At 33.6% G+C, this 288,358-nt stretch overlaps 2 protein-coding genes across 4 annotated transcripts; one reads left to right on the top strand and one right to left on the bottom strand.

Annotated features, from left to right (window-relative positions):
* Positions 1–56,105: 56,105 nt before the first annotated feature.
* On the bottom strand, positions 56,106–67,633 carry LOC149426371 (chitinase-like protein EN03). 2 transcript variants are annotated; one of them, XM_089650898.1, is made up of 8 exons: positions 67,402–67,633; positions 61,413–61,663; positions 60,730–60,871; positions 60,066–60,236; positions 59,122–59,421; positions 58,819–58,944; positions 57,742–57,841; positions 56,106–57,024 (listed from the first exon to the last, which is right to left on the bottom strand). In XM_089650898.1, exons 1-8 carry the CDS (start codon positions 67,523–67,525, stop codon positions 56,913–56,915), a joined length of 1,326 nt encoding a protein of 441 aa, XP_089507024.1. In that variant the 5' UTR covers positions 67,526–67,633; the 3' UTR covers positions 56,106–56,912. The 2 variants fall into 2 exon arrangements, with proteins under 2 accessions (XP_089507024.1, XP_089507032.1); XM_089650906.1 differs by having other exon boundaries at positions 60,739–60,871; positions 67,402–67,632.
* A 20,321-nt stretch (positions 67,634–87,954) lies between these two features.
* LOC149426370 (netrin receptor UNC5B-like) lies at positions 87,955–286,324 on the top strand. 2 transcript variants are annotated; one of them, XM_089650880.1, is made up of 14 exons: positions 87,955–88,237; positions 134,209–134,438; positions 149,260–149,690; positions 150,450–150,663; positions 204,998–205,203; positions 207,636–207,714; positions 209,543–209,716; positions 209,824–209,874; positions 210,610–210,801; positions 264,966–265,094; positions 266,865–267,051; positions 273,196–273,308; positions 275,758–276,015; positions 282,873–286,324. In XM_089650880.1, the coding sequence occupies exons 2-14, from the start codon at positions 134,360–134,362 to the stop codon at positions 284,093–284,095; spliced, it is 3,336 nt and encodes a 1,111-aa protein (XP_089507006.1). In that variant the 5' UTR covers positions 87,955–88,237; positions 134,209–134,359; the 3' UTR covers positions 284,096–286,324. The 2 variants fall into 2 exon arrangements, with proteins under 2 accessions (XP_089507006.1, XP_089507014.1); XM_089650888.1 differs by lacking the exon at positions 209,824–209,874.
* The last annotated feature ends 2,034 nt before the right edge of the window (positions 286,325–288,358 follow it).

Here is a 288,358-nt window from a genome sequence, read left to right as displayed (position 1 = left end):
ATAATGTACATGAATAGAATTTCAATTGACGAACACGAGGTAGTCTATTGTTGGCTTATGAAGGGATGACAAAAAAAAAAATTTTGCCCCATGTTAGGCGCCAGTGTAAAGGGCGCAATTTCCCTGTGAGAGGTCCATTGCAAAAAGGGTGCCTTTGTACATATCGGCGTTAGCTCAGGTGGTAGAGGTTGAGATCATGATCATCAGGCGTCAGGTCAGCTACGGCTTTTACACGGGGAACTGATTGCCAAACAAACCACTTCGAATTCGTCAAAGGAAACGCATTAATGGGGTATGATAGTATATTCTCAAAGCACAATTACAAACAGGTACACAAATGAGATGGGTCATTTACATCCTAAATATTCCTAGCGTTTCGTTAGGAACAATCTCTCTTGATAATTTAGGTTCTGGCTGGCAAGCGTGTGTGTAGGCATAATTCAAGTCACAAAAGGCACATAAAAGGTAAAGATAGTTAATCCGCTTACATGAATTTGTAGTAGGTTTCGCGTACATGTTGAACCACAAAAGGAGGGTTATCTTCCGTACTGTACGCGCTATTACGCGTACATTTCTCCATGGTGAGTAGGCACAGCAATTAGGTACAGGCTTCGAAAATACTTGTACAAAGCGGCCGTTAATTTAGGCGCGCAATCATGGCGTCTTGGTTGATAGCAATACAGACATGTTGACAGGTCCAAGGCTAGATTGTGAGTGAGGGCGGTTGGTGATTTGAATGGCCGGCGTGTCGAGCGTAGAGCAGTTTTACCAACTTGGCCGTGCACAAGGCAGGCGCGCGCGCACAGCGACAATGGTAACAACTCACCGCTGACTAATTTGAATTCGCGGGAGTTTTTTACGTGTCCGATTCGTTACGTGACAATACATTAAAGTTTTTCTCAAGGAAAGAATAAACTCTAATTATTATTAATTAATAGAATTTGTTCCATTAAATACTTAGTCACTTAATGAATTTATTATTCCATACCGGTACACAAATGCGTCGATCTACCGACGTACAAAAAGTTAGTATGTAAATAACTTAATATGTAATGCAAATATTGTAATAATTTCATAAATTCTAAAGTCCTTAAGCAAAAAAAATTCAAATGAAAAGTTTATAAACTATAATATGTATTAATAGATGTATTAAAATAAAAATTATATGACTGAGTCATGTCATCCAATTTTAAAGCAATGCGTGTGTGTGCTTGAGTTCCACCAAATGTTGATAGAATGCATTGTCATTGACAAAGAGCCTATCTGCCGATCAGGTGTCGGAAAGTGGGTTAATCTCCACTTCCAAGATTGAATTTCATTCACTCATTCATTCATTTATTCATTCGTTTAAGAAAACAAAAAACAACCTCTAATTTGCAACTAATCTTCTATTAGATGTAATGTCAACGGTAAAGAATGATAGACGAATAGCACTTTCAAAATGATGTAACATTCAGCGTTTTTAATATTGCGTCCTATGCGTGAAAGATTGTATATTTAATTATTAAACTGTGTTTATCTGAAGTGAAAGACCGATAGGGAGAGCCTGGGAAGGCCAAGGTTAAGATGGAGCGACAACGTCCTCAAAGATTTGTCTGCCTTGGAGCTTCGAAACTGGAGAGAGCTGGCGCGGGACCGAGATGAGTGGAGGAAGACTCTTGAGGAGGCCAAGACCCACCAGGGGTTGTAGAGCCAAAATTGATGATGATGATGATTATCCGAAGTGACATGCTAGGTAAGTTTTTTTATCTGTTTGTAAATAATAAAATACAGTCTAGAAAGTAATATTATTACAGCGCCTTTAAGGTGATTTTTCACAAAAAGGCGCTATATTAATGATCAATTTTTCAATATTATTATTACTTGGGATAGCAAAATCCCACTACGCGTTTATTTCAGATGCTTTTAAAAAGCTCGACCCAGAACTACACAAAGTAAAATCATATCCGGTACACCAAGGATAGTCGTTAAATAGAAGGTAGGTACTTGATATAATGGGATCTTGGACAAGGAGTAATACGCATTACAGAAAAATTGAAAAAGCCTTTAACGTTTATTTTTTTATATATTAAGCTAGATTAATATACCCATTGACAATGCATGTTGGATTCCGGAGAGGTACCTACTGGGATATTGATTATTACTATGACACTGGAAATGTTATAAAGGTATAATAATAGTAGATATTTTTACTACCCGCCATGGCATTAGCCCATTGCTTACTACCTTCTACAAGTCGGTCTTCTAAAGTACGATCTACACGTCTAAAGCACAGAAAACACTCTACTGAGAAAAGTCCGATGTAATACTCAATCATTCATTTGGGAGGCGGGTATGGGTACCGCTGCCCCGGGAACCAATTATTGGATAATCAACACCTCTGCCGTAGTTTGTACCAATTTTTTCACTGTGTGGTGGGCCGGATCGGGAGAGACTGATTGAGTGAGAACTTTTGACTTCTTTAGGTAGACTCTCTTGGCCCGTCGTCTTCTGATCTCCATATTCCTGCCCACCCCTCACACCTTTTTCCTTCCCTGAATTCTTCTCCTTACTTTCCTTGAAAAGGTCCTGCACACAGCATCCCCAAAGATGACATGGGCCCTGAAGAAAATAATATCCCTCCTGTGTGTAGCAACTGTAAATCTTAAAACAACTATGAATTCACATAATAACAAATGACCACGAAGAATTTCATCGACAAACAATTGACACACCCAAAAATATTCGATTCGTACATTTATCTTTCCCTTGAAAATAGGGTCAGTATACAGAGGACACAGAACACACAGGGCTTCATAGGTGTCCTCGAGGACCCATTGACTCGGCAGGTACCTAACTTCATACCGTTACAGGCCGTCAAGGACCTCCCCCACTCACACTTTTCTATAAATGGACACGCTCTTGCATTGATGTTGCCGCCCTACTCACAAACACATATCTCCCAGCTGTTGTCTCGGAAAAAAATGTCATGCGAGAAGAATAAGAAATAACATTTTACGTAGGTATTTTTGAAAACAGTTCTTATTTCTTAAGTAAAATATCAATAACGTAGCGTAAAAGTATCACCAATTTCGATCGAAAGTGAGTTAAGTGTGTACTGAAATGTACCAAAGATGGCCTATATTTTTTGGGATAAAATAATTGTTATCCTAAACATACCGTTCTAAATATATAAATATATTAAAATATATATTGTAAGTCTTCAAGGCAAAGTTTTTATCGGCACAATATTGAATCTCCTGAACAATAATATATTTATTTTTTTAATTTAAATAAAATAATTAGCTTTGTATACTTTACTATTTAATAAAAAAAACAAACAATTTTTTAATATAATTTTTTAACCCTTTTATTTATTTATCCTGGCTTTTACATGAATACATTGTTACAGGTAAGTTGTTTAGTAGTGCCGTACAATACAAGTTGTCATAAAGAGTTCGGTTGTACAAAGGAGTTCAATAATTGTATATAATAACAAAAGTACCATGAAAGTATTTAAAGTGCAACGCGTAGTAACTTTGTTGACATTTATATAACATAACAAGTTTGTTGTAAAACTTGTTAGCTAAATTAAAACAGTGATAAAATGTGCACATGAAGAAGTATAAAAAAATATAACGATATATCGAAAGTTGTACAATGGAATTTGATAAGTGAATTGTAGTTATATAATTACGTAGTAAAAGTAAATTTGTTAAAATAATTATAAAAATAAACAGTTTATTGTAAAACACGTTCATGGTTAACAAACCTTTATTTACAGAATGTAGTAAAATTAATATTAAGATAACTTAGACTGAATTTTAATTGTAGACTAAGTGGTGACGGTAAACATAAACATCGATTGAACTATGTTTTTTACCAACTCTTTGTATATCCTTTTTTATTGTTAAATAGTAGTGTATACAAAGTTATTTATTTTATTTAAATTAAATCGACGCCATGAAGTGAATTTTCAATTATCGAAATAATCCGTTATTTTACCCATAAATAGTTTGTAGGGATGGCCAACTGTCTGTCTTTAGCATAACAAAGAGAACATATTGCAAACGTAGGTATTGTGTCAATTTAAATTTATGGATACGATTCGCTTAGGAATACACATCACCTATGTTGTCTTCGTGTTTATTGTTATTTAATCCAATAAACTGCTGAAAGCTTAATTTATTTTACTCAGACGGGATAAATTACATGTAAGTTGTATTTAATTCCGCGGCGAATGCCATTTAAAATTTGTTAAATATTTTGAAAAGATATTTCTGTGGTAGATCCCCTCGATTCAATAAATATAAGGTACCTATGTAATCTATTACTTATATAATCTTGGGTGTGAACAAGGGAACCTTACAGTGACCGACACAGATTAATTTTAAAAAAAAAAGTTTTTTTTATAATTCGAAATCATGAATTATTTTTTAAAGTCAACAATTTTAAACTAACTTATTATTATATTCAATGCCCAGAGTTGCTAAACAAGATTTCATTCAATGTACCTGAGCGTTCAACACGCTCTTGTGTCCTGTTCAGGGTTGATCAAAGCAAAACGAGCTCTCAGCAGAATTCTTGCATGAACAGACTATGCAATAATTACAATAGCGTATCCAAGGTTGATATTTTCAGTTCCGAACTTACCAAATACAAGAGGTCCATAAAATAATATTTCTCTGATTGTTTGTGAATAATGTTTAAGTCTCTATTGTTTATATCTCTATTATGATTTGATTTATACTTACAACCTCTCTCCATAACTATAAATATATTGTTTTGTAAATTTTTCGTTTTATATAATTTTTGTTTTGTATAATTTATTTAAATAACTTATTCCATATTATGCTGTCTTAGTTAAAGTCACGAGGAAGAAATCCATAATTGGTTTTATTTTACTATATAATACTTATGTACAAACTGATTAAATTTAAACTGTTGATTTCCCGAAAATGAATAAATAAATAAATAAATTATTCGGGCATATTTTGTAAATTTACCACATTGTGTTCAGTTTACCCACATAATATGCTACTTATAAAGAGTCAGTTTTTGTGAACGTGTAAAATACAAGCATGTAAGAATATACTCCTAATAAGAAAGTAATATAGGCAGGTATGTACCTACCCATTGAAAGTTTATATTCAATGAACTTGTAAACATCTGCTCCATAATAAAGCATTGTAGCCACTACATAAAAGGCCCGTGAAAGAAATCCGACATGAAAGCGGTATTTTTGTGAAGTTTCTTGAATTCCCAGAGCAAGGTAAACAGTCTCGGAGCTGTAAAACAGTGCGGAGTGTATAAGATGTATTTAAACCTCTCGATGTAGAGATTCTCTTTCACAGCCTCGGTTCTCCATTGTTGAATTCTCTCGGATCATTTGTAAACCATTTAATGCCTATTGACATGTTGAAGGACGTGTTTGCCGGTGGAGTGGTCCATTCTCCCAGCTTCCAATGGGAGAGATCATCTTTCCTTTGTTCGCAGCTTACGGCAGCCGCTACCTTAGCCAGAATGGGCGCTCATCATCATCTGTTAGTCACGGTTTGGGAAAAAAGAAATACAGTGTTGTTGAACATAGGATTTTAACGACTTTCGAAATGTGTCAAAAGATTTGTACAAAGTTTTTTAAAATAGTGTGGGTGAACATATTTATTTTTCAATTGAATACTACCTTTACTAGTATAAGTACTTTAAAATGTTCTGATGCAGGATTTATGCAACAACTTTATTTTTCCCAAAAAAAATAGTAATAATAAATAGTTTGGGTGTTTTTTTAGTGTAAGTTTTAGGATAATTACCCAAGGGGTGAAATAAAATAAACGATAAATCTTATTTTCACATAATGCAACAATTTGGCTTTTTCGAAACCATTAAACGTCCATTACCAAAGAATGTCTAAAAAATATGAACCACTATCAGTTTCTAGTAAACTACAGAAAAGCACTTTAAAATTAATCTGTTTTGCAGGCGGAGCTTGTACTCAGTCATCTGACTTCAATTAAGATGGTATTCTTGCTGCAGGATTCTTGCTGCAGAGTCTCCATCTTCTATCTTCGTGTCACCTGTTCTTATATTTCATTTTACTTAACTTAACTTCACTCTATTTTTGTTATATTTAATTTTTTGTAATACCTGCATCAACTGTAAAGCGCCCCTGAGGTGATTTCTCACAAAAGCGGCGCTATACAAATTATCCCATAAATAATGATAATAATAAAAAAGTATGTTTTTTATCCTCACGGTCAATGGTATTGTTGATTGACTATAGGGGTGTTTCAACCTTCCAACGGGACCAACATTAGCACAGATGAAATATAAGTTATTTGTGCCTACATGGACATGGAAATCCAAAAACTGGCTGGTGCTTAAAACAGTCACATTTAAAAAAGTATAACGCCAAAATAGCCACAAATATTTAAAATTTCAATTTTTTTAAATACGAGTGTAGTCCACTCGGTGCGTATTCTCTCGTACTTGGATGGTCCAACATGTATGGAACCCACGTAACTAGATTTGAAGCAATTAACATTAACAATTACAATGCTGACAAGGACAATGGGGTATCGGGATCACGAACTTGGTATCCGGATTTAGAAGTTATTCAAAAGTTGTCGGTTTAGTCCGCGTTAACTAGGATTGTCAGTGACAGGAACACAGTATCACTGATGACACTGATACACGGACAGGCGGACCTATACTCACTAATCTACCGAACAACAACGGATTTTGCAAGGTGGTCCGAAACTCTGGCTACTAAAATTCAGAAGGGGACATGTCTCTTTCGAGTTTATAAACTAAGCCCGTCGTCCCACCGGGTCGGTATCAGTACGGAACTGATAAAAATTGGAGAAAGTAAACTTCACTAAAGTTTTGCAGCGCAGCCATTGTTTCTGGAGTAGTGTATGTAACATATATTTTTTTAAATGCTAAGTACAACTGTAAACAGTGGCGGCTCGTGATATTTGGGTGTGTTAGATTTTGGTGATTAGAGTGATTACAAACAATGGCATTAATGATGCTGTTGTATCCAAAAATGGTGTTTTGTATCAAGATTTTCAGGAAATTTCAGTTAAACCGTACGCCGCACGGATTTAATGAAAATCCTCATACAAAAAACCGAATTTTCAAAAAAAAAATTGTGTGTTAAATTTGTCAAACTTAACACTCTATCACACTCAAAAGTCACGAGCCGCCACTGGCTGTAAATATGCCTATGAATATTAAAGGGTTGAACTTTATCATTATTATGTATGAGAAAATGCGCGTAATGGTCGGCTGATTTCAAATATAATTTTGCTCCGACTAAATATTTATGAAATTGCTACGCAGTGCGTTAACTTAGGACAACTGACATGCTAAATAATATTTAGAAAATAACTTGGCAACGGCGAATGGTTTCACTTTTACAGACCAAGAATTCACAAACACACTTTGGGATGATATGCGGGACACACCATATAATAAATAATAACGCACATAAAATATTCAGCAAACTTTCATCGAGGATGTATCACTCCGCGGGGCGCCCACAGAACCTATACCCTTGCGACTTACGAACGCCGCTCTATGGGCCCGATTTCCGCAAGATTAACCGCAAACAAGTACGTAATGAACAAATCCAAACACGATAATAACACGCGTATCCATCGCGTAAATTACATGGCGTTCTGACACCATAATTTCCACTAAGGTCCCATACTGATATGCGAAATTTAAAATCACTCGGCAAACAAAATTAAGCCAACCCGTAAAAAAAGGTTTCTCGTTCTCTCATAAAATATTCATAAAGATAGTTTTGAATTGACCGTTTTGCGGAAGGGACACAGCACTAGCACAAAATTTAATAGCCCATGAATGAGCCATAACATTTACGTTAACGTCGGGCGCCAAGAAGGGTAGTTCGTTAGGGCGCCATACAAAATATTTTCACTCATGTGTCATACGTTACCAATTCTACGCCAAGTATGTGGTATCTTCATTTATTATGTATAATGCTATATTTATGTAAATATCAGCTTCTACACAAGAACACACTTTTAAAAACGTGTTACTATAACGTACTTAGTTTATCGAGGGAATTATTAATGTACTTTGTCCAGAAGGTCAGATAAGCATGAATTATTTTTAGCGTTCATTCTTATCGACGTTAAAAGCTGAGCACATACAATATTACACTATAGTAAAAATATTTTTAGGTAATAAAACTGCAAACAAACGACTCACGTTGGCTTCGAATGATATATTCACAAATTAATTATTTCAATGTAAAAAAAGTTTCAGTAAATTAATATTGTGAAACAATATTTGTTTGAAAAGCTGAAAATGTACATTCAGAGAATAATTTCCGACTATCCATAGGGTAAAAGCTACAGAAACTGAGGGTGCCCGTGATTGAGTCCCCCATTCTAATTTGTTTTCTCTGAAAATGAAAATAACCGAAGTATTTTCAAACCCTCTTTTCAGGGATATTAAAATAATCATTCTATAGACTCTTCCAATTTATCCATGATGGTAGTACATACCTATGTTCAAATGCCTTTTGTAGTCAGTTATAAGTATTTAGGTACTGCTGACAATTAATAATTGCTAATAACAGTTTTTTAAAATCTATTTCATATAAAAGTTAACTTATTTTGTTGTGAGAATGGAAAAGGTTTATAAAATAAGTTGGGTAGTTTATCTCACTGTACCTCGCCAAAAAAGAAACTGGATATTGTGCTCGGTATAATACTTACAATCTGCTGATACAATTATTTTAGTTTTATATTTATACACATTTAGATAATATCACAATCTTATGTTGAGTGAAATTTACCTCACGATACAGTTAAAAAGTTAACAAAAGTTAAAAACTATTAGCTTTGTTTGAGTAGAAGTACATTTTCTGGCCTTATTTAAATTTTTAATGTTATTTATATTTATTTTAATTTCTGTGGGCAGATTGTTAAAGTGTTTATTTCCCGAGAAAATATAATTGTTTTACACAGGTACGCTCAGGGTCGAATCTTAGATTTCTAATGTTGTATTGGGATCTCATTAATCAATTTTTTAATCGGTTTTCTTTGCAGATTTATATTAACAATACATTCGATAGATTTATACTAATAATACGTTTTGATTTTTTGATGAATTTACAAAAAACAGTTTATTAATAAACATGTTCTGCTGTGAAATTATTACTAAGAGTTACAGCTGTTTCGCTGTCTAAAGGTATTATAAAATTGAATGCCTTCAAAAGGTGAAACACATTTTTATATTAACTCATCAGAACTTGTTTAATAATAAACTGTGTTTTGTAAATTTAATTACAATACTATTGAATATATATAAAAAAAAAACAAAAATTAATATTGTGTAATTTACATTCCTCACAAATTCACATTTTTTACTGTTGAACTTGCGGCTAATACAGACAAGTAGGGTATTTTCACACTAAACTCTAAGGACGGGTTGTTTCGAAGAATCTGAACAATTCATCAAATTTCAACGTTCATTTTCAAGTTCTGTGAAAGATTTTTTCAAGTTCTGTTTTTATTTCAGTTTTGTCAAGCAACTAGCCTACAATGATATAAAAACAGAACTTGAATAAGTCTTTCACAGAACCCGAAAATGAACGTTGAAATTTGATGAATTGTTCAAATTCTCCGAAACAACCCGTCCTTAGACTAGCGAATAAATTTTTGACAACGATTTAAAATGTGTCATTTTCTATTTGCCGCCAAAGTGACATGTTCGTTTATATTCGCAAATTCGGCAGCGTTGACGTCACGCCGGGCAACGTTGGTGACAGCCGTTTTATAAACCAGTGGCGTTTTCTATGTCATAATGACGTTCTAGCCATTTGGAACCGTTTTTAGAATGTGCGGTTTTTCAAATAATAATTACGAATAAAAATATTAAAATTTCATATTTTTAGTACAATGATCAGAATCTGAAAAATAAATTTTAAAACACATTTTTAACGGTATTCATAGCTTGCGACAGTACCGCACAGTGTATTATTTTTAGTAACTATAGCAATTGCCAACAGTGTTATGTTAGGTAGGTTATGCAAGTACCTTATTACCTAATTTCAGTTTGCTTGTTGTAAAATCAAATGCAAACTTAAAACAAGTGTATAATGAATGACTGCAATCATATCAAATAACCTGTATAAGTGGATAACTTCGCTGCAATTTCGTCACCGCCATCATGTTATTACGCTATTCAAAAATAGGCAAGTAAACAGACAATCATACAAAAGTCGGCAAGTTGCCGCCCTCGCCCTCGCCGGCAAACTTTGAGCCATCGCTGAAGCCACCCCACTTTACAGTGCAGACTCCTGGCGGTGAGAATTCACCCCCGCCGCCATATCTGTCCGGGTATCATGTAATTTAGATGGATTTATGAAGGTACGTCGCTTTGAGAGCTGCGAGCAATCAGCTCCTCTTGTACGGAGTCGCTCCGCCCATCGCTGATTACGTAAACACAACTTTTTACCGCTGATTCATCAACTTGTTATATGATTGGGGGTATTCTGTCAGGATCGTTACGTTTCAAGTGCGCATTCACCAAATCATTTTACAAATTACTACGTTTCACTACAAAGTGAACAATCATCCTGATATTTTATATTCCCTAACATCAAATGTGATGGAGCCTTTTTGTTGGATGAAATAAGCCTTATTTATAGGGGTTTTATTTTTATTACGAGATGCCGAGCTCTTTGATGAAATCTCTTCTTTACTTTAGGTAAGGTTTCAATCATATTATTGTATATAAATATTAAATTGAGATGGGAAAAGTTTTAATGATTTAACCGTGATTGATATATTCTTAGCACAGGAAAACTTTAAAAACATCATGAATTTTTATTTAAAGCAGAACAACAATTCAGTGTACGTCACTTTAAAACAACCACAAATAAAATGTTTCTAATTTTTTAACTTATCTAATTGTATTAATTGTTGCCTTAGATAATAATTGTAAATTATGTATCTCAACTATTATTCTATCGTAAAGGTGAAACGAGCTGTCGTTACTTGAGTCCGAAACCCTTCATCCTAAATAGATTGATAATGGTGGAAACCTTCGGTCCGGAGGTTCGCCTAGGCGGCGGTGGTGGGCGGCCGGTAGGGCGGGCGCAGGATGTGGTGAAGCCAGCTCTAATTCCAGCAACAAACTTCCACCACTTGACTAACCCCGCTGAAATAATAGTAAGGATTGGGCAAGAACAGAGGTTTGGGATGACAGTGATTTGCATAATTCCCATGCACTTTGCAAAAGGATTCCCAAAAAAAACATCGTTGAACGTTCTAGAATCTATGCTAATGCCTCTTTTCAAGAAGAGTTAAACAAAAATAAGTGCATTTGTCTTGTTCTGTTTCATTTACCGTGTATATTCATTAGTATTATCTTATTCTTCTAAATAAGACCGTTTTTTAAACAAAATAAGAATTTGCTTTTTTTGGAAAAATGTAATTTTTTAAGTATGTAGTAAAAGATTCACACAATCAAAGTTTCACTATCCCGATCATTGAAGTAAAGACAAAGACGCGTTATGTTCATACTAATCGAACAAATAATATAGCACGTTCCTGTACTAGTTTGAAAGCGAAAAACAAAACGCTTAAAAATAGCCACAACGAATATGTGTGAATGAATGAAATGGCTACAAATGACATCCTTTATAGCCTAATGGATGGAACACATTAGAAAGCGATAGCCATTCAAAGAATATGTGTACGGGTGAAACAGCTATATTATTATGAACGCTCCTCGTTTCTGTAACTATGAATTCATAATTGAATCTACTTAGAATGGCAGACAGGCGATTGAGTAAGTACCAACATTATTTTATTGTTTAATACTGCTTTGTTCTAAATTTTTTTTTGTTCAAGTGCTTGACAGATCCTTAGATGAATTAATAGAGTTTGGATACGGTATCTCTGAACTAGATCTAGTGAATATACTTTAGCAGCCCCTTCATAATTATTATTGCAAGTAATAAGTGTAACGGTCTCCATAATAAAACTAGATTATCCGCAATACAACACTGTAATAACTAATTTATAGGTGGTATCTCAATATTGCCATTCAAAACCGTTGGTGTTTACAAACGGTACTGTGCAAATATTATTATAACTTTAAAACTCCTTAAAACTAAAAGTGACATACTCACGACACTTGTGCTCTGCATGTATTGTTTGTACTGAAAAGGCCGCATATTCGCTTGTATTGGTGTTGCAGGGTTGTTACAACTTATTTCTTGCCCAGAAAACAACATAAAATTATTTTCCATAGTGAATGATAACGACAGTGCTGTTTCATCTGTATATTTAGCAAGAGAATATATCAGTGCCCTCCATAAAGCCATCACCGATCCTGCATTTAAAATCACCAGAGATCAAATGAATAAAATATTGTTACTACTATCCACCGTCTCTGGAAATATGACAGACGTTGGAGTGAAGGTGGGGATGCTCGTGGATAAAATTGATACATACAAAAGGATAATTGTCAAGCAAAAAAATCTAGTAAATAACACCTCACCTAATATCCATTGCATATGTTCCACTCTAAAATCATCGAAGAAAGTTCAATATTTGGGAATAATCATAGACGACCAACAATGCTGGAAGTCTCATATAAATGACTCAGCAAAAAACTCCGTAAGCTCTGCCATATATTCTGCTCTCTTAGGTCCAACTTAGACTTGGAGACTGTAAGAAGAGTCTATTTTGCCCTTTTCCAATCATTCCTTTTCTCCTATCCATTTTTTATCCCTTTTCAAAAACTAATTTTGAGAATTATATTTATATTCCAACCTGCCCACACCTTAAACGAGCTATTTGCTAAAATTGGGGTCTTAGATATTTTCCAGTTATTTACTTAGATAAGTTTGTGCCACATACGGAAATATAACCTGCTGGTGTCTCCACAACATCAAACACGCAACCGCTTTTCATCAAACCTAGGATGTGCTTGTGTGGTCTCTAAAACTAGAACCACATTCGCTCAACGACAATTCTGGTTCATTGCTCCTAAAATATACAATACTTTAAACACCAATATAAAGTCAATTAATTCTATATCCCTTTTTACTATCCGTGTTCAACGTTGACTATTTGAAAGGGGACGAGCCTAGGGACAAGAGGAAGGAAAACGGTGAAACTAATATCACCACAATCAAATACGTGAACTCAGTGCCAAAAAATAAAGACTGTGTTCCAAAAACTACCACAACAAATAATAAAGTGCTATTACCAAAATGTGAAAGGGATACCATCGGCGGCAACCGTAAGCAGTGGTATTTTCTTTTTAACTGAAACATTGTTCGACTCGGGAATTAATTATGCCGAATTAGACTTCCCTATTTTCAACATATACCGCACGGAAAGGAATTCTAAAACAAGTGACAAAACACGAGGGGTGGTATAGCCATTGCTATCTCAAAAAATGTCAGTTCCTCAAAAAAATCCATGAATCACCTAAGTATCGAGCAAATTTATGTCAAAGTGAACACTTCTAGCGAAAAAATGATATTGGGATGATACCTCCATCCTCCAAATTTTGACGTTCAATGCAGTCACTGTGAAAACGTTGAATAAATTTGTGCTAAATATCCTCATACATAATTACTTCTAGTTGGTGATTACATCCTGCAACATTATGATTGATGTAATATAAGTACAGACAATTATTGTTTGAAAAATTTGTAATATTGTGTAAAATTTGTAAAGTTGATATGGCCCTGTTATTGGGACTAACTCAGTGTAGGTAATTGTGTTCATAATGCAGGTGGTCGTACGTTAGGCTTGGTCTTATCCAATGTGTCTATATCTGTGTTGAGAGAAGAACAGAAATACTCTTACCAGTCGATGTTTACCATCCGCTATTGGAAATATGCATTGCTTATCTCAAACCAATTCCCAATGAAAAAAGATTATTTCTAATTTTCTTAACTGGTTATTCTTAAACACTGATACACTTAGACATATTCTTGGAATTTTACTCCATTGCTAATTCTGCAATCGAAAATTATGGTTTACTGGGAAACTGAATACCCGAAAAACACCTAATAGACTTATAGATTTACGTCAAAAAATATCGCACAAGAGGTTCAAACAAAGTTGCCTAGCTATCGATAATATCACCTTTCAAAAATTGTTTTATAATATGTGTATATATACTCAGAAATCGTGAGTTTAGGCTATCTCTCAAGAAACTATCAAAATGAAAACACTTTATACAGTTATAATGATATACTATTTATTTGGCATGCATATTATTACGAAATTATCTTTAATCTATTGCACAGAACAGTTTTATGCTGGAAGTTACTGGCTCTGTGTCATTACGCATAGTATTAGAATTAGATTTTTTTATATAGTTATGCTATTATCCATGTATCCTATTACACTTACACACATAAATTATCATTTTTTCCTGAAAAAGCCCGACAGGGTGTTAGTGAATAATGAATAAATAAATATGCCTATTCTTATTTTTTTCTTTTAATCTTGTTTTTTACACTTTTTTAGTATAGAAAAAAGAAAATTCCATTTTTACTTATTTAACTAGAAATAACTAATACACTACACATAAATATATTACACAACGATATTATTCACTTTCATTGTTTTGTTGATTGAGCATTAAACTGAACAGTTTTTTTTTAAATGTACCTAAACTTTTTTCATTTTTAATTTCTATGAATTTTTTTCTATGAATGGTTATCCTTTTTATAAGAGATGATACTTTTTGTTCGATTAGTATGAATTATATAAGTGTATAGTATTTTTATAATGTAATTGCATAAATGTCGTCTCCCCATATTAATGTACGGTAAATAGTTATTTATCAATGTAAGGCCCTCAAAATCTTCTCCAAGGATGTCATAATTTTTCAATTTCCAAGGATGTATTTAAGTTCAATAGGTATTCTTCTTTTAAAAGGCACGACATATATTTTTTTATAAGTACCTTCAGGTTCACAATCCTACATAATATCCCGTGATTTTTCACGGGTCTGCGCAAGTAATGATATATTTTCTGACGAAATATAGTGCACGGAACGTTTAATATATAAATGCTAATGCGGCATAAATTCTCGATGATGTGATATCAGACGCCAAAACAATCGGACAGCATTTTCCAAAAATATGCTGAAATGCTAATTAATATAATCTTAGCTAAAAATATATATAACCTGAAAAAAGTACCTATTCTGTCGGCACTCCCAGGTTGAGACCATTTTTTCCAGAATAAATATAAAGGAGACAGTTCAAATCTTCTGTCGTGGGCAGTTTTCTTTACCCTTTCCGAGGACAGATGATATGGACATTGAAGGAGTTAATCTGGACGATAAAGTCAACTGTGTGTACACGGATGTCTGGGTGAAAACATTGTCCGGGCGGATCTGCGTTCCTGAAATCTGGTAGCGCCTCGAGCCCCGCTATGCGGCGACTAGACATATTATTTTATAATCCCCGTAATATTACGGATGTATCCAAATAGTCTACCGTGCACTCATTCAATAGCAAAGGGGACCGCAGCCCACGTAAGATTAGTGCGTGGTTAATTGAATTTTCAAATGTTTGTCCAAATTCAATTTTGCTTTGATACTCGGATTGCTTCTTTAGCGGGGAAGTTAAGCCATATATGATTATTATTTGATTAACACATAGGCAAAGTACATTTTACATCATATTCATATGCCTTCTAAGGTTCTGCTTTGGAAGTAAGCCTCTTTCTAAATAAGACTCGAGTTTTATAATTCTTTTTTCTGGTCCTCAACCCATGTCGTCATACGCTGTGTCGACCTCTGTTTCTGTTTCCCAACAACGGACACTATCATATGATATTTAAGTTCCAATAATCACCTGTTAGATATGCCAAGCTGCCATCAAGGCTCCCATCCTTTTAAATTTTCGATTGCAATTACAATGATGACAACTTTTGATTAGCTTCTAAAATATTCATTCGTATATACATTCGTATTAGTCATCATTATGAGAACTTCTTGGATAAAGTCGGAAAGTGAGATTTTTTCTCTTTCTAAATGCATTTAGTTGAATTCACTTTTAATTTCTTAAATGAATATATTATGAATTAAATGAGATCAACCCACATCCCGACATCCTATCGAGCTGAAACTCTAGAGAGAGATTCGTTGTTGATGATATTGTATTATTCTTTTGGTGGTAAGCACGCACACACACGTGGACACATTACAGCAGTTAATACAAAATAAATGTCGGTCAATATACTTAACCTACCAAAAATGATTTCTATAGCGCCGTTTTCGTGAGAAAATCCACGCAAGGGCATTTTTGGCTCAGTTATTAGCGCGATTGATTCCAATCCCTGTGGAGGAAAATTCAATTCTCAGTTAAACCAAAAAAAATATTATTTATCCATTAATAAGAAATCGGTTTTCCGAGGTTTTTTATTTTTTTATAATGAAACTGTTTAACGTTAAAGCTATAGAAAACAACATGTATCCCTTTTTGAACACTGACTATATACATTGCAATATCATACCCTCTAATTTAATAATGTTTTTGTCATATTCCAAACATGTCATTCCCTCCATCCCACAAATATGAAACCAACACAATCACCAAAGTAATCGCAATTCAATAAATATTTCTAAAAGCGGGCATGGGGCAATACGCAAGCCACCAGAAGCTAAAAGCTTTAATCAGGCTTTAATCCCGTCCGAGTCCGAGCGGAAAAAGCTCGAGAAGTTCTTGCCGGCCTCCGGTTCCGGCAAATGCTCCCGCCCATAACCGGAAATCCCATCCCGTAGGAGGAACAGTGAATTTTAATTACTTTTCAGATGGAAACGGTGCGATTGTAGATGTTGTTGGACCCAATGAGGGTCCTTCGCCGCCAAATCGACTAAATAACGGCCCATTCATTTCGTTTCAATTCAAATTTCTATTAATATCTCCATTCACTATCTATCATAAACCCTTCGGTGTATGCCAAGTTGTTATCTTTTGAATTTCACTTTATTTCATACAGATTTTCACAACGTAATGTCAAACATGTTGAGTACAAAGAACGGATAAAACGTAACAAACATTAACAATTTTTTAAATATTTTTTAATCATAATCCCGATTTCTTCAACCAAGTGCAGGAAAAACATATCACTAACTTATATATATAAAAGTCGTATAAGAATTAAGACCACACGAGTTGATACACACATCTCACAAACTCATTTAAAACCCACTTAATTAATCGCAGTAAATGAAAAGTGAAATTGCCTTCTTCACTATTAGGCCCGTAAATCCTGTCTCCAGTGGCGTGCGATGGGGAGGGGTAAAAGTTAGAAGAGAAGACGACTGGGTACCGGGTGGGTAAAAAGTGCGTGCGGGGTGCGCACACCTCGCGGCTAATGGGGCACGGACCATTTCACACGGACGAAATAATCTCAGACTTTTCTCAGGCGAGCACATTCCTCGGCATCGTGTTCTTCGAAGCCGTGACGTGTTATAGCGAAGGGTGAACTGGAAAGTTTTCATTGGCAATGGCGGGGAGTGAAATATCAATAAATGACTTTAAAAATATCATACGGAACATGCCGCATTCATCGCTTTTTGGCGAATCCAAATATCAATCGGTTTCCACAACCACATCAAAATTTTTGTGACAATTTTCCTAATATTTTAATTAGATGCAAGAGTGCCAGGCAGAAGAGCGCCAGGGGAAGAATGGTTTTAAAAAATTTAATTGCCGTGACGGCAATTAAATCTCTGAGCATCATCTGAGCATTTCGGCAAGAACTGACCAAGCGCTATTGTAGTTAGCGTGAATGCAGGAACCCTGTATATATTTCATAAGAGGGCTGAATTTGATACTCAGCTGTAACCCCTGGGAAACGTAGAGTTTAGTGTCGGTATACTGAGCGAGGCATGCTCTGTAACTGAATTGCTGGTTCTAGACGAAGAAATTGTGGCTGGAAAATAGTAGAGTTTTGGTAACAGGAGTAATGTTAATGATTCAATCATTAATAATGGACAGACGGTATGGCTTGTCTTACGGTGTTAAGTCTCGGCGGAGGTAAAAAACAGGCAAGAAAAAAAATAAGGCAGATTATGTATAATATTGTGATATAAAGCGCCACTAATACATTTATATCGTTTCTATGCTCCTGGTATTTTGTCACTGTTGACAGGTCAACGTTTTGAAGTGACGTTTTTATTATTTTTACCTAGCGGAGACCCGTGAAAAATAACTGGATTACATAATCATTATTTTGAAAGACAAATAAAATATTTTTTTGTTAAAATATTATATTATAAGTTAGAGGTACTTTATCGCTTGTCGGATGTTTTCAAAGAAACCGTTCCATTTACAATCTACCACCGTGGATCAACAAACAAGTTCAGTTTCAGGTGTGGGGTGAAGGTAGAGGAACTCCTAGCTATCTGGCTTGGTTAAGAGACTGGATGTAACTGACACTATGTGACCTTACTTAAAGGTTTATATACTGCTTGACAGACGGTGTTCTGGGAGCCCGGAAGGTGTTCTTGGAGCACATAACTGAGAACTGATGCTTACGGAAATATTTAGTTATCCAGTGACAAGTATTTTTGAGGATATAATGTTCGCCTATTTAGATGCCCACTTATTTATTACAGTAAATATTATTTTCACGAGCTATCCTTGGGGGCAACTTTAGGATATCACGCGCCATTTGCCGTAAGGACGACATGCGCCAGCATCGGGAGCTGCCGACATAACTTCACTCCGCTTTATCTCTGCCTCAAGAAAAACAATAGAAAACAGCGGCACTTGTTGCCAAAAAAAAAATGATTTGTCACCTTTTCCACAGTGAGAATAAGCATCAGTTGAGTTTGGTTCATTCCTATACCTATCGATATAATGTTCTAACTTCAGAGAAGTTTCTTCGCAACAATTTTACTTTCGTACTCTTCTTTGAAATGACTTATTAATAACTAACACACTCATGGAAAATAAAAAAATGAAATGAAGTATTTTTAAAAACATAAATGGTTACCTCGTTATGTGATTTATTAAAACTACTTTCACTAAGCAAATGTTTATAATTATAACCAAACGGAAATACCCAATCAAATTTCTGTGTTCCAGGTTATTTGTTCTTCTCGACAGGTTCACGTTTTCATTTATTATATGTTTTTATACTTATTATATTGTAACATACAGCGCCACTGCGGAAATTAACACATTTTACCATATGACATTCTATGCTCCTGGTATTTTGTTCCTGTTAACAGGTTCACGTTTGGACGTTCATTATTTGTACCTGATTGATTGATTTAGACCCGTGAAAAATAACGGGATAATATGATCAAAAATTTTAAAGACAATCAAAATTGTTTTGTGTTAAAATATTATATAATAGGTTAGAAACACTTTATTGCTTGTCTGAATTTTTTTTAAGATACCGTCTCATTTACTATCTACTACCGTGGGATCAGCAAACAATTTTTATCCAATGCAGTACATTTATGAAAAAATGCAATGAAAATATAATATAATAAAGAATAAAACAAAATACGGTAAATAAACTTAAAGCGTGCATAAGTAACATGGCAACAGATGATTTTACGATAGTATCGATAAAAACGTACAAAATTGTTGTTAACAACAATTTACAAATTAGTTAGAAATAGTTCAAACTTTTCACGTTCAAAATTTTGTCAAAACACATCCATAAATATTTCAAAAAATTTTCGTTTTAATATTTGTTTCCAAAACCATGTAAACGTTATATTTGTGAATGCAGAGTTGGAATTATATAAATACATTGTTATTCGTGTAGGTACATGTAGATTTGCTAATTGAAGGAGTTCACAAAATCGAGTATAGATTTTAAAAAATTTCGTTTAATTTTCGTCTGTTTCTAAAGTTGGAATATTTAAATGTTCATAAGCGATAGGTATGTGCTCTAAAGGGATGTTTAGTAATTTCTCTAAGTTTGAAATTTACGTAGTGTAGAAAGTTTCTTTGAATTCGTTCTGCATTATGAGTATGAATTTTTTAGATGAGCGAATTATATTGGGCGTCTAACTAGGGATATGTATAACAGTTTTATGATTTGTAACTATTCAAAGTTTTTTGTTGTTCTTTATATAAATAATATTTTTTTCTTTCGCTTATTCACAATTTGTTGAACGTGGGTGCTTTCTAAATTTATTTCATTTATTGAATAATAAAATGGAAAAAAAAGTTTTTTTTCTGGAAAAAGTGAAAATTTAACATTTTTATGCATTTGAATTTTAATTGTTTTGTGAGCACCAGTTATTTTGCATGTCTACATTAGATTGAAGAACTTGAGAATGGTTTAGGAAAATTATTTCTTTATACAATTTAATATCATCGGTGAATAGCAATACATCTTGACATCTTTAAGGCAGTTGATTCTGACTTTGTAAAATCAAGAGATAGAACTGGGATAAGATGATTACCTTGCAGTACGCCACTAGTGACGGAAAATGGTTGTGACATATGAGATTTAATTTTTACAAATAAGATTCTAAAAGGTTAAGTAACTAGTTAACCAGGTTAACATATTGATCTGATTCTTAGAGCAAGAAGTTTACAGATCAAAACTTTGTGAGACACTATCAAACGCCTTCGAGAAATCATTGTAGGATTTACAGTCAAATTTATTAGTATATTAAAGTATAAGTGGATAAACAGGTCTTTAAACACGCGCGATTTTTCGAGCAATCGGCTACGCCGTCGTGCAAGTGTTTTAAAGACCAGTTATCCACGAATACTTTACGCTATTTTTTTTTATTGGTACACTTTGAAAACATAAATATTGATATTATTATTAAAAATTTGAAAATAAGAACTATTAATGAATTCGTGATGTGACATCACAATATCTTGTTGTCATGGAAATGAAAAACACAAAAATTAATTTGCAATCTGTCACATAAGATTAATAGTTGACATCACAGTTTTTACTAGTTATTGTGTGTTGTAAAATGAGTTCTAACATTCATAATTTTAATACCAAAGCAGCATTTAGACTTCACATTTTGTTAATTTGTTGATGTTGCCATGGTAACTTTAAAAAACGCGCGTTCCATAAAGTGCGATTTAAACACGCTTGAGCGTACTTTAAATGAGTAAAAAAGGGCACCAATAGAAAAAAAAATGATACTCGAATTCAAAACAAATTATATTCTATCCATTGTTTATTGAACCGGAATTACGGATACACAACCGAAATTACTGTTTTTAATTAGGGTAAGTCGGTACCCATAATTTTTTTCTTCGAAAGAAAAAATGGGATCAGTAAAAATTTGCTAAAACGAAATTATCTACTGTTCTTCTTCTTCTGTTGTTCACGTATAGTGCTAAATCATTTTATTCCATGAAAATCTACACACTTTCACAAATTAACTCACGTAATTTTTAATTCCAAAAAGTGTAACTGGGGACATAAATTGTTAAACCAAAGATAAATTTCTTGATACAACCCCTTTCTCCTTTCACTCAAATATAATATACGATAACTGACAATTTTTTTTTATTAGACCAGAAAAAAAACTGATATTTTCAGCAACCTTGTATCCTTATATTCCGTATAAAGTATATCCCAATAAATAGATTCCCTCTAAAAACGGGAAATTGACCCGTTGGCTATTGGTCTGCTATTTTTATCAAACAGCAGGAACGTTCTAAGCCCGAAGCAAGTACCCATTCTGCCCAACCTTGATAAAAACAATTGCGTTCATTCTATTTCTCCGTAGGAAAACAGCAATTTTTTCTGACCCCGGGGTACGGGTGTTATGTAAACACCGTTCCCCGCGAAATGGGTGCACCCATTTGGTGCGGATAACATTTATTCAGTCCGTGAGATACGTATATCTCCTACTCTGATCCTAGTTCTTCTGGGGGAGGTACGATTCAGGGTGAGTCCCCTGGCCTTGGAGAATGGGACAATTGAGTTGTAAGAAGATATAAGTGAACCAAAAACATTCTATCTATGTATGATCTTTGTACTTTGAACAGTTTTATTCTTCGTGAAGATAGGGGTTTCACTTAGGTAGGTAGGTTATGTATTTCTTCCAACAATAAAGTTGACGTTACCTGTGCGAATGTGTTTTGTAAATGAATCAGAACACGTAGGGCTATTTTTTAGAGGATATTCATCTTCTATGTAAATACCGCACAAGAGTTCAAAATGCTCCCAACGGCATGCACAATGGCATGTCACAACATACCCCAATTCAGGAGGCCATAGTAAGGCTGAACGTGGAACGGTGGGGAAGGAGGAGGGGCACAGAAAGATGGGGAGTATCTGACCATTCAGATCTGGTTATCAAAAATGGCTAAAACTATTTCAAGCAATATTTCAATTCTGAATGCTGAGAGTATCTTCCATTCTGGAATGTACCGAAAATTTTGGTCGTATTATATATTATTTTTAATGAATCAATTGCGAAACAACACAACTTAATTAAACAAAACATACTTGCTCCGGATCTAAGCGCGCAAATTTATAGTCGAAAACCTTACCCCCTTGACCATGGAGTCTTAACATCGCATATCATCTAACATATCATAAGAGCTCCACTAGCTTTTTAAACAGAACTTACAGCCCAACCAAAAATGTGTTTATTTTTGGTATACCTTATATCGTAGGTAATAGGCATTAAAATCGCTTGACAAACGTAGTCTAGAAACGTCCGATTTCAAGCACAAAACTGGTTTTTATTTATTTTGTAAATAATTTTACAAGAAAGCAAAAAAAGTTAATCAAGTGAAACTGTCACAGATAATCTTAGCTATAATACTGTCTTTTTTAAAGTTGTTTCCTTTGTGCGTTCATACCTTTCTATTGAAAAAAAATATTTTTTAGTAGTTTACATTTATATTTTTTATTGAGTAATTTTTATTTATTTGTATTATACTCAAACGAAGCGATAGGAAAACCTTCAATTTATCTAAACCATATTTTTTGGTATTCATAATGTACACCAATTCGTTATAAAGATTAATCATAATAGTGATTTGGCATTAAACTTCGCCTCAATGGTAAACATAAAAGAATTCATCATCTGCTTTTTCATAGGTGGCGCTAATTTAATTATTTTATTAAAAAAAGCACATTGCAAGTTTTAAACGTTTTAAACGGACAAAACCATTTATTATTATTCAAATTAATTATATTCGAAATATAAATAGCATTAATGATTTTAAACTTCACTTCACTTTAAAAAAATATATATTTAACATATAAATAAAATAAAAATTACGAACCAAATGACACATCCTCCACATACAAAAGCCTTGCTATATTCTGGTGGTTCATTTTATGTATATAATTAGGTAAAGTAATTTAAATATTTTCTGTAAATTACGCAACATTATTTTATTTTAATAAAATTTTAAAAATATATATATCGCATATGTACGGGCGCAAACAAATAATTCGTCTGAATATTGTAAAGCATATTTTTTGAATAAAATAATTAAATTAGTGCCATTTATGAAAAAGGAGATACAAAAAACTGACCATTGAAGGTCTCCAAAAGCCTTTGCTCTTCCATTTGACCATTGAGAATTTCATTAAACATTTAAACAGCTAAAAATTACTATCATCATAAGATACAGCCCAGCCCAGATTTACAGAACCATTATCAACCCTTGATGACAAATTCAAAGATTAATGCTCCGATTTACAAATTCTTTAGATTTCATAAAATGAATATTCTTTTGTCCGCTGCATAAAGACAAAGTTGGAGACTAATAGGAGCGAATCCTCACTGCCTTACTACATAGTTACATTAAGAGAACAATGTCTTGTCACGCCAATTTTCACTCTCGCCTGCCATAGAATTGTTTTCGCTCGGCTGAAGGGTTGCTCAGCTCTTTATATTTGAAGCTAAGGAAGTATTTATAGAACCGAAATAAACTCAAGTTTTAGTATTATCTCACTGTAGCTGAATTAATAATAAAAAATAGACATGTCTCGATGTACACCTCTCGATTAACGATAATTTAGGTACGGCAGCAAAAATAAAATATTTGACAGGTGCAAATTAAACTTCAATTTAAGATCATATTTTTCACTTTAGTACTTTGAAATAACTTTAAATAAGCAGAAAATGTACATTTATACGCTATACTTACCAGAATTTTTGTGTAATAAACATTTACGGAAATTTTTATTGAAACGACAAGAGAGCATTTCAAAAATATTTATAATAACTTAAAACTTCGAAACTATGTAGAAATAGGAGATATGTATTGAAAAATGGGGAAACCATTTGCTGTGTAAAACGATTATCTCAGTTACAAAGACGCGGGAATTTTTGAAATATTTCCTATTTTTTTAATATATATCTCTTCAAAATGTGGTCAAATAAACTCCAGTGGTTAGAATTAGATCTCTTTTTACGATGCCAACAATTGGATGATTACAGTACGGTAATATACTTCCCTCCGGAGCAAGAGATCACGGGTTCATGAAACGACGTGGGTGATATTGATTAAATGAGTAATTTTCCAAACTTTAATTCAGAATCCATAACTTGATAATGTTTTTGGTTTAGTTATGTGTAATAGTCGGTAAGTTCTAAACCCTCCTCATCCGCATCTCGGGTCATTTCTCAGTCTTTTTCGACACCCCGACTTCCGTACAATATTCCCGGAGGAGATTAATAATAATAATATTTGGATGATTCGTTGTGAAAAACCACCTCAAGGGCTCTATAATATATAATATATAATATATTTTTATATAATATATCATATAATATAATATATAATATATTTTTACAATGATCTATCTTATTGATAACTATTATCAACTTATTGATAGTAGTTTTGCATCCACCGGTTCGTCGATCACTAATACAAAACTATATATTCACGCATACCATTGGAAGATACTTAGGACCGGTTGTTTCGGAGAATTTGAACGATTCATCAAATTTCAACGTTCATTTACGGGTTCTGTGAAAGTCCTATTCAAGTTCTGATATAATATCATTATAGGCTAGTTGCTTGACAGAACTGAAATAATAATAGAACTCGCAAATTAACGTTGAAATTTGAAGAATTGTTCAAATTTTCCGAAACAATCCGTCCTTAAAATTCTTCATTTTGAATTAACGAAGTTCACAAACTTGTTCGATTGTATTGGTCTCCTATGATGCAAAAGATGCAAACAATTCGCTGGCTCGTGAAATTCCGACCAATTCACGAATATTATTATGATTAAGATGATTGTAGATTTATTTGTTGGTACATAGTTTGATATATTATAAAATATTATCTTTTGTTTGATTTTAATTCGGTAGGTCGTGGTCGGTGCCAGAAGTTTTAAAAAAATGAAAACATTGTAGCTTTTTTCACTTAAATCTACAAAGAGTCAGTTAGTTTCAAATTAATTTTGTCAAATTTTAAATTTAAATAAACGTGAATTCTAAAGATAAAAATAAATATACGAACAGGAAACTTCAGTTCTTGTACACAGTATAAAAGTAGTTACCTAGTAGTTTAAATATTTTTTGTACGATTCTAGCCTAGCACAGTTCATTCAAATCTATACAAGGTTATTCAACTCTTTATTAAACAATGCTTCATCATAAAATCTACTTAAGGACTTAGTATTCGGGTAATACAATTTAAAGGCAAAAGTAATTTAATTAAAAAGTCGCCACGAACCCTTGCAAAGCTACTGTTATCTCCTATAATTTTGATGTAATGTTGCAATGAGTTTCGCTCGGGCAAGAACTTCCAGAAGCTCGCTGCTGTATATATCTCCCGCGCGATTAAAACTTTAATAAGAGCTGCCCCATACCTGGAAGCTGGAACTAAGAGGATTCGTGTCCGGAATACGAACGTATCCGTTTAGAATGAAATTTCAATACGAAAAGAAGATCTTACATACAAAGGTATTGATTGTAGCAGCAGTGTGCGCGAGCGGTTACATACAACTCTGGTAATATCGTAAGATAAATTTTGTATTGACCATCCTCAAGTTATAAGAAAAAACGTATTTATTCAAAAATTAAAATAAATCTTACTTTATATCCTAGCGTCAACGATTTTAACTCGTGTTTTTAGTTCACTTAAGTAAGCGAGTAAGGTAGTTGGGCTAGTGTCGTAAGGCAAATACATTGCCAGAAAATAAATTGTTCCTGATAACACAGAAATTTGTAGTAGGAATTCTTGTATTAAATCCCAAAATCACAAAACTTCAATTTAAATATGGTTTTATAATTTCTTATTACATTTTTTACATAAATCCGTCAGAACCTAGGTAAAAATAATTGATCGGACGTCTCTGGATTTAGGTCGAAAGATGTTCAAGTGTAATAAGTACCTACTTAAACATTTTTAAATATAACAAGGCAGATCGAAAAAAAAGAATTGAATGAAAACTTTGGTTTTATGGTGACTATATTTTTATTAGATTTTCTAAAGACTGAAATCATTTCATGAAATCAATGAAATAAAGGCTATGGATAAAAGTCATTATTTGTGTGCTTTTAGTTTAGTAGTTGTCAAAACACCATGGATCGACAATTGTTTCCAATGTAGACCATGAAATATGAGAAAAAAAATATTTAACAATTTTAAATGTAAGTAAATTGGTTTTACAGTACATTTATTTATGTATTTGTATATCCTGCTGAATCTCTTTTTTAAAGATGGAAAGTTCTGCGAAGGAAAAATGTTCAAGGGGTGGATAGGAATCTGTGGTGTTAGTGAGTTCAAGAGTGAATCCATCCCGTCCACTGCGGTGCAAGGCAATGTTCCGAGAGAGTCCTATTGAAGAGGTCAAACGGTCACCATTAACAAGTCCCTCCCATTCCGGACTGCCATGCAGTTGGAGGATAGACACATCCTCCGCCAAGACTCGGATAAACCACACCCTATAAACCGGGCACCCCTGCTAAGTCACCAAACGTAGCAAACCACTTGTAAACAATAAATGGGTCCCGGGCGGCGCACAGTGGGCTGAAAATCGCCTTTCATAGACATAGAGACTTGAATTTTCAAGGGTATTTTTTTGGCTAGAAATGGATTCTGCTGATCTATATGCTATATCTATGCTATAAAAGTTCGTACGAAGCAATTGCGTGTACAAATGAAGGAGTTATCATTTTTTAAAGAAAAATTTGTATGGCACTGACATTAAAAATGAGGCTATCTCTGGAATCATAAGGTTTGCCATTCTATCCTTACACACAGATATACGACTACTTATTTGTATTTTTTTGACGTACTTCGTATTGTGGCGCAACTTGCGATTTTTTTTTTAAATCCTCAAAATTGAAAAAAACACTTTTTAATGTTGATGATTCATTTTAATGCCTAAATGCTTTTAGGCTTGCAGTGTAAATAAAATATTGTAAACTAGACAAAGCATACTCATATGTAACTCCTTCATTTGTACACGCAATTGCTTCGTACGAAATTTTATAGCATAGTAATAATCAGCAGAATCCATTTCTAGCCAAACAAAATACCCTTGAAAATTCAAGTCTCTATGTCTATGAAAGGCGATTTTCAGCCCACTGCACAGTGTTTTGGCTTGCAGTGTAAAGAAAATATTGCGAACTAGACAAAGCATACTCATATGTAAAGCATTTAAGCATTAAAATGAATCATCAACATAAAAAAGTTTTTTTTTTTACTTAAGGATTTAAAAAAAAAAATCGCAGCTTGCGCCACAGTATGTCAAAAAAATACAAATAAATAGTAGTATATCTATGTGTAAGGATAGAATAGCCAAACCCCATGATTCCAGAGATAGCCTCATTTTTAATGTCAGTGCCATACAAATTTTTCTTAAAAAAATGATAACTCCTTCATTTGTACACGCAATTGCTTCGTACGAACTTTTAAAGCATAGATATAGCATATAGATTAGCAGAATCCATTTCTAGCCAAAAAAGTACCCTTGAAAATTCAAGTCTCTATGTCTATGAAAGGCGATTTTCAGCCCACTGTGCGGCGGTACTCATACCCACCTTCTAAATTAATGTTTGCAATACACAATACAACATTGAAATTTTTTATAATCATAAAAAATTGCATGTTATACAATACGTATTACAACAACTATCACGGTTTATAAGTTTCCACTGTTTACAATTTATCATAAAGGTAATGCACCAAGTCAATCGGGGCAAAGACTAAAAAGCAGAGAGTAATTGATTTTGGCGCTGGAGAAAAAGTTCTTATTTATACTTCACACAAAAAGTATGTTTGCATATGAATTTAATTAAAAATCTCCGAATACAAAAAAAATTTCCAATTATTTATTTATTTATTTATTATTGGATAATTTGTATAGCGCCGCTTTTGTGAGATATCACCTCAGGGGCGCTTTACAGTTGATGCAGGTATTACAGAAAATATAAATATTACAAAAATAGAGTGAAGTTAAGTTAAGTAAAATGAAGTAAAGGAACAGGTGACACGAAGATAGAAGATGGAGACTCTGCAGCAAGAATCCCAGGTGGTGAAGAAACTGGTCCAGCTGCTGCAGCGAAAGAGTCCACCGCGTCCACCAACAGTGCCAGCACGAGGTTCGTCATCCGTCCAGGTATGTGTCTGCTGCTAATAAAGCGCTGACACACTATCCTCTCACAGATACCAGACCTTGGCAGCACCGCTGTGACGTTCTACGAAGATAGAAGATGGAGACTCTGCAGCAAGAATCCTAAGTGGTGAAGGAACTGGACCAGCTGCTGCAGTAAGAGAGTCCACCGCGTCCAACAACAGCGTCCAGGTATGTATCTGCTGCTAATAAAGCGCTGACACCTCACATAGATAAGAGACCCTGGCAGCACCGCTGTGACGTTTGGCAAGTCCATCATTTATCTCCATGTAATCCTGTTCCTGGTAATTGTTGAAGTGGTGCATTCTGTCCGTAATAAAGCGACGGTTGGGTAATAAATTATTACCCTGGGCTTAGTAAAAAACTTGCCAGTGTCCAAGCTTGCCCAGTTTCCGAGAATTTTGTTGCAACATCTGGAGTGCATTTACCGGTCGCCGTTCGTTTCGAAAAACCAATATTTTTGAGCAAATTTCAGAATATTCACTTTAAAACACTGCACTCAAATCACATATTATAAAGTTCTAATAATTATTAAGTTTATTTTTATTTAAGTTCAAATGTTGATGGATTGATTTTAAAAATAATTTCAAAGGGATGTTGCCTCATTTCCCTTGAAAATACTAAAAAAAACACAAAGCGGTTGGAGGAAGCGTTAGGACGCGTCCTGCTGCCACGAAGGGCGCTATGAGATTATATGAATAATAAAGTCACATTCAGATGACAAGGTTTTTTCCTGGATGATTAACTAAAATAGAATGTGGTTACAATTATTTACTTTAATTTCAAAGACATTTTTTTTTATTTTCACCAAACACACATTGTTTAATTAAGATTAATGTGCCGCTTCACATTTTCTGCGTAAACATGTTGGAGTTTTATTGAAAATTGTGACGAACATCATGACAAATGTTGTAAAATAAAACATCGCCATCATCGTACAAAGATACGCCGTGGACTTTTCGCACTCAAAGACAGTTTCGGTAAACATCGTAAATACATCATCAAGCTGCGCGCCGTGTCATCAAAACCGAATGTAGCAAATGTCTTGTGACACTAGCATACAGAATACAGTAATTGGCCGCCATAAACATATCCGCCTACTGACTCATTCACAGAACTAACATGAGAGCTGTGATGATGATTTTAATGTGTATGCAAGTTCTTTATAGCACACATGATCGTTAAATTATTTAATTGTGCTTCTTTCGTTTACAGTTTACACGCAAGGGAAGATCGATCAAAGAGGTATTTAAAATACCCGTAAAAAAGCTGAAATGACTAAATTCGTTACCTACAGCGTAAGAAGAAGTTCTGTCATATTGATTCACCTGCAACTTGTATAATTTGCTGTACCTCAGAAGCAATGGTTTTCCACTATTTTATGCAAATCATAATGAAGTATACCTACATTACTTTATATTTTCAGTTGATATTTTGGTAACCTATTAAACAAAAATAAATTTTGCATATTGTAAATAAGTTATTTAATCCGTTCATGTTTTTTTTTTATTCAGATAGTGGGATAAATGAGATAGTCCTACGACAGTGATTTGCGTACCGCGGCCGGCGGCACAATTTAGTGCTGCCCACTTGACTATATAATCGGCTGCATTTTTTTGGTTCCGCTATGAAGATGGAGAATTTTTTACCTTTAGCGCCTTTTTCGTGCATTCTACGATTGCTTGCCGTTTTATAAATTACAAAAAGGTAACCCGATAACATTTTATTTGCAAATCTTGATTTATGAAAGGCGATATTTTAGGTAGGTACTAGGTATACAATATACAAATATATAAATATAAAGTTAATGTATTATGTAGTATATATTTCATATTATAAAATGAAGGCCTCAGCACGGGCAAGCCACCCAGTGAGGCCTACATTACTGGAACACCTGAATTGTAAAAAATATTGAACCTAATAAAAAAAAAAAATCATGTCTTGCTGTATGAACCCTATCCCCTGTGACCCGCAAACATATTGAAAATTAATAAATTGGTCCTCCTGCTAAATGGGCTATGCAATGTGCATCGATGTGCTACGTTAACGTTTATGGGGCTGACAATCCCATTGGGAATGTATGGCGAGCGATATGCTGAACTAGGCCAAGCCACGACAATAAGTGAGGTCCGTCACAGGCTTTAAAGAAGTTAGACCATCTTAAAAGGTCAGGTATTTTCAAAGGGTTCAGTGGTCAATTCAGTTTGTTGTCCGAATACGACTATTAATTTGTGTTTTTGAAAGTGCACCGTAGACAGGTGGAACGAGAGTATTTATTAAAAACTGCAATATTACCTACTTTAAAAAAACCTTTTTTCGATTTCCTCTCCTAACCTTAAAAAAAACTTTCGCTGTATATCTAACGATTGACATTTCAATGATGGTTATAATAAAAAAAACTTTGTGCAAAATACTATTTTACATGAAACATATGCACGCCACTTTCTTACTACTTTCATTAATACGGGTAATGTAACCTAAGAAAGGTAAGGTAACCTAACCTAACCTAACCTAACCTTAAAAAATCTTTCTCTGTATATCTAACGATTGACATTTCAATGATGGTTAAAATAAAGAAAACTTTGTGCAAAATACTATTTTACATGAAACATATGCACGCCACTTTCTTACTACTTTCATTAATACGGGTAATGTAACCTAAGTAAGGTAAGGTAACCTAACCTAACCTAACCTAACCTTAAAAAAATCTTTCTCTGTAATCTAACGATTGACATTTCAATGATGGTTATAATAAAGAAAACTTTGTGCAAAATACTATTTTACATGAAATATATACACGCCACTTTCTTACTACTTTCATTAATACGGGTAATGGATTTTTTTTTTCAATTTTCCTCCATACTTAATAATCCATTATCTTAAAAACTTCACGTAAACTGTTGTTTGTATATATGCAAATAACACCAATACCAATAGACGAAGTTGTATTGCTACGCGTAATAGACACGTATTGTAATAATGAACACATTACGGTAATTTTTCTAATTTAGTATAATATTAGATGTTTCTGTTCAATAATAAAATAAAGTTAAACAGTTGCTTCAAATTGCAGAACGTTTTACAAAACTTATTTAATCTGGTGTTTGAAAACAATATCAAAAAGTTTCCTTAATTATTTCATCATTCTTAATTAGTGGAAATCTTATGAATTTAATTTAAATTATACATTGTAGCTGTATAATTCTTGACCCATTTAAACAATACTTTCAAGATTTCAACTTCAATTTAGAAGTTTGTCATAAAATAAATGTGCCCGCGAAGTCTTGTCACTTTTGTGAAACTTTCTGTCCAGCTGAAATAAATCTGTCTCGTGAAACTAAAAGTTATTTCTTTTGAATAGTCCACACTTGAAATTTCTACATTTATACATTTCTAAAAATGAATATTGTATTTATTGTTTATTAACAATACCTATGCATAAATTATTTTAACAAGGGGCTCGTGCGAGGCTCTCAAGGCCTGTTCAGCTCACCCCTACCCATAATAAATCTATTATATTACTATTGGTTTTGTTTTCGTATTCTTTTTAAAATGTAAATGATCGATACCCCATAAACATATGTAAAAATTAATACCTGTAAATTTTCTGACAAACTACTAAAGTAGGTACTTTCTTTTTACCTTAGTAGGTATTATATCATTCCAGAACACACACATCCACATTTGTCTCGTCTTGTTAAACTTCGAAACAAATTCAGCTCAAACATAGACATATGTAAATTTGTCGACATTTGCATGCGAGAAATAGGTGCACTTGTATGTTCCGGAATGATAAAAATATAAGTTTACCCGTATTTAAGCGATACCTGAATGATATTTTTACCTAAGTTAATATTTTTATTATTTATGAGCATTTATTTTTATATTCTTTCTTTTTATTTACAAAGTGAACCTTTTCCCCTTTCTATTTTTTTTTTACATATTGCTCACTTGTAAATTATTTATTATGAACCTACATTTTATTGTTATTTTAAAAGCTATCTGCAATTTTAAAAGTCTCATTATTCTTTTTTTCTCATTTTTCTTATGTTTTCTCATGTTTCTTCTACCATGTCGTATTATGTCAATTTTGGTGACCGGATAAATCATCAAAATGATAATTCATCACATCTTTAAAAAGTTATATAAAGTCATGGAAAGTGATGAAACAAAAACTTTATTCTGGGTTAAGTAGGTTAGGTTAATTTTTTTTTCATCGTTTTTAATTACTTTATATCACGTTTTAAAGGTGTGTTGAATAGTCACTGTGTTGAGTTAGCATGGAACCGTCAATTTTATAGTTTTATTTTGTTATCTTAACCTATAATTTTTTTTTGTTCCCTGTTTTATGCACTTAATCACGAAAATATACAAATGTTTGATTTATAGAATAAGATGTTTGATTTATAATAGGGTGTATCGATTTTTAACTTTTTTTTTGTTTTCAAATTCCAAGTTGAAATAAAGTTGCTACTAGGTACCACAACTTACCACAATTTTTTTTGGATTTTTAAAAAAATGTGTAGGTCTCCCGCACAAGGCCTAAAGTTTTAATTTTTTTCAAAAAATATCAATTTTTTTTTAAATTTAAAAAAATAAATTCATAACTTTTGTGTTTATTCCAAGTTAAAAAACAGTAATATTAGGGCATAAAAATAAGTAAGAAACGATTTTTTTATATAAAATATGGTATTTTGGTCTCCCGCACAAGCCCTAAAGTTTGTTAATTTTGATGAAATTTTGTAATTTTGTGTACATATATGAACCATGTTTTTTTAAAGTTTAAGCCACCGGAATTAATTGTACTTTTCTTACAGAAGGCATAAAATGAGACAATATATATATACATAATTCTTATATACATACACTAAAAATATATAGCATATATATACTATATATATATAATATGTTTTATACCTGAAAAAAGATAGTTGGACGGTGTAAATTGTATGAGAAAGGTGTTGAAAGAAACTGATGTTATTTTCTATTACTGTTGTTTATTACAAAAGTATAAAAGGTTATAACATGTCATAAAATGTAGTATAAAAACTAAGTACAAAATGTTACTGATTACTTTCCATACGACATAAGTGGCAGTTTTCTTGTTCTACTGCAAATTTACTGACTTGTTTAAGTATTCGTCCTTTCATCTTGGCTTCAAAACCTTAAATCAAAATTATGTATAGTATTTACATAGGCCTAGTGAAAATTCCACTTCTGCCAGTTTCCGTAATTGACTCCAACTTTTCAAGGCTCATATCAGTAACAAGAGGGGGTTCGGTTACTGAAGTGGATTTCCAATCAATCATATCTATATAGTCTTCGGCATCAAAATTGATCTGAGGGGGTTTAAATACCCTTACCCCTTTCCTTACGGTTGAGCGAGCTTTCTGGATTCTCTTATAAGCCAAGGCTCTGATATGTTTTCGTTCATCGAACAGCATAGCTATCAAAACATGCTCTGGGTGAGCCATGAAAGCATTTATCTGTAACGTTGCATGGACGACTTTTCTTAGCTCATCTACCAAGTAATTGCTGAAAAGAATCATTTTAAAAAAATGAATGGAAGGTTGCGGGATTTGGGGATTGCACTTAATTGAGAACCATGATGATATGTAGACCTTCATCATGAACTCTGCAAGCTTTCTTAGCTGAGGGGTCGGATCATCGGTGGCTACATACAAACGAAGGACTCGATTTGCCAGAGTAAGCCACCTGGCGTGCGAGATGTTGCCGGGGTTTCGTTTGGCCAACTCTTCTGCAATAGAATTGTCTTCCATATTAAATTGAAATTTCATTTGGGAACTGTAATAACATTTATAAAATTTTCACTAGGCCTATGTAAATACTATACATAACTTTGATTTAAGGTTTTGAAGCCAAGATAAAAGGACGAATACTTAAACAAGTCAGTAAATTTGCAGTAGAACAAGAAAACTGCCACTTATGTCGTATGGAAAGTAATCAGCAACATTTTGTACTTAGTTTTTATACTACATTTTATGACATGTTATAACCTTTTATACTTTTGTAATAAACAACAGTAATAGCAAATAACATCAGTTTCTTTCAACACCTTTCTCATACAATTTACACCGTCCAACTATCTTTTTTCAGGTATAAAACATATTATATATATATAGTATATATGTGCTATATATTTTTAGTGTATGTATATAAGAATTATGTATATATATATTGTCTCATTTTATGCCTTCTGTAAGAAAAGTACAATTAATTCCGGTGGCTTAAACTTTAAAAAAACATGGTTCATATATGTACACAAAATTACAAAATTTCATCAAAATTAACAAACTTTAGGGCTTGTGCGGGAGACCAAAATACCATATTTTATAAAAAAAACCGTTTCTTACTTATTTTTATGCCCTAATATTACTGTTTTTTAACTTGGAATAAACACAAAAGTTATGAATTTATTTTTTTAAATTTAAAAAAAAATTGATATTTTTTGAAAAAAATTAAAACTTTAGGCCTTGTGCGGGAGACCTACACATTTTTTTAAAAATCCAAAAAAAATTGTGGTAAGTTGTGGTACCTAGTAGCAACTTTATTTCAACTTGGAATTTGAAAACAAAAAAAAAGTTAAAAATCGATACACCCTAATGTATAATATAAGAAAATTTAACCAATACACATAAATACATGTACCATTTAAACATAACCACGTACACCTCAGCACAGGTTTTCCCAGCGAGGTGTTCACGAAACATATAACATTACCCACCATAGTGTCACCTGCTCAAACCTACCTCACACCCAGCATAAAAAAAACAACACCATATTAACAGATCTAAATTTATGTATTATATACAAATGTAAATATTTGGTAGATACTGTAATGTATGTATAGAAATAAACAAATAAAAAAGGAAGCTCATCAGGGCGTTAATAATTAAAAAAAAAATATTAATTAAAAAAATAATAACTATAACTTTTAAACTTTATATCTTACCGCGCCCATGAATTTGAGATGCAAATAATGTAAAAAAATATACATCATGTTATATCCGATTTATTCAAGAAGTTGTCATAATAATGTACCTATAATAAATCATCGTCAAACGTATTAATTTCGGCTGTCCCTGCGTTAGCACTCTGTGAAATCTGGTTCAATGAACTAAAATTTATTTTGAATTTACGTGTCATGGAACTGATTGTGTGAAGAATTTAAACAAGCGATTAATTAGTTGCCTACCGATAATATAATATTTTAACAGAAAATTATTTTTATTTGGCGTTTTCAAAATTGGAATTGACTTGTCAAACATTCAGACTATCGCGTGATTTCTCACAGTTCTGCGATAGTATTGTTATTATTAGATAAAAAGAAGTATCAATTTGTCATTCACTTGAGCCATAAAGTTGGATTTCATACGATTGACCCGAAAACTAATGGTAACCACAATGTACATTTTATATCACTACGCGATAATAGGTATCGAAATTTCCATTCATTCGTTTTACAAACAAATCACACACTGTTTTAATAGTTTCTAACTGCGAAAACTATGGGAACATCACTTCGTCAGTTCAACACGTATCGAAAATGATGCTAAACCGTGCTTATGATTGAAATTGTGCGTGTTATTAAAATTTTAACATAGCACACAGTGTGATAGATAAAAGCAGTCGTTAGTTGTATGTTGGTGTCAATAATTTTGAAATCTCGTCCATCGAAAGCATGGATTATTTACAACAAAATTAAAATAGTTAATTAATCAATTCGCAATGAATTATATTTTAAAATAATGAGAGCACTTCTTTTTGATGACTTTTTAACAATACAACAATGTGTATGTCTGTTGTCATGTTGTCACTCTGTAGCCAGGATTAGCGGGTATTTAGATACTACTATAATAAAATGTTCATTCCAAACATTATTTATATTTTGCTTTTATTTGTGTCTTAATGTCGTAATGCAAGGTTTCTGTTTTTAAAAATCTACCCGTTAAAAACAACATTTAAAATGTCTTTTATTTATAATTTCTTTTTGACTAAGGATTGAAAACTCCTCCCCAGTGACTGGAGTCAACCTCGCTAAACAACTGACCCAAATCCCAATTAGATAATACGAACATTTATTTATTATATTAACTGCTGTTATTTCATTGATACCAAACGTGATTGCCATCAATATTTGATAGAATGCAATGTGGTCGACAAAAAATCTATCTGTAGTATTCCAGCTCGATCTGATGTATCTGATATCGGAAAATGGGCTATTTTCCACTACCAAGATTCCACTCCATTCATTCGAGAAAAGAAAAGTGAAATTCAAAAATATGTATTTAAAAGGTACAAGCCATTTATCACACACATTTGTCACACACATATGTCACATACTCAATGTTTTTAGGTAATTTAAAAATACATAAAGCCGTAATACTTACTACTATGAAAAGAAAACTAAATAAAACCACTGGTTAAAATGTTTTTCTACGTAAGTACATAAATAATAACTTTTGTGTTGCTTAGTGTAATATTAATTTAGGAACACGTTATATATTTGACTGTAAAATCTGGCATTAAGCCCACCATTATTATTAAATTAAATGAATTATCCATTCTGTTTATGTACCATGATAATGTTTAATAATTCACTCCCTCTTGGTGCAAAAGTAAAAACGTCAGAATAGAAATTATTATTTCGCAATGGAAAATACAAAATACAAGCCGGAAGCGGAAAAATGGTAATCGTTTATTTATTAGCAACTGCGCTATCCAGTCCACCAGTGGAACCCATTACTTTAAATAACAGGGGAGAGGTTGAGGAACAGACCGATGGACGCCGACGCCGAGCCGGAGTCGTCCCGACGCCCGACGTCCGACGCCTTACCCTCTACCCGCCAATTCAAGGCATCCACATTCAGAATAGAAGGAAGAACACTTATTACATCACCTTTGTAATACGACCACCACTATTTCCTATGCATGAAACACGGCGAAACGGTAGAGGTGTCCAAATTGAAACGGAATTTTAAATCACTATGTAGATTTTTATAACAACTCAACTGAATATAAGAGTTACCAATCTAAACTAATTTTTAATACGATGCAATCGCAATATTCGGAGATTTGACTTTATTTATAATAATCAGCGATATTTAGGTAGTCGCAAGCCTCTTGATTAGAACGGTCGTCTAGCAGACGAACATACTGAATCCGAAACTTCATATTTAGAACAGTAAAAAGCAATTTTTAAAACGAGAAAGAATTGTAATTTTGTAGTTTCTTACGTTAGCCACCCCCTCTCCAACCTACTGCATCGGACGATCGGTTTCATCGCTGAATAAGTAATGCGGGATCGGCCACAGCTGTTGCTCTTAAGCTCTAGACAGAAGTCTCAAAAACCATTGAAAGTAGAGGCCACGGTATAAAAAATCCCTTACCCTCAACGACACATCATTAACTTATCTCGATGCTCGTATAAAGTGCCCAGACGAAGTTTAAACATCTTGATTGGAGTGTTTCGACCTTAGCGACCCTTAGAGGGACTTAGCTTGGGATTTGACGTAGAATGGCGTTGGGGCTGCAATGGGGAAAGGGAAGTAAATAAAGCCTGCCCCGACAGGGATTATTGAGAAGGTGAAAATAACTTATCAGTCAGATAAAAAAAAAACCTCATAATCATTAAACTCTTACTGTGCCCGCTTTGGTGACCGGATAAATCATCACAATGATAATTCATCACATCTTTAAAAGGTTATATAAAGTCATGGAAAGTGATGGCACAAAAAATTTACTAACTGGGTTAAGTAGTTAAGGTTAGGTTAGGTTAAAAAAAACTTTTTTTTCATCGTTTCTAATGATTTTATATCACTTTTTAAAAGTGTGTTGAATTATCACTGTGATGAATTATCATGGAACCGCCTGCTTTATGACACTTAACATATTAAGCCGATGCACTACGTCGTGCAATATTTTAAATTAAGCCGCTATCAATAACAACCCTTACCTAGATGGCGATAGGGTTTAAATTCCCGCTTAACGCCTGTTTTGATTTATGCAAGAAAAAAACATGGCCAAAAAGTGCCTTTTATTTTATTTTGTGGATGTTCAGGCATAAATATTTTTTTTTTTTATCATTTTATAAATAACTTAATTTTCCACACTATACAATAAAATCATTACCGAAAATGGGTTAGTAAGTAGGAGATTTTGAACTTTAAAGCAGTTTTCATAGTCCTTATAAATTATTTTTTTCTGGACTTATAAAAAGACTTATACAAAAAATACTAGATCATTTCAAAGGTCAAAATGTATTCTACTTGCAGTATTTAATTAAAGCGTCTGAAACATTTCTAGGTGACCAAATTTTCAAACCAAAAACACATGATTTTGCATTACTACGTATGGCATCGCTTTAACGAAAACAAGCTTCATCTTATCCGCACTAAATATAGAAATATAAATCACTTTATAAAGAAATCGGATATATTTTATAAAATGATGTTGTCTATTCCTTCAATCTTTACTAACGTATGTACATATTATATAAAAATATTCATGAAATTTCGAGTTTGCTTCAAATTTAACCTTCAGGGTAAGCGATGGAATTTAATTGCATGCTTTCCTCCAAAACTCTCAACAGAATCCTCAAGAAAGTCTGCGGTCAGTCTGGAGAGATCAATTTACATAATGCATTATGCAGTCAATACCGTTTATATACAATAGGGTGTATCGATTTTTAACTTTTTTTTTGTTTTCAAATTCCAAGTTGAAAAAAAGTTGCTAGTAGGTACCACAACTTACCACAAAAAGTTTTGGATTTTAAAAAAAATGTTTAGGTCTCCCGCACAAGGCCTAAAGTTTTAATTTTTTCCAAAAAATATCAAATTTTTTTTAAATTTAAAAAAATAAAATCGTAACTTTTGTGTTTATTCCAAGTTAAAAAACAATAATATTAAGGCATAAAAATAAATAAGTAGTTTAAACTTTGAAAAAACATGTTTTGTATATGTACAGAAAATTACAATATTTCATCAAAATTAACAAAGTTTAGGGCTTGTGCGGGAGACCTTAAATCCATTTTTTATATAAAAAAATCTTTTTTTACTTATTTTTATGCCCTTATATTACTGTTTTTTAACTTGGAATAAGCACAAAGGTTGCGATTTTATTTTTTTAAATTAAAAAAAAAAATTCTATTTTTTGAAAAAAATTAAAACTTTAGGCCTTGTGCGGGAGACCTAAACATTTTTTTAAAAATCCAAAATTTTTTGTGGTAAGTTGTGGTACCTAGTGGCAACTTTTTTTCAACTTGGAATTTGAAAACAAAAAAAAAGTTAAAAATCGATACACCCTAATATACAAGCGTATGATTTCGGCAAAGTGTGAAAGTGAAAATGCTTAAGGGAAGAACGCTAACGGTTGAAAAAAGATTGAATATTTCTCCACGGTATTTCTGTTATATGTAGGTAGATAACATATTTAATTATTATTTTTAAGAAACAAGTAGGTAGTTCATTATAATTGAGGGGTGGCTCATTTTTTTAAAGTGACTTTAAATAGCAACCCAATAAGTTAATATTGAGATAAATAAAGGAACTGATTGAGGGTTGTTTTTTTTTCTTACTTACTTTCTTGATTCTTCTCTCTTCCAACTTCTCACTTCAGTCCTTTTCTTTCGTTCTCTGGTCTCTTCTTACCTATTTCCGTTTTGTATATGCTCTTCTTGGCTCTTTCTTGACTATTTTACTATATTTTTGCCTTTCCTTACATTTTATTGTTTTTTTCTAGTATCTTTTTCGTACTTCTAGTCTGTTAATTCTTCTTATTGGCTCCTCTTAGATATTTTTGGACTGTTTTGGTCTCTTTTTGAACCTTCTTACCTTTTGTCTTTTCTCGTTTCTTCTTGGATCTTATTGCTTCTACCAGATAATTTTTGCATTTTTGTTCTTTTTCTTTCTTCCACAACCTTGCTTCTGTCGGGTTCTTGTCACTTTCTCATTTGTTTGTCTTTTCTGGTCTCATTTTACGTCTTCTTGGCTCTTCCTGGACATTTCTTAATAATTTTAGTGAATTTTTACCTAGTATTCGTCTAGACTCTTGTCGGCTCTTGCTTGCGTATTTTAGTTCCTTCCTTCTCATATTATGTTACTGGCGTCTTTTAATGCGGACTCTTGCGGATCTGGACTTTGCAAGCGTATTTTTTTAATCTTGGATATTTCTGGCCTTTGTTAGAATATTCTTGGAATTTCTTTCTTCTTATCTCTTCTGGTTTCTTCTTGCTTCTTTCTGAGTTCTTCTTGAGTTTTTCTTTGCTTGTTTGGTCTCTTCTTTGCAGCTTTTTGCTAAAACGTGTTAATAGGTAGGGTTTAAGTGTGGACATAAAATAATTTAATAAGTCTTCTTCAGCGGTAACAGCTTTCTTCTATTATTTTTTCCTGCGTGTCACATCGATCACATATAAAAAGTACCGATCCGGTATGTTTATATATCTGCTCCGAACGATTTGCGGAAACTATATGTAAACGCTTATAACTACCTCCAAATGGTAGAATTTAAATTTTTATTAAATACCTTTGAAATGTTTAAAAAAAATAACTAGGTAAAAACCCCTTTGGGATTAATAGCACGCGTAAGGTAACAATAAAAAATATAAAAAAATTAAATAGTTTTTTGCCAAAGTATCTACCTAAAATTGTGTTCCGCAAAAAAAAAACAAAAATCGAATAATAAACACAAACTAACAGTTAACCTAACCTCTCGAGCCATTCATGGGTGAACGTCTAACGATACTTATTTATAAGGCACCATTTTTGTAAGTAATGAGATATTCTGGTTCACTCGGCTGTAATTTGTTGTAAAGTAAATTATCCTACACAAACTCTGAAACAATAGTCTTCATCAAAATTGTCTTCATAAATCTCATAGTTTTACATAACTGTATAAAGCACGTAGACCATTAGGCATCAAATTTTTGAAAACAATTTTTACCAACTTGCAGAATCACGTTCGTAGGTAACAGTTCTCGTGCGCAGAATATGGTGACTACAGTTGCACCAGAAACATAGTGATTCAACGGCCAACTGACATAAAAAAGGCAAACCCCCAATCATTATTAGAAGAGTGAAGACTTCATTCTTCTTTCGATATTTTTTTTGATATTTTCAAATATGTCTATGTAAGACGGTCCCATGATAACTCAACACAGTGACTATTCAACACACCTTTAAAAAGTGATATAAAGTCATTAAAAACTAGGAAAAAAATATATCCTAACCTAACCTAATCTACTTTATTAACCCAGTTAATAAAGTTTTTGTATCATCACTTTCCATGAATTTATATAACTTTTTAAAGATGTGATTTGAAATTTTCATTTTTGATTTATCCAGTCACCATGTAAGACATATTTAAAATAAATTATTTATTTATTTTAAAAGTCGACACTTATGCGTTTTATATTGAATTTCAGTGAGTATATTATAAATATTATAGTTCGAGAATGAACAATATGTTTTACAAATAAGAACACTCATTAAAACAAAAATCTATCCACGAGTAATTCCATATTATCAATTTGCTTCGAATCGTAAACATCAGAATTTATTCCTCTCTCGATCCGGGGATTAAGTTATCAGAATGAACGAAAATCGAATACGAAACAAATCAAGGCTTTTCCTGTAACATTTACATATGAATAATAATAATTTTATACCTTAAAAATCACCTCATAATGTATATTAAAACGCGACCGGATGTCACGGATCACTTGTAAGGTTGTTGTGTAAAGGAAAAGTACTTTGGGTACTGATAGTCAACTATTTATTGCTTGTGTTTCATCCCACCCTCAAGCGAGATATTTGAGTGATTGGAATTCTATATCATCGAAGGACAAAATTGATTATTAATCATAGATAAATCCAAAAAGATGGAGTCACTTAAAACCAATCCAGTGATCAGATATTAATGTCCCAAAACATATGTGTTTGTGTAATTTTAGTCTTAATATTATTTAGGTACAGCAATGTGTTACTTACATCCCACGTTCTACACAGATTTGTTGTCTCAGTACGAGGGGGAGAGCCTGAGATTGTACCCTGGACAATATTATTTACTGATAATGAATATCTCTGATCATTTGAGAGACATTACTTGTATTGAGACGCAACATTCTAAACTATCATCATAATAAGACACTGTATATTCGGTGCTGGACGATGGTCCCCCCAAGCTCCATCTCTATTTACTGTTCTGTGTCTTACTTGAAACCACGTCGATCGGGTAGATTTTACGGCGCATTTATTGAAGTAATTTTATTTTATTTTTTATTTTTATATTTTACTAGGCAGAATTTCAAAAAAACAATTGATCTAAACACACATAATATGGTTAGTATATAGTTTTTTGGACCTGTTTTGAGAGAACTGTCCACATTAATTAAAATGTAATACTGTTAGTAGTTGGCTACGTGTTGTAAAAGCATTTTTTTAAACGACGTGTTAAGTCACCTTCAATGATCATTCTTTTGCTCTCCAACAAAAAATCGCTATACGGAAGTACATATTTATCACACATACGCCATTATTATTTCAAGTTCAAGATAAATCTAATCGTTGAATCATCGAATATGATATTCAGCTTTTTAGTATTGAGACCATTTCTTAAGCCGACCACCACAAGAAAAGAGTCCGAGAGAAATTTCGATCATATAGAAAATAATACACCGTTACCTACAATATCAGGTGAAAATAACCCTAGAAATGATATTTTTCTTTGGAGTATCCCATTGGTTATTACTGCTAGTCATGTTCATGTTTGAGCGACACGAAATGTCTCATGTATCACACCATCCTATTCAAGTACATCAAAATGCTTAAAATCTTAATTGGGTTTTGATCGTGAATAAGATTTATCTCTAATTAAATAAATCAAAATTTACATGACTTTTTTTAAATTTCAAATAAGAAATTATCCAATTTGTTTACATAAATTTCACGATTTCAATGAAAATTCAAAGGTACCATAATATGATAGCTCGTAGTAGAACCAAGATTATTAGAACTCTAGCGGAGTAAAAAGGTAGTATCCATCGAAGCCACCATCTTGAAGCGGAACTGGAACGTCAATTTACAGACAATTGTAATGCCATATGGTCGAGTAGTTACATGACTTTCCTACGCTCAGTCAGTCAGAAATATTCACAACATAGATATTTGTTGTTATATATAAAGTTTGTCCATGGAGAAAAGCTCTGACAGCGGTTGAAGATTTTGAAAGGGAAAGTAGGTATTACATTCCATATCGGGCTGGTTCCAAACTGGCGACTGGCGACTGGCGACATTGGCTCGATTTAGCGACAGTCCGCAATGCGTGAAGGCGACTGAACTCCGCCACACACTAAGATTAAGGTTCACCCATAGATCTCCGCCTGCGTAGGTCGGCATAATTTTACCGGCAATTATTTTCGCAACGTGAATATTTATGGGCGATATTGTCGCCTGCTAAATGAATTACGCCGAGCTCAACTTCTGAGAGATATCGCGCTATGATTATCCACTAACTTCGTTTCCGTACGCGGTGATTAAGTGCCTAAAGATTTAATACTGAGATTGAGACAGTTGCTTTGAGTCCAAATAATACATCACATCCGTAAATCATTCACGCCATTACGCTGCGATAAATGCACTGACTCTGCAACCGTGATGTTTCTTCGTGCAATTGATGTATTATATTATAGTTACAGCTATCGGTCATATGGAAATTACACAGAAAACTATCATAAAGATAATTCTTTAAGAATATAGAATGACTGCAAGTGACCAAATATTCAACATGTTTGACGTACTAGACTCACGGTAAATATACATAAAAACACTACTAAAGTACATTTTTTACCAAAACTGAATTTCAACAAATAAAAACTATCAATAATAGACATAAAAACATAAAAACTCCGTCGATAAACCCAAGCTTTGGATAAATACACGACAAATACCAAGCAATACAAGGATTCAAAAATCCGACACACGACACAAAAAATGAGGGAAAAAATTTCACGAACCAAATTAAGAGGCGTAGTGTGTTCAATTCCCAGTCTGGCTAAGTCCTTCATCACAACACAAGCAACATATTCCGCTTTCTGTGTTGGTAACAGGAGTTTTTCAAATATTATTTTATATCTTAACATTTCATTTAAATTCGTTTAAGTAACATAATTTCATTACAGTACATTTTTATTTACCTACATAATTTGTCACATGAAATTGTAAAATGGGGGCCTTAGCACGGGTAAAGCACCCGCTGAGGCTCACATTACCAAATCATATTTTATTAAAGAATTATTCTAATGTATTAATTTTAAAAAAAAGTGGGTGTGTCAAGCCTACGCAAGACAGAAGTGAAACTTCTAGTTTCAGCTGATGCTTGGCGTGGCGCAGTTCGCTGGTGTCTGAGAGAGAGGAAAGAAGAGAAGAGAGAGAACGTTCGTGAGCGGCTCCCCCACCTCAACAAGGTTTCACTTCAAAAATGCCACAGCCGAGAATCGAACCTCGCTTAACTGATTGAAAGCCAACCACGCTGAGCACCAACTGTAAGCAAAGCCGCATAAATTGATTATATTATGTAGGTTCTGAAAATATGAGAGCTTGTTATGTTTTATAATGTTACCTACATCACACCCAAAATATAATATATTTTTAAAAATAATGTACAATGTACAGAAATAGAATCCCACACAAGATCGCGTAGTGCGCTCTAGCGAACGGATATTTTATCAGAGGGAGATAGTTTTAATTTTTTTTTCTGTAAATTATTACATATTATCAAAATAAATAAATTAATTAAATAAATATAATACAATTATCATAATATACGGATTAGATAATAATTTTAATCCAACACAATAACGCAAAGCGCGCTCTAGCGGAGTAATGTTTTATCACAGTGAGATAAGTGTTTTTATTATTTTGCAATATTATTTTCTTTTAAAAAATGTTCTGACCTACTAAAAAATAAGATATTGAATGAAAAAGGCGTTAAAAACAAAAAAATAATGTGCGATGGCCGAGAATCGAACTCGGATCAACTGCTTGGAAGGCAACTATGCTGACCATTACACCACCAACGCCAGTTGTCGGGATGAGCTAAGAAGCATTTATATGTTACTTCAAAACTTTGACTAGATCAAATGAACTTTAATCGGTGGTGGGGGTACCCGCATTTTCGTTTCGGTCATGAGTCGGTTTTACTCCGGTCCTCGAAATTGCATGACGCGCGTAAAGAAGTTTCACTTCAATAAAAACCCCAAAATTCATAATCACCTCATTTAATCACCAAAACTAATTGAAATTGCACCCTGTATACAGCAATGCTATTGACCAATGGAATATATAATTCCATTAAAATAATTAGATATTCAAAAGAGAACCAATGATACAATGTAATGAATTATTGTTGTACATTAATATTTTATTATTTACGGCATAATCCCCGTAGAAATAAATATTTTAACAAATTATTAAATTTATCATTTATTTACTTGTAAGGTTTCTATAGTAATCATCCGATGTTCGTTTGTTGTAATTTTTTTTATGACTTTGGCTACTTGTGAAATCTGTTTATTTAATCCATAATCGATTTAAATCTTATCGATTTGTATTCTGCGTTTGTTTACTTCATAAATGTCAAAACCGAATTGACATTTGGCGCCATTTGCAAAAGTTACAGCGTTTTCCAATAGGGTGATTACTTTTGTCACATACTGTAATATTAATCCATTGATTGATCTACATACCAAAACAATAAATAATTAGGTCTCAATAGCCGAGTGGTTAAGACAAAGATCCTGGGTTTGATTACTAGTTGAGACTGTTATATTTTGTTTCGTTTCATTTTTCGCTTAGATTTATTAGTATTATCTTCTTCAATTCAAATATAATAACACTCAAAATTAATCGTGTAAACTTCCCATTCGGTATTTTTCTTTTAACGAAATTTCTCAACCATTTTAAATGAATTAAGATTAGAAATGCATCATATTTATTTGATCGTTTCAATCATGACATCTAGATTGAATATGAGTTATTAAAATAATAACACTTATAACAGGTTTTACTTGTATTATGTTAATCGATAGCAAGAAGTTTGACGTTGCAACTTCGTCAATGACAGCCACTAAAAATACTGTCTTTATTATCATGTGGATTGATATTAGTGAAAGTTCCAAGAAGAATGTGAAAAATGTATTTAAAATGATTATAACAGCGTTCTTGTAGAGCGTTGCCAAAGTTCCTACCCTCGAGGAGCACTGAGTGAATCATAACATATCATAACTATTAAAATTATTAGTTTATGTAGGCAGAGAAAGTAATTTTAGTAGAATATCAAATGCAGTGATCGGCGCCGTGGTCCACCCTTAGTTCAAATGAATTTCCATTAATACGAAGGGTTTAATTTAATTTTGTGTATTCATTATCGTGTTGCCATGTCAACTCAGGAGAGGAACATGTGCTCGCACTGCTCTTGGATGTAAATTAAATACCTTTAGGATAATTTGTCAAAATTCAGGTGCGAGCGAGGGCGGGGCAATCTCTCTCATCTGCGGGTCATTATAGCCCCGGCTTATACAGCATACATACATACTAATGTTCACATTCAAATCATATAAAGCCATCTACTACATATGTTTAGTGAAGTCGTACATCACGCGACAATGTTCACTTGTTTCCCGTCTATATTTATGAGCTTAATTTCATTTTACTTAACAAAGCTTAAGCTAGATTGCTGTTAAATCATTTTGATATTATGTTTATTGACAAACAAAGTTGTATTATTTATTTAACGAGAAAACATAGACACTGACTTTATTTAACAAAGCAGTAACATTAACTAGAGAATTCATGTGCTTCCCAACTATTTCTCCTTTGAAATATTTTTTTCTTAAATTTAGAGGAAGATTGCGAACAGTGTCTATAGTGTTAAGTATGTCGAAGTTCTTTTTTAATTGTAACATATCTTTCTATTTTCTACTTAAAGTACCACAAGTGTCAACAAATATGTGTTAACAATAGGATATACATATACGTTCTTTTAAAGTGTATTATAGTTAATTACGGTTTTACCTGGAAGGTAGTTTCAAAAGTTATCACGTGCATGGAAGATGGAAAATTATGTTTCCATCCTGTGAGTAATTTTAGTTTTTAAAGTTAATATTATTTCGATAATTTCATATTGATTTGTTAAGAATAATAATTATTTAAACTACTTAACTTAACTTTTTGACAAATCAATAACACGCTTTTTACCGACTGAACTTTCTTTTTTATGTGAGTACCGCAAATAAGTCCCAGCTTTTCCCAACCGTCTAGAGCCAGTAGGAAAAAAACATAACTAATTGTGGTATAGATAATGTCAGATTGAAGGTAGGGGGAGGTAAGGAAATGTGAAAGAAGAAGGTGGGGAAGTACTTGTTTATTCAGATCTTAACACCAAACACGGCTAAAGCCATTTCAAGCAATGTTTTGATCACTCATACAGATATCACTCTGGAACGTGCTACAAATATGCTACATGTGATTTTAATGATTTTTGATTAATGATTTTAAAAGAATACATTTTGAAATAACACAAATTAGTAAAAAAATTCTGTTTTGCTGTTCATCTTGAAATTCTTCGTATTTATTATTCTGCTAATCCACACCATGAACCTTTGCATCAATCTGAAAAATGTATTTACTGAAACAGTAAAAACTCTCGAATTGTTAACTCAGGCGTCGTGAAATTTTCGCAGCTGTTTTTCTCCGGAGTGTCTAAGTTAACCCAAATTCATTTTCATCATGAGCTTCAAAGCTATTAAAATTACATTAAATTTTCAAAATATTAAACTGAAAAATTGTTAATAATATTATTCGATTGGAAAGTAAATTAGGAAATATTATGAACCTCGGGTGAAGCCGGGTGGTAAAACTAGTAACAAATAAAATTAACCGATAAGTTGATAATAAAAGCAAATGGGCAAGTGAAGTCAACATTAGGTTCCTACTTTAAACTAAAATGGACGAAGGTGTGGCGATCGTACGCTTAGATACCTAATAAAGAAACGAAAACATCCCGAATAATATTTATAAATACAAGCACAAACGATTCACATAAAATTTCATACATTTCCAGGGAACTTTGCAACTTTGTATCAAATCGCACAATATGCCGTTGTTATTTGACTACATTCCAATAGTTTTGTGTGCTTCTGTTTCGAATTTCGCCTCCCATGTTGCTTATTTATCTTATTAGGCAGTAAGACCAAATAAGATTTCGCAATAAGCGTGACCACCGCTGCGACTTAACTTCTTGGATATTATGTTATTTATTTTTGCCATTCCAATCCAAATCACAATGGGATCCATAAAGTAGTTGGCGTGTCTTTATTAGTCGCAAATAATTTGTAACACAACACGGGATCGAGCTGAATAATCACAATGCCGTAAAACGATCAAACACTATTTATAAATAGGTATACAGGTGTATTGGTTTCTTCAGATTGATTGTAAGATCGACTCAGTATACTTATTATATTTCCTGTATTAGTGTCGTGGTGGGTAGAGAATACGAGAATATAAAAATGTTAACAGAAACCATATATATAGAAATAGAGCAAAAGCATAGACATTCAAATTGATAGGCCAGGCATTTTGGGAAAGGGGAACAATCTGAGTTGCGAGGAAAGCGGGAGGAAACACGATCGTCTCCCTTTCTGAGGCTTATCAATAAATGAATCTGACAAAAAAAAATCTGAAAATGTGTTCACTATTTACTATTCCTTTTTACAATGGTGCGCAAATTGCTTGGTGCGTAAAAAACGAAACTACAAATCTTTTGTTTTCAAAATTGAATATTTTGTTACACTATTCAGTTAGACTTGTTAACAAATGTGTTATAATTTACCGACCTCACTTATTTTCAGCTTCGTTACGCCAGGCGGTTCGTTTAAAAACTAACATTCCGATCCTTCTCACAATATACTGCGCTGCAAACCTTTGCCTTGCTTTAGCGAACTTTGTTTTTGTGCGCATCTCCGGTGATCAATGTACTGATGTCGTTCCATACATTCACGAACCCTCCTGATGCCAAAAATATGGTCAAGTGGTTTGCTTTCAGCTCATCGAAATGATACCCAGATTTAGTGTTAGGAAAAGTCTATGAATTTGGTTGTCTATGAGTAAGAAGTAATAAATTAAACACAAGTAAATGTAAAACACCAAACAGTATGATAACGAATTAAAACTAATACAATATGTAACCCTTAAATATAATACGAATAACACACTTATTGTCACAATTATTTGGAAGGGTAATGTCACAGATTATAATAGATAATACAAGCATTTTAAAGCCATTGAAATGACGTCGAGGTGCCTACCAAAAATATCAATAACGTACCTGTATTGTAATTTTAATAACTATTCGATGTGTATATCGATGAAGTAATTATTTCAAAAATCTCTATTTTTGTTCCTTTTTAGTACTTTAGATACGTGAATATAATGCATAAATAATAGCAGTTTAGCCAATTATTAATAATCTTTAAATTGTAGTATTTTATTTAGTCATTGCTCTGTTCAAATTCACCAAGCACTGTAATGCGTAGATTTACGAAAACTGGCTCAATAAAATGTTATTTGAAAGACATTCCTACTGTAAACATAATATCATCTGATTCTCCAAAGAAAAAAACCCAATAATTTGCAATCTCAGTACTACAAAACTAACATTTTTTCAGCAATGAAGAAATGAAAAATCTCTGGCTCTAGCCATGCAAGTCTCACTCACAAGAATGGATGGGCGCAGATGTGCATTTATTTTATTAGTTCAATTTTAAAGACATAATATATAAACGAGATCTGCCAGCATCTGGAGAGCGGAGAGCAGAGGAGAGGAGGCTGTCTGGCGTGGGCCTAAGAGGTTACCATTATTCCCTTTCTTCTCGTAATGTTTCCTCCGATTATCGCCAACAATGTTTACGTGTGGGCACCGAGATGACATTATTACGTATTAAGCTGCCGTGAGTGGCAAACTTATGAGGACTCGTAAATTATTTTAATGTTAATAGAGACCTTTTTATCGTAGAGCCTGTACAACAGAACGCATGGAGTAATATTATCATTGAATGTAGTCATGAAGTATTTTAATCAAATAGCCGAGTATTATAGTGTAAAATTGATGCATTTTTGAGATTATATGAAGAAGGTTTGTACTACAATAGCTCAGAGTGCTTACAGAAGGTGGTAATCATCATAATACTCATATTCTACATGCATTACGTAGCGAAGTATGTACAAGAATCAACAATGTGTAAAATAAATTGAATATAATATTAATGTATCTATGAAAATAATTGTAAGAATTTGTAGTTTGTGATATACCATATCGATTATTATCATACGCTAGTAATGATTTAGATTTCTTAAAAAAGCATAAATACTTTAAAATGGCGTAATGCAATTTTCAATAACAAATGTGTGGCTGAGGTTATTTTCTTAGGATGTTCCCATGAGTTGTGATAGCACACAAGTGGTCATTGTTATTTATGTATTCTTCTTCTTCTTTCTTATGGTGGGGGGTCAGAGGGGGACATCGAGGTCTGCGAGCCAGTCTAGGACCTCAAGGGTTTATATGTGTATCTATACAATTATAAAACGCCTACAGTTGAACGGAATAAAATTCACAATGGTCCATCATTTGGTGTGGTAATTCTTAATCAATCTAAAAAACATTTCATTATTATTACGAAGCGTTTCAATATGTAGTGATCTCATTGTTTCTATGTTCTGCGTCAAATAAACAAGAATTTACTCGTATGTCGAAAACACAGTCCCAGTAACATGAGTCCTATTTGTAAAATAAATTTGTTTTTGAAATCATCAATTTAAAAAATATATATAATCAGGGCTTTTTTTTAAAAAAAAAAGGTGCCGGAACTCACTTCATGTCAATCTTTTTACTAAATAAAATTATATTCAAATGTCACTTAAATGAAATTTAAAGGAGCTATGCCACGAAGCGAACAAAAAAAGGTTGATTTTTACGATATTTATTTTTTTATTTTAGTGAAGACTAAGCTACAGAAACAATAAAATACATACATTATATTTGAAATATATTTTACAAATAATACTAAATTTAAAATATAATTGTAAATACATATGTAATGTATTTATTTATGAACTTGAATAAAAGTTTAGAGTGATTTCCAAAGTTTTTTCCAATTCTCGTCTGATACATCATCTCGATTCCTTTTCTTAGTGTTAGAGTCTAAGGCCGAATGTCTTCCTTTAAGTAACCACCTATCAACATATTTTGAAGGATCGAAAAGTGTCAAGGGTGGTCCCACGAGTTTGATGAACAAGAGTGCCGAAACTGTTTTAGTGTTTAACGAAGCTCTTGTTGGGGTAATAATAAGATTCATTTGCGAAAACCCCCGTTCACATTCACTTGAAGAAATGGGAATAGAATTCAGAGCATATACCAAACGCAAGAGTTTTTCAGAATATGTCTTTTCGAGAATGTATTCGCGAAATCCACGAATCATTTCTCGTTCATCTAGTTGTAGCCTGATCGAAATGTTTCTAATTTCCATCTCTCCAAATGTCAACCGATTATCAATGTCTTCAGGCCAATATTTTTGGTCAAGTACGCGAGCCCAAAGTGCAAACTCGACATCTTTATTATCTAGCAGCCTTTTTTCAATCGACGTTTTCAACGTGGAATAAAATATTTTCGGATCAATAGGAGGATCATTTTTAGAAACTTTTTCGTGAAGTAAAACTCCACGAAAATGCAGATTGCTTATAGCAGCTGCAGCACATTTATAATAGGGTCCAAAATTCTGTTTTCTTTCTTCAAAAACTTGAACGAGTTCATTTATTTTTCGATTTGCAATGTAAAGGTTCACATTGCGATTTTGTAGATCCAAACTAAGTTCCGACAATTCTTGGAGAGCGTCGCACATCAATGCTAGATCCAATAAAAATGCTGTTGATGTTATTTTGTTCTTTAAGCCACTGTAAGTACACTTGTCATTTTTATCTCTTGTAGGGTCATTCATCGCTTCTTCAAAATGACGCACAAGGGATTCATAATTATTCCACACAGCCGAAACTGAACGAAAACTAGATGCCACCCAACGGGTACTTAAAACTCTTCCGATTTTCAGTACCTCAACGCCTAGTGATTCTGCACATAAATGCAACTCTCTATTATTTTTCGGCGACGCATGGTATAAAACATAAAGTTTATCAATAAATGATTTGAATCTATTGATCCCTGAAATTTTCTTTACAACATCACTTACTGATAATTCTAACCTGTGATTAGCACAATGCCAAACTATAATTGAAGGAAATTTTTCTGTCAGCAATTTTTTCACTCCATTTTTAGAACCTAACATCACAGCAGCGCCGTCGCATGCAACCGAAACTAAATATTTTTTAAATATTCTTCTGTCATCCCATATAAATCAAGAGATTGGAGTAATGATTCAAATATTCCTTTTGCCGTTACGTCTTTAAGTTCAATCAAATCCAAAAACAAATTAATTGGTGAATTCATTCCAACACTTTCGACACAGCATCGAACATACACAATGAGGGTGGTTTTTTGGCTTATGGTGGTAGACTCATCAATTATCAAAGAAATTATATTTTTCGACTGAACAATTTCTTTGAAAACATTTTTTCTCATTTCATCACATATATGATTTACAATGTTGATACATGCGTTAGTGGAATGGAGAATATGACCCATTTCGATCCCATTTAGTTCTTGGAGATTAATTTCACTTTCAAACATATTGAATGATTGATTTTCCTTAGCTACTTTATATGCAGTTCGAAAAATGTTTGCTGTTATTACTTTTTCGCGAGATAACGATTTTAAAAAAGTATTTTCAATCCGCTTATTTTTGGCTTCAGAAATGATTTTTAACGCTGCTTTGTGTGCAATAGATCCTCTGTGATCGAAATTTTTTTTTCGAAGTGACCCCAATTGTAGCTTCCTCTCTTTCCCAGAATACGTAATTTCATTATTGGCCCATTCTTTGGATATTTTCATTCCCATTGTCGTTTCAGTTCCAAGAGTTCCAACGTTTCTGCAAATTGTGCAGCCAAGTTTCATTTTGTGTACGTTCAACCATTCGTTTTTTGAGCAAAAATCGTTTTTTTGATCTAATGACCAGCAGTCTGGCCAATCGTTTTGAGTTCGACCTTGATCCCCGAGATCAGCTCGAGATGATTCAGGAACATCTACATGTACCGATATTTCCATATCTTCTGTCATCGTTTCTGTTACTGTTTTGAGCTTTTTATTTACGGAATCGGCGCCGCTGCCGGTGGTTGAGAAGTAACAGGAAATTTTTTTCATATTTAAACTTGGAGTTGCACTAAATAATATATAAAACAACACGTAATCGTAACACAAACTGACTAAACAAACGTAAATAAAAATATACGCAGATGCCGCCATGCGATAAACGTCAAACCATAAATAAATGCGTCAAACTGTCAAAATCATAATACGCAAAGACATACGTATGAAGCTAGTTACATACGCAGGTTTGCTATTTAAACTATACGGTTACTTCACTATTATCATTTTAACGAATTATTATTGTAATTACTTAAGGCGCAAATATTTTTTCGTTTAATTAATTTTTAAATAAAACCGTGAAAAAAGGTGCCGGAACGCCGTTCCACCGCGTTAAATGGAAAAAAAAGCACTAATACTAGGCGTTATACTTTCTGTACCTAGGTACAATACTTTATTGAGTTTATAGCCAATTATTTTAGAATAAAACGGTATTTTCTTCAGTATAACGAACTGGAAAAGGACATGGTTATGTCAGATATAAGTGATAGTTTTGCTGATTATTTATAAAAATAAGCTGATTTTTTGTTGTTATCTCTATTCATTAGTTTTTGCCGCTTCTGTACACAGATTTTTAAATTTGACGAATATACCTCCAGTTTTTGCGAATCGTGGCAGGCCGAATCGAGAGACTGGTTGAGGGAGACCTTACGACCACTCCAGCAGGACTCTCTCTACCCACAGCCTTGCACCGCAGTGGGAGGAATGGGTTTACAAGTCCCCCACTCCTGGACACATTTACCCCAAGATTGTTACCATCCCTCATACCTTTTTCCTTCCAAAAATTTTCTCTCCTTCCATTCCTTAAAGACCCTCCATATAGCATTCCCAAAGATGACATACGTAGTGAGGGAAAAAATTTAAATGTGAAAAAGGACTGAAATCCCATTTAAAGTTAACTTCCATCCGTTAAATCCAACTTTTCCTATAACGACCGTCGTTTTCTGAAAAATGTTTTTTCGCTAAATGAATTACCTTTGAAAAAACAATTTTTGCTAAAACAAGTAAATAACATTGCTTGTGAAATATGGGGATCGTTATCATTTTTATTTAATATCCAGCAATAACAGTTCTGGTTTCTTTATTACTACACTTAATTGGCCTTATCGGCCAAGTTAATCATTCACACGCGATTTATCTGGCCGTATAAATCAGCCATTTAAGTATTTGACACTTGGCGGTGGTCACGAAGGATTATCGCTCCACATCAGGACGCCCACCAGGGCAGCAGGCGGCAGCAAGCTCGCCTTGCCACTGATTGTTCGGTTGCGACCTCTCCCTCTATCTCGATAACGACGTATATAACAGATGGAGAGGTTGTTGCGGAGCTTTAGGCGGCAGGACCCTACACGTATTATACGTGAAGCCTGGAAATCCGATACGAAAGAGAGTATCCTTTATTGAGGCTGTTATTTGAGGACAAGCGCTCCTTGTTTAATTTAGAATATTGATATCACAGGTTTCCTTCAACGAGGCTGACCCATGACTTCATTTGGAGGTCTACAGTCTACATGGGAGGGCAGCTTATAAAATGAATAATATAATTAATGTGAGTAAGTTTTGAAGACCTCCATGGCAGAGGATTACCCCCGTGACTTTTTCACCATTTCACATTTAAAAAAGGAACAAAATTGCATCCTTTGATCATAAATAATTGTTAAATGGTATTTATATTGCGAAATATGTGGGTAGGTACGTATTAATTCCAGTGGCGTGCATGTGCAGTGAAATTCTAAAAATTTTTCCAGAAAATTGTATTTGATGTATTCTTGTCACAGAAAACATAAATTTATATGTAGGTAGATATGGGTATGTCAAATTACCGGAAAAATTTACAGTTTCAGAAAATAATACTGCTGGTAGGTACACTTTTTGATTTACATATTAATGTTATGTCACAGGTACGTGGCTAAGGACGGGTTGTTTCGGAGAATCTGAACAATTCATCAAATTTCAACGTTCATTTTCAAGTTCTGTGAAAGATTTTTTCAAGTTCTGTTTTTATTTCAGTTTTGTCGAGCAACTAGCCTACAATGATATAAAAACAGAACTTGAATAAGTCTTTCACAGAACCCGAAAATGAACGTTGAAATTTGATGAATTGTTCAAATTCTCCGAAACAACCCGTCCTAAGTAATAAGAATCTGCACGGAGAAAAATAAACATTTCTAATTTATTAAGAATCTCTTCAAATTATTGGTAATTCCAGTTTAAAACGGATTGAAAGTTTTCAGAATGAATTAACAGGTTTCTTGATAAACTTTTAGTATATTTAGAATACATTCTCATGATGTCGGAGAACGTGTTTGTGAACATCCGAATATTTTTGCATTACAACGAAAATTCCTTTTACCGTAATGATATTTTATCAAGGCGATTTGCCTGATAATATAAAGATTCTTAAAAAATCTTACGTTTATAAGATGTGTAATTTAGAATGCCTGTACTGATTTCAGACGTTTAATTATTAGAATATTGTTGAAAATGCGTATTTTACTGATACAATTTTGTAAGTTAAATAAAATCAAAAACTAATGGAAAAGTTTAAATTTTATAGTATTTTTATTACACGCATGCCAGCTACATCTTTTTCAAAGGGCTTTAATGTTGATTTCAACAACAACAACAAAAAGTGGGTTCTTCAAAAAAAAAAACAAAACAATAATTATTTATTAGATAGGCACCTACCCAAAATAGATCCAATGCCCAAAATATTGTTTTAGATAGAACTTAAGATAATATATATAATATTTAATACCTTTGTTAATCTTACAAAAAAAATGTTTTTTGTTAAAAACTCTTTATTTTCAGTTTTCTAGAAAAGTACATAATGAAATGTGGAATGTGCATCTTATAAATACAAAGCATGTTAGGAAAACACAAGCAATATTTGGCTTTTTTATATTATATTCGCCTGATTGAACGAAGGCATATAAAGTACCTATTTAGGGTATTTATTTTTTACAATCTGTACTTGGCGGCACGCAGCAGAGGGTACTTGTCCCCAGAGCAGAGGCCGCGGAAGTCATCGAGGGACAGATCGTGGATGGCGATACCGCCGAGAGCCTTGGCCCTGAAAACAAAAATAAGTCAATTGATTAAATTAAATATATAATTCAGCTACTTTTGTAATCTTAAGGTATACTCCACACTCTCGGTGAGACAGGCAAGGCGAATTAAGTGCGTCTGTTTCATGTGCGCTCGAGTCCCCATCGTGTAGTTTCCCCGAGACAGGTGCCGTCAAAAATATAACTATTTTTTTTTAAATTACACTTTATATTTAACAATTTTATCGTTTTAAACAAAACGTATTTGGCCGTTAAAAAATCATGTTTTAACTATCTCAATTTTTTATATGTAGAATAGCTAAAGTAAGCTTAGTATAGAGTATTATTGAACCAATTTTGACTTGATAAACCAAGATATTTTTCCGCTATTTTTTCACGCGTATTCAAAAAAAAAAATATTTAAGAAAATAGTCCGATTAAACAGTTGTTTCAAAAAAATTGCGTTGTTTTCAAGCGAAAATGGTTGGGAAAGAAAAAGGGTAGGAACGAAGATAAGATGAGGTAGAATCAAAGTGTAATATTAGGAAAGTTTGATCAGCCCAGACTTAATCCATACCATTAAAACAGGATAAAACTTCTATTCAACTTATGACACTAAATAATTAGTTTGTAATTTATCGATTTCAATAAGGACTGCGGGCAACATATTCCAGATCGCTCGCCAACCCTAAAGGATCCAAAACTTTAATCCGTAAAAGTTAAAATTTAGGGGCATAAAATACCTTATATATCCGGCCTTGTTTCCTGCGGTATCGGGGTCTTCGTACGAAACCCAAATGCCTCCCTCCTCATTATCATCGGGCACGCGGAAGGCGTAAGTTCCTGCAAGCCAAACATACATTCATGATTAACCTATATATTTATCAGTTTATACAAAAAACAGAAGACAAAATGGCAATTCGGTTCTTTTGCGTATTAGCAAATACGAATGAATTGCTGAGTGCTTCATTTTCGTGTTGTACATATTTATTTTATTTTCTTCCAGAAGTTATTTTTTACTGCGACATGTATTTGATGCTGCTGTGGGATTAATAAAACAGAATTTCTGTAGTATAAATTAACTTATTTAAAAAGTTACAAATAATTGTTGGTGACATCTTAATGTGTCAGTAGAATCTAATTAAAAACCAGCTTAAAGTAGGTCGAAAAGAATTAAATCAAATAATAGAGATAAGAGTTTTCAAAGCAAGTTCACAATATACTTGCAGGTTGCAGGTAAACCTTTCTGTGAATTAAATTCAGTTTCAATTTCAATTCTTTCAATTTCAGCGTATCAGACAATAATGACAACGTATCCATTCCAATGCAACAAAATACAAAATTTAAACAAAAATCACTGCATTCGTTAGTAATTTAAAAAATATTTATAATATAATTTTCTCAGACATGACAGTTTTACAGAAGCATACCTACTGTTTTAGTAAACATTACAAATTCTGCACACGTAAAAGTTATTATAAGCATTTAATATCAACAGAAAACACAGCAAAGCTTAATTTTTTTTAAATATTTCAGTGCTGAAGTGCAAAGCAAGCAGATGATATGCGTACCGAATTTTTTGCTTAATTCGTCGTCGTGTTGTAAAGAAGTATCTTCTGAAATAAGCATACACACGAATCGTTTGAAACTCAAGCCACTTTAAAAAATAAATGCCTAATACTATGAACTAAACCCAAAACCAATATTTCATTACAACGTATTTACTGGATAACTTGTGCATTATTGATATATTATTAGGTTAAATTTATAAACTGAGGGTGAGAAATTAAAAATACAAATTTGATAGAAAATTAAAATACCGTATCTCTTGCTGGGGTCAGTAACCTTCCTCAGATGGGTGTGGATTCCCTTCTGGTTGTTGGGGTTGCTCAGCTTAGTGCAGACTTCGGCGTAGCTCAATATGCCAGCTTCCTTGGTGTATGGACCTAAGGAAAGAACAATATTTGTTAATTTCCAAAAAAGTCCGGTGTGATGTTTCGCATTGAGTCATTGAGTGTTCCGCATTGAAAATCTGGAACTGCAAAACACTCTCACAAATGATAGGGCTTAATGATCAGAATGAACGATTTGAATAAATTCATATAATATTGTGGGTGTATTACCTTCAGGTGCTGGTCCATCAACGGTTAGCGGAGGAACACCGGAAATGGCGCTGTCAGAGGTCATCTTCCACGTCCTAGCGTACGTGGACATTCCCAAGACAATCTTGTTTCCGGGCAGTCCATTCTTCAACCACCACTGAACCAAGGAATTGACGTTGTGCTGAGAGTTCCTTTCGAGAAGGTCATACAGCGGAGCTGTGTAATCAGCTTCTTTGGGATTACGCTCTGGGGTCTGGTAGTCGAACCCATCCAAGACCACGAAGTCCAAAGAGTTCATGATGGCGTGGGTATCGAAGAACACTAGGGAAGAAGATAGACGAATTATTTTTAGGTAATTGAATGAGTTTTGGAAATTATCCTACAATGAAGCCTGGAAGAAGAAAACTATTCAAATTAAACATAAAAGTCTGAAACAATTGGTTACTTGCATTAACTTCATACAATCATAAGTAGCGAAACACAGAACGCGGAGCATGAAGATTTACATTGGAGATATTATTTATGATGCTTTAAATTCGCATGACGATATCAATTATACTACACGTTATGTTTTTAAAGGAATATAAAGACAGGAAATGCTGAAATTATCGCTCTAATCATCTCAGTTTCATTCATTTTTTTCTTTGAAAAAGTAATCGTAAGTTTAAATTATAAAAAAGCAAATACAAAATATTGGAAAAAAATATTTGCAAGATTGTATTGTTAATTCTGAATTTGAAATATGATATCGGTAAATATGACGCTTAATAAATAGGTCCCAATGATCAAAAGGTTTAAGACACCTGTCCCAGTATGAGAAGAGATTCTGAGTTTAATTCCTAGTTGTGGCCGTTGTCTTTTTATTTTTCTGTGTTTTCTTCTGTTTCGTGTTTCATTTAAATTTATTAGTATTGTCTTCTTCTTCAATAAAAATAATTTGAATAAGGGTCAAAAGTTTAACTTACGCGAGCTGTTAACATTGGGAAGGACTGAAGCAGTGAGCAGGAAGTTGTCGGGGCGAAGGGCATTCTTTGTCTCTTGGACGAGCTTGGAAAATCCGGCCTTATGTTCCTCGGCTTTCTCATCCACAACGCTATCTCCAGAGAACACTTTTTTGAATCCATGCCAGAATGAACCTACAAGAAAAATATTTATCTATAATTTTCATGATTTATCGTCTGAAATATTACTAAATTAAAGGAGGTTGAAAAACTACTAAGCAAATTACCATAAGTACCATACCAAGAAGAAAAAGATTATTCAGATATAACATAAATAATAACTGATTCATTTCACATTATTTTGCGAGAAAATGGATTGTAAAATACTGTGATACTTACCTATACATGCATTTAGCCGAGTACGTTGTCCATTACAAACAATACTAAAGACGAAAGAGAAACAATGCTAATTAAAACTGCACGTCTGCGGTGAGGTAAATGAGTCATCAGCCACAAAGATGTAATTTTATCATTCGAGAAGTCCTTGAGTTTGTGTAATGTTAAAATTAGCAGTATATAGACCAGCGTCAATCGCTTTTTCAGTCTAAAATTGATGATGAATTGTATTATTGTAATTTTTTTAAATACCCATCACCATTTTAGATAAAAATTCGATCGACAATGTTACCTATCTTACCTAGAGCTCCGCGGATCTTCTTTGGCTTGTTCTTGGGCCATTCCCAGGCCAGGTCGAGACCATCAAAACCGTAGTTCTTCAGGATAACCACTGCAGAGTTGATAAAGGAGGTCCTGGCTTCAGGAGTCTCGACCTAAAATAATAGATTTGTGTAAATAAGAGAATTTTACTAAAAATATTTCGCAATAAAAATAGTTAATGAATAGATAATAAGAAAAATATACACAAAACGAATTGAGAGACGGTACAATGAAGGTTTATTGACTACGAAACTAGGTCGTGGAAATTCAATGACGTTACTAAAAACCGTTAGCATTTTATTAACGCTCTTTTTACTTAGAAAACCAAACAGTGTTCCTATAGATCTTGGAGTTGTGTGTACCATTTTGTAAGTTCCAAGGTTTAAAACGCAGGGTCATATATTTTCAATTGCGTCGTGAATATACTAAACATATGTAATGCAAGCACCGTTTATCTTCAATATCTGAGTTCTTTCATAGTGTTTTATGACCTAAAATCAAAATAAGTGAAGAAAACTTACAAAAATAAATAGTACGAAAACTTAAAAAACCACAAGTGTCTGGAAATCTAGTTGAATACATTTTCTAGATCGCGCACGAAACCTAACTTAACTTGAACTAATTGTTTATAAATGTTTCAAAGTAACATCTTACCAAGGTCATATACTTCTCCTTATCAGCTGAATCGGCATCTCCGCCCACGGACAACAGAACCTTCAGGGCTGGGAACTTTCTCTTCAGCTGGGTGATGATTCTGTAGTTGGCGTGACCCTTGTCCAGATCCAGGTTCTCGTTAAGCGAAACCAGCTTGTGGCTGTCAGCTGCGATACCGGCGTAGCCGTACACCAAGTGAGAGCAGAAAGACAGGGCGGGGTCCAGATCGGATGGCAGCATCTTGGCTTGGGCTAAACAATAGTTTGATTAAATGATGACATATTAAATGGGCTGAAAACTTTAAAAAAAAAACAAAACTAGAAAAAATTGAGACAGGCCTATGTCCAAAACTAGAAGGTAGAAGGTTAATAAAGAAGAAGAAGTGTAGGACAGTACACTAAAGATTTAATTGATCGCATGAACTCAAATAATTATTCACCCAAAATAATTTTACATAATTTACAACAAATAAAGTAATTATTTCATTTAATTTTAAAACAAAAGGTGTATAATTATTTTATTATAAGGTGTACCATCATAATAAAACTAGCCTTGTGTGTATGAGGGGTGTTTAATTTTTAAGTAATATGCCAAAGTATTCAGTTTATATTTTCTGTGTGTTTTTTAACGTGAATGTTAAAACCATTTTTGTTATTTATATTTCTGATAGTAAATTTTTAAAAATTACTCCAAAATATTTATAGTTGAATTACTAAATTGTTATTTTACATTTTTTTGAATTGGGAGTATTTATTAAAAAATTTAATCTTTTAAAAAAATCAATATAATATAATTTCCGAAATTCCACATGGTCACTACATACAAATCTATACATTCATTAGGACTGCATCAATCATTTTGCCCTAAGCAGGTTTTCCCCAGTGTTTTTAAACAATTGAATAATCTAAGAATAATAGTCGTTATATTCACAAACAAGTGTGTAACAGATGTAAGATTAGGTGCTGTAATTTTATGAGGCGCATATACTGGAAATTTATGGCCATGGTTTCATAAGAACGGAGATATAACATTATAAAACAAAAATATTGTTGTTTATCGTAATGATTCTGTTTTTCTAAGAATTACTATCGAATGCTTTGAATTAATGGGCAATTCGCCATACTGTTAACTACCAATTTGAGAAGAAATCATTACCTAGTCACACTCTTCCATTACACAGAATGCTGATTTCTCAAAATAAGCTTAACAGACGTTAACATTACTATAATAAATGATTTTTCAAATTGAAGATATGAATGGTAATTGTAATGCTGACATATAAAACGTTTATTTAGTATTCAAAGCAAGTACTTTTGTCGCACGAAGTCATTCAATAAGGATAATTTCCTTGTCCCAGTCCATGAAGTGGTACGTGTTGTTGGTCATAACTTAAACGAGACGATTGCGCATTACGTAGTATGTTTTTGTACAAAGGTAGTTACCATGCATTTTCAACATTCCAACAAACATCCCGCAATGGTACACTGGTAAGTATTGCAGTTCCGGTCACGCAATTATAATCCTTGACTAAAGTTAATAGTCACAAGCAGTAACCAATAAAATAAACATCTCGTGTGGAATGAAAGCCACATCTTGAAATAAATAAAACACGAATAAATATATTATACTAAAACGAAGTATTGTATTTCCTCTATCCTATTATTATTAGTATTATCCTCTCCTGGACACAAACATCAAATCTATCAAGAGAGTGTAATATTATACGTTGTAATAAAATTGATGGAGCTTTAAAAAAATTGTGGATTTTTACAATATTTACTTGTAATCCAGTAAAATTGTTGAGTTGGTACCACTTTCTGAAATATTTACCTAGCTAGATCACATGACCATCTGATTTCACATTAAAAGGTGATTTCATGCGGTCAACCCAATGGTCTTATTGATGTTTGTCTACCAAATAATCATTTAAGCTGATTGAAGAGATTCGTATATTAGAATCGGCAAACAAATTAGGCTAGTGACCTTAACGCTCGGGCGATGATGGCATCTCTATTATTTTAAAAACAGAGGATTGTAAATTATAATTTTCTTCACGAGTGCGTGAAAAGATTTTGTTTCCAAAGTACACACTCGTCTGAATCGCTCATTATGTTATTATGTATGTGCTAAGTGGCAAACATCTATTATTGTTTCCCAGAAATACTGAGAACGGCAAATATTACACTATACCAAGAGAGAAGAGAGAACTCAAGAGTGCTAAAAAAACATGCCACAAAGAAATTGCGTAGGTACCTAGCGTCAAATAATTCAGCTGAGAATTTAAAAAACGAACATTTCATTATTTTTGCTAAACCTGAATTATGATGATATTGAATGTCTCCGAGGGAATATATTATACAAATAAATAACATAATAGGCGATAAGGAATTATTATGCATAATATTGTGCTTTTATATATATTTTCAATTTCACTTATATCCGTGAATTGTCAAAAATAATGTAAATAACAATGATTTGAAGGGCATATTTCCAAGCTTCATATCTTTAACATAGAAATGACGTAAGCTGAAACGTAAGTGTTAGTTCATATTTTCTTAAATCTAAATAATTGACATCCTTAACTTCTCCAATGAATTATCGGGTTCATTATTATTATCAGTACCTGCCTGCCTAACATGGTGACAACATTTAATAACTTTATTTTTCAGTAGGTATCAAGATTTGAATACTGTCATTAACACGGTACGAAAGTAGATATTTATATAATATCACAATACCTGAATACATAATGTATACAAATGACTTGAGCATTACGACCTAAACATTGAGCAGCAACAAGGCTAGGGACACTAACAAGGTACTACCTTAACCTTCAATGAATTAAATTTCAACCGAAGGTCAATATAATTTGTTACAACTTTAAAATAAACCGTGTGTTTTGTTGAAATATTTTTTTAGGTTTTTTTTTTAAAACAATTTTAATATATGTGAATAAAACAATATAACTTTATTTTGACCGACCGTTTGGAACAACCATCCCTTCCTCGGGGCAAAATATATATATACTAAATTATCATGTGAATAACATTACAAAATTATTTTATATTATTGTAGAAAGCAATCACTTTGTGGTTTGACATATTTAATAAAATAAAATACTTTTTTGTTTTAAAACCACGATATTTATTAATTTAAGAACCGACCGGTTTCGCTTAACTTAAGCATCATCAGGGTACAAATTAATACTGTACAAATTAATAATGATGATGCTTAAGTAAAGCGAAACCGGTCGGTTCTTAAATTAATAAATATCGTGGTTTTAAAACAAAAAAGTATTTTATTTTATTAAAATTATTTTAATTGATAGATACATTTGATAGTATAAATGAAAGTAACTCATAATTCAATAATTTTAAGTCAAACGCAGTTATCTTTTTTATGTATTTTAAATTTTTTCATTTACCTTAAATGATAACATTTAAAATACCAAGTAATTAACCTTACATGGAAATAAATCTGATTCTAAAATAACTCAAAACACGTTCGTTATTTTGCATTGATTTGGTTATTTGAATGCGACTAAATTATCACGACGTAGTTATTAAGACAAAATATTTAGTAAAACGTCATTCTAGTTAAAGGAAATATATCAAATGTTAATTCTCGTAATTCAATCGATTCTTGAAATCGTATTGGGTCAAGCGTTATCTTAGAGGTTGAAGTAAATAAAATACAACAATATTGAGAGTACGTTTCAAGCCACGAGATAACTTTGTGACCCATTTAAATCAGTCTGACCTCAGTGAGGTAATAATGAATTTACATTTATTCAAGAATCAAACATGGTTTGGAAATAAATATTCCCCTGATCTCTTATCACTCGGTGTTATGAAATGGGAGATTTGTTGAAAATATTTAGAAAAATAAAGTCCAAAATGATGTATTTCAAGATATTAAAAAAATTATTGATTCGATTTGGCATAGCTTTGGACGAATGCATCGATCGAAAGAAAGAAAGGAATTATAGCAGCACAATTTTGTAAAACGCCGTAGCTCAGTTAGCTTTGAAGTATCTGCCTCAAAGAAAGAACAGTCCTAGTTTTTAAATTCGGAAAAGAATTGTAAACTAAATTAATTAGATCCGAAAGGAAACCAAAGTCTTTGGATGTATATATAGTCGGTGATAAGAGAGACCGGTCGGTGGCTGAGTTGAAATCGCGTTTGGGTCTCACCCAGGCGTAGTGGGTACAACTCCTCGGCTGGCTAAGTCCTCCATCACAACACGAGCAATATTTTACGCTTACTGTGGTGGTAGTAGGAGATTTTCAAATATTGTCATATTATTCGTAACCCGGGAATATTTTATAAAAAAATAGTAAATAAGATTGAGAAAGAGACGCTTAGATCCTAAGGGGAACTCTTGATGATTTAATATTCGTTGCGGTATAGATTTTATATAAAAAAAAACAGATGAGTAAACATGAAAATATACAAAGACAAAAGTGTGTATTGTTTGGGAGAAGTAAGAAGTGTGAACGAGGACAAGGTGTTTGGTCTTCTATCCCATTTACCTATGGAGAACTGACATAAAATTTAATTTAAAAAGCTATTATCATATTGTGTGATTGTTTTTTGAATGATAACAGTAAATTATTATAATACTGTGGCCTGAAATAAAATGGATTTGTTTCGTTTGATTCGTGTCGAGTTCCTATTTGAGATGTTAAATTATGATGACGCATAGTAAAGATGTAGCGTATTGCGAATGCAAATTTTCATTGTTCCTATTATCTCAATCGTATATCCTTTGTTAAGTCGGTGTCATCGGAGTCAACATTTGCAGTTTTTATAGCAATCGTACGATTAGGTAGGTCTTATACCGAACTTTAATGCTGTATTTTTTCAATATTCGATTGTGTATTCAAAGCAAATAAACGTTTCAAAAAATGTGTAAAAGATATTTAATAATACTGTGCCTACTCGTATCAAGTTTTGCAATTGGTTTTTGCTCTATACATTTTGAAAGATAATTCGCGTTCTCATTATAAATCGGGTTTGTATATACGTAAATAACAAAAAATATTCGGTTAATTTATGTTTGATTTTGCGCAACAATTTTTCAGTATATTAATTATCGTTTGAAAAAACTTTTTACGTCTATTGGATACGCATGAGTTAAATAAAAATATATTATAATAGTACGTTAAATGTATTTCGCAACTGTGATATTAAATATCACAATAATACTTTACCGCGTAGGTACCAACTAAGACAAGTTTCAGAACCTCCAAATAGATTTTGTAATGTAATCCAATAACTAGTTAGTTTATGTTCATTGAATAGCACACATGTGATTTAATGACTTTGGTACAAAAACAGCCTTGATATATATAATACAACGTATGGTTAATGACGAATTTTGTGAGTCAACTTTACGTAAGCGTAGAAAAATCACTAAACGAATAACAAAAACTGAAATTTATTTTTTCTTTATAATCGTTCCGGTGAAAAACCAATCCATAGTTTTACCAGCATTATCTTATTCCGTAAAAATATTTATCTACATTCAGACATTTAGGACGGGTTGTTTCGGAGAATTTGAACAATTCATCAAATTTCAACGTTCATTTTCGTGTTCTGTGAAAGTCTTATTCAAGTTCTGTTATTATATCATTGTAGGCTAGTTGCTTGACAAAACTGAAATAAAAACAGAACTTGAAAAAATCTCTCACAGAACTTAAAAGTGAACGTTGAAATTTGATGAATTGTTCAAATTCTCCGAAACAACCCGTCCTTAATATAGAAGGTGTTAACCATAATTGTATTTTAAAGAAAGTGTAGCAAAAAATTAATATAAATTAATAATTTAGTGAAGACGTGTCCGCGATCTTTGTTTTTTTTCATTCGAGAAGGACGCAGCTTCATCAATTCATCAAAATGGTGTACTACGGCTGAATAAAATAGGTAACAGGGTATCAGAAGATGGTTGGAGGAGTGAGAATGAATAAAGAACATAATAATAACTCACTTTCTCTGACATAGCTCCTGCTATCGTAATAGCAGACGACCTTAGGCGCGGTGGGGTCGGCCAATGAGGACGATACCAGGACGGCAGCCACGACTGCCGCCAAGAACACGAAGAAGTTCGCCATGGTGACGAGGTAGGGATATTTTACCGCCCGCTGCAGACGAGAGCTAGCGAAACACTGACTGAGCAACGACTGAAACACTTCTGATAAACACTCGGCCACTATCAAGGCTCAATTCACACTCTTATAACATTCAGGTCGGGTTGCAAAATTTGTTTTGCCTGACGCTACCGAATTATTTATAACAATAATAGTCGATAAACCAGTTTTTTTGGTCGGTACAGCTTCTGAAAAACGCTGAGCATTCTGCGAAGAGATGAGATAAACGATAGATCAAGGCCTATAATTTTTCGCATTTTCTAGGAATTTCAGCTGATTTTAATTTATAAATACAATAATTAGTATATTGCTACTTTAAACTCATTTTATGCACCCGTTTAATTTTATTGTTTGTAAAATAATGTTAAATAATGTTTATGTCAGTCACACTTACTTATTGAGCTGATTATGAGTATACGATATAAGTTATGTAAATGTACGTGTAACAACCATTTATGGTTGTAAATAAATTAACAAAAAGAAAAGTGATGTTCAATTTTAGTGTTTTTTTGTTCAAAGGGTAAACGGTACGATTGTGTATTCGAATGAGTTTTTCATTCCTGATTCTTATACTTTTCATTGTTAAAATGATAAAATAATTTGAGACATTTACATTTGAAATTGTTTGAAGAAGACGAGAATTTTATAATGTTATTATCTATTAAACTTTTATATGTTGCTTGTCATGCATATCTTCTATAAATAAACATATAATATTTATACATGTTGTGATTACTTTTTACATGATTGAGAAACATAATGTATTTAAATGTGTTTAATATTATTTTTTTATCGTTTTTTTCTAAGGAAGGCAAATTATGCTTGAATTTTTTTACTACAAGATTAATTCGGCCCTGCTTATCATTCGTACCAGCCCACAAGGTCTGAATTGTCACACAAATGATTTGTTTGTTGTTTCTGAGAAACATTTCAAAGCTGGGGAATTACTTGTACGAATAGGTAGTACTGCTTGCGGTTATATTTGTGTTGGGTCACATACATTCATTTGTTAATTAATACATCAAATCTGTAAGAAACTTTTTTTGAAAGAATTGTTTTACTTAAGTACATTTTTTTAATACAACTTACGACGAAATAAATTGTAAATACCTATTTGAAAATATATTATAATAACATACTTTTACGATGTTGATTTCAGTTGATTGACTCGTGCAAATAGATTTAATTTTATAATATTTTGTTATGTTTCAAAACATTTAATTATAAATTAAAAATCAGTTCCAATTAGAATGATTATACATTATAAGTATATATTATATATTATAAGTTAAAGCTAGCTAGCGGATGCTGATTGGCTGATCACCGTGACATCCATTTACGTACAGACTATATCTCTATTCCGAATCCAATCTACATGATTTAATGTATTTAAAAAAAAAAACATATTCAATTATTGTTCATATTAATAGCGAGCCCCACGATAATCACGTAGTACCTTACCTTAATTAGAAGAAGTATTATTATTGAAATATTTTACACATATTATTAAAATATGCCACGTAATTAAATTGTAAAGATATATTTATTTTTAATAAACCTGATTTTCTTATGGAGCATAATCATTATTTCATCAAAAATAATACCTGATTGATACTTCTGGAGAGGCGTTTACCCGATACATTCTAAGAGATTACTTCGAAGCAAAGGAAACCGATTGTCACACTGTGAAGTGAAGACTCCCACTCCGACTCTTGTTTTGTGCATTGCATAAGTAATAATTGTGTACAGTAATTCTCAATTTGGGAAGCGGGTTTGGGTACCGACGCCCCGGGAAACATTTGTTAGATAACTAATGGTTCAATAACTAATAGCTCTGTCGCTGGTCACCCCAAGTGGTTCACTGCGTTTGGTAATTTAACAGGGGTGCCAAGAATCATCGGATGAGTGGGCTCAGGATGCGCCTGCCCACTAGCATGGCGGGCCGGATCGGGGGAGGCTGGTTTGGGGAGACCCTCTGACCTCTCCAACTGGTCTCTCCTGACCCATCGACTTGTGCCGCAGTGGGAGGGATATATTCAAATGTCCGTCACTCCTGGACACACTAATCCCTAGATTCCTACCCAACCCTAATACCTTTTACCTTCCCAGAACTTCCTCTCCTTCCTTTCCTTTAAAAAGACCCTCCACACAGCATCCATAAATATGACATGGGCCCTGAAGGAAATTATTTACTCATGGACTTCTCTGTGGGGTTAATGTAAACAAACTGGCTGCATTTGCCCATAAACCTCTTTCGTAATTCGACTGGTGGCTGCAAGAAACCGACACGGGATAGAACGCCGACAAGGCGACGCGAAAAACGGTAAGGCGATCACTCGGTAGTCTGGCAGAGAGTGTAGAGCAGGCATAACAATTGTATAAACATCCGTGGAATATATTAAATGAATCGTTGACGAATCTTCCAAACAGAAATTACATTCGTCACAATGCACAGTTTTGACTATCTAAAATGATTCACCAAGTTTTCCATTTACTTAATCATATCGTAAGTTGTTTTTAGTTATAGTATTGTTGAGAAACTAATAGGTTATCTGTTAATTGGCTTCCCTGCTCGTTTTCTGCGGATTACTAGAGTAGAAACATAAAATAAACTTCAATATTAATACTATCGGCAGGGCCGGCCCTATGCCGGCGCAATTGGAGCAGTCCGCTTCGGGAGCCAAATTGCCAAGGCGCTGATATTACTCAAAAAACTAAAAGTCCTAACACATCCCCTTGAAATTGTTTTTCATAAAAACGGCGCTACACAAAAACATAAATCTTACGAATTTTATTGATTACAGTGATCACCTACTTAGTCGTCAATCGTAGTCTTAGTCGTAAATTTTACTCGCGCCAGGCACCGTTTGATTCAGGGCCGGCCCTGACTATCGGTATATTATGAAACTTGGAATGGTTAACATAACGTTTTTCTAACTTGCCAATGCAAACTCACTACATCAGTTGGGCGATATCCACAAAATTTTTTCGAGGCCATTGAATTTTTTGTTTGTTTTTTACTTCCTCTCTTCTCAATATCCACTAACTATATACTACCATCAACTGAGTCATCAACGAATGGTAAAAATCGCAAACACCGAAGCGAGATAATAATATATTATGTTGATACGCAGTTAGGGTTGCCAGTGCATATCTTTTGCAGATATCCTATTCTTATTATTTTTTGGTCCTATCGCTTCAAATAATCATTTGAAAAGGTTAATTTGTGGAGACTCAATCAACAATGTATAGAAATGACATACGCGTGGTTATTACCTTATAATATAGAAATATAATATGAATGCCTTATTTGGATTTTGCTGTGAAAGATCACCTTCAAATAGAAAACAAATATGGTAATAATAATAACGATAATTGGCTAATTGGTACATCACCGTTGGTACCCACAATATTTTGGGCATTTTTAAAGAGGGTTAAATTAGATAAAATAAATTGTACTTGAGAGAAACCGTATGTTTGACTGAAGTTGGAGACGCCCGAGGGAGATATGGCAAGATCGAGTGAATCAGATACTTGAGTCGGGTCATGACTCGAGTCAGAATAATATAGTATGTATGAGACGATGTATAAATGTGAATGAGGCAAGGAGTGTGTGCCAAGACCGAGTTGTTTGGCGATCAGTCTTTTCTGTCTACCCCTGCGGAGAAACTGCGTGATGGTTAGTTAGTTATAAAACAGAATCTTTGCGCGTTGCAACGTTACAAAAGCACAAGCGGTAATTTTTGGCGTTTTCAAATATGGATAGTAGGTATGTAGTGCATCGTCATTCCCATCATGATACTTAGAACACTGAAATCTGAACTTTTTGACAGTTTTTTTAATAATTCTTCCTACAATATTTTCCTTTTTTTCTATGATAAACTAATGTTTATAAGACAAGGTTTTTTATGCATAGCACAAAGGATAACAAATTATTATAAGCCATAATTAGTCGCCTGAAATATCCATACAAATTGAAAATATCTGAGAAAAATAAAGTTCGTTGTTTACAGGTGAAAAAACTATAATAAGCAGTAATTGTTGATTGAAGTACTAGTACATATTGAATTATTTGGCGTGTTGAAAATAAGCCGATGTAGCTTAGTGGTCCAGAGCACCTGACCGGATATCAGAAGGTGAGGGTTCAATTCCCGTCGACAGCATTTATTTTTACTCAGGAGATATTTTCAATTTGTAAGGATATTTCAGGTGACTAATTAATTATTAATTAATGTGTTTATTTACCATATTTACATCCCTAAACAACTTTTTTGAACCCAATATTTATTGCAAATAAATGTTCTTTAATGTTGTAGGTTGTAAGTATATAAAATGGGCTATTTTCATAAACTATGAATACCGTCAAAAAAGTGTGGCAGAATATAGTTATTATATTTTTGTTCACCCGCACATTACGCAACGGTTCCAACTGGCTACAACGTCACTACCGTCACTGGCTGGTAAGACAGTTGGCAACGAGGCCGCGAAGTTGCCCGGCGTGACGTGAATCACAAACAATAAAGTGGTTTTTGCGGAAAATCGAAAATGACACATTTTAAATCGCGATAGAAAATGTATGCGTCAACATAAAAATAAAACGAAAATATCTACACTATCGCAATTTTTTTCGAGATTAAAAAAGCATTGTATCGAACGTCATCAGCATCATCAATATAAAATGTACATCAATTATAAAAAAACACAACAAAATGCCATCATATTTACCACTGTCGAAAACTATGTAAAACTTTCCATAAAACTAATGTTGATAAACCTGCCTTACATATAGGTAACTCATGTTTAAAAACCTGCCCTGCCGTTTAACGGTAAATTTTATCGCTCGGACCTAAAAGGCAGTTGTCTCGCTTCAACTCAAGCAACCATCTTACTCTGGCTAGGCAGCCGCTGATTGGCTAAGCACAAAACCTGCTTGAGCGACCCACGTGTATCCAAGAGATTTGTAAAAAAATACAAATTTGCAAGCCCTTCCTGTAATAATAGGAAACAATGTTAACTAAATAATTATATACAAAGATACTTATATGTTAATTAAATAAGCTCGAATAGAAATAAAATATGTTACACGTAAGATAATTATGTAATCAGCGAAACTCTGAAAATGTTACAGAGATTTGACCACTTATCTTGTAGAATATGTCTTATTATAACTAAATAAACAATATTGCGACGATGTGGTTTTGGCAGGGCGACAGAAGCAGATAAGGTCTAATATTATAAAATATTCCTATATTTCTGAGATAAACAGATTTAAACCTACAAGCGTGGCGAGCTTCATAGCAAGAAAAAAGCAAGCTCGTTACGGGGATTTCATAATACAATCAAGGGTCGGAGGCGCGGTCCTATAGAATCTTATAAAGGCGCCGCAAAAACCGGTCAAAAAAAAATTATAATAGAAACCGTAACGCCAACTACACGCGAAATTACAATAACAATAGGCGGCACCAAATTTATAATCACAGATCTCAAAATGATAATAATAGACAATCGGTAAATACAACTTCATATCTAAACCCTCCCAGACAGGTTACAGCTCCCGCAGCCTCCCTAGTGGAGTTTCCCACCCTTCCAACCCCATCTGTCCCAATCTCCCCCCCCTCCATAACTCCCCCCACCTCTAACCCTACCCCCACCGCCCGCAAGCCCGCATCCCAACTCCCACGCAACTCTCCAAATCCAATTCCCCGTAGCTGGCCTCAGCCTCATTTTTATAATAATAGACCGCACCATCAAGCGAATAGGGGTCCTAGTAACCAGCCCAAAGCCCATATGTATCACGCTAACTCTCAGCAGCACAGACTAGACAGGGGTCCAGCCCCCACCCAAGAGTCCCAACTACCCTCGTCCCCGATGGACCCGGCTCACGTTAAAGCCCTCAAAGAGCAGCTAGAAGCTCTTCAAGCCACGATTAAACTCGCTACTGACGAAATGTTTAAAATTCAAGCCACTTTAAGAAATCATAATGTCTAGACACCAAAATAAAACAGTCAATTTACAAACAGCCTATTGGAACGCCAATGGCTCTGTCATCACCCACAAAGGTGAAATAATTGAATTTCTTAAAGAATACAACATCGAAGTATTCTTCATTAATGAAACATGGCTCAAACCATCTAAGAAATTTCAATTACCAAACTACATCACATACCAAGATGACAGATTAACCAATAGAGGCGGCGGCACGGCCATTTTAGTAAAACAAAATATTGACCACCGTCTAGCACATTCATTCTCTAGCAGTAACATAGAATCCACCTCGGTAGTAATAAATACATCTTCAGGACCACTTAAACTCATTTCCGTTTACTCACCACCAAAACGTCCACTGATCCCGTCCGAACTGGACAGTCTATTAGAAGAAAATGTCCCCACCATTATAGCCGGGGACATGAACGCAAAACATGGATCGTGGCACAGTCAACGTCCAAACCTAAAAGGTAACGTGCTGGCAAAATACGCTAGCACTAAATCAATTGTAGTAGACGCGCCGGACATACCAACGCTTCATCAAGCTAACTCAATCCCGGACGTGATTGACATAGTCATCTTAAAAGAAACAAATCATTTGCACTCATTAAAAGTACTTAGCGAACTAACCTCCGACCACGATCCAGTTCTTCTAACATTATCAGGAGGCTCTAATCCTTTGGTCCCCCACGTGCCTATCAAAAAGAAAATTAATTGGAAAAAACTCAGCGATTTATTAGAAAGTAAAATCACAATACCGACATCGATACCTAACGAATTAGCATTAAATACTGCCACCTCCAACTTAATTAAAACCTTAAAATCTTGCATCAACGAAGCGTCATTAGAAAATAATAAAAAGAAATTCAACAGCGAAATACGGTATTCCCGAAGAGGTCAAAGACCTTATTAGGGAAAAAAACCAAGTGCGTAAGGAGTGGCAAAGTTCTTTTAACCCCATCGTAAAGCAACACTTAAATAGATTAACCAGAGAGGTACGCGACGCACTCCTCGACCACCGTAACGAGCGTTGGAATGAATTCATTTCCTCCCTCGAAGACGACAGGGACGCTTACTGGAAACTCTCCAAAAGCCTCAGACGTCCAGTAACTAAAATAGCTCCGCTTCAAGACCTAAACGGTAAAGTTTTTTCTGCAACCGATAAGGCTGAAGCCTTCGCAGATAGCCTTGAAGCTCAATTCACTCCAAACACGGAACACGACGACCCAGCCTTCGTAGCTAAGGTGGATTCTAAAGTAGAAGCAATATTAAGTCTCGACCCTCAGGACCCGCCCATTAAAGCCACTTCTCCAGAAGAAATAATAAAAATCATCAAGGGTCTAAAGAAAAAGAAAGCGGCCGGTCCTGACGGAATATCTAACAAAATCCTTAAATACCTACCAAAAAAGGGCATCTGCGCCCTGACTGCCATCTGCAACGCAGCACTTAGACTACGTTGCTTTCCAAAGGACTTCCAAGAAGCTGATGTCATTTTAATTCCTAAACCAGGCAAGGATCCATTATTAACGGAGAACCATAGGCCGATAAGTCTCCTTCCTTGCTTGGGAAAAGTCCTGGAAAAAGTAATTCTTGTAAGATTAAATGAAATCACAAATAAATGTAAATTCTTGCCAGACTTTCAACATGGTTTTCGAGCAGGTCATTCAACCTCTCATCAACTCCTCCGTGTCGTGGAACACATCACGGAGGGCTTCAACACTAATAAAAAAACAGTAATATTATCTCTAGACGTCAGTAAAGCGTTCGACAAAGTCTGGCACAATGGCCTAATATATAAAATGTACCAACTAGGGTACCCACTTAGAATCATTCAACTTATAAATAGTTTCCTGAGAAATCGCTCATTCAAAGTAAAAATAAATAACACATTCTCCACTACGCGCCCCCTATCAGCTGGGGTCCCGCAAGGCAGTCAACTCTCGCCATCATTATATAACATTTATTCATGCGACATTCCAAAGCCAATAGATCATAACATCATTATTACTCAATTCGCTGATGACACCAACATAATATCAAGCTCAACTGTCGTGGCCACTGCTACAAGCCGCGTTCAGAAACAAGCCGCTCTAACAGAAAAGTGGTGTAAAAAGTGGAGAATTTCAATTAATCCGACCAAAAGTGTCGCGACCGTGTTTCACAAGTCACGGCCTAAAAGACCCCGTTTCATTAAACTGTTTGGGGAAAACGTACCATGGGAATCATCATTAAAATACCTCGGTGTCACTCTAGATAATAAACTCACTTGGAAAAAACACATAGAAGAAAAAACAAAAGCTGCAAATCGTTACCTATCAGCCCTATATCCCATGATGTGTAGAAATAGCCGTCTATCAGCAGACAACAAATTATTGCTTTACAAGTCAACAATCAGATCATGTTTCTCTTACGCTTGCCCAATCTGGGGTCATGCAGCAAACGTTCATATCAATAAACTTCAAGTCTTTCAAAATAAATGCATTAGACTCGCCTTAAATGCACCCAAGTGGAGTAGAATCTCTACTCTCCACAATGACTCTAACGTACCGTTGATTAAAGATTTTATTATAGCACAGGCTACTAGGTTTTACGCTGGCCTAGATAGTCACTCAAATCCCACGATAAACTCTCTCGCTAAATACAGCGAGAATGAACACCATAAATTTAAAAAGCCAAAATCAATCTTACGTAGAATTTAATATTAAAAATAAATCGTACAGAATTTTCCTGCATACAGCCGCAGTATAGTTTTTAAGTTTTCTAGTAAAATACTCCAAATTCATTAATAATCAAGTAAAGCATCATTAGATAATCCTTTTATAATTACGCTAGAGCAAGTAAACTTAGGTTTAGGTACTCTGAAAAATAATTAAATCAAAAGTCAAAAAGTCAAAAAAAAAAAAGTCCCTTCACCATTCCGCCATAAGCCCTGGACCGAGCAACATCTACCGCTGTCCGCTCTGCCTGACCCGCTTCGCTACCTGAGAGCAACACGCTGTGTTTGATTTCAACCCGGTTCCCCCCCCCCCGCTCCACTTCCGCTGTCTACTGCAACTGCCTGCTGCTGAGCTCGCTGCTCACCGACAAGCCAACGACGCCCCGACGTCGCGGCGCCTCTGCCTCGGGCTTCACTGAGCCTTCCCAACAGCCAGCCTCGGAGAGAGGATCTGCCATTGCCTACTGAACCAGCCAGCGCCCCGCAGAGCCGTTACCGACTGAGCCTGGAGGGATACAAGAAGTTGCACCCGCAATAAAAACCAACCGCTTTTATAAAAGCGTTCTTTTCAAAAGCAAATTACAAATTTCGAATATATCGTCTTTCTCAAGACGCATTCATTGAGGCAAACATATTACAATGGTCGATATTCCCTGCATTTTTATGATATTTTAAATAACTCTGTAATGGTTCAAATGAAATACCTCAAGTGCTTTATTTGAATCATTACACAGGACAAAGGTAAATGTGTGCCGGTGCTTATATTTTATAGTTTTTTCTTGTGCAGGAGAACACGTCCCGTACAAAGTGGTCCATTCGAGCCGGAACCACACATCACGCCTTCAGTCCTGCCCCGGTGGAGATGTCATCACCTTGCAGTGGCTGAGAGACCCGGAAGTCATCTAAGATGCCGGTTTCCCGCCCTGAAAGCAGACACACGCCGGCTCCCGACCGCCTTCCCGCCAGCGTGCGGTTCTGTTCGCTGGAACACCAGCCGATGTCAGAGCAGTCCAGGGGCACCCCCCTCCCACCGAGCCCTGAGCCCTCTCGGCTCGGGCTCCCTCATGCCCTGAGCCCTCTTGGCTCGGGCTCCACCGACAGGCCAACGACGCCCTGACGTCGCGGCGCCTCTACCCCCGGGCTTCTCTGAGCTTGCCGGTGACCGACGCCCCAACGTCGCGGCGCCTCTTCACCGGGCTTGCCGGAGACCAAGGCTCCGTTGTCGCAGCGCCTCTTCCCCGGGCCCACGTGCTTTCCTGTGCTCGCTGCTCCCGATGTCGCAGCACCTCGGCCCCAGGCCCCACATGGCTCGGGTTTATTTGAGCTTGCTGTCACTTACCGAGGTATATAGAGCAGAGGCCTGCGCAACCAGTGACATCCCGGCGGCGGTGATTACACACAGTCACCGCTCCAGTGAGCAAACAACGCCCACACGGCTTGCCACTGCCTGTCAAACTCTACATTGGACAGCCAGCCAGTATACAAACTCAGCCAATGTATAACGCGCAGAGGCCTGCGCGACCAGTGACATCCCGGCGGCGGTGATTACACACAGTCACCGCTCCAGTGAGCAAACAACGCCCACACGGCTTGCCACTGCCTGTCAAACTCTACATTGGACAGCCAGCTAGTATACCAACTCAGCCAATGTATAACGCGCACGAGGCCTGCGCAACCAGTGACGTCGCCGGTGACAACCAGTACAACACCGGTGACGACCAGTGACATTGCCGGTGACATCCCGGATGCAATGTCTTACATACTCAGAGCCACACGATGAGCCACTGCCTGTCAAACTCTACAGTGGACAGCCCAACAGCCAGCCAGTATACAAACTCAGCCAATGTATAACGCGCACGAGGCCTGCGCAACCAGTGACGCCGCCGGTGACAACCAGTACATCGCCGGTGACAACCAGTGACATTGCCGGTGACATCCCGGATGCAGTGTCTTACATACTCAGAGCGGCACGATGAGCCACTGCCTGTCAAACTCTACATCGGACAGCCAACCAGTATACATAAACAGCCGAGATATAATGCGCACGAGTCCTGTGTAGCCGGTGACAACCATCCATCGCCGGTGACAACCAGTACATCACCAGTGACATTGCCGGTGACATCCCGGATGCGGTGCCTTACATACTAAAATTCTACAGTAGACAGCCCGACAGCCAACCAGTATACCTAAATAGCCGAGCTACAATGCGAACGAGTCCTGTGCGCCGGTGACAAACAGTACATCGCCGGTGACAACCAGTACATCGCCAGTGCCAACCAGTGACATTGCCGGTGACATCCCGGATGCGGTGTCGTACCTACTCAAATTCTACAGTGGACAGCCTGACAGCCAACCAGTATATCTAACCAGCCGCGGTACAATGCGCATGGGTCCTGCGCAACCGGTGACACCGCCGGTAATAATCAGTAACATTGCCGGTGACATTGCCCGGGTGAGCAACCAAACAACGCTCACACTGCATGCACTAGCCCGCAGAGCCGTGAGAGGTGTCAGCCTGCCCGCCAGACAGCCAGAATATCTACTCAGCCGGGGTATAACATGCACCCCGAGCGCGCTGGCGGCCAGAAACCTATGCAACCAGTGACACCGCCTACAGACGGAGTACCCTACTACCTTATACGATGTGCCAGCCGTACAGTGACCCGCACCCCCAGGACTCCGATAAGATGACGACAATACAATTCGAGTACACTGGGGATCATTACGTGCGCTTTGCCGGGGGATGAATGCTAACTGGCACGCAAAACAGATTGCAGACCTATAAAAATAAACATCTCGCCGCCAAGCTGCCGAGTTCGCAGTACCGCAGCCCGCCTTGTTGGATAGGCCCCCTACTACACTGGGCCACCATCACCAGCCAGAGCCCCCTGATGCGCGTATGATGGCTACGTCTACCCACGAGCTTGAAGCGACCGGCCCGACCTCGAATGCCGGCCCCCCGGATACGTAACATCTCGAGAGCCGACACCATCCGGAGCGCAGCCCGATTCGACTGCGGCCAGCCAGTCACCTACGTGTTTGCTGCGACCGTCCCGGCCTCGAATGCCGGTCCCGGATATGCAGCAAACCGCAACTATATAATGGTCACTCACAAGTTTGCGGCGACCGTCCCGGCCTCGAATCGTTGCGGATATGCTGCAAACTGTGACTAAATGTTGGCCATCCTGTCAATCACGTGTTTGCTGCGACCGTCCCGGCCTCGAATGCCGGTCCCGGATATGCAGTGAACCGTGACTACATGATGGCTAGCCTGTCACCCACAAGTTTGTAGTGACCGTACCGGCTTCGAATGCCGGCTCTGGATATGCCGCAAAGTAATCCCCGTGACTACATGATGTCCGGCTTGTCATCAAAATTGCAGCAGCAAGCTAGCCCGATTCAACTCTGGCCCCTTCACAGTTCCAGCGCGCACCTAAGCGCACATCCGGCCTGAAATGCCCCCCTCCCCCGGATACGCAACAACTCAAAAATGCACGACCGATACCCCGACACAAAAGGATACCAGTTCACCGCCATTCAAAACCTGCGAGCGCGCCCAAATCCCACGCGCGTCACCCTGCAGCCGCTCCCCGGAACCGAGAACTAACAAGCAAGCCCCAAGAGTAATCACCACGGCCAGATGGGAGGAGTGACCACGCACTCAATCACTGGATTTGGATGCATCAACCACCACCGAAGACTGACACGTTCGAAAAAATAGCTCGGTGCAGCCACTACTGCACGGGAAGGAGTGTATCGAACGTCATCAGCATCATCAATATAAAATGTACATCAATTATAAAAAAAACACAACAAAATGCCATCATATTTACCACTGTCGAAAACTATGTAAAACCTTCCATAAAACTAATGTTGATAAACCTGCCTTACATATAGGTAACTCATGTTTAAAAACCTGCCCTGCCGTTTAACGGTAAATTTTATCGCTCGGACCTAAAAGGCAGTTGTCTCGCTTCAACTCAAGCAACCATCTTACTCTGGCTAGGCAGCCGCTGATTGGCTAAGCACAAAACCTGCTTGAGCGACCCACGTGTATCCAAGAGATTTGTAAAAAAATACAAATTTGCAAGCCCTTCCTGTAATAATAGGAAACAATGTTAACTAAATAATTATATACAAAGATACTTATATGTTAATTAAATAAGCTCGAATAGAAATAAAATATGTTACACGTAAGATAATTATGTAATCAGCGAAACTCTGAAAATGTTACAGAGATTTGACCACTTATCTTGTAGAATATGTCTTATTATAACTAAATAAACAATATTGCGACGATGTGGTTTTGGCAGGGCGACAGAAGCAGATAAGGTCTAATATTATAAAATATTCCTATATTTCTGAGATAAACAGATTTAATCCTACAAGCGTGGCGAGCTTCATAGCAAGAAAAAAGCAAGCTCGTTACGGGGATTTCATAATACAATCAAGGGTCGGAGGCGCGGTCCTATAGAATCTTATAAAGGCGCCGCAAAAACCGGTCCCTTCACCATTCCGCCATAAGCCCTGGACCGAGCAACATCTACCGCTGTCCGCTCTGCCTGACCCGCTTCGCTACCTGAGAGCAACACGCTGTGTTTGATTTCAACCCGGTTCCCCCCCCCCCGCTCCACTTCCGCTGTCTACTGCAACTGCCTGCTGCTGAGCTCGCTGCTCACCGACAAGCCAACGACGCCCCGACGTCGCGGCGCCTCTGCCTCGGGCTTCACTGAGCCTTCCCAACAGCCAGCCTCGGAGAGAGGATCTGCCATTGCCTACTGAACCAGCCAGCGCCCCGCAGAGCCGTTACCGACTGAGCCTGGAGGGATACAAGAAGTTGCACCCGCAATAAAAACCAACCGCTTTTATAAAAGCGTTCTTTTCAAAAGCAAATTACAAATTTCGAATATATCGTCTTTCTCAAGACGCATTCATTGAGGCAAACATATTACAATGGTCGATATTCCCTGCATTTTTATGATATTTTAAATAACTCTGTAATGGTTCAAATGAAATACCTCAAGTGCTTTATTTGAATCATTACACAGGACAAAGGTAAATGTGTGCCGGTGCTTATATTTTATAGTTTTTTCTTGTGCAGGAGAACACGTCCCGTACAAGCATTAAACAAATACCTTATTGAATTTATTTATTCTTTTGAACAAAACCGTGCTGAAATAAATGTGTAATAATTATGAATAAGAAAAACAAGAAGGGAGATTGTGTTAAAACTTGGAAGAACGTGCAAGTACAGTCTAAATTTAATTGTAGTACTAAATTTTCTATTGTAGTTTTGAAAGTATTGAAATCAATTTCAACTTTGTATCTTATTAAAAAATCATTTGAAGTAGGTATTCTCGTTATTCAATGTGCAAAATGGCAACCCTATACGCGCTGAATATTCTATGTTATAATTATTATTCCTCTGAGAGCACAGACTTTTTGCCACGTTCGTATTGAAATATTGTTTGCCTAGTGCCACCAGCCGCAGCCGCAGCCGCAGTGTTTGAGTTGGAGTGAAACATGAGCTGATTCACCGAGAGAAAAACATCGCGTGACCGATTTTATTACAAAACGATTTGTATTACTTATGTAAATAACAAATGAGTGCAATAACTACTTTCCATGGAACATTCGCCGGAACTTTTGACATAATGCAAAGGTCTCCATGTACTTAAGACATTGAGAACGTATAAATCACAGAGCAAAGAATGTATTCTTTATTGGGTGGCTCTAATCAACAATGGTTCTACATAACCTAACCTAACCATTGTAATATTTTTTATATCAGGTATTGTATAATGAACATTTTACCTATATGCATACCTACATGAAACAACGGAGAAAAATTAGTATGGCTGATTTATAGAAATCATGTCAAAATCGTGATTGCAATCCGTTTCCTGATAAAATATCAGTCCATTCAGAATATATCGGAACACGTGTTAATGCAGGTGAACTTTCCCTGATTTATATGAAATGCCACAATATTAGAATATTTACGAACACGTGTTCCGCAGTCCTCATAACGAGTTCGCGTTGTACTGATACTTTGTTAGGAAATCAGTGAATTAATTCCTCACAGGCCTGCAGTCCCGTTTTTAACTGCAATATGAATAATAAATCCATTAAAAAAAAATTGCAATCTTTTCAGTAAGTTTTCTCCGTGCAGGTTCGCACAGGTATGGAACTGGATTGGAAATCATGTTCGATTCCCGACGGGGTTTAAAAAAACTTTCCTAATTGGAATTTAGCGCGTTTTTTTTGTGAAAAATTATATAGTAAATAGAATAATGTGCAGAAATTTCTTTTTTAAATTCTTGTAGGGATCGGCTTAGTTTATATTATGACAATTTATAACTAGCAACTGAGAAGCGCGGTGAACGTGAAGGATTTCTTGTGAGATTTAAATTCGGCAGTGAAAAAAGTATCGCTGATAAATTATATCTTCTACTGACAAAGACAGTAAAAAGCGGAAAAAATAAGACAGTAAAAATTAAAAGTATATTATGAATTATTAAATATACGCAAGGTATGCTTAAAAAAATATATTATTATTAATTTTGCACCATAATATTTGAAGGTAGTTTAATCAATAATTTAATTTTTGCATTTACCATATTGACATTCTTTTTCCGAAATTGTGACTCAAAAATAAATAATATGAATAATGTTTGTCCTGTGTTGAAGTGAAATATTCGTTAACATATTGAGAGACATTCAACCTAAGTGGGTAAAATGTAGCTATGTTAGAAAATGATGATCAATTAAAATAATATAACATGTGAAATATGTACACAAATTGTACAATAATGGATTTTGATTTTTGTCAATATTTGTAAATACGTATTTTGAAAACAAATGAGGTAGCAAAAGCCAGTAAACAACATTCATTTGGTAAGGTTAGGTTAGATTAACATAGGTATGAGAAGATTTTAGATAATTTTATCAATTTCAATTTGGGAGGCGGGTTTGGGTACCGCAGCCCCGGAAACATTTATTGGATAACTAACACCTCTGTTACTGGTCTCTCGAAGTTTTTTCACTACGTTTGGTGACTTAGCAGGGGTGCCCGGGTTCATTGGGTGAGGTGTGTTCAGGATGCACCTCCCCGCCATCTGCGTAGCGTGCCAAATCAGGATGGTTTGGGGAGACCCTTTGACCTCTCTAATTGGTCTCTCTTGAGCCATCGGGAGGGATAGATTCATGCTGGACACACTAATCCCTGGATTCCTATCCACCCCTCATACCTTTCACCTTACCAGAACTTTGCAATAATATATAAACTAGCAGTTAAAATCCCGCTCCGCGGGTTTTTTTGCTGCTAGGCCCTGCGGGCGGCACTTATTTGAGCTTCGCCCAGTTTGAGTGATACTATCAACAGTTACATTTAAAAGGTAGATATTAGGAAAGAAGAAGTGGAATGAGGGGGGAGGGGTAAGAGTGGGCTGAGCTTATCAGAATTAAGAATTACAATATCGTTAGACGGGAAAGACCAATTAAGTGGGAAAATATTGGGTTTATAATTTTTTTTGCTTATTGGTTATATCTGATTTTATATTGACATGTTTTTGTATACTCCTGAGGAGGTGAACTTCGTTCATAAAACATTTAGAGATTGTATATAATAAAGTGATGTAAACAAAGTTATTTGTGTTTTAATATAATAAATAATGCCATCACAAAGTGATAAGCTTCCAGAAGAAATCTTCTTATTAAACACTTGTTAGTGTTCAAGTAATTTTGCATAACTATGCGTATTGTTAGCTGCATATCTAAATATTTGCGCCGGTCATTTGGTTCGTTCTTATACCGCCAGAGGTGCGCTCTGTCGGCTATGTATAGCCGCCGTGCGTATCGGCCATATTCAAGGAACGCGTGATTTTTTTATAAACCTCAAACATAATAACGTAATTGTGGATAATTTTCATTGTAATGTTATTAATCCAATGGATTATGAACTTTCTTAAACATATTTTCTTCGATATTATCCAAAAATTATATGAGCAGAAATGATGTTTTTGAAGAAATCCACAGGCATGTGGCGATCCTATTTCAGTATGAAATCGGGTCTTAATTTTAAAGTCTTATTTTTTTTATACGGTCGCTGCAAATCGAAATGAACCTTACGGTTGGTTAAAATTGAGGGGCAGAGTGGTATTTTTTGCGTGCAGGCCCCCTATGCGGAATTTACCCGAAACATACGATTTGAATTCGAACAATCAGAGAGCCTAGACCGTCCAGAGCTAGCGTAATAATACTAACGATAGATTCACCTTCCCTCTCTCCATAATTTGAATGATAGTCTAGAACACCCTTGAAGGGTGAAAGCCAGAACCATTTCAAACAAACACAAAAAACGTCCTCTCATTCCTATCCTTAAAAATACCCCCCACAAAGCATCCCCAAAAATGACGCAGGCCTTGATGGAAATTCTTTTTCTAGGAGACTCTTGTGTGGGTTTAATGTTAAAAAAAAAAACAATAAAAAAGACAGTGAAAAAATACACTTTACCGCACTTTTTAACGGTATTCATATTTTGTGAATATATCCCACTAGGGTGTGTTGTGAGAATGGAGAGAGTAAGGTAGGGAAAGAGATGGGGAGGATGAAGGTTGGGAAGTATCTTGATGTTCACATCTGTCCACCAAAACGGTTAAAGCCATTTCAAGCAACGTTTCGAATCGGTATGATGGTCTTTCAACAGGGGGATACTAAGAGCAACCATCACTTTGGAAAGTGCAGCAAATATGTAGGTACAAAAAAATATATTAGTGAAATAACACGCACCTTAAAAGAAACAATAAACAAAGCATAAAGGAAACAAGATATAGTAGCCTACGTGCCTACACCTGTTAATATAATATTATGAACTAAATTAAATATCAGATGTGGTTACCCGGGTGCCTGAAATAGCCGGGAGGTACAAAAGCATTCCTTTGGGTTAAGTAAGATTGGGTTGGGTTGGGTTGGGTTGTGTAGGGTTAGTGAGGCCTAAGTACAGGATTAGATATGTATTATGCATATATGCAAATACGTATCGTGTAGCCGGACTGGATTGACATGCATTAAAAAAATCGCGCACAATGTCGCTCCGGTACGTGACTTCATTAAGATAACACACGCTGAGGGATTTAGTACCAGATCTGATACCCCGGCCTGGAGTCTGTATTTTGATCCTTTTTTGAAACTGTCGAAAGGGGTGCATTACGACCGCACAGAGAAAAAACCACATTTAAAAAAATCAGGACAACTTTTATATATTCTTTTACGGGGTTTATTTGTAATGTGAGCAAATTATTTCATCCTATTTTTTGTATCGGTCAAAATTTTAAATAAAGGCCTTTAAAAGATTGCTGCTCCCGTATAAATATGTATAAGTATCAATAAATTATGTTAAAGCTAAATGGCATTGTTTAATTTATTTATTTAGTACAGGTTGTACATATAGTACACTAGTGGACTCCGCAATGTGTATAGCGCCGCTTATGTGAGAGATCACTCCAGGGGCGCTTTTCAGTTGATGCAGGTATTACAAAACATATAAATATTACAAAAATAATGTGAAGTTTAGAAGTAAAATGAAGTATAGGAACAGGTGACACGAAGATAGAAGATGGAGAATCTGCAGCAAGAATCCTAGGTGGTGAAGAAACTGGACCAGCTGCTGCAGCGAAAGAGTCCACTGCATCCACCAATAGTGCCAGCACGAGTGACGGATCGTCATCCGTCCAGGTATGTGTCTGCTGCTGATAAAGCGCTGACAGAATATCCTCCTTTCTGAGACGTCTCTGACTTCTTCCACCATTTACTACTATATACCACAAAGCTACTATTAAAACTACATTACATAGACTTTAATTCCACTCAGTATCTAATTCCGGTGCAAATATATTGCGATAATCCTGGGGCTTCCCCGGCTTTTTCTACAATTCAAACCACTTTCTAAACACTCCTGGCACTAATAAGAACAAACTTTGAGAATTTTAACCATTTCAAACTTGCTTTCGAGTTTTGCGAGCACAAACGCAGGCTGAATTTTTATATATTGAGATTAGCTGACGTTTACCCGGCGTTGCTGGGGGTTATCCTTAGGAGATAAACATATACATTCACGGACTTTTCTGTAAACTTTTTTAATATATACCTTTTTTCAGTATATTATTTTGATTTATCTCTTAGTTTTAGCCGGCATTAGCAATGTAAGCGCCCGAAAATATTTTTTCGACTTGATTACAAAACTTCGACTTTTCGCTACTTTCCATAAATATAATATGCATATATTATGTGTATATAAACCTTTCGAAAGGAATTCTCTAATTGATAGTGAAAACATTATCAAAATCCGTTGCGTAGTCTAGGAGAACTAAGCACACAAACAGACAGACTCCCATACCGACTTTATTTATTACTAGATATTTGTAAATGTTTTAAACTGTCTAACTAGGAGCAATTCCCGTTTTTTGGGCATTCAAAGTTTCGTCGAATTAGCTTACATATTTTGAAAAAAAAAAGATATAAAAAAAGAGGAGAAATAAAAGAATAAAAATGTGCAACAGTACATTCATATTAATTGAAATACGCAGATGTCAGTTAGTATTGTTATGGCCATAAAGATTTTATTTTTCAAATGCCTTGTGATACACATTCCTAAGTTGTTTTTTTTTCTCACAAAGTAGATAAATTTAAAAATATTTAATTTTCCTTTACAAAATGCCATAGAAAGCCTGTGTTTGGTGTGGAAAATCGTAAATCTTGGTAAAAAATACCCATTGAAATAAAATATATAAAAATATGAACGTTGAATTTTATAAATAAATATCAAAGAGATAAATATTTTTTTTGATACTACAAAACAGTCCCTCAACGCCCTCATTTGGAAAATCTTGTGAGGTGGAATGATATGCTGGATATGGGAAGAAGAAGGGGAGAAAAGTTAGTCAACATACACAGTTATAGCACCAAGTTACATTTCGAATCTGAAAAGAGAATTCCCACAAGGGCAATACTGAGAGTACATTCTCCTCGAGAACGGATTTAAATAATCAACCATGTCCGTTATACTGTAAATAGAAGAAAAATGTGGGCGCTCATAGCAACTGAATTATTTTTGTATGTTTCCTTCGCCGAGTTTTGAACTCGTGTCTTCTTGGCTCATACAATGTCTTCACGCTCTGACATGGAAATCCACATGATAACAAATAAAATTACACTGTAACAAGAAAAAAATATATTAAAAGTAAGGAGGTAAGTTTCTCGATGAATGTTCCCCTACCTCTTTTAAATTGTTTCATATCATACCAATATGCTGTATTGCAAGAGATAAATCAACCCAAAATTCCTCCATGTTTCCTCCGATGAAATCACAAGCAAAAATCATTTTGTTTTCTTTTCAAATGCGCCTCTCCGACCGACGTATTTAGCTCATCTCAATCTCCCGTCACGGGGTTGAAATTTCCTTGATAATTCTGACAGTTGAATCATATCCTTATTGTTGTTAGTTCCTGCCTCCATCCCCGACTTCCACCCTCCACTTCGACCCTCACCCTCTCCCGAGCCTTCAGCCTTCCATCAACCACCACGACTCTCGCGATGCACCCCAATCGCCGTACTATAACAGAATATAGCGGCCACCTCTGGCATTGGAACCGGGAATAATATCGCTTTAGTCATGGCCCAGCTTCTCGGGAGAGTGGTTGTCATACGGAACGAGTAGACGGAGCTTTATAAATTTACGATTTACGAAAAGCACGTGTGAACTGTCGTAAACAAAAAAGTTTTTTCTTTATGACTTATTTATGTTGAGTTTTTTTAATGGTTCTGTTTGAGTTGAAGACTGTTTTATTTCTGTGAATGTTTGTTTATCAGTTATTAATTTTTCACATAGTGCTGTGTTTATGTGTGAAAATTCGTTTGGATTTTTCGTGTTTACTGAGGGAAACACGTACCTACTATAACATCTATAATAATTATTGGTAAGCGTAATAATACAAATATATTTTTTTAAGTTTCTTTTTGCAACTAATCAATATTTATCATCATAAATGGTAGATAGTGCATTGTTTTGCTTAAGTATTTTTTATAGATTACTGTTGGTCAGAATAAATATTATACTTACATTCCGGGATATAGTAATAGTACTATTATAAAAAAGCGTAATAACTGTTCATACGAGTAACTCAAACAAATTGTTTAAGCAATAATATTTTTTGAACGAATTATTATGTCTATTGAAAAAGTTCAAGAAAATAAAAGATAAGTAAATATATAATATAATAGTTTGGGGCGTAATGAGTTTATATCATGAACCTATCTATTTATACTCGTATGTAGGTATTTAATAGAATAATAAATAAGCTTAACATTACTGTCACGTCTACTTCTTGATTATGGTGAAATCATTTTAATTTTAGTGTATCCTGTCACGATTCGGCACAAGATTCATCAACAGAAAGATGGGACTACAAATATTCTGGTTCCTTTACACATGCCTATATCTATGTTACGCTTGCCCCGTTTACCTGTCGTATGATGCTAAACATCTCTTTTATAAGAGGGTACCTAATTTATAATTTTATAATTTTTAAATGATATTATATTAATTAACTTTCAAGAAATTTTTTAAAAATAAATTCTTTTGAAATTTGGTTTTCACTTCTTGCAGGAATTAAAAATTAAATATATTTAATTTTAAAATTATTAAACATTATTCAACACACATGTTAATTAAATATAATATTGATCTTTGGGATGACATATATATAAAAAGAATATAAATTTTAAAATACTTTAGTTGCTGGTTTTAGTTTTTGATAAATAAAAGTAACCACCCCATAGACTACGTACAATCGCCGTACTCTCTGATAATTAACTTTTATTATTCGAACCTCCACGGACAAGTTCGAAGGAGACATAATAAAACATCCCGCTCCAATCATTGGCTTTTTATTGCTCATTCTGCCTAACTATGTGCTTTGTTGTCCAGGTACAGGATACCATGTACAGAATAGCCCATAAATAATGTTCCTGGCAACAATCTTCGCAAAATTAGTACGCTTTAATTTTATGTCCATATTTGAATACCTACCTGACTCTAATCCGTAAATTACGGATTCATATTGTCATGATTTGTATATCTGTCACGCCACAGAATTCTGATCACCTGACCTCCCATAGCACTCAAATCAGATATTATTACCTCCGTTAGTAATAAAAAAAAACGATGAATAATTGCGTAGAATACACAATGAATATTGTAACGATTATGTCATAATATTGTTGTGACATGGTTGCTTCGATACGCCCACCTTCTCTAATTATTGGTAAATTAGGTATTTTATTATTTCTGTTATTATTAAGGGATAATTTGAAAATTATTATGTAATACAATATTTCACTTTACATAATGATATGAGTAATAATACGATAGCACCATAGACATATGAATATTAGTAGACCTGCCCTAAGTGATTAAAAGCGTATTATCCCCACTCCCCATACCGGTTCCATTGAGCCGGCTGGGCTCGCGTACGGCCTCAAGTGATATTTGAAAACGTGACGTCATCATTCTTGTGCGAACTATGGTCGAGGCATCATCGGTTCATTTTACGAAATAACACGGCAAAATGTTTACTTGTACTATGAAAACTGGTAAAAATAGATGCGAAAAAAGAGAATAAACCCAATTGTCGTATTACATTCCATATATAAGCATTATTTTATTTTATTTTAAGCATATTCACATCGTATAATATGAATCAGTTGTTACTATCACATCGAGAAACGTCTGGACGCGAAACACAAAGCTGGTTGGTTGCTGGGAAGTAAATTATGAACATTTATAAAAGTGTCTTAACTAAATACTCTGAAACTAACTACGACTCTGAATATAGAAGCTGCCTTACTTTGCCGAATTTGGACTTCGCAAATTTGTTCATAACGTGGCGAGTAATTTGCGCTCCCATGTAAAAATGTCTATTCATTCAAAGCAGATTTTACTTTTAAGAAGTAAATGGTGATATTATAATGCGAGATGCCTATTTACTGTCAGATTGATTTATTGACGAATCACAGTCATCTTCACTCCCTTCGTTCTTCAACAGTTGATTTTACCCCTCGCCTTTATCTTCTCGTCTATTAATTCCTATGTCTGTGGATAGCACAAATTAAAATAGCGATAACGGGTAGAATAAATTTTCTGCGTAAAATTAAAATATACCTACGGCTTTTCCATACAAGATATTGAAGATAGCAATTAATTCGACAAAAAAATCTCGAATATAATCAAATAATTTATAAAAATCTGATTTTTCAATGAGTTCCGAATAAAAAATATAATAATGCAGCAGAGTATCTTCTATCAACTTATTATGAGTTGGTCGATGGCGCAGTGGACAGAACGGTCTTCTAGCATTATAAGTGTGAAGTATGGATCTCACGTCGGCTAGCGGGTACCGTGTAATTACAAGACATGCTACGTATTAAGGTCTGAACTGTAAATTTATGTGTTTATAGTGTCTTTCAAATAGCCTGATAAACAAAATTTAAGCTGTAAAAACTTGGATAAATAAGCATTAGAAGTTTATACTAGCATAACCAATAAAACTTCAGCATCATAACGCAAAACAGCACCAACAAATTTGTAACAGATAAATTCATTTATAAATACCCTCACAATTTTATTTGAATATAAGCGTAGCTATTTCTAGGTATTGCGATATGATTTTTTAAGTTAGAGGAACCTTACGAAATAGCTTCATAACTGTCGTAAGGTAAATTTGTGAGTAAATAAAATACATGTCTATTTATTAAAATACATTTACAGTAAATAATTATCACAACGTGCAGTTCTTCAAGCAAAGACGCAGCGTTGAGCGCACGCGTCATTATTAGCCATAAGAAAGAATCAAATAAAAATTAATCATCGAATTAATGGCCCATCAACATAGTACGCAATTAAGATCTCAAATAAACTTTCGGGAAGATCTTAATCTTAATTTGTTCGCATAAACGTCTCCCTTTTCAGACTTTATTTCCTTCATCTTCCAAGCCGGCGAAGAACTGTGCTTTATTGGCCCATTCCTTATTTTCCTCACATGCGGTGGTAACAAATAAAAGTGAGATATTTCTTCAGTTCTGACTATAAACTTCTTCTCAAATATGACGATCGTAAAACAGGCAAGATTTATTTGTGTGACTTTTGGTTGCGGACAAATTTAAGAAAGATTTCGTAGTGTGTTTTTTTTATTGACTTTCCGCTTACTAATAGGTAAAACAAATTTAAACGCTGGAACGTAGAGCTTCGGTTTTCATGACTATATAAAATATTTAAGCCTTTCTTTACTGCACAGGAAAACTTTTATTTGACAACTAATTAACATTTCATTTGATATAATGACCAACAAGATGTTCCTTCCTACCAAAGTTTCGTTTAAAAGACAACAAACGAAGTCACTGCAATTGCACAGAAAATATTGTGAATAATAAATGTGTTTGCCTTTGTTGTGCTTTGATTAGAACTGTATTCGTGGTAAGTTCTTGCCTTTGAGAGACTTATTTATTTTTTAATCATTTTACGAGTACTACAAAGTTATACCTACAAATGCATTATTTTTAAAAGCTCCAGGTGGACCAGATTATTTACAAAGCATTCATTGTGAGAAACCAGTCATTCATATGATGTAAATCTTTTTATTTTAATGTTTATCAGTTTTAATTTCTAAAATTTAACACCTTTACTTTGTCATCTGACAAACGATTTCGGCGTAAACGTGCTTTCGTCAGGGCAGGTATAAAATATTAACAGTAAATATTTCACTGAATTATAAATACTAAATACAAACCTCCTGTTACACCTATCCATTGTAGTAGACACTTTATATATATTATATGGTCATAGAGAAACTTAAGTGAATAAAATAATTGTTTATAAAAACATTGTTTTTTTATGCCTAGATAGAGAAAGGCATGGTTTCAATGAAAAATCGGTGCATTAGAGATCAGACAGACCGCCCTCCTTTACACAGAATCAAGTAGGTTTATCAAGTATTGTGGAGCTTTAGCCCAGAGGTGGCTCCCAAATTCAATTGTTGGGCGTACTTTAGATCTGTATAGGGTTAGGTTAGGTTTAAGTTTGGGCAAGTTTTTAAAGGAATTTCTCAGTAAATTAATATTACTCAATGGTCAAAACCCAACATTATTTACTTTTTACTGAGCTCAACGAAATCCTGCTTTAACTCGACCATTCGGCAGTTCATCTATATGTAAATTTGTTCCCGTTCAAGATAATGGGCTTGTTTTCTATCCCACTAGAGTTACAAAGATTGTGGAATAATATAATAATATTATGGTACCTACCGGCCGGAAGAAAGTTTGAAAAAGAAATTATCATTGAGATGGTGACATTTCTTTGGAAAATAATAGTAATAAATAATTCCTTATTTGAAATTTGAAAAATGTTTTGAAAAAATTTGTAGTTGTAATCAATGTACAAATCTGATTTCTGTTGCAATTTTGGTTTTGATTTACTAAAAGAGAATTTTTTTTTTAAATTACAAACTTTTTCAGACGCTAGGTCTATTTTTTCACAGAACTACTTGTCTATTGTTAGTTATTATTAAAATAGAGTAGATAGAGCTCAGTAACCGTTATGTAGGTATGTATTATAAAATAGATAGAGCTCTCCTTTACATAGGTATATATCAATATAAAGTAGATAGCGCTCAGTATCCGTTACATAGGTATATATTAATATATAGTAGATAAGGCTCAGTAGCCGTTACATAGATATATATATATATATTCATATAATGTAGATAGAGCTAAGCATCCGTATCACAGGTATATATTCATATAAAGTTGATAGAACTCAGCAGCCGTTAGATAGGTATATATTAATATAATGTAGATAGAGCTTAGTAGCCGTTACATAGGTGTATATATATATATGAATATGGAGTAGCTGTAAATAGAGCTCAGTAGCCGTTACATAGTTATATATATATAAATATGGAGTAGCAGTAAATAGAGCTCAGTAGCCGTTACATAGGTATATACTAACTGAGTCGTTACAATTTAATCAATCAGTTTTCAGTTCAGTCATTCATTAACATAATTTAAACCAAACTCGTAACCGTCTAACAAATTCAACTAACAATTGGTCGGTCCTCGACAATCGCAATGCTTATCGCATATCAATAATACCTAGAGAGCTGCCTACCCGTAACAATTATTTGAAAGCTTATGTAAATTCGTGTAGAATCTAGATGAGTATTTGTGCTCCAACTACAAGGGGAGTTAAGAGGATAGATATTGTAAATGTATGGGCCCCATTCACATAAAGCCTTTGTTGTCCCTAAAAAGTTCAATTTGAAACTGAAATATACATTGTAACACAGTCAATAATTGTTGGATACTACAGTGGAGGTTACGCGGCAGGAATTTTAATTCGGTCGCTTAAACTATGATATTGTCTAGCCATATCTAACGTATTTATCTGGTACAATACACCGGTGTACCACCTGGTTTACGATCGCAACATCGATGGGAACATTTCAATTTAGATTTTCTCTTAAAATTGTCACCGTTAAGGTATTAGAAAGTAACATAGCATTATATTATTATTATATCGGCGTAAATTATTGTTTGTATCTATACTCCCACATTTTAACTGAGAATATAAGTGAGTGGGAGGAGCAATGTGTACAACGCTAAAGGTTTATGGTTCAATTCCATTCCTTACCGGAAGCTTTAAGTTTATCTTATTGACACACAGCAAGACTGCAACTTATGACTAATAAAGGTGTTTGCAAGAAATGCGCGAATCATTTAAAACTGCAACGGACTTGAACCTTGCTATATTGCGCAATAAATGTTATAATATCGAAAAATCGACGCAAAAATGTTTTATATTTAGTAATGAACCGTCTATAGCAAAGTAAAACGATTTATATATATTTATATAATGTGAAGAAGACGCCTTTGCTGAATAAAGGATTATTTTTTCATGGATCCAACAAATTACGGAAGTGTTATTTATTTTTTTTAAATTTTGGCAGAAAATAACCATGATACTGATAATTTCAAATATAAAAAAGGAAATTACTATGTAATATATATATCACACGGAGAAAAATGAGTATTGCTTATTAATAAAGAATCTCTTCGAATTATTCGTAATCTGATTAAAAACGGGATTGCAGGCCCTCAACCAATGAATTGATAGGTTTATTGATAAACTTTTTGTAAAAAACGAATGTTTTATTACGATGTTATGACAAATCCTAATATTTTCGAATTTCGTCATTATATATTATCAAGGCGAACTGGTATGAACGCGTGTTCCGATATTTTAAGAATTTATTCAAATTTTATCAGGAAACGGCATTTAACCGGATTACAAGTAATTTGAACAGATTCTTAATAAATTGGTTTCACTAATTTTACTCGGTGCAATGTAAGTAAGACAAATACTTTAAAACTATTATTCCACATTGTAAGTTTAATCGTTAGATTAAAATGTATTGTCGAGAGCTTAAAACAATGATGCTGTATCTCTATGGCTTAAAAGCTCAACGGTGTTAGAAATTGAACCGTTGATCCATGGTACGCAAGCACAAATTCTCCCGCTAAGCCGAGCACGAAATATGACAACATGTGAACGAGTTAAATAAGATTAAATGCTATCATTATTTTGGTTTCAAATCGAGACTCGGAGTGATATCTAATATCTGCCCGTTTATTTCTAGAATACGGTTATTCATAGTATGTTATATTTCTCGTGTCACATAACTGCCATATGAAGGGTGGGTATTTCATGTTTTAAAGTTTTTTGTAAAGCTAAACCTGCCATATTGGCTCCGAGCTTCCCCCAGTCAGGGGGCATTCTAATCCCAGTGTAAGTTCACCCTAAAGATTATTTCGGGATGTATTATTATATATCACATTTTTTGTCGTTTCAAGAGAGCTTTGTGGATGCTGATTGTAAAACAGTTACAAATATTATGAGAATTCTTTTATAAATACAAAGTTTTTTCGTCATATTACGACCAATATGGTAAGTACCTACTTACCTATATTTTAATGTTTCAGAACAGTTAATTTTTAAATGTCGTTTTTCATTTTTATATTGGAATTATTTAATGAGTAAAACCTCGAATTGTAATATTAAGACATTATTAACGACTCAGTAAGAAAATATAGAAAAAGAGTTCGGATAGAATCTTGCAATCATTCATAAGGATACGGTAAAAAACATGCGTTTATAATATGAAGATTTTGTTGGTAGCTCTCTTAGACAATTAAAAATGATGTAAGTTGATGTGGTTGAATTAGCTCAGTGATCAGAGCTCTTCTCTCACAAGGAAGATGTTCTGGGTTCAATTTCTAGATGCGCTTGAATCTTTTTCTGCTTTTTCCGTTTCACATCTCTCGATTTTTACGTCCGACTCAAGTAGTGGCGTACCACTAAATTTTAATAAATTATTAACAGTAAAGCACCCAGAATATGACATATAACTCTTCTTAAATGATCCAATTATCTTGTTTTTTTTTCGGGTAAACCATTTTGAATTATTTTAATGATCTCTATTTCTTTATCAATATGATCAATTTATGATTTGATTAATATTGAAAACTTAAACGTTAAAATTCGTGGGATATGAAATTTAAAAATACACATACAGTAAAAAATCAATTTAACATAAAAAAATTAAAAATCGTCACGACCAGGAAACGAACCCCGATCAACTGCTTGGAAGGCAACTTTGCTGACCGACAATTACACCACCGGCACTTTTAAGAACTGCGGCATAAATTCATTTATGTATACCGGTACTGAAAGTAAATATTATTTATTTATGATTTAATTTTAGAATTTTATGCAACACTCAACCAAAATTATATTGTTTATAATAATATGAGGTGATTGAACCACTAACGGCGAATTGTAAATTTTGTGGAAGCGACGCGTACAATCCGCAATAATGTTCTGATATCAAATCTAGCTGAATTATAGTGAGGTATGGAACTGGCTGAGAAAGGATGAAAGCTTACTGAATGTAGTAGATATGATATTTTCTGGAAGCGACGCGTACAATCCGCAATAATGTTCTGATATCTAATTTAGCTTAATTATAGTGAGGTATGGAACTGGCTGAGAAAGGATGAAAGCTTACTGAATGTAGTAGATATGATATTTTCTGGAAGCGACGCGTACAATCCGCAATAATGTTCTGATATCTAATCTAGCTTAATTATAGTGAGGTATGGAACTGACTGAGAAAGGATGAAAGTTGACCGAATGTAGTAGATATGATATTCCCGAGACAATTACATAGTTTGGAAGTGTAAATAGAGCGATTGGACAAAGATATGAAAAGCAAATCAATTAGACAGAAGAAGTTGGAGACCTCACAGTGAATCTAATTTTTGATTTTGAAAACGTCTATAACATAACATTTAATCACTTTTTAAAAACTTTTTAAATATTCATGTACCTAATAATTTTTGCTTCTCTTAGAAAATAAAACTTAATTTATCAAATACTAATCAAACTCACGAGGAGTAAGCCTGTAACAATTTACACATTCCAGTGAAGTAACTTAAGGAAAGTTTTAAAACCTTTTATCATATTAAAAAACATAAACACAAAATACTACAACGAGAAATATATGTATTATGTGAGTATCATATATTATAGTAATTGCATTAGTACTAGTACCTTCCATATTTTTTGATGTATGGTTTAAAACTTCCAATGAAAATGTCATATTTTATGCTACATATTTTTTTTGTTTTATCTCACTTACAAACTGTTTTTTATGACTTCGTTTCGTTTCACTAGTTTATCATTTAAAAATAAAATGAATTCCTTAATGAGATTTAATTCACAAACAATAGAAATGTGATATTAACACCCATGCACAAGCTTTGCGTTTTTGTAGGATTTTGTTGATACAAATTGCCTTAAATTTATATTTGTTTATTAGCTCCATCCCCAAATCTTTTTTGGCATAATACATTAGCAAACATAGTGCCACAATGTTATAACAACAAAACAATAAAGAAACTGGTTTTCAATAAATCAACTGGGTCTAGCAATATCTGATATTCCTCCCTTGTTTCGCTCACACGACGATCTCCTACCGTGCTATTACATACTCAGTACTACCATGGCAATAAGGGTTGTGCCACCTGGCAAGTGTTAAATAACTACGGTTGCCTCCCGATCCGAACCAACCCTGCAACTGCGGAACAAATCCAACCCCCGGCAGTGATCATTGTGCCAATGCAATGGGGATACCTTGAAAGCAACAGTAATTGGCCGCATTATGGTGCATAAGCCAGAAGGAGCTCTTCAAAGGGATACCATATTTAATACGACAATAATTCATTTTGAATCTGCTCGTTTTATTTGGTGCTGATAGGTTACAATTTACCGGAGTGATAGTGATTTATTTCATACAATATTCTTCACGTTCTATTAGAACCTTATTTAACCTAATCCTAATATCTTTTGTGGAACATTTTACTGAAGTTAGTTAAGTTACAACACACTGCTTTATTGCAGCTTCACGGGATAGTACTTTATAAGAACAATAAATAAAACAAATTATGACATCAAGGTTTAAAAAAAAAAATAATTATTTTTTATTGTTTAACTTATAACATTGTTACATTGTACATAAAATTAGGTAATAATAGGTAATAGTGAAAAACATATGTTATTGAATTTCTACTCGAAAATCAAAAATTATTATTCGTAAGCTGAAAGAAAACAACTTTTATATATTCTCACTACATCAAAGGTACTCCTATAATCAACGTAAGTATAAATTTTATGTTAAAACAAATTATTAAAAATGTGTAAGATGTATGTACGAGTATATTGTTGGTCGGAAATGAACTTAAAATTATATTATGCAAGGTGGGTACTAGTACCTATATAAATCAGTTAAAAACGCATTATTTCAACTGACCCCTATAGTCCGCTAAACATTAAAACCCCATCTTTTTAGGGTTAAAAAATGGTAGCCGAAAGGGCGCCCAAGGATTCGAAGCCACAACCCGAGTAAGTCCAACTAATCCCAGGTGTAAAAAATGTTGAATACACTAACCAACGCGAGTGGCGGGTTATGTGTACAAAGCGGATACTCCTTTATTCTTGCTCTACTTGAGTTTTAAGAATAGCAGAGCACAATGAAATATAAAACATCCAATAAAGAAGCTTGTGCTTGAAAGCTCATTCAATGTTAAAGCTTTTATACGGTTAAAGGTTACTCACAAAAGGTATAACGCTTGATTTTTGATGTTAACTAGATCGAAAGACGGATACACCATTTTTGGTAAAATTTAAAAATAGTGGTATAAAAACGATACTTCTTTTGCTTATTGAAATAAAAAATAGGTACTCAAGTATGTACGAGTAATCAATAAAATAGTCATAAATTATAAGCTCCCAGAGTGGTGATTTTGGATTACCCATGTTGTCGGATATCTCATAAATCAATGTGGAAACCCTACATTCGATATTACCCATAAATACTTAATTTTATTTATTTTACGTATTTATTATTTTAAATTTAATTTAGTTATTGTAATTATTTATTTACTTTATTTGTTATCTATGTTCTGAATTTACGTATAATTTTTATATTTATTTACTCATTATTATTACTCTGTGAGTATTTACCAATTGTTATTTTAATATATTTATTGCTAATAATTATTCATACTATACCTCTTATCAATATTAGTATGGTCACCCTATGAGTGTGGGTGATAAGCCAACACAGGTATTTTGTTATACTTATTATGTCAGTAGAATGTTATTGTAATTTTAGAAATAAGTGTATGTTTTTCTAGTAATTTGTGGAGGTATATATTTTCAATTTTTAAGTTAACATATATTTAATTTATTTATTTACTATAATTGTAAAGCTGCACACCTCGATACAACAATTCTATTTTATTAAATACTATTTTTTGATAAATAAATATTATTACAGTCCTTGAAATCTCATCTAATATAAAATATTCCTTCGCAATATTACCAAGAAACCTATTATTTAGAAATAGGTACCTACATAGAGTTTCGTAGACAGTACGATTAAGCTAATGCAATTTCGTGTACGTAATTCAATTTCTTAAGATTATGTGTCCAAGTCTAAATACTTTATTCGTCGTAAACAAACTCTTCACGCGTTCCGATATTAATTACATCTGGATTTATTATTTTGCATAACATACTTTGATTCATAAGCTTCAGTTAAGCATTAAATAAATGGGATTTGGGTTTGAGTACCGCCGCCCCGGGAACCATTTATTAGATAACCAACACCTCTGCTATAGGTAACCCCGAGTGGTTCGCTACGTTTGGTGGTATAGTAGGGGTGCCCGGGTTCATCGGGTAAGGTGTGTTCAGGATACTCCTGCCTATCAGCTGCGTGGTATGCCGGATCGGGAGAGTCCGTTTTGGGGGGGCCCTTTGACCTCTCCATCTGGTCTTTCATGAACCGTCGCCTTGCGCCACAGCGGGAGGGATAGATCATTCATCCGTCACTCCTAGGCATACTGATCCCTAGATTCCTAACCACCCCTCATACCTGTTTCCTTCACAACTCCCTCTTGAACTCCCTCTTCTTCCTATCTTTAAAAAAACCCTCCACACAGAATCCTCAATATATATATATATTGAGGATTATATATATTGACACATATCTTATCACACATCTGCCCTGATGATGGACACTGTAACGTTGTCCGAAACGTTGGCTAAAGAAGGAGTTAGTATAACACCCCATAAACAAATAACAAAAATACTTTTGGCAAATAATGCTTTATTTATTATTATCTAGTAGCGAGAACTCCTTGTTGAAGTAAAAAAGACCTTTAGTGCTGCAATAAAAATACAGAGTTGGTAGTTGATGGGGTCGTTTAGTTAGTTATATATTTATAATTCATGGAATTCAGTCGAAAGCATCGAACAAGGCAATTTGTAAATGCTCTATATTTGTCAGTGCTTTTAGAAGATTGAATCGAAGGAAGGCGTATATCCTATTGGCCTAATTCGGTTATCAATTTCCTAGCGCACAGGAGGAGACAGTCTTATAGATAGGCTCTCAGAGAAATAAACAGTGATCGCCGTCATCCTTCACAAAGTGCTAATTTATCATTTTGTTCGTGTATATTTTTTGCGTGCGACCTTTTCGGACCCTAATTTTTCAACCACCTCCATTACCGTGCATGTCGTCTCCCGATTTCTCCTATTTTTGCACATATTTCACTACACCCCTAAATATTATAGCATGGGAGTGTTCTCATCACTTTAACAACATATGAATGGGGACATGTGCATGTTTCAAGAACACAAATTTTAAAACTTTTTTGAATAAAGAAAGTCAAATTTTCCTGAGTTACGAATAAATAAACAATAATTTGAAAATCTACAAATACCATTATAGTAAGAAGAAAATTTTTCTCGTATCGTGATGGAGGACTTAGCCAGCCGATGAATGAACTTAAGACCCCTAAATGGGACCGAGACGCAATGCCATCTGAGCCACTGGTGAATTCACTTTTAATGTTTTATATTATGTTTCAATTCTCCCAAGAATGCTCCCACATTAAATAAATGTTTATCTACATGTTGACTTAACCAAAAAAGCCATTTCCCCAAAAATTGTGTACTTTAAAATATTTGTTTATTTCCCATATTAACATTTAAAAATGCACAACTTTCAAACAAAGTCTGAAAAACCTTGTACATCTATGGAATAGAGACTTGATTGGACTTGATATTGGTCGCTACTAATTGGCCAATATCATTTTCTTGGAAATCATGCGGTGGTCTTAATTTGCAATTCTACTAATATTATCCAAAAGCATAACCTGTTCCGACTATTATAACCTACACTACAATATACAGTTTGATTGCTGATAAATTAACTAGTAGTTACATATATCATTGAAGTAGTTTTTTAAAGATTCAAAAGCACAACGCTTACATTATTATTAAATGTCGTGAAGGGTAAACAAAGCACTCTACACAAACCTTGTAATGAAAGATATATCTATTTAGTCCGATTACCTTTAAACTGTGTTATACTGTTATGATACAAAGGACTCCTATTTCCGTTAGTTTGAGAAGCATTGTCTCGTTAAAAGCTTTAACAATGGGGATATTTTTTTATCTAAGGTGAAATCCTTTTTCTTTCCGCTTTCTTTTGCTCCTTTTTTTAAATGACAGAATCACAAAACGAAACGATAATTAACACCAATAAATGTAGTTCTCGGTTTCCTTAATCCGTTTGGGTTTTTATCTACCCATAAAAGTAAACGTTGGGAAGATGTAGAAAAAACTCCAGGTTTGTAGGTACCGGAGAAATGAAAAAAAAGACAAAACCAGGAGAATCAATCCATAAAAATTTTCCAGTTGAGTCCTAAATTTTCTGGCTTTAAAATAAATATCATAATATAACTTTACTTTTGCCACTAATCTTCTAAAAAATGTAATATCCATATTCATGGAGGGTAAAATGGCAAATTTAGGATCATGCAATGTCCAGTATTTTTAATATAGTGTCATCTGCGTGCAAAGTCGTATCTTTATCCAAGCTTAAACATTTTAATAAAAGTGCGTTTATCTGAAATGACATGCCAGTATGTTTGAGGAATGTTTTTGTGTATCTGTTTTTAAATAAATAAAAGAATTAGATAGAGCCTAGGAACTAACATTAAATTGTTCAGTGCCCTTGTGGAAATTTTTCATAAAAACGGCGCTATGCAAATTATCCAATTATTATTACAGTAACATGGCTTGGAATGTTTTAAGCTGTGTTAGCCTACCTGATTTTAAAGTCAGGTACTTTTCAACTAAGACACGATACCACGATAATATACTAACAATGGGATACCATTAAAAAAACCTAACCATATTACGAACACACAGATAGTTTATTGATGTTAATTTTTAATTATGCCTTTAATATTACAAATTTAAGGCTGGTATTTAAATATTTCCTCTGTTTGAAATTTAAATGTTAGATGACTATGTGTTTTACATGAAACCCCTTCGACCCTTCCGCTCCCCTCCTCCCCACCGGGCCAGCCCCGGTCTTAGTTCATCCACTCCTTGGCTAATGAAATACTCGGAGGGTTGGGAGGGCGCCTAATAGCTCCGGGTTATTATATGGTCAGATAAGGACTTTCCACACCTAAAGATTTTCCCCAGCAAGGGTGATCCTAAAACGCCAAGTTGAATTTTACTTTGAAGAGAGGCTTCTTTGAAATAATTTAGAGCCCGAACTGATAATGCTAATAATCATTTTACAATACGCATAATGCCTTTAGGAGAAAACCATGAACTCAATGTCGATAGTTTTAACTATGACTACCATAATACGGGCATGAACCTAGTATGGTGGTTGTAGACAACAAAATAATTGTATTCATTTAAATTTTCATGAATAAAGAAACACAGCAAAAAAAGTATTGTAAGAAAATAATTTCGTAGGAAATTAGAACATGTATGAATATAATGATGATGTTACGACGAATAGCATGTTAGAATATATTTTTCGCAAGAAAAGTTCCGTGATAAAATCTAAAATATGTATTTCTTTAACCCGATAGTTTGTTCTTTCCAAGCCGAAACATATTTTCGAAAGTAAATATTTTATATCTCACTTAAAAAAAATTGTTTAGCATTTACCATAAGGGATTTTGCGTAGGTATTCGTATTTATGTAAGCACACAAGATGAAAAATTGCTTTCGCCTTTCGCGTTTACCTTTGGCTTATTTTTTACGCCGGATTATTTAGAAGATGTTAAATAATTTTCATATAATTTTAGTAAGCGATGAGCCGGGACACCATATGTAACGTCTCGTACCTTGCACTCCACCCTAAGTTATGACCTAATATCCTGTTTGGGACTTACGTTTTAGTACCTCAACTTTCTTGTATCCTTTGTAACTGTACTGAAGCCTGAGAATAGAAAAGGGCGCTTGCAACCTTCTGTTAGAGGGAGACTGGATTTATAAAAGAGAAAGAAACAAAGGATCCTAAGTGTGAATTATATGGAAAAATGGAATAAATTGCTTTATATTACGCAGAGTGTCATATTGTAGGCATGAAAAAGAAAAATGTTAAAAGTTTGGGTTACTTTCCTCCTTCTCATCGGTAAATACTACGGAAAACGTGAACGTTTCTAATTTTACTATGATTTAAATATAATGTTTATTGTGTATGCAAAGTGATTCAAATCATAAAATTGTCCGCTTTTGTAGGAAAATATTTTTTTCGTCTTTTGCACACTACATGCCTTATTAATTATTCTCCTCCACATATATAAATTTACAATTTTTAATGAATATCGCACAAAAGTCCCAACTGTTATCAACCGTCTGGAACCAATGAGACTATGGCATCCTCAACTGGGGTATATTATGAGGCTGAAAGTAGTGGGGAGGGGAAGGATATTGAGAAAAAAGTTATTGGGAAATACCTTGCTATTCAGATCTAGTCGTCAAACATGGCTAAAGCCATTTCAAGCAACGTTTCAACTCTGAATGGTGATCTTACACCAGGGCGTTACCGAGAGTATCTTCCACCCTGGAACGTCCCACAAATATGCAACATTTTGTTTTAAACGAAGAAATTATGAAATTACTCAAATCAATAAAATAAAATTGCTAGTCGAGAGCTTTATCCCATTGACCACGGAGGCCATCCGTCACGACCTAATCTGTAAATAATATTACAATTAAATATTTTTTACTGTACATTCCTGTCATCTACCTCGAAACAGGTAACCTGGTGAGGTGGGTAACGTGAAGTATACAATTGAATTATATTGAAATTTTCTTTTGATGCCTACTAATAATGTTGTGTTTTTTTGTTGTCGCATGAATCTGTAAAAATTATAAATAAAATTAATGCCAATGTATCGGCAGCTAAACTGAACTGTAAAACTAAGTAAGGTATTTACGGATAGATTTTTGTGTCAGTCTATGTTAATAAAATCAGTAGGTGTTAGTAAAATCGATCATTATTGTAAATTGATAGATCAGTTTAAAATATTTCTTTCAACGTGCATTGTCATGGTCGATTAGTACCCATATGAGTACTAATAATAAAGGAATTTCATCAGAATAGAACAGTCCGTATATTGCCGAAACCTCAAAAGTTCACAAAAAAATGTTCATCATCGTTAAGGGGTCCCGAACTTCTAGTTTACTATCTATGAAGGAAGTAGGTAGAGCCCGCCGGTAAACGTCTTTGAGTCGACCGATGGCAAATCATGATTGATTGCAGGGGATATTCCCAGATAAAGTAATGAATTGGCCGGACGAACGGGGGGTTAAGAATGAGAAGCCAGAAGGTACTTGCTTAATACCTCGCCTATCTACTATGTAGATTCGAGGTTTTGGGGTGAATTTGCAGTCGTTGAACTGATCGAGTGAACGTTTAGGTTGAAGTTTGCTATATTACTACAACTTAACTACTTTACGGAAAGAACGCCTTCGGGTTTCGAGAGGGTGCTCAAACGAATAAACCTAACTGACTAATCTGTATGGTTAAATCAAGGGAATGTCGATCACACAAATGCCCATAGAACCTAGTTTGAGGGATGATGTAAGAATATTGCGATGGATTTAGTCCTACTCCCTTTCAGTAATCTCATAAAGACACTGTATGCAAAGGATCGTTTGTTTTTATTGGACATTAAGTTTTAACATTATCTGGTAGAAGTTTATTATAACTATCAGAAAACGTTATTCCTCCAAGAACAAAGCTAGAGTTGACTCTTGCCGCAGAATCAAGGGCAAGCCTGTTTAGGTTTAACTTCATTTCGTATTCAAGACACCCTCCAGCCGTTCGGAGAAACTAATAGGCCAGAGTTCCATTCGTCTCTGGTTTCATTACTTTTGTTAATAGCAAAATCTATAATATGCATTTATCTATCATTTATAAATGCCTAATACTATTTCGTACATTGTATTAAACTTGTATCAGAGATCATCGCTTTCGTAACTTATACAATTTTGGAATCCTTTTCATTATTACGTAGAGTAAATTCAATGAACGAGTAGATGTCTAGAGGTAAGGAATATTTTTTTATAAGATAAAATGGACAGACTGTACAGTATTTAGAACAACATGCTGCTTCTTATTAGATAAACTTAAAAAGTTTTTTCCCGAAGACTGCTTGCTACATGTTTTTTTTTTTACTGATGTAACTGACTAATTACAGCAGAAAACACCGTTTTTTGTGGGTAGATTAAAGTTTTAATGGCATTTTTCAACGACCCTGTGCCAAGTCAGTACACTCGCTTTTAAAAAAACTGAAAGATCAGTCATCCAACGCATGGCATTACACGAATCAAAAACACTTGTCGGCAAATAGTTGAGTCATTCGTAACCATTTCCTAATATGAAATTGGACTCCTAATGAAGCAGCTGAATCGACCAGTAGTGTAGATGCATCAAAGGAAAGCTTATTACTTATTAGGCTAATGACTGATGCCCATACAAGGGATGAGATTACCCGTGATGTGGCCGGCCCATGGGCCCGAGACCGCGAGGCGAGTGATCTTACAACTAACGGTAAGTAATGATAGAAATTACATAATGAATCGAAGCGTATTTACAATCGAAACCGTTCCCCATACAAGGAGATGTAGCAAGTTGATTGATTTGTCGGAAATCTTTTATACGGTGGCTGCAAGTAGATTTACCAACAATAATAATTGTGTAGTGGCCATATGTTGACGGCATGAGCGGGTTCCTTTGTAATACTTGTTTACTATTAAAAACGCGTTCTCGTACTTTATCAATCTGCATACAGATTGATTCGTGAGAGAAAGTGCTAGAACTAAACCATTTTTATATTTTTTTTTATTTTTAATGTTGGCTCTAGTATGAATGATTTCAAAATTAAATGTTCATTAAAGAAATAATATGTATCTACTTTAGATTAAAACAAATTAGTACCTGTTTATCTCACTTAAAAAAAAGTGTGAGTCCTGGTGGCATGAAATTTGTACAGCATTATTTGTTCAGAGTTTTTATTGTCAAGCAAACAATTTTCCATCATTAGTTCTGGGGCTTGGAATGATTTATATTAACAAATGAACACATTAGACAAGAAGTAATATTTTCCAAATGTTTGGTAAAAAAGTAAAGGACAAGTTCTTTCGGTTCCATGATAACTCAACACAGTGACAATTCAACACACTTTTAAAAAGTGATATAGAAACAATGAAAAAAAAATATTAACCTAACCTAAACTAACCTACTTAACCCAGTCAATAAAGTTTTTGTTTCATCACTTTCCATGACTTTATATAATTTTTAAAAGATGTGATGAATTATCATTGTGATGATTTATCCGGTCACCTTTCTTTCATAGAATTTAAAAAAACATAAAATTTTTATGTTAATTTTCATGTTCTGCGTTCTATTCAAGTTTTATTATATTTCAAGTTTTGTGAATCAATAATAATAAAAATAATATTGGCCAATTTGTATAGCGCCGCTTTTGTGATATATCACCTTAGGAACGCTTTACAGTTGAACTAGCTCATAATGGAATAACAAAAATGCTTAGCCACTCGGCATATTATGTCGAGTTTGCAAAACATCTTGAGTGATCGCATGACATAATAGGCCATTTTTGATTCGCGCAATTACGATTTTTTAATATTTGTTTATAAACCCTAAAAATATTGAATAAACGATAAAATATAGGTGAATTAATTGGCTATATAGCACTATAAGCAGTTTATATGTCTCTGTATTAAAATTCAGATTAACCATTTTTTTTAAATGATGGCGAGAAATTTCCAACATGAACGCCATCACTCAGCTCATATTTCAGTTATTGACGCGACAACTCGAGTGGTTGGATGACACCTTTACAGAACTTGAATATTAACTAACTAACTTGAATATTATTAACTAAATGAAATTTTATGAATTGATCAAGTTTTGTGAAATAATTGGCCCTTTAGTAACCAAATACAAAATAAGTACGTAAACTAAACAATTTTTGGAAAAGTTCTTGTTCTCCGTTTTTGTTTCTTTTGCAAAACATTCTCAAAGAGATTCTAGGTTTAATCAATTAGTTGCCTTGTGTTATGTCTTATCTTTTCTTATTGAAGGATTTGTTCTTCTCTTCTTTCAGCTCCTTCGTCATTATTTTATTTTTCTTTACTCTTTTTACGCTGTGAAGACGTATCGACGCGAGAAGGGTAGAAAGCCTACATATATTTGAAAAGGGTTAAATAAAACATTTCGTAAAGAAGGTATTTTATATATTTAAATATAAATATATATGTTTTCTTCTCTTTCTGGCTTTCCAATATACAACAAATAAGGTTCGTTTTGATGATATTCAAGTGTGATTTGAAGAATTTTATACGAACAAAGGGGAATAAGGTTTCACCACAACTTGAATAATTATCTTTGTCACAATGTTATGAGTTTATGTAACCTACCGTGTGGTGTCACGTAGTGTCCCTTATAAAAGGATAAAAAGAAAATTTTCGGATAAAAGTTACAAAGGATAATAATGCCATCGTTTAACTTTTCGTTACGGATAATCGAGAAAATCGGAAAAAAGTCACGACTACACGGGATCAAAAGAAATTATAACTTATAGTTAGGTACCTACCTAAGCCACCCCATGGCTTACGGAGAGCAAAAATATTTTGGTTCCCAAATGCAAATCGAAAAATTGTATATTCATTCTCCTGTAACAAGTACTTATCGTACCTAATTTCAAAAGGTTTAAAATCATATTTTATGGTGAAACTGCTAGAATGGTGTGTAGTGAAACCGATTCAAAATTGTAGGATAGTAAAATTGGATAGTGCCTAGGAACGCGTTAGAAATGTCTTGTAAAGTGCGCTCATGAGCGCCCGTGAGGTATTTTTAACATAAACTCTGCAATACCAACTGGGCCGTTATTCAATCAATTATTATCATTATTATTAGTATTATTTGATCTAATTATATAATCACTGGAATATATATCACTGGAATGTAAAACTGACTAAAATACAGCGAGCAAACTAGAGAAGTAAGTATTATTATATTTTGAAACGATTTTTCAAAACCACATCACTCTGTAAAATTTGAGATGAAGGTATAATATCTAATATAAGTCTACAAAAATATTGATTCCCTTTCAAACGCCCGGTTCTTTTTCTAAATTGGACTGGTTTTATTTCTAAAGGCAGAAAGAACCATGCAGGTTAATAATATATTTCTCGTAAATTGTATATTAATCTACGTTGAACCTTATCGTACTGATGAAAAATATATAAGATTAAAATGTTATCTCTGTCGGCCATAAGTGTCTGGCTTGATTTAGATAGCACCGGGAGCAAGTGCCCCCATACCCGACCCGACCCGACGTCTAACGTCTAACTTTTTGGAGCAACAACAATTTTCCCAAAGCCGTCTCCCTTCTGAGAATTAACGAAATTAATCACATAAAGTGATTAAGATTTTCGAGATCTTCCTTCTTCTTTTATTGAAGAGGCCGTTGGAAGAATTTACATGCCTCGATGGCTTCGCTTTGAGACGAGCGTAATACATCCCGTGAAATAAGAAATTAAATGGAGCAAAGGTCAGCCAATTTAAAGCACCGTTTTAGGGTAATTTTATTACTAGTGATTTCATTGCCCGAATAATGTTTAAATGTAAAAATTAAACGTCTTAATGCTTTCGTAAGCAAGTTGGAATTAGCAGGGAAATTGGAGCAGGTAAACTTTTTTATGTAATTAAATGGACGACGGGGGTCAGAGGAGGAGAAGAGAGCAAAAGCAAAATACAATTATATTTAAGTTGTCAGAAAACGAAATATACTTACGTGTTTAAATATTACTTTTGACAGATTCTTTCAGTCTCGCCCTGAAGAGACCATCATTCAGATTCAAATTTGAACAACCAGTTCTATCAGAAACTTCCTCCGTTACCTCTCTACCTAATAATTCACGACCTTCCTTTATTACATTAGCATATTACAGGAGGCCCTGAGGAAAAACGTTCTTCGGACCAGTGACATCTTTGGGGATGCTGTGTGGAGGTTTTTTTTAGGGAAAAAAGAAGAGGAAGTTGTGGGAAAGTAAAATATATCAGGGGTTGGTAGCGATCTGGGGGTCAATATGTCTAGGAGTGATGGATGTATGAATCCGTCTTTCCTATTGCGGTGCAAGATGATGGGTCAAAAGGGTTAAAAGGTCTCCCTCAACCAGTCTTTCCCGATGCAACCCACCACGCAGTAGGTAGGCAAACGCATCCGCCGCCAAGACCCAGACAAACCTTACCTCATGAACCCGGACACCCCTGCTAAGTCACCAAACCTAGCAAACCTCTCGGGGTGATCTATAACAATATATGACCTATCCAATAAATGGTTCCGGGGTGGTGGTACCCATTACCGTCTCCTCAATTGAAAGTGTTGGGAATTTTGTGTGGTATTCGCATTAAATAAATAATAATTTCAATGCGCGTAAAATTTTACAAAACAAACTTTTTTTTTAAATTTATTTCTTTTTTCACGTTTCACGTAAAATAATTATTTACCTAAAATTCAAAATTTTCTAAATATATATATATGTATTATGCTCTACAGTTTCTACTTGAATTCAATCAATGCGGCTTCAATGACAAAGATTTATTGTGTTCTTGCCTTTCTGGTAATTTGAAAATCCCTTTCACTTCGCAGATCTCGCTGTGAACTCCCGCTCTTGTCACTTCCGCCCTCCCTTCAACCTCTCTCTTCAGAGGGCCAATATTCGCCGCCTTTAGATAGATGAAGATATCTCCCGGAGCCAGTTCGTCCCGAATATACCCTTCCCAGCTACCTTGTACCCTGTACCTACCCTAGAGCTATAGAATATCCAGCTACCCTGTACCTATCCCATGGCTGTAGGAGTTATAGCAAGCTAGTTACTTGCGAAAAACATTGAAAAATAAAAGAGTTATATAATTCAATATTCTTTAGCTGCATTCAGATGTTTATTTATTTAAAGATGATAACACCAATAGTCTTATCGAGTAATGTAACAAACGAGCGAAGTTCTCGATTCATTTCAGTTTCCGTTATTCACGCTCGTATAATTTCTAGACATTATGACCTACATTGACCTACATTGCAGAAAAAAAGGGTTTAGGAAATTATCTAATGTTTATTTGACAATTACACTTTTTAAACATATATGAATACCTAAGGTTTGTTTACTACCCATGGATCGATAAGAAATTTCCTCAACATCTCTCGATTCAAAAGTTTGCTTGCAATATAGAAACCAATGTTTCTAAATATTTGAAAAGATATAAAAAGAAGTTCAATTATTTTCAGAGCGTTTAAGAAAATACATAATTCGTGAAAAAACTCAAATTTTTCATTGATATTTATAGGGGAAGATAAAAACAGTGTTCGTTTACACCGTGGTTAAAATGCATGCAGTAGAATGTACGAGTAGGTACTTAATCATAATCATAGAGGGGAAGGTTTTTGATTTATACAGCGGTGACTAGCCCCGCGGTCCAAGGCTCTCCCTTCTTCATCCACTAAAACACTTCCGCTTAATTGTTCCCTTAAGTGAATGTAATACTGACACAAAAATTGATAAAGCAAACATTTTGATGATAGGTTATTGAAGCGCTTCGGTGAGTTATATCGAAGGCTGCGAAATTTATGTTGGCAAGTCGCCTGAAATATAGGTCCCATTTATATCGTTTTTTAAACGCTGACATGTTTATTGGCTCATGCAAATGCGTGAAATTACGTGCGTGCATCGGAAAATTGGCGAGCCTGGCCTAACGGTGAGCAGATTCCCCGAGGACCTAACCAGATTATCATATTCACCGCTGAGATACATCAATAATTGAAAACTACCGGTAAAGTGGTTGCCAGATGAAGCCTTCATAAACTATCAAGAAACGTTTAATTATAAAACGTGAGTGTATTTCTCAAAATAATTGTTTTACAACATGAACTTTCATCATCGATTATGGGGAAAATATGTACATATTATGAGATATTTATTTTGTAATAGCACTAAAAAACAGTAAAACCAATTTAAAAAACATTAATTTAGTAATTGGATTTGTGTGGTTTCCGGTAAAGAGGAATTGTGAGCGCAGCATGTTTAGTTTGAAATGTGATATATTAAATACGATATATGGTGGCTGGATGCATACTATCCCGTAACTAAATTAACAGCATGTTATGAGTATTATGACTCGGATTGCGACTCGGCCGGTTAAAACAATATTCGTGTTTCAACGGGGGCAAAAAACAAGGTTTCTTAGCTAGAGAATAAAGTATAAAGTTACTTATTATTTTTTTCTTGGAATATTTTCACTTCGCGTAACTTACAAAGGTTCTGGTTACTTTTGAAAGTTTGAAACATTCTTGTGAACTAAGAAATATCTTACGAGGACATAGCTCGCTACATTTTTTTCCCGTATCAACGTCGTGCAATGAAATAAATTATTTAATGTTTATAGAAATCTCACTTTACTACTTGGCTTCGTCATGATTTCGATAAGTACGAAATACGTACCTACCGATGTATTATATCATTTATATATTAGTAAATTATACATTTAATAAAAATTCTTTTAATTGAAAAACGGGAATACAGGCCGTTTCTTGATAAACTTTTAGTCCTGCATTTGCTTTGATATATACAATGACGAAATGCGAAAATATTAGAATGAACATTTTATGAACATGTGTTCCGACATTGTGCTAACATTTATTAGGAAGAGGTGGAGAGATTCTTAAGAAATTAGAAATATTCGATATTAGGTTGTTTTCTCCGTGTGCAATAGATTTTATCTAGCTCCTTGACGGAAATTACTAATTAATACCTGTCGAACCAAACAAAGGTGCAGGAATCTAAAAGTTCCAGAAACAGAAAAAGTTTTGTCAGATTTCATGTCACTCAAATTCACTGCTCGGGAGTAGTTACATATTATAAAACATTCTGCTTTATGGTAAAGAGGCACGCATATCAATTATTATTACTTTGTTACTATTATAATGATTATCTTACACAATATAACATGAAAACACATCGGCCAGGATAAAAAATTTGGTAAACTAAAACAGCGTTTAATTTGTATTAGAGTCATTCCCATCAGATGCAGGGAGTGCCAGTAAGTACATGTAACGTCTGTCACGAGGTGTGTCTGGGCCCAAGTGGACTATTTGGTGTAGTTTTATCTCACGTCTCTTGGCAGACTCCTTGAAGATTGTCTGGGTGCATTATGAAGGGTGCCGCACTCCGCTGGCCTCTCGCACTATCACAGTACCACAAAACCGGTGCATCAGTAGGTACCAGCTGCAGAGGGCTGGACGACAGATCACGTCGGCATTATTTATGCACTCTTCATGCTGCGAGCGCGCATTTTATTTAATCCGGAAAGTAAATAAATGATTCAGATGAAATCATGTCATATCAGTACATCTTAAGTGTCTTGTTTACCTTTCTTGTTAATTTAATTAAAGTCATGGCGTACACGCAGGTAGGTACTGTAGATATTATAATCTACTTTATTTTGAAGAAAATAAATTTCATTCCTTACAAACCTCCATAAGAGGATATTTTTTTACAAACCGGAAAAAACAGATACAATTTATGCGTGCGAAAAAACAAATTTAATTGACAATTTGTACCTATATAGTAATTTCACTATATTTATATGTCAAAATTCAAATTCCGAGATGTGCTAAGGCTGTTTTTTATTGTTAAAAATTGATTCATATAACTACCGTAGTTTCGGAGATCGTTAAAACAATTATAGGTATTTATAGTAATTATATTTATATTAATTATATTGTTTAATCAAAAAGATGGCTTCGTAATTTCGTTAAAATGTTAAATGGTAATTTCGACGTCACTAGCTAAAAAAAAGTTTTTCGTAATCTTTGTAGAAACTAGAAACATCTATCAATATGATTTTTTTAAATCATTATAGAAAGCGTGCAAGTGGTCTATTGCAGCTTTCGGGCAGCTGGAATATATGTGCGGTATAATACCTACTTATGAAAGAAAACAAAAAAAATTCGCGGCGTAATATTTTGTTGGTGATTTTATTTCAAACACATAATTCAGTATGAGTGCGTTGTGCCTCCTGTGGCGTAAAGGAGTCTGAATATAAATAAATGTCGCAAAAGAAAGGACTTATGAGGTCATACATGTTTTCTGTTTCGTCTGTATTCTCAAAACACGCGGTGCACCCAGTACCCACGGGTGACCCACTCTTCTTTTGATATTCGGTTTCTTGTCCCAATAAACGTGTTTATTTTGTTGGTTCACCCCGTACTGTGGATTGCGTCACCCAAATCTCTAGGCCAGAAAGTAGCTAGACACGTGGTAAAAAAGTGGATCGGATTACATGCTATCAAAAGCACGTGCGAAGGAATCTCTGTTAATTTAGAATACGTGTCCTCACTTTAATGGCTGAAATAAAATGTTTGAGTTAGATTAATCACTGTTTACCACTGGCGGGATTGTGCGATAAGACGGTGGGTTCCAGGAAAAAAACTGATTTTCAGAGGATAAACCGAATTTATAATGGTTATGCGCGGCACACGAAAGAAATGCCTTCATTATGTATCTGTACTTAGTACGTAATATCGTAATTATATTTTTAGTGCACATATTTTGTATTCATTTACTTACAATCCTTGTCGCATCCTGTTTATGGCGGATAAACGTTGAAATCATAAGATGTGGAGAAATTTGAAGTTTGTATACAATCATCAAACCGTCGCGATGGCTCATTTCTATTTGAGACATCTCAAAAATCACAGATTCCTAAAAAAAGCTAAAATTCATCATAATGTACTCGTAAATGGCTGAAGTGAACACACTTATGTGTTTATTTATGTCATCAAGTTTAATTTGTACAATTGCAGTTCAATTTTAGGTTTTTATTTTATTTATTCAATAATATTATTATTATATTTATAAAACAAAAACATTGTTTAAAAACAATTTCTGCTGTGTAATTATTACTACGCAATCTAAATAACATAGCAATCTGAGCATATTATGCTTGTTATTTACGAGGTAAATGAAATGCAGGCGTGGCCAATCTGACGCTTATTTTTTTGTTTTCAGAATTGTATTTTATTAATTCAATAATACTGTTATTCAATTCACAAAAAAATAGTTTTTTTTTTAACAAAGTTCTGCTGTATAATTATTCCTAATCGTGAGTTAAATTAAACTTGATAACAATACAAACAATATCAAATAGCGTTATCAACCTGAAGGCATTATCAAAAGTGAATAAAAAGATAGTTATGATGACGTGCTTGTACTTCTCTTGTTTTTTATTGAAAATATGAAGTCAACACTGTTTAAACATATTTTCGTATTTTTCCTTTGTTTACGTAATATCATTCTTTCCCTGCCACAATATTTGTGTGTTCTCTTTTGAGACAGGAACATAGCACAATTATTCACTAAAAAATTACATCACCAACTCAGATTCGAAATTTGTTTATTTGTTTTCATTTAGAAATAGGCCATAGAAACATGAATTACGAGATCGAGGATATTCCAAAGATATTCCACTTGGGTTGGAATAAACCACAACACAGTAAAAAGACCCCGTTACTAGTTCAGTGGCTTGTCGATTCTATCGTATCCCTTAACAGCTTCGATGATGTTACGCAGTCTATAATATAGATAAGTAGAAGTAGGTAGATACTTAGATATTATGGTATATCGGCATTGATCTGGATTTGTAAGAGTGTTTGGGTATATCGTAAGAGTATTTTGACAACAGAAGCCGGATGTATAACCGTTATCTGTCATTTGAGGTGCTTCTTCTTTTTATCTTGGCACTTCATAAAAGAATTCAAGAGATCAATATTTTTTATCATAACGTGAAGTTGACAGTTTTGACACAAGTAAATCCCTGAACCTACAAACAATATGATAGAGTGATGTCTGTACGTCTGTAGTGCCCTTTGTAGGTACCTAATGTAATCAGTGTGCTTGACAGCTCTGTCAAAATCTTATATAGTTACAATACAATATTTAGATTATTTTTCCAAGTACTTTCAAAAAACAGCGATATGTTAACAAATAAAAATAATATATATGTAGGATATGTTTTTTCAAAAATTGTTTTTCCAAAAATTGTTTTTACAAAAAGCGCTATTTATCATGATTACGGAATATTGCAAACTCTGTATTAGAACAATTTACAACCTTGTACCTACCTTCTACTATTATTTACCTAATAAGTACATTTATTTTTATTTCTTTATTTTATGTTTAAAAACTATTATATTAAAAATAATCTCGTCGAATTTAATGTTTCAAAGACCCAATCCTGTCTGATTACGTCTAAAAGGGATCCAAATGATAATCTAGTCTCCTTCAACGGAAGCAATCTTCCGAACAGGCTTTCCATTGATATGCTTGGTGTAACTATAAGTGACCAGCTCAGGTACGGGGGCTCCATCGAAGCCAGAGTAAAGTTGGCTTCTCAGAAGCCTGGCGTACTGTACAAGGCCCGCAGATACTTTAATGGTACACAACTGCTGACCCTGTACAAATCGCAAGTGCGCCCTACTGTCGAATTTGGCAGCCATCTCTGGTCCGGAGCCCCTAAATACCTGAAAAAACCCCTTGACTCTGTGCAGAAACGGGCGGTCCGTTTGATAGATTCCCCAATCTTAACAAACGGACTGAAATTTTTAGAGCACAGGCGTCAGGTAGGTATGCTGTCCTTGTTCTATCGGTATTACAATGGAAGATGCTCTGAGAAACTAGCGTCATTGATCCCTTCGGCACCGGTGCGTAGTCGAAATACACGCCAAACGCGCGCCCAACATTTGTAGACGGTTGACATTTGTCACATGAGAACGGGTCGCTTCTACGATTCGTTCTTAAGTTCAACAGCTCGGCTGTTGAACGAACTGCCGGCCTCTGTGTTTCCTCCCTCCTACAACATGGGACTCTTCAAGACCCATGTTCACTCCTTCCTCTCCACAAAAAGACCCTCCACACAGCATCCCCAAAGATGACATAGGCCCTGAGGGAAATTATTTTCTTCAGGGCCTCCTGTGTGGAGTTAATATATATAAATTTTTTTAATTATCTTTCTTATTGTTTTAATTATATTATGTTCTTTAAATTTATCATCTAGGTTTATAACTATTTTTTAATTATCCTCAATTAATGAAATTTTATTTCTTATAAACCATGGTGACGCCACTCCCCGATTCAAACACGAGAAATAATATCGTTTGAAAAATATCGTATTCTTCTCAAAATATCTACATTTGTGAATTATTGTAATGTGTCTGAATATTTATTGAAAATAAAATTAAAATTACAAATTAAATTTATCACGTGGAACTATAAATAAATTATTTCAACGTAAAGAACCAACATCGCAATCCATTCCTGAAAGCGATAAGCAACCAATAAAATAAGCAGAACGCATTTAAATGTACAAACATCAATAATGTATTACGGCGTTATAAAAAGAAACATGTTCCATGCGTTGTCACGATGAATCAACCTTTTAAAACACAGTCTACTGGCACTGTTAAATTTTGCTTAGGGTTGTGATGAAAGGCTTTAAATCACAGTGAAAAAAAACAGATAAACCATAGCTGCAAGAAAATATGCAAATTATTTATGAAAACGGACATGCTAACGACATCTGGCGGAGAAAGAATTGATCCAGCTTGCTTGCAGTAGACTCCTGTAATAGTTGAAATTAAATCAAGGTTCCGGGACGAGAGCAGAGATGTCGTAAAATCGTCTAGGACGACTGGTACTTCCCCTTTCCTAGGCCTATAAATAAATATTGAATTTTGTCAACCAATAGATCTGAACAAAGAGCTATAAAATTTTGAGTAACCAATCAGTGAACGAAGAGGCGTACACCAAATACAGACAAAGGAATGAACTGTGGATCGGGCAATTAAAAAGATAATTAACGACATTTCGATTCTCACAGAAATTAGAGGTGAACGCACTTTAGGGTCAACATCGACTTTCAAGGTGACAAACTCCTGGGAATATTTACAATGACTGAGACATTTATGGGGTATCAAACCGTTGAAATCGAGTGCTTTGAAGATTTTACAAATTGAAAAACACACGCACGAAAATGCAATGGAAAATTTATAAACGTGATAGTATAAAAAAAAGGACGGAAAAGCGAAGGAAAGTTACTGGCGGAATTTCAACTATAGTGCAATTATTTATGATAGAAGGAGGGTGTCATGTTCGATAAAAGTCGTACTAAAGAGAGGAGTGAGTGTTGGAAACAATGGAAATTAATCGTTATCAATTTAAGATGAAACGGACATATTGGTAAATCAATCTTGAATGAAAATCTCGCAAAAAAAATACACATTTTAGAAAAGTGCGGCGATCGAATGGAAGGTTAATACAGATATTTTGGACTGCTACGAAGGTTCTAGGGACGTGAAAATCGAGTATCAGAAGAAGACAGTAAAACTAAACATATAGCGATAGATTAGATTCAGGAAAAGTAGACATTTTACATGATTATTAGGTTAGATATATATTAGAGTTACCCAATATTACGGAGGGATCGAAACAAGATAAAAGGTTGGCGGTCTCATGTATATTTTGAAGGATAAACAATCAAAATCCGAACATGATTTTTATTTACGTTAAGGTAATAAACGATTAGAAAAGCGATTAACTTTAACGTGGACCTTATGGAAGTATTTAGATTAGACAAAAGAGATTAAAATTAATAGGTTTGAAATTAAATTAAATTTACGAGTCTAGTACCAAAATTTTAAACGTAAACAGGTGTCCAGACATATAATTTATGTGAAATCTTGTAAGTGAGGGATGGAGGATGGGGCGGAGATTGGATCAGGCAATAAAAGTGACAGATATCCCAGAGTCAAATTAGGTATATCTCCCATGGAAGTGTGGAAAACTATATATTAATTAATAATAGATGAAGTATGAAATTTTCCTGGAGACCACACACGTCGGGAAAAGTGGAGAAAAGATAAAAGAAAGGGTAAAGAATGAAGATAAAGAATAATCCAAGTGGAGAAAAGTGATACAATTCAAATTTATCCGTGAAATAAATAAATACGACTTGGAAAATAATTAATTATAGAGTTATGAGAAATAACATAAGAAAAAAAAGAAGAAATTGTGCAAGAAAACGTCGCGGATAAAAGAAAATCCAAGAAGATAAGGAAAAATTCAATCTTGCGGCATTAAGAGAAAAAGTACTGGTGAAAATGGAAAAGCCCATATAAGGGACAATAAAATTGAGTAGAATTTAGACGAATCGAAATTCAAAAATGCGTAGTAAAGATTTCAGCATGGATTTAAACAATTTCGCACGAGATGCATAAAATTGAGATCTATATATATGTTATTGAGGATGGACCTATCGCGAATTGAGAAAAAAAAGGAACACAAAATCATGAGATTTTAACTACATTTTTGTATGAACAGAGGACAAAGGGAGCTTGGGCGATTAACGCAGACTTACCCGAGTCGGACCCTATCGATTTAGAGTCGTGAGATAAAAACTAACTACCGCCCAGAGCCGGAAAGCAGAACATCTTATGGAAGCACAATCGATATTGATGGGAGGGATGTTCGGATTTACGAGTTGATAGGAGATAGAATTAAGCATCAAGAGAAATTCAGATACGTCTTTTGGAACCTGAGAGGGGTATAAAGGATGGAACACATCAGTCAGGAGACAGTCGCGCCGAGGGTTTGAAAAGTTGTTACATGGCAGTACTACGTCTATTGGTAAAATTCTAGTGAAATAATCTAAGTGTTAAATTCTGAACAAGTCCCTGGACTTAGAAAGTTTTGTAAAAAGTCTTAAATTCAGTTTCTAAATTCTGAAAACCCCACCAGTGAAGTTTTGTTAAATCAGTTTAATTTGGTTAAACAGTGAAAATAAATATAATTTAAACTCAGTGCTTAAAAGTGTTAAGTGAAGTGCAAAAAGTGAATTGTGAATTAATTAAAAATTTAAAAAAAATTATTTCATTCAAAGTGAAAACATTCAAATTAAATTTAAGAGTTTGTTATCGTTAATCTAAAGTGAACGTGATCGCGTATTGATATTTAAAAATAGATTATAATTTAACGTCAATTTGGTTCAAAAATAATAATAATAGTAATAAATACTTCATCTTAGGTTAAAAGAAACACAACGTTTGATGGAATTTAATTACAATATAAATACGAAAATTATTTGCGTTCAAGTTCGTAAATAACGTATTAATTAGTTGAGTACATATGTCTATGAAGATATATAGTACAAGAGAGCTTTAAGTAGCTTTCTGTAGATATAAAAGAAAAGGGTCCAATTTTCATGGAGGCTTATGTGTTGTAGGGGAGGAATTTTCCATCCCTGCGAACACATATGCAAAGCCTTAGAGAAAAAAATTAAATATCGGTCATAGCCAAGAGAGAAGAGAATTTTATATTGTTTTAAACAAATAAAAATAAAAGAAAATGGGGAAAAGGCGAAAACATTACAGGGTTAAGGCACTTGTTCCATCATTGTTCAACCAAATTGAATATTTTAATCGCTCTCTATTCTCGTATAAAGCTTGTTACAAGCGAAAGATGTAATACATAAATATTTGTGGGCGTGGCCATACAATTCCAAACCACCGTCATAAATATATATACATTTTTTTCATTGTTATCAAGATTAATTTGCAGACGTCCATTTCAATTAGAGGTTTCATAATCTGAAGGCGTTATCAAGGCGGTTGATAATGCCTTCAGAAGGCGAAACAGCTGATATATATATGATACCTACGCTGAGCTTTTCTCTTTAGTTCCATAACCCATAACCTGAATATCTTTAATTTTCATAAAGAAAGAAGATAATATTTAAAATGTTGATTTTTTAGAGTTGATTTCTTGTTTTGGTCCCACCACGGCGTAGTGTGTTCAATTTCTTGGCTGGCTAAGTCCTCCATCACAAAACAACCAACATTTTCCGCTTACTGTGGTGGTAGTAGGAGATTTTCAAATATTGTCAGGTCATTCGTAACCCGGGAATATATATCTACTTCTTTGAAAAAAAAATTACATAAACATGTTTTTAACAATTCCTTGAAAAACCTTCCCAATAACAGATCCGCAATAAACCTCACAAATGCTTACAAAATAAATTATCAAAAATTAAATACTTCACTTAAAACTTGTAAATTTGATCATTCGTCTGATGATGTAAACAAAAATTATGATAATTTCGCTGACTATCTCCAGAATGCTATAAATTCAAGCAAAACAAAAGTAAAAACAAATACAGGGGACAAAAGACTGAACAATACTCCATGGTTTGATGCTGAACTTGATAAACTTATTAAAAAACGAAATAGTATATTTAAACTTTGGAAACAAAATCAAGAAAGTATTCCTTTGACAATAGAAAAAAATAAAGCTCGTAATACTGTCACCAACTATAGAAGATACATTAAATCTAAATATTATACGAAATTGATTAATGAAAACATTAATAAGCCACAACGAACATGGAAAACAATCAATTCCATTTTATCAAATAGCTCGCAAAACCCAACAATAGCTTGTAAATCTCTAGTCATAAATGACAAAGAAGTAAAGGGACCAAAAGAGATTGCAACTGCATTTAACACATTTTTTCTCTCAGTTGGGGGAAGTTTAGCATCATTCATAAAAACCTCAAAAACTGATGTAAATACGATCTACACGGAACCTCAAGCAAAACAATCTTTTAACATGATCAGGACAAATAAAAAGGAAATCTTACGGATAATATCTAACCTTAAGTCTAAAGCAGCAGCTGGTTCCGATGATGTAACCTCTCTCCTTCTCAAAAACTGCAAGGCTGAACTGGTGGATGACCTTGTTTACTTAATAAATCTCTCTCTATCAAAGGGTATATTTCCAGATAAACTAAAAATTGCAAAAATTATTCCTGTACATAAAGATGAATGTAAAAAAAATGTCCAAAATTATCGTCCAATCTCTATACTTCCAGCTATCTCTAAAATTTTTGAATGTGTCATTAAAGAAAGACTATTGAAATATCTCGAACACAACAAAATTCTCACGTCAAAACAATATGGTTTCAGACGACGATCTAACACTAAATGTGCAGCCTTCGATTTTATATCAAATCTGCAGAAACATATAGATGACGGTGATTTTACGGCGGCAATATTTATTGATCTAAAGAAGGCGTTTGACACGGTGGATCATAACGTATTGATCGAAAAACTGAAGCATTTGGGTATTGTTGGTACACCTCTGGAGCTTTTCCGATCTTACTTATCAAATCGCTTTTCGGCAGTAGAATTTGGAGGAGAAATGAGTGAATTAGGTAAAATAAGATGTGGAGTACCACAGGGATCAATTCTTGGACCGTTGCTATTCCTAATCTACGTGATTGACATAACAAAGTGGGGTATTAAAGGAACTATACAACTTTATGCTGACGATACGGTAATTTTTTACAATAAACTGAACCTAGCGTATCTTGAAACGGAGATGAATGCTGATATTTCCCATCTCACAAACTGGTTGAGAATAAACAAACTAACTCTTAACGTAAAAAAAACCCATTATATACTTTTCGGTAACAAGAAAAATTTCAGCCTCGATATTAAAATTGGAGACAACTGCCTCGAAAATAAAATGAACACAAAATATTTGGGTCTGATCGTAGATTCCCAACTCTCGTGGGATCTCCATATATCTCATATAAAAGAGAAAATTACCCCTATAACTGGTGTACTATATAGGCTTCAAGGATTACTACCCATTCCTTTACTAACTTCAGTATACTATGCAATGGTACATTCACACCTTTCCTATCTCTGCTGTGTCTGGGGTTTTGCCTCAAAGAAATTGATAGCTGACCTGCAGGTGGTTCAAAACCGAGCTCTCAGAAATGTGTTTGAACTTCCATGGGACACTCATGTTAGGGACATCTATTCAGTTTCTGGTATCCTTCCAATTACAATCCTTCCTAAATATGAAATCACAAGCACCATCCTACAAATTACCCAAAAATCAACTCACACCAACATCAAGCCACTTTACAATCAAGACATCCACAACCACAATACTAGAAATAACAATAAAATCCGCATTCCTCAAACACACACTACAAAATATGGGTTAAAATCACTGAACTATATTGCCTATACACTATATAATTCGCTTCCAGATATGTACAAACACATCCACCATAATAAAAAATTGTAAAGCAATGCTTTAAAAGAATATTTTTTAACTACATTTAAAAATGAAAATATGTAACTGTGTTGTCATTTCTTGCTGTATCTTATCCATGTTTTTTCTTTTTTTTTCTTTCTGTACTTGTTTTCTATTGTTGTTTGTTCTACTTAACGTGTCATTATTTTAATTTTTAATTTTTATGCTGTATTGAATGTGAAAATTATATTTGATATCAAAATACCGTTGTAAAATTGTACCTACTACCTCCTACATATGAATTGTAAGTTCCTCCTGTCCTAAAATGAGTTCTGTTACTCATCGGGATTGCTCTAGCAAGAAATAAACACAATTAAAAAAAAAAAAATAATAATTCTTATATAGGTACAGGGTGTTAATGTACATTCTTGACTGACTTTGACTATAGATTCCTGGCATTATTTGAGATAAAAAACGAAAATGAGTCTTTAACTGAGTTTTTTTAACTGGATAGTTCTCACGTAAGTGAGAATTTGTATAAACCCAGTATAAATAAATAAATCAAAATTAAGTCTCTGGTGACATTTTTGGCTTTTTTTTTCAATATAGTATATTAAAAATCAGTAGTTATTGGACAGGTACAGTCACGGTGAGGGGTTGAGCGGTTACTAAGCTGAGTGAAATTAAATTGGTTGATTAAAAAGTCAACAAATGACAAAAGTCGTCAGATTCAACAATTTCATTTACATTTTTACTTCTAATAATATGAGTAATCACTGGTAAAATTAAATCCCTCAACACCTTGTGGATTCGTGTTTATACTAGAATTTATTTGCATACACGACGATGTGCGCTATCTTAACAGTAATAAATAAATACATTAAATAGTCATATAAAAAAAGTTTTTTTTTCATTTTAAGGAATAAAAAAATCGTAGTATAAATTGCTTATGTAAAATTCTAACTTTATAATTAAAACGGCTAAAAATATTATTAAATTTTTACTTATACACAGTAAATGGATTACGATTTACTTTTTGCATTAATCTTAACAATCATCATTATCAATATACGTTTTTTTTTATGCTATGCTTCATCTCCGTTCTCCTGATGCGCGCTTCTTCCGGAGATCCAGGATTAATATGGGGAACTCAATCTCTTTGTCCTTAAAAGGCAATTTACGTTTCTAGATAAATGTCATCAAATCCCGTGTGCAGTTGGTGTGGTTCAAACCACGACGATTGGATCCGATGTGAAGGATTCCCATTTCATCTCAAATAATTTAATGAATCCCGAATGACTCGAGTTAAGTATTGCATCTATTCTTGGAACCCAGGTTTTGCATCCTTATATCAGTATGTACATGTAGTAGCGCATAAACCTCTAAATAATACTTAAGGGTTTATTTTTAAGCCGTTTTTCCGTTAATTTCTGAATCACTGTTAATCAACTGAAAAATAGTTAGGTACTAAAGTAGGTAATCATCTACATTATTTCTTCGTAGTTGCCTATTGCATGTTGGCCAGTAAACGTCCAATTCTGTATTTCAGCAAGAAGCGGGCATCTAGCAGTCAGCCTGAGATTGCAATATTAGATCGCTTTGTCTTACTGGAAGATAAATCACAAGAACTATTGACGCTAACATTAAGCATAAGACAGGGCCACCGCCACCGCGGGGAAACCAGACAGAGCATAGAAATAATACTGACCATTGATAGTGCAAATTTTATCACGTTTCTCATATAAAAAAATGTAAAATTCTCTAAAACATAAGTAGGACCCAACACTTTTTACGATTTATGAGTCATAAAAAGTGTTTGTAGTTATGAGTTGTATTAAGTGGTTTGTACTAAGCTGATAAACATGCACGTGATTCATGACTATTTATTTATTTTTAAACACACTTATTTTTCCTTAACTTTTTACACTTTCAGACCTCTTCTCATTGCAATTCTGTGATCATGATTTTAAATACATTCGTTTGAATTTCGATTTTAGTAGAATGAATGAATAAATATAGAATTAATTAATGGAATCTCGGATGTGAAAAATAACGCACTTCCCTGAGTGAGTTTGTTTTCCATCTAACGTCCGATTGAGCTGAAGCTCGGCGAATAGACTCATTGTTGAAGACAACACATTCTATCAACTTTTGGTGGTACTCACGGACACACACGTGCACACACACGCCTTTCTCTGAAATTAAAAGACATTATACAAATTTACGCTAGTTAAAATACGAAATAAACTCGGTTCAATCCTCAGTCAACCAAAAAAAGTTTTTTTTAATTTTAAAAGATATTTCAAAAGTTCACAGTTGTTAAGAGCCAGTTCGTGGGGTAAAAGTTTCCAAAAAAAAGTTTGTATAAAAAAAAAATTTCGTAATGTGGGAACCCTATTTCCTATTCTATTTGCATTTCTGGTCTCATAATTAAGTACACTTTATTACGTAAAAAGTGGAAATGTTGCAACCGAAAAGTTTTAAAATGTGTAATTAAATATTACCTATGTACATACCTATATTAATATATATATGTACACGTTATATTACATGGTAGATAATATATATTGGCTAATTAAATTGTTTCTTTTTAATTGGGATTCAATTAAGCTCTTCTCTCGTTCGACATTCTTTTTTTGTAATTTGCCTTTCCTTAGAATGCATCTCATAGCTCTTTTTAAATGACTTCTAGCTTGTTAGTGTTCCTTTCATTATAATTATGCTAGAATTCAATTCGGAGTATTCGTATAAATTAATAAATTCTACGATTTCTTGTTTATTTACTAGTATCCCACTGAGCATCTTCAATGGTTCTTGGGATATTACAATTTTGATATACCAAGTTATCCATTATCCAAGATATCCATTATTGAAGTTATCCATTATCCAAGTTATCTATTATTGGCGTTCAACACGTGTTCTGACATCGTCATAATATATTCTAAATTTACTAAAAAGTTTATCAGTAAACAATTCTTTCGTTAAAGGCCTGAAATTTCGTTTTTAACTGGATTACCAATATTTTGAAGAGATTTTTAATAAATTAGCAAAACTGATTTTCCTCAGTGAAATGCACATGCGCCCCTGGCTCAAGATATCCGTCGGTGCAGCATCAGTTCGGCATCTGAGGACTATTGCCTTCATCGCACTGATTGAGGATGCAATTATCTCCCTTTATTGTATTACGACAAATCATTTTCGAATTAGGACCCATGCACTCGCTTCGACCATCAGCCTGCATAGTATTAAAACAATTCAACCAAACGATATTTATTGAAAGATTCTACCTTTCGATCCTTGTGGCGTGACGGTTAATTATATTTTAGGATATAACGTCCAAGCAATATGATACCTACATCATTAGAATAAATTAAGTCCCCGGAGACCAAATATGTGTTCTTCATTGCATCAGAAATCTTAAGTTAATAAACAAGTTTAATCATCTAAGTAATTGAGATGTTTCAGTAGCAAACCCACAGGTTTTTGGAATGGAGTCGAATGACGCTACAATGTAAGTACTGCCTAAGTACCTATTTACATGCACTGTAACGTCCTACAATATACACCGAGCTGGACCAAAACGCCGTCTACTCAGTCTACATGCATTTTGAGATCAAATATTCAAATTCTCTTTGCCCCGGTTTCACGGAGACCAGCACCCAACGTTTGTGGGAGCAACACAGCTCATACACTTTTAATGGAATACATAAAACCCCGAGTGAGATAGAGTGGGCGATAGTGCAAGTGGGCTTTTTGTCAGTCCAGCTGTCACGTGGCACATAGCATGTATGAACTATGCGGAGGTAAAACAAACAAAAACGGAATGAAAACTTTTCTAAAATCTCGGTACATTTCTTTGATGCATTTTTGCGTCCATGATACCGAGGGCGAGGGTCGGGTATTCGTGTGTGTTTCTTTAGGATAAAAACACTTCACTATTTAATTTTTTATTTGAAGCACGGTTTTGAAGTTTGGAATGTAGGTACCGAATGGGTTATAACAACTGTGCATTGATGAGTTGACGACCATAAATCTAAATGAAAGAAGCATCACGTCAGCAATAATTCTAGCCATACGCGTAGAGTCGTCTTGCATGTTATATTAAGACATTCTGAATTAATTATTCCAACTCGTTCACTGTGCACTCATTTTTTAATTTAAACCAATATTCTCTACGGACTTAATTAGGTACACTTAATTACTAATTACTTATTAAGCTATATTCTAAGACTATTCATGAAGCCATGAGTAAAAATTAGTACGAATGAATTTTAAGATGCTGCTACCAAAAAAATATTACAATTCTTCAATAATAACTTATTAATTTAAACTGGGTGTTTACAGACGATCTAACTGAGAACACTCCAGTTTTAAAATCTCAGTAAATACTCAAATAGTTACATTTTTTTTAAATCACCCATACATAGGATACATTATGTTCATACACCATTATTAAAATAAAATAAAAACAAATATTAATAAAAATACATAATTATAAAATTATATGAAAACTTTCTTTAATGACAAATAGTACAAAAAAGTAAGAGACACAAATATAGACGCAAGTAATACATAATATAATCTGCGCAACATATTTTTTAGCATTAGCAGAACATTTTTTCTGAGTCCGTATAAATTATCGAAAAAGTCTACTTCACTTTATTTATTCTATCTTATTATATAGTCGACACATTTAGGTCGGAGGCCAAAAATAGACGATATTATTTTTTTATGTATTCTATGACCTCTTAAACATGGGAAATTGGGAATATGTATCTCAATATTGGTAAGACATTATGCAGTATCATGATGGTCGTGAATTATTTTGTGTAAAAATATAAGATCAGTCAGTTGCCTTCTAATTCTAGGTGTATTATTCAACTTGAAGTATTCAAGACGTACGTCGTATGGTCTAAGATGGTTTTGTAGACCACATTTGAAAGATAACAGTCTTGGCATTTTTTTGACCAATTCTACAATGTTTTCATATTTACAGTAATGTGAATACCAAATAGTGCTTCAATGTTCAAATTTACTTCTAATTAAGGCAATGAAAAGTGTTAAAATTGATTGATGGTCAGGGTGATTTGTATTTAATGTTATAATGAGTACATCAAATATGATTATTAGGCTTATTTTAATTTTTTTTAATTTTTTTTTATTAGGTACAATATTTTTTACAATTCAGGTTTTCCAGTAATGTAGGCCTCACTGGATTATTATTAACGTCTGGACCGTTTCGGCCCTCTGATTGGTCGAATTCAAATCTTATGTTTCGGGTAAATTCCGCATAGCGTTCGCGCAAAATATCGCGCATTCGTTCCTTGAAAATGTCGATCCCTCCTTTACCGGCCGCTGGAGTAGTTTTCCTATTGGCCGACAGAGCACATCTCTGGCGGCACAATAGCGAATAATTTTATTGGAAATAATCCATAACAAATACGTCCAATTTCATCTATTCAAACTACCAAACTACCATTTTAATATGCATTTAAAAAGAAAACAAACATTTGATTCAACTTAATGACAATAAACAACAACCCTTTGCATTTACGATTTTTAAAAATATTGATATTTAATATTATTTACGTAAATAATAATTTCGCACCATTATGACAGAACACCGATATGAAGCTCGCGCATAATACGTATTTGTTTGTAGGAAGTGTAGGCACTGCCAACCCAATAAAAAACATGAAACACAATCGGAAGCTTGAAACGCTTGGTTGATTGTAAAATTATCCAATAAATCTCTAGACTGACATGTACTTATATGTAAAATAAAATGATAGGTTAGGTTAGGTTAGGTTGGGTTGTTATAGTTTAACTGTTGTTAGTATCACTTAAACTGGGCTGAGCCCGCTGCGCGGATTTTTAACTGCTAGTCAAATATGATTTTAGAATCAAAGTGATTTCTAGATATCTTGAGAAAGACACTTTCAAAGATTAGAAATGCTAATAACAAAGGCAAAATCCTTAATAAATCTATTTTGGGAGATTTTGAAGCAGTTGATGATAGGAAACAGAATTAGTTTTACGATAAAATTGAAAATCATCAACAAAAGAGTAAAATCAAAGTTTAATTTTGAATCAATGTCATTTACATATTTTACAAATAGCAGAGAGCTAATATTTGACCCCTGTGGTATACCAGAAGGTATGTACTAATGTTCTAATATGTTCAGAAGACCCACTTGGACCATTCCAGAACAATAAATTTCCCACTGTCGTTTTCCTTTGACTATCTATTGATATGGTAATTATGAGAAATACCTGGGTATTAGTAAAATGTTATTTTTCAATAATATTTTACTAATAAAAAGGCTCACTGTGAAATTGTGAAATTTGTAATTTTTGTAACACCTCAAAATCAAACATCAAACTGATTAAATAAAAAAAGAGTTTCAATAAAAATGAGTACATACTGCGAATTTATTAAGAATCTCGTCCAATTATTTGTAATCCGATTAAAAACGGGATCGCAGGCCGTTTCCGCAAAAAAAATTAAGTAAATTCCTAACATATCGTATCACGTGTTAATGCATCTGCATTTGCATTGATAATATATAAGGACGAAATTTAAAAATCTTAGGATTTTTATGTACACGTGATAATATGTTCGTATTTTACAAAAAAAGTTTCAGGTGACCTATTCATTCGTTCGTTAAGGGGCTGCAATCCCGTTTTTAACCGGATTACCAATAAACCGAATATTTTCTTGATAAATTAACAGATCTTATTTTTCTCCATGTACCTACCTACATACTATGGATTAGTAATAGATTGCTATGTACTGGAGTATCGTAAACTTGCTTGTCAATGTGGAGACATAATTGACCACTTTGACCAATTTGGTTGGGGTGGCAGGGGCTAGTCTGAAACTGGTTCCGCCAATAAAATTATGGATTGGAGGGTAGTTCATAGAAACCAAATTACAAAGAAGCTGAACATGGGATTGTACTTCTGCAAAAATGGCTTAAACAAAACTCACTTACACTAAATGTCAACAAAACGAAATACTTAACATTTTCTATAACGGCCAGAGGACAACCAACTGAGGATTATGCTCTCAAAGTACATGATTGTCAAGGAAAAAACTTAACGCAATCATGTCACTGCCGCACCATCACACACTCCAGAAACTTAAAATATCTCGGCGTTGAAATCGATAAAAAATCTTCTATCGGACACTCACATAAATATCATTACAAAGAGTCTTACAAAGCTCATGTACTACTTTAGAAACGCACCCAATATACTAAATAAAAATAATCTATATAAAGTCACGCATAGAATATGGAATTATTGGATGGCGATCTGCCTCAAACCTTCACATGAAGCAGCTCGTTAAAACACCAAAAATAATAAGAAAAATAATCCGGAAAGTACCCATAAGGACTCCATCAGGAGAAATTTTTAAAAAATTTAACGTGCTCAGCATTATAAAATGTACTCAAAAAATGCACTACTCAATTTTAAAGAAAAATATGATTACCTTGCTGAACAACACACCTACACTACAAGGACGAAATCCTCAAATCTACTAAACGTTCCAAAATTAAATACATCTTTCGGCCAGAAAAACCACTATTTCCATGCTATAAAATTATATAATGCCCTTCCTATTGTAGCAATTAATCTTACGAGTATTAAATACTTCCCTAAAAGGGACTCGAGGATACATGTGGGTAGATTAAATGCTTGCACCAGCAATAAAAACTCTTATAACAAATATAACATTTATTATATAAAATGCGGTTACTAAACACATAGCTCGAGGAAATTAATAAATGAAGCAAGAGACTCAATATAAAAGGTTAAATCTCAAGGCGTGTCGAGATAGAAATTCTGGATATGGGGACGTTACAACGTGCTCTATGCCCTTCTAAAACATCCTTTTAGTTCCGACTGTCCATTGTTGATATCAAATTACTTCGTTCCCCATTACTTGTAGAAAAATCTTTGAAAGATATTTCTAACAGGAATTTTTATGACATTTTACTGAACTATCAATGGCGTGCACGAAGTCTAAGGGTGCTATATAGCTGTTCAAAATCCAAAAAATAAAATATTTCCAATTTGATAATTGTAGAAATTTAATACATTTTCTATTTTAGAACTGTTATTTTCCGCTTGGTGAAATTTCATCGTAATGAATGTATTCCACCTGTTTATTTTCAAACAATTACGTTCATCTTCACTTAGAAGAAGCTTAATGTACGAATTTCTTTTGACCTTTTTCATTTATTGAAGTATTCACTACTTAACGACCTTTATGGACAGGAAAGTGCCCATCCACAAGCTATAGCACGATAGGTACAGATAAGTTTTAGTGATTTGTTGTACCGGGGTGTTATTACAAATTAATGTCAATCATCTCGACATTTCATCTCTACGAAAACATGTTGTCATTTTTTAATAAAGCAAAAGCAACCCATTAGTAAGTAGACAATCAATTTTGGAAGCTCCCATCTGCGACCATTCTAATTAGTCTCACGTGTCTTGTGTCTTATAGACGGACGAACACTAAATGAAAAACGTCAAATTCGAGATGAAGACGAATACGGGGGTTGGAGGGAGAATGGTGAGGCTTGGGGGTTGAGGCGGGGGTACGAAAGTTCACCTTACCTTAGGTCAAGCCCATTGGGGTCCGACTGGCCGTGACTCGCGTGAGTGGAATTATTTATTGGACTCCTAGCGACACATTCCGTCACGTGACTGGCGACATTTTGTATTTCGGAAAACAGATTCCAGTCATCACCAAGCGATTAGCGACACAAGCGTTACACCTAAGTAAATACGTTTAGGCTCAGATTTATTCATTAATTACACGAAAACATTTTTCCATCCTAATAAGGGTTGAGGATAATGATGATGGATCATGTAGGGCTATTTAATAAATGCCTGTTTTTTAAATTCAATTTTATCTTAAGCGTCGCATTAAGCGGGGGTTTTGGGGGAAATCTAGGGAAATTTAACTTTAAAATGCGTTGATACTAAAGGATATTATTCACCGAAAAGTTTATAATAATTATTATAGGTACATCACATCACAAACTACAAAAAACTAATACAAACCCATAAAATCAATTCGCAGGTACATTATTTTTAATAATGGTCAAGAACGATTTGTTTTATTTTTTGTAGTTTATTTTATTTAGCTATAAAATTTTTCGTTTTATATTTAAAATATACCTATTCTAAAACTGCTACAATAATATTCTATTAGATACGTAATAATATTTGGACTTACAACATTGAGACACAAAGTTTACACACGAATATTTTTTACACAATTATTCTTGACGGATAGAACTCCAGACTTATTAGGTAGAAAACATATTGTGTACTCGATGACAAATCCTACCCCGGGCCGTAGCGCCGTGATAATTGTGAATAAAATAATTATTTAATCTATATTATCTCTATCTAGCAGATACATTTACGCAATTTCATTAAAAATATATTTAGGTAGGAACCGAGGCTGCCAAAACCCGACCAATTTTCACAATATTCGGAGTTCATTGCGATGAATGACTCGCGAATGTAATTGACATTGAAATGGACGTACATTGTTTTTTCTGGCCATATCGACAACTGGTCATGACAGTCGCATTACGATGGCACGGGGAACATGGAACACCCCTACGAGTCCTACAACACGACACACAGTCACATAATCGTAATAACGTGCAACGACCCGATACATGGGCTTTATTAGGCTCCATCAGGCGAACGTAAAACTATTACTTTTCTGTTATTTTCTACTTGTTGAATTTGTAGAAAATCGAACATAATTTTTTTTTCTTTTTTATCGGGTAGTAGATACTATTTTTGAATAAATTTTATAGGATTTTGCAGTGTACAATTTTTTGCATTATTATATTCTTTCCTAATATTAGCTATAAGATATAATATAAAATATTGTAAAAGAAATCCAACGCACATATTTATATTTAATCGGTGCAAGATATAGAAATAATCATTAGTTAATAATGCTAATTAAATAATGTTAATTGCAATACTAATTATCATGTAACCGCTATATCTATATTCAATTGTCACAAAATTTAATTTACTTTTATCTATGTTACATAGGCAATCTTCTCATGGAATGTAACTAATAAAAAAAAAAAAAAAAAAAAAAAAAATTAAAAAAAATATGTATGTAAATATTTAATATACCACCACATAATTGTATCTTTTTGTCTTTTTACATACATATATATATTTTTAAATACATACATTTCTTTTGGAACAAATATAATATGTGATTTACCCGCCTCGGAACAGACTTTGTCTAGTGAGGCGGGTAAAAGAAAAGAAAACAATCTAAACAACCATGAAATTAAATAAACGCCCGGGTTGCCGGCACTGAAACTGAATGCTATAAAGATAAAATACATGCAAAAAAAATGTGGTGTTACGTTCCTCCAGTCAAACCAAAATTATGCTCCACACGGAGAAAAATTCCTGATAAAAAAAATATTGCTAATTTATTAAGAATCACTTCAAATTATTCGTATTCCTGTTAAAATCGGGATTGCATGCCAATAACGAATGGATTGATAGGTATCCTGATAAACTTTAAGTAAAATACCAATGTTTTGTCACGATTTTCGAGCACGTGTTCATAAAAACCCAAACTTATTTGCATTTCGTTGTGATATATTATTAAGACAAATGCAGGTGGATGGACAGGTGTTCCGATATTATTATGAATTAACTAAAACTTTATCAAGGAGTTGATCGCAGTCCCGTTTTCAACAGGATTACCAATAATTTGAAATTTTTTTTTAATAAATCAGCATTACTCATGTTTTTCCGTGCAACCGCGAATGCTGCATTGAAGAGTGGTAGATATTTCAGTATCGCCCTGGTGAATTACCATTATTCGGTTACTAGATCCTTAATCCCAGGTACTTCCCAACATTGCCCTTCCCTTTCCTTCACATCTTCCTTCACATAGATGATATAGTCCCACAAGTCGGTGAACGGCCGGCATAGTCCAGTGGTAACGCATTGGACTGCCATTCCGAAGGTCGCGGGTTCGAACCCGGCGTGCGCAAATAAATTTTATTTGATTAATTAGTGTTATTTCACAATTAATTAATTAAAATTAATTAAAATAATATATAGTATATTTGCGGCACGTTCCAGAGTGGAAGTTACTACCAGTATCGCCCTGGTGTAAGACCACCATTCAGAATTGAAACGTTGCTCCAAATGGCTTTAGCCGTGTTTAGTGACTAGATCTGAATAGCCAGGTACTTCCCCACCTTCCTCTTTCCCTTCCCCACTTACCTTCAGCCTCACAACATCCCCCAATTGGGGATGCCATAGTCTCACTGGCTCCAGACGGGAGCAGTTGGGACTCTTGTGAGGTATTCACTATAAAAAATAAATAAAAAACTAAGTTGTTTTCTCACATTCAGTCTAAAAAGAGATTATTTGGACAATTTAAATTAAATTTTATTTGAAAACTAAAATATAGATGCAAACTTGGAATAATAAAGGACTATATCAAATAAGGTTATTATAATTATCTGCTTTGTTAAAATTGTGCAATATTTTCATAACTTAACCCAAATCTATGTACCTACTTTATGAATTGGGATTTATTTTCACTGCAAAAAAAATTACTCAAATAGAGTACTAGAAAATAAACAAAATGTTCAACGTCTAAAGACTTTTAATTTCCTTTTTCAGATGGCCGAGCTTCTGACCAATATGATTGAAATATTAAATACATGGACCCCATCCAACAATATAATGAACTCAATTACCCGGTGCAGTCATCTGAAACTAATGTAATTGAACCCAAGTGAAGATCTTTAGCGGGAACAAGAAAAACCTTACCATGAGGAGATTTCTGCTGATGGGGTTTGCTCTACTAATAGCACTCGGCAATGGATCGGAACCCTTGGACAGTGAAGAAGGTAAATATTTCATTTTAATTTTTTAAGCTTCTACATTAAATTAATAATGGTGAACCATAATATGCTGAACTGCATTATACTTGTGTTAGAAGCCATTATTTAGGATAATCTCCCAAATTCCATAACTGGATTTATTCGCATTCCGTATTTTACTTAAGTAAAAATAGTCACTTTTAAGGATATTAATGGTCAACCATTCTTTACTAAACTGTATTATAGTCGTGTAAAAAATCATTCTGTAGTTCAATTTTTTTTCTCCATGTAATCATTCATCAAGATCGTTTAATCTCACAAATTCCCTCAATGATGTTTTTTGATAATGTTTCGAGATAAATCCCAACCAGAGAAAGTCAAAATGTGCATAAGTAGTAAGTAGGTACATACCTACTCAAATTAGAAGATTTTTTTTGCATAATTCCTACATTTTTCTCAATCAAGGTACTATCCTCTTGTTAACCAGCACCATTTTCTACCACTCCGTTAGACTATTTAGCAAATTGAAGAAACCATAATTCAACTGCTTCTAGACAGTTATACAGCCGTAACATAAAAAAAGTTAGTAGTACTCTTATGAAATAGGATGTAACCTATAAGCTATACCCTTTGTACTGTTTTTGTACAATAAATATTTATTGAATTTGAATTTGTATTTTGAATTATGAATTCCCATTGCATCGAGAACACAAGTTGATGTATAATATATACGAGTAAATGCATTATATATCTACTATTTTTTTCAATTATTCGAAGAAGTCATAATAAACTGTGTTTCACACTCGTACCGCGAAAATTTGGGTTTTTATTCAAAATTATCTAGAAAAAAATCCAAATAAAGTTTTCAGTCAAATCAGTTCTAATTACATGTTTTTTTAAATTTTTATCTGTGTAGTGTTATCGTAACTTCACTATTGCGAGCCGTAACATACGTGTTCGGTAACATCTGGGGGGTTTTTTGTTGTGTTTATACGCAGCATGAGAGGCATTTGGTACATGCCTAGTAACAGCGGTTATTTAATTGGAAACATGTGCCAATTATCTTTAAAAACTTAAAAAATAAAATAGCTCAAAACCAAAAGCAATTTAATAATTATAACAATGGTGTGTTTTTACGAACGGTTTTTAAACCGCACAAAAATAAGAAAAATTTATTACAAAAAAAAACCATTAGAAAAAATATGTCATATTTTAAAGTGAAGTTTGTCAAGTTTTTATTAATCACCCCTCAAAGTTTCGAGGCATGAGCGTGGAACACGGTGGATATCTTGCAAAGCATAGGTACATACCGATATTGTGTTTTTAATCCGGCGATATAAAAAGCTCAGCAGATCGAACGTCCATTTGCTTAAGTGGAACAAGCTGTAAATGATTTTAACAACTCCCATAAACGGCTAACAAGAAATAGTTAAAAGTCAATGTAGGTGCTGGATAAAAAATATAATCCAGCGCGCGGGCAAAACTCTTTTACGGGTAATAAAGAGAGAAAAGGCCACTTCGCACCTTTCAAAGACAATTAAAATCGCCATTCAATATTTCTAGTACAGAAGTTCCGATAGACCCGACTGTTTGTGCGGTCGGGCCGTTAACCGCTTCGTTAGAGCGCTGGCAATTAAAATTAACATCACAGCCGCAAAACCGAAATAAATGAAACAAGAATGAACCGAATGGGAATTGTTTTTTTTTTCGCTTTTCGGGAACATTTGGCCATGACCAACCAACCACCATTGTGTAAACACACAGGGCGTAAAGCATGCATGATCGAACATCCGTTTTGTTCAATAGTCACGCTTACGTACCCCCACAATATTTTGGTATCCTGGCACTTTAGTGGTCGCAATAGTTACTTCATAAAAATACCTAATGTTAATTACGTCAATTGTATATCACCTGCAGTAAAGTAGAATCATTTAAAAGATATTCTTAGTCTGTGTAGTGGTGTACTGTACGGACAAATTCGAGGTAAGAGGGGACTGCGGGCAGGTGTTCTAAATCAAATCCTAATCAGTTTGAACAACTATCAGTGTGCACAAAAACATTCAAACGTGCGCTCTTTAAAATGATTTGCCTATACAAAGACGGAAGTCTAATTTTTTTTAAATATATGTGAATACTGCCCAAGAGTCCCAACTGTTTCTAACCATCTGGAGCAATCCCCAATAAAATTGTTATTTACTGTGAGGCAGGAGGTAGTGGGGAGGGGGAGGAAATGGGGAAGAGGATGGCGAGGAAGTACCTGGCTATTATTAATGTAATTACTGAAAACTGATTTAATATTTTGAAACTACTTTTTAAAGACTTCATATGTCTATATATGACTTTATATTTATTATATGTCTTTTCTGTATAAGAAAAAAGAAGGTTGTTTTCATATTACATATTATTTTTTTATCTACCTACAGCGGGCTTGCTCGGAAAAAAAGAATTTCAAACATATTTTTGAATTGTAGATTGTAGGTAGATATGATTTCCGAAAGAATTAAGTTTTGAGCATAATTCTGAATTCGAGTTTTTATCTGTCTTAAATCACGTGGGAGTTTATTCAGCATTTGACAATATTTGGGCACCGCCTTCTAGTCGACTTTTGTAATCAATTTTCGTACAAATTATTTTTTTCATTAAAAACACCACGTGTTTGGGTTTTTAAACAACATACCGTTTTATAAATATCAAAGCGCGTTTGATGAAATTAGCATATTATGTATCCTCCAACGAGCTTTTGGCGGTAAGTGATAAAGACATTCCTAAAATAAAAGCGAAAGCTGAAAATTTTCAACGAATATGAAATTTTAGTCAACAAAAATTTTGTCTAATGTTTCGCCTTTATGGAATTCCTTTAACCTGGGAATGTGTGAAAGTAAATATACATCGCCCTCGCATTCCTCGCGGTAGGTACCCTACCCATTAAATTTAAGGTAACCCAGAAATCACGAGGGAGGTGAAATAGAAGGCAAATTTAAAAAAAAAATCAACGAAATACCTAGCTGTCGTTGAAATGCCTAGCTAGCATGTAAAAATTGATATAAATGAAAATGAGGATAGGTAGGTTGGAATTCATACTAAAAACAACAACAATCAGCTTAAAAAAAATTGTTCGATTTTCAATATTCCTTGTGTGAGCTGCAAAGCCTTCTGCCAAAATTGAAAAAAATTTCAAACATATCACCGAGAATCAGAGGGCGCAAAATTTTTCAAAAATCATTCCCATAACATTTTTTGACACTGCGATTGCATACCTGCAGCCTCATGACTAAAAAATCAATGAGTAAACCTTTGGTTCCAGTGAACTCTCGATCACAGGGTAAGCTTATTAGCGGCCCTACACGCAGAGCAAATGTCGGCATAAATAAAATACATTTTCTTTAGGTGGTAATGTCAAATTATACGTTTTAGAGTGGTAGATTCTTTCAATACCCTGGTGAAAGAGCGCGATTCAGAATTGAGACGTGGCTTGAAATGGCTTTAACCATTTCCTTACATCAACCTTCTCCTCCCTTATACTTCGGCCTCATAACATACCATGGTTTGGAGCAGTTGGGACTTTTGTGCGGAACTCACACAAAATAGAACAAAACTACTAAGTATTAAATTGCCAATCTAAAAAGAATTTTTCAATTCAATGACCATGGAGTTATCTTTGACTCCAAATTACGCTTCTTGAATCACATTATTGATCATTAAATCATATTATTACAAAATATGATTTAAGATTTTCACGGCCAAAAGTATTTTTGTTATTTGTTTTTGGGGTGTTATGCCGTGTTGCGCTAACTCCTTCTTTAGCCAACGTTTCGGACAGCATTGCAGTGTCCATCATCAGGGCAGATGATGGACACTGCAATCTGCCCTGATGATGGACACTGCACTGCTGTCCGAAACGTTGGCTAAAGAAGGAGTTAGCGTAACACGGCATAACACTCCAAAAACAAATAACAAAAACACATTAATAGCATTACCAGTAAGGGATTACAAATGCTTGAATTTATTCTCAGAATCGCTAAAGACTTTAATAACATAAAAACTATAAAATTACTGTACACGTCTCCGGTTAGAAGTCAGGTTGAATACAATGCAACCATTTGGTGTCCTCATTTCAACTCTCATTGTTTACAAATTGAAAAAATTCAAAATAAATTTTTACGTTTTATTAATATCAAAATTGGTATTCCTATTATTGAAATCAATTTTGTCAATTTACGCAGGAAACTTAACTTATCGAAATTATATGAAAGGCGAAAAATATTTGATCTCCTTATATTATATAAAATTGTTCATTCAAGGTTAGACTGCCCTGACACTATAAACTTGCTATCTTTACATATACCTCCAAAATATACTAGACGGAATATTTTATTCTACAACAATAACTTCGCTACGAATTCTGTGTTAGAAAGAATACAAAGGATGGGCAATGAACTAAATGATGTCGCTGACATATTTTATTTAAACTTTAATACATTCAAAGCCAAATTAGTCTACCACTTTTTAAATGTAAATAATGTATGAGAAATCATTATATTTTATTTCGATTTTCTATTGTTTGTTTTATACTGTTGTTAAAAACGAAATTTGTAATTTTTATGTACTTAAAAGCCCAATAGGGCGTCAATAAATAAATAAATAATTAAATAAATAAATTAGACACAAGGGAGTAGACAAACACAGATTTACCAATCTGTTATTCAAAGTGCAGATTGGTGGAAGACATAGTAGAGTTAGATGCCGCAGCTCAAAGCTTCAAAATTAACATTACTGGCACGAGCGCAGTTTCACTAAGATTTTCTAACTGCAGCTTGCAAGGTTGATTGTTCTTATCCAATGATAACCAACCTCCAATAGTACCATAAGATGAAGAATAAGTGACCCAACGTTTTAAACACTAATTTATTTTTAATTCTTAAAATAAATTCATTCTTTATTATTTATGGGGAAAACTTATTAAATTTTGAATTACCACTTCAAAGCATTTCGCAAAATGGAGTCGGTGCTCAGTGAGAGACAGGATATATCGGGGCCGCTTGTGACATTCACGATGGAACATGGGAAAGGCGTCACCCTTCATTTACAAAACAGTTTCCCCAGAATTGAAAATCGACCAACACTACTCGCGGTAACTCGAAACAAGATTATTAAACTAACGACAAAGGACACCGATACATAGTTGAAATAATATGCCTTTTTATTACGTGTTCGAGAAGAGCGTAGATATTTTGTAAGTACTTTCCCAGTTGTTCCCAGGTTCAGATTAAGTGTCCATAAGTCTCAGATTAAAGCATTCCGATGAAGAAGCCGAGGATAGTTCCTTTGGAAATGCTATTTACTTGTGTTTAACAAGATATTAGTGCTCGGCCAAAAAGAGAATGATGTGGCTACTTTAGCTTATTACAATTCTTCTTTTATTTTTTTTCATATCGCTTAGCCTTAGTAAAATCTTTTTTTTTTAGTGTATTACAGACTATGTGTCCATTTACAATACACATGTAACATTAACTACATATAGATGATACGAAACAATGAAAGAAAAAATAATAGAAATAACAAGTTATAAATAGTGATTTTTGGCATTGACATGCCTCTTGAATTTTTCAAGCCTACTATTAAAAATATCGATAGTCTTGGAGGCGTTGTTTAACAGCGCCATACCTCGTGTAATGCTATGCCGAGCCAGTACGTCCGTTCTGCCACGTGGGATACATAGCAGATCATGGTACAGTCCCTGGCTGTAGTTGTTCGGTACGAACAACTAATATTATTCCAGAAGGTATGGGCTATCTATTAAATTATTAAGAATTTTGTACGCCGTTACTGCAAGGGCCCCACTCCTCCTCGAGTGGAGACTTTGGTAGCGCGTTTTGGCTAGCAAATCTTCGTGATGCATGAATCGCGGGTACTCTCCGTGCATTCTCAAATACATGTATCTCAAAAACTTTTTTTGAATCTGTTCTAATTTTTCAATGTATTTTTGTTGGTTTGGGGCCCATACAGCAGAGGCGTATTCAATTTTAGACCTTATAATGCAGTTGTACAAAGTCATCATTGCCTCGGGATTGGAAAATTGTTTGCAGAGTCTGTTTTTATGATTAAATATGTTACCTTTTAATTTGGACAGAAGATTCGATAATATATTTGTTTAAAGAGCGCAATGAATGCAAAATGGCTACCCAACTTTATTAATCTTTATGCAACGCCTACTAATGGATAATATACATAATTTAACAAACGTATGAACTTTATTGCGCTGTTTTTTTAGTGACAAAAAATAGAGGTGAAAAAGTGGATAAAAAAAGTTATCGACCATTTATCGACCAATTTTTGTATAAAAATTTTTTAGTGCAAATTTATTCAATTAAAATCAAATTTATTAATAGTATTACCAAGATGTGAAAGTATTTAATTTTTTTTATTATTATGACTGCTGTTTTGGCAATTTTCAAAATGTGGTTAGGTCACGTTGAGACGACTTATTTATATGATTATATTTACCCTTACCGAATTTCAAATAGTATGATGTCCAAAATGATTTATTACCGGTTAAACCGATTTACTGAGACCAATGCTGAGACCTCATATAAATTTTAATTGGGCAGGGTAAATAGAATCATATAAATAAGTCATCTCAACGTTGCCTAGCCACAGTTCGAAAATGGCTTTGAACTCCGAAACAGCTGTCACAATAATAAAAAAACTAAGTTCTTGCAGAACTTAATAATAACATTATTAAATTTGATTTATATTAAATTTAAAAAAAAATAAATTGAGTTCTACAAATTAAACACTAACTAACTAACCATCACGCCGTTTCCCCGAAGGGGTAGGCAGAGAGGACGGACCGCCAAACAACTCGGTCTGGCACACACTTCTTGCTTCATTCACATTCATACATCGTCTCATACATACTCTTCTATTATTCTGACTCTTGACATAGCCCGACTCGAGTATCTGATTCACTTGATCGTGCCATGTCTTCCTCGGGCGTCCCCGACTTCTGTTACCATTCGCATTTGCATCATATATCCTCCTTACACTCCTATCTTCGCTTATTCGCTCTACATGCCCAAACCATCTAAGCGTCCCTTTCTTAATCTTACTCATTACGCTTACATCAGCCTTTGCGGATCTCCACATTCCTCACACGATCAAACATGGTTTTACCACACATATGCCTCAGGGATTTCATTTCAACAGCATTCAATCTACTTTCATCCTTTCTTTGCCAGTTCCATGCCTCACTTCCATACATCAAGGTAGGTACCAGAATTAAACACAGAAACAATAAATATATAACAAAATAACTAACTGAAAGTACACTTGATAATTTATTTGCTTTTCTATAAGTGTGTTAGAAATAAGAGATAATTTCAAGTAGAATTCCGAAGAACAGGGTTTTCCGATAAGAGGTGTTATTTTGAATAGCCCGCTATTTCGGTAGATGTTACTTTTGAAGCTGTCATTTGTTGACATTTGATAGCTAGAAACTACGTCATTAATAAAAATTGAACGATACACGTTTCAACAACGCATTGAAATTATTAAAATTCAATTGAGTGAATCAAATGCAAATCATCTTGAGTGATGAGGCCCATTTCCACCTCGGTGGCTCCGTCAACAAGCAAAATTGTCGCATCTGGGGCTCGGAAAACCCAAGAGTTATTGTTGAAAAGCCTCTCTATCTTCAACGTGTGACTGTTTGGTACGGTTTATGGTCCGGCGGAGTCATTGGACCGTACTTTTTTGAAAATGAGGCTGGAGCAACAGTTACCGGGAATGTATTTCGCTATCGAGAGATGATTAATGATTTTTTATGGCCGGAATTGAATGGTATTCAACAAAAAGGCGCTACGTGCCACACAAGCAACGAAACCATTGATCTTTTACAATTTAATATCAAAATAACACCTCTTATTGGAAAATCCTGTATTTCAAGGCAGTAATAATTGTTGGTATTTGTAATATTAATAATCAGCGAACAATTATGTCGAGAAATTATTTTTTAACATAGTTCCAAAAATTTCCAAGGAAAGAATGAATAATAAGAATCGAAAATAAATATTAATAACGGTCGAGTATCTTTCATCTTTGATTGTAAGACCGCTACTTTAAATTCATAATCCCCGTGCGAAATCGTGAGGTGCGTTTACTAGCTGTTCGATTATAACGACATTTTTCATTATATAGTATTTTTAACAATACTCGCATTTTACAAAAGTCTTTGAAAAACTGAGTATTGTTCGATTGATTTGATTTGTTTGACTGTAAGAAATCTCTCATTTTTAATATTTATTTGTTTGCATTAATAGCACTCAAACCTCTCGAAGATCCAACCATGTTCAACTTTTATCTATAATAAATACTACTTAATATTTATAAAAGAAACCCTATAACCTGTCAAATAATAAAAGAGGACGCGATACTTTTTATGAAGATGTTAAAAAGTTACCTACAAAATTATGTTAAAATTGTGGAGCCGGGTACCTAATACGTTTACAAGTATATTACATTTTTTAAATTGTTCGGCTTCAACGTATCCTAATGAAGATAATGAAATTTCTCGGAGCAGATGAGTTTAAAGTTTCATTCTAAAAGCTTTTTCGCTAAAAATATTACGATATAGTTTACCAGAAGAAAAGAGTTTTAAACCTGAGTTAAATATCGTTTCGCGATTATTGCGTATTTTTATAGCTTCTAAAAAAATTCAGAGACCAAAAAATAATACTTTTTTTGTCTCTAGAATGTTTTACTAACGTACCGAAACAACTGTCAACAAACCAAAAAAGTTTATTTTTCTAATAAATTAGCAATTAACAGTTCATAATGTTATTCTCGTGTGGTGACCTTTTTCAGAAACGGGTAACTAAAACAACATCTGACTCCACCATTAGTGGAATGAAAATAAAAATAACCTTCCAAGGTCCCAGTAAATAAAAATAAATGTCGTTAGGTCTATATTTGGGGCGTAGAAACACATGTCACGTTATTTGTTATAAAAATAAATTCCTCAGTCGCTGTTTATTTATAGTTTCTAAATTATACCCAAACTGTAACAACATGGCAAATTTTTATTGACTCTTGTTTTTATTTTACCGACTTAATAATATGTTACCACCAAAATAAAATAAAAAAGTAAATTAAAATGTATTTAAAAAATATAAATGGGTACGGGTAGCTTAACTAACCGGCTTCGCCCAATATTTGGATGGAACAAACCAGATATCTTCATTATGGAAAGAAAAATAGTTACATCTGCATAACTCATAGTAAATTGTGAGTTGAAATGACTCCAGATAAAAAAATATGTACTCCAGAACTAGCTGATCGTCTTTTTGCCAAAACCTATGTCATGGATCTTGTACCTTGTCATGAACCTACATATATCTACCCATAGTAAACTAACAAGACTGATTGTAGCTTCCTTATTTATATTGACGTCAAATAATTAGAAACCATTAAATATCTTATATAAATGTCTATGCTGATATCTATACAATTGAAGTAATGATAACCAACTAACTAACTAACTAACTAACCATCACGCCGTTTCCCCGCAGGGGTAGGCAGAGAGGACGGACCGCCAAACAACTTGGTCTTAGCACACACTTCTTGCCTCATTCACATTCATACATCGTCTCATACATACTCTTCTATTATTCTGACTCTTGACATGGCCAAAGTAATGATAACCAAAGACCTTATTTGCAGTTTTTAATCTTAACTAAATAATAGAAGTAAATAAATAAAAGAATTCAGTCTTTATATATTATTGGAAATACAATATTTGAAGTATTAATCAATACATTGTTACACAACAACTAATATAAATTCTAGAGAATTTCTTCTCAGCAGTCAGTCAAGTATCACATCAGAATCAGTTCTGTTCAGTTCGTAATAAAAATTACTTTTAATTAAAATATAAACTAAGTGATTAAATTGTAAATTATAACTTATTCTCTTAATAAACAACCTAACAATAAAAGTGTTTTCATACTTCAAACAGGCCCATAACACCTATAAAAATATTTTCTACTTTTAAAATGTAAATACTCTGACATATCATTTTGAAAGTGAATCTTCCAAAGCATTTTATCGCGTACTAGCTACAGTAATTCTTAGTAAGTACTAAACATTTGCAAGAGATCTCTCGTCACCCGCGCAACGTTGGTCGTCGTCTTCCATAAAGCCTGTCAGCGCCACGTCTCCGAGGAAGTGGAGTGGCCCCGATACATAATATTTCAACTGTTCTATTCAGAAACAATGCAGTGCAAAATCTACTTTACTTTTATCTTTTGTTATGTTTTACAAAAGGAATAATGAAGGTTTCTTTAAGGCCAATCCTTAAACGAAATTATTTTTGTTACCGAAATCAGAGATGAAGCCATATTCCTTCGCTTCCCATTTCTACCGTCGCGAAATCGCGTTATAAGTAAAATAATGCAGGTGGAGGGGATAGGTACCGGCAGTATGTCTCTTTCGCCTCGATAAAAGTCGGAAACAGAATACCAAGGTAAGACTAATCTCGACAAAAGTGTGTATCAAAGATGTGTTATAGTATTTCACAACAGAAATACAAACATTTTCGGGTTACTGCGAATAACCTTACAATATTTGAAAAATGTCTACTTCCATCTACCAATAAGCGAAAAATTTTCTTAATTCGTGATGGATGACATAGCTCGCAGAAGAATTGAACCCATGACGGGACGCTAGAGTGGTAATCCGACGCTATTGTAACTTGGTCAAAAAGATAATAAACATTTCAGAAAACGAAAGCTTAAGTGTCCATGAAGATATTGACCTGTAAAACAAATTAGTATATTATCCACTGATCTGTTGTTTCACCGTTGCATTGAGCAGACAAAGCACGGCGCGTCTAACAAGAGAGGCGTCGCGGCGTCGGTTGTGCCGGCAGGGGGCGTTGCGGCGATGGCGTCATTTGCCAGGCGCCCCGGTGACAGAACCTATCAACGCTGGAATTAGCACGGCTAAAAGACACCGCTCGTCTTGTGAACCAACCTCCTCATTCTACTCAAATGCCTTTGGTAAAGTCTTATCTATAATACCGCATTATCTATGTACCATTGTGCAATGGACAGAATGTCAAAAGACATTCAGATACTTCCGACAAGCTATTTTTTCCCTACTCTCTTAGAGTTATATGATAATTATGTATTATATACATTTTTTTAAATTTGTTCATGAATCATAATCGAAAGAAACGCTCGTGTAAAAAAAAAACAAAGTTTTATAGTGGGAGGGGTTGATTCATACGTCACTACTGAACACACTGACCACCAGATTCCTCTTTTCTCCTCATACTTTTTCCTTCCCATAACTACCTCATATTCTCCCAAAAAGCCCCCAGAAAAATTATGTTCTTCAGTAGAGTTAATGCATACGAAAAAATGGTAAAAAATTAAACGACAAAAACTTTTAAATTTGCACAGCGGTGAAAATATATTTGAAAAATTGTGATGTATTATAATAATTTCAAAAATACCTACGCACGTGCTTTGCTTTTCTGGGATTTTCGTAACATACATTGAGATATCCCCTTATATTTTTAACTGTTTCAATGGTGTGCATCATAAGATTTCAATAAAACAAAAATAATTTGGACCAAAGGTACAACGGACCAAACAATGATACATAATTTCCCATGTTACTATTTACTTGTATACACAGTTTCTGAAGATATCTACACATTATGTTTTGATTTACGCGGTAGTTTGTAATCAAGCTACGTGGAGAACTCGATCTTCGAACTATCTGAACTGCGCTTAGGTTCCTACGTGTTCCTAATATGTATCTAGCCAGCACACCTACCCGTAGGCATCTTCAAACTCCATTTCGAATAACTAAATACACAAATAAGTAATAATTGGTGTGTTCATTTAAGGCAGTCTTTGGATTCCGATTAATGGATCATAAAAATGAAATTATTTAAATGGATAACTTGGGTAATTTTAATCAAATTTATTTTATATCTGCCCTTAGTAAATAACCTAATACTTCATAGTAATTTTCGTGGTATATTATTTAATTTAAAATTACATATTGCATTATATAATCTGATTAAAGCCTTGATAATATATTCTTTATCGTCGATAATTCGTAAAAATTCATTCCAGGAATATTTGCCAATCGGCTCATTAATTAATTTATTGGGAGCAAGTTATAGGTAGGAACATACTAGTGAGGGTGATGTAGAATTTATTACAAAACGTCCTTCTAACAAAAATTAATATCCTTTTTAATTTACCTCCACGAAACATATCAAGGATAATAAAAACTGCAGAAGAAAGGAGGTACATTTTAAAGTAAAAATAATGCAAAAGTAACAAGGTTGTTGAATAATTTATTGTTTAAATTTTATTATAATTAGTTTTTAAAAACATAATACCTACTAACAAAACAAAATTTTTGAATCTAACATAAGAACAAGAACAGTTGAATGTTTGCACCGTAAGGAAAATAGAAATATGTTTAAATATAAGGCTGGCCGCATACATACGTTTTCCGTATTCGATTTCCGAATTCGTTTTCCGTATTCGGAAACCCGAATGCACGGAATCAGTAGAAAATACATTAACTGCCGCACACGTTCGTTTTAGTTCCGAACGGAACAAATTCGTTACGCACGTTCCGAATGCAAACCGGCGTGTTCGGAGAAACCGAATGGAAAAAACCTAATGACGTCATGTGGAACGCAGCTCTTGCATACATTTTGTTTGTGCCGACGCAAACGTTCGGAAATTTCCGTTCAGTAATTCAGTGTTGCCAACGGATCTTGACCTAATATCGCCGTTTCTCATACATAAGGTAGCGTAAAGTAGCCGAATTCGCTGTTAGGTGGGACATGTTTAAAATTGGTGTTTTTACGTGAAAATAAGAATTTCGTGGGGGGGGGGGTGGCTAGAGAATTACGGGACATGTTTAAAATTGATGTTTTTGAAGTGGCTTAATTGGCGACCAGTCGCCTTTTAGATTTTTTCGGCGCCGATTCTCGCTCTGAGTAGCCTAAATGGCGATATATCGCCCTTGTTGGCAACACTGGTGCTGACGTTTATACATTCCGAATGAAGACAAACGAACGTTTGCGCTAGTCTCAGGGAATTCCGAATACGGAAAACGAATTCGGAAATCGAATACGGAAAACGTATGTATGCGGCCAGCCTTATTGCTTACAGTGGCTAAAGAAGATGGAAAAAAAGTTTTTTGGCTACTCTCTGGGTGAAATTCATAAAATAATATCATTCTTCAATTTTCACTATGTATTAGCAGTATCATTTGGACCCGATCTCGCCATGGATTTTCAAAAATGTACGAGAGTCCTGGGAGTTACCGAAAAATTTTAAAAGCAGATATGTCAAAATTGTCTCGAATAGGCACTAATCAGCCCGTCACAAAAAAGTCACTTTCAACCAAACCATCTACTAAGTATCAATCAAGATTTAGACAATTATAGTATTTAGGTGGTTTTACTTGACGACACTGATGACATTTTCAGTTATTATTAACATTAGATGAAAGTAATCTTGCTGTTTTGATACCTACTTAATGTTGTGCTATCTTTAGCACTATCATAAAACAATAATTCAAAACTGAAAATGAGTATGGTGTCAAAACAACGCACTACAATATATCATCATATAATTATTGTTGAGAAAACTACAGCACAAAAATATTGATCTGCATTCTACATAACAGTTTTTTCTTCACTGAAAGAAAAACAACTCCTTTCATGAAACTGTCAGTATTTTGCTTGTTGAATAGACCACTTCAAGTTAATATAATCGTTTAACTACGAACAACAGTTAAACCTTATTCAAATGGCAGTATAAAAATATCGGGAAAAGTTTTTCTGACAACGGTGCTATTCCTACCTGATTTTTTTACTTGAATTTATCACGACGTATGTATTGAAATCCCAATTTCCATGTTAAATAATTTCTTCTTTGTGCAGTTGAATGAATGATTTGAATAATTTTTTGGCCTGAAAATAAGTATTTAATTTTTTTACTTCGAAAACTTTTGCTAGTTGTTTTTATTTTACTAAATTTATTTTGAACATTTTAAAAATAGATAAACATGATATTTCTAGTTCTTCTTTCAGTTTGTCTTTTAATTGTTACATTTTCATAAATGAGAAAACCATTCATAATTTATTATCGTAATATTATTTTGCCAACCATATTAAAAATATTTCACTTAACATAGTAATTACTGAGTTCCGCTTACGATATTGGAAAAACGTAAAGGTTACATCAATGGGATATAGATAACATTTAAGCGGATTAATCAAACCATCTGATCCTGTGAACCCTTCCACATTCCAAATAACCTCTTGTTGCTTTCTTGCCCGAACCCATCCATCAATTTTCATGCAGGTGAATAGTCAAACTTTTGATGTGCCGTAGGAAAGATTTTATAGAAAAAACTAATTGAATTGAAATTGAAAATATTTGCATCCAATATCGATGTAGTTACACTTCTTTGAAACGAATCTATTATACTTTTACTTTGTCAGATGAATTAAATTCGTCAACATCATCGGTTGTGTGTTGGGTATTAGATATATTGGCTGACGTAATTCCAAGAAATCGACAACTTTTGTATTAGATTTTGTACTTACTAGTTAACATGAATCCAATGTTAAAATCATCAAATACTGATATTTTTTTATATTAACCCCACACAGGAACCCCTGAAGAAAATTAGAATATTTAAAAAAATAATGAAACATAATTTAACAATAATTTTCCAGAGTCAAGTTGCGATGGAAGATTTGTTGATTACAATAATTTATTATAATGTGATATTTATTTTGTTGCAGGAGATTTTCTTCCTGAAGATTTTCCATCAATACCAGAAAAGAATAAGGCTTTGAAAGCAGCTGTAAAGAACACCAATTCTTCCAAAGAATCTACCTTCCCCGACCACATAGATCCCGAGCCGTACGACCCCTACAATCCCAACCACAAGCCTCCGGTCATTGAAAACGAACACGACAGCTTTGATAGCATGGAACAAGAGTATGATAATTTTGACTATAAAGGATCAAAACATCGAGATGAGGATGATCACCATGACCTGGATCACGAGGAAGATGCTGAAAATCATGGCCTCTTAAGTTCTTTAGGAACGGACAAACTACTACAACCCAATTCTGATCACTTACCAGTATTTCTCCAAGAGCCAAAGGATGTATTTGTTGTAAAAAATAAGCCCGCAACTCTCCAATGTCGAGCGGCTAACGCTTTACAGGTAAACATATTTTACACATTCACAAAAAATACATTTTTCAGTCTCTTTTTTCCATCGAAGCCAGAGTAAAGCTGGAATCTCAGAAGCTGGGCGTACTGTACAGGGCCCGCAGATACTTTAATAGTACACAACTGCTGACCCTGTACAAATCGCAAGTGGGGCCCATCTCTGGTCCGGAGCCCCTAAATACCTGATAAAAACCCTCGACTCTGTGCAAAAACGGGTGGTCCGCTTGATAGATTCCCCAATCTTAACAAACGGACTGCAATCTTTAGAGCACAGGCGTCAGGTAGGTATGCTGTCCTTGTTCTATCGGTATTACAATGGAAGATGCTCTGAGGAACTAGCGTCATTGATCCCTTCAGCACCGGTGCGTAGTCGGGATACACGCCAAACCCGTGCCCAACATTTGTACACGGTTGACATTTGTCACATGAGAACGGGTCGCTTCTACGATTCGTTCTTAAGTTCAACAGCTCGGCTGTGGAACGAACTGCCGGTCTCTGTGTTTCCTCCCTCCTACAACATGGGACTCTTCAAGACCCATGTTCACATTGTTCACTTCTTCCTCTCCACAAAAAGACCCTCCACACAGCATCCCCAAAGATGACATAGGCCCTGAGGGAAATTATTTTCTTCAGGGCCTCCTGTGTGGAGTTAATATAAAAAAAAGTAAATTTTAAAACAAACCAAAAAGGCAAAAACTTCTTTCTCGTTTTATTGTTTTTGTTTGGTTTTTTAAATGTCTTCTTCTTTTAGGTCTACTTCAAGTGCAACGGTGAGAGGTGGCCTTGCCCTAGTCAGTTGGAGTTCGTAAACCCTCAGACTGGGGTCAGGATAGTAGAAATAGACTGCAATGTGACGAGGAATCAGGTGGAGGAGTACTTCGGCAAGGAACGCTTTCGCTGCGACTGCATTGCATGGACAGGACGAGGACAGATTAGGAGCCAGCCGGCATACGTGGAAGTTGCATGTGAGTGGACATTATAATAAATTTATTATAATATGTGGCAACAAAAACGTTTTTATGTACTTCATGGGAAAAACAAGATTTGATATTAAACGCGTTTGGAGAACTGATTCCAAATCAGATTTTCTAGTTAAAAGTGGCATATCCACAAGACGGAAGATTACTGATTCAGCCTCAGCTAAACTGTCGATTAATTATCCAATTTATTAAAGACTATAAAAGGGTTACGATCGCATCTGGGAACTGAACCCAGATCCTTGCCGGGATAATACTCTCTCAGTTGAACTACTGACAACTAAAATGATATATTTATGGTCGTTAAAAATTACCGAATAAACCTGGTCCCTATAGCTCAATTGGAATTGGTAAAACAGAAAACATGGCTTCAATTCCCACAGTTACGGCCTTTACTTTTATATTTCCTGTCATTTTTTTCCTTTTTCAAATTCATTGAGATACGTTGATTAATTAATTTTATATTTCCACGGTAGATCATTAACTTTTGATTTCGTCCTCTCGACCTACTCAACATTTCAAACTAATCTCTACTCGCAAAGGTTAAGTCGTGATAAATCATAATGTTGTTTGTTTGATGCAAGTGGAAAAGATGTCGATTAAAATAACAAACTTAGTAAAAACTTATTTTTAAAAAAATTGCACAGAAACTATTTAGTCAAATAGTATTTGGTGTAATTTATCAAAGTAAATTTACAAGAGCATTATTTTTGTTTTATGCTTATGGTTTTTCTTTTAAAGTAGAGAATTGTTTATTTATGAATCCATCGGGGCTAACATATGAAACACACATTTATCATCCAATGCCGGTAGCAGCTCCAGATGAAAGGGTGGAAAACTTGGGTCCAAAACTTCTTTTGGGGATAAATCATACGATACAACTTTTGGACCGATGTTATTTCGATATTAGGTTTCGGTCGCTTCAAAGTTTTTTTATTTAGAATACGTAAGCGTTTCAAACACTACGTCCAACTTCGGGTATTTTGTTTAGTTTCTATTCAGTGTTGGAGGTACCATGTTGTTCCTGAATTTCTATGGCTGATGGTATTTTATTCGTTCTAAACATGCCATTGAAATTGAAATTTAATTAAGAAGGAATACACGTGTTGCTTTATACCCCATTTACGAATTGATGAACATAAAGGTGTAAGTTCTCTTGCTTGTTTGAGAACCATTTGAAGCCAATTTCGCATTTATTTTTCTGAATGAGTTTTTCGCTTTTTCTTTTTCTATGTGTTGTTGTATTTATAAAAATATGTTAAGAATTTAAAGTAAAATAATATAATATCTCGTTTTAAAGCTGCATTGCATGGAAAATCAATAATTGATTCATAATATTGTATGAATAGCTAGATAAAACGTTTATCAGCTGTTAGAGTATTGGATATAGTCTTATTCATTATCACGTCTACACTACAGCTAGTAAAAACCTTATAGTATTGCTTAAATCAAGCAGTCAATCAAAACCTACTTCAAAAATTATCATTTTCAATTTGGGAGGTGGGCTTGGGTACCGCCGCCCCGGGAATCATTTATTGGATAACCAACACCTCTGCCATAGGTCACCCAAGGTGGTTCGCTCCGTTTGTTGATTTAGCAGGAGTGTCCGGGTTCATCAGATGAGTTCTGTTCTTCGGATGAGTTCTGTTCTGTGTGGCGTGTCGTATCGGGAGAGGCTGGTTTAGGAAGACCCTTTGACCTCTCCAACTAGTCTCTCTTGACTCATCGCCTTGCACGCAGCGCGAGAGATAAATCATACGTCTGTCACTGCTGGACGCACCGATCCCTAGATTCCTACACTCCCATCATACCTGTTTTCTTCCCATAACTTCCTTTCCTTAACAAGACCCTCCTCACAGCATTCCCAAAGATGACATAGGCCCTGATGGAAATTATTTTCCTCAGGGCCTCCTGTGTGGGGTTAGTGTAAAAATAATCCGATTAAGGTTTTTGTGAAATTTGTCACTACAATCTCTAAAAAGTATAAAACAAAGTCATTTCCGCGTCTGTCTGTTATGTTTTAAGTTAAGTGTTGTTGCGCTTAGTTCTTCTAAACTATGCAACAAAGTTTGATAGGAGTTTCACTATCATTTGGAAAATTTGTTCCGGAAGATTGATATACAAATGTATATACAATACATAGATATTTATTGAAAGTAGAGAAAAGTAAAAGTATTATATATTCAGGTGTATTTACTTTGTAACTAATATTCACTTCTATTTTTTTCCAGTTCTTGTTATATACTGTGATCTTATTGGATAATACTCTGCAAATAAATATAATATGTAAATGAGTTTGTTTTGCTTTTTTATAAATAAGTTTGCATTTTTAGTTGCTTTCCAAAGCCATCTGAATTATCTTTATTGACCCGACCGATCATAAACGAATGCGAATAGTAGATTCGAAATAAAAAGGACTCATAGGAATGATTTAAACTACGGATGATGATTTCATATTGCGTATACTGAGCTAGTCGGTACTCAGTTTACGTTCCGTATCAATTACGTAAATACTAGAAATCCGCATAAAAGGCTTTTTTCAACCGGGATTTTCAGCATCCCTCACATAAGCTGCAGGATTACTGCGGTAGATGGGGTATGGATGCCGCTGTCTATTTCTACTCAAAGCTCAGAGTGTATTGATATTTCTCACAAACCCGTCCCTCGGTCTGTGTAGTGGTTGGGCATGATCGATATATCCATTTCCAAACTGATTCATTTCGATTGAATAAAAATCGAATAATTCAACAAAGGAAATTTTCGGAATCAAAATTAAGAGCTAAAATTTCATCACAAAAAATATCGAAGACATAATATTCATTCGAAACTTAAAGCAAATTTATCGAATTAAATTTCAGAACGTCACTCAACTGTCAAAGTTTAAGCAACGTCTTTTAACTACCTTCTTACGTTCGTCTGTTTTTATTCAATTGAAGTTTATAGGCATTTATTGGGCATATTTAAATATAATTAATCCAGAGATGCCAACACCAATACAAGTACAAATTCTGGATAAACGCAAATTTAAACTACTTCAATGAATGTATTAATTTGCAATAACCTGGTCAACCACTCGGTAACGGTTAGTTTTTACACCTATTCGTATTTCTTTATTCACTTTGAATGTTTTTTTCAGAATATGGCTGCGAGGATACCTTCACAAGGAGCAAATGAAAAATCTCCTTCTGATACCACATGAATTTTTAAGGGGGAACGTTATGTGCAATTTGGCTTCCAGCCCCAAGCTCGTACATATTTTATCTTCGTGTAAATATTAAGTGTGTTTCGTATTTGGGTGTGTTGCCTTTTTATTGGAATTGGTACTTGGAAGATAGAAAATGGGTCAAACGAATGTCATTTAAACAGTAAAGATGATGTTTTTTTCAAAGAACGCCGAACGATTAAAGTAATAACAGTTAAAACGCTGTGTTCACCAGTTTAATCGAATTATTGCATTCGTTTAGCTAAGATCGTTGTTAGCTTGCGCGGGAAGGGAACGTTGGTAGAAAAGTGAAATTACAGTGTTAGTAGCGTTTTTAATCATCAATGCTGTGCATTATATGATTTTTGTGGTATTTCTAAAAATAATATAAAATACTTGAGTTATTTTCGTAGTATTTTATAGAATTTCTATGAGTTTATAAAATGTGTTCTGCTCATGCAATGAAATCACAAAAAATCTTCAAAATCAAGGAGAAATGAAAAATAAACTTTGTAGTAAAAAAAAAATATTTTGAAAATTTAAAAAATATATTAAAAACTTGGTTTGGCTGACGATTGAACAGTCCTACCCACGGACTGGAATCTACAACCCTACCAACCTCGCATAAATGTCCCTTGGTATCTGTTATAAAGGCCGTCAAAATCTCAAATTATATACAAACAAAAAAAAAAACTTTCGATACAGCATTTTATTAAAATTACGAAAAACGCTTTGGATTCCATATCGATTTAATCAATGCGGAGCTGTACCTAATAATATAAACATTATTACATTTTTTATACAAAAAAACACATCGCTCACTATGCTCCAACCGAACTTTATTAGTTGTGAAGACTTTTTAAGCAATATTAATCAATAGATTTATTGAATTTTCTAAGCAAGATTGAAAATTCCTCGTCAGTTTTTGTCTGGACAATGTGACAAAGTGGGGATGGAGAGATAAAGCGAAGTAGACTTAGCACCCCTTGGGAAAGATCTCTTATCATGATTGAACTCCAAAGTAAAGGCCACATTCATCCTCTATGGAGGTCGGGACACCTTCAATATATATGGAAATGCCCTTAGAACTCTGATGAACTTTCTGCTATGCGATGTTTACGGCCATTTTTATTCTGCTTTTCCCAACACCAACGAATGCGAGTTGGTATTACTCTACGATGGCAAATATTGATGGATGGGTTTCTTAAAACGACTTATAAATAATGTACGAATCGTTTACCAATTGTTTTCCGTTTACCGAGGTTTTTCTCACGCCAGTAAGTATATTAATAATAAAATATACCGACTTCACACACAACAATATACACAACGCTATTGTTTCATCACAATTCGGTATTGTGAGGTTCATAAATATAAATACATAGTCTGGCAGGTACATATGACGTTGCCTGATATCAATTAATATTACCTGTCCTTTAATTAGACTTTTCAGCATCCTCTAGTTTCACAGCATTATCCAAATTGAGGCAATAGTACTTTGTATTTTGTTCAAAACACTAAAAACTATATTAAAACACAAATAACTTTGTTTACATCACTTTAATATATATAACCACTATATGTTTTATGAACAATGTTCACCTCATTAGAAACCTCTACATATTTACCTCACTTAAGATTAGTTCTATTGACATCAGGCAGTTGGAATTATTGTGCGGTAACACATTAATAAAATAAATAACTATAGCTACTTCATATTACTACTTCTACAAACTGCTACTCCAGCAAATTTGCATTTCGATTCGTGAAAGGAAGAACTTCACAAAACATATATGCATACTTAAATTCGATTTAAATTAAATTTATTGTTAATAATTTTTAAAAAACGCAATGGTTATTTTTAAATTTATAACTTTCACGTACTTTAAATTTACTCATTGGACGAAAACCGAGATGGATTCCACATTTTATAAAAGTTGTTTACCGTAAAGTAAGTTCTTAGTAATTTCAAATTCATTTGAAAATGTCAACGCCTGAAAGTAAATTAATGTACGTAAAAGGCAATGTAGTGAGGCAAAGAAATTTGATAAGAATTTGTGAAGCAATATTATTTAGCAAAAAGGTTAGTACTCGTGAAGCTCGTAGGTTGGTACTTTAAATTGAATTCTGATAATAAATCAGGACTATCAATATAACTGTTCAATTTCGTATAGGAACATCGTACCGAATATTTTTGGGATACAATATCGGCATCAATTTCAGTACACATTAGGCGTTTAAATTGACTCATCAATTTATAAAGGTAATCTGATTGATAAATTAAATTTTAAATAAATAAAACACCAACTAACTTTGTGTAACTGCCAGACATGTACGTGCGACTTTGGTCACGGTGATGTTTCGAAATTCAATCATATCCATATAAAGTGGCCCTAATGTCACGCCCTCGACATCACTAAACTGCAATGGACGTGGAAAAGTCACACAACTGTTGCGTCGCTTGTGTTGCCTGGCCGTAAAAAAAATCGCCTCAATCAGATTCTAATATAATATAATCCCTTAAAAAGGAATGGTTTGTTTTATATTTTATTAAATTGATGTACCTTCACCTTCTAACCTTATACCGTATCTTAGTTTTCCATTTTAAAAATCACAATTTACTAGTAGGTATTCGAATTCTTTTTACGCTTCACTGTTCTCCTATCCTAGGTCTATTATTCTGGATTATGGTTAAATAAATGCATATTCAAAATAGCCGTTTTCAGTTATTCTAACATCCATATTGATGATATTGATTGATGAAAACCAGACCACAACATCGGCATTCGCTCTTTCAACTAAATTTATAACTTAACCTAAACAATGATTGAAATTCTACTCGGTTGAACAATCACTTGAAAGTTTGAAAGCATCGACCAAGGTATTTTATATATCGGAGGTTCCCAAAGTGGTCTATATGTACCCCCAGGGGTTCGTTTTAACTTGCTGGGGGTTCACGGCAGCAAGAAAAAAAAATGGGAGTCCATGATATTTAAATACGGATTCATGCAAGTGGACCCCCACTCAAGTAATCATTAATATTCTAGCGTTCCGTAAATGACATAATTCATCTAATACTGATTGTGTACGTAAGACTTACAATAGACATAGAAATTACTAATGTCATATTTCATAAAATTGTTTATTGAGGTGTATCAATGGAGTCCACGTTATTTTTCTTGTCAGAATATAAAATACTGAATCAAAAAAATGCACAAGAGCGCCCATGCATGCACAGTGAAAATACATGATGTTTGGCAGCGATTTGAGGCGAATTCAGTTCCGGGTTCGGGTCAGGATTATATGAAGGATGAAAAATTGACTATCGCAAGAAAGTTTTTGATAGCTTTTACATCTTCATAAAAGCGGTTTTAGCGCGGTAGCAAATATTTTTTCGAAAAAAGAAATGAAAAACACGCTTGATGTTAATTAGTTAGGTTTAGAAAATTCATTACTAGGCAGGCAGCGAAACTACGGAAAAAATGGGCAAATGGTCTGCGGGGCAAAACAGTTTCAGAACCTCTTTCATACGTTGATGTTTAAGAAATTATATTTTATAAACTTAACATATAGTTAACACGTTTTGCAGTAAAAGCAATGATTCAGTAGTAATGACTAAGTGTGCGGTTTAATCATCAGTTTTACTCTCCCACGAAACACTAAATTCAACTAATTGTTACTAATTGATTGATTACTCGCTAGGTCATTTAGGAGTTAGAAAAACTCTGCTGTTGCTCGGTCCGTATCAGTATATCCATACGGAATTTTACCACATCATTGAACATATGTGGAAAATCTGTATGTTTTCTGAACATTATCATATTTGTCATGATAAAAATAAACGAACGATTTGCTGATTTATTTCTGATTATTATGAATTTTCTTTAAATCCTCTAACTAGCAACAATACCCTTTAAGGGTCTATCTAACTAGTACTGCGGCTCATTCAGCCTTTTTACAGGTTGTATATAATTTTCTGAATTTAGGTTATAGGTACATTAATATGTTTATGAAGAAAAAATCTTAACATAAGGATCTTAGCAAATCATAAGGAAAAAAAAAGGTTTAAACTATTTACTGATTTTTTTTCTTTTTAATCTTTACTGATGGTAAAAATTTCATTTTTGGGCTGCATCCTTCTTCGCTTGTGTGGTCCCTTTGTGCCTGCATATGTGGAGAAGGTTAAGAGGAAACGCAATAAATTAATCCTGCTTGGGATATGTGAATAATTGTAATTTATGATTTGAACAAATAATAATTCTTTGCACTACTTCGCAGTTAGAAACATTGGTCAAATTAACTTATTTGTAAATAAGTTTGATAAATCATCAATTAATTAGTAACTAATTCGACTATTTAGGAGCGGAGGGTCGTTATGGAGTACAGGGCTGTACAATCGTATGATACTAGAATAAATTATTAAAAAATTAGTAATTATTAAAAAATTAACTCGTAAAGAACGAACTTTCTTATTTTAATTAACACACCTATTTAAAAAATATTCAAAAGTAAAAAAAATACTTATCTTTGGTTTGACTTAGGATTGAATCTTCCTGCCTAGTAACTGGAACCGACATCTCTAACAATCTCGCCAAATGCCGGTCGGGTAGGACCGACATTTATTTCGTACATTAACTACTGTGATGTCATCTGATTTCAAAGAAATGCGTATATAACCGCTTACGTGTACGTGATTGTCTCCAAAAGCTGTATCGTATGTCGGGAAGTGGGTTAATTTCCGCTTCCAAAATTTGCGTTCATTTTTTTTTTTTTTTTTTTTATATTTACTCCACACAGGAGGCCCTGAAGAAAATAATTTCCCTCAGGGCCTATGTCATCTTTGGGGATGCTGTGTGGAGGGTCTTTTTGTGGAGAGGAAGGAGTGAACATGGGTCTTGAAGAGTCCCATGTTGTAGGAGGGAGGAAACACAGAGGCCGGCAGTTCGTTCCACAGCCGAGCTGTTGAACTTAAGAACGAATCATAGAAGCGACCCGTTCTCATGTGACAAGTGTCAACTGTGTACAAATGTTGGGCGCGCGTTTGGCGTGTATCCCGAATACGCACCGGTGCCGAAGGGATCAATGACGCTAGTTCCTCAGAGCATCTTCCATTGTAATACCGATAGAACAAGGACAGCATACCTACCTGACGCCTGTGCTCTAAAGATTGCAGTCCGTTTGTTAAGATTGGGGAATCTATCAAACGGACCGCACGTTTCTGCACAGAGTCAAGGGTTTTTTTCAGGTATTTTGGGGCTCCAGACCAGAGATGGCTGCCAAATTCGACAGTAGGGCGCACTTGCGATTTGTACAGGGTGAGCAGTTGTGCACTATTAAAGTATCTGCGGGCCCTGTACAGTACGCCCAGCTTCTGAGAGGCCAACTTTACTCTAGCTTCGATGGAGCCCCCGTACCTGAGCTGGTCACTTATAGTTACACCAAGCATATCAATGGAAGGCCTGTTCGGAAGATTGCTTCCGTTGAAGGAGACTAGATTATCATTTGGATCCCTTTTAGACGTAATCAGACAGGATTGGGTCTTTGAAACATTAAATTCGACGAGATTATTTTTACCCCAGGAGGAAATACTCTCGAGATAACCGTCCATTCTCTGCTTCAAAGCCCTCCGAGCCGTTGGAGTTTGTGTGCCCTTTGGGGGCTTGTCAAACAAAAAGCTATCATGAACTGTACTGTCATCCGCGTAACAATGAATCGGTGCACATGTCAAAAGGTCATTGATGTGCAACAAAAACAAAGTCGGAGACAGAACACCGTTCATTACCGAAAATAAAAGATAAATTTAAAAGGATGAATTTAAAAAGACGCTTTGTTTGAATAATTAAAATCTCTTAGAAAATAAATTATCGTTTTTTGTTATATGTTTGTGTACACGCTATGTTATTTATTTTAGTTCTAATACCATTATTGTGCCAATAATAATCAAAATGATAAAAACAATAATTTGATAATTTAAAACTGTACCTAATGGCCCAACTTTTCAACCAGAACATGAAAAATGGTTTATCTTCGGAGTTGGGTAGTATTTTTAACAATTATATTAATAATTAAAAAAAATAATAATAATTTAAAAAAATAAATTGAAATCAAAAATAATAATAATTATATACTTTGTAGTGGTTTATCCATATATATTCGCACATTACAAAAAAAATCTGTGAAAAACACAAAGGGTCGAAGTTTGTGCCTAATTTATTTTAGTTTATATTATAGAAACAAACAGTACATGATTTACAGAGATAAAACAATATACAGGAAAAAGATACTTCATGTTGGGTACCTATAATATGTTTCCTTGTAATGTCTGCTAGGTGGTATATTTATTCCTTAATTACCAGGTGACGTGTGTAGTATATAGGTGTTTGTGTGTCTGTATGTATGCGCAAACAATTTAAATTATTGACATGATGCCACGTTTGAATTTGGGCAGTGAATCTGAAAAAATGTCAATGTTAGAGTTTAGACAAATATTATTTAGAGTATGAAGAGCTCGGTTAATTGGCGAATTAGATGCTGCATTTGTTTTATAATTTAGCTTGTTGAATAGCACTGTATGTCGTGTACGTCTCAAGTTATGTTAAAATTAATAAGGGACAGAAGTTTGATACAGTCGATGTTATTGTTTAAAATTCTGTGAATAAATATACAGTCAGCTACTACTCGTCTTTGCTGCTTCAAGTTTCAAATGTTCGTTCAAAGTTATTGTTGAATTTGAAAGTAATATATTTCATAAATTTGTTTTGGATAAGTTCTATACTATCTACGTAAAGTTTATATTGTGGATTCCAAATTGGCGATGCATATTCCATAATAATAATAGAAAACTACGCTAGTAGAGACCAAAAATTGAATTAAAGAGTACATTGAAGTACTCACGGGAAAAGCGCCCTAAGGGTTAAGTTTCAAGAATGCCAAAAATTAGAAGTATTACTTTTCACTGTCGATACAACTTATAATATTACATTTTCTTAAGTTAGATATTGCGCAATAAATTAAGGTGATCTTGTCACGACTAACTAGATTAAGCAACATATTATGAAGTTACATTTTGTGATGTAAATTATTGTCTTTTTATCTGCATTATTTTATCGTGAAAAATAACGGGATGGTCTGAATTTTTAACAAATCAGCTCCAATTTTTTAACTTGGCACCAATCAAAACTAACTTTCTATTAAATATTATATCATAGCTAGGAACCCTATCGCTTTTCTAAATTCTTCACAAAATTAGTTCCACTTACCTACATGTTTTATATGTATTTACAGCATTGGACAAAAAGGCATTAGCCGTGAAAATATTTACTAGATACGCGTATCAGTTAGCGACCAAGTTTTAGAGTTTGATAGAGAAATAATTTTCATGACTATCCTTTTTTGGTGACGAATGAACTCGTTAAAAGATTTGTCAAATAGATAAAGACCGAAAAAATGAGGTTTTATCCGGCCCTGGAGAGGGGGACACAAAGAGTGGGTGTAAAAGTGGTGACACAAACGTTAGGCATTTAGATTGTGCTGCTAAAAGCAATTAACGTTGATTAGGATGGATGAGATGGGATACATTAATACCTTCCGAAGACAACTTTTAATCCCACTGCTCACTGTTTGCTTCAAATGACTATTTATTATCGATTGTTTTTGTCACCCGATGTTTGGCACATTTTAATTAAATGCCCCACAGCTTTGGGGCTAGATGATAAAAAGATGGAACAAATTGTAAGTAAATTAACCACTTACCGTCAATATTTCAATTAAATTTATTTATTATAAAAAAGTAAATATTGTGATATGAACAGCATTCGTAGGTACAGACAATTTTTTTTTCAAATACTAACTATTTCTTTACTTTTTTACAGATTTTCTTTTATATGTAAAGATATAAATACTACTTACTAATAGAATTTTTTTTTTTAAACTTGAAGTTCGTTAAAATGAATTTCCACAAAATAAATGTTTTACAAGAAATAACCGAACACTTCATCTACAATATAATTTATTTTTTTGAAAAAGATTCTTCTATTTGTTCATTTTAGTTTTGATTGGTGAAAACGTTAAGTAGGTAGTGATCATTCGGTAGAAAATCCGCGTTACTGAAAGATTAGTTTTTGTTTCTTCCGGCACCGTTAGATATGCGGTTTTATTTTATCGTCACAGTTATCGTGGTCAGTCTTGCATTTTATTTACTACGCAGATTTTTACGATGATAATATATTTTCCCGTTTCGAAGTCTGCGGGGTGACGCAAAAACGACAGAAACGCTTTATTTTCTTGGGACGTCGCGACGCCATGCTTTTTTGTTTCATACTTTGTATGCAGAATGTGTGGGGAAGTGATATCGTTTTATTTGATGACTTTCACAAGAAACAAACCATTTTACGGAGCAAGAAATACATTATGTTGTAAATCGACGAAAAAGTTCTTCATTTATGTACTTGGCTCTTGCACCATCCGTGTTATGTTATATTGTAAGTTCTTTTTGTTGTTGGTTGTTTTCGTGTGAACCCTACATAACGTTCAACAGCCTGAAGCTAGCGGACTATATGGAACTCACTATTGAAAGATGTGAAGCATATACAACGGGGAAGATATAGATTTGCAAATACCTAATGATTCTACTTTAAACAAATTAATTCAAAATTCTAAATTCAAGCAACGTTTCAATTGAGAACTATGGTCACCAGCTTTGTCTGGCGTCGAGCTTTGAACATAGGCCACCTTCATCTCTACAGTTTTTCCGATTCTTGTTTGCTTTCACTTTTCAGAAATCGGTAGTAATTTTAGCTCACCATCCGATCTCGTCTGAAAAACTCCTATTTAATTAGCTACCTAATAGTACTAGTATTTTTATATGTATCCGTAATTATTTCTTTAAAAATTAACATTTTGATTGTTCCACTGGGTACAATAAAAGCAGGTACAATGTGTGGGTAGGCCCCGACCATTTTCTCAAACAAAGGGATATTTTCTATTGCCATCCACTATGCCCCCTGTGGTTGAATAGGGCCGCATACGCAGAGGTCGTATATAAAATTCAATGTAGCAGTTGCCACACAAGAAAGAAAGTCTCGTGATTTAGTAAAAAGTGAAAAGCCTTGTATTCTTTTGGTTTATGGGTTTTCGGCGAGAAAGGTATAGTTGATCGAATGTAGTATCGGATAACATTCATCTTCTAAGAAATGTTTCTCATACTTATTTGTATGTAAAATTGCAATGTAATATTTTTAGGAAACAATTTCTCTTATATGTCATATTATCGACTTAATTAATGAATTTTGCGTTTATTAACTCTATGTGTAATAGGTAATAATAAGATAAAGTTAACAATAATAATAAAATAATGGATCTAATATGATTTCAGATTTTCGCGACCAAAAATATTTTTGTTATTTGTTTTTGGGGTGTTATGCTAACTTCTTCTTTAGCCAACGTTTCGGACAGCATTACAATGTCCATCATCAGGGCAGATGTGTTATTTGAGGTTGTGGTGAAATGTGAGCTTATGTATGAGGATGTGATACCGTGTTGCCAGCTCCAACCCTCTGAGCTGAAATTAACGTATAATTTTTTTTTTTTATAGTTGTTTTCTTCGTTTAGCTCTGGTGTATCTGTCAATTACCGGATACCAAGAACTATTGAGCTTAGCGCAACATGGACTAACACCCCAAAAACAAATAACAAAAAAAAAATAATGGATCTGTTAAAAGTCCTTCGTTAGCCTTGTGCCACCAAAATAACTCGTCAAAAATATTATATCGATTAAAACTTACCAACCTGCTTCTTTATATATCAACTTTGCGGACAGGGAAAAATAAATAATAACCCATCTGAAATTCCAAACAATTCCGTGAAAAGGCCAGGTCAAATAAAGGAATTTTGAAGCTTCCGCTATAACACGATGCTCTAGAATTTGTATCCACGTCTGCCTACATAAATATAAAACCGCACAAACAACGCGAAAACCGATAAATAAAATTGTTTAAATTCATAATATCAATAAAATTCAAATAATAATTAGATTTATGTGCATCGCTGATGCAAGGAAACATCGCTGTGAGTAATGTGAGTCCTCGGAATCAAAGTCGCGTACCAGTCGCGAACCAAAGTCGCATATCAAAGACCAAAGATTAATCACGATATTGATATTACCTAAACTAACTTACTATCTCGCCGTTTCTCTGCAGGGGCAGGCAGAAAAGTCATTCACATTCAAACTCTGATACATACTCTTCCATTATTCTGACTCTTGACATGGCCTATCTCAAATATAAGGTTCGCCCCTTTCTTAATCTTACTATTGATGTTAAATATGTTGCTAAATTTTCTGTAATCCTACCAAAATTTTTCTTTAATGTCCGAAGAAACAATCTGATTTGTAACCATTCAGCGTAAAATTATCTAAAACGAACTTAAAGTAATTATTTTATTCCAGCTTCCTTAAAAAGTTTACACATACACGTACATTATAATACCTTACCACTTGTTTACACATACACGTACATTATAAACATTACTACTAGTTTACACATATACGAACATTATAAACCTTACTACTAGTTTACACATATAATTACATTATAATACCTTACTACTAGTTTACACATACACGTACATTATAATATCTTACCACTAGTTTACACATATATGTACATTATACTACCTTACTACTAGTTGATACATATACGTACATTATAATACCTCACTACTAGTTTACACATACACGTACATTTTAATATCTTACCACTAGTTTACACATATATGTACATTATACTACCTTACTACTAGTTGATACATATACGTACATTATAATACCTCACTACTAGTTTACACATACACGTACATTTTAATATTTTACCACTAGTTTACACATATATGTACATTATACTACCTTACTACTAGTTGATACATATACGTACATTATAATACCTCACTACTAGTTTACACATACACGTACATTTTAATATCTTACCACTAGTTTTGACATATATGTACATTATACTACCTTACTACTAGTTTATACATATGCGTACATTATAATACCTCACTACTAGTTTACACATATACGCACATTATAATACCTTACTACTTTTTTTCGTGGAATCGCGTACCTTCTTACTTTACTGCTTATTTCTAATATCTACTTTATACCATATATAATATCTAACTTCATATTTGTGACATAAACTAGTTCATTTTTCTATTTTACAATTATTGAAGAAAAATGTTTATAGGGATTATTTTTTTTATTTATGAGAAAACACGAACACAGACGACAGTAATTAACAAGACAAGACAATAACGGAAGAATCTAACTATTTCTCATTTTTTGCAGTGAATTTAAAGGGAAAAATAAGAAATTTACACACAGAAAAACAGGAGCAGTGCACAATGTCTACAAACGAAAGTTTACCAAATAATTTTTAGAAATATTTTGAGGGAAAAAAATAGTCAAAACTATTGTCTGAAGAAGTACATAAAAAAAGTATGAACTAAGCATTTGTAAGTTATTGTTTTTTTGCAATAAGAAAACAGTCATTAATTTTCAACCAAAAGTAACACATATATAAAAAAAAATTGGTTCGATGATAACTCAACACAGTGACAATTCAACACACATTTAAAAAGTGATATGAAGTCATTAGAAACGATGAAAAAAAATTTAAACCTAACCTTACCTACATAAAACAGTTAATAATTTTTTTGTTTCATCACTTTCCATGACTTGATATAACTTTTTAAAGATGTGATGAATTATCATTTTGATGATTTATCCGGTCACCCAAAAAAACATGTCCTGTTGGTTTTGATTTTCACTAAACAATTCGCACATTCTTCTGATTCGATTCCTGACACCAGTATTCGTAATGGCGTCATTTTAATTATATGAAAATGAATCAATTTGTATACACCACTTTTCATTAATAATAATGTACATGTTTCAAAGCCAATGGCTTCTTCGTATAATTTAATCCTGACGAGGAAGCCATTGGCTTTGAAATCAGTATATTTTGTTTCATTCTCATATAATTAAATAAATCAAGTTATATAGTTCGTAGGATTTAGGTAAAATGGGAAATAGCACAATGGGTCTATGGCCTAAGTGCTCACGGAAACTACGTGTAAAGAGTCTACGCTTAAAAAAAATGAAGTTCGTAAGTAAAACTGTAGATGGCGTCATAATGCGAGTAGTTCGTTGATATTGAATAAAGTGTTGTAATTTTGCCCTGACTTTCTATCTTCCCCTGATGTAATAAGTACACGGAGATTAAATGTAGCAATGGAGACAGTCATTGATGCGTATCACAGGGGATGGAGATTTATTGTCACTTCTTTGTATCATTTCGGTGATTCCCCGGAAAGTCGAAAATAAAGCCTTTTAATTCAATAAATTCTTATATGAGGGTGCAATATCTAAATAACCAAGGAAACATATTTTTCGCTGGCGCTTAACCATCAAAATTGAGAAATAATAAAATTCAGAATATAAATAAATAATAGGTAGGTACGTACCGGAGAACTAATCGTATTACTAAGTGACTAATATAATGAATTTATTACGAGTATGAAAAAGAAAATCTGTTTTAATTGCATTTGCATTATATCTGAAGCTTCAAAAAGGTCCGAACGGTGAAACCTGGCAACATGTAATTTGGCTCACCTTTTACTGTACGGAATATCGAGGTCACCGCAGCTTATTTCAGTTTACGTTTACTTAAAAGCGTTTTAAGTACTGTTTGCACTTGTATTTTTTATTTGGCTTAAAATATCTCGAAAACTCTACATAGTAACATATTTTGTAAATGGTTTGAACTACGGAGCATTCATTATTGCTTTATAGGAGGTAACCTCGCCAGCTATGTCGGACACTAGTTATTGTTTGATTCGAGGTAACCTCGCCAGCTGTATCATTTTTTATTTTATTTTATATTTTAGGATTACTTACTTATGTGTTTTGGGTTAAAACAGATCCTAAAGGACTCTCAATATCAGAAGGTTGTTTTTAATAAAAGCATATTGAAATTCACTGAGTTTATTTGAACACATTGTTATACGCGACAATAAATTTTATGTGGACGATTCTAGAATGTAGACGGTAATCTAAAAGGCACAACCAGTCGGGACCAACGAGAAATCAAGAATGATTCGGTCGGCGCACTGGCGGACCGTTGTGTTGAACACAGAATGTTGCCATAATAAGGAAATTAACTTAATAATTATTTTGTGCTGTTCGCTGGTAGGTCGCTGGTAGGTCGCTGGTAGGTCGCTGGTAGGTCGCTGGTAGGTACCGTCTACAATATTATAGAAACAAACAGTACAGGATTTACAGGGATGAAACAATATACAGGAATAAGATACTTCATGTTGTGTACCTGTGATATGTTTCTTTGTAATGTCTGCTAAGTGGTATGTTTATTCCTTAATTACCAGATGACGTGTGTAGTATATAGTTGTGTGTGTGTGTGACGTGTGTAATGTATGTGTGAGTGTTTTTGTGCGTGTGTGTATCTGTATGTATGCGCATTGAACAGTTTAAATTATTGAAATGATGCTACGTTTGAATTTGGGCAGTGAATCCGAAAAAATGTCAATGTTACAGTTAAGACAAATATTATTTAGAGTATGAAGAGCTCATTCAATTGGCGAATTAGATGCTGCATTTGTTTTATAATTAAGCGTGTCGAATAGCACTATATGCCATGTACGTCTCAAAGGTATGTTAAAGTTAATAAAGGAAAAGAGTTCAGAACAGTCAATGTGATTGTTTAAAATTCTGTGTATAAATATTGAGTCAGCTACTGCTCGTCTTTGCTGCAAAGTTTCAAATGTACACTCAAAGTTATTGTTGAATTTGTAGGTAATATTTTTCATAAATTTGTTTTGGAAACGTTCTATACTATCTATGTAAAGTTTATATTGTGGATTCCAAATTGGCGATGCATATTCCAATGTACTTCTGACTAATGCGAAATATAACATTACAATTGTACGCGGATTACTGAATACTTTACTTTTTCGAAGCACGAAACCAAGCATTTTGAGTCAATGTGCTTATTAAATATAAGTTTGCTATCAAGGTAAACGCCGAGGTATTTACATTACTTTTTAGAGATGACAGGTTCGTTGTTGAGTGAATAGAAGTTCTTAATTACATGTTTATTTGTAGTGAATGTCATAGTGTGACATTTAGAAACATTGATATCTAGACAGTTAGCTTTGCAATACTTGCAAAGCCTATCTAGGTCACTTTGTAACGCTTTGCAGTCAGAAATAGAACGAATAACTTTGAATATTTTCATGCCATTGGCATAAAATTCATATTTGGAATTTTGAAAACATGATCCAATGTCATTTATATAAATGTTGAACATAAGCGGCCCTAGGTGGGACCCTTGGGGGACACCAGATTTTACCTTGATAGATTTTGAGAACACACCATTCATTAAAATTACCTGATTACGGTTACTAATGTAAAATTTCATCCAACTAAACAAGTCACCATCTATATATACCAAGTAGAACGAGTTTTTCAAAAGAATTGTTTATATTACGCGATCGAAAGCCTTAGAGAAGTCTGTATACATAGTGTCAAATATATGTTTGTTATCCATCTTGCTATGCTAGAAGTTAATGAAAAGGGCCAGATTCGATGTCGTAGACCGTTTTCTAATGAATCCGTGCTGATTCGGTGTAATGATTGTGGAAATAGCCGAGTATAATTGATCAAAGACAATTTTTTCTAGAACTTTGCTTAAAATAGGAAGTTGAGAAATTGGACGGTTGTTTTTAACGTCGTGCTTATCACCGGTTTTATAGATGGTGTTATTTTTAATTTTTTTTATTTTATTTTATTTATTTGGGAAAATCAACAGATTATTTACATATATAAGAATAAACTAAATAATAAAGATAAAATCCAATAACAGATTTTCACTTAAAATTATAATAATAATAAAAAATATTAAAAAAACCTAAGAGTTCTGTACCCGTGGCCTGTTAGATTTACAAAAAATACAATTTTGTAAATAATAAATAAAAAAATAATAGAAGATGTAAGAACACAAATAAATAAAAATTTAAAGTTAACTGATATACTAATATACTAATAACCAGCTAAATTTAAAGTTAACTGATATACTAAAAACCAGCAAAAATTCAAAACATAATGTATTGTAAAATTTCAACACAGCAGCAATCAATAAAAGCACTACACAATAGCAATAATAACAATTTAATAAATGTATACCTACAACTAAATTGAACACATGAGTATAAATTGGAAGGTAAGTAACTGGAAAGGATTCAAAGCAACAACATGATAACTTCCAGTAGAATATTTAAAATTATTTAATGTTAGTTATTACACATCTTTTAAAGGTTCTTAAATTACATGTGAATATGTCCATATAATTAAAATTCTTATTAAATATAGGTACTACGGGCTCTGGATATAAACGCATTTTGTCTGATATTAGTAGAACATTTATGGAGATGAAAAACTGATTTTTCTCTTATAACGGCTGTTTTCCACTTGAGGGGAAACGTTCCTTCTGTTAGTGATTTTTTATAGATGGCGCAAACTGGAAGAAAGAAGATATACTTACTACAGTTACGTATAAAAACTCCGGGTAGCCCATCAATTCCTGGTCCTTTTTTAATATCCATGCTTGAAAGGTATTTCAAAGTGATTTCTTCATTTATTCTAATTGAGGATATTAATGTGTTGTTCAGAGGATCTTCCTTATTATTAACATTGAGTGTTGGAAATTCATTTCTAAAGAGCGTTGAGAAGTAATCGGCAAACAAGTCGGTAACTACTTTGCTGTCGTGTGCTGTTGTCAAATGATAGGTCATATGTTCTGGTATAGTGGGAGATTTTCTTTGCGTTTTAAAATAATTCTATATTTTTTAACATTATTTTGTATATCTGATTCCAATCGAGCAATGTAGGCGTTGTGAGTATGACTAGAAATTTTCTTTTGTATTTTGCGAAGTATTGAGAAAGATTGGTAAAGTAGAGGATTCTTGTACCGTTTCCAGGCACGAAAAAACTTTAATGTTTCTTTAGTTATATTAATTAAAGCCGCCGAATACCATGTTGGGAATTTTATTACTTTCTTTGGAACCAGATCATTTCTAACAATGTTTGCTTTCCCTAACAAAAAACACCAAAACTATGTACCTACTTAGAAAAGATAAATGGAGCAAAAAGGAGCAAAGTAAGGCACTTTCACAATATTATCTATGGAGCTATGAAAAATGAACTTCACTATAAAAAAATCGTGGTACAAATCTACATCACAATGACATTGAGTTTATTTTATTAGTTTATAATTTCAAAATTTTACTGCTTTATTCTTTTACTAAAAATATACTACAAAAGGTATTATATTGCTTTTTTCAGTGAAATTTGTAAATGAATAAAACGAAGAATGGAAAACTTTAAGGTTTTTTTTATCCATGTACTCTTTTTATGCCTAATATATACATAAAGCTCACACTTAATATTAAAACATTGGAAGAATATTTCATTGTGGTTTGTTTTTATAAATTCCAATCGTATTTGTCACGGTGTATTTTCTTTTTATGAACGCTGTAAAAATGCGTCAAAAGAAAAGATGATTCCTCTTCACGCCGAGACGCAACTTCGATAACTCTTAAAGTTCTCTTTCATTAAACATGAAGCTTTCATTGGTAACGGTTATGAAAATTCTATTTGTAAGGAATCGAAACCAGTTCGTTCGTCAAGGCTAATTGCGGCTTCGCAAGAAAGTTGGCAATAAAATTATCAAAGAGAACCGTGGAACTCACAGAAAGACTCGCGAAATGCGTATAATATATGCTTTTGAAAAGCGTTCAAAATTATAAAATGTTTTGTATTTATTTGAAATATTTTAGTATTAGACCGTAACTATTCCATGGCATTTCTCTTATGTACGAGTATATAAAACGAACGCGTTAATTTCACACGTCAGTATTTAAAGGTGGTATAAAACATATATTCTGGGTTTCAACGGATTAAGGATATTTTCTCAATGCCTATTTACTATGCCCTATTTTCGGTAGATTAAATCTGGAATAAAGAAGATGGCGTCTTATTTTTTTTACTTTCGTAATCTTCATAGCTCACGATTGAAATTATGTTGTTAGTTTAAACTGTTGCGTCAATCTTACCGCTTGAAAGTTATAGCTGCACCAGTCAGCAGATTTTTCAGCTGGAGTTAAGATCAGATATTTAAGGGAACTCTACTTCAACTAGGTTACTGCAAATAATATCATAATACAGCGTTAACTCATAAGTTCGTATTATTTTATATGTAGCTACCATACGCATTTGCTCATGTTTATGTTTGTATCTCTGTTACACTATATATCATACGTAATTAATTGTATACGGCTTTTATCTGTTTTTTTTTAAATTATTTCATTTATTTACTCTTTGTATACGCCTTTTGTGAATTCCATTCGGTAAATTGCAATGTTTATTTTTTACATGAGAGTTATAAACAACGGTTGTAAAAAAATCATTTCTTAAATAACGATGGTTTACAATTGGACAAATTGTAAAAAAATAATTTTAATAAACTGAAATTATCATAAATAATATCTTGAATTCGATCATTTCGACAATTGACTCAGAAGTTCACAACAGTCGAGCTCCGAATTTACAATTTTGAAAAAAATGACATATGCCATTTTTAATTTATTTAATAAAAAAAGTGTAGTTAATTGGTTCTAAGGGAATATTTAACACAAAATCAATAATTTATTAAAACATTACTTTGACAACTTGAAGATCAGCAAGCGGCAATAATTAAAACTAAACTTGTTTGAAAGTAAAACGGACCGAAGTACAAAGTCGAGTTCAAATTATAATAATTGGTGGCATACTTCTGTTTCCCTTCTACAAAGAAAAGTTGTCAATTTGCAGTATTTACAGTTTCCACGATGAGCCACATGCATGCATCTTTAATTGGCTTTAAAAAATGCATGAATGTGAAATGAATTCACGGCTTAGGTGGTCGAGGTTTCGATTAGCAATGCGGAGGTTGCGGGTTTGAATCCCAGCGCAATGAATTTTTATTTGGTTAATTTGTGTTATTTCACAATTTATGTTAATTTAATCTTCCTTAAGGCGATGCACTACGTAGTAATGCAAAATCATGTATTTTTGGTTTAAAAATTTGGTCGCCTAGAAATGTTTCAGATGCTTTAATTAAATACTGCGAACAGAATACATCTTGGCCTTTGAAATAATCGAGTATTTTTTAGATAAGTCTTTTTATAAGCCCAGAAAGAAATAATGTATAAGGCCTATGAAAACTGTTTAAAGTTCAAAATTTCCTACTTACTATGAACCCATTTTTGGTAATGATTTTATTTTATAATGTGGCAAATTAAGTTATTTATAAAATGATTGGAAAAAATTTGAATATTTATGCCTGAACATCCACAAAATAAAATAAAAGGCACTTTTTGGCAATGTTTTTTTCTTGCACAAATCAAAACAGGAGGATGGTCTTATGCGGGAATTTAAACCTTATCGCCATCTACGTAAGGGGTGTTACTATGGCGGCTTGATTTAAAATATTACACGACGTAGTGCATCGCCTTAAATAATGTATGGTACATATAAGTATAGTGGAATTTACTCTCAGTATAGCCCTGATATAAGACTCACCACCATTCAGAAATAAAACGTTGCTTGAAATAGCTTTAGCCATTTTTGGGGACCAGATCTGAAGAGCCAGGTACTCCCCCACCTTTCTCTTCTCCGTCGCATTCTCCTTGCTACTACTTTAAGCCCCACAACATACCCAATTGGGTATGCCAAAAATCTTACTATTTCAAGCAGAAAAGTTAAAAGATGTAGCACATTCAAATAAAAATTGGATATACAATTTATTTATCCAAGATACTGTCTAGATTTCATTTAGTTCGAGTTGAATGTGCGGTGAGAAAATGAAGATAATGTTGGTAGTTCTTTTTGGAAGTATGATACTGTTAAATATAACCGAAGGTGATAGGGTCCCATTAGCTCAGTTGGTAGAGCGGTGCCCCGGCAAGGCGAGGGTTCTGGGTTCAAATCCTAAATGCGACAGTATCATTTGCTGTTTCAGATTTTCGTTTAAGAATCGCTAATATTGTCTCAATAATTAAATATATCTTCAAATTATTTGTAATTCGGTGAAAATATTTGATTGTAGACCGTTTTCTGATAAACTTTTAGTAAATTCGTAATATATTGGAACACGTGTTCATGCACCTGCATTTGACTTGATACTATATAATTGCGAAATTCTAAAATATTATGAATTTTATAAACAAACTATTTATTTGTACAAATTATTTGTTATTCGGTGAAAAACGGGATTGTAGACCATTTTCTGATAAACTTTTAGTAAATTCGTAATATATTGGAACACGTGTTCATGCACCTACATTTGACTTGATACTATATAATTGCGAAATTCTAAAATATTATGAATTTTACAAACACGTTTTTAACACTGTAATAATTCATTTGTTTTAATTATTGAAGAAAATATTAGCGATTTCTAAGCGAAAATCTGAAACAGAAAAGGATACGGTCACATCTAGGACTCGAACTTAGGACCCTTGTCTTTCCGGGACACCGCTCTACCACTGAGCTATTTAGACCCTATCCCCCTTGGTCACTTTTAACTGTATCATACTTCGAATAAGAACTACCAACATTTTTTCACCGCACATTTTTATTGGCAACTATCTTTATGTATTAATTTGTTTTACTTAAATTTTATCAGGAAACCTATAAATTCATTCGTTAAAGGCTTGCAATTCCTTTTTCAACCGGATTATGAATAATTTGAAGAGATTCTTAATTATCTTTTTTTCCGTGTGCAGTATTGAAAAAAAAACAGTTAAAAGTAAAAAAATGAATACCTGTCTTAGAAATCCAGCCCACACCAAAAAACATAGCAAATGGCTCATTATTATAACCTACCCCTAAAGTATTTAGCGGAGAACTTACGACCTGCTTTTGTGAGCAAGTTCGGGGTGCTAAACTCGAGCGGGATACTTGAATGCGGGCTGTTTGAGTTTGTATTACTAAGGTTAGTGCCGTACGAGAGCAATTCACTTATTTAGCAGTTATGGAAGCGCTAGGGGACAACTATGCCCAAGTGGTTAGGTATTCATTGGTTGAATGAATTATAAAAGCCACGGGCCTTTTGATGTACAAATAATACTTCATTATGTAATATTTTTTTACATTCTCAAATATGTTTTTTGAAAAATGAGAGAATAAATAAAATAATATATTTGTTATTTATTATCAATATCAGAAAAATGAGTATCGCTGATTTATTGAAATCCTGTTAAAAACGTGATGGCAGGCAATTTTCCAATAAAACAGAATTACATTTAGAATACAACGGAACACGTGTTCATGCAGCTGCGCTTATCCTGATAAATATATTGACGAAATGCGAAAATATTATAATTTTTATGGTCACGTGTTTCGACATCTATACATCACATTCGTGTTTTACTGGTAGTTTATTAGAAAATCTGTCAATTCATTCCATTTGACCAGATTGTAAATAAATTATCAATATTTTATATCAGTAAGTTTTCTCCGTGAAGGCGTAATTCTAATATTTACAAATTTCAATTATTCGATTAGAAAAAATATTTGGATAAAAGCGAATGATAAAGTACATTTACTTCTGGTTAAAATACTACCATACGGAATCAAAAAGTTTCTTGAAATAGCTTTAGTCATGTTTGGTGACCAGATTTGAATGGCCAGAAACTTCTCCACCATACTATTCCCATTGTTTTTCCCTCACGACCTCCTACAGCCTTAAAAAATCCCCTTAAAAAGGGGGATGACATAGTGCCAATGTGAGCAGTTGGGACTCGGTGCAGTAATCACAAAAATATATTTAACTTATGAGTCTTTTGAGCAATGTGCCAATTAATCGGTAAGCACTACAATTGCAAAGGGGTAAGCCAAAATAAGCTTAATCAATTTAATTTCTCAGCATTTTTGTTAGTTCATTGCATCTCCTGCCATCGTGCGTCTAATTTGTAAGTTAATTTCCGTGAAGTTGTTCTTAAAGCTCATTTCTCTCCGGAGGAATTCGGGGCCATTACCTTGTTCCTCGTGTTCCTGCGGTTGCTCATTTTCATTATCTAATGGCAAGGCGAGGCTAATTTGATAAAGGCGTATTAGTCTACCATTCAATTATTCATCTTGTCTGGAGGAAGAGTTAAAACACGTTTTGGCGTTACTCGTATCTCATTCCCACGTGGGTTCGCCCTGTAGCTCAAACCTGCATATACGTAAAATATTATTATTTGGATTTAAGAAAGCTAGTAGCTAAATAAACCTGTTGCCACTGGTATTCCTTATTACTAATTAAAATTTAAAAAATCCAATTTTTAAACTCAAGATATTCGTTCACATAATATTGTCAAATTTTTGGAATACTCTTACTTACTTCAGTAGAAAAAATCATTAAATCATTTGATCATTTGAAATAAAGATTGTTTGTCTTTTAAAATCCTGGCAAGAATGAACTGTAGTATCACAAACTTTGCATTGCTTTTTGTCTGGAATTTTAACGCAAGATGACATAATAAGTCGGGGGCACCACGAATGTATTGCACGACTAAGTGAATCAAATAATTGAATCAGGATATTTTAGGAGTCAGAATGTATGTATGAAACAAATAATGAATGCGAATAAAGCAATATAGAGTTGTTTGGTGATCTCTGCTTACGGCGTGATGATTAGTTGAAACAAATCCAATTAAATGTAGAAAAAATAATTTAAGACACAAAACTGATTGTTTTTCTTTCTACTGGTTTTTAAGATGTAATTAAAAGTTTTTCGTAGACTTATCATTTTTATCTATTTAATTATTATATTAAGAAAAAATACTTTTTACCCATCTTAGGAGAAGAAAACTACATGGTTATTTATTAGATATAAATAATTTGCCTAACCAATTCACCGTTCGCATGAAGCCGTCGACAGAAAACAAATTTACCATATTTAAGGGGTAATTTGCCCTTTGTTTAATTTGCTTTGAACTCCGTCCTCCACCGTCACTACATAAATCCTGCATTATTCTCTTATTGTGTACGAAAACGAAAACTTACATTTTCAATTAACAAATTGATCCCATTTAATTCGCAAATATAGTGAATCATTTCCATATCAACATGAAATTATGTCACAGTTTGTAATTTGCGTGTAAGGACTTAATGATATTTCAATAAATTCAATTAACCATTGTTCAGTTTCAGGCTCCAAACTACTCGTGCCACATATTTATCTAGGTTGTTCTAGATGATACAGTTTCAGTCTCCAAACTACTTGTGGCACATATTTATCTAGGTTATTCTAGATGGTAAAATAGGGGCTCCAAACTACTTGTGGCACACATTTATCTAGATTATTCTAGATGATACAGTTTCAGTCTACAAACTATTCGTGCCACATATTTATCTAGGTTGTTCTAGATGATACAGTTTTAGGCTCCAAACTGCTCGTGCCACATATTTATCTAGGTTATTCTAGATGGTAAAATAGGGGCTCCAAACTACTTGTGGCACACATTTATCTAGATTATTCTAGATGATACAGTTTCAGTCTACAAACTATTCGTGCCACATATTTATCTAGGTTGTTCTAGATGATACAGTTTTAGGCTCCAAACTGCTCGTGCCACATATTTATCTAGGTTATTCTAGATGGTAAAATAGGGGCTCCAAACTACTTGTGGCACACATTTATCTAGATTATTCTAGATGATACAGTTTCAGTCTACAAACTATTCGTGCCACATATTTATCTAGGTTGTTCTAGATGATACAGTTTTAGGCTCCAAACTGCTCGTGCCACATATTTATCTAGGTTATTCTAGATGGTAAAATAGGGGCTCCAAACTACTTGTGGCACACATTTATCTAGATTATTCTAGATGATACAGTTTCAGTCTACAAACTATTCGTGCCACATATTTATCTAGGTTATTCTAGATGGTAAAATAGGGGCTCCAAACTACTTGTGGCACACATTTATCTAGATTATTCTAGATGATACAGTTTCAGTCTACAAACTATTCGTGCCACATATTTATCTAGGTTGTTCTAGATGATACAGTTTTAGGCTCCAAACTGCTCGTGCCACATATTTATCTAGGTTATTCTAGATGAAACTTTTTCAGGTACCTTTTCCTATCGAATGTTTCCCATGTGAATGCTAAAACCGGACAACCTTTACCCTTCCAGCTTCAGCCTGAAAGTAAAACGCTTTAATGGATCTTTTCAAAATATTGAATAATTATTTGCCACATAGATAAAAGACACATTGAATTAATGTAAAAATGAAATTACCACCCACAGTATAAATATAGCTAAAATATACATGGTCAATTTTTAAAACTAATAGGTGGATGTCATGTCACAATGTTTAAATAATTGCAAATTAAATGGAGAGTTCGAACAAAATTATTCATATTCTTAGTTTAACCTGTCGTACACGAGCTTTATATGATGGACATTCTTGAGAAACAAAGTAAACACACATAACCAACATATAATATCCCATGTAATGTTATGCCCCAACAACTATTCCGTTGTCCAGTAATTCTTGGATCATATTAATATCCATAAATCCCGACGCTGTTAGAAGTCAAGTGCAGGCAAAATGTCCGTTGCAGCAGTCCCTTGCAGCGAAGCTTCTTGTTTGTCCGAGATAAATATCTCACTGACTCAGTGCGCCCAGTGCCCTCTCGAGAGCTCAGCACACACGGCATCCAGTCTTCTGACAAGTTATATGGCACTAGGTAAAATGGCATGTCCTAAATCAAACATCGTGTTCCACTTGATGTTCATAATCACTTCGTTTTCACAAAAGCACCAAACGGCAGATACAACGTGCATAGAGTGCATTGGTATAAGAATAGAATAAAATATTTTTTAAATATTGCTTGTCTCCCACTTTTTATTTGATCTTTTGGGGGGTGGAAATTTCGACTCCGTCAGAAAATGTTCATAAATTTTACATTTCTGGCCGCCACTGAGGAAAATGTTTTAAATTATTTTACTTGTAAAACTAATAACAATGGTAATTTTAGACTAAAATTGTAACTTGAAATATTAATTAAGTTCCTAATTAGTGCATACATTTTTCCACTTCTATTGTTACACGTCGAGGTTTATTCAGTAACCTTTAAATTTATAAATGCAAAAGTGGTATCCATGTAAATGGAATTTATTAAATTGGTATAAAAACTTAAATACAAGGTTGAATTCATGTCTTCCGATCACTTAAAAATCTTGCGTGGATTTTGTAGAAAATAAATTCGTCGCTTAATAAGAGTTGGCGAGTTTTTCCGGCGACACCGGTCACGTTTTCCAAAAGACCTTGATTTAGTGCCGCAATCTCAGTTAGAGCAATTTCATTTGGGGTATTTTTTTATAAAATCTCCGGGCATACTCCATCGCAGGAGGGGGTGCAGTAGGGTAAAGAGTACGTAGATCAAACACCTTCAAATATTTTTCTATAACTAAATATTTTAAAAGTCTAAAATTTTGCAAGACACGTCTCGTTTTGACCGTAAGCTAATGAATCGATGGGAAAATTGAAGGGATAGTGTAGTCAATTGGAAATATTTGAAAGCATACTTTTATTCTGTTATTGATTTTCTTTTCTCCGATGCATCCTTGCTAATAATATATAAAGTTTTCGTATGTTTTGTTTTCTATTTTTCACAGTTTAATTAGAGTGCGGAACACAGATTGGCTGCAGCTTCGGGGTAAAGATTAATGTATGTGTAGGGGTGAGATGCGCATCTATCTAGCCTGACCACTCCCACCTCTCCGCGGGGGGCCGGGCAAGAGGGATGCTTTTCTCTTCTCTGCACTAGAAAAACCAGAAAACAATAGAAATTACACAAAGCCCTCGCAAAATGCACCATTTTGCTCTTATAAATTTACCCATTTGGCGATGATGGTTTTTTTGTTTGGTGATTCCCTGAGTGTAGATCACTTTCCTATGTACAACGCCATTGATGTATTTAGTCTATGTACAACGCCGATGAAATTTTTCGCATAAAGCAAATGTTCACTTCAAAACAAAAGCAAGGGTTAGGATGGAGGGTTCTAGAATTCAATGAAAATCAAACGACATTTGATATATTAACTTTTTTTCAAACAGTTGGGCTTCCGTAAGCTTTAATTATACCTACCTGTACCTACCTTGTTAAGTAGCGTATATTTCCCTCAAATTTTTTTTTTTTTTTTTTATAGTGAATTCCTCACAAGAGTCCCAACTGCTCCCGTCTGGAGCCAGTGAGACTATATCATCCCCAATTGGGGGATGTTGTGAGGCTGAAGGTAAGTGGGGAAGGGAAAGAGGAAGGTGGGAAAGTACCTGGCTATTCAGATCTAGTCACTAAACACGGCTAAAGCCATTTGGAGCAACGTTTCAATTCTGAATGGTGGTCTTACACCAGGGCGATACTGGTAGTATCTTCCACTCGTGCCGCAAATATACTATATATTATTTTAATTAATTAATTGTGAAATAACACAAATTAGTCAAATAAAATTTATTTGCGCACGCCGGGTTCGAACCCGCGACCTTCGGAATGGCAGTCCAATGCGTTACCACTGGACTATGCCGGCCGTCACAAAGCAAATAAAGCAAGCAATCAATAACACTACAGTGCAACAGTTTCCAACCCCCACCTTTATTCAAGTCTAAGACCAAGCGTTCAACTTTATTTTCAAATAAAATACTATGTAAGCTCGCTGTTGTATTGTGTGTGCACTATGTATGCTGTTTTGTACACAGAATTAGTTTTCGTTTACGTCTAGGGTATTACAAAAAAGGGGAATGTTGGGTTCTTCTTAGTTACTAACCAAGGAATGCGAGAAAATCCAAAGTTTTGAAATAAACAAAGCTAGTCTGTCTGGACTCCCTGGCAGCCACTCGGATACGATAGTGTGCGTGCTGTTGTACTAATCTAATGGCTGGTCATATTAATTTAGAGTACATTATTCACAATTGCCTGTGACGTTATGCTTATAAATAAGAGTATTTCACTACATAAAATTATATATCTTGTCAAGATATTTGATAGGTCCCTATATAAATCTCAAATTTAACTTAACACACCATCTAACCGCATCCTCCAGACCAAACTCTTTTATATATAAAACAGTAAAACTAACCAATTTATTTATCGTGTTCTCCAAACATTAAAAAATTTCAATCCCAATTAAACTTTCGACTACTTTTTGACCCCAACCTTCATTTAAGAAAAACATTACTCACACGTGAATTCAGCCATGCACGTACACATATACGTTCACTCACATACATATTTGTATATTGTTTATCTTTATTTTGACCTTAAATCATTCTCTTGCATGTACTAACCCCATCCAGTAAAACGAATATAACTACTTACCAGGTTCATGGATATCATTGGTACCTATAATCGTAATAATTTCTAATACCTTGTAAACTGTTCACCACTATTTAACTAACCGTTTTTTTGAAAAATATATTTTTTTTAACTGGGTGATTTAAAAAAAAAATATAAGTACAGAAAAACTATATTCTAAAGCAACTACTTTATTTTTAAAGAATTAATTTATAGAATTTGTATATAAATATACAAGCCATAAGTTAAAAAGGAGTTTGAAGACATTCTGAAGTCATTCGTTTGATGGAGAGTGTGGTAAAAACTCGCGACCGGAAGTTAAAAACTATTTAGTTGTACAAAACTAAACGGAAGCTCAAGGAAATTCTCCGTCCGGCTTTGGAACTTTCTTTTCAACAAATGCAGGTACCTACTCTAAAACTCATACCGAGAACCAACAGTATGAAGTACGTATGTTCTTTTCAAGACCCTATTTCTGTAAGTCAACCTACCATCATAAAAACTTTTCCCAGAAAAAAATTACAGCTACTTTTAATTTGAAAATAAATACGTGTATTATATTGGTTAGTATCTATACCACAGCATTCGCATACGAATGGTAGGTACATCATTAAAGATCCGTAAATTTACATGTACAATTTTATTTTATTTCGGACGGAGTCGGCTCCATTTGTTGAGAAATTATTACTTGGATAATATTTTTAATGGAAGTCTTGAATCCGTCAGTCAAAATGTCCGCAAAATATTATTATTTGGAAGAAATCATATAAAGAAGTGAGTATTCTGTCCGTTTTATATTTCTCCTAAAAGCCTCGAGTGTCCCAAGGAGACAGTCGGCTTATTTTTAATATTCCACCAACATGCTATGTAAATAAAATCCAGCGGCGCGTTCAGACTCTGTCCCAAACCAATATTTGACTTGAGGTCTTCTTTATTCAAGTTAGCTACGAGCAGTAATTCGAATCTAATAGTTTGTTCTCGAAAGTTTGCTAAGAGCGTATGCGAGATGTTCTGTTTATCATGTTACTACAAAAATACTTCAGCATCCAAGAGTTTTACTTAACTTTAATACTTCCGGCAAAAGATATTTCAGCACTCGCAGCATTACTTTCGAAACTATAAAAAAATGACTTAAAGCATGTTCAAAAAAAGGTTTATAAAAATATTACATAGGGTATAAGACAAAGTCATTTTCTAAATTCAAAATATGATCGTTCCTTATACTTAAACTTCATTTAAACACATCGTAAAATGTGTACCTATTTAGGTATAAACATTTTCTCCATTTCAATATCAAATTGGTTGCGTTATTTCATAGGGTCGTTTTCTAACTCGCCTGTAAGTAATAGTCGCATCAAATCAGGCCAGAGCTCAGAGAGCGTAAGTTAAAGTACGCACAAACTGTCTGCTAATGGTTTGGCTGCATTTGAAGGCAATGAATCAAACTGCACTCAACTGCACATCCTCTCCCTCCCCAGCCAAAGAACGCATCCCCTAATAGCCTGGGTACACGACTTCTTTTCTTCAATGCGATCTCTAATAGATTCAGTATTAAGTTTCAATTTGCGCAAGACACCCCGCTTACTTTACCCTCTTGTAATGGTTGGTTGCACCCTCTAAAAATAACTCCAAATGTCATATCCCTTGGCTTCCCTGTTCCCAGTTCCCAGTATCGTGATACTCGGGTGAATCCGCTTCACTTGAGCACTTTTATTCCATAGCCATAACGGATGGTTAACTCTTCTAAGAAACTGTATGACTCATGATGAAGGGAGTTTTTTTTCTTTTACAAAGTAGGTTCTAACAGTAAAACTTAGAAATTCTTCGCTTTATTTTACAATTTTTAAATTATTATAATTACCATTCGTACTACTAATTGAACAGAACAAATACTTGTGATAAATTATTTGACATCAGGATTAGTTGACTCTTTGCACGCCTAACGATTATATAGAATTGTCTTTCAATTTGTTCCAGATCAATGAAGCTAAACCAATTAATAACCAACTCACCTAACCTCCCGCCGAGGATCTATGTCACAGGTGTTCAGTTCAAGTGACATTTTTACTAACCAAAATGTTTAGTACTAATGGCAGACATTTTAAAAAAGCAAAAAGTTTAAGTTCACTCAGTGATTGTAATGCGAATAGAATAACCTTAAACAAACAGCACGAACTGTACTGCAAAAGACCAAATATTTTTCTGTGGGACCAATATGGAATTTCTCATTTGGTAAATATTGGAACAAGTAAGCTAGAATTGATGTTTGCTCGCAACTTTTACACGCATTTTAAAGTGGGTGATTAGCGTTCCTAAAAGGGATATTGTTTAAACATTTTTCTATTGAATTTTGATAGCTCTCTTGTCACTGAAAAACTGTCGATCTATAATATTAATGCAGTCTTCAAAGACGTTCCCTTTGAAAGGGTGACACTGGGGTCTATAGTATCCTGTGAAACGATGGTAGGGGAATCAAAATACCTTGACCGTAGGAATTAAACGGGTGATGTAGATTAGTTTATAGGTAATCATTTTGCTTGTGTAATGGTCGAATGAATTAATAAAAAATAATTAAATTTAAAATGATATATAAATTAAACACTTTGTTTTCAACACTTTTATGATGTTAAAAAAGTGTTTCATTTATCTAAAATCAAAATAACGCCACAAACTATTGGAGAAATTTCAAATTGTTTTTGTTTTTATATTAAATGATAAACACACATTGTAATTTACTGTGTCTATATAGACAGCCTGTCCATATATATTGAATGCGTTGAACTGGTGTATTTCAAAGTATGTTCATCATTAAATATGTAATGTTACACGCACTAGTTTTTAGTTACTTCGAAATACGTTTTTTTATATTTTGGAATAGCTTAGTGAGTAAAACCTCAAAATTTTAATTTTGATTTAATTATTGAAGACAATATTAGCGATTCCTATACGAAAATCTGAAACAGAAAATTCAGAAAAAGATACGGTCCTAGTTGTGACCGTACTTTTTTATAATTTTTCTGTTTCAGATTTTCGTTTAGGAATCCTTAATATTGTCTTCAATAATTAAAAAAGTTTTTATTAGGAAGCTGAACATTGAAACAAAAAACATAAAAATAATATCTTCGAATTGAATTGCAAATCTAAAATTAAAACGGATTTGATAAACGTCACTATTCATCTAGTATTTTTGGACCTTTTGGGGGTGCTTGTTTATATAAAATTAAAACATGTCCTAATTAAAACAATTTGCCCAAAGGTATGCAAATACTTTTTATAAACTGATAAGAATATTGACACTTACATTAAATAGACACTAGCAGTTAAAAACCCGCTCCGCGGGTTTTTAACTGCTAGGCTTTGCGGGTGGCACTTACTTACAATTCGCCCATTTTAAGTGATATTAACAACAGTTACATAATAGATAGATATCAGGTCATTCACAGAGAGAGGGTCAGTATATATAGTTAAAATACGGAACAGGGAGGAGTTAATGTATAATAATAGGCTAAATTTACGCATAATAAGAATGACAGTTGTTTAAATAAATGAAATTTTACGTATTTGTGATGGATTATTTCAAATGAAACACTATTATTGACTACTATTATTGTCTACAACTGATATTAACTGTTACCGTGCCTGATATAATTAGCTCATAGAAGACTTGCAGTGCATATATGTTACAACCGTCAATGTCTATAAGTTGAATCAATATAACATTTGACACTAAATTAACATTCATTAAACACATTAATAATATAACCAGTAAAGCAATGCAAATGTTAGAATTTGTCTTACGGATTTCAAAGGATTTTAAAAATTTAAAAACTGTCAAATTACTTTACACTTCACTTGTTAGAAGCCAACTAGAATTTAACACCACCATTTGGAGTCCTTACTACAGTGTACATGAGAATTCCCTTGAGCGAGTCCAACATAAATTTTTACGTTATATTAATTTTAAATTGGGAATATTCGTCGAAAACATTAATTACCCCTCTCTGTTACAATTATTGGGACTCGATACATTAAAAGAAAGAAGAATTTGTTTTGACCTATTTTATCTATTTAAAATCGTTACCAACCTGTTGAACTCCCCTGAACTTCTTTCGTTAATATGTTTCCATGTACCTAGTCGATCAGTTCGTTTCAAATTACCCTATCATTGCAACAATACAGGATCTAACGCTGAACTCAATTCCATAATAAATCGCCTACATGTACTTGGTAATAAATATGTTTTGGATGAATCTATAAACATTACTAGCTTAACCTCATACAAACACTATTTAATTAAAACTGTATGTCAGCGCTTCTCAGATTGATTATAATCAAATATAGTTTTAAAGTATTAATTTATCCGGGATTTATTGTATATGAATTGTTTATATATTTATATATATATATATAAATATATAAACAATTGTTGTATTGTATTTATAATAACTATTTCTATTGTTCTCTTTTATGTATTTTATATTTATATTTTTTTTTATCTATGTATATTCTGTATTAATATGTATAACAAATGTTATTTTTTTGTAAAAGCCGCTATAATCGGCGTTAATAAATAATAAATAAATAAATAAATAAATATCGTATAGTTTCTCACAATTAAATATAGTTATAACAAAGTTGACTTAAATAATAGATTATTACATATTGATTAATTGTACCCGTGTTTATGAATAAAAGGAGGGTAATTGTGTGATGAGATTAGAAGTCGGTTTAATTAAAAGGTGTGAATTTTACTCCAACTGGTGGTAATTATTTAACTAAAACTGTTACTGTATCTAATAAATTTTAAAGTTAGATTATATATACACCTTCATCGGGAGAGTAAAAATCTATATATCAAGGTAGATTATTACAATATAGCACCCCTGAGGTGATATCTCACAAAAGCGGCGCTATGCAAATTGTCCAATTAATAAATAAATATAATGTTTACATTTTAATATGTACGTATGCATTGATATATAACGGAAATAGATAAAATAATGTTATCCGATTAAACTTTATTTTATTAAAAAACAAATAACTTTTTTAAAATCACTTTATTATATACAACCAATACAAGTTTCATGAACGAAGTATACACCGAAATCAAAAATTAAATACAGATAACAATTGTAAAAAAGAAGTGGAAGGAGGGGGGGAGGGGTAAGAGTAGGCTGAGTTTATAAGAATTAGGAATTACAATATGAAAGACCAGTTAAGTGGGAAAATATTTAAAAGATAGTTTATAAAAAAAAATCTTGTTAATTATATCTGCTTATATTCTCTTATTTCTAAAATTTCTAAATTATTTATTTGCGATGTTTTATATCCTGTGTTAAGTATTTTAACACCTTAAAAAAATAGCATGTAACCATAAAACAATATATTCATAAGACAAATAACATTTTAACGGTTATTCTAATAAATTGATAAAATAAAATAAAATATTTTTTTGTTTTAAAACCACGATATTTATTAATTTAAGAACCGACCGGTTTCGCTTTACTTAAGCATCATCAGGGTACAAATTAATACTAAAAAAGTAATACTAAATACTAATACTATTTTTTAGTATTAATTTGTACCCTGATGATGCTTAAGTAAAGCGAAACCGGTCGGTTCTTAAATTAATAAATATCGTGGTTTTAAAACAAAAAAGTATTTTATTTTATTTTATTAAATATGTCAAACCACAAAGTGATTGCTTTCTACAATAATAATAAATTGATAGTTGAAATACTAAATTAAAAAATTAAACATATTCTCTTCAAACGGTATTTTTACCCTATTTCTTAAGATATAAATAAACAATCATCGCAAATAAATAATTTTTAAATTTTAGAAATTAGAAAACATGTCAATATAAAATCAGATATAATTAATAAGCAAAAAAAAATTATAAATAATAATGAAAAATGCCATTGCAAAGTTTAAATAAACTTCCAGAAGAAATCTTCTTATGAAACGCAATGGTCAAGTATTTTTGCATATTTAAATATTCGCGCCAGTTATTTGGTTAGTTTTTACACCGCCAGAGGTGTGCTCTGTCGGCCTGCTATTGCCGCGGCCATATTGAATGAACGCGTGCTTTTTTCGTCAAACGTAATCACGTAATTGTGGATAATTTTCACTGTAATGTAATTAATCCAATGGATTATGAACTTTCTAAAACATATTTTCTTCGATATTATCCAAAAATTGTATGAGCAGAAACGATATTTTTGAAGAAATATCGTATTACATGTGGCGATTCTTTTTCAGTATGAAATCGTGTCTTAATTTTAAATGTATTATTTTTTTTGTATCCAGTCGCCTTCAAACCGAAATGAACTTTACGGTTGCTTAAAATTGAGGGGCAGATTGGTATTTTTTGCCTGCAGACCCCCTATGCAGAATTTATCAGAATCACACAATTTTAATTTGACCAATCAGAGGGCCTACATCGTCCAGACGCAAGCGTATTAATACTATCAGATTCTATTGAAGTTTTTTTAATAAATAGTCAGTCAATGGTCGATTTTTTAATTTAGTTTTACCAGCAATTTTAATACAAAGAACGTGAAACAATAATATAAAAATAATATCTTCACTTCTGGCATTTGATTAGTTCTAAGTAAATAAATAGAATGATGTTGATGTTTATCGACTTTCCCCCTTCTGACGCAGGTGTAGGGATAATAGCTGCGTAAGCAAGCAAAATCTACGGCTTTAAGCGTTCAGTAAAAATAATTTTCCATCAACGGCTTACGATGAATCAACAATCAGCCACTCAAATGTTATTTCACGCAATAATTTTGTAGATACTAAGGCTTGAAGCGCACACTCTCCCACCCCTCCCCTGGAACGTTCGCAGAATTGAACCACCCTTATGATTAATTATGTTGGCATTTTAAACGTCGTGATAAAGCGGTTAATTTGGAGCGAAGCCACCCAATTACTGGGAGGAGGAAGTTATATTGGAAGCGGAAGACGTGTGAGATGGCGGTGTCTTTTTTTTGTTTTTGTCTTTTCTAGAACACTTTCTACGGAAAATGAAAAAGTATTTTTTTCAAAGAATTGCGGCGAATTTTTTTTATTTTAATTAGTGACTTTGATAGAACCTTTGATGACAAACAATAATTTTGTGTGAACCTCATCTAGACACTTCATCAAGAAAAAATATTCTTAATTTATTTTTCTAGTTTCGGACATAACATCGTCGTTATTTTTTTTAAATAATTCTAATAATCTGCGGTCTCAGTTCAAAACATTATGACAAATGGAAAACTGACTGACCAAAATTCCCTTAGGTTTCTACATATATAGTTCGTTTGGAATGGTTATTTTTGTATATCAACTGTTCCGTCACGCCGATTTGCTTTTTACAGGCCGTGTGCTGACCAATAGTTTGGTCAGATTTTGAACTGTACAGTTTGAAATCACACACGTCAACTATAATCACGGAGTGCCGTGAGCCGTACAATCGCATCGAAACGTTCATCTTGTCAAACCAATAGCGGATAATAAGGAAGAGGATCCGTACCCTGAGGACGATGACAATGACGTTGACTATGTTATTGATGATGGGGAGGCTTCTGATATTAACTTTTAATTGGAGGTTGAAGAGAATATTGAATTGTCTAAAAATAATATTGATTTACTTAAACCTGAAGCAGTTGTTGAGGGGGCTGTTGAGCTAGTTGCTAGTAGCTGTAATGTGTGTCGTCTTTTGCTTGGCGAGTCTGAAACTCAAATATCTTATGGAATAAAGAGCCTATTGACACGTTCGTACACACTATTTGCACACCCGTCTTTATCTAAAACTAGTTTGATAGCCCACACTTCTTACGTGGTCTTGCAAGGCCACATTTCCAATCAAAATGGTAAAAATACATTGCTCATAGACGGATTCAAATAGACGTATAGTTATGTCAAGTGAAAGAGAATACTAAACCTAATGAAATAGCATACATGTTTTAACTTTTAATCCGAAGACCGTAGTATTTCAAATGGGAAAAAGAGGTTGAAAAACGAAGCAAAAGAACACCCGACCCTTAATACATCATAAGTTAAGACATTTTGCAATACTACATTCTACTTACGTATTTCGTTTTCAATAGAATCCGGAGACCCGTATATCGGCTATTGTGATGCGCGTGAAAAATATCCTCTGCGGGGTCCAATAGATCGGCTTTTGTTGTTCGCACAAAGAAAGGCACAAGAACATTTACGTCCTGATAAGCTCCACATTTTCAACTCACCTTCACCTTTTGACATCGTAGACTGAGACGTGACGCATTGTATCGAATATAATATTTCCAGTCCATTGCGGAAGATGCATTGAGAAAAAAATAGATTAAAAAAGTAATGAAATATCGGCATAATAATATCATGTATCATCATTTAAATTTACAACGTTTCTGTAGTTTATTACTAAATTAACATTAAGGCGATGCACTACGTCGTGTAATATTTTGAATCGAGCCGCTATCAATAACACACCTTACGTAGATGGCGATAAGACTTAAATTCCCGCTTCACACCATCCGCATCCACCTGTTTGGATTTATGCAAGAAAAAAACATGGCCAAAAAGTGCCTTTAATTTTATTTTGTGGATGTTCAGGCACAAATATTTAAATGTTTTTCGATCATTTTATAAATAACTTAATTTTCCACAGTGTAAAATAAAATTATAACCGAAAATGGGTTCGTAAGTAGGACATTTTGAACTTTAAAGCAGTTTTCATAGGCCTATACATTATTTTTTTCTGGGCTTATAAAAAGACTTATCCAAAAAATACTCAATTATTTCAAAGGCCAGAATATATTTTACTCGCAGTAATTAATTAAAGCATCTTAAACATTTTTAGGCCACCAAATTTTCAAACCAAAAACACATGATTTTAAATAACTATGTAGTGCATCGCCTTAATGGACAACAGCAAAACAAGTTTTTGTAATGCTAGTTATAAATACACGGAGAAAAATGAGTATTAATAATATATTAAAAATTAATTCAAATTTATTTATTTATACGCCCATTGGGCTTTTACATACATAGTTCATAAAAAAAATATTCTGAAGATTGTAAGTTCACAATAGTAACAGTAATAATATATATAACCATATCCATTTGACATATTATAACAGCAAGTAAATAGTAAATGCATACAATAATTATTTGTAGGTATAAACCTGTTGTACAAAAATAAGAATATGTATTTACAAAATATAGAGCGTTTGACTGATTATCGTGGCCTGTTAAATCGAGGGCGTTCGGTCTGCCATTTTACATACATATTTTACATAGTTTATATAAAAATATATTGTGAAGATTATTGGCAACTCGGTTAAAAACGGGATTACAGGCTCATTCCTGATTACAGTACATCCCCAATATCGTAACACGTATTCATGCACCTGTTTTTACATGAATAATAAACAATGACGAAATGCGGAAATATTAGGATTTTAATGAACACGTTTTCCGACTTCGTGATAATATAATCGTATTTTACCAAAAGATTATTAGAAAACCTATCGATTCATTCTTTAAAGGCCTGCAATCCCGTTTTTAATCAGATTACAAATAATTTGAATAGATTCTTAATATTTTGATAATATATAATCAAAAAGCTGGATACAAACCATAGGGAGATCAGAAATAGATAATATACTTACACCAAATACCGACTGAAACTGAAATCACTCGACTGGATAAAAAAGCACCTTTAATGTTCCTCTTCTATAGAAGCTGGCGCTTGTAATATTTCAGAAAAAAGACTATTTAATAAATGTATAATTACTTTATAGTATCCATACTGCTATATTTTAATAATATGATGATGATATCCTCAGCACGGGAGATCCCGGTCATGAAAACATATCTATTTGTTACAACAAAAAAAGAAGATAATTAAGCACTTATTATTAATAATATTCAATATTAGTAAATTTTCTCCGTGTGGTTGCATATAGGAATTAAAAATAAAAATAATCAGCAAGGTTAATGACGCCAGAGCTCACTCTGGAGTTTTTGTTTCTTCAGCAAACTGGATGTACAAATCAAAACAAATATTGTCTAGACCAGGACCAGCGGGTACTTTCTGGCACTTACATTCCAGAGCCAAACTTTGTGCAAAAGGAAAAATTTGCTTTATGCCCAAAATAGTTTTGAAGATTCACCCTTCTCCTCCGAAAATAACTTTTGTAATAATAATATTTTGAAAACTGATGAATTTTTAAATTCTTCATCTTTTCCCACCCCTTCTAACAATGAAATTGAGAGAATTTGTAAAAAGGAATACTGGTGTTTTCATCAAATATTCCTGCAAGATACAAAGGAATTAAAACAGACAATGTTAATTAATTTTCTTGGGGAAATTCCGATGCTGTTTAAAACCGCATCTTATTGGAATCTAAGCTGTTAAGTAGATTTCGAAAATAGTATTTAACTACCACAAAGCGCACAGCCGTTAAAAATCACAGGAAATTTAAACAAAATATTCCTCGTTTTAAAATATAAATGTTTCCTCGTTATTTAATTTTCAACGTTGAGAAATAAATAATGCATATAACTATAATAACAAAAACAACCAATCAGAGAGACCTTTCCATTAAACACCATTAGTAAACCTGTGAAAAATAACGATATCTGACAAAAACAAGCAATACATTTGAAAATGACACTAAGGGCCAGAATTTGAACAATTCATAAAATATCTTTGAAATTACTATTCAAGTTCTGTTATTATATCACCATGGGCTAGGCCAGTTGCTCCACAGATCTGAAATAATAACAGAACTTGAATAGAATTTTCACAGAACTTGAAAATTAACTTTGAGAAATTTGATGAACTTTTAATGAAATTCTGTGAACAACATCCCATCTTTAAATTTAAAGAAAAAGAGTTCAGTTTAACATGAAGAATATTTCACGTCACAGACAAACTAAATTCGTCATTATTAATAACAAGGGGCCTACTCGGTATCTTTCGAAACTTTCCTGCCGCTGGTTTAGCAACGTCACAAATCCGTATTAACCCTTTCCTTACGGTGTTCAAAAAAGCCTCGTCCTCCGGTGCTATACACTAGTTAAAAATTTATATGTTGTAATTACTTAATGCAATACATAAATGCATTGCGGAGGAATACCTAAAATATAAACTCTGTGTTAAGTATATTTTGAGATACATTTTACTAATTAGAGACGATTTTCACTCAGTTGACAGCACCGGCAAGAAAATGATAAACTTACTTGTTTTTTAACCCGAAAGATAGAGAGTAGGCCCCAAATTAATCCAAATGATCCAAATTATTGACTACCGTGGTTGATTCCCCGCCTTGTGGAGTTGGTATTTACGTCACTGAACAGGGTGCAGTCCAAGTATTACTTTAAGTTGATAAATTTAATGTATCAAAAATATAGTTATGAAACACCTAGAACAAAACAATATTCTGTCCGAAAATCAATATGGCTTCAGAAATAAATTAAGCACTGAAGATGCAATATTCGATCCGACAAAAAATTTATACACATCTGTTGATGAAAATAAAAAAGTCTAGCTATATTTTTAGACTTAAGTAAAGCGTTTGATACTGTAAATCACAATCTACTCATAAACAAAATTAATCAAATAGGTTTCAAAAAAGATGCACTAAAAATTCTCACTAACTATCTCAAAGACAGATTACAAAAAACAAAAATAGGGAATTTTTATAGCACAGAAACAGTGATAAAAAATGGAGTACCACAGGGGACTGTGCTTGGCCCAATTCTGTTCCTAATATATATTAATGATTTATGTAATGTTGTAATCCCTGGTAAAATTGTACCTTACGGTGATGATACAGCAATAATAGTAAATAGAAAATCCTGGCCTGAAACTGTTTTAAATGCAAAAAAAATTATTTTATATGTCTTATCATGGCTAACTTGTAATAGACTGTTCTTAAACTATAGTAAAACATTTTACCTAATTTTTCATAAAAACAGTAAAAACAAACCTCCCAATAACCTTAAAATTAGATTACATAATGCTAACTGTAATAAAGTAACATGCACCTCTTGCTTTGAACTTGGAAAAGATCAAATATTTGGGTATATATATTGACATAAATTTAAACTGGTAACAACAAATTAATAACACCGTTTCTAAATTAAGATATCTGACGTACATATTTTATAGACTTAAGGAAGTACTCAATGTTGACAAATTGAAAATGATTTATTTTTCTCTAGTGCAATCCTCAATTATGTACGGTATATTAAGATGGGGTGGCGCACTAGATACATTTATAAAACCACTATAAATAGTACAAAATCATATAATCAAGGTTATATATAATAAAAACGACATTTTCGACTTATCAATTGTACAAGGACGACTTATCAATTCTCAACTATTTTCGGCTTATCAATTCTCAACTATTCAATCTCCGTAAACTATTTTTACTTCAAAGCCTGAAATTTGTCTTGAAAAACCAAAAAAAAATTCAAAAAGTTGAACCTAAAATCAAATTTAGAAGAAATCATGTATTTTATACCCCACAAACCAATACCAAACTAATGCAAACTCACAGTAGCTTTATTATTGGACCTCGCACTTTTAATCTATTACCAAAAAAAATTCAAGTAACAACTAAACTAGCGCAATACCAAAAAGAATTAAAGTTGTGGCTGTACAATTCAAGAAGCAATGTTGAAGCATTATTCATTTAATTTTTACTTTTTTCTCTTTTTCTATTTGTTTGTGTATATTTATTATTATTTTATTTTGTGTTATTTTACTTCATATATATTATCTTACAATCTTCATTTTTACTTTGATTTATTTTTAATATGCACCTCTTGCACAATCTTTTAGACTAACTTTAATTATAATCCTACTGTTTTTCTTTATATGCTTACTGTTATTTTTAGGTACAAAAATATAATGTATACCTACACTTATATTACCCACTCACAGGCTGCGCCTTAGTGGGTTCCCTTTCTTATTATTATAAAACTGTAATGTCAAATGTAAAAATTGGGAAAAAATAAAGGAAATAAAAAAAAAATTAAATAAAAAAATTAACTCTCACTTCTCACGATTTTGGTACTTTTATAGAAATTGAGCCATTTCAAATATGTAAACGAACAAATCCAGTCGTATGAACCCCAAAAATTGGAGGAACAAGGACTTGGCAAAAACAATTCGACGAATGAAATGAAATCCAATAATTTGATTTTTTATGTGAATACTGCTCCCATCCGGATTAGTTTATTTAATTGTTTTACTGGATTTTTTTTTCTTTCTAGATTTGCATGCACATTACAACTATAATAACTAGTATCGTGTCTATATAATAATATATGTTTATAAATGCAGGTACGCACTTTCAACCATTGGAATATGATAGAAATAGCAAAAAAGCACCACATCAAAAAATGCTTAAAAAACTGTTTGAAATTGAAAAACACAAACTTCGCGCTTGAGATGCTTTTGCACAAAAACAGCGCAATACAAATTATCATATTATTATTAAATGTGCATATTTTTCTCTTCCCCTTAAAAATTATGAAATCTTAGGATTAACATTGGACAGTAGTGATATTTAAAAAAAAGTTGGTCAGAAAATATCAAAAGCCAACAAAGGCTTTCAATTCCCCCATTAAGTGAGGGAGTTTTATAGGTAACTAAAATACTCATAAGCTGGAAACGTTATATTTCAGCAGGTTACCGAACTAAATGCAGGTACTTTGAAATAAACCTTCATAGTATTAGAATGTCTTTGAACTCAAATTTAACTTGAACAGTTCGACAGACCACCTAATAAAAAAAGCTCTCTTAACCCTGACGAGTGAATAAAACCACATTCTGAGAGACTTTCCCTGTTACTCACGGTATCCGCAAGTCTGCAACTTGAGACTCTGAGATTAATTTTAAAGACTGCCTAGATATTAAGCGTGGCGGTAATGTCGAGGCTTTGAGGCCACACAAATGCTGCCTTCGCGACTCCGCAGGATTCAGGTTAATACCGCCTCCAAGACATCTTCATGTCCGAATCCACTGCAATAGCAGTATCGTATTATGCGGCTGTAACTAGCTGTATTTTTATCCGCACTTAGAGACGGATTGCCCCGTGGATTAGCAGACTGCCAGTCCACTGTACATTTAACATTATTTATTATATATCTTGAATACGGTAGGTTCGATCGAGACCATCGATACGGTATTAAATATTGATTACGACTGAAAAGTTAATTCCTAGAAATGTAACCTATACCGATTTGAAAGAAAACTGTTTCCAATTTGCTTAAAACCTTTCCAGGCACAGTAGAATTGATAATCTGTTCAAGAAATCATTACAACTTTGACAGATTTGTCGAAGAAATGATCTTTCAAATTTGGGAATGCCATCCTTAATGTAACTTCAGGCACATCAAATCTCAAAATGTATATTTAAATGCGAGGTCTTCTGTTGCTTTTTCTGCTTTTATTTTGGTGGACTGAGACACAAGACATTGGACACACGAACTAGTTTAATGATCCCTCACACTGGCTCCTCGTTTGTTTCGTGTTTCCCTCATCTCACCCCAATGTGTGGCTTTTGTTTGGAGATCTGGCATGCAATTAGTACAGCCGGAGTTGAAGGGAGAATTAGAGCCCCACGCGGCGGAGGATTACCGGTATTAAGATCGAATTTCTCTGGACACATTCTTAGCCAGAGCTACTCAGATAGAAGTCAGCCCAGCGAAGATTCCCAATACACTTGGTTTATTTTTATTTAGCGCTACTAGCAACCAGAGATTATAATTTGTATCTTATTCTCCCTTCATTAATTAATATAAGATAAGTTTGACTTTAACTACATACACGTATAAACTTTATAACTGCTCTCCCACCACATTGAAACGAACAGAAAATAAATTTGTATATTTCATTGTGGATCAAAAACACACTTGATGTGCATCATTTATCTAGAACTAAAACATAACACCAAATCAAATATATCAAGAATACTATTAAAGAATTGAAAAGTTGACATTAATTTTTGTCTCAAATGTATAAATACAATAACACACACGCACACACACATCCTTCTAATATAAACGACACGATCAGATACAAAATAAAAGTTGTAGTAACAACTTCACAGCACTTTTTTCATTCTTGTTATCCTAACCTATTTTATTTTTTAATATCAACGATAAAAATATACAACACACAATAATTACGATTATGTCACAGAAAACAAGCATAATCAAACACTAGTAATAATTTAAACAAAAATAAAAATTAAGCGTGACCTTTGATCATAAAATGACGACAGAAAGTATAAAACTAATACAAGATCTAGTAGGAGATACAAATACATGCAAAATATTATAAACAACTCTGAGCATGTTCAATTAATAATGATTTAGAAGATACGATAGTATAGCCTTTTTTGTACAGTTACATCTGCGAACCTATTACTAACTAACTTCATGTAATCTAGGTATAAGCGATTGTTTGAAATGCTCAGTCCTGGAATTGTTACAATTAAACAGAGTTTTAGAACGAGTAGATCTTATTTGTTTTAAAACCAAAATCAACAGCCATAGTTGTTTTTTCTCGGTATTATATAAAATCAGAAATAAAGATCCAATTACCTGCTACAAACCAGTCAGTTCGTGACTTGAGTTTATTTCAAATTTAGTTTTCCGCAACACCAGCAGCTCTGAGTAATAATTAAACAGAAACATATTGAATATTAGTCACCCACTATACAATGTTATAGCCGTTTTATAGATGTTTTATAAAACTGAATACATTACATGATAATCGGAAGAAATTGGTTTCCTCTCGGTGGCAGACAAAATTCAATGCTCGTTTTGGTCAAACTGAATCTTTATTAATTAATTACTTAAAATTATTATTGCTTCGCCTCCACCGTCTACATTCATTCTTAAATTGTATAATTTAAAAAAAAAAATAATGATTTTATTTTATTAACAACCACTATGTAAATTGCCATCTCAACACAGGCGTTCCACACCTAGTGAGATGGGCAATACGTCACTATAAAAGTGTAATAAAAAAATTAAAAAAATTGTAATAAACAAAAATATGTGTGCATGACGTGGCATGCACAATTGCACAATCATACTTATTACTCAAATGGGGAGTCTGTTACTGTATGTACTGCGTGGTTTAGTTAATGTACACAAACCGGTGATAAGCGACTCGTTCGTTTAATTAGGAAAAAGAGTCACAATATGAAGGGCTGATGATTTTAATTACCTTCAAAGTATCTAGAATCTTACCTGTTACACCGAACCTCGCCTCCGTATGAAAAGAAACGAAGATATTATTTTTTTATACGAATTCACAATAAAGAGATATCAGAGTTATCAGACAAATCAATGTGCTTTCTTTGTTAGGATGTTTTGTAAAACGATTTTGTGCAATGTTCAAAGTATTGGTCATGAGCACAAGAAATAAGAACGCTAGGTATCATATTTATCCAATTACAGTTCTACCCTACAGGGACTCTGAACAATTCCTTTCATTTCACTTTGTACGGATAAAGCTTTATTTCATGGCCGGTATCATTTCCCTCGGTTTTATTTCACACAAAAAAACACTGTTCTGTATAGTTTTCGTCCTTCTTCGTATATATTTTTTTCATATTTGAACCGAAAAATAATTAATTTAAGTACTTACTTTCGGTCCAATACTTTTCGTTTTCTATATATCTGTATTTATATAGGTTGAAACAGATAAGATTTAAGTCGTTCTGTAACTAAAAAATAATATTCAAATTAAATGTTTAAGAAAATAAATTTATTTCATTTCGCAGAGCCTGGTTGTACGATAAATACTTATTTAGTTGATTATTTGTTGAGAGATAACATTTTATGGGGAAGTGAAAATATAATATACAAAAATAAGGGTTTATTGGATATAACTAGGTACATAAAGAGTACACAAAGAGTTCCCATTAAGTGTGTAAGTAATAATTTAAATTATGTCCGAATTATGTTGGTATGGCGTTAATTTGTATAACATTCCATTTTCAAGATGTCAAGATTGCAATATATTATTGCATCAGTTCATAAAGCAGTCTTTTCTTTTCGAAACTTGATAAGTAATTATGACAATTTCACGCCAAATCAGTGAAACCTCATGACGCATTGCTTCACTAGCCGCGGAGAGGTTTATTATGAAATCCACTTGGTGCAACATCCAGGCATCCTGTATATCTCGAGATACGCACGAGATTTGAGATATCTTTAACATGGCTGCATTCTTTCGGTGGCCTGCAGCCATCTCGTGTAATTACCTGTCATTCAACGTCTGGCTGACTTTTTTCTCACCAACATTTTGCATATAAATTGAAGTAAAACAGTGCGCAGGCTGTTTTCCACTTAAGAACAAACGTTTAATACCCAGCAGCACTAGGTATCTGTATCCACAGCATCGAACATCGCACTAAATGTGTAAATGCATCTACATGATTTTACTTACTCATACATTAATAAATTAATTACCTTGAATAAGCATTTAAGTATTGATGACCCTTTTAAAAGTAGAATGCAATTCATTTAAAATTTCTTACAGATATTTTTTATTTCAAGATTATAGATATAAATATACAAGTTAACTGAAGTCAAGCCACAGAAGTTTCTTATTTTAAAGTTCATTGGAAATGAAGTTTTAATATCTTAAAATTGATTTGGTGTTAAAGGAAGGGGAGAGGAAGAGGAAAATAGGAAGAGGATAGGAGATGCTCCCGATACATTCCATACTCTCATATTAATAATCGTTCGTACGCATTACTTCATATCGATATTTCTTTAGGTTATTACCAAAAATGTCAATGCTGTAAAATTTTGTATTATATTGTGCACATATACGAGGAATTGGGGAATTTTTTCGAATGTTTGTACGAGGGTAGATAAAATAAATCAGATTGTCGGGTTGATCTAGACGGAAGATGTCGTCAATACGTGAAATATTTAGCTTTCGATCTATATACCAATATCTGAATATAACGTTAGTTTAAAAATATAATAAATGTTTTATGTGATTCCTTTTTTGTAACAAACAGAGATAATGATATCGTCAGTGGGATTTCCAGTGTTGAAGATTTAGTTTACATATTATTAAAAGTAGTATAAATAATACGGGTGTGAATAATATACATAAAAAATGTAAAAGCCCTATGGGCGTTTAAATGAAATAAATAAAAAGTATGTAGTGTTACACTACATACTTTTAGTGTTTTTACAGAAATTTATGTAGTGTTTTTTTCTGAAATTTATAATAATTTCAGAAAAAAAACTACATACTTTTTATGTAGTGTTTTTCTTTGAAATAATTTTTTTTTTTGATGCTAAAAAAAATTATGATTTTATTAATGGAATGGTTTCGGTTTCAGTCTGTGTTTGGTATCTATGTTTTGCATCCAGCTTTTTATTTGACATTTAAATGTTATAATAATGTAGTGATTTCTGAATGAGAATGGGATTTTTGCTGTATCTTAGTACCATTGAATAGGAAGCTTTTTTACCGCAAACGTATTCTATTACATGTTGCAAGCAGAAATAATAACAAATGTCTTAGAAAAGCTATTAAAATCAGAAACGTAAAGTAAATAATGCTTCCAGGCTTAAGAACTCTTAAACAAGGTTTCTTATTTCACAACACGGGAGAGTTTACATGTGTATACATTCGGTTTAATTCTTGCTTTTTCTTTAAATCCAATTGTTTCCAAGACAGGAGGCATTAAGATATCAAGTCGGCGCACGCGAGAATTCCTTACATCGCGTGTATGTGGGGAGCGGGGACACGACACCTGGCCTGATCAATTTACTGAAAAAAAAGACTCGCAATGTTGAAACTTTTCTGAAACAGTCATAAATCAAAGCTATATCACTAATTTTATTTTTTATAGTTTTTACAAGGAATGTTTGTACATGGGTTATGAATTTTTAGAAGTTAAAAGCAACGTCATTGGATTGAATTGTATTTGTATGCCTTTCTTGAAAGAATTGAGTTTTAATATATTTTAATAAAATAATTGATTTAACGCCATCAATGAACGCATAGAGCCTTTCTGTGGTGTGTATTTACTACACATTGCTTCTAATAAATTTAATAACTATATAAATATAATAAATTCTGGGTTCAGATTTTAGGTATTCCTCCGTTGTACATTTATGCACTGAATTAAAAAATAATATTTTACGTAGTTTTCAAATTCAATTAAAAGTCAGAGATTTTTGTTAAAAATCGGGATCAAATACACCAATACAATCAACCGTGAGACACTGCTACGCGAAGAGTGTGCAAGGAAATGACACGCTATTGATGTCCCGCTTTAGTTCGCTATGTGGGAATACGAGAAATCCACACGTCCGCAGTTATATTTTGATTTAGACCATCGATACCTACGACCACATAGCTATGTGTGCAGTCCAGCGCCTGTTGTGCCAGCCGGCCGTTAGTTGGTCGCGGACCGTCGTTAGATGATGACTCCACGCACTTTTTTTTTTAGCATTTGCCGATGGTTTTTTCATGTTTTCAGCAATTAAATTAAAATTATTATCACTTTTGATTTAAAATATAATAAACATAAGCTATAAATATTCATATTTTTCCGATATTGAATCGCTTATTTAGAGATGTGTATTGACTACACAGCACCAGAACGCGTGGATTTTTTTAGCACAGTAAGGGAAAGGTTACGAACGAAGGGTATATTCAAAACAATTAATAATCTGCTCTTTAACAGATGGTGGTATTTTAAATATTTTAAGTAAAATCACATTTTTCAAGTAATGCTTTAATATATTAAAATGATTTTTTTTTTGTGCCAGTACATACGCAATATGAATATGAATTAATAGTTTTGTTCTAATACACACTCAAGTCTTCTAAGAAAGACATACAAAAACAATATTACATTAAATCACCGATAAAATGTTTCATTTGTAAGATTTTCTTAAAATAATGTAGTGTGTGTACGGACAAACTTATTTATTCATATTCATATTGCGTAGCTACGGACAGAAACAAAAATGCATCTTCTTTGTAAATGATAACTTGCAATAAGTGTTTTCTGCTAAAATAATTAAACTAGCTCCATCCATCAAGATTATGAATTCTTTTAAGGTTAAACGCAACGCTCGTTGTATTCTACGTGTTCACAGATGGCGTTAATTAATTAATTTTGTTTATGTAAATACGCTTTTGCAAGGTATTTATTTATTTATTTATTTATTAATCTTAAATTAGCTTACATCTTCGTGTGTGCTAATAGTTTTATAAACATATAAACATGTAAATTGTTTGGCAAACATAATCTTTCTTTAAATATTTCACTAAAGTCACAAAAAAAGAAACATTAATAATTGAGAAAGACATATTTTCTTAATTCATTTTTGAACTTATTAATATTTTCTATCACAGCAATTTCCTTCGGGATTTTGTTATAGAGTTGATTTTTGTATTGCTTTACAGTATTAAGACAAATTATTTGTTTGCGCCCTAATATACGCAATATGAATATGAATAAATAGTTTTGTCCATATAAAAACTCAATTCTATCGAGAAAGGCAAACAAATACAATATTGGATTGAATAATTGGTAAAATATTGTATTTGTGTAAGAATTAAGTCTTTAAACGAACAAAACTATTGATTCATATTCATATTGCGTATATACGGGCGCAAACAAATGATTTGTCTTAATATTGTAAAGCAATACCTTGCAAAATCGTATTTAAACAAAATTAATTAATTAACGCCATCTGTAAACACGTAGAATACAAAGAGCTTTGCGTTTAACCAAGAATACCCGGGTTAAACGCAAAGTTTGTTGTAATCTACGTGTTCATAGATGGCGGTAATTAGATTATTTAGTTAAAATACGCTTTTTGCAAGTTATGCTTTACAATATTAAGACGAATTATTTGTTTGCGCCCGTTAATACGCCAAATAGTTTTGTCCGCATAAAACTCAATTACTTCAAGATAGTAATACAAATACAATATTGTATCGATAATTCAATCCAATTTTGTATTTAAATGCCTCTAAATATTGTAAAAACTTGCGTAAAACGTATAAAAAAAAAACAATAATAATTAACGCCATCTATGATCGCTTAGATTATAAATAACGTCGCGTGTAACCTTAAATGAATTAATCGTGAAATAACACAACTTAAACAAACAAAATTCACTTGCGCACGCCGGGATTTGTACCTGCGAATTCTTGCCCCCTGAGGCCGTCTATAAGACTATTCTACAATATTATACTAGTATTCTATTAAATTAACACAATTATTATGTTATTAACCCTAATTATTAATAAATAATTAACAACAACTGTTTTGGATGAAATAAATATATACTGTCAGAATGTTCGCGATTTAACAAATATCGTGATCGACGGAGAGTTTCCGTTAGAGCCGCAAGACAAACCCTAATTAGCGGTGTTACAATTGTACTTGCTCCGAACAGTGAAACGATTTGCATGGCTCGCCTGTATTAATTTACCAACATGATTGTTTTAAATTATAATGCGGAGTTTAATCCCTATTGTTTTAACTGTATGCTGTTTGATATGATTTATCGGAATATTTGGGTATTTCTGTATTGGCATCAGATATTGGTGTCGTTTACAATTCGTACTATAAATCATACAGGATTCTATGCGGGACTCCATTGGCATTGTCGAAAATTTAACGATCCTTTAAAGCTTTAAATGAATTTATTCATACGGACTGATATTCTATTAAAAAAATTAAAAATCAGGCTTTTAGTGGGTAAGCACTATTATAATTATATTAATAAAAAAGAAACGATAAGTTCCACTGATAATTTTTTTTATATGAGCAGGTGATTCGGTGGAGTACGTAGAATGAATCAAATTAAATTGTGTTTTCGTTAGTATTAGAACCAGTTGGCGGCTAGTAACTTTTTAGTGAGGTTTAATTTTATTAATTTTTTTTTTTTAAATTTAAAAAAAAAAAATTTTGAAGATTTTCAGAAAATTTCAGTTTGGCAGCACCGCGCCGTACGGATTTCCTGAAAATCTTCATACGAAAAACTGAATTTTCGAAAAAAAAAAGATTTCGGCTACAACCACATCAATAATTCCATTTTTGTAATATTAGTAGGTACTCTAGTACACATAAAAGTCACGAGCTAAGTTAGAAATCCATTTTAATTTTATGTTTTACAAAACATTTTCATGCATAAATATTTGCTGTCGCATAATAAAGCAATCTTTTAATTTCAATGTTTGAATAAGGAACTCCTGTGAAAAAATTATACTGTCAAATAGATCAACAAACGCTGATTCCGAATATTTATTTTTTGTTATATGTATTATTAACGTTGAATTTATAAATCGTCATTTAAAAACGAATAATACACCATCGCATTAATACACACCGTTTGGTTGGAACAAATGAAACTAATAATTCATAACTAACAGTCTACGTTAATAATATATCTATGGTCTACAATATTACAATATTGCCAATTTGTGGAGAATTCCCCAAACTGCGGGAAAGATTTTTCAAGCTTTTTGTAAGGAAAAAGCGGAAATGTTTCGGGGCATTTCTTGATTACCCAACCATATTTAAAAATAATGTTTATAATAGTAGAGAGAACGTACCACATTTCGTTTTCTTTCGAAGCAAACTTTCAGAAAAAAAACTATTTTTAAAGCCTGAACGAAAGAAACAATCCTGAACTGACTAGATAACTAAAATTGAATGCTAATTTTGCTTCATTTTGGAGGTAAAGAAACTTGTGTGGATTTCGTGCTTAATTTAAAAATCTCTTTACCTATTGTGGGAACTTTATGAAGTATGCATTGCACCTCCAGGTCCATATTCACAATAGAACCAATGAAACTGTTGCAGGTTTTTAAATACCGGTTAATTGTTTTTCAGATGCGGTTATGGATGTACTTTGGCATTTTGGTTCATTCATGATAAGATACATTTTTACCTAGTGCTCTTTAACGTTCAATGTAGGTAATCTTAAGAATAAAAAATGTCTTGATTCACATAATAAAAATACAGCGCCGGTTAAAAAAAATTTTTTTTTGAGCCTCACGTCCATAGATTTAGTACATTTTACTACATTCAATAATATAATTATTAAATTTATAATTTTTTTTCATAAACAACTTAAGTTCTGGTTTGATAGTAAATTGCTTATATTTTTATTACCTATGCCATTAAATATGTTAATTTCTCCTGTCTTAACAAATTGATTTTATTTTTATTACTCATGCCATTAATGATTTCCAAGTAAAATAATCGGTATAGTGGCCAACAATAATTACCATTTAAATTTTATTTTATTATAATTACCAATACGAAATGATATAAGCAAAACATGTTGTCTGAAAGTGGCTTCACCACAGTTTGATATTGCCTTCAAAATGCCAAACAGTTGCACGCATAATAATAATTACACAGTAGAACTCGTTTATAAATTCAATTTTTTTTTTATCAATTGACAATAGTGTTTTACAAATTAAACTGGATAACAATAAACAAAAAGTTCTTTTTGATTGGAAATGTCGGTCCGCCTGGAGAATAATGTTAACAAGAAATTACAAAATCATAATATATATTTTCGTGGTGGAATATCAATTCACGTATATATACAAACACATAAATAGTTTTTACTTAATTGAAAACGTCGTTCACAGGGGAAAAACAGAGGTTTAATACTGTCTGAAATGCATGATTAATATGTGGCCATACTCCAGTACCTACTCTAGTCAATTTCCATTTCATGGAGAGATAGAGAAATTTTGCACAAAAGCTCTGCTAAGCTCCGCACACAAAATATTGACATTCCCTTTACACAATGCCGTTGAATTAAATCCATTTATCGGTATTGTTTTCACGGGAACAATATGCGACGTTTTACACGATACGGGCGACACGCAAAATCGTTAATTATTATCCTGGACCATTTTTATTGCCTGCCAATAATTAAATATTATATTTTTAGGAATACGTTCGATTTGAAGATATTTCGAATGGATGTTGCAGCGAAATATCTTTGATTTATAATATCACGAACGGGTGTTTGTACCACCAATTACAAAATAGAACTTATTGGTTTTTCGGATAGCGTTATGCGTAAGATTAATAAACGGAAGATACTTTCAAGATTTGGGCATGAAGTGCAATAAAAAAGAAAGGAGTGGAATAAAAATATATTAATTATGGTGACCGGATAAATCATCACAATGATAATTCATCAAATCTTTAAAAAGTTATATAAAGTCATGGAAAGTGATGAAACAAAAACTTTATTAACTGGGTTAAGTAGGTTAGGTTAGGTTGAAAAAAAAATTGTTTCATCGTTTTTAATGACTTTATATCACTTTTTAAAAGTGTGTTGAATTGTCACTGTGTTGAGTTATCATGGAACCATTAATTATATAAGAAGTCGGGCCAGTCAGAATAACGGAAGGGTATGTATGAGACGGTGCACGAATGAAAATTGTGTACCAAGACAGTAGTATATAGTTGTCATAAGTATAACAAAATGAACACGTGCCTAGACTGTAAAAATCTATTAATATTACAGAATTATAAAGAAAAGAGAGAAAAAAAAACATGTTGAACTCTAAACTTTTACTTTTATTAACCAAGAGATTTTTTGTTCCAGATATCCGCAAGCAATTCGTCTCCCCTCCAGAGGCGGTGAGCGTGGAGCTCTATGGACAGACCTCCCTACGCTGCCTGCCCCCCGCAGGCGCTCCGCCCGCCCAGCTGCACTGGCTGAAGAATGGGGTCCCGCTGACTCCGGGCTCCAGCAACGCAGTGCTGCTGTCTGCAGAAGGCCACCTTCTGGTGTCGCAAGCTACGCTGCAGGTATTAATTTGCCTTATCTGGATAGTTAGCTGTTATAAGCACGCCACATATTTTTCAATGTATTATGCACGCATCGTACTACATGCTAAAGTAAATTTTATTCGAAAAGATACCATTAACATACGTATATCAGTCTCAAGCCAGTGTTCTAATTACATCCAGTATGTTGTAAGGCTGGAGGGAGTGGGGAGAGATAGAAGATAGGAAAGAGGAAGGTTAAGAAGTACCTGGATATCTAGATCTGGTTACTAAGCTCAGATAATTTAATAGTTTTAAGAAACGTTTTGTTACTAAATCATAGTACCTATCTTACCCGGGCGATATCGAGTTCTCGATTTGTCACAAAAACGGCGCTTTACAAATCAATCAAACACCATTATTATTATTATTATGAGGTCAAACTTTGTATAGTGCAGCGCCATTAAGTGATAAAATTAGTTCAAGAGCTCATGAATTTTGTTAAAATTGGTAGACTTTTAAAAAATATATATATTTTTTTAAAGCTCTCTTACCTCACACCAAATGAAAATTCATCGTAAGAATATGTACCCAATACTTACCTACTATATATGTAAAAAAATGGTTTAATTACTTATCGATATTTATTGTTATACCCAGATTAGAACTACGATATGGAGATACATAGAATGGAGATTTACCTGACTTGCGATACATGAGCTTTTTTTATTTAAAAATGTAGATGGCGTTTTGGTATACGGTGACATTAAAAAAATGCTTTTCATTCAACCAAAAGTTATTTTTAAATAATGTATAGGATGGTTAGGAACAGGACAGAGGGTTTAGCGGTTCTGAGTGATCAGTGAAGTCATGTGAAAAATTTGATGATTTAAAAAAACTCACAAAAATTCACCAGAGACCAAAATTCTATTTTCATTTTTACTCCATATAAGGCCACGAATCTCTTCGTTAATTTTGTTAGATAGATTAATTAACAAAATGTATAGTTTTGAAACATATAATTCACATGTTCTCTCTTTTTTCACCCGGTCACCTACTGCCTGTATATCTAACATATACAGGCAGTAGGTGACCGGGTATCTATCTATATATGTGATTTGGGTGGTAATTAAGTAATACTACTCTAAAACTAAAAATACAAAATAAAATATAACGGGATTGCTATTTATCGCAGTGCTTTGATTTAATTGCAACAAAAAACATCATGTTGTCAAAATTCTTGAGGTAAAAAAAAATAATATAAAATAGTTTCTGGCTATACCATACAAATAATATTTTTACATGGCATGCAGTATTTATATCATTCCACTGAAACTATGAAAACTAATTTATCAATGAAAAATAAGCATTTATTTACAACATAAAAGCATAAACCAAAAGTACCGCAAATAGCACCCAAAATATTTTACTGTGTTTACGTAAAAGCGTCAAACCATTCCACTAAATTGTTCGTTCGAGGATCAAATTCCATTCCACCACTGCCCAAATGTGCAGGTACATTTAATATTAACTCAATTTAATATTAATTATACAAACTATTATGGATCGACAACTGTATTGACGTTAGAACCAATGAGTTTTGATATAATTCTTCGGGATAGATGCAAATATAATTTAATTAAGGAAACTTATTAGTATTTGAATTCCGAATATTTAGGTTTTTGTAAACAGATGAATAATGGTTGATAAAGTAAATGGGTGCAACCAAAATCATAATAAAGCACTTATCCGAACAAACTAATCTTGGTTTCTCCGTTGATGGTCATCACAATGCAATGAAGATGCATCAAATGCATCACAGTTAAAATATTATCGGCCAATACACGAAATTCTGCCTAATATAGAAATATATAAAAATATTAATCATCGCGAACAATTATATCTATTACTAAAAGGAATACCGTGTAAAGATTTATCCAACATCTAGATATTGCATTAATAAAGTGGAAGTCAAATAAGATCATTGGCACTGTTCCAAATGCAAAAAAATCGCCATTTTTCAAAACAGAGAGGAAAATGCCTGCTCTGAGGGCCGTTAATGGACCATATTTTAATATTATTTTCAATAATGGTAATAACGAAAATTGTGAAAATGAAATAATATAGTTAGTAACCATTATATTATTATTTCTAAATCGACCCCAGCGAAACTAGAAGATATAGACGTGTCATCGCGTGTAAATGAGAGTGAAGTAATTAATTTATATCAAGACAGAGTTTTCTGAGAGAACCTCTGAGGAGAAATTGTGTGATTCTTAATGAGTTAATCATTTTCAGAAGTCGATAACGAAAAGTACGTAAAAGGTATGAAAACACATATTTTTTCAGTGGCCAATGGCACTCGACGCCACTTAAAACAAACTATAAACCCTAAGATTCACAGCACAGTATCAATGAAGATACCTAATGACCAGTTTGAAGCAAATGAGGTGTTTTATTGTTATTTCTTTCAGGATATGGCCAACTACACTTGCGTGGCAGAGAACGTGGCAGGAAAAAGAACCTCGGAAGCCGCGTTACTCACAGTATACGGTAAGCCATTTCATTATCCTGGAGCTCATCAGTGATCCCAGTTATTTAACACAATCGTTTTTGCTTCACTCTTTATTCGCGTATTTCCTCCGCAAAGCTTGTCAGGTAGTAGTGGTGGTTAGTCGTTCCCGGGGCACGCACGGGGAATGGAACCGCTCCGAGCTGTTTTGCTTCTTTTATATGCAACACATTTACCAACACCTTTGCTCTGGCCAGGTGAAAAACATTGTGATTAATATGTCGGTGGAGTACTGACCGTTTGTTGAATGCGAGCTCGTTACTTTCATTATGTATGCCATTTATTTAACCGTTTACGAACGTTCGATTCATTTTTTCCTCTTGTAAACATCTGTTACCATCATATTTCGCAGGTGCCGACCTCCATAGTATTTACAACGTTTTTTGCTGGTTTTTAGGTAGGAGTAACGACGGGGTAACTTTTAATGCGGTTTTTATCCGGGGGGTATAAATTATACATTTATTTTTTGATCTGAATTACATACAAGAGTTCCACTGTCCGGAGACTGCAGGGACTGTGGATCCCCCATTCGGGGAATTTCGCGTAGCGGAAATGGGGGAAAATGGAATAAGAAGGAAAAGGGAGGTTAAAAAGGACCCGGTTATTAAGAACTAGTCTCTAAACAATGCAGAAATAAAGCTAAGTAATTTCAAAGAAAGTTTAGATTTCAGAGGATTCTTACAATAATCACGTAAAACCCTTAGAAATCGCTCAGAAATCCATCATTAAAATAATGTACCAAAGGACCAAGACATATCCCACCAACCAGTTATTTCAAGAAACAGAAATCATGGAACTAAGACGGATCTATTGTATTCAATGTCTCAAATTTATATTTACGCGTCCTATCAATTTCACCAAAAACACAAATCGCTCGAGCCAGAGACATACCACATGCGTGTTCACAGTCCCTCACTGCAAAACTAGGCTGGGCCAAAGGCACATCAACTATATTGCCCCAAAATTGTTCAATTCTTTACCCAATTCCATCAACATGTCTCAAAACCTGAACTTATATAAGAAAAATGTTAAAAGTTGGATAAGAAATAATTTCGAAGCGAGTAACTTTTTTCTATAATTTAAGCCATCTGTTTCTAAATAACTAAACTACCACATGTCTTTCTGTAAATTAAAGATTAATTTCTTTAAATCAAAGAAATATATACATGCATCTATGTTTTATGTGTGTGTGTGGGTGTGTGTGTGTGTGCGTGAGTGTGTGTGCGTGTGTCTGTGTGTGCGTGTGTCTGTGTGTGCGTGTGTCTGTTTGTGCGTGTATCTGTGTGTGTATGTGTGTGTGTGTGTGTGTGTGTGAGGGTGTGTGTGTGTGTGTGTGTATATGTTTGTAAATTTAAAAAAAAGAAAAAAAGAAAAAATAGAAACTTCTCTAAAAAAAAAAACCAATCACATTGATCTCTATAGATACATTTAACAAGTTTAAAAAAAACTATATTTTAAACACCACTGTTTTATCCTTACACTATAATACCCACGCTCAGGCTTCGCCTTTGTGGGATTTTTTTGTTACTCTTTCATTCTATATTACTATGTATGTACCTGAATTGTATATGTATCAAAAATTTTGTTAATAAAAAAATAAAAAAAAATAAGAAATAAAAAAAGAGGAGAGGATTTCTAAAACCACAGGGAGGTATTCATCTCCGAAACGAAGCACATATTTATTTCGCACTTGGTCGGGATTTTAAAATTAAACCTTAAATTTTTTTTTAATAACATCTGTTTACATTATGTAAGTATGCGGATCGAATTTTTTGTTTTGTGTTTATAAAACGTTGAATTTATTTGCAGTGAGCGGTGGCTGGAGCAGCTGGTCCCAGTGGTCTGAGTGCCGCTGTCCAGGGCAGGCAGCCGAGGGACAAAGGAGAACCAGGGCCTGCACCAACCCCCAGCCCCTCAACGGGGGGCAGCCCTGCAGCGGGCCTGCAATACAACGCTCACAAGACTGCCTGCCTTGTCATAACGGTAAGCTTTTTAACACAATTCAAATAATGGGTTTTCGATGACATTCATTATTTTAAAAAAAAAATTGATTGTTGTTGTTCGCTTTCCAATGCTTACTCTGGATACAGATGGATATTTATACGACTCATTTCCTAACGACAATTCGGAATCTCTTCTTGGTAAGTTACCCATATGTTTTTACGTAAACTGTCGTATGGTGGGAAAAATGGGTGACACGGGCAGAATATCCTGGATCTGGCAGTACCGCTGATTTCAGTCTGTTGCCCCTTATTCAGTATATTGCTTCTCATCTGTTGTCATGTATTCAAGACATACCAAACCGGTACCAACCACCGTGAGCGCAATGTAACTAAAGTAAGAATTTTTCTGGCACCACCATCCAAAGCCAATGCATGAGGGACAATCTTAGACAGAGACAACTGTTGATCAGATCGGTCAAGTTTGATGCGTCAAACATACTGATTTAACCTTTTCGTACAAAAGGTGCGAAATTTGGGGACAGAGCTTTCAACACACTACTTTAATGGCCTACCATTTAGTTTAACGACAGAATGTGAAACTTTTTAAATAAATTTTAAAACGTATCATATCAGTGGCTGAGTTGGAATCACGTTTGGGTCTCACCCAGGCGTCGTGAGTTAATTTCTTGGCTGGCTTCTCCATAACAATACAAGCAACATTTTTTGCTTACTGTGGTTGTAGAAGGAAACTTTCAAATGTTGTCAGGTTATACGTAACCCGAGATGTTAGTCTTTCTTTAAAAATTAAAAAAAAAGTATGATGCGCCATCAAGGTAATTTTATTACTCAATGGCGCTTTACAAAGTTGAGCATATAAAACATTATACTATACTACATGTGCCACCGAAATATTAAACGATATTTTCCCTCCAGGTGTCGCAGGTCACTGGAGCCCCTGGTCAGAGTGGTCCCGCTGCGGCAGGGACTGCCGCCAGAGCAGAAGGAGGCAGTGTGTAGGTGGAGAGAGAGAGAGGGAGGGGGACGGGGATGACTGTCCAGGAAGAGCGTTACAGCTGGCACCCTGCTCTGGGGGACTCTGCCCTCATGGAGAAATCCCTTATGAAGGTAGGATTTTTACGAATAAATTTAGCTTAACTACAGCTTTCAGTAAGTGCCATTATAATCATCAATTTAAAATTTATATAAGTCACTGATTTCCGAAGTCTTATAGATTAGAAAAATAAATAATAATCGTAATAATATATTCAAAATTTACTAAAAGTTTATTAGGAAACCTGTTAATTCATTCGTTTAAGGTTAGGTTTTGAACCGAATTACCAATAATTTAAAGCGATTCTTAATAAGTTAGCAATACTCATTTTTCTCCGTGTGAAACCTATTATTTTACCCGATTTTTACATGTGAACGAATGACCCATCGTCATGTCTATAATGTACGGAGGTATAATTGAAAGGCACATCAGCTTGCAAATGAGTTTATTCTAGAACTGGCGGTACAATGTAGTATTGCCCACACAGTGGGAGGACGTCTCATTGCCACACTACACCTCCACCCTTAAAATAACAATAAAAAGTATATACAAGTCATCAAAAAAAAATACCAATAGTAACAGTTTTTTTTGTGTAATTCGCACAAAGGACCTAAAAAAATATATATACAAATATGTACATAATTTATAACATAGAGATATTACAAGTACACAATTAATTTTGCATGTTTAATCTATCAACGGGACGCCGAATCCGCTATGGATAACGGCGACCTTCCGTACTTTCGGTGAATACTTGGGGCGGCTCTGTAGGTCTGACGAGTTGCGGCGGGGAAGGCGTCACCACAGTGGTCTCCGACTCCGAACTCACCCACCCTGGTCTCCGTTTCCGGATACTGACGGGAAAACTATCGAACTCCTCGGTCTCATTTGGTCAATATGACTGTTGTAAGTTGCCCCATCTGACCCCGATACTGTAAAATTCCTGGATCTTACTTGCTCCCTCACTTGACCCCCCCCCTGCCCACGTGCGGCCTGGGCCGAAATCCTGGAACCAAACATTATCTGTTTGCCCCACCTGCTGCCTGAACCTGTCGCGCTTGTTCCGAGTCTATGACCATTGCCCTATCTGGCCTCATTGCGTCTAAACGGGTACGTAGTGCTCGGCCCTGCAAAACTCTGGCCGGTGTCTCACCCGTAGTGCAATGTTCTGTGTTATGATAGACTAACAAAAAACCTTGTAAAGCTAAACCTACGTCTACCTTCTCTCGTAAGGCTTTTTTAATAACCTTTTTATAATTTTTTACCGCGTTTTCTGCCGCACCGTTAGACGTCGGATGGTATGGTGCAGAAAATACGTGATTTATACAATTTCCCCGTATAAACGTGTCAAAGTTTTCACTGGTAAAGGGTGGATCATTGTCTGTTACGATCTGACGCGGTAGCCCAAAATGTGTCCATGTTTCCCGTAATTTACCAATTGTGACTTCTGCCGTGGTCCGTGTCATGTGAAAAATTACATTCAACGAGAGAAAAAAAAATAATGTTATTTTATCCTCGTCGCCACTGTAATGTACGGAGGTATAATTGAAAGGCACATCAGCTTTCAAATGAGTTTATTCTAGAACTGGCGGTACAATGTGGTATTTCCCACACAATGGGTAGTTAGCCTCATTGCCACACTACAATGTCAATGATATAAACTGTTCAATGCGCATACATATCGTATCACTTTTATACATTTCCACTTATCACACAACTTGCACTACAATCAACCTCACACATACACACTATACATTACACACGTCACCCGTTAATTAATTACCTACCACAAATAAGACATTATAATGAAACTTAACCATATTTTTTACTTTTTACAATGAAACATAAATATAACCATTATGAAATACTTTTTAATATGTGTAAATTATTGTTTCATCACTGTAACAAGTGTAATGTTTGTTTCTAAAATATAAACAAAATATAATTTAAAATAAATGTCTGTTTTCGAACCCGCGATTCCGTGGTAATTACCCTACAGTTCTCTCATGGAGTTCGTAAGTACAAATTATGAAGAAACTAAGAATAAAATCTCAGCTAAGGAATACGTAAACCTCTCATCCATGCATCTGTCCCAAATTACATACAATATTCAAGTTAATCCAATTTGGGGATTACCGTGCCGTGTACCTCCTCCGGAATGTAGAATTACCGCCGAGGCAGGATTATCAGCGTTGTAAAGTAACCTAATTTGGCAGAATAAATACGCGAATCTGCTAACTGCTATCGTTTGTGTTTACATTGGAGTGAAAATTCAGAGGCTGGCTGCACGCCCAGTCAAAAATTATTGTTGATAAAGCAATTTCAATACTCTCGTTTTATTTACCTGAATAAAAGGTCTTTCATCGGACGGACGCACGAACAATTTATTTTAATTATTCATTTGTGCTAAATTTCAGTTTTTTATTTACCACTCTTTAATGTTTACTTTGCGTTTCTTGAATTGATACCTTTGATGTAATTAAACTGATACTTCTTATTTCGACCCCGGTTTTAATAAATGTTTTTTTTGTTTTTGTTTTAACGGATTATGTTCACAGAGTTATGAATCCTACTAAGTTTAATTAATTTTGTAAAATATTAATACTGAAATTTAATTTCTGAATAAATCATATTTCTTCACAGATTAAATGCCAAGCACTTATTGACGCATTTCGCATTTACATTTTTCTCGGTGTTATTCTAAAAATCTTTTTTTCGGGACACTGATATTTCTTATTAACTAAAATTGAAATCATTATTTGGCATCCAAAAACTAACATTTCTTGGCAATGAAAAAAATTTTGTTTCTAAGAAAATACTGTAACAATTTATGTTAAGTTTCCGGATTCTTTTGAAAAGAGGAAAATGCCGTGCTTTAGAAAAAGTTTATATCGTTTGGACATTTGAAGAATCTTTAGAAAAAAGCTGAAAATGTGGGATACTTTATTGCAGTCATTAAATTGTCATCCCCAAAACATGGCTAAGACATGGCCAGAGCTTATAGGGACAAAAAGGAAATGACAAGTGATATATCACAGTCTCCGCAGTAGGGTAACTAAATCAAAGATATTAAAATATAAAACGAATTTAGAGAAATGCTTATATTACATGTTTATATTTGAAAATGAAGACAAATGAATTCAAAATTCTTGCCTGGTCAAAAAATTTTTCTTTCAATCGGGATATTTCGGATTCTTTTCTCGTTGAAAAATAATATCTTAACAAGATGATTTGAGATTTTCACAGCCAAAAGTATTATTGTAATTTGTTTTGGGGGTATTATACCTCCTTCTTTAGCCAACGTTTCGGACAGCAACGCGTCATAATATCCCAAAAATAAATAACTATAATACTAACAAGATATTTTTATGCATACTCTATCTTCGCACTGTGACACATTTAAGCTAAAATTAGTGAAGGTATAGCTATTGTTCAGTTTGCAGGACTTCACAATAACTACTTAATGGAGGCCAGTCAAAAGCAATTAATATCAATATCAGTAAAATCACATATTGAAAATTTGATGTACATTGAAAATAATAAAAATTGGTTCATGAATTTTACAAATCAGTATAACCGTTTCTAAGATAAGTAAGATGTTTACCTACAAAATAATTGATCGCTGTCTTGACTTGGCGCATAAATAATTCCACGTAAAAAAAGCTTTCCGCTCTCAGTGTTTTCTTAAAGGTTCTCCCTCACCCCAACACAGCGCGATCCATGCATCTTTCATCGCAGGAACCCGCCCGCCATCCGCGGAGGTTTTCTGGAAGAATCTCAAGACTGATGGCGTCTACTAGGGACCAAATCACTGACGTCTTCTAAAATAAAAGAATTATTTATGTCGGCGCCCCGCAGCAATCATTGTTCGAAGTCTCCTGCCGGCAGACCGAGCGGGAAGCAGGAAGCAGGTAGCTCGCTAGCTGCTCTCGTAGCCGCTTAGTGAAAAGAAGCGGATATAGCGAGGTACATTGGAACGCTTTTCAAGGAATTTATTAGCATGCTCAGGTCCAAACACTGGCTCCAGTCGAGCTTTATGTTGGCTGTTGCCTGGTTTCAAGTAAGCGCAAGCTTGAAAATGGCGATACGCATTACCTACGTTTTAACGTATGATGTTGTGTTTAGTCGTTACCAAAAACATTATCCATTTTCACGTTCATAACTATGTTTTTTTTATTTAAAAATAAGTTGCACAGTGATAAATTTTTTTAAGCGAATAATTCAATAAATGAATAATTTCAAAGAACCTTTGCATGAATCAGTTTAATACCCTGAAACTCACCGTTCGAGGGTTTTAAACTAAACAGAACTCATTCTGTCGTCATTAATCTGTACAAATTTACGAAACTTCATTTTCATCCTAACCTAGGCACTATGAAAAAAAGCTTATACCATATTTTCAAATTTATCAAAGAAGAAAAGTAGTGATGATGCCCTGCTAAGACTAGTAGTAATAATTACTTATGTGTAGTATTTTTAATTTTTTTTACTGACTGACTTACGTCAAATTTACAAAATAAATAACACGGAATAGAAGAAGAATGTAAATAATAAGTAAACGATTATTTATATGTATTAAGCAAAGACAGAAATAAACATAGAAAACAAAAATGACAGATCAAGTCAAGACCTCGCAAAAAGTCATAACAAAAATTTTATAATATTTCTGTTAAGTGATCAAAAAAAATAATGTTTTTGTCTTGAATTAATCCGTCTACATATTCAGGATCATGGTAAATAGTATCCATAAATAGTTCGGAATTGATTTTCATTATTTCTAATGGATTATTTTGAGGGGATTGAAAATGTATAGTAAAGTAGGTGAATCAATAATGCAATTAATAATTTAAATTTGTAGTAAAGTAGGTGAATCAATAATGCAATTAATAATTTAAATTTGTAGTAAAGTAGGTGAATCAATAATGCAATTAATAATTTAAATGTGTAGGTGAATCAATAATGCAATTAATAATTTAAATAAACAAATGAGATATTACTACAGACTTGGAAAGGTTTTTTCATTAAATATTGTTTAGAGATATATGTACTTATACCTACAGTTAGTAAAAATCCAGACGTGAAAAAAACAGCGTCTCAGACGCCAAGTTAAATGTTTTGTTTGGTTTTGCTTAGTGTTCCAATACAAAATGAAATAGAAAACACAAACGCAATGTCGGGACAAGACAACACGAACATTATAAATGGTTCACAATGTCTTCAATTTATTTTCAAGACAATTTTTCATCGCACAGTTCCAGATTTGGTGGAATTCTAAAATAATAAATCTCGCTCAACTAATGATCCGCCTCCAGAAGGAATTCAATTAGAACGGATTCCTAAAATATGTTGTCCTCATTCTGTCATTAAGGGCAGCGTCTTTCCGCGACTTAAATGATAAGTTATGTCTCTAAATGCGTATCTAATTGCGAAACACGTGCGAAAGAATTTAACTTCCCCGCCTTTTAAATAATTCTGGGTCGACCCAAAGTCCACACGTGGTACTCAAACGGACATGAAAATTATTTTTAGATCGTGTAAATGACTTTTTCATAATAATATCCTCCAAAAATGGTTCTATTAACGGTGCTAACGATGGCAATGTAGAGACCTCTAAGCCACCGTTATTATGTTTTTATTTCGATTTGTCCCCCAGTCAATCCTGAAAAGTTTGATGTATTTGTATTCAGGAATTCCCGCTTTTAACGCAAACAGGACAGTTCAATTTTTAAATAATTTGATCATGTGTAAACGTGATATTCAGTAACATTCACATACAAACAATACGCCATAAACTCATATCATGATTTTATTATCATAAAAACGTTATTTACGTGTGATAAATAAACCTGATGCGATATTTATTTATCGATCAGAATTCAAGTGGACATTTTCAGAAACCCTATAGATAAAATCCAAAATCCGACCTGACCTTTACTCGTGTAGGGTGGAACAAATTTGCATATTCTCTGGTAAATTGGTGCAATGCAAACAACTATGTGCACATTCTCGGAACAGAAAGAATTGAATTTTCATATTTGGTTAGACCTTTAAAAATTAATGAACTCTTGAAAATAATATTGATAAACATATCTTAGACAACTTACATAATATGAATACATGTGCAAACATTATATTCTTACGCCAACGGTTTTACTTAAATTAAACCCATTTTTTGCTTCAATATTAAATTGAACGAAACAATTACCCACTTTATTTCATTATCCAGATTTACTAGATCCCAGTATTGTTTGCATTAAATTATTTGTAATTTATTTATTTTTAATTCGACATAAATAGTTTAGAAAGCGGTGATTTTCAGCTTCACGAATTTGGTTTGTTAAAATATACAAGATTCCAGATCGTTAACATCAGTAACACTGTAATGAGTTTATTTCCCAAACATAATTCACAAATAACTTGAATTATTATAGTGTATCTGAATTATTATTCCCCTCTTCTCCGCAGCCGAAAACAGCAAAAGGAAGAGACTTTATGGTCGAATAATGCCCGCCATTACGGAGTACGGCGGCTTCGCTGGCGTGAGCCTAGGCGGATAGTTCCTCCATCAAAATATAAATAGTCGATCGCTGTTCGTCTGTAATAATAAAAAAAAATCAGACGTGTAATAAAAAGACTTCGCCGAGGAGGAAGTGGAGTGAGAAGTAATTTGAAATTCAAATACAAGCGGCAATAGGAAATGCAGACGGGAGAGAAAACATGCCTTCGCGTAGACTGGTTCTCATTGAAGATCTGCGTATGTATTCTGCCAACTGTTATGAGAACATTACTTATTTTTATACATTAAAGCTTTTGCTTTCTGCTTTCTGGTTCACGTGCAATTATTGAACATCTCTAATATTTTATAGAGAATATCTTCTGTGGTAACAGTTTCACCGCTGCACCATATTGCTTAGCTTTTAAAACTGAAATTATGACTCATTGTTCAAGCACTTGTTCAATTGTTATGTAATACTATAAATACTCCGAAAGCCAGATATTCAACTACGTTACAATGTTTGACAATCCTGCGGCTCTTAAATGCGCGGAATTTAAAGGCTTCGAAGCGCATAAAAATGGAATTGTCTTCTGATCAATTAATTTGATTAAAATTTTTCCACCCTTCTTAAACCCTTGAAATTTAACGCGTTTTATTCAAAGTTATTTAATTTTTACGTTCCAGACATCAACTTTAACTGCGGCTTCTTATTGCTCAACCAAAATACAGACGCGCACCGAGAGGAGTTCGGAGCTTGGAAGTACCAGGCACATCCCTCGCTGTCTCTTTACGGTCGATCGTTGTATTTGTAGATATTTCCACCCCTTGAATAACGCTTTCGGTAACTGTTAACATAAACCATGTCCTTGCGGGACCCCTCATGAAAAGTTCACATTCGCCTCGCATAAAAGATCATTGACCATTGCGTGTGGGAGCAAATGAGGCGACGGTAACGATTTGACGATGGTCAGACGAGCCATAACATTGACTAAGCTAAACTGATTTATTGCACTGACAATTGCATTTTTATTACACGCAATTAATTTTGACTTTCCTCCCAAATGTTAGATAGCTAACAGCAAAGTTTTGATTCACTTTCAAATTAAATTTGAGCAAATTTCAAAATTATTTTTTTTACTTATCCACAAAATGTTGGCACTGCCATTACATAAATTGCATCTTTATTTTTATAGCGTGCCATAAAAACTATTAGGCACCAATTTCACCCAGGTCCTAATCAGTTTTGATTTATTGGTCATTTCAATTTCATTGCGCAATTATTTTGTTTTTATACAGAAACTATTTATTGGTGAAGGGAGACTGAAAGTAAAACGGCAGTTTCATCATATTGCATCTCCCGAATGATCGACGGTATATCATACTGGGCATAATATAATGCTTTCTTAGTATCGAAGAAACTACCTTCACTAGATAATACACCCTATTTGCCATAACTTAGATGTTAAATAAGGGTAGACAAAAGCAGTAGGTATGAATGTAATGCTTTTTACGTCGTCTACGTTAAAGCAATGTTTATCGTATGCACATATCTGAAGCCGAGGATATCATTTTATATCTTTGTTTTTCTGTTTTCACAATGGGTTTACCGTTGTGGAAATTTGATGTATCTTTAGCAGAGCGTAATCGTCTAGACTATTCTTTTAACAGTATTTATTCAAGAAGTAAAAATGAATCACATAGGCTTTATGAAAACAATTATTTTGTATTAAAAATAATTTTTTGAAGAATATTGTTTCATGAATTCAACTAACTTTTTTTATTACTACTTGGGGTTTATTTTATAAGATAACATAATTGATAAAAAAGGTACATTATTATATTATTTTAAAAATGCTCAATTTTAAATGCTCGAAAGCGTAGCAAGTAAAATTCATAGTGCTAAGATGTAAGTAAGATATTTTTATACTGTTTTATAAATTTTAAAACAATATGTAAGTATCGTTGCTCCTTGCGACATGCGGCATTTTTGTTATATATTCCACGTAATAAATATTGCTATGATGGCATAAGAAATACAGTAATTGAACGTGTACTCAACCTTTAGGACTCGTTATAATAAGTAGATCTTATAGACATTTGAAAAAAAACAGTAAAGTATTATTGCTTCAAAAAAATAACATATAATAAATTTTCACACAAACATGTATATAATTTATTATGTTTACATTAGCTCCACAGGAAGGAGAGAAAGTTTTGGAAAGGAAAAAGTATGAGGGGTGGGTAGGAATCTGGGGGTAAATGTGTCCAGGAGCGACGGACCTATGAATCCATCCCTCAAACAAGGCGATGGGTCGAGAGAGAGTTCGGCTAGAGTAGTCAAAAGGTAGACCTAGACAAACCTCACTCGTGAAACCCTGCTAGGTCACCAAATGTAGCGAACCACTTGGAATGACCTATTTTAAGGGTGTTGATTATACAATAAATGGTTACCGGCGGTACCCATACCCGCCTCCCAAATTTGGAATATAATACATACATACAAAAACTATCTCAGCCGATTTTGGAATATTATCAATGGATCGTAAGTTTCTCTCCAACTGGCACGGCACTGGCACTGAATCAATAATAATATTAATAATTCGAATAAAATAATTTTGTTTTAATACCAACTGATTTCGACCTATAATAATTATCATAAAATGTTCTAAAATTTAATAATACTTTTAGATTTTTTGTTGTCACGTCAGCTGAAGTACAAGTTTATCTCAATTTACGAGAATAGATTTGGAGGTTTAGTCGACAGCCATTGCTGACGTCAGCGAGGCTTTGCGGGCCTTTAAATATTCTCTCTCCGCGCGTACCAATACTTATCAGACCACAGCTGATGGAATCAAAGAAAAGGAAATACACGTACAAAAAAAACGACGTTTTTATAATATTTGACAGTATGGATCTTAAATAATAATAAATTTATTTCCTACATGAGTTTTAGATTGTGAAGAAAATTAGATTATAAATCAATTTTACTTGAGACTAGCTAATGCAATTTTCGATTAAGTTATAAGTTTTGTATCATAACTTGGGTTATTCAGTATAAGAAAATTAATGAAATTACACTTTTTTGAAACCTGATAGTTATGAAAGCGCGTGTAGTGATGATATTGGACCTTTTTATTATGTTTTTAGTGTTCCAAAACTTTTCCGATCGCATTCATAAAATTTTGGTAAATTTTTCGCTGAATATTCAGCATGTTTTTATTCCGACATAAAATTGAAAAAAAGGATTACGGTATGAGTAATGACAGCCCAAAATGTTCGTAAATTGTATCACTTTGTCAACCTTACAATATAATATCCAGTTGTATTTTGACGGCCGTATTAATCTTGGGTGACTTTGTGAATTTCGACGATCAGCCTATATAATGTATGTGGCCTTAGCTACATATATGATACATGATGCAGGTAGTGGTAGTGGGCTCTAGGCTGGAGGTACATATCCTGTACAAAGGACGGTGGCTCCGGAAACGGGGTGGAGAGGATATCCCTCACAGAAGCAGGATGGATGTAGAAGTATCAGGACGACAGAGGGTGTACAGGGTGGCAGAGAAGCAGAGGGTTCCTCTCTTCACGCTAGAGTGAGCACATTGTACTGAATGGTCAGGGTACACAGCAGATTCTGCACAAGATATGAATTACGGTAAATATTTCCTCATCATGTATGGGGCTTGATGTCTGCCCGTTGGATTTAAAATTGCATATTCGAGCTTATTTTATTTTTTTAGAATACCGGATAACACATTTTTGAACCGTTATTGTATGGTTTACAATCAAAGAAAATCAGTAGGTATATTCTAGGAGTATATAAATACGTTGTACGTTTATCGTAACTTTGTGAACGGAATGTTTCGTAAATAAAAATAAAACGAAAAAAAATATTTAGACGGAATAACAAAATAAAATTTTAATCATTTTTTCATATTGCTTTCTTCAAGCACACAAGTTTTCTTTGTTAAGAAAACTTGATTAAAGATACAAAAAATAATTAAAAACAGCATTATGAGAAAACAACAACAAAGAATTACGATGTTTTGGGTTCTGTTAAGAAATTGTTTTAGGGGTGAGAAAATCTGTATTATGTTTATGAATACTATCATCCCCATCTATGATATATTTTATACGAGAATAACCGCGTTGGATTTGAGTAAAACGACATGCTAATTAACCTTGAACAGTGGTTCTGGCTGAACCGGAAGGCACGCACGACTGGCCCAGGAAAAGACAGACGAAGACTCCAACCATGATGACTACTTTTGTGCTCGACGAAGCGAAATAATCACCTGTACTTCAGTCACAAATACAGATACAACTTCCTCAAGTTCTTGGTGCAAATCAGCCCCCCACACGAGTCCCCTCTACCCTCCCTCGGCTTGTTAAAGGGCTCAGACTAATCTGTAGCCGCTATGATTGCTTTCTTCGGACGAGGGTACAAATAATATGTTTCGGTGTAACTATTGTAAAGAAGACTTTATCTCGTCCAAATTATGCTTTCAAAGTTCTTTTATCTGCACAAAAAAAAAACTTCGAGACTCTTTACGATTAAATTTAATCATGTCATAAAGTACTTTTTTAATAAAGTTAATCTGCCTATTATGTATCATTATTTACCTACGTATTCGCTAGACGTACGATGTAGAAAAATACGTATTAAAATTTTATAAAACATGGAAAAGAAACTACTTTAAATCTTAACGAAACAGTAAACAGAACAGGTCCCGAAACATTAAACAGGTAACGGTCGCAACTAGGAATCGAAACCAGGATTTAATAATTTTACATCATTTTTGTCGATATCATATTTCTAATTCATGATTAAAAATATTATCTAGAAAAAAAAATTTCCCACACCTTTTTGAATGATAAATAATTAGGTCACAATGGCCGAGTTGGTTGAGGCTTTGTCCCGGTAAGACAGAGATCCCGAGTTAGATTCCCACTTGAGACCGTTCCCATTTCATTTTTCTGTGTCTGGTTCTGTTTCAGGTTTATTTTAGATTTATTAGTATTATCTTCTTATTCAATGATATAAAAATTATCTACCTAGGTAAGAAATATTTATTGAATAAAGAAATTATTATTGACGTCATTGTGAGTTTAAAAAACCATTAATCATCTCTGATGTACGCAATATCTAAAATTCTACTTAGCACATTAAGAAAATAAAAACAAAGGGAAAACTAAGGTTTGAAATTCTTTCATCGGACGAAAATAGAAAATAAACAAAAAATACATCTACTTGGAGGGAACTATCGAATACACTTACTTGTAGGGAGCTATCGAATACACTTAATTGTAGGGAACTATCGAATACACTTACTTGTAGGGAACTATCGAATACACTTACTTGTAGGGAACTATCGAATACACTTACTTGTAGGGAACTATCGAATACACTTACTTGTAGGGAACTATCGAATACACCTAGTTGGAAAGAACTATCGAATAGACCTAGTTGGAAAGAAATATCGAATAGACCTAGTTGGAAATAACTATCGAATACACCTAGTTGGAAAGAACTATCGAATACACCTAGTTGGAAAGAACTATCGAATACACCTAGTTGGAAAGAACTATCGAATACACCTAGTTGGAAATAACTATCGAATACACCTAGTTGGAAAGAACTATCGAATACACCTAGTTGGAAAGAACTATCGAATAACTGCTCAACACGAATCTTTACAATATGCGATATATAGTGGGTATTAAAATATTAACATATAGAATAAAAACAATACCTATTCAATTATGGAATAATGAAAGTTACATTGAGATTTATTTAGAGGTTAGGTTCAAAGTCGTTGACCAAATATAAAAACGAAAACATTGTCTTAATAGATTGTTTTACGAAACATTTGAAGATTTGTGTGGATTGAAAAGAGTCGCAGGGTAAAAAATCACAATTGTTTAGTTTGGCGTGTAATGGAAGCGTGACAGGCGTCAACACTCCGTTGACTATTTCGGGGGAAAACCGGGGTGAATATGACATTTTTAGGGAGCATTCGGCTCACCCAACAATTGTAAACCAAGGGATAAGTTTTGAACAACCGTATAAAAAGGACAAAACCAACTATAATAATCAGAAACATGAAAGATTTAAATGGTTCCCCACTTTTTTTCACGAGAATATTATTTGGGCATAAATCCATTATTATAAGGTTTTTTGAAGGGAGTTTTCAAGTTCAGAAAGGGTGGTTGGGGTACGATGTGACGTAGTTGGGGTACGTGACGGAGGGGAGGTTAGAAGAGTGACGCAGAGAGGAGAGAGGGACCAAGTGAATGTATATGCTATTATCTGTTATTAAATCGAGAAATTGGAATAAATTTGCAAGATTATGCCGGATTACTGATGCTGTGAGGGATGATCTTAAAATCTCTGCAAATACGAGTACATGCTATTGTATTTTATAGTCAACTTGAGTGGATACCGTCGGATACGTATCTACGTCTAAACATTTGGTAGCAAGTTTTGTTTATCTGTACATAAAATATTATTTGTTCAGATTGAAAACTTATCTGTGTAGGCGGCAAAGAGATGAACTTATTCATATAAATGAATTATTCTATGAATTAAATTAAGTTTACATTATTTTCGGACCTATAAAATCTACTTACATGTCAGAGATTTTGAATTTGTACAAGACGGTATCGACTAAATCGTATTTTTCCTTTTCTGAAGAGGTGATTAAATTCAACTTTATCAGTTCAGAATGCATTTTTTTTTCAAAAAATATATTAATGTGACCAAATTTATCAGCTGTTTATTTTTTCATGAAATTATTAGATGGATTGGTTCTCTTTTTACACTGCACGTTGTATTGTATCCCTCCGATTCCCTCACTACTTCTGGTCGCAAAGGACTTTTGATGTGTCAACCCTCAGAGCTGTCACCCCTGTCCCGGGTGTCCTCGAGTGCCTCCACCTCCCCAGTAGGGACAGAGGCGCATGTCACGTGACACTGTTTTGTTTCGCCATTTGCAAGGGTTAGGTTAGGCACATGATATGATTCCTAGCCCCGGCGTGGTGTTGCAAACGTCACTTCACGTTTTGCAGACTTTTACAAATTGTTGCCGGGTACAAACGTTATTGGAAATATTTTTTTCGCGTAGTTTAGTTACTTATTTTTATTTTATTTTTTATTTTATTTGTGTACAAAAATTTTTAAACATTACAGATATTCTATCTAACTAATTGTAAAAGTACCATTTTCACAGTAAGAATGTAGCGCCAAAAACCTTACAAACTCATTGAATTTTCCGAAGAATATGTTGAAATTTTTATCTAATATATTTAAATAGCGTATCGCTCTTCCCACGGGCGAATTCGGGTACAGTGTTCTTTCTTGTGTCAAAAAGTATTTTCCTAGTGACAATTAACCAATATTTTTATTTATTTCATTCTATTATTCTTTGCTATAGCTCATGTTCATATTATTTTACTTGTACAATAGAGGCATCGAACGAACTACTCCTCACTTCAATCTCTTATTTAAAATTTTCTCAAGTAAAAACTAACTAACTAACGATCCCGCTGAGATAGGCGTAGAGGACGGACCGCAAAGCAACTCGGTCTTGGCACACACTCCTTGCCTCATTCACATTCATACATTGTCTCATTCAAACTCTTCTATTAGTCTGACTCTTGACATGGCCTGACTCAAGTATCTGATTCACTTGGTCGTACCATGTGTTCCTCGGGCATCCCAAAAATTTCTTTTTTTACAACTTCCGATTTTATTGTCCGGGTTAAATCTTCCCCATAGGAAAAACTAAACCCTTCCCCTCACTTTTCCACAAATGATTATCTAGTCAATCAACACTATTTAAGTGCATTATATAAGCCAAATAAATACAAAACAATACAAGAACAACACGTCAACTCACCAGAGATCAAATGGGAAAATAATTCACCGACTCCGGATATTTTTATATCAGAGGGTTCGGCTCGGTAGATCTTCTAACAGGGCCTATAAATCCTACTGATCCCTCAACATAAATATTTAAAAAATCTTTTGTTATCCGACATGTATTCAAAATGACCGACTTTTGCATCTTTATATATAATTTTTTTGATAGATCTAATACGCCTAATTTTTTAATGAGAGAGCTAGGTATAATGCCAGTAGCTGAAATAACGAATGGTAATATCAATATTATTATTTGAAGAAGACCTTCAAAACAAGAATAACCATCCTTTCTACATCTCAAGGTTTGTCACTGCATAAGTGCATGTATTATATTCTAAAAATAGTGGTTTGTTTTGGCGGTGGGATCTCCATCTGGTCCATTAGTTGGTTTTAATTATCGGGGGCAGTTGTTGTCCCGCCCACTCTCCGTGTCGCCTTGTCCCGGTTGGCTCATTACCATTAGGACGGCTCGCCTGCCCTTTTCGGAGTCCTCTTCAATCTTAATCGATTATCTAGATTCGATATGCAGTGCGATCTTTGAATTTCTTTCTTGAATTTTACTGCAGAACAGGGGGTGTTAGAATTATTAAGGATATGTTTATAAAAAAAACTAATAACGATTTATTTTCAATCACCACAATCATTGTTCACGTTTCACCCAATTAAGCTGAAATTTTTGCTTGTCTTGTGATGGAGAACTTAGCCAGCTGAGGAATCGAACTCATGACACGCCTGGGTCTGACCGGTCAATATTAAATATTGCTTGTCTTGTGGTGAAGAACTTAGCCAACTGAGGAACTGAACTCACGACACATCTGGGTCTAACCGATCAATATTAAATGTTGCTTGTCTGGTGATGAAGAACTTAGTCAGCTGAGGAACTGAACTCACGACATGCCTGGGTCTGACCGATCAATGTGAAATATTGCTTATCTTGTGATTAAGAACTTAGTCAGCTGAGGAACTGAACTCACGACATGCCTGGGTCTGAACGGTCAATATTAAAAGTTTGTAAGTCAACGAAAGAAGCCAAATTATTATCTTTATAAGCGGGTAGGTATGTACCTACCTACCCACAGAGGGCAATAATTTTACTGATAAACAGGAGGTACTCTATACTTGAAATTGTAAGAGTGAAAAAAAGTTTATTGTATAAATATTTACTAAAAAATAGGCCTATCATTTAAAAATAGTGTAAGGCGGTAGAGAATTTTGTCATACGTAATCTTCAAGGATCTCAATCTCATCTGCCACTTTTTTTGCCTTTTTGCTGTACCTCGGGGTTTATAATAGAACTCCACTAGTACTACGTACCTTGATTCCTTTATTGCAAAATGAGAATTATTTTGTAAAGAAATTGTGGGCACCCTTTACTCCGTACACCGGAAAAATCTTATTGATTTACAATATAAATAATTAAATTGCCTAATTGACCTCGAGGGTATCTTTTTACGACCTCCCTGTGGAGGCTCCCACGCCCGGTCTCTGTACAACTCTTGTCAGAAAAATACCTACGTTCTTGCTTAATTGGTTCGACAGTAAATATTATTTGGCGCGCGCATGTACTCATATGTTGTGAGCACAGTAAATCTCTGAAGACAGCATTGTTTCGGAATACATGTCACCCTCGAACCTGAACCTTGTGATCACCGGTATAAGAGGATTATACCTGATTATGTTTACATATTGCCTGAGTTATCTGAAATCTAGCATTATAATTTGTGAATAAGTGTCCTTGCCAACTTATCATTAGACAAATATTGTGCGTGTTGGTCACAAATTAATTTGGAATTTATGATATATTAAGACTTTAAGTTTAACAAAATGCATACTACAACTAGTACCCTACTATGTGAACATAACTGTCCTTTGTTGTTTTAAAAATACTGGCTAGATAGTTACTGATTTCCAAACATGTTTTGTTTTATGCATTCAATTTTGTAATACTTTTGCGAACGAATTTTTAAACATTATAAATAATCATATGTAGGTACGTTGAAAACACAAAAAATCAAAAGAGAAAAAAGTTATTTTCGGAGTTTGTTGAATTAATTTGTAACTTCGGAAACTTACAAAACCGGGAAAAAATATTCTTTTAGGTACCTAGTAATTATTTAATTCATAAATATTAAAATTAAATCAGCAATCTATCTTTATATATTTCTATATCACACGAAGAAAATAACTTTAATGCTGAAGAAGATAAAATCAATAAATCTCGGTGAAATATGAAAACAAACTCACTCGAAATAAAAAAAAGGTAACTGTCGCCACTGTGGTCTTACCGGGACAAGTACCTATATAGCACATTTAAAAAAATAAATTAACTTCATTAATAATTACACATATTTCTATACAATAAATTGTTTTTCCATTATTTTCCCTGAGCCCTATGTTTTGTTTCTAGATGCTTTGTGGAGAATCTTATAAAGTAATGAAGTTCTGGGAAGGAAAATTATATAAATGGTGGATAGGAGTCTGGAGGAGGTGTGTCCAGGAGTGTTGAACCCGTTAATGCATCTCTCCCACTGCGGTGCACGGTGATGGCTCAACCGGCATCTCCCGATCTGGTACCCAACGTACGTCACCAAGACCTGGACAAATCTCACCCCATGGACTCAGGCACCCAAGATAAGTCGCCAAACGTAGCTAAAGACTTAGGACGACCTATGGCAGAGGTTTTGGTTATATTAACAAATCATATTAATGTTTCCCGGGGCGGCGGTACCATACCCACCTCCCAAATCGATATAAACCAAATGTTTTTAATTCAATATTGCGCGTATCCACTTTGCACTAAGAACACAAACAAAAACACGAGTTTCAAAAATGTTTCGTGAAGTCAAAATGATTTATTTATATTCCCGATTTCTAGAACTGAGTGAGTGAGTATGTAAATGTTGTATGCCCCATCTGACAAAACACAGAATAAATCAGGCCGTTCCCTTTAGAAAGGAGTTGATTGCCGGTAAAAAAAATCCCAACGCTCCCAAAAATTATTGCAATGCAACCCATATACAACATGCAAATAAATGATTTTGAAGGGAATTACTTCCAATTAGTAATAGTATTATATTTAAGATTTATTTATGACCAGCTATGTTAAAGTCCACGGCTTGTGTCCGTGGGTGTACAATGATAATCACATTGTCTCAATCCAATTGACACACGAATGTAAAAATGTAAACATCTACAGTCATTTGAGCCGCCTTAAGGTCGCATTTGAACATAACCAAAAACCCATTACATAATGCTTACTACGATTGCACACAAATTGATTTCAATTTGTTCTTCTTATTATATGATTTTTTGGTTGGAGCACAAATTATTATTGAAAAGACTGGTACTATTTTAAGACAAGTCGTACCCCCGCACGATTTTTACTTTGACAGTTATTTTGAGTGTAAACTGCTGGACAACTATTACAATAACACCTAATACTTTGTTTTAACACTAGAAAGGCCGTGTGCATCATTTTGACGGCTGCCCGATGTAATTTGACGATATTTTGCTCAAAGTTTATAGTATTCATGTGATTTTTTTCATGATCTTATTTACTTTTTGAAATATAATGATTTATACTTACAAAGACCGCCGCTAGTTAAAGCTATTAATCTGAGTTTGTTTACAACCTGAGTTTCACTTACAACCTTTTTCCTCCGTGTTTACAACATACCTATTTCAAATCGCAAAATGATAGTACTAATCTGTCTGTCCTAGGGAATGCAATCCCGCAAGAAAATGTCAATCCAGGTATTTGCGGGACTGAACAATCTTAGTCCCGCTGGATCCAGGTATTTGCGGGATCCAGCAGAGTGGACTTAGATATCTAATCAATCATATAATAAATACCTCGATCTACCAACCTTGTTTTTAGAGTTTTACATTTATACCTATAATAAAACAAGTTACTTGGGACATTTTAAATGATTTATTAATAGGTATACCTTTAGTTAGACAGGTAAAGTTTAAGTCATAAATTGGCAAAGAATAAGATAAGACATACATTTACATAACATACCCGCCTCGGAACAGACTTTGTCTAGTGAGGTGGGTAAAAGAAATCTATGTACACAAATGAAAATAAAATAAACGTCCGGATTGCCGGCACTGAAACTGAAACTTAAATTTAAATAATAACGTTCACACCATAAACAATATTTTTGTACAATGAGCATCATAAGTTTAACTAAACATTATTTAGGAAATAGCTTCGTAAAAAAGTTAAAGTATTAATAGTGTCATCTGATAAACGGCTTCTGATATTGGACACAAGGTAGCCAGCGGCTGAAAAAGCTCGTTCAGCTTCCACGCTGGTTGGCACAATAGTCATTAGCGCATTGTAAGTGAATTGAAGGTATGTGCCTTTTAATCCGCCGGACTCGAAGTAATTAGAGTAAGTGAGGGTAAATCTGTAGTTGCTCTCTTTCAGCTTTAAAAGATCTTGAATAACCATCATTTTTAGTGTCTTGCCGTAATTCATAACCATTAATTTGATAGAATTAGACGATGTTGGTAAGTTAAAACCCCCGGCTTTAAAAAGATCTCGCAAATCCGACGAGGTACAGAAAACTCGGAATGGTAAACCATCTTTAGACACCATTCGTGATACCCTCTTTTCGACGGTATTGTTTTCGCTTGAAAAATGGTCAGTGATTTTATGCTTCTTTGCCAAAGTTGATGGTTGAGGTTCACAATGAGCCGATGTGGAAGAACTGGACGTCGATGCAGTTGTAGAAGCTTCTCTGTAATCCCGCCAGTCCAGCGGGATCCCGCAAAATTTTCGACCGACATTAGTCCCGCAAAATGTCTGCGGGATCTCGGTATTTCGGGATCCCGGTATACCGGGATTGCATTCCCTAGTCTGTCCCTTTCTTTCACTATCACATATCATTCGAACTCGATATGTACCTACGTTAATTTATCACTGTCTTTTGGTGTCAGTTATTAGTATTCTATCTTGTGTTGAAATCTGTGCACGTATTTCAAGTCACCGAATATTCGTTTCGTTTGTGTTTTTGTAGATTATATTCCACATCATGTGTACCTAAAATAAGCAATTTCATTAAGTATTGTTTTATCTAACATATATTATATCAAAAGTTACGGGCACGTGTGATCAGCCGTCAATACGACGCGCGACGGTCGCGGTCTTTATAGGCATGCAGCACTATCCGGTCGTTCTACCGTTAAGTAATATTATGTAATTGAGATGCTTTTTTTATAGATAAATTTGTAAGTTAATCCAACTGCTATCACTCTATGTATTTGGAACAGGAAAACAATTATGTCATATACATCGTTTAATTAATATGTTTAAAAAATATATGTTATGATCTTATTTATCTTACACAGGAATATAATCGAACATTGACCAAATTGAAAATGTTAACATCTCAAATTGTAACCGTTAAAGATATTAAAAATGATTGTGTTATGAGTTTAGATGTTTGGAATGAAGTTTGAGATCTTAAAAATGAAATTTTATTCAAAAATTTTCTTTTATAAATTTATCCCGATTCAGATACCATCCACATTTGTATCTTTAAAAAATCTGTTTTTGTTTCTATTCAATTTTCTTCTTCGCGTAAGAAAACCTCATATTGTGGCTTATTGCTGTTTTTAATAAATAAAATATATGCTCTACTTAGGTTCCAGTTGCGAGACGAATACGGTACATTTACGACTGCGAGTGCGAGCGCGTACAGCGTAAGGGTACATTTACGATATTATACCCATTATAACGTATTTCGCACACAAACACGCGTAGCTTTGTTTGATTTAAGCGAGGTATGTACCTACATTGTATATTATACCAACAAGCTCACTGTTCACGTGAATACAGTGTTGGTTGTTCTTATATATACTACAATTAGGGCCATGGAAGGGTGGGGTCCGGATGCATATAAAACATGCATAAGTTAGCACTGCTCCACGTAAATTTGCATAACCTCGTCTTTGGCAATTTACTTCCCATCACCCTTCATCAAATTCAAATTGAAAAATAAGAGTTCATTAAAGCAAGTAAAGGAATTATTCTCCCTGCAATAACGCTGCCACCAGATATTCTCAAGTCATTTTCGGTCCATTATGTTCGACTGTAACGCATGAGGAAATGTGCAGCATCATAAATTATAATGATGAGTAATTGTTTATGTACCCTCCGTAACATGCGACGTCATAATAATATGAGCTCATGAAAATACAACCTATTCATCCCTTATCGAAATCACCGCCAGATTAAATGCGTTTTTTAATAATATGGGAATATCGGTTAATTATTCATGATTATTAAAATTTTAATAGTGGTCACAAACATTGACTGAGTTTAATGAATTAAATAGATTGAGTCTTATTTATAAAATTAGTATTTAGGTTTTAAAATGTACACATGACTGTTTGTTTATTTGTGCGAGCAGGCTCAACAATCATTTTTGTTAATGCTTAACCTTTTTCAGTGGGTTTATCAAATATATCAAGATTCAACAGAGGGTTGTGATTTGTGAATTTTAAGCACTTACGAAGGGTATTTGGCAACATCCAAATAAAATAATTATTCCGACCTTTTTCTTATTTACGGCCTAGGTTTGGTGTAGGTTTTCATCCGCGGCCGTTGAGTATGGCGAAGGTGACAAACCCCTCTGAATTAATTCACGCGTGTTGGTCTTGCATGTATTAGTATTAGGGATGCGCAGTATTCCGCAGTAATGAAGGAACGTTCTATTTTGCAGACCTCCAAATGCAAATTTACGGTGCTTGTCATTCCCTTGGACGGATCCTGCGCGGGTCCCCATCATTTATCTTTTATTTGAACCATTATTTATGTAAAATATCCCCCTGCGTCCTCCACATCTCTAACTCTCCCGTCGGTGCATATTAAACAGTGCGTAATGGCCGAATTTGTGGACACCCTCATTCCAGCAGTCTCCGAACTCTTCGTTGGACCTTTCTCGAGACCTGATTTAAATACTTGAAAACAACGAGCAAATATGAGCATATCGTCTTCTATTCCCCCATCAGTTTACGGACAAGTAGCCCTTCGAGTTTTACGTCGCACCTCAAATAACAATATCTGACAGGCTGATGGGGTAAATGCATGTACGCGTTTCTTCACTTTAACACATTATCTTTACTCCAATTTTAATCAGAACAATAATAATATTCCCATGACATTATAATAACCGATAGGTAAGTAGATAATATTATAATAAAAAGTAAGTAAGTAAATATTTTAGCTAGACAATAATTAAAGTAAATATTAATACTATAATTAAGTAGATAATAATAATAATAAGTAACATAATAATAAATAACCAAAAGTTATTTTAGAAGTAAATAAGTGCATGCGCAGTAAGTAAATAAGGACTGTATCGAAACAGAGCTTCCACAAGGAATTATGATATAAGCGACAACATGGGTGATCCAAAATCATCATTCTCAGCTAGTACGAAGATTTTGACCATTTTCTTGAATGAATTTAACGTACCTATAGTTTTTATATTTTCTCCAAGCATATTATATAGCAACGGAGCTTTATATGAAAAACTCCGGCACCTGCGGTATACACCGGCTGATACATTAAAGAAGAACCCATTCTAGTGCTGCGCACTTGTTGAGATCTTTTAGCAGTAATAGTGTTGTTGAAAAATTTACAGAGAGCCTGTATTATGTACAACTGCCTTATTGTAATAATTTTGCTTTCACTATATAATAACTTTGATGGATACAAAAAATTTCTCTTATACATTATTTTTAAAATTAATTTTTGCGCAACATTCAAAGGCTCTAAGGTAGTTACTTAAGCAAGACTTATTTTAATGAATCAAAAGCCTTATAAGGTATTTATGTATGATACCTAGTTAATAAAATGTATCTTTCGATGGAGTACATCGTATCCAAGGTATCAAGTATCCAAGGGTAAGCAGTTTAAAGTTCGGGGTGAACTATTGCGTACCAGTACAATTGTACAATCTCATGAAAAATCACGGGATATTAAAATGTAGAGTTTGTGACAATATTTATTAATAAAAATTGCCTCAAACTTGAAGAATTACGATACTATGTCAAAAATATCCATAAGATAAAATGCATAGATGTATTTCTTAAGAAGAGATAATTATGTCAACTGAATAACGGTTCGTCCAGTATCAAATGCTACTTTTCTTATAAAAATACAAACTTATACCTTAACAATAACAACGAGAATAAAACAAGCTTACTTAATATAAGCAAAAAATGTAGGTTGGTGTACCTACTGTCTAATCCTTAATAAAATCTTGGGGTAAGTACTCTCCTGTAATTAAAAACCTCAAATCTGTTAAATCTCCAGCGCAAACCCGTCATTATAAATTCACGAACAATTTTCATAATTTATAAAAGAGGTTCTCAGGAATATAAAATTATACATTTTCATTTCCAGTTTTATATTTGATCTGGTCGAAAATTCGCCAACATTCCCCTTTCATTTAAACCTAATCATTCCGTATTCACACTAAAATCTCTCGGGAGCTGACACATTTGAATAGCAGATTACGTTATATTTTAAATATAGAGGGATGTTTTTACGTCCATTGGAAAATCCGTTTCCGTATTTTTATTCCAATCGTTGAAAAACACAAAAAATCATTCAAAATCAATTTATATTCCCGATTTCCATAAATTCCGATTTGTAATGCTCGGTCGATCTTTTTATTTCGCATTGTGGATTTTTTTTAAATAAATGTTGGTAATATCTACCATAAAAATGTGTTCCTAAAAGTTGTTAATTACCTATGTATAAACGTTGTTAAAATAAAGTATTTCACTTTTTTACGTTAAATTATAACAGTAGAAAACTTAGTATTGCTAATTATTAAGAATCTCGCGAGAAATACCCGTGTATTTCCTTTATAATATTATCATGGCGAAATGCAAAAATATTCAGATTTTCATGAACACGTGTTCTGACTTCGTGATAACTTATTAGTAATTTACTAAAATTTTAACAGGAAATTCATTCATTGAGGCCTGCAATCCGCTTTTAACTGGATTACCAATGATTTGAAGAGATTCCCAATAAATTAGCAATTCTCATTTTTCTCCGTGTATTAACATGGAGAGCTAACTTAATTGAAATTATCATTATACATAAGGTAATTAGTAATTAGCGAATATAAAATTAATGAAAACGTTAAAATATACCTATAGAAAAAAGGATAAATGTTAGGGGAATAGATCTGCATTTTTGGCGTGCGATTTATATTTTGGAGCTCAGAAATGCGATTGAACGAATGAATTGAATCTTACATCCTACAATAATCAGATCGGATGTTTTTAAAATTTGTTTTTCATTTACGATTTTACATAATGTCATATTTCAAATTCAGAATAAACAATTTCGCAACTGTTTTTTCCCCATATTTTTGGCATCTACCTTTTTAAATGGGAGCAAAGTTTCTAATGAAATCGGTTTGTATCCTAGATAGTGTCTCCGATAAACAAATCAGATTTTTATTAATTTGGGATACTTTTCTACAGATTCCTAGCTATGACCGTTATATTTTTTTATATATCTTGAATTGATTCATGTTTCATTTCGATTAGCATTATCTTCTTCTTTAATGATATATTACATAGTTTTGGGATAACCTTCGAAATAAGTTAAAAGGCAAAAGTTGTTCCTGAGTATAACTTTTAAGTTGCGTATCAATTATAAAAGGTAATAAATATTTATCCCATGGAAACCAGTTAATGTGAAAGCTGTATCAGAAATTTGGTTTCCTTTTGATTTCATTCAAAGCATCGTAAAATTATTAGTTATTTTGGAAAGCTGTTAGGTGCTCCAAATTTCCAGGAATTTGAAGAACTGTGGCGGTGCCAGGAACATTCCCAGAAGCGGTACCTTCTCGTGAACAGTGAAAGTTCACCTGGCCGACTATACCCTTTGTGCATTCTTGTGGTGCACTCTGCGAGTTTGAATTAATTCCAAACTTTTCGATTATCTGACTCAATAGTTTACCAAATCTAATTAAAAGGAAAGTCAACTCCAATCCTCTCGCTTTGAATGTAAAGCTACATAAACCTTAACAATTATTTAAGTATTCGTATTCCACGTGGATCTAAAAAACTAGGGTGTTATTCTCAAATCTTAAATCAGAAAAATTAATTAACAGGCATTCTAAATTATTAAAGTAAAAATATAAAATGAGCACAAAAAATATCGCGTCGCTTCGGAAAATTTTTGAGAAAACGTTATCAGTTGGAAGTGTTTTCCAATATTTTCCTCTCAAATAACGTTTTCTGGCATTTAAAATCAAATTATAATATCGTTACTAAGTAGGTAGGATAATATAAAAATAAGTATCTAAGTTTCCGTAGCATTAAATTTAGATGTAAACTATTTAATACAACCTGGCGCAAGTTCGACAACTTGGCAATATGTTATAGATTGCATCCGTAACAGTTATTAATTTGTTAAGGAAATTGATTAAGTTCGCGTATCGTAGTGTGGATACACGTATTAATATTTAACTGATATTTAATTATTAATCACCAGTTCACTTGAAGCGTTCAATATTGTGTACAATTATAAAAGCACATCTATGTGAAGAGGAAACATACCCATATTTCACTACATAGTTACTTTACTGTACACTATCCGTTACCACACGGAGAAAAGTGAGTATTGCTAATTTATTAAGAATCTCTTAAAATTATTAGTAATCCGGTTAAAAACGGGATTGCAGTCCGTTCCTGATAAACTTTTAGTAAATTCCTAAAACATCGGAACACGTGTTCATGCACCTGCATTTGCCTTGAAAATATATAATGACGAAAATATTATGATTTTTATGAACACGTGTTTTGCATCGTGATAATACTTTCGTATCTAACTCGATGTTTATCAGGAAACCTATAAATTCATTAGTAGATTGCTTGCAATCCCTTTTTTTAACCGAAATACGAATAATTTGAATAGATTCTTAATAAATTAGCAATAAGCATTTTTCTCCGTGTAACCGACTTTTTCAGAGAATTTTTCTTATTTCACTTCCAAGTTATTCATTAAATTTAGAAAATTCACGAACATTATTTTGCTTAGGTAGTCTAGGCACAATAAATACTAAAATACACATACTAATAAAAATTCTGGGTACACCTAAATTTTTATAATATTTATTATAGAATTTATTTAATAATTATAAAAAAAAGTATATTTACTTAATGCGAATAAACATTCACACTATTGCAAGACACTCACTCAAGAAAAAAACTTGAAATAGAGGTTAAAAATGTAATGACTTTAGAAATAAACTGCTACGCATAAGACAAGATAAGCATAAGCTTATCCCAATTATATACATGTAATAACATATATACAATATATTCCCAAATAGTCTTGCGTGTGTAATGACGCAATCAGATACTTTCCCAATCATTAACCGTCTCTTCCGACGAACTTGGTTTACACTCGCAAATTGGTAACCCTATATTCCGCATAAATAACTCGAATCAGTAAATATCTTTTGTGGTAGATTATTTACTAAAGTATAACGATTTGAATCTATTTTTAAAGATATCTAAGTAATCTGCTGAATTAAATTTCACACATGGTCATCATAATATGCGTGTTTATATTGTCATAAAATAATATTATTTTATTGTTCTGTCGTAGTGTGAGTGAAATGGGCACAAACAATCTCGTAATGTTCTGTATATACAGGGTTTTCCAATAAGATGTGTTATTTTGAATAGCCCGCTATTTCGGTAGATGTTACTTTTGAAGCTGTTTTTTTTTACATTTGACAAGTAGAAAATTAAATGAAACGATACACGCATCAACAACGCATTGAAATTATTAAAATTCACTTGAGTGAATCAAATGCAAATCATCTTGAGTCATGAGACCCATTTCTGCCTCGGTGGCTTCGTCAACAACCAAAATTGTCGCATCTGGGGCTCGGAAAACCCAAGAGTTATTGTTGAAAAGCCTCTCTATCCTCAACGTGTGACTGTTTGGTGCGGTTTATGGTCCGGCGGAGTCATTGGACCTTACTTTTTCGAAAATGAGGCTGGAGCAACAGTTACGATGAATGGATTGCGCTATCGAGAGATGTTTGGGGAAATGAAAGAAAGTTGTGAAGGTCACATGTGTTTATTGGTGAGTCAGTTGCCGTGACGAGGAGATGATGTAGGTTTTTCTCGACGCTACAAACACCCCCTTCCCAGCAGCTTTGCTGAGGGCTGCGATAGAAGAAATAGCTCGGAGACGAACGTCTTTTAAGTGTGACACTTCAAAAAAAAAAAATTTCAAAACACATGTTCACAACACAGGTTGAAGACTCACTCAGACAACCATGGTGGCACCATTATCCGCGCTTGTGCGGAGATGGTCTGGTGCATGCTGCTCCGTGGTGCCTTAACTGATCACCCATTTTAAGACGGGGTTACCGGTGAGTCGGGGTAACACTATCACGTCGGGGTCACCACTTTGGGGATCAGGAGAGAGGCACGAAATGAAAGAAAGTTGTGAAGGTCACGTGTGTTTATTGGTGAATCAGTTGCCGTGACGAGGAGATGATGTAGGTTTTTCTCGACGCTACAGATGATTAATGATTTTTTTACTGCCGGAATTGGATGGTATTGATCTGGACAACGTTTACTTTCAACAAGACGGCGCTACGTGCCACACAAGCAACGAAACCATTGATCTTTTACGATTGAATATTGAAGTAACACCTCTTTTTGGAAAACCCTGTATATAATATTATTTACCATACATCTGTACCTAACGAAGTCAAGGGTCGGTTGTCACATTTTTTAAATTGTTCAGGAGAGAGAAAGTAGTATTTTTTCCTTTGAAAATTGTGAGAATACCAGACCTTTCATGTTGACCTAACTTGGTTTCACATTGTCGTAGGACAATCGTCTTTATACTTCTGTGTAGATACTGAAAAAACTAAAAAGGTCTTATACATAACTAATTTACACACAAAACTGGACAACCGACCTTTGACTTCTGAGGTTCAGATATAGTATGTCAGAATAGTGAGAAGATGCAAGAACATAACCAAAGTTTGGGAATACAATTGTTTCGTGAAATAGAAATAGGCAATAATTCAATGATATATTTTAATCGTTTCTTTTAGACTTAATACCTACCTACAGTAGGTAATATAATAGAATCTACGACTCAGTGCAAGCACAGATGTAGAAAATAATCTTGTGAAATAAAGTACCTAGTGTATAATAATTGTGCTGTGGTGATCTTGATTCTTATTAGAAGTCCTCTCAAAGGCCTTTGAAGCTTCAATCAACACCTCATTACAAAAAGAAAGCAACACAAAACAAACAACCATTTTAATAGATCTTTCGGTCGAAAATTTTGACGCGGAATTGCATTGTCAAGTTTAAAATATCTATTTCAGAACAGTGTTTTTATACCCATTTTTTATTTATTTATTTACACCCTTGAGGATTTTACGGAAAACATATCAAATTATATAATTACATTCAAATTCACATAATAATAATGGTTTAATTCCCAAGCTACATTAATATGATATGCAATTAAAGTTTTCCTTATTGGTAATCTAGCAAACGATAAAATATAAAAAAAATATTAGACAGGAACAAAATAAATCAACTTAATACTCGCCGGTACCTACAACAAATACAAATAAAGGAGAAGTGAAAAGTATTAATGCCTGTCTACATTACATTGTCTACAAATAGCAAAAAACAACATTCAAATAAAATAATCAGGTATAATGGTAAAAACAACATAAAAGTAAGCTACAGATTATAATACAATATGATCATATTAGCAAAAAAAAATGCTTTTGATTTCGATTTAAACTTTAGTATGGAATAAACTGAAGTATTAATTTTATTTAATAATTAAGTTATTGATTATTTTATTAAGTTGTTAATTATTTTTGCAGTAAGTTTACTATTTATCATTCTTGAGAAATTTTAGTCTTCCCAAAACTAAACTTTCATGCACACAAAACAGCGCGTTTTATAAAGGGTAAAAACTTAATATAATAACCTACCAAATGTCATAAAGGAAGCCCCAAGCCTTAGCACTTTTCGTAGGACATGTGCTTTATATGTAAAAAAAAAATTATTGTTGAACATCCTCATCAATATTATTTTAGTCACCTAGATATCTTATATAATGTAATTTCGTGTATACATCTTTTTCTCTTAAAATGTAATTGTTATTTTTTGTTCATTGTATTTTTTGTATTTTATATATTTTCCTACTAGATGTGTGAAAAAATTTGCGTACATCTAAATAAAGATTCAAAAACAAATGGTAGGTACTATTGCCTAGTGATTTGAAGAAGAAACTAATTTGGTAGAACACGTGAATCCATTCTCTCTAGAATTCATTGAAAGTGTACAAGTTGCGAGTAGTTATTTCTGTAGAACGTAGTGAATTCTAATGTTTATTATTTCGGTGGCGCCACTTTATGAATGCACTTGTCTGGCCATCGACATAAAAATGCCATTATATTCAAGCAGAGCGAAGCATTTATGAACTTCTATCTCGTCGCTAGAAAACTAATGTTGATAAATAAACAAAGTACGTAAAATAATAGTATTTACAAGTATGTAATTTAATCCTACTAGCATTTTAGCATCCCACATTTTCCGCTCAAATTAATTCATCTTTACTTATTGGCTACATGACATAACGTTAAAAACAATTTTTTGCGCTTTATCACGGATTCTACGAAGAATTATATGGTTAAATGCATAGAGAAAAACAAAAAAATACTATTAAGACGAGACAATAGCCTAAAATATATCCAGAATCTTAACGACGTAAGTGAAGCAGCCGTGCACAAAAATAAACGACGCGCGGCCCTGGTGTATTGGACAGACCTGCGGTTAAATTTGCTCTATCAAATCTCTAAAATAAAGTGGGAATGTTTACGACGTTGGTGTAAAAACAATATTAACATAATAAACGGCCTGGCGTGATGGATGGGCCTACGGTCGACATTGCCCTAGCAGGGCTAGAAAATCGATCTTTCCGTGGTGTTTATTTTAATTATTTCCGAGGAACGTATTACTAAAATCTCCAATTTTTCTAGAGGGATTCCTCAGGAAGTTACTAATTCATCGTCTAATAAAATAAAATCTGGTGCTTACCGCTAAATTTAAAGCTTAAAAACGTTCCTATAAAATTTTCAAAACGTTTCACATAAAATATTTTAATTCGAAGGTTTTTATTAATCTTAAATATAAATAACTTATATCCAGAGGGATCCCTCTAGAAATAATTGACATTTTAGTAATACGTTCATAAGTAATAAATAAAATATGAGCGTTAAGAAAACCCCCCTCATTAGAGTATTATGTCGCCTTAAACAGGCTGGTTTGTTTTCAACCTTCTGAAAATGAGATGATTATATATTATCGTTAAAAAGGTTCAAATTATTTTAACAGTTTCAAACACCTCCATCATATTTCACAAATTACTGTAAATCTGAAAACATGTACGTAATGACAGCGTAATCTCTTAAGCGCGTAGTTACAACATGACAGTTTCTGTCCGTGGAACTACGTAGAACACGTTGATTCAATGTCGTTAATGAAAACATGTTAACTCCATCTATACTCATACCCTAAGCAAAATATTATGTTTTTTCACTGACTTTGGAGAATATCTTTGGAAACTGTGGGAGCTTTTGACTCAAATGTTATAATCGTGTGATTGTATTCACGGGAGCTTTGGATTTCAACAGTTAAGGTTCCAAGCCGTCACCAGAGAACCTTCCTCTTTCTAACAAAATGTAAATTAGTGTGTCATTACAGAAAAATTTTCCTACAGTTTATGGAGAATAAAAGTTATGTAATTTTACCACAACCACTGTGGATATTTAGTTTAAATGATTCATTATCGGTGATGTTATTCCGAATTCTGTGATATTTATTATTAAGTTTGATGAACTTTACCAAAATTGAATGAAATCTATCGTAAAGATCTTTTATAAGTATATTTTAAATTGTAAGGATACATTGATAAAAAGCTAATTTAAAAATTACAGCTAGGAATTAGAAATAAAATGATTATATTGTAGACGGTGGGAGTAAAAATAACAACACATAAAGAGAAAGCAAAAATGATTTTAATTTTTAAGTGAAAAATCTCTCTCAAGTCTTGGTGGCCAAACTAATTAATACTTTTCAACGTCAAAATTTGTGTTGTTAAAATGATTTGTTTTGTTCGCTTTTCTAATTTGCAAAGAATATAACGACCTTAACTTCATTGTGTTGAAAGCAATCACTCATTCCATTCCACTCGTTTTAAATCTGTTTTTACGTGTCTGGAACATTTCCCTATAAAATCACGTTTTTCAGATCAAATTCTCATTTGTTTGCCCCGCGTTTCGTCTTACTGTTCTGTTCTATTCTTTATTTTGTCACGTCTCTTCCCTTTATTCCCCTGTATTTTCCCGTTTCTCTCTTCTTTCCCTTCCCTTTCACTATACGTCTCATTCAGAATGTCACTCAATTCACATTTTAAAAAAGAGGAAAATTCCTTCCAACGGCTTTGACTTGAAAATTACATTGTTAGAGAAGAAATATTGCAAACACGAGTGTGCTTTTGATTTGTGTTTATCCGAATCTCTTTTGCCTGGTTACCTTTTTGAAAAAAAAGTGATGGAACGTTTTCATATTCAAGGGATTTTCACATTTAAGCGTTCGTAAGCTTAGTTTATTTAGAATTTAAGTCGTAAATTGGGTACATCCTAATGTTCTGGTAATCATGTACATTATAACAACCTAACCACAATATTGGTTACGTGCATTCTCTTGCAACAATTATTTCATTACAATAATATGCATCTAAAAATATAGTAAGGGCCCATTAGCGCGGATATTATCAAAATTTTGTAGAGCAAAAATCATCTTAATATAAGCATAATAATAATATACTAGGCCAGAATGCATTTGCGCGGAGAAAAAATAATATTCCCGCTTTATTAAAAATTTATAAAATTTTTAGTCAAATCGTAATATATCGGAACACGTGCTCACGCACCTGCTTTTGCCTTGATAATGTATAATGATGAAATGCGAAAATATATCGTTTTTTATGAACATGTGTTCAATTGTGTGTTCATATATAGATGTGTATGAATGTATTTATATATGCATGTATGTATGTATGTGTATGTATGTATATGTATGTGAATATATATATATATATTTTATATATATATATATATTTTTTTTATATGTGAATGTATTTATGTATGCATTTATGTATGTCTATGTATGTATGTATATGTATATATATCTGAGCATCTATATATGTGTATGTATGTATATTTGCATGTATAAAAAACATATATTTTGTTTTATATTTTCCTTAAATATGTTTTTTTTTCTTCTATATTATGTTTTATTTTTTCTTACTACAACATATGGTTTTATTGTAATTTATAGCATTATGACTACCACAACACGGGCATAAGCCTAGTGTGGGAGTTATTAAGTACACAAAAATTGTAATTCATAAAATTCACTGAATAAAAAAAAAGTGGGTGTGTCAAGCCTACGCAAGACAGAAGTGAAACTTCTAGTATTCCTCTCTCTCTATTTTCAAATTTAATTTATTCCTCTCTCTCTATTTTCAAATTAACCGTATGAACCACAATCAATTACGTATTTCACTCGTATTACACTCACGACGCAGTATACTAACCAAGCAGCTGATGCTTGGCGTGGCGCAGTTCGCTGGTGTCTGAGAGAGAGGAAAGAAGAGAAGAGAGAGAACGTTCGTGAGCGGCTCCCCCACCTCAACAAGCGCATATGGTGAGAGAGGGACAGTGAACGGTGAGCGGTGGTGGGGGTACCCGCATTTTCGTGTCGATCCTGACTCGGTTTTACTCCGTCCCCGAAAATCCATTACGCGCCTAAAGAAGTTTCACTTCAATAAATTAATTAAATAAATGTAATACAATTATCATAATATACGGATTAGATAATAATTTTAATCCAACACAATAACGCAAAGCGCGCTCTAGCGGAGTAATGTTTTATCACAGTGAGATAAGTGTTTTTATTATTTTGCAATATTATTTTCTTTTAAAAAATGTTCTGACCTACTAAAAAATAAGATATTGAATGAAAAAGGCGTTAAAAACAAAAAAATAATGTGCGATGGCCGAGAATCGAACTCGGATCAACTGCTTGGAAGGCAACTATGCTGACCATTACACCACCAACGCCAGTTGTCGGGATGAGCTAAGAAGCATTTATATGTTACTTCAAAACTTTGAAAATTATTACATATTATCAAAATAAATTAATTAATTAAATAAATGTAATACAATTATCATAATATACGGATTAGATAATAATTTTAATCCAACACAATAACGCAAAGCGCGCTCTAGCGGAGTAATGTTTTATCACAGTGAGATAAGTGTTTTTATTATTTTGCAATATTATTTTCTTTTAAAAAATGTTCTGACCTACTAAAAAATAAGATATTGAATGAAAAAGGCGTTAAAAACAAAAAAATAATGTGCGATGGCCGAGAATCGAACTCGGATCAACTGCTTGGAAGGCAACTATGCTGACCATTACACCACCAACGCCAGTTGTCGGGATGAGCTAAGAAGCATTTATATGTTACTTCAAAACTTTGACTAGATCAAATGAACTTTAATCGGTGGTGGGGGTACCCGCATTTTCGTTTCGATCGTGACTCGGTTTTACTCCGTCCCCGAAAATTCATTACGCGCCTAAAGAAGTTTCACTTCAATAAAAAAATTAAAAAAATTCTTTAAGGGCCTGCAATCCTCTTTTAAACCGAATAACGAATAATTTAATACTTATTCAACACATAAACTACACATTTTTACTAAATACACTTAAAATACATTCCCTATAAAATAGAAGAAAAATAAATGACCTATTTAAGATTATTCACTCCAATCTAGACTGTTGTGAACTCCTGCAACTTATAGATTTTAGAGTACCTACTCGAGCAACTGGGCAAAATATATTATTCTGCAACAATAACTTCAGTACCAACTACCACATATATGCACATATTTCTCGCTTAGTACTTAGAGTACCTACTCGAGCAACTGGGCAAAATATATTATTCTGCAACAATAACTTCAGTACCAACTACCACATATATGCACCTATTTCTCGCTTTCACACACTTGGAAACAAATTCACCTCAAATATCGACATATTTATTATAAGTTTGCCTGTGTTCAAGAGATACCTGAATGACATTTTTATGTAGCATACTTAAAGAGCGTTTGCTTATATTTGTTGTTTTCTTGTAGATATGTTGTGAACCTAAAAAAAATTGTTATTTTTTGTAGATGTTTTAATAATAAAAAATCTTCTGTTGTCACTGTATTATGCAATAAATGATGTTAAATATGTATCATGTAAAAGCCCAGCAGGGCGTTTAAAATAATAAATAAATAATTAAATTTGAAGAAATTTGTAATAAATTAACGATACTAATTTTTCTACGTGCGGTTTTTAATGAATAATCCAAGGAAAACTTTTGTCCCTTAAAAAAACATGTAAAATTTTGTCTGTACAAACGATGATTTAATGAAACTTTATGAAAATAAAACCCAAAAAACTTTTAATAAACACAGGATTATACGTTAAAATAGAAACATCAGTCTAAAATAGATTTAAAATCAATATGGAATACTCCCTGAATATGAATCACATGCAAATGGCTCCCAGTGGCGTCGCGTAATCCTAAAAGCCTTCCCTACATTAGCATTAACGTATAACCCTAATAGTGCTAACGCCGCCCAGCGCCAATAACATTGATGTTCCAGTGTTAAAAGTTCAGTGATTACTCATCGATGACAAAAACTGATTAAATACACTGAAAATAATGCACAATTGTCCTAATCCAAAAAAGGGAGTGATTTGGCAGAATTGATTAATTAGGTATATGCCTTATTTATGACGTAACTCGTGTATTTTGAAGCATAACTGAACAATAAATATTTAAGGCGAAGCACTACGTAGTAATCCAATATCATGTGTTTTTGGTTTCAACATTTGACCGCTTGGAAATATTTTGAATGATTTAATTAAATACTTAGAGTACCTATAACACATATTGGCCTATAAAAACTGCTTTAAAGATCAAAATCTCCCTCTTACGAACCAATTTTTGGTTACGGTTTTATTGAATATTGTGGAAAATATATGTTGAGTATATGATAGTAAAACATTTAAATATTTGTGCCTGAACTACATAAAAAAATATGTTTTTTTCTTTCATAAATCAAGACTGGTGTTAAGCGGGAATTTAAACCTTATCGCTATCCACGCAAGGAATGTTATTGTTAGTGTCCCGATTCCAAATGTTATACGACGTGATGCATCGCCTTAACTTCTGCAAAAATGGGATATTCGTTTGATGAATTCTTCTATCTCAATAGATGAATCTTTAAAACATTGGCGGGAGATGGAAATTCTGTACTTGTTAAGACGCAGGTTCACAGAGAGAGTTAACAAAAAAATAAATAAAACTTTTTGACTGTGTCTACAGCGACAATGATGAGATTTTTGTATATCAGGTTAATATTTTTTTATTTGAATGGATAGGTTATTTTCTAAAATTTGATTGAATATTCAACGCAGTTTTGAATAAGCGATAACTTTCCACGATTGAGTGACTCCTTATCATCGTTTACAGCTGCCTGAAGATTGAAAGTCGTGCTCCAATCGAAACTGCTCTCATCCTGAATCCTCGTAACTCGGTCCCGCGAGTTAATCTGAGATTAAAGTTTGCAACATCCATAATTCCTATAACTTTGTTCTCTCCTCTTCCCTCTTGCCTTCTACCCTTCTTAACACCACCACAGTTTATATAACTCTTAAGTTCTGCACTATCGGAATGAGAATCGGCTTTATGATTGAAATTTATATGCGAACGAATAGTAAATTTTATGCCTAGTTGTTCCGCTGCCAAGTTTCAGTGTGAAAAATAAGAAAACGCATTTTTACGATTATAGTGAAAATGGAATATGGTGCTTTTGTATTTATATGGGTGTATTAGATGAGATATTTTTAATGGTACAAATGATTCATCCCATGTCCATTGCGGAAAACAAATGTGGCGGCCTTATAATGAGAGAAGTGAATACAGAAAAAATGATACACATGTCAATTTTATTTTTGGTTTATATGAACATAATTTATTTGTATTTTTTTTCTTTTTTATGTAGTCTGTCTGATGTGATGTCGATTCTTATAATTATTAAAAATTAATAAAATACTTCGTTTTAACCACTTTTATTGTTTATTACCAACATGTTTCATGAGCAACGCTCACTTCTTCAGGGTTTTTAATAAAAACCCTGAAGAAGTGAGCGTTGCTCATGAAACATGTTGGTAATAAACAATAAAAGTGGTTAAAACGAAGTATTTTATTAATTTTTAATTAAAATGGTGCCACAAAATAAGTTTGCTGAGTTAGAAGAACTTATAATTATTGATGGGCCGCATAAAATAATTAACGTTGATTGTACCCTGAATAAAAAAGCTTATAAAATTATGGATTCATCACGTTATTTTTCGCGATTTATACACAAGATGAATTGCCACAAAGCATTATCTTTGCGCACAACCCATGTTTGTTATATTCTTATTATTTTGTTATCTTCTTTTTTATTTTATTTGATATACGTATGTTTTGCAAAAAAAAATACAAATTATTACACTGTGATAAAGACAAAATAATATAACTTTCTCTTCGTCATAAAGAGACAAGGTTCTCGTATTTAGTGAGAGAATTCATGCTCAAATAATAAAGTGATGTAATTAATAGAACATTAAAGGTTAATAACAATAAAAGAAAATATGTAAGAAAAACACAAAACTTATCGATAACAGAAAAGAAGATTTTTTAAAATAATAAAAAAATATGGACTCTTGATAGGTAATTATTCAATTAAAGTTTATAATTACGAATAATTCGGATTATTTTTAAATTTAAAAGTAGATTGCTAAAATAAATAATTCCTATTAATAGAGGTTGATATTTTGAATATGCTTAATTTTGATGTACATATATATTTTGATGTACATATATATTTTGATGTACATATATATTTTGATGTACATTTATATTTTGCCATTTCTTCCTGCGGCATCCCCGACTTCTTCTTACATCGATTTTTGCGCAATATATTTTCCCGACAATCCTTTAAATTACCATTTACACAGAAAAAGTCAAAGAACCTTAATTCAATAGAATTCACTATTATTTTCTCAGGAGATAAATAGATATTGTCAGTAAACACAGAAGACGTAAAGCGTATGATCATCTTCATCAATAATTCACAGGTTTAAGGCTCCGTCTCGGGGGGAGAATTAGCATACATTAGACATTACACCGTCCTCCGCTATATTGGAAATAGCTGAGGCGAATCCTCGGCGGCATTCTGCCCCTAGCCCGTGCCGGTGCCGTGCCGTGGCGGTGATGCCGCGCTGGTGCCATGGCCGTGCCATTCCGGTGCTAGACGGACAAGCGGCCGACACTACAGTACTTCAGTGCTGCCAGGTCCAGGGCTGGGATAGTATCGCTGTGATTGATATCCAACGCATAATACTAACTACTCTACTGAATTTATGAACTGTTGTTTGTGTTTGTGTATTATGTAATTATGATTTGATATTAATTTGAAAATACTGGATGTAGGGACTGAGCGACGGACAATATGTCAGACGATAACCGTGACAGGAGCCGAAATTCAAAAATAAACAATTATAATAATAATAATATTCCAATGTTTTAGTAAATACTTATCTATATACAAAAAAAAATATTTTTAAGAACCTACAAAGTAGGATTAATTTCATGGAAGCTTTTGGTTATCGGAATATTGGACAAAATGCTCTGAAATAATAACCCGTATAGACTCCTCATAAATCCTATATTATCCTCATAACATGTGTGTTCCTACAACTTTTCTAATACGTCCTACAAATACTTGGAGTTTTCTTTGGTAAAAAGTAGGCCATAAAACGGATAAAAATATTTTTTTCGTAGATAGGTTGCGTTTATCAGTTTTATGTAGGTTCAAGTTCAAGTATTGATCTTTTTTATTACTTCCTAATTCTCAAGTATTCTGGACGGTCACACAAAGTTTCATTTAAATGAAGTATACCTAGGTACAAAATGATTTAAATTTAGATTTCCAAGTTTTATAAACGAGTGTAGGTATCGTCCCTGGCTGGTGGGGTAAAGGGGGCAGCACACGGATGGACCGCCTCTCACTGTCTCCCGCAGACATTACATAAATCCCGCCCGGGCCGGAATCCGCTCTTGAGATTCCCTTACCACCTCGTGTAGGTATAGGTACCCACCCAGCATGGAACAGTGAACAGCCGCCCATGTGCCACACAACCCGTACTGCTGCCGTACTCGCACTGCCGGTGTGCGCCCCCCTTCAGCGGCCTGATCGCAACACTTGGAAACGAGATAAAGAAGAATTTCCACGTTCGTGTGAACGGCCCGTGTAGATGTTATCTTGGAAATAATGCGTAGAGTGGAATTAATTAGCGAACACCACGCATCAACGCGCATATGTTGAATTGTTGTAGGCATTCGAGAGGTGGAAGGAAAATGTGAATTTATCCAATATACTCGTACTTCGAGAAAATTTATATCTGTAACAATCTCCTGCTTGCTTAAATAAATTTAAATAAAAGCAGCTGTTTAATTAGAGTGTACTAATAATAATAATATGTAAAGACCTTTATTTGTATTTTTAATACAAAAATATGGAATAATTTTTTTTTCATACATAAAAGCACAAGGTTAAAAACAGGCGCCCGGTTAGCGTATTCATCAGTTCACGAGTGGCGCTGAGAACTCTTTCAAATACATATATTTTAATTTCGATTTTGTTTTCGTAATTGAATGAATGCTAATCTTCGACGTGGAAATTAACTCACTTTCCGAGATCTGATCGAGCTGATACTCAGGAGATAGACTCGTTGTCGATGACAATGCATTCTATCAAATTATGTTGATGGCAATCATGCATACACTCGCGGACGTATATAGAAATTTAATGTCACTGCAACAGTTAATACACGGGATTTCGCTCAGATGTTAGCGCGGTTGATTCCAGTCCCTAGGGAAGAAGATTCAATCCTAAGTCAAACAAAAAATGTATAATTTTTCGAAGAAAACTTCTTCTAACTGCTTTTCACTTTGTGATGGCATTATTTATTTTTTTTTTTTTTTTTTTATTAAAACACAAATAACATTGTATACATCACTTTATTTCGATACAAAATCTCAACATGTTTCATGAACCAAGTTCACTTCATCAGGAGCACAAGTATACTAAAGTTATAATTAAAATTTGGTCTAGAAAGAAGAGGTAGAAGGAGCGGGGAGGGGTAAGAGTGGGGGAGGGTTATTCAAAGTAGGAATTAAAATGTCATTAGACGGGAAAGACCGGGTAATTGGGAAAATATTTAAAATGGGGTTTATAAAAATTTTTTGTTTATTAATAATATCTGCTTTCATATTCACGTGTTTTCTTATTTCTAGGATTTCAAAATTAAATTATTAATTCCTACTTTGAATAACCCTCCCCCACTCTTACCCCTCCCCGCTCCTTCTACCTCTTCTTTCTAGACCAAATTTTAATTATAACTTTAGTATACTTGTGCTCCTGATGAAGTGAACTTGGTTCATGAAACATGTTGAGATTTTGTATCGAAATAAAGTGATGTATACAATGTTATTTGTGTTTTAATAAAAAATAAAAAATGTATATTATTATATACATACGTCCATTATTAGAAAAAAATGGCTTATTAAAAAAAAACTTTTTTTATTTGCTGATTTTTCACATATGTTTTTTTTTTATATAAAGAAAGCATTCTAGGTTACGAATAACATTACAATATTAAAAGTCTCCCTACTATCATCATCATATACGTAAAACGTTGCTTATGCAATGGCGGCGGACTTGGTTAGCAAAGAATTTAATCAGCGACGGCAGGGAACCCAAAGCTTTTCACAATTCGGCCACTAAACGGTCAGATATGAAATGAATATTTGAGTATATTTACTTTGTCAATACGGTGTCCTGCAATTGACAATATTTTTGACGCATTTAAAACGTGACTGCGCGAACTCAATTCGTAGATGCAACGGGAAATAGGGTAGCACACGTCAACATTATCCTGTTGGCACGTTAGATATACAATTATTCGATTATCATAATCGTGTAATTAATTTTGGTTAACCATTAATAATGCATAATTAAACATGCGAAATCTCATGAATTAATATAGAGAGAAAAAAACCATCGGCCGAAATTCAACCAATATTGCGAATTTATGTTCGGCCCGCCACTACGCACGTTATTCCGAAAACGCAAATGACGAACTACTGCGGAAGCGAAAAACTTTGTATGTATAATGCATGGTATGCAAAACACGAGCAAAAGCCTAAGCACTCTCTAAAACAGAAGTCTTAAGACAGATAATCCTGAATAATTTAGCTCCCTACCTGTGATAAAACTTGTAAAATGTGTTCAAGTTAGTAAAAAAAGACGTGTATACGTATATAGATGAGCTTGAATGTACGTGTATGGACTTTTACGTGTGTACGAGTATATTCGTCATAGGCAGACGTTTGTAGGTATATTTTAGCACTGACATTTTCAGTTGGAGATCGCGCGTGGCTGAATGGGACCAGGGGTGTATTTACGTGGTTGCATCTCGAGTTCGGGATTATAACAGGGGTGGAGTTGGAATACATTGATATTTATATTGAAAACTTTTTTTTCACTTTGTATCCCGCCCCGGAAGAGCTTTTTTATACATAGCATTATGTAGATCGACGCAGATATAAACGGTTGTTTGATCGCGTTCCTTTTATTGGGTTAACGCCACTTGGTAAATGTATTCGTCATATTATTTGTACAAAGTAGTCTAATAACTGTTCAAAAATTTTGGACCAAATAAAAATATGTACACATTCAGCTACGTGGATAAAAATGTGTACATATTCAGCTATTCGGATAAAAATATGTACATATTCAGTTATGTGGATAAAAATATGTATAACTTCAGCTATGTGTATAAAAATATGTAAATATTCAGCTATGTTGATAAAAACATGTATATATTCGGTTATGTGGATAAAAATATTTACATATTCAGCTATGTGGATAAAAATATGTTCATTCAATTTTGGACCAATTAAAAATATGTACACATTCAGCTACGTGGATAAAAATGTGTACATATTCAGCTATTTGGATAAAAATATGTATATCTTCAGCTATTTGGATAAAAATATGTACATATTCAGTTATGTGGATAAAAATATGTATATCTTCAGCTATGTGTATAAAAATATGTAAATATTTAGCTATGTGGATAAAAACATGTATATATTCGGTTATGTGGATAATAATATTTACATATTCAGCTATGTGGATAAAAGTACGTTCATTTTCAGCTATGTGGATAAAAAATATGTATGAATTCAGCTATGTGGATGAATAAATTCTTGTTTTATGTGAATACCGAGTCCTAACTGCTGAGAATACCGCGACCCTAATTGCGGTATGTTGTGGGCATTTAATATTCCTTCCAAAAAAATTTTTGGCCCTGAAATTAAAATTGATGTGATTAAGATTTTTGCAGAAATATTAAAGTAGCTACCTATTAAGAGTGTTAAAACTTAAATACACAATATTGCTAAAAAAATAAAGTTTAATCAATGGACATCACAAACAGCGTGTTTTATAAGCAAATATTAAGAACCTTCACAAACCTTTTAGCTGGAATTTAAAAACGTTGTAAATTGGAAAGCATCTACCAATCCTACAATAAAAGCTTCTAAGACATCGGAAGCTGCACATTCAATGCACTTTTCCATTTCCTAACTGCATTGTGTCAACGCGCAATACAACTCGCTGAGGAATAACTCCGGAGACGTCGATTCCGCTTACAAAATACAAATAATCTTTATTCTGCAAACAAAGTACGACGAACATTATTCTGCAAACAAAGTACGCTTCAGTTAAAAGTTACTACTTTCCCGTACAATGGGTAATACCTTGCATAATTATTGTGTATAAGCTTCTTGTAATAATAGAACGGAAATCTATTTAATTTTGAGATGCATTTTCATGCTCGACAAAAATGCGATAAAACAATATAAAATGTGTTTCTGGAATTTTTATATCATATCAAAATCATATTAGGTAGGTGTGTGAAATTGTAAAATAAAACAATATCATGTTAGGAAGGTGTGTGAAATAGTAAAAAAACAACCGAATAAATTTTTTAATTAAAATGCCTTCAAAAATTTTTTTGCCTAGGTTAATCACGCGATGGTCTTAACCCTTTCAATACCAGACTTTTTCCAGCCAACGAAAAAAATGTTTGTCTACATTATTGAGTTCTGTAATTTTTTTCAATATTTTTACCAAAAAAAAAATTTTTTTTTCCATACAGTTTTCGAAATATTTCATGTTCCTGAGGAAGAACATTGGGGCTTAGGGGGTGTTAGTCAAAGAACGGGTAGTTCAAGGAGCATACATAATTTTAAAGTGTTTTTAATTGTTTAAATAGAAAATAAATACACAAAAATCAATTCTATTAATCTGTAAAGGAAAGCATATTAAATTGCAATTTAATATTATGCTTAAATAATTTTAGTAAAAAAGAAATAATCAAAATAAATATTCATTTTTAAAAACGGACCATTACCCTAAATTAACGTAAGAAAAACAAATAGAACAAAAAATATTAGTGGTGAAATAAAAGAAAACAATTTCTTTCTCTTTGGAGACACACACCGACATTCGTGCTTTTGCCCATGTAAATTTCAAAATCATAGACGAGCCCACTGGCTCCCGCTCGGGAGAAGACTTTGATGCCCCAATTGTGTGGCTTGTTTTTAATATATTGTTTCAAATTACTTCTCCCTTTGAACGGTATCATGAGCTCGTCTACAGAATTGAATTCCTCAGGTTCGATCTTGGCCATATTTTCAAGGAGGGCATTAACCATCGGCCTTATTTTAAATAATTTGTCGTAACCCTCTTGTCCTCTTGGAATCAACGAGCTATTGTCATTTAAATGAAGACACCAGCGTAACTTAGTGAAACGATTTCTAGGCATGACATCAACGATGAGAGAGAACCTCGTATCATTGGCACAGTAAAGGTGGAATGCCGGATACTTAAGGATACCCATCATGATGTGGTGTTGACGCTGGTGCTATTTTCTTGAACTGAATACAAATTTGTATGCTCAACAATATTTTTTATAATATTTTCATCTATGAAACATAAAAATATTTTAGAGCAGATATATCCAGTGGTGGCTTTGAGAAAGTAACATCCCAGTAGGAGTCCACATGATCGACATCTTTCTTGATCCACCGTAGATCGGTTCTCCGTCCATGGGAATCTGAGGCTTCACTGGGTTGTCCTTGCAGCACGGTGCAGGACTCTGGCTCGTCTTCCACTGGCTGCTGCCTCTCTTCCAAATTCTATAATAAAAAAATTATACTTTATGGTTTCATTTAAAACCCAAATTTGTTCATATTTAAATCTACTTCAAACGCAATAATCGCTGTAATATAACAATAAGAAATAATGACAAAAGTACTGACATGGACTTCCACATCCATTCCAAGAGCTTGGCTCAATGCCTCCACATTAATTTCCTCTGCAGCATCCAGGAAATATTCAACTGACCAGCCCTCTTCATCTTCATCTTCCAACTCCAACTCCACGTCGGAAATATCTCCTTCCAGCATCACGGTGATCTCCTCATGTGTCAAACCACGATGCTCCATCTATAAAAATGAATAAAATAAGTTAAAGCCTACCGAAAAATAATAAAATAAATTAATATACCTTGAAAGAATCAAATAAAAACAAGTAAAATAATATTAAAGGCCAAAGAAAGATTTCTATGAAAAACATCCACGAACGACCAAAGTGCCAGCTCAGGAACATGAATGTTATTACCGAAAACCAAATGAAAAACCAATGTTTTTGAATGGAAATCATATTTACATATCAGATTAGACATGTATATACAGTATAATAATTATTTTCAACAGAAATATGCGATATCTTACCTTTAAAATAATGTTGAAATCCGAGAAATGTCAAACCGTTAAAAGCTGCAAAACATGCGTTTTTAATTCAAAATAACAGTAATATTATGTGTTTCCAGTACGACATTTGTTCTATTCCTTATAAGCAATATCTTCCTCAAGCGATATGCAAAATACGGGGCTATTTGGTTCGTCAAATCAAGAGAAATAATTTTTTTTCCTTCGTGTTCCTCCAGAAGAACTCTGGTAAGGAAAGGGTTAATTCTTGAACAATCAGTGCCAATTTTGAAAATACGCAAGAAAATCATTTTCTTAAAAAATTTTATTTCATTTTGACCGGTCGGTGGCCGAGTTGACATCGCGCTTGGGTCCCACTCAGGCGTAGTGTGTTCAATTCCTCGGCCAGCTAAGTCCTCCATCACAACACAAGCAACATTTTCAGCTTACTGTGGTGGTAGTAGGAGATTTTCAAATATTGTCAGGTTATTCGTAACCCGGGAATGTTTGTATTTCTTTTAAAAAAAAAATATGTAGGTACTTTATCGCTTTCCAATTTTGAAAAAAATCCCACTCTAATTCAAAGCAAATTTGAGTTCATGGAACTAAGAGAGAACAAGAGGACGCGCAAACAATCGAAATTTGTGTTTTTATTTATTATTGATATATTAAATTCCCGTGAATGTTAAGCGGTTTGAGACTATATTGTGGCATTTCATATATTATGAATATATGAAATAACACAAAAATCAAAGGTGAAAAACTTCTGAACTTTCTGAAAAGTTCGTACCTATAAGTTACCTTTTTAAAAAAACTTTATTATTTTTAGAAATAAACTAACATACCCAGCAGGTGCTTACTTATTCATATTACTTATTCCTTTTTTATACCGTGCTTGGAAATCGAACGCGAATGGGTTTTTATTTCATAAAAATATATATTTTCCTAAACGTATACCATTAGAGATACCTTTACGGCGGAATGGCCTAAAAACATTCACGTATTAAAATTTATAGTCGAACGCCGAACGACCGTATGGTCATACAGCCGACGAAAAATATTATTAAGAGAATTATATAAAAGAGGGTTTATATTATAATTTATTCACAAATTTAATTTGATTATTAACTTTCGAGAAAAAGTTTTCACGGGCACAAGCTAATGATAAATTTCTCTCCGACCACCCAGCGAGTTGTAAAACACGCGAAGGGAATAAGTTTTCATGACGAATAAGAAAATAAATCTCTCAAGAGAAAGCTTTTGATTTCGGAGTTAATGGATAATTGATGCTGAAATCACCCCACCAGGAATAGTATCGTATGTATTATGTATACTGTTAAATGAAAAAGTACTTAGTTTTAGCTGGCATTAACACCTCTAGAGACTACCTAGAGAGAAGGTACAGTCCTACCCTAGCAAAGATATCACTTACTTGTGAGAAGAAGCCGGCTATCTGGCAGCATCTGACACCCTCGCCCCTGCGCCCGCGCCGTGACGGGTCCTTATTAGGGGATGGTATTTAACACTCGACCCCACTGCGCTCGGCTACCACCTTCCCGGGATAAAAGTGCACATTCCTGTCGAAAGTTTCCGCCAGCCGAGCGGATGATCGACTCAAGGCTCCCTTGGAAATCTGATTCTAGCATTCCACACGTCCACAACTGCAGCCGGAAGGCAACACACCAAAAATTCGTCAACATATCTTCAACAGATTCAATCGTTCTTACAAACATTCTTGTCCTTTTCGTGAGTTGGCGCCGAGAGGGGACACTTTAGGTGCTTGAATAGTACTTAAGGCGTCTTTACAACTGAACCGGGGGAAATTGCCCAACATGGCGACAATCTCAGTTTACGACGTCTCTTTGCATTCCTTGTATATAGGTACATACGTAAGTCCACATTTTTGGAATGCAAAATCATATTTAGGACACTGTTGGAATTCCAAGTGGAAACCTCTATCTCGAAAATAATTTTTGTACAGGTAAATATACAAATAAATCTTTGAATACTATGTAAGTTAAATTCATGTTACAGTATTTTCTTTTAAAGATCTTAAAATTCATTAATTCAAATCATAAAAGAAAAAGAAAAGTACCAATTTCTAACTGTAAACCGTTCTCGACTTAAATACATTTTTCCATGTCCAAAATTAAATACTTCCTTTGCACAAAATTACTATACATACCAAGGAAGAACCCTTTTCTACAAAAATATTCTACTTAAGAAGCAACTTCTTCTTCAAATATACATATTAATACAAATAATAATAATAATAATGGTCTTTATTCCTATTCTTTTTAGGTGAAAAAAAAGTTTTTTATGTATAGTGAGATGCAATAAATATATATTATAGCTACTAGTAGTACATTTTACTTACAATATATATTTTTTTTTCGTACTTCTCTTGATTCTGCGTAAAATGCATAACGTAATATCTACAATAATATAATGTACACTCCTCTTCCAACCACAAGCTAATGCTTCTCTGGAAGAGTAGTATTAAATATTGTCATTGTAAATTGTAAACCTTATTAATATGTATATGTACTTTTTTCTTTAATAACTGTCCTGATGATGGTATGGAGGTACTGAAAAAAAAGTTACTTTACACTTCTCGAAAATAATACTAACAAAATAATTTTATTAGTCAGTCAAAAGCTGTGAATTCTTTTGGGTACATATCTAAAGTTACTGGAATAATATTTTTTACGATTCTTCAAGCTTTGCGGTTATCATAAATAAGATTTCAGTTTTATTGCTCGAGACGTCACTCATTAAAAATTATTATACCAGATTTTAAAATGTACGATACATTTTCAAATATAATGTTTCATAAAAATACCTCAACAGTCAGACACATTTATCTCGACAACGATGTATATTCAATTATTGAAAGTCAGGTAATGAGAAAGAAGCACGTCTAACAAAATTATTACAATTCTTGCAAAACAGGACATTGTTGCGTTATTCAAAGGATGAGAATGAAGGTCTCTTCAAGTCATTCGAGCAATTTCACATTTACTCACGAGTAATTTTTAAATCTGCGTCACGGTGTTTCCTGGACAATTACGTGACATAAACAATTAAATATTAAAAAGATTGAAGCATAATATTCAATAATAAGACGAACGAACGTACCTGCTATTTAAAAGTAGATGTCGGAATACAATCGAATTATTTACCGTTGTGATAGCCTTAACTTTTCTCCATTACAATCTTTAATTAGATTTATCTAAATTAAGCCTTCGTTTACTTTAAGCGATAAAGCAAAATGCATACCATTGTTGGTAGGTACCTATATCTAAACAGAAATATTTTCTTAAGAGCGATATTTTTCACAAAAAAGGTTCCTAGTTAACGTTCGCGAATCTTGTAGGAATCCTAATTTGTCAAACTGAAAAAGACATCAACCGAGCCTTATAAGCGCGATCGTAATTTCAGAATTTAGAGATATTCCAACAAAAACTTTGTACGCAAACGTTAGCGGAAAATGCTTTGATCTACTTTTTGGTCACGTGGAGAATTCCTACGGCACAATGACGAAATATTTTCATGTAAAGTGAAAGAATCCAGCCTATTTATCACACACCCTCCCCCGCCCTGCTCCGTGTTTATATAATATGCAGGCTGTGTAGGTAATATTATAACCCCAAGTTGGGAATAATGCCCCATTACATAAACTAATTTTAAGGGCCGCTGTCATATTTTTTGGCCGCCATCACACAGGCTCAAAAGCCTCGAGGTTTCCTCTTTCAAGTTTAAATACCATTTTCGACTGTGTTTAAAGCTTTAAAATGATTTACGTATGGAAGTAAACAGCGCCGTAGCTATATTCTATGTGCTTGAACAGAGGTCACGGATGAATACAAAAAAATACTAAAGACGAGACCCTTATTTCGGTAATTGTTCACAAATTTGTTCTTGTTATTAAATTCTTCTTGGGATAGAAACATTTTGTGATGGACATCATCGTTAATTTAATTTCCAAGTTCAAATATCTTTTTAAAGTTTAAAAAACAAAGTATCCGTTGTAGGCACCTAATAACTAGTATCCACTGTATACACCTAATAACTAGTATCCACTGTAGGCACCTAATAACTAGTATCCACTGTAGGCACCTAATAACTAGTATCCACTGTAGGCACCTAATAACTAGTATCCACTGTAGGCACCTAATAACTAGTATCCACTGTAGGCACCTAATAACTAGTATCCACTGTAGGCACCTAATAACTAGTATCCATTGTAGGCACCTAATAACTAGTATTCAATGTAGGCACCTAATAACTAGTATCCATTGTGGGCACCTAATAACTAGAATCCATTGTAGGCACCTAATAACTAGTATTCAATGTAGGCACCTAATAACTAGTATCCATTGTGGGCACCTAATAACTAGAATCTACTGTAGGCACCTAATAACTAGTATCCATTGTAGGCACCTAATAACTAGTATTCACTGTAGGCACCTAATAACTAGTATCCATTGTAGGCACCTAATAACTAGTATTCACTGTAGGCACCTAATAACTAGTATCCATTGTAGGCACCTAATAACTAGTATCCATTGTGGACACCTAATAACTAGTATCCACTGTAGGCACCTAATAACTAGTATTCACTGTAGGCACCTAATAACTAGTATTCACTGTAGGCACCTAATAACTAGTATCCATTGTAGGCACCTAATAACTAGTATCCATTGTAGGCACCTAATAACTAGTATCCATTGTGGACACCTAATAACTAGTATCCACTGTAGGCACCTAATAACTAGTATTCACTGTAGGCACCTAATAACTAGTATTCACTGTAGGCACCTAATAACTAGTATTCACTGTAGGCACCTAATAACTAGTATCCATTGTAGGCACCTAATAACTAGTATCCATTGTAGGCACCTAATAACTAGTATCCATTGTGGACACCTAATAACTAGTATCCACTGTAGGCACCTAATAACTAGTATTCACTGTAGGCACCTAATAACTAGTATTCACTGTAGGCACCTAATAACTAGTATCCATTGTAGGCACCTAATAACTAGTATCCATTGTAGGCACCTAATAACTAGTATCCATTGTGGACACCTAATAACTAGTATCCACTGTAGGCACCTAATAACTAGTATCCATTGTAGGCACCTAATAACTAGTATTCACTGTAGGCAGCTAATAACTAGTATCCATTGTAGGCACTTAATAACTAGTATTCACTGTAGGCACCTAATAACTAGTATCCATTGTAGGCACTTAATAACTAGTATCCATTGTAGGCACCTAATAACTAGTATTCACTGTAGGCACCTAATAACTAGTATCCATTGTAGGCACCTAATAACTAGTATCCATTGTAGGCACCTAATAACTAGTATCCATTGTGGACACCTAATAACTAGTATCCACTGTAGGCACCTAATAACTAGTATCCATTGTAGGCACCTAATAACTAGTATTCACTGTAGGCACCTAATAACAAGTATCCATTGTAGGCACTTAATAACAAGTATTCACTGTAGGCACCTAATAACTAGTATCCATTGTAGGCACTTAATAACTAGTATCCATTGTAGGCACCTAATAACTAGTATTCACTGTAGGCACCTAATAACTAGTATTCACTGTAGGCACCTAATAACTAGTATTCACTGTAGGCACCTAATAACTAGTATCCATTGTAGGCACCTAATAACTAGTATTCACTGTAGGCACCTAATAACTAACATCCATTATAGGCACATAATAACTACTTTTTTTCACCTAATAACTAGCATCCATTGTAGGCACATAATAACTCCTTTTTTGGGATGATAATATTTTCATAACCTTGAACACGATGATATTTGTACATAAAATAGTAAACAACCTGTTACCCAAATATTTATCAAATAAAATTGTATTCAACAAGGACATACACAAACATAAAACAAGGACGTGCAATGAAATCAGGCTACCATAAAAGGACAAGGCTCAGAATAGTATACTATATAAAGGGATGAAGTACTATAATGCGCTGCCGGAAAACTTAAAGTCTGCACCAATTGGAAGGTTCAAGATGTTGTGTAGGAACCACATCAAGCAGGAGAAAATATAGTATAAATGCATGTAACAATTGATTAGTAATTTGTAACCTTAAATGTAGAAATTACTAAAATAAAATTAATAAAAAAATTATTATTTAAATTTGCACAGTAAATAATATCTGTTGAAAAGTATGTTTAGTTTTTTATTATTTTTACTTCAGCTCAGCACAGGAGGTCGTGAGGAAAATAATTTCCCTCAGGATCTATGTCATCTTTGGGTGTACTGTGTGGAGGGTATTTGTAAGGAAACGAAGGAGAGGAAGTACTGGAAAGGAAATAGTATGAGGGGTGGTTAGGAATCTGAGGGTCAGTGTGTCAAGGACTAGCGGACATATGGATATATCCCTCTTACTGTGGTGCAAGGCGATGGGTCCAGAGAATTCGGAAGGAGAGGTCAAAAGGTCTTCGTAGACCGGCCTCTCCCGATACGGCCCAACGCGCAGTAGGTGGGGAGACGCATCCGCCGGCAAGACTTAAACATGCCTCACCCCCATGAACCATAGTTTACGGTGTAAAACAAATAAATTTTAAATGCTTTTTTAATTTAATTTTAAAGTTAAACGGACGATTTTCCTTTTCTCTTTCTTCACTGATTGTCGTAGCAAAGTCATGAAAGATGTATTTTAATTCTACTTTTAAGGCACCCGCCGAATAAATTCCCTCGACTTTTTTTAAAAAGCCGCCATTATTAAATTGAATAAACTGCTTCTACTCTACATTACCGCGTTCAACTGAAATTGAATTCGTGCACGGAATGCGTCTAAATATAATAATAAAGTGAAGGCGCATTATGCGCTGTGCACGTCTTTGTGTGACATTCGACATCATGACTCGATGGGCTGTGGGGCTACACCGAGGGCAATACATCTATACACTCACTGACACTATGCACTCCAGCCCTCTACACTGTACACTGCTCGCGGGCTATAAAAGAAGATGTGGATTTCAAAACTCATTCATCCTATTCCAGAATAGCTCGCAGTTATCTCACAAGCTGTCTGAACGCTGCAGCGGGTCGCGATGTACTTAGCTCCGTGCTCTGTGCAATGTGCACTGTGCACTGTGCAGTCACCCTCGGCCAGTCGTTCAGCTTTTAACGTAGAGATTTTCATGTTCAGGGTCGAGATTAAACTTTCAGATAATCACTAATTTGGAAGAGTGGATGGGTTTTCTTTTATAAGGAGGGGCTTATTGATCAACGAAACTTACAAAAATATATTACTTTTTATAATTACAATGTCAATGACTTCTTCTGTAAAATATGAATTCCAAGAATTGTAGAACATTATGCCCTTTCAAATATAATATAAATACCAGTAGTTCTGTGAATAGAACACTTCGCGTCCAAAAAAATATGTTTCTAATATTCTCCCATATATAAATCAAAATCAAAATTTCATCTGTAATCTTAAGATTTGTAAGTAAATACTTAAATACCTACCTTCTTAATTATAAATAATATATTATAGGTCGCATTTTTTTTTCTCCAGGAATCGTATAATTTGTCTAAAGAAACGTCACTATCTTAGTAATAATTCTTTTTTCAAACTTACTTTAGGCAGCTGGGTACAATAATATTGAAAAGCTCAATGCCCTTTTATCGCACATATGCCTTCTAATCCCACATATGCCTTTTAATCGTACTTATGCCTTTTAATCGTACATGTGCCTTTTAATCGCACATATGCCTTTTAATCGTACATATGCCTTTTGATGGCACATACGCCTTTTAATAGCACACGTGCCTTTTAATCGTAAGTATGTCTTTTAATCGCACATATGCCTTTTTATCGTACATACGTATTTAAACCACAAAATGCAAAACGGATTTATACATACGAACACAGCATTTGTGAAAACGTCACAAGACAATATAATAAATTGTACACTAATAAAGGAAATACTGAAAGTGGTTAGAGAAGCATAGGCCATGAGGACACATTTACAATCTCCTTCCCGAAAACGGAGAATCGAAAAAATTATTTATTTATTTTTAAACTGTTCGATCTTAAGATTAGTGAACAAAACTGTAATGTACTTTAATTAGAATAATTGTTAAGTTAAGATATTACGTTTAATAACGGTTACACTGTATAAAATAATTATTGTTAAATTCATTAATATTATGTAGCTTTTATTTTTTTAGTTAGTTAGAAAGCGAATAACTTATAATTTTTTAACCATAATAAATAATAAAAAAATTTAAACATAAAACAAGCTTATTTTATAATACAAGGTTTTATGCATAGCGTAAAGGATAACAAATAATTATAAGCAATAATTAGTCGCCTGATATATCAATACAAATTGAAAAAATCTCCCGAGTAAAAATAAATGCTGCCAACGGGAATTGAACCCGTGCCTTCTGATGATAAAATTATTGCTTATAATTATTTGATAAAACATGCTTGGTTGAATAATGAAGTGGTTGCAGCAGATTTTCGAAACCAGAAATGTAACGTGTAATAAGCTATACAGACAGATGAAAGGTCAAACGGTCGAGTTAAAACAGGACTTTGCTATTCTCAATCAATAATGTGTCACATTTTTTTTATTTTTTATTGTTGATACATTTTTTTTTTACAATATTTCATATTTCAATTTAGTAATGTTGGCCTCATTGGGTTGTTTACCCGTGCTGAGGCCCCCATTTTATAATTTAAGAATTTATACATTTAAAAATAAAAGAAAAACAACATTAAAATAAAGATAAATTTAAAATAAAAATAAATATTAAAAATAAAAGAAAAATATCAAAAGAGAATGTAAATCGGTATTTATAATGATATATGTGTTTGTGCGTGTTGCGTGTTTTATATCTTTTTGTGTGTTGCGTGTATATGTTTTATTCTTTTATGTTATAGAATTTTGGTAATATTGTCTTTTTGTTCTTTAATCCATTTTTTTTATTTTGTGTTTGAATTTATTTTTATTTTCCTCAATTTTTGTTTCAAGTGGAAGACTGTTGAATGCTTTAATAGCGTGGTATTTATGGTGTCTTTGTCCAAAGGTAGTGTTTACCGTCGGAGTTTTTATGTTTTCTTTGTACGCTTGTCTGACCGGTCTATTAGTGATATTTTGTGTTTGTTGGGGTTTGTTTTTTTGGTCGAAAATGTAGTTTAGTAGTGTTTTAACATATAATTGGCGTATATCAAGTACGTCACAGCTTTTAAATATTTGGTCTGTGTCGGTTAGTTTATGTTTTTTGAGTATTACCTTTAATATCGTTTTCTGTGCGATTTCTATTTGAGCGATAGCTGCGTTTGTTGCTCCTCCCCAAGCAATTATTCCATATTCTATTATTGATTGGCATAGTGCATAATATATTGTTTTCAATTGTTTTATTTTATATATGTTTCTTATGTTTAGGAAAATGTGTATTGTTCTGAGGAGTCTATTTGTGATTTGTTTGATGTGATGTGTCCATCTAAGATTATGGTCAATTACGATTCCTAGATACTTTATTTGTTCTGTTTTTTCTAGAGGGGGGCAATCGCAGATGTTGGTGTTTATGCATTCGTGTATTTTTATGATGTTTGTATTGTTTTTTGGCTGTCCTGTTTTAGTTATGCTGTACGTTGTGAATTTTGTTTTCGATATGTTTAGTGTGAGTGTATTTGAGTCCAACCATTTTTTCACTTGCGTGATTCCTAGATTCGCTATGTTATAAACCTTATTCCAGTCCTTAGATTTAAATAGTAAAACTGTGTCGTCTGCGTAACTAATTATTTCTCCATCTATTTCCATGCTGCAAAGTTCATTTATGTAAATTATGAAAAGAACTGGCCCTAGTATGCTTCCTTGTGGAACTCCGTGTGTAATCGGTAGTGGTTTGCTAGTATAGTTATTAATTTTGACTTGTTGTGTTCTGTCGCTCATGTAACTTTTTAATAGTTGTAGTTCTTTGTCTTTGATACCCATATTTTCTAATTTTTTAAAAAGTGTTTTGTGGCATATTGAATCAAAGGCTTTAGCCAAATCTAAATATATCGCTATGCATTTAAACCCTTGATCTAAGTTGCTATGTATATAATCTATTGTACTAGCTAAAGCTTCTTTTGTGCTTCTTTTTTCTCTAAATCCATATTGTTTGTCCGAGATTAATTTGTTTTCTTCCAGGTATTTTATTATTTGGTTAATACAACATTTCTCAAAATTTGATTTTGATATGTCTGTAGATTATTATTATATTTTAACAGGCTAGTTTATGAAGTGTAAATCTCAGTTCGTGAACCTTCAAAAAATTGCGCAATATAAATTAATTTATTTCACAAGTTTGAACCTATTCACAGGCCTCGACAATTATTATACATACCAATTTTCGGTTATTATTAATTATCGAGTTAAATGGCAAAGTTATTCAAGATAATTTTACTGATCCCTTGCTTCGTAAAGCTCCTTTAATGTAACAGTACACAAAAAATGGTAAATAAAATTGTTTCAATATTGGAAAATCTACCTACCTCTCCTTCACAAGTAAGGTAAAGAGAAGTTACAACGGAACTATCAGCGGCGGGACCATAGAACAACTACTTCCCAACTGTTCCCCATCTTGTTTTGTTATTTTTCTTGAGTTGTGAAAGACTTGCTAAATGCGTTATTTGTGTGATTACTTGCAGGCTCCAACACGGCGCTGTACATCGGGCTGGCAGTCGCAGTACTCGTGTTTCTACTTGTTGCCGGCTTTGCGTACCACTTCTTCACGAGGAAGGATCGAGATCGTTCGCTTTACAATAAAGCCAGGACTGGTAAGTGTAATTAACATGCGAAACATTGTAAGTTTTTAGATTTTCACGGCCAAAAGCATTTTCGGATCTACCGGATCTGCCCTGATGATGGACACTTCAACGCTGTCCGAAACGTCGGCTAAAGAAGGAGTTAGCGCAACACGGCATAACACCCCAAAAACAAACAACAAAAATGCGAAACATTAAATATATTTCACCTAAAATAGCTAATTATTTGTTAACCTAAAAGATTTGTTTTGTATGAGCAATAAGCTTGACTCAAACTCAACCACCAAGATTTTTGTTTGATACCCGATCGGTGTTTTAAATGGACTGTATCTAAATGAAAAGAAAAGATCAATCGATTGTGTTATTATTACAAGGAAACTGAGGAAAGAGGAAAGAAAACCCTTTACCTGATGATGATGTTTGTTTTCTTTTGAGACCAGAATGTTTATTGAAGATTCCGTTTCACTTTGGTGTACACCTTAGACCAGAGGTTCCCAAAGTGGTCTATAAAGACCCCCCAGGGGTCGATATCGGCTTACTGGGGGTCTATGTCGGCGAGAAAAAAATTTGGGGGTCCACGAGATGCAAATGGGGGTACATACGAGCGGACCCCATTTACCTTAAGTCGACATTTAGGAGTTCCGTAGATGACACAATACACCTAACACAAATGACACAGTTTATGCAATACTGAGAAATTACTTAATTGATATTTGTATTTTTTTATATTTGGTAAAATTGTTTCATGATGTATATAAATAAAATTATACATTCCTTTTCTCGTAAGTATTAATATATTCAAGCAAAACATTGCAAATCGGAAGCCGCGAATTTTCGTAGATTCCCAATTTGTTTTTGAAAAACGTCCAGGGTAATAATGACGTTCAACATTTAAATGTAGTTCACACAGACTTCAAAACTAAGTTTGAGGACATTTTGACTGTGGAAGTGGAATGTTGAAGAATCGGATATCATATGACAAGAAGAACTGATCGGAATAAGCGAAAGACAGAGGAACTATACCGCCACCCGGTTGTTGGACAGGATTATCACATGGAACGTTAATAGTTTTAGGAAAATTCAATATTGGGCAGGCAGGGGGTCTACGGAAAAAAATATATTTGGCAAGTGGTCTACGGGGCAAAAAAGTTTGGGAACCTCTGCCTTAGACAATCACCATTAATCTTAATTTTTTACAACAATAACTCTGTATACATTCAACACAAGACACTACTCAACTTTGGGATAAAATTTGCACAATTTAATCGACTTTTCACGAAATTCACTATCAACTACAATGAAAATTTGAATCATAAAACAAATGACACTGGCGTCGGTCTTGTTTTTTCAATTCCTGTTTCTTCTAAGTAAATTTAAAAAATATATAATGACAAAAATGTTTCAATATAAAACCATCTTAACCCGGATTTTGTGTGGCTACATCGGTAACGACAATCAAATCGAATTTTATATCAAAGAAGTGACTATGAGAATTAATTCGTGATTTGAATATAAATAATTAATAAGACAGAAATACAAGCTTGAAATGAGTTTATATTATGGAAAAAAGCTTTCTCGTGCATAAAGAATTAGATATAATATCAGATCTGACCTATCATTGATAAAACAATATATTTACTATTTTTTGACCAAGCTTACGGATTGTAAATAAATAATGATAGGTATTTGAACAAAACAAAATAAAATCATCACTATACGAGACACAGTAAAAGCGCAGCAGCTGGAGAAAAAATATAGCAACTCCTGTTTTGTTGGTTCCAGCCGATTTCCATCCCGAGTTCTACCAAGAGCCGGATAAGAAGTCCATCTCCCTGCAGCAGGAGATGACTCTGACCGGGGGACCACCGGCCTGCTACGAGTACCCGCCCTTCCTGTTGAAGCAGAGGGACTCTAATGCCAACAGAAGCATCCCGGAACACCATTATGATATTCCTAACCTTCCTCAAAAGTTTGTCTATTTTTATTTTTACCATTTTATTTTAGTATGACTATTTTATAAATATTGGAGGAATTGCGTGATTGGGAGGTATTAGTATACATATACCTACATTTTTACTTCCAGACACGTATCTAATTTATAGACAGGTATCTTCATGCATTTTAAAGTTTTTCACAGAATATTCGTAAAGTTACTCACAGATAGATATTTTATATCCGGATTACAGCCTTACTAATGAACGTAGTTTAAATAGTATGCGATTGTTAAACAACCGTGTATGTAAAAACCTTACTAATAAACTAAAATAAACTGAGCTGATTTTTAACAGCAATAACAATTCTGCACACATTGTTTGTACAACCTGGCAGGCAACGGACGCGTGTAACTGTACGTTAGTCGCACTAACACGTTGAGACCCGAATACAAAACAGGATAAATAAAACGTTGCGATGGAGGAAGAAGTTGATCCGCATGACTACATATCCAAAGCTAAGAAAGAAATTGCTGAAATGACCGCATTATTCGATGAATCAAGAATCACAAAAGAAACAAAAATAGAAATCTCGAAAAAAATTTGCTCTATTATGGAAAATATTTCGCATATGGCGATAGACCTAGCAAAACTGAAAGAAAAAAATACAATGCTGAAGGAAATGCTTAAAACGAAAAATGAAAGAGTAACGTACGCGTCAGCAGTAAAAACCAACTATCACCAAGAAGAGATTGAAGAAAAAAACTTTCCAATTATAGTAACATCATTAAATACGAACCAAAATCAAGACCAACTTAAGGAAACAATACAAAATAAAATTAAAATATCTGCTCTGGGCATCGGAGTAAACAGCATGAAAAAAATAACTAACAACAGATTAATTATAACTTGCCCTAAAAAAGAAGATGCAACCAAACTGAAAAATGAAATAAACAAAATATCAAAAAAAGACATTACGGCAGAAGAAATACAAAGAAAAAAACCGTGTGTAATATTCAAAGGAATACAAACAAATTACACAAAAGAAGAATTTTTAACAGACTTAAGTCTCCAAAATGATGACATTAAAATAATGACAGAGCAAAATCCTGATATATTTCATGTGAAAGCTATCACCGACAACAAAAGAAATAAGTCCCACAATATAATTGTCGAAACAAATGGAAACATGAGAGATTACCTTATAAGAAAAAAACGTGTCAACTTAGGATTCTTGAGGATATATGTTGAAGACTGCTACCCTTTAACGCAATGCTACCATTGTCTAAGATTTGGCCATACTGCACATAAATGCCTAGATAAAATAAAGGATCCAAGATGTATGCACTGCGCCGGAGCTCACCAATACCGGGAATGCAAATCTCTGGACTGCCCCCCCAAATGTGCCAACTGCTGGGATTCTAATCAAAAGAAACAAAAAAATTTTCCTACGGATCACCTACCAAATAGTATAGCATGTAAGTTTAGAAATTATATGTTAAAAGTTGCCAAACAAAAAATTGATTACAATGCAGAATAAATTAACTATTTTAATTAAAATCAATAATTTAAATATTCAGCCTGACGGCATAGTGTTAAACAAGCCATTTACAAATCATGAGTCACTGCCGATTGCTTATCAGCGGCGGCACTCTTATTTTAAATATATTCAGACGACAATAAACAAAAATAATAATAGAGGTGTTGCAGTACTCATTCTGAAGAAATTCATTATTGTTAATATTTTAGATTACCCAATATTTCTTACAAACTGCATTCAAATTGAAATAAATATAAAAATGACATATGTAAACCTACCTTTCAATCATTACTCAAATAAATACTTAGGTATAGTAACCAGAGAGGTTGTAATAAATTATCATATTAATAGCACAGAATTTGAACTAATTATTTTATAAAACATTGCTTTAAGTAATTATCTAGAAGAAGATAATGAAGTAGATTTTTTAAGAACTAACGATCTACAACAGTGGATAAATATTAAAAAAAGTGATGTAGGGGAATTAATTTGTATTCATGTAAATATCAGATCATTATGTAAGAATTGGGATGTTTTGCATGTTTATTTAAGAAATTGTTGGGAGCGTATAGATATTTTAATGATTAGCGAAACAAATATACAAGCTGACCAAATTAATATGTATGAGATTCCGGGCTATTCAAATTACAACTATTGTCGTAATAATAAATCAGGTGGGGGCATATCGCTATATATAAGAAACAGTATGGTATTTAAACAATCACCACTAGAATCAAATTATTTTGAAAATGTTTTTGGTGTAATTACTCTTCCAAATAAACAAAGTTTGAGTATATTAGCGATATATCGACCACCGAATCTTAACAAACTATCTTTTATCAGGGAAATTGAATCTATTCTGACGGATTTCATAGGCCTTCGAGACAATTTTTTGTTCTTTGGGGACACTAATATAAACTTGATGAATTTTAATGATCCTGTAGTAAACTCATATGAAAATATTCTTGCAAGCAATTATTTGATCAAATGCATAGACGGTGTGACGCGTGAAGCAATTGTTAGCGGGCGCATAACACAATCATGCATAGATCATATATACGTTAGGTACAGTAACGGGCTTAAACAAATGGACTCGCTATCAGCGTGTGTATGCGAGATTTCCATAGCAGATCACTATATGACAGCCGTTAATATTAAATATGATGTGCAAAAAGAACCATTAAAAAACATGAAAAAGATAACAATTTTGTCACAAAAACATATTGATAATCACATCCGAGAAATACATTGGAATTCTTTACTCAATGAACAAGAAAGTACCTTTTTGTATCATCAAATTAAAAATAATTTCATTAATTTATATGAAAAAAGCACTGTGTCATTTTTTGAAAAACCAACCAAAAGACCACATGCGATCAAAAAATGGATAACTACAGATATTTTAGAGTTAATAAAAAAAAGAGATTTATTGTTTCGAAGATGGAAAAATTCTCCTTGTAATAAAACTTATGAAAATGAATACAGGTACATGCGAAATAATGTCAACAAATTAATTACTAAAAGAAAAAATTGTTATTTTAAAGATAAATTCAAACGTAGTTTCAATAATACTAAGCAAACATGGGATGAAATAAATAGATTGTTGGGAAGAAAAACTAAAAGTAATTGTGATGAAGTCATCTCACGATATGTGTTAAAGGAACAGACGGTGGAAAATGTAACAAACCAATATGTAAATTATTTCTCAGATAGTATAAGCCAAATGTTGCACAGATGTGATTTTAAGGCATCCAATGTTAATCCAATAGAATTACCTCACAGTATGTATTTAACAAAGGCAACTCTCACTGAGATAAAAAATATTGTTAAGAAAATGAAAAATTCAAAATCCTTGGGAATGGACAACATAAGAATGTACGACATAAAAAGACATATAGATATTTTAGGACCTATTATAACGCACTTAGTTAATAGACTTATTATAGAAGCTGAATTGCCAAATGATCTTAAATGTGCTATTATTAGACCTATATACAAAGGAGGAAAGCACTCAGAAATAGGAAACTATCGACCTATCAGTATAATGCCTGCACTTGAAAAAATTTTTGAAAAATATATTTCCTTAAAATTAAATAAATACCTAGAAAAATTTGACATTATAGACCAAAAACAATATGGCTTTCAAAAGAAAAAAAGCACAGAGCATTTATTACAGGATTTTTCAAATTATATTAATAATGAATTAAACCATAAAAGACATGTTTTAGTACTATTTATAGATAACTCCAAAGCGTTTGATACAATTGACCCACAAAAATTATTAAAAATCTTAGAAGCAATTGGAATTAGAGGTAACCTACTTAATTTGTTTAAAAATTATTTATCTAATAGACATATATGTGTAAAAATATTAGAAAAAATGAGTGGGAGGAAAAAAATCTGTGCTGGAGTCCCGCAGGGGTCGATTTTGGGTCCAACCCTTTATATTATATTTGTATCAATAATGAAAAAATTATTTAAATATGTAAGACACTTTGTATATGCTGACGACACTGCTCTTGTCATATCTGATGAACAATTATCCATTGCGATTAAATATATGCAACATGACTTTACGTCCCTGATAAAATGGTCACATGACGCAGGTCTAATCATTAATACCAAGAAAACTAAATTGATGCACATACGGTCTCCACATGCTTCATTTCAGATCATGCCTAAAATAATTTCACATAACTTTATATGTATTCATCAAAACATTTTACAGCCATGTATGTGTGAAAGTATTGAACTGGTAAATGAATACGTTTATTTGGGGGTGACTGTTGATTGTCATTTCAAATGGGATGCACAAATAAACAAAACTTGCAAGCGGCTGAGAGCGATAGTGGGTAGGATATACAAATTGAAATGTTTCGTTCCGGTGAATATTTTAAAAATTATTTACCTATCACTCGCAGAATCAACTTTACGGTATGGTTTAACTACTTGGGGTCACTCTTGTAAAACTAATTTAAACCACCTGCAATCAGTACAAAATTCTATGGTGAAGTTATTAGCTCAAAAACATATTTTTTCACAGAGACGAAACATTTCATTGTTGTATCGAAATTTAACAATATTACCGGTGCAGGCCTTATTATGGTACAAAATATTGATCCAACATATATCTGAGTCTGATTATAAAAGGAAAGTGCAACATGAATATAATACAAGGTTTACAAAGAATGACGGAATGCTTGTTCCAAAATATAATAATAAATACGGACGGCGAACCCTAGAATTTAACGTGCCAAAAATGCTTAACATGTTACCCATTAATATAAAAAATTGCGATTCCACAAATAGATTGAGATATATGCTGAAACAATGGTTACTAAATAGAGATAGTTTATATTAATTTAGGTGTGTTAATTGTATGGTTATAGTAATAATATTATGTGTGTATGTATGTAATTGATCATTAACATCCTGTTGACAAACTGCTTTATTGAAGTTTAACGGGATTGTAACTTGAAAACCAATAAAAAAAAAAAAAAAAAAAAAAAAAAAAACGAAAGAATTAAAAACAGAACTTTTACAGTCATTACTCAATGTGTAACCAAAACACCGTTTAACGGTTGTGAAGTGTTTTTTTTTCATTGTTAAAAGCCTTACTAATAAACGTGTTTTAAATTTTACATCACATGTAAATAGTTTAAACAAACATAAATTTACAGTAAATGGTTGTTGATCAGTTATGTAAAATTTAAAACACGTTTATTAGTAAGGCCCTTAACAGCTTTATTAGTAAGTCTGTTTTGAAAAAATATATTTGCAGTCTACCACCCAGTCAGAATGAATGAGCAACGGGGCTGGCGTGTAGGTACTATTACGTTACACGGTTATGCCGTTATTATAGATAACATGGGGGCTTAGCACGGGTAAAGCACCCAGTGAGGCTCACATTACTAAATCATATTTTATAAAAAAAGTACTTCTGATGCATCAATAAAAAAATTTAAAAATAGGTACAGTTCAAAAATTAGATGAGTATTTGGTACAAAGTGGTTCTGGGAAACACTTTACCAATAGAAACAGTTATCGAAAATATAAAACCATTTCCATTTTTAGTTTTCAGAAGCCTAAAAATATATTTCTGTAAAAATTCTTTACTACCTAAATAAAACCTACTTTTCAAAATGCACTTTTAATAGTATTCCCAAAATGAATTGATATTAAAAACTTAAAATGAGACTCCCTCAATTAGAGGGGTGTTTATTAAATAAATAAAAATTACTATTTATTCTGTAAATTTTCTAACATTATTTTTTTTGAAAAAAATCGCAACAATTTTCCGTTGAAACACTAATTTCCTCAAAAATTTAAGCCTAGATAGATTCTCTATTTCAAGATTTTTTTGCCTTTTTTATTTTCCCAGTCTCCTCGTAAAATGTGCACGTCTTCTTTGAAATACGTAAACATAATGTGAGCCCTTTTCACTTCATTCTAACGAGGCTTCGTTCGTTAACATATTCCAGTTTAGTTTATTTAACGTTGCGTAACGTTTCGTTAGGATATTAGGTACTGTGTTATAGTATTACTATTACATAAACGGATATGGTATGTTAATTTTTCATTCGCATAAAATCTTTTATTTTATTTTATTAAACAAATAATTTATAAATGTTTATGTTTTCAGCTACGCAACTCCGCTAGATGCTCAAGTTCAAAGCTCGTCAAGTGAAAGCGACAACTATGATAAAAAGCCTTACAGTGAATCTGAGCACTCCACGACAAGTTGCTTTACAAGTTGTGAGTATATAAACATTACATTTTACCCACCCTGAACATCTTCCCATCGATAAAAGATTAATTTACCTATATCATTTAATCATCATAAAATGAACTTTCCAGGATATTCATTTATGAAAACGCCGATATCTGTAAAATAATTTTAATAATAATTTTCATAAAGGTAATACTTAAATAACATAGAATGACTAACAGTGACCAAATATTCAACATGTTTCACATAAATATCAAATATATAATAAATACATTTGTTATAAATATCAAATATATAATAAATACATTTGTTATAAATATCAAATATATAATAAATACATTTGTTATAAATATCAAATATATAATAAATACATTTGTTATAAATATCAAATATATAATAAATACATTTGTTATAAATATCAAATATATAATAAATACATTTGTTATAAATATCAAATATATAATAAATACATTTGTTATAAATATCAAATATATAATAAATACATTTGTTATAAATATCAAATATATAATAAATACATTTGTTATAAATATCAAATATATAATAAATACATTTGTTATAAATATCAAATATATAATAAATACATTTGTTATAAATATCAAATATATAATAAATACATTTGTTATAAATATCAAATATATAATAAATACATTTGTTATAAATATCAAATATATAATAAATACATTTGTTATAAATATCAAATATATAATAAATACATTTGTTATAAATATCAAATATATAATAAATACATTTGTTATAAATATCAAATATACGAAAAATACTTCTAAGGTACATTTATGACAAAAAAATAAAATTTCAACAAACAAAAACTAACTCAAAAACTAAACCTAAAAACTTCGTCGATAAGCACAAGCTTTGAAGAAAGACACCACAAATACCAGGCAATAAAAGCATTTAACAATTTTACATTCCATTAAATGAGGAAAACAATAAACATTTCACAAATAAAATTAAGAAATGGATTAAAGAACAAAAAACGATGTATTAAAACCAAATCTTAAAAGACTAAAAAATATACCTACATAGTACACATATCATACACAACCGGACTAATAATTACGTACATATTGCTTAGTTTTTACAACTACCTTAATTGTTTTATTTTCATTACTTTATTTTATTTCTTTTAAATTCGTTAAATCTGTTCAATACTATACAATAATAGTACACAACTGCTGACCCTGTACAAATCGCAAGTGCGCCCTACTGTCGAATTTGGCAGCCATCTCTGGTCCGGAGCCCCTAAATACCTGAAAAAAACCCTTGACTACGCACCGGTGCCGAAGGGATCAATGACGCTAGTTCCTCAGAGCATCTTCCATTGTAATACCGATAGAACAAGGACAGCATACCGACCTGACGCCTGTGCTCTAAAGATTGCAGTCCGTTTGTTAAGATTGGGGAATCTATCAAACAGACCGCCCGTTTTTGCAGTCAAGGGTTTTTTCAGGTATTTTTCAGGTAGGGTCTCCGGACCAGAGATGGCTGCCAAATTCGACAGTAGGGCGCACTTACTTTATTTTAGAATTGTCGTTTCTGTGTAATTTCATATAACGCGTTTAATTGATACGTTATTAGGCCACAGCCATTAGCGATCCGATTAGAACCTCGACTACCTAGTAGAGATACCTACTTAATAAATACGCCGACGTCTTTAATTAAATTTATGCCCTACGAATTTGGTAGTAGTATTTTTTGCACTGGAAAAGAGATACTCACAAAAAACCAAACCTAGTCGTGTAATTTACCAGTTTTTAAAAACTTTTATATATTATTATACTATTTATATCTCAGTATCCATTAGAGATAAAAGAAAATTGCCATCAAAAAGTTGTAAGAAATTAGCTATTTTAGCTGAAATTTTAATAGAAAACGAGATATTTGAGAAAAACTAGAATTTGGCGTGATTTCGGATGTTTTTTTTTTCAAAATGCCGGCGCGAGCTTGCGCGTGCGTTAATGTCAAAAACTTGGAATTTTTGTTAGTGAACCAGGTTATAAAACAAATAAAAAAAAATTAAAATTCACCGGAATATACCGGGACACCCTTATATTTGATATGATTTTCAATGTATTTTATAAATTAATACTACGTTATTGGTCCACCATTGTTATATTAATAATTAATTTTATATTAATTTTATTTGAAAGACCACTAGGACGTTAATAAACAAATTATGTTGGAGAAATATTATATGCGTCATCAAAATAACCCAAGCTATCACTCTCCACCAAAGAGTCATCAAGCCACTGCTATTCCCCAATATTAAAATTTCATAATGTTTTGAAATTTGACGTGTGGAGATTATTATTTTTTCTAAAAACTTCAATTCCGATATGTGCTATGGAAAAAACTTCAACAGTTATTTCATAGATGGTAAAAAATGAAATAAACATCGTTTGATTATTACTAAAATTAAGTCTTTGATTTTTTCAGCTGACTCGACATATGACCCTACAACAGACACTGTAACGTTTCCGGCTCTGCCGATTTCTCAACACATTTTTGCGGAAATCCTCAGCAACTCCCCTACAAGCATTACGCAATCACTGACATCTAGCGGAGGGTGGCTGAACTTGGATGCAGCGGGCGTCGCTCTCTCCGTTCCTGAGGGAGTCATCTCTCGAGGAAAACACGAATCTTTTTACATTTATGTAATGAAAGAAGATAGGTTCAGACCCAAACTAACCGAAGGTAAAAAAATTACTTTACCCTTCTCATTATAATCTAGATGGCGCAAATTTAATTAATAAATTAAATACAGTGGAACCTTTCATAACGAGTTTAATTCGTTCCAGAATCTTACTTGTTATGTTTTAGTTTATTATTAAGAATTTACAATAATTCATTATTTTTTACTAGAAAACTGTCTAGAAACATATATTTTTGCTCATGCTTGAAATGTGACAAAGCATTATCATTGAATAATTTTGTAGAAGACGTAGCCACCTCCTTATTAGGGTGATACTTCTCAATGTACGATGCAACATGTTGATGCTTTCAGCATTTCAGTTTCAACAGTTTCCCATTCTTTCTACACCAGAAGATTGTTGCTCTGCTACTTCCTCCTCATCCTCTAACAAACTCTCCTCCTTATCTTCTTGCTGTCAAACACAATGTAACTATAAAAGCTCTTCGGTGGTCAACCCTTCCTTGACTGTGCTCTTCCACAAGCTCATAAATATTGTTATTATCTACCTCCAGCCCATGGTATTGGCCAAATACATAATCTTGTTTACTGTCGACAACACAGGTACCTACTGTATCAAACCCCTCAAAATCACATTCGACAACGCTCTGGCCAAAGCTTCTTCCAAGTAGAAATGAGGGTCCTTTTGGTAACCCCTTCGTACGCCTTGTCAATCATCTTGAGGCAAGTAACGATGTGAAAGTGATCTTTTCAAAACTCTCAAAGAGTAAAACTTTTGGTGGAAAGTTTCTTAAAGTTAAAAATAACCTGCTGGTCCATAGGCTGTTAGCGTTGCTTCTATTATAGCATCTATCTTCTTAATTTTATCCTTGTTCTTGAGGATAGTGCAATTCGTTGATGTAGACTGATTGAATGTGCTCGCTAGATCAACCACGCTTATAACCTTGTTTTCGCTTTTCAATGATTTTACGTTTACTTCTACTGTCACTTTTATTATCTTATGGTTGTCTTCTTTTGGGCTTTTCTTCAGAGAAATTTTTGTAAGGGTTATTAAACTTAGCACAAAAAAAAATACAAATAATGTCTGAACACACTAGTTTGGAAAAATGTGTGACCACATGCAACAGTAATGTGCTAGTGGAACAAGTACCAACCAGAGACTGACGCACTGGCGTGGAACTCCTGACTCACAAGTGAGTGACGTGAAGACGGGGCTTGCCCTTTCTGCGTCACTCGTTATGCGAAATGTTGCTCATTAAGGGAGCATTTATTTCATCATCTGTTTTGCTCGTTATGCGAATTACTCATTATAGGAGGTAGGAGGTTCTCATTATGAGTGGTTCCACTGTACACTTTTTGCAAGTTATGATAAAATAAGGCAAATTATTCGTTTGCCCCGTACATATGCAAAATAAATAAATAGTTTTGTCCGTGTAAAATATCAATTCTTTCAAGAAAGGCATACAATTATAATATTGTAAAGGTGATTCATGTATACGTACCGTGGACAATGTGAAAATGAAAGTTGTAATATTATGCAATTTTTGATCTCTGAATTTATTGGTCCGGAATATCGACCGGAAGCAGTTGCGGAATACTTTAAGTCATTTTATGGCGAACAAAGTGCCGAACTTGACTCGTATGCTACTTACTGGTGGTTACACATCATTGGCCCAAAACGGTGACATTTTAAGTGTAAATAAAAATTATTAAACCAAAAACACCTGTTGCAACCATTAATGTAGATTAATGGAACCATTAATCTCTTAGATATCTTTAATATTTCACTTAATTCTGGAAAATTCCCCGACCGATGGAAAATCTCAAAAACCCTCACGAAAAGCTGGGATAAATCGTATGTATCCAACTACAGACCTGTGTGGATTTTTTCGGCACCAGCCAAATCATTTGAACCTATCATACAAAAACATATTTATTGTAAGGTTGAACCTTTTCTCATAAAACAGCAGCATGGGTTTAGAGAGGGCAGATCTACAAAACTAACATGGTATTCTCGAATTACGTCTCAAATATTTTGGACAAATACGAACAAGTTGACGTTTCGTATAATGATTTTGCGAAAACTTTTGACAAAGTAAATCAATTCATTTTACTAATCTAACTTGAAAAATTTTGTTTTTCACACTGACTGCTTTTGTACTTCCATAATTATTTGTCTAATAGAAAACAATACGTAGTTTAATTTCAGGTCGCTTCTAAACCTCACCTCACAAAGTCTGGTGTCCCTCAAGAGTCTAATTTAGGACCTCTATTATTTTTTGTTTATTAACCCATATTTCGCTGACGTTGCAAAAACGCAACAGTTTGGTTGCTGGGTCATATTTTGAGAACTTGATAAGGATTCACCATTATTCTTACAGTTACTTATAGAAAAAGTTTGACTTTACCGTAAGAATTCAACAGATAGAAACATATTTGCTTCAGTGACTAAGTAGACGTCCCCAAAGTCGGACGAAATACGACACTCGGATAAGCAATTTTTAAATAATTATTATCGATGACATATGACCAAAATTCTTAATATATTTTAACCTTTTTTAATACAGAATCGATTCATATTTAATAATATGTACACTTTAAAAAAAATTAACTTTCCGGAGGTACTCATTTTACATACGTCAGCGAAATACGGGGGTAAAAACTTTTGAAATATTTTGTTCATAATAACCTGCAACAATAGCTATTATTGTGTTTTTTCTTTTGAATGAGATGAATCCAAAGGACTTTTTTACCGCTGCCGACTTTATCGCAGAGAATTGGAATATCGACGATGAAGAAGATATTCCAGATGTGGTCGTTTTACCCCCTAAAGTCACCGAAGTTACTGATAAAGAGGATTTTGATGACAATGACTTACACAAAGACGCTGCATTTAGCCATACGTTCGGGGATACGGCAGGAACTTTGGAAATCCACTCTAAGAGGCTAGTGAGTGAACCTTCAACAACTCCACCCCAACCCCAACCATCAACATCTTCGTCGTCAGTGCCAAGGGAAATGCGTTGGAAGTTATCGAAACCTAGTTATTCGCGAGTGCCAAATAACGTTGAGAACAGAAGAGTTGAATATGTGAAAAAAAAAATGTGGATAAATCTTGTACCGAGTTATTTGGACTATTTTTTAATGGTGATCTCATAAACTTAATTGTACAACAATCAGCCATCGTTCTCTCCGTACTCGGATGATCGGCATCCTTGTGGTGATGGCTCACCAGGAGTCGTGTATAGGCGTGATCACGGTCCACTATAATGGGCGCACTTCTTGGGGCACTTTACTGAGGGCTCGTAAACGTGAGTCCATCCTGAGTAGGCCGTCAGGTCCAAGGAAGGGGTTCAATGATTTGAGCCGACTGTCAATTGCTAAAGTAAATGTTTCATTTTGACATATTTTCACCCATCGGGCCTTTGATTCTTTTATCTCATCGTTTTTTATGTGTTTGTCAGGTTGTTCGTGTGTTTGTCCACGAAACCTTTTGATAAAACGATGGACCCAGCTGGTAGTCCGGGTTAGGCGATGCCATGACGAAAATCGTTTGATTTTGGGCAGTGTCTCTGCCACAGTTGTAGTGAGGCCAACGTATTGGGGCCTTATTTCTGATGTGCTGTCATCAGGCTTTATTCATTAAAAAACAAAATAAACACATCATTGACATTCATTAATAATATAAAAAAATTACAGGATTTTTACTAAACATTAAATATTATAGGTTACCTCGTAAGGAAATGTATTGGTTTCTAGATGAAGACATTACAAATCTTTTTGTAAGGGCATGAACAGACAAAACAATTGTGATGTCAAGAGCAATTTACATTCGGATGACAATTAAAATATCGATTCTACCGACAAACTTTATAAAGCACTTCTGAATTATATGGCATGCGCTGTCAATAGACGAACCAATGATAGAGGAAAGCATTCGTGTAAAATGCGTATTTATGGCAAGCCTATCAAATTTGGATATAAGTCTTAGATTAGTCTTAGATTTGCGACAGCAGCGAGGTCAAGTAAAACAGGGAGTATTTTTAAAATAAATGAGAAAATAGAAAGAGATGTCGTATATATCATTCACAAATATATTAAATTTGTCCAGACGTCCTGAGTCTAATGTGGCATTGCACCATAAATGTAACGAATTTTACCATACTGGAAAATAATGTTTTTTGTAATATTTGTGTTTGCTAATTTCTTATTATGTCTTTTGGAAAGGTGCACTTTCCTACTTATTCCTACAATACCTTAAATTTTAGTTACTGTTAGTAATATGATTTAGAAATGAAAAAACTTATTTTGTTTCATACATTTGCTTTTTACCCCCCTATTTCGCTGACGTTGCGAAAACGCAACATCTCATATTTTTTTAAGTATAAGTATTTAATTTTTTTTTCTTAATTGAGTGTTTATATGCAACATATCCAAATTTCATCAAAATCTGACCACTGGAAGTGATAGCGGCGAAATATGGGTTAATGACATAGCTTTGTTCATAAAATTCGTTGATTTTTTGTTATTTACTGACGATATTAAACTGTATATCAGAATTTATTTATTTATTTATTTAATTCAAAAAACAGTTTTTACATAAAAAGCATACTCTGCACATCTCACTAGGGCATTCCTGTATCAAGATGTGCAGCTTTACAATAATATCATTTAAAAAAATACATATATGTAAATTAAAAATAATAACAACATTAAATTAAAGTTAAACAAAAAAAGAAAAGTTTATGACACGGACGTTTCGAGACCGGTAGACAAAAATAAACAAAATTTTAGTAACAAATGTATGAAAAAAATGTATGAAAAAAATAAAAACAAAAAACAAAAAAAGTCAACAAAAGAAGCATTATTAAGTAAGTTGGCAACAATAATATTCTTCTGTTAACTAAAGTACAAGGTACCTGTGCTGGCTTATCAGACACAAGCATAGGGTAACCATACTAACAATTACAACATGGATAGTATGAATAATAGATTATAAGAAAAAATAAACATAACTAAATAAAAAAAGGTAAATAATAACCGATAGGTAAGTAGATAATATTATAATAAAAAGTAAGTAAGTAAATATTTTAGCTAGACAATAATTAAAGTAAATATTAATACAATAATTAAGTAGATAATAATAATAATAAGTAACATAATAATAAATAACCAAAAGTTATTTTAGAAGTAAATAAGTGTATGCGCAGTAAGTAAATAAGGATTGTATCGAAACAGAGCTTCCACAAGGAATTATGATTTAAGCGACAACATGGGTGATCCAAAATCATCATTCTCAGCTAGTACGGAGATTTTGACCATTTTCTTGAATGAATTTAACGAACCTATAGTTTTTATATTTTCTCCAAGCATATTATATAGCAACGGAGCTTTATATGAAAAACTCCTTTGTCCGAAGGATGTTCTGGTATACACCGGCTGATACATTAAAGAAGAACCCATTCTAGTGCTGCGCACTTGTTGAGATCTTTTAGCAGTAATAGTGTTGTTGAAAAATTTACAGAGAACCTGTATTATGTACAACTGCCTTATTGTCATAATTTTGCTTTCACTATATAATAACTTTGATGGATACATAAAATTTCTCCTATACATTATTTTTAAAATTAATTTTTGCGCAACATTCAAAGGCTCTAAGGTAGTCTTGTTACAAGAACCCCAACAGACAACATTATATGAAAGCATTGATTGAACTAGAGCATAATATACAGTTTTTAATGTAACTTTGTCCAATATGTTTCTTAGATTTTTGAAAATGTAGGCTAGCCTTCTTATTTATTTTGAATTATTTTGAGAATAAAGACGAAGTGGACTCCATTCGTTTGCAATTCAATATCGACGCTATTAGAGTGGAGTAATTGAAATAACTTTACTTTAACAGCGGAAAGTATACAATTATGTGCTTTACAAGGGCAGAGCAAACGCTGTACTTTAACTGTAAAATGTATGGGACCTCGTTAAAATATATTTCTTTATCGAAGGATTTAGGAATCATATTCATTGTAACATCTCTTTCTGTTTCGTGCCTCGTTTATGGGAAAGGGGAAGAGGTTACAGCGGTGTTATCAGTGGCATGCCTTTGTCTATGGAGCATTCTGGAGTCTGATGTTTGAATTAATTCATTTTGAGAGTCTCCTAAATTTTCGTCCTCATATCGATTCGACGTGCAACACTGCCATGCGAATGCTAGGTTTTGTAATCTGCAACGGAAAACCTTTTTCTAATACGGAAGAAAAAATACTTTATTTTACCCTGGTTTGTAGCATTCTCGAGAGTGACTCAGTTATAGGGGGACCCGAAGATGCCATACACTCAAATGATATAGAAAAGGTGCAAAAATTTTTATGTTAGTTTAGTTTAACTACCCCTTGTTATATCCTCCTGACTTTCTCGCTGGAATGCTAAGGCTAGATTGCCTAGATGTTAGGAGAAAAATTGCAATGGGTAGTAGCACATAAGTTGACACATCTGCAATCTTGATGTTCTGGGCTATTACGTTTTATGTCCTAGATAACTTCACCAAAGCTAGGCAGCACAGGTTTTTTTATTTTACCAAGAGGCAGGACCAACCTATCAATGCTCATACCTGTGGGGTCCGCTTTTAAACCAACTTCCGTCAGAGGTTGACATGTTTCAATCAAGCCTCAATAAAAAGTCAAGCCGCAACTGATTAAATGTATGTAATAGATTAATGTACTTGTAGGTATATGATTACTTGTAAATGTTGTGAAATGTTATTGAAACCACTGTGTTTCACAATAAATAAATTAACCTCCTTTTTTATGAATGAATTATTACTACCTAATTATATATCAACTTCTCGTATTCTGCACCTCGTCATTTTTTTCTTATTATAATGTGGTAATTTTTGTATTTTCAGGTGTCACACAGTTATCGCCAGTTATAAAAACCGGACCAATCTCCGCCCAGCTCAACAAGGCTGTTATCATAAAAATTCCACATTGTGCCAACATGAAACATGGATTCTGGAACTTATCATTGTACGCCCTGGGACCTGCACATCACAGTGACAAAACCCAGCCTGAATGGAAAAAGATTGTTAGCTTGGGTCAAGAAACCATAAATACACCTCTCTATACCCAACTGGATACAGATCACATTTTTCTTGTAACAGAATTCTTAACTAGTTTTGTTCTCATCGGTGAGAGCTTCAATGGGAAAGCTGTAAAAAATCTAAAACTGGCAGTGTATGCTCCCCCTTTCTCTTGCACAACCTCTAATGATTACTGTTTGCGAGTGTACGTACTTGAGGACACTCCCTGTGCATTATTTTTCTGCACGGAACAAGAGAAACGCCTCGGTGGAAGGCTAATGGATCGTCCCAAATGCCTTCTCTTTCAAGACGGTGGATCTAATCTTTGCTTGTCTTTGGAAGATATTGGCTTGGGTTGGAGAGTAAGACCTGGTTCAAGTTTCCAAGAAATTCCCTTCAAGCATCTATGGAACTCACAAACTAATTCACTTTACTGCAGCTTTTCTTTAGAACAAACGGAAAGTATTCACCACTTGCAATGCCAAATATCTGCTTTTCAGAGTACTAATCCTTCTCATAAGCAAACATTATATATTTCTTCGAGTGACGATGTAAAAATTAATTCTCCCTTTACGAGTAAAAGACACTTTGTGTACGATGATTATAATTTGAACGTAATTGAAAAGCTTAACGATACATCTTCATTGCCCAAGCAGGAGTGTTCAACATATGAAAACACTTGCTTATCGGGAGGCTTTTCCAGCCAAAAGAATGTAGCTGTAAATGAAAAAGGTATCAACACATGTGTTGTTGACAATGTAATTCCATTTAGACTTTCTAAGTCTATCAAAAGGCAACTGTCGGCTCTACTTGATCCACCAAATTCCCACGGTAATGATTGGAGATTACTGGCTAAGCAATTAAATGTCGACAGGTACATAAATTTCTTTGCTGTAAAGAAATCTCCAACAGAAAATATATTGGATCTGTGGGAGTGTCGGAACAGGAGTGCTCGTGCTGCTGCAGATTTAGGTACGCTGTTGAGGAGTATTGGTCGTAACGATGCTGCCTCAGTTTTGGAAAGCTGCCTTGGACCAAATTGGCTGTAAATGTTTACATGTTTATTTATTACATTTTTAATAATCTAATACTGTACTACTATTACCGATAAAGCATCCCCTGATAAACTACTTCGAGCAGACAAGACGAATAGACGAGACAAATATGTTTTATAATGCACACATAGAAATGAGAAATACAAAATGGGTGAATTACAATACTAAATAACAACAACATTGCTAGGAAATAATTTAATCCTGTTCTGCAGTCAATTACTATCCAAAAGACATGTCTTCAACTTTATTTACAGAGCTTCTGGACAAGACAACAATTTCTAAAATTATAATATGGCTAGTTTTTTAATGTAAATGAATAATATCAAGGGTACAATTATCCTTTCATAGGTGCAGGTTGAATTACGTATTGGGTACATCTTTCACCTGGTCTAATATTATAAACTTTCAGGGATATTATGTTATTTTATCACATAACAATAATATATTCAAAACATTATTTATATACCTGCCTCGTATTATATATTATTATGACAATTTAATGGTAATGCTAAAAATAATGATTACCTACTTAATGAAAATACTGCTACCTCTGAGAGATTCCCCGCAGTGAAACTACTACAAATAAAGATGGTTATTTTCAAAAATTTTAAATAGATTATAAGTCCACAGCAAAAGAAGTACAGAAAAAGAAAAATGTTATATTACGTATTACATATAACATTTTCATACCATGTTACTATGGGTTCCGATTTCATTTACTGCAATCTCTCAGTGAATGGAGTAAGAATATGTTATATGAGTTAGTAGTGAAATAGATTTTTTCTTTCTAAACTGTTAGAAAGTGAGTGGTTAGTGTAAATATAATGTTGTAATGCATAGCGGTTAAATGTGTACAAAGTACTGAATACAATAACTTTATTTATAATCATCATAAAATGTATTTTTTGTCAGAGAAAATAGTATTTTACACAACCAGTTAAAACCCCAAATAATGATGGGTATAATTCAACATCGAAATAATCGCTAAGACAAAAACTCGGATATTTTGTTCCTAAAAGAAACAACTACAACCAGAATACGGTTCCATGCTAACTCAACTCAGTGACTATTCAACACACCTTTAAAACGTGATATAAAGTCATTAAAAACAATGAAAAAAAAAAAATTTAACCCAACCTAACCTAACTTACTTAACCCAGTTAATAAAGTTTTTGTTTCATCACTTTCCATGACTTTATATAACTTTTTGAAGATTTGATGAATTATCATTTTGATGATTTATCCAGTCACCCCAGAATACTTATGGAAATAATAGATTATGTAAAAATACAAATGTTCAATTGAGTTTTACATGAATTTACCAATTTGAGATTGAAACAATCCAATGATTTATTATGCTATATAAATTTATTAGAGTAATCAGTTTGTTTCTAATATACTTAATAATTTTAAAATGGACGTCTCGAATATGCCCATCGCTGAAATTAATACAGTTAACATCGATGAACATGTAAATGAGTAACAGAAATCTAACACTGCCAGTACTAAAATTATTGTTATCCCAAGATAATAGTGTTATTGATTTTCGTAAATACGAACGATTGTTAATCTTACTGGTAATAGATAATTAAATATTATTGTACCACTACACTTAAGCCATCAAGATATCGACAGCGGCGAAATCAGGAACTGGAATTTATTTGGCACTTTCAAATATTTAAATGTCTCTGTGGTTCCTGATTATACTCTCTATCCCTACAATCTCTATCCCTCAGTGTTCTTACTTCAATAACATTTTCATGTACCAGATTTTCATTTTAAATTCATTTCCGAAATAAGTAATGAAATCTCGGCCAAAACTGTTACATATTCCACTGATAAACATTTGTGTTTTTTTCCTTTCCCGAGAGTCCGTTCTAATATTACTAAGCAAACGGCGCCTGGTGCTAGTAAAAATCTCAAGGGTTCTGTATTAGATATCATATATTATCAGCGCCTTGGATCCTTGACGCCTTGGCAAGTCGGTGCCCGGAGCGAACTGTTCCAATTGCACCTGCACTGGGTCGACCTTGCTTATTAGGTACTTTTCATGAATTCATTGCAAATAATATAAAATCAAATGTAAGTATTTTTACGAGCAAATTCTTCATGAAGTATATTATATCAATCTTACTTCATCATTAGACAGAGCTACATAAAAATACATTTTACATATATACTTAACAATAATATATGTTAACTAAATAACAGTGCAATCAAGACTACGACTTCTATGAGTTTATTTAATAAAGGTGTTTTATACTTCATTGCTTAGTTTTTATCATTTTTACCAATAATAAGATGAAACCTTATTTCTTACACAGTACCATAATATGGTTTCTTACACAGTAGGTACCATAACATATTATGTTAAATCCTTTTGCCTCTACATGTACATAAACGGAAGCAAGTATGGCATTGAACGCCTAAAGATTTTCCTTCAAATCTCTTCAGTCTAAAAGATACAGTAAGGTTGAGCTGCTTTGGCCACACTTTAGTGTATCAATCTCAACTTCTTTTTTATACGGGACATGTAGCAGAAAGAGGGTTGCATAGGATTTCTCAGAGGTAATGTAAGAAAAAATAATTTTGCCTACGACATCTAGCGATTTTTATGTGAAATATCTCTAATAGTAGCAAAGTATTTCACCTTATTTACGATGGTAAATTTACAAATGACCAATGAAATAAGTTTTTGAACACTGAGTTTGGTAAATCTTTTAATTTTATATTGTCAAACGCCATAGATGGCAGTATTTTAAAATTGGAAGAAGATACCTACTATTTCATGAAAAAGGTAAGAATCTTCACTTTTCCAACTAGACTTCAAATCGCTAGATGATATCAAGCTGCGTATATCAATCATGTCAAAAACTTATTTAAAAGTATTTCTTCGTAAACAATTATTCCTATTATTGAATAGGGTAAAATAGTCAACGATTTTTTAGTTTGAATGGGTGGAGGTTTGGTCCTACCCACCCCAATATTACAAAACAATTACATTACATCGATTGTAAAACAAAATTAACAAATGTCATTTTTTCAATAAACTAAAAATATAGCTAACTATACAGTGCCAACTTGTTCATAGCAAATCCCAGAATAATAACAGTGATTGTGATACTGATTACCCAGTTTAGTGAGCCGATAAAAACCGAAAACCTGAAGATGGTACACACTTATTTATTTTCTTTTATTATCAGTAACAATGGGTAAAACAGTAAAAAAAATATAAGTACCTTCAAAATCGAAATAAACGTTTTCGTGCTTCACAAAATCTGATTTCAGTTTTCAACAACGTGACTATTTCTAAGACTTATTATGCCGATTAATTTGTCGATTCACATCAACTAATAGAGACATCAGATCTGTAAAGATTTCTGTGAAATAATTAGTTTGCGAGTTATGGACAGTCAAAGTGAGAGTGGGCAATCAATAATTACTGCAATCATTCTAGTTTAAACCACCCAATTTATAAAAGTTTGTAATTAAAAACGGCCTACGATTTGTTATCCAACTATCCATTTGCACGAAGTGAAATTCACAATAGATTTAGTAAGTACCCATATTCCATTTTATCAGGAAAAGTTTTTGTAATAATTATTAATGAAACATACAACTTCGGATAGGTATTTACTTATCTAGAAAATCTGTTGAATTATCTGGTGAAAATTGTAGGTTCATTTCTTTTGGGGTATCGTTGTTCTATGTAGGGAATAAAATTATGACTTAGGACTATTAAATTTTTCCTATTTCTAGTTTCACGCTTTCTTGAAAATGCAATTGACTGAGCGTGTATAATTTACTCAAGTTTTAAGCCGACTCTTTTGCATTTCATCTGTCTGTAAGTTTGTTTTTTACATTCTGGTTCCAGCTCAAGATGGTGGTCGTTTTAATAGTTCAGTAAAGATTATTTTTTAAATGAGAAATGATTAGGTTAAGTTGATACCTTGGCATTTAAGTACCTACCATTATTTTATTTGGTCATTGGTACTTAGAAATCTGAAGATTTCAAAGGGAATTTTGTTTTGTCTTATTTAAAAAAAGAATTTGCTCTATTAGCCATACGAATATAATGAAATATAAAATTTAAAAAGAAAAGGCGATGCACTACGTCGTGTAATATTTTAAATCGAGCCGTTATCAATAACACACCTTACGTAGATGGCGAAAACACCATCCGCCTGTTTTGATTTATGCAAGAAAAAAACATGGCCAAAAATTGCCTTTTATTTTATTTTGTGGATGTTCAGGCAT

Source organism: Hesperophylax consimilis, chromosome 1, assembly GCF_061612785.1.
Source record: "Hesperophylax consimilis isolate HC1 chromosome 1, BYU_Hcon_1.0, whole genome shotgun sequence".
Taxonomy (NCBI): domain Eukaryota; kingdom Metazoa; phylum Arthropoda; class Insecta; order Trichoptera; family Limnephilidae; genus Hesperophylax; species Hesperophylax consimilis.
This window is presented reverse-complemented; position numbering and strand designations above follow the sequence as displayed.

What these genes read in the sequence shown, in the direction of transcription:
- LOC149426371 (XM_089650898.1), bottom strand. Translation starts at nt 67,525, where the DNA reads ATGGCGAACTTCTTCGTGTTCTTGGCGGCAGTCGTGGCTGCCGTCCTG. An exon ending in TGATGGACCAGCACCTGAAG is followed by an intron (nt 58,945 to 59,121) that starts GTAATACACCCA and finishes TTCTTTCCTTAG; the next exon opens with GTCCATACACCAAGGAAGCT. An exon ending in TGACCCCAGCAAGAGATACG is followed by an intron (nt 57,842 to 58,818) that starts GTATTTTAATTT and finishes TTTGGCTTGCAG; the next exon opens with GAACTTACGCCTTCCGCGTG.
- LOC149426370 (XM_089650880.1), top strand. Translation starts at nt 134,360, where the DNA reads ATGAGGAGATTTCTGCTGATGGGGTTTGCTCTACTAATAGCACTCGGC. An exon ending in TGTCGCAAGCTACGCTGCAG is followed by an intron (nt 205,204 to 207,635) that starts GTATTAATTTGC and finishes TATTTCTTTCAG; the next exon opens with GATATGGCCAACTACACTTG. An exon ending in CAGACCCAAACTAACCGAAG is followed by an intron (nt 276,016 to 282,872) that starts GTAAAAAAATTA and finishes TTGTATTTTCAG; the next exon opens with GTGTCACACAGTTATCGCCA.